Source organism: Indicator indicator, chromosome 16 (assembly GCF_027791375.1).
Source record: "Indicator indicator isolate 239-I01 chromosome 16, UM_Iind_1.1, whole genome shotgun sequence".
Taxonomy (NCBI): domain Eukaryota; kingdom Metazoa; phylum Chordata; class Aves; order Piciformes; family Indicatoridae; genus Indicator; species Indicator indicator.
This window is the reverse complement of record NC_072025.1, coordinates 23545764-23768848: the sequence shown is the minus strand read 5'-3', so window position 1 is coordinate 23768848 and position 223085 is coordinate 23545764. Positions and strand designations below refer to the sequence as shown.

Here is a 223085-nt window from a genome sequence, read left to right as displayed (position 1 = left end):
TGACTTGCACAAGCTCCATCAAAGCATTACAGATGTGGCTAGGTAATGGTCACAGTGCATCCTTCCTGCCCTGCTCCTTTGTCCCTTAGAGAACAAAAATGCTTTTGCTGCCTCAGGCCAGCTCAAGAGCCCAAAAGGCAGCTCCCCAAACAGGTGCTCCAGGTGACCCCTAGGCTAGACAACTAACATAGATATGCAACATCATTTGACTGAACATCCCAGTTTGCATCTCCAGGCTGCTGAGATCATGCATAAAGCCTGTGAGACAGCACAGGCTCTGAGTAACAAGATCTAGCTGAAGAAGATGTCCCTGCTCGCTCCAGAGGGGTTGGACTAGATGACCACCCAAACCGTCTATGGTTCTATGTGCTGGAGGCTGAGTGCCCACAGCTCCCTCCCTGCTGGGGGTGTTTGTCCTCCTGGGACAGTGCTGAAGAATTTGCTGACTCAGTTGTGGGTAATGGGGATGGAGTGCAAAGACTGAGTGGTCCAGAGAGGGGGAATTAAAGAGCAGCCAAGTCTGGGTAGAAGGTGAGCAAAACTGTGTTGTTAATTATTAAAAGCTCCAGGCAGACAGAGGTTTGGGGCTGTGAACTCTGCACTGCTTCTGACAGCAGTGTTACAGCACAGCTCTGCATCCAAACTGGGAGCAACCAGGAAAACAGGCACAAACTTGGGTAAAGGGTTGGTAATTCTGAATGCTGTTGTTCTGTTGGTCCTCTCATTGTTCGTGGATGAAAAGGTGATGCTTTTGATTGATGAATTTGTGTAAAAGCTCATGTGGTTTGACAAAGCTCTGAGGGCACCTTGAATATGAGACAAAGGAAGGGTTAGATGAATACCCAGAGCAACAATTATGCAAGCACATGGGCTTGGAGCTGCTTCCCTTCCACAAGAGGAATGGGAGTTTTACAGACGCAGGCTGGGGTACTTAGTGGGGCTTAGCCTGGGGACACAGTCCTTCATCAGCTTTGTGCCACCATCCAGTGGTGCTTTTGCTTGGAAGACAGCCCTTTCCACCTTGATGTATTCCCCCATCTTGTGGCCCTGCAGCTCTGGTGGGCTGCAAGGAGGGGAACTCCAGCCCTGCAGTGCCTGGATGTGGGTCCCCCTTTCCAGGGATGGGCCAGGGCCTTGCTGGCTGGAGTAGAGCAGGCCCCTGTGCTGTGGCCCACCTCAGAGCCCCCAGCACAGAGCTTGCCAAGGGCCCCTGACCCCCAGCAATCCCCGCTCGTGGGGATATTGAGTTTTCTGTTTGTTTTGCAAGTGTAATTGGCCAAGAAGCTATGAAGGTAGGAGAGAGAGCTCAAGAGAGAGGTGTTAAAGAAATAGGAAAACATTATTAAGAATGTTTTAAGTCAGCACTTTCCCTTATTAGTACTTTCATGATGGAAAGAAGCCACTTCAGGTCTGTGCAGTTGCACTGGGCCATCATGTCCAGGCCCTTGTAGGTGTCCAGGCCTCTGTAGGTACCCATGCAGACAGCATCCCCTTGACATCACCTTCAACTCCCTTCCAAGCCATCTATCATCTTCCTGGCTTACAAATCTCCTCCCCTGGCTTCTTGTGTCCTGCTGCAAGCAACATGCAGAGTAGGATGTGCCTTATATGAAATGGTTGTGGGCGGTGATCCTTGTCCAAGGCAAGTGTTGGATACAAAGGGAGATGTCTGAGAGGAGAAGGGGAACAGTTGTGGGATATGACCAGCTGAAAGGCAGTGCATGGAAAGAAGGAGGTGATGCCTGCATGAAGGGCTTTGCTGTTGTCAGCTCCAAGCATTCAGAACCTCTCCCTCCACAACAAAGAAGAAACCAACAGCGTCATCTTTTGAGAAAGGATTCTTTTAAGCAATCCTGAGGTTGGGAACTTCTTCATTTGCTCCTGGGCAATAAGCCTTTAGGCTCCACTCTGCTCCTGAACACCTCTGGTATCACAGCTGTTTTCCTTTCTGCTCTTATCCCCAGGAGCTCAGGAACAGGCTGTCCATGTTCAGACAGACTTGACAGAGATGTCCCAGAGGGAGTTCTTTTCTCACGGGCTCAAGAGATTTCAGGTTGCTGGAAGGAAAAATCTCCGAAGTGCCTCTGCTGAGGACTGCCTCAACAGTACTGGACACTGGAGACTCTATATTGAATCATTTTGGTTAGTAAATGCCTTGAAGCAAGTTCAACATGAAGAAGCACAGATTTAAAAGTTCTCTACCCAGGGAAGAAGCTTTAATTGAACCTCTGGCTCACTGTGGAAAACTGATCTGTAGGAAACCTGCTGCTGATACCTGTAGGACTGCTTGTATTTCCTTGGGTGATTGTTTTAAATGACAAAAGAGCTTTTCTTGGTCCCTACTTGTCATAAAACTGTTTCTGGCTTCTTTTCAGGGGGCATTTGCATGAGGGGTCTGTGCCCAACCAGCCTGGCCGCTGCTGCATTAGGAAATCCCCACTGCCTGAAGACCCCACGAGGAGAGGAGCTGCCAGGAGGGCAGGGACAGTATCAGTGTCCTGAGCAGGAGAAAGCATCACCTGTGAGGTTGGGATTGCCCACCTGGGAGCAGGACAGGAAGGGTTTGGAGAAGAGTGGCTGGAGAGAAGGGACAAGGCTGAATAATGGCAAAGTTAACCCTTCACATGCTGGCATTTTCCAGACGGTGAGCCAAATGACTTCTGGGGAAGACGTGTATAACACATGTCTGCAGTCTCCAAAGGGTTATTAACTGAGCAGTAATGGCCATGAGGCCTGGCTGCCTCGGCCTGCGTTTGAAATCGCAGAAGAACCCAAACCCATGCGTTTCAGAGGGGGAGAGGGCTTGCTTCCTAGGAACTGCCAAGCCAAAGCCACAATCTGTGATGGTGAGAGGAGGAGAAACACTGCCTGCCATGAGCTGGGGAGAGAGGAGAAATGCAACCACCACAACAGCTCCCTCCTGCCACACACGTTATCCTTGTCAGTAACATCCCCAAGGCATTTCTGAAAAGCCCAAGGTGTTAAATTAATCAAGAAAGTCTGTGTCTGACTAGAGCTTTGGGCTTTGGATTCAACAACTCTGCTGCACCTAGGACAGTTTCCTCTTTTGTTGTGTGGGTGCTTGCCCCCTTGCTCCTGGCTTCCACCCTTGCCAGCACTGAGGCCTGCCTGTGATGTTGCCCTTGTTTTGGGATGTTGCAGCCTCTTGGGCCCCTGCCCAGACACTCTGCAACTCTGCCATGCCCAGCAGGGACCAGCCCTGCCTTGATGAAGCCTGTGTTGGTCAGCCTGGCTGCTGAGCAAGCCCTTCCATGCAGTAAGTTAGAGACTTCTCTTTATTACTGTCCTCTTCCCCCACACCATCATGTTTATTCTTTCTCTGTATTGTTACTATTTTCTTGGCAGAGGACTTTGGAAGGTGGGAGAAAGGATCCACTAAAAAGTTAATCCAAGTCCCCTCATCAAACCCTTCTGAGGGAAGAAAAGAGGCACCGGCTCCAGCCCTTTAGCAAATTAAGACAGCTGGTGGTCTGGGTTTGAACATGACTGCTTGGGGCTCAGGCCAGCTTTGGCAGCTCACAAATCAAATTGCCTCTTGGTTCTCAGGAGTGGAGGATTGCCATGGGTGGAAGAGCTGTGGGGGAGCTGCTGGCCAAAGCTGCTGCTCCAGCCAGGGCCCTGGCCCTGGAGGGAGGCTCTGAGATTGTTGGTTCACAAGAGGTCAGGAGACAAATTCAGGCTCTGAGGCTTTGTTTTAACATAGTTACACTGTGCTACTGACACACAGCAAGGCAGTCCTGATCTGAGAGTGCGTCTCACTTGAATGAGTCCCGGGTCAGCGCTTTAGCTTTGGTAACTTGTTAGAGAGCAGACTGAGCCTTGAAGGAGACAGTTAAAAAACACAGAGCTGTTAAATCTCACCTGTACTCATGTTAAGAAGGTGAGTTTGAGCCATGGGTCCTGACTTTACCTGGTTTTTATCTGCTAGGAGGTGGTTGCAAGTCCTCAGTTTTGCTCTTGCTGCTGTTTGCTGGTAACACCAAGCGCCACCACACTGGAGAGATGAAGAGCTTCCCTCAGACCTCAGCAGGAGCTAGGACATCTACATGCAGTTGTACCTTGTGGTGCACAGCATAGGTCTTTCTGACCTTCAACCTGCTGTGTGCCACAGGGTGCCCCTCGCTGCCCAGGAAGAGCACAGCCAGTGGGGTGAAGGGCTGGAGGAAGCTCTAAGATTCTAAGATTCTGGCTCTCAAATAGCCTCTCCACTTGTCATGGGAGCAGATCTCAAAGCAAACATGGTTCTTGTTGCCTGTCCAGTGCTTGATAGAGAGAAAGTGGTGTCGGTCTGCTCATCTCTCTGACCAGTCCTTCTCTTAGGTTCATGCAGCCCTTTCCTTAGCACTGCGCCTGCCTTCTGCCCTCGCAGGGTTGAACATTCAAATCCAGTTCCCCTTTCTCGCAACTCAGAGCTCTTACCCCTGTCAGCAGGACTCTGGACAATTCTTATGTAAGTGCTACAGGGAGATCTGCGAGAGTCATTCACACTTTTATGGGTCTTCCTTTGAATTCTTCTACAATTTCAGCAACAAAGTTGCAGATTTTTGCAGAAGTTTAAACTCTAAGACACTGCTCTGCTGGGCCAGAGTAGTTTAAAGCTGCTAACATGTTGGGTCTTGACTGCTTTCCGCAATTCAGCCATGCCAGGAACACAGGATCTGATCCAAAGCCCACCAAACGCAGTGGAAATCTTTCTGCTCTTGGAAATCACCTGACTGCTTTCAACAATCCCTAGTCCAAGCTGACTTCTCCTGACCTCTGGGCAGCTAAGGACGCAGAGTATATAGGCCAGCCACCAGGTAGGAAGAAGCTCTTCTGGCTGCAGGATCTCAGTGAAAATGTGAACTGGTTGCACCTGGGTGAGAGTGCAAAGTGTCCTCAGCTCACAGAGAGACAAGAGGAAGGGAGGTGGCAGGTGACTTCCTCCTCTTCTTCCTCTCCCAAACAGCATTCTTAATTAGCTTGAAGATCCTCTCCTGCTCTAAATCAGTGTCCCCTTCTTGTCTCCCACTGTAAAAACCAGTATCTCCTGAGCATTATGCACTTGTTTCTTGTTTTCATCCATGCCACGAGTACTTCCAGGAGTATTTAAGAGGACTGTCTAAAACCCTTGCATGCTTGTATATTGCCAACCTCATTTCCCCCCCTTGATCTTCTGTGTCCTAGGATCAGTATTTCACATGTCAGTGGAAAAGGGTGCAGGGAATGAAGGAATGGGTGAATTTTTCACATGAGGTTCTGTAGCAGTGTCTAAGTTCTTTCAGTAATGAAGAAAAGGATATGTAGGAAACATGAGGGAGGAAACTACCAGTCAGCTGCTTGTTGTCAGCCTTTTCATGCCTCTTGCTTTGATATTTCCAGTGGCTCAATGGGCACCAAGCCTGCTGCAAATCCAGGGGCACTGACTGCAGAAATCACAGAATCCCAGAATCACAGACTGGCGTGGGGTAGAAGGGGGCCTCTGGGGATCATCTAGTCCAAGCCCCCTGCCAGAGCACGATTACCTAGAGGTCACACAGGAATGCATCCAGGCAGGTTTTGAATGTCTCCAGAGGAGACTCCTCAACCTCTCTGGGTAGCCTGTTCCAGGGCTCTGTCACCCTCACAGTGAAAACATTTTTCCTTATGTTCTTGTGGAAGCTCCTCTGCTCCAGCTCGCACCCATTGCCTCTTGTCCTGTCATTGGAAATCACTCAGCAGAGCCTGACTCTCTCCTCCTGATACTTGCCTTTCACATATCGATAAACATTAATGGGGTCGCCCCTCAGTCTCCTCTGCTCTAGTGCCTCACAGGGAGATGTTCCACTGTCTTCATCATCTTTGTGGCTCTACACTGGACTCTTTCAAGCAGTTCCCTGAGGTCATTCTTGACCTGAGTGGCCCAGAACTGGGCACAACATTCCAGATATGGCATTACCAAGGCAGAGTAGAAGGATAGGAGAACCTTCCTCAACCTACTGGCCATACTCTTCTTCATGCACCCCAGGAAACCATTGGCCTTCTTTGATCATGAGGGCACATTGCTGGCTCATGGAGAACTTGATGTCCATGAGTGCTCCAGGTCCTTCTCTACAGAACTGCTTTTCAGTGGGTCAGCTCCTCACCTGTGCTGGTGCAGGGCTCACTTCTGCCCATGAACAGGAACCACACATGCCCTGGTTGGATCTCACCACGTAATTGCCCACTCCCCGTGTCCCTGTCCCACCTCGGCTCAGGCGGGGCCTGCCTGCGCTCGGGGGCAAGAGAGGGCGCCCCCTGCCGGCCACCCCCCCCCATCCACGTGCCCCTCCCCCCAACTCCCCGCCCAGCGCTTTCAGCTCGCAGCCAATGGGAGGGGGGAGGCGGGGCCGGGCGGATACCCGCACCAATGACCGAGAGGGACCGCAGGGAGGGGCGTGGCGCGGCGCCCACCACGCCGGAGCTGCCGGCTGCGCTGAGTAGATTTTCCGAGGGCGGGGAGGGCTCAGTCCTGCCGGGTTCTCGCCGCCGCCGCCTGCGCTCCGTTCTTGGCACCGTCGCTGCCATAAAATGTTTGACGGCTGTCTCCTCTCTCTTATGTTTCCTTGCCTGCTGCTGTGGGGACTGGACGCCGGCACAGGTAGCGCTTCCCTCCCCTGGCTGCTAGCGCTGGCATCCCCTTTTCCTTGGCGGAGCTGACAGCCCCTGGCCGCGGACAGCCCCCGCGGATCCGGCGGGGCGGGCGGTGGGGGCCGGCCCCGGGCGGCAGGGTGCAGGCGCAGAGCGCAGGGCATGCACCGGATCCCCTGCGTGGCCGAGGTCCCAGTCTGCTGGATGAATTGCTCCAGGCTTTTGTATTTTCTTTTCCTGTCCTCTGGCTGCTGCTGCTGCTGTAACGTTTCACGTGGAAAGCTGCTGACTGTCCTTGGCCACGGCTTCGGCTTGCTCTGCTTTTCCCCTTCTCCCTGCAAATTTTTATTGGGGTTGGTGAAATGCGATGCTTGTGTCTGAGCTATATATTTTTTAAATGATACAAGTAGCTTTAGCATTTGCTTTATTCCTCTCTTCCCTGCACATTTTTGTCTCCAATGTACGCGTGTATATATACAGAGAGAAAGAAATCCCTTTCCTCCGCTGGCTCCACTGTCTCTGCAGCCTGTTCACAATTTCCAGTCCTGAAACCCGAGCGCGGGGCTGTCCTCGCCCCGGCAGGACGGGGCGTCCCCGGGGGGAAGGGGGTGGTGGTGGAGGGGCCGGCGAGGCACTGAGCCCCCGGCCGCCCCGTCGGGTCGCGGGACCAGCCGCCGGAAGTGCGAGCGCATGATCCTCTCTCCTTCTCGCCTGCAGCTGGCGGAGCGGAGCTGGAAGTGGTGATCCCGGAGCGAGTGGCGCTGCAGAAGATCCACCTGCTGCCGCCCGCCGTGCGAGGGGAACGCGGCGGCCCCCGGCGCCGGCGGGCGCTGCCGCGGCAGCGAGCGGCGGCGGAGGCCCTGCTGCTCCGCCTGCCCGCCGCCGGTGCCGAGCTCTACCTGCACCTCCGCCGCGACCTGCGCTTCCTCGCCCAGGACTTCGTGGTGGAGCAGCGGCGCGAGGAGGCGCGGCGGGCGCCCAGCCACCGGCGGCCCCAAGAGGAGCGTCTCTGCTTCTACACGGGACACGTGCTGAACCGCAGCGACTCCTTCGCCTCCCTCAGCACCTGCGCCGGGCTGGTACTGCCGCCGCGCCCCGCCTCCCTGACCGTCCTCCCGGGGCTGCGGCGAGACCCTCCGCAGCTCCCACCAGCCCCACTCCCGGGGGCTGCCCGACCCCCCGCCCCGTTCCCAGCCCCGTCGAGGTGGGAGGCGGCACGTGGACTGGGCTCTCACCTCAGCCCTGTGCACCTCCAGCCCCCTGTCCTGCCTGTCCCCTTGCTTCTTCGGGCCAGTCTCCTATGTCCCAGAAGGGGTTTTCTGTCTGCTGTGGGAGCTGCCCCAGTTTCAGCCATGTCTGAGAAGCTGCAGCCACAATATGTCACCTGTGGACGAGTGGCAGGGCCTGCAGGTGCTTTAGAGGAGCATCCTGGCTGATGGAAGCTGATCTTGTCACTCTGCTCCAGCCATCTGGCTGAATGCTGGGTCCCACTGCCTGCCCAAGTGCCTCCTCTTGGGACAGCAGGCTCCTCAGCTCTTCAGCCAGCCCTTTCATCTGGCCTTGTGCAGTTGGTGTTTGGGAGTGAGAGTGTTTCATGGGAGCTGTAGCGTAGGACACCTTGTACTTTGGCACAGTCAGAAGAGCCATCCCACCTGGGGATGCTTTTCCCACCTCACGTGTCAGGATTTCTCTACCTGAGGTTGTAGCATTTTCAGGGCCTGGGCATCCTGCTAAAAGAGGTGATCTTGTATGGGACAACTTTTCTGTTTCTGGGTGATGAAAGATGTTTAAGGCAATAGCCAGTTCGTGATTATTGTTGGCAACTAGAAAGTACTTCACCAATTCACCAGGGAGTCAAGCAGACTCCCGGTCCATGATCCTGGGATGTGTGTTTAACTTCTATGCACAGACCTGTTGGTGGAGATTTAGTCTTCGGCCGTGCAGTAAGAAGCATTTCGTGTGCTCTGCGCTTGAGGCTTGGGCCTTCATCCTTGGGCCATATGAGGGCGCTGTGCCTCAGGTTTAAAAAACCCAAACAACCGACCGACCAAAAGGGTCTCGGAGATGCTGAGCGTTCCGAGTGGCACTGCGGGTTGAGCTGTATGCTGCCGAGGCTTCCTCAAGAGTTTAAAACTGATATCTCTAGTTCAAGCTTTAAATCCCCAACAGCTCTACTCTTCTGTTGCCAGGCACGTTTTCTTAATCCTGTTCACGGAATGCTGGGCTTCCAAATCTACCTGAAAATCACCAACAGGCAGCAAAGGAACCTCTTTAAAAAGAGGAATGTCGCTGTAGCGCAGGATTAACTACCCTAAATCAGGGGATGGAGGAGGGGAGAGTGAAAACCATTGGTGATGTTCCCAGTAGAAAAGCTGGAGAAGAAACCAGCATAGTTAGTGTTTGTTCATTATGCTGCAAACAAAAGCCATGATGCTGCAGTATCTGATAGAATCCTAAGCAACCACGAAATTGACATGACTTGGACCAACTTGGGGTCAAAAAGTGACTGATGACAAAGCTGCTTGTTTGTGATACCTCTTGGGGACTAAAGGCCATACAAAGTAGTGGTGTTGGTAAAGTTCTGCTTGCCTTTGTCTGTGGATCTGGTGCTGGGAGTGGTGTGGGCAGATGTACTGAGAGAGCTGTGGTTCTGTATGTTGGGATACTCCTTTCTTTCTAGAGGAATCCATTCATTGACTCTTCATTTAGATCATCACTAGGAATGGGTGAAAAGCAGGCACATGGTACCTGAGTGAGTTAAGGTTAATTATGAACTAAAAACTACAGAACAGAAAACTATGGTGTCTTTAGGGGAAACCTAAACTTAAAATTAAATTTAGCTTTTGAAAGTGGCTCAAAACATTCAGAGCATTAACCTTTGAAATACTTTTTAAAAATTGATTTATATCACCAGGTAGATTCACATCACCTTATTGTAAGTAAGTTAATCTTTTGGCTTCTTTAGTCTATTCTTAAGCATGAAACATAGCAGGTTTTAGTCTGCTTTCAGTGTTTGCAGAGCCTTTTGAATTGACCATGCTAAATCACCATACCTCAGTGAAAGCCAAGCCATTTAATGGTAAAATGTGCTAAATGATAAGATCAGAGGAATTAAGGGTTTGCTTCCAATTATCCAGTAAGTCTTGAATCTGCCATGAGTGGAGCTGAGATGTGGTGACTTTAGAGCCCATTTTTTTTGCATTCCAGCCTGGCTACTTAAAATACCAAGACTCACTACAGGGGATTTTAAATTTTCACATTGCTCCCTTAAGCCTTGTTTGCAGCAGCAAGAGTGAGGTTTTGCCTTCATCAGTGCCACAGCTTCACAAGTGGACAGGAGCTGCAGGCTGGGCTAGAAGAAAGGCCTTGGTAGGGGCCTTTCTGGTAGGGGAAGCTGGTAGGGGAAACCAGCTAGTGCTGTAGTGGGAGATTTCCTGAAAACTGGTGTGGGAGTGCTTGTTGAGCTTGAAGTGCATGATCAGGACATCTCATGCAACAAAGCTAAGAAGAGTAGGTAATAATATTGTATCCTCATCTCCAGCTGGCTCAGGCTTTGTTGTAATTGTGTTCTTCAGCTGTGCCATAAATCACACCAAAAGTCATATAAAATGATCGGGGCAAGTGGAGTTCTAATAAAAACTAAACCCCCAACATAGTGACATGAAAACTGAGCTACAAGCAGATGGAGCCAGTGCTTCCTGGTAATGATATCAGATTCCCAGTGTGGCATCTGAAGGTTGTGTTCTGTTTTTTAAACTCTAGTGACAGATGCTGTTTACCAGTCTGTGGGCTGTTGTAGTTTCCTGCTGCAGCTTGCAGTTGCATTGAGAAGGGTGGCCACACTCAGGCCATAGCATGTTTAGGATTGATGTACCTGAGGGCTCCTCTGCACAGCTGAAAGTACGGCATGTGAGTAGGCTCCAAGACTCCTGTTGCTCTTACAACCTGAGAACTGCAGCATAGTGAGGTACTATGTACCTGAAAGGCACTTCTGCCTTCCACTTGGCAGGGCTTTATCCTGTCCAGGGTATGCAGTTGTGTAAGCACTTGGATTGTGACCACACTGCAGGGCTGAACTGTGCTTTCCTGCTGCTGGGAAGACACAGGCAGGAGCAAAGTTTTGCAGCTCGTCTGACCAACACCAGAAGACAGTACACAGTACAGAAACTTGCCTCTTTTTTGGGGGGGAAGTTCCAGTTTTGTGAGGCCACAGTGTGTGTTACCTTGAGCTGAGTAGTTGAATGAGATCTCTGCTTCTGAGGTCAGTTCCTAGATGACATATGTTAGGTCTTGCTCCAGCGAGACAATGCCAGCTTGCTTGACACCTCTCAGAACCGCTCATCTATTGCTTTCAAGTGCAAGTTCACAGATGTTGGCTGTTGCTCTCAGGGTCTGCTCTCATCCTCTCTAGCAAAGCTTGGCAGAGCAGTGTTACCTTTTGCAGAGCTTTTTTAATCAAAGCCTGGAGGACACATCAGGAGAGGCCCTTTCAGCATCATGTGTTTGCACTGTGATCACAACAATGCTTTTCCTGTGTCCTAGCATAGTTGATCAGCCTTACAGACCCAAGATAAAAGAGAGAGGCAGGGGCCTGTGCTCCTTATGAAGACTTCTTCTCTGGTTGTATGCTGCAGAATGAGCTGCCTCGAATCTGCAGAATGTGAGATTCCCAAAGACATTGTTTGAGGCATTGATTTTTTTACTGTTTTGTTGGGGTTTTTTTTGGTTTGGTTTGGTTTTGTTGGTTGGTTGGTTGGGTTTTGTTCATTTGTTTTGGTGCCAGGGTCACTTTTCAAATGCTGAAGTGCTGGACTGCCTTGCTGCTCCTGTTGCAGCCTCAGGAACTTCCAGCTGGTGTAGGTTCTTCATACTTCCTGTAGCTAGTTTTTTGAAACAGCTACAGTGTTTTGAGGGTCTGAATTCATGTTAAAATGAGCACCAGGTCGTGACTTATAAATTAACTTGAAAGCTCTTGTGTGTTCTGGAGCTATATTTGAAAGCTGAGGATTGCTGGGGTGCATTTAGTGGCAGAGGTTTCAGGCTAAGTAACTTCTCTTCCATTTTGAAATCAGGAATCTGATTTTTAGGGTCAGGACTGCTCTTTGTCCTGTCTAGTTAAAGTGGATCATCCTTCTCAGCTGAGATAAGAGGTTGTGGCTCTCTTCTGTTTGGGCTTTCACACCACATTTTTGTCTCCTTGGAATTCAGTAAGACTTCCTTGTGCAGACCAGATGGGTGGGAGTGGATGGTGCACATCAGAAGGGCTTATGGAATGAAAAGTGGTTTTCTCTTCATAGGATGGAAACAGAGTGATTGAAGCTTCACCTTAAGAAATGCATACTGGAACTTAGGAAACATTAACCATTTTGCAATGTAGTCTCATGCACTCTACACAGAGAAGAAAACAACTTCTTTTCATCCAAGGTTATTGTACGTTTATCTTTGCGAAGCCTTGTGCAACTCCTGGGGGATGAATCTTCCAGCTTGTTGAAATATTTCTGAATGGTGGCTCCTCGTTCTGGTATGTCCCCTTCACTTGGTACTATCCACAGACTTTGTGAGGATGTAGATGCAGACAAGCTTTGGCAAATAAGGACACTGTTTGGATGTGCAGTTTCTTCTAGTGCCTCTGAAGTCCCACTGATTTCCAGGTAGGTGTAGGTGACTACTCAGTAACTGAATGTCTCCATGTGTTTTGAGATCCAGTATCAGGTCAGTCAGGCCAAGAAACTGAGTAGGCTGCAATGCAGCCTCTAGGGAAAGAGCAGTAACTCAACTCCTAGTGGTAAATCTACTTGGAAAAAAGAGGAGAAGAATACAGAAGAGGCCACAAGCTGTTGGTTTTAAGTCTGACTGTTTATCAAGAGGAGAGCAGGAGAGAAAGGTGGGCACTTGCAGAGAGCACTTCCCCTGCTTGTCCTGTTTCATAGGTACTTTAAATTGGTGAATTGTCACTTTGGAGGTGTTTGTCTTTCTTCATCGACTGTGGAGAGAGATGATGCCTGGTTTAGAGCAGATGTCTGCAGCTGGGTGAGCTCAGTCCTTGTCCAGTGGTAGTGAGTGTTTCCTGTGTGTAACAGAGCAGTGCTGCCCTTCAGGTGACTGCAGGAGCCTCTGTTGCTACAGGGAGCAGGGCACTGCAGGCGTGCTGGGATTATAAAGTGAGGTTTTCCTGAGGAAACATTCAGCTCTGCTGAATTCTCTTGTCTGGGAGAGGAGCTCTCTGGCATTTATCCGTAGCAGGTCCAGGAGCTGAAAACTTAAACCTCTTAAAACTACCATGCTGGGTTTCTGTGTGCTGGGATTTTCTTTCCCTTTCCACAGTGGACAAAAGGAGAGCACATTGTGGTTTCCTTGTTTAGGCTGTGGCAGGCTGGAGCAGAGGTGCAGTCAGGTATTCGTGGGTGTGATCTGCTCTCAAAACTGATTATAAATCTGAAATCATAGAATCATAGAATGGTTTGGGTTGGAAGGGACCTTTAAAGGTCGTCTAGACCAACCACCCTGCAGTGAGCAGGGTCATCTTCAAATAGGTCAGGCTGCTCAGAGGCCTGAAACGTCTCACTGAAATGACACTGGAACAAGACCTAATTTAAAAGGTTTGTTTTAAATTTGCTTGAATTGCACTTGTAAATAATAACTAACTTAAAGCTGGAGCACAGTTAATAAGGACAAAACTAAAATCCACATGGAGTTTATGAAACTGTTGTTTTTTAACCAACTTCACTTTAAATACTAACTTCCTTTTAACTTTGAGGAAGTGATTAAACTAAGATTTACAATGTAACAGTTGAGACATTGAGAACTGGATGGAATTTGTCAGATGTTTAAAACTATTCTCTTTTCAGCCTGTCCATGTGTATGTACCTAATGAACACTTAGGAGCAAAAGAAAAATCTGTTAAAGATTCAGCATTTCACAGATCTCCTTCAAAGTTGTTGTGAAAATAACAAGGGCTGGAAAAGCAGTGTAACAGTTGGAGAGAATTAACATGTGGCAAGGTCCAGAACCACATACAGAGAACACTGATGATTTGGATTCCAGTCTGGAGTTAGCCCTCGAGCTGCTGTAGCTCCACCAGCACTACCAGGGGACAGAGACAGAAGGGTGAAGGCAGTGAAGCAGGACAATGTGGTCACAAATGCTGCTGCAGTGCCAGCACTGGCAGTCCTGTTGTTACTGCAGTGGTACAGTGTGAGGACCTTCCCCCTTTCCCTGCTGTGGTTTAGCATGAGATCAGCTCCAATGGCAAGCAAAATGGGTGGGGCTGTAGTGGGAAGTGTGGATGAGCATTTATTTTAATTGGCTTGCCAATTTGGTTGCCTGCTTTTTGAGGCTGAATTCATTCCAGCCTTTCCTGCTGGCTAAGCTGTGCCATCCTGTCAGCTCTATGGTTCTGTCAGGCAAGCTGTAAAGTCCAGGTTAGATTTATAATGCAGATAATGCTAAATTTTTGTGCACTTCTGAATTTTGGGTCTCCTGATGACTCCTGTATCTCAGGTGCTTTGGGTGGGGCTGGACAGCAGCAGCTCTTCCAGACACAAGCAATGCTGGGGCCTGGCACAGGGAAAGAAGGATGAGAGGGAGTAGCCCAGCTTTTGATATGGATCTCCCCAGGCAAATGTGAACTGGCAGCTCCAAAACATTTTACTTAATTGGAATGATTTCCAGAGATGTGGGAAAAATAGCTCTGACAGTTACGTGCTCTTCTGGTTTACGTTGCTCTTCTGGTTCAAAATTCATCTTTCTGCAGTCCCTGAACATCATACAGACTGGAGAGGAGAAGTGTAGGGTGTTTGTCTAGTGCTGGTGCCTGACATCTCCTGCGGAGATTAGCAGAATGTAGTGTCTGGTAGTTGGAGGATTTGGGGGAGGCAACTTGCATTCGGAATGCATTTCTTACAGAAAAAGCAAAACAATGACCAAAGTATTCGGGTTACCACATCCAAAAGATTTCATCTGGGCCAACGGATTTGAGGACTCTCTAGAACCCAACTGGCAAGTTTGGGGAATATTTCAGCTCCCTAGGAATACTTTACAGGCCCTATCCTGCAAATCCTTCCTGCTTGAAACTGTAGTTGACTTGTCAGATTAAACTTGAGATTGCTTCTTAACCTATTCCAGAGTGAGGATGCATGGCTCTCTCTCTCCATAGGCTTCACAGTTCCAAAGCAAATGTGAAACATAAGTCCTTTCCAGTGGTTTAAATTATTTTCACACTCAATGCCAGAAAGTTGGGATAATGTCGGATGGTGATGAAACTGACTACTTCTTACATATTTTTGGCACCAAGAGAAATGGTTGGCAGTCTTTCAGGAGCTCTGGTGTGGCTTTTAGTACCATGGCACCAGATTTACAACCCTTCTTCTAAATAATTAAAGCCTATATTAAAAAAGGGGGCTGGGGCTACCTCCTACTGGAAGATTGGAACAGGGAGGGGAAGTATTGGAGAACATGGTAAAGGAGGCTGAAAGAGTAAGTCACTAGAGCTCACCAGAGCTTTTGCTGTCTCTGAAACAACTGTGACAACACCCAGCTTGTAACTTAAATGAAGAAGTCCTTTAGGAAACACCAGGGCTGAGTGGGTCCTAAACTTAGCATGCATTCTGTAGGGCCAGGAAGAATGTCTGCTTTTTTTTGGTAAAGGGGAGCCCTTCTGGGAGGTGTTAAGGCATTTTGTAGTTAATGAGTGATCTTGTCCCAAGGACAAAGTCTCTTTTGAAAGACCCCAAGAGGGATGTCTCTTGCCTCTTTAGAGTCAGGGCATTAATTGTTCCTGCTGTGCCTTGCAGCAGTGGCAAATAGAGACACTGATATATTTTCTTATTATTTTAGGGTTTTTTACAAGTGCACTTTCAAGCTCAGTGACCCTTTCTAAGAGACCCTGGATTCCTCTGACTGCTGTTCAGTTAGCGTGGCTGTCAAAAGAGGAGAGCTCTCATTTCTGCTAGCAGAAATTCCTCTTGCTGGAAATACTAGGCCAAAAGGATTTCCTGGGTGTATGTGAGGAGTGAATTTGGCAGGGAGCTGTGGAAATGTACAATATACAGTATGTATGTAATCTATATTGTAAATCATATTAGTACAGTCAGCTGTTGAACATAGAGTATTTGCATGTACGTGCAGAGCATTTATTTGGATGGGTGCCTGGCTGGCACAGGACACAGGGTGGGGGGTGCAAAAAAAAAAAAAAAAAAAGGTCTAGTCTCTCTTTTTATGTATAGGATGGGTGTTATGGGCATGAACCTAGCAGGACCCTCTGGTAAGCTCCTTTACCGTCCAGGTGTGCCATAAACGCAATCAGATGCCTCCTGGCAGGCCAGATGAGGCCTTCTGTTGCTAGCAGAAGAAGCTGGATTAAACCTGAGGAGTGTTTTCAGGGCGGTATATGGAAGGAGCCATACTTGGAGACTTTTAATTGCAGTACAAATAACCATTGGATTAGTACAATTTGAAGTAAGAAACCCTTGTTGTATGTATTCACTTTCTCCAATGTGTTAGAACCTCAGTGTTGATTACTAAACCTGGAAAGTTTGTTAAGTTTTAAGGTGCTGCTTTCACTCTCTTCATTCCAGAAAAGGAGTAGAAAAAGCGTAACACCCCCTACCCCCTTGAATACTCTGGGTTGTAAGCAGAGGAGGGCTCTCTTGGTGCAAAAGTTGTCTTCCAAAGGTGTTCTTGCCAGCCCTGGTGTAAGGTCTTGGTGCAAGAAAGGCAGAGGTTTAGTGCTCCATCCTGTAGCCTATGGAGTCTGCTCCATTGTCAGAGTTTTTGCCTGCCTTGTATTACTTTTTTTTCCAGGGACAGGGGAAGATCTTGTAACTGGGAAGGTACAACAGTCCGTTCTTGGCTTGACCTCTGAAACCCAGCCTATGGCTTACAGGGAGAGCAGTGCTTACAGTGTGACCCCTATTGTAATCAAGAGGAGGCATTTAGTCCCCACACAAAAAAATGTGGGTGGCCCTGCAGGTCATTTACAACATCACTTGGTGCTGTCTGCCAGAGTGCTATATGTACTGCAGGAGTTGTGGTCTCCTGTTTGCAGGCAATCACACCCCTTGGCTCTGCTGAGACAGTAAATGCCATTTAATAACAAAGTAATTCTAGCTGGCAACTGGAAGGTGATTATGAAAGGATTTCTGGTAATGGGATTTATTTGTTCTCCTGTGAGCTGAGCATCTTGTATGTCTTTATGCCTCCAGCCAGAGTGTGCTCTAGCTGTAGGGAGAGGAAGCAGGGAACAGGGAGGTGTTGACAGGAACCCCCCCACCTTTCCTTTGTACATGTACAGTGCACAGCATTTCTAAACGATTCTCAGTGATATAAAAAAACACTATGTGAAGCAGATGAAGCCCTTCAGTCTGCATTTTGCAGAGTGAACATGATCCCAATCACTTGTCATTTCCCCATGCTGTAAGTGATTCAGTGATATGAGCTAGGTTCAGACTTGGGTCGACAGACAAGGTTAGGATCCCATACTGATGAGGGTTTTGTTCTGTTTCGTGGGCAGGTCGGCTATATCCAAGTTGGATCTGAGCACATGCTCATCCAGCCAGTGAACGCATCGGAGACCTCCTTCAGTGGGACAGAACACTTCATCCGGCGCAGACGAGCTGCCGCATCAAGCCAGCCCATGAAGGCACACGTTCCTCATGAGCACTGCAAGGTTGTGGCAGGTGAGCTTCAAGTGGCTCCAGAGAACAGGCATGAGTATGCAGTTGTGTTTTTAACTGCTCTTCTGCCAGATATGTCATTTTGTAAGTCAAGTACTCAGCAGCTGGAGCTCGTGAAAACCAGCATGTGTTAGTGAATCCTGCTGCTGCTGCAGGCAGGAGGAGTCACAGCACAAATACAAAAGCTATTGGGATGTAGGCTGTGGCATTCAGTTTGTGAGAAGAAAAACTTTCTGATGGGTCACAGTAGACTTCTGCTTTAACCCTGCAACATGATCGCTCTTAAGAAGGCGTTCACAATGTTTTTAGCCTTGCATTTCAGAGTCTGGAAAGTCTTACTTCAAACAATTTCCTATCATTTAATCACAAGTATTATCTGTGGAGTCCAGCTGCAGGGATCAAGCTCAGAACAGGATGAAGAGATACCTGGAGAGGGGAAGGGATGCACTGTTTCACTTGTAAAACAATCTACTTTCCTTTTCAGCTTCTCCCATGTCATCACTTTTACTCCTGTCTAGCAGAGCACATAAGCCATAACAGAGTATCTCAGGTCAACTGGGCAGGCTTCCTGTTTTTCAACTGCTTTTGTATTTGTTCATGTGCATTTGAAACTGTCATAAGTAGTTCACCAAGGTAACCTTTTTAGCTAGGAACTTGGGTTTGCTTTTTCTCCTTGGTATTTGACTCATCAAACTGAAGCTGTAGTTACCATGCTATGTGGCTTTTTGTTTCTTTGAGTGAAAACTTCTGAATTGTTTGCTTTAAGGTTTGGTGAGAAACATTTTTTTCCTCTTGCCTTGAGTTGGAGGGAATGAGCCTGTAGAGACTGCAAAGAAACTGTTCACAGGATGTTAGGGGTTGGAAGGGATCTTCAAGTCCAACCCACCTGCCAGAGCAGGACCATAGAATCCAGCACAGGTCACACAGGAACACATCCAGACAGGGCTGGAAATTCTCCAGAGAAGGAGACTCCACAACCACTCTGGGCAGCCTGTTCCAGTGCTCTGTGGCCCTTACAGTCAAGAAATTCTTCCTCATGTTGAGGTGGAACTTTCTGTGCTATAGTTTCCATCCATTGCCCCTTGTGCTATCACAGAGCACAAGTGAGCAGAGGCTGTCCCTGCCCCTTCCTTCCTGACCCCAGCCCTCAGCTACTGATAGACATTTATTAAATCCCCTCTCAGTCATCTCCTCTCCAGACTAAAAAGCCCCAGGGCTCTGACCCTTTCCTCATCAGGCAGTGCTCCAGTCAGTGTTAAGATATTTGGCTTTCCTCAGATGTTTGTGAACGCAGGCTTGAGGTCTGGGAGTCCAAAATGTGATAGCAACTCACACAGCTCTCCCTGAGCTAACTTTATCCTGGATATTGAAGGAGCAATCAGTGTGATAGCAGGGACCTGGGCAAACGAGGTGGTGGAGTGCTTGAGCAGTTTTTATCTGCCATGCTGTTCCACTGGCTGTGGATAGAGTAGCAGCTGAAATGCAGATGTGCCTTGTGTGTGTGAAGGTATTCTGGACCATACAACAACCTGTGAAGCAATTTCTAGTCCTTTGCTTAAATAGTGTAGCAGTGTGAGGTGTATTATTTCAGTGACGTGTCTGTAGTAGGACAAGGGTTGGGAGGTGAAGCAGCTTCCTGACAAATGGCAGTGCTTTAGATGTTCATTGTGTCTGGCAGTTAATAGTAGACATTCTCTGAGGCTCTGGGTTCAGCTTCCAGTCTCACATTCTCACACCTTGCCAGTGTTAGGGTCCTGGGCTTAAATCCTGTGGGTCTCCATGGGCGTGTGAGGTGCTGGTTGTGTGTTCCACATGGTCAGTCTTCAGTTGGGACCCAATGTAACAATGTGAAAATCGATTTCTAAAATCAAAATCAAAACCCAACAAAATGAAGATGGTTGTAGATCTGATTTTAAGCCCTAGCGTCCCCATTGGAACAGGAGACTGACAGTAAGCAGATCCAGTTCTTTAGTGATGATCTCCTGCCATCATTTTTCTCCTGTCTTTCACCTTCCTTCAATCAAGGCACCACTAGAAGGCCAGTAGCTTTACTATATTTTTGCAGCTGTATTGCACCCTGTTCATTTAGGTTGAAGATTTTTTTTTTGTTTGGTGTTAATAATAAACCATCTGTTGATATTTTTATTTCCTATATTTTTTCAAGAGAAAGTGGCTGAATAATCACTGGTCATATCCTGTCTTCTCCCATTGTTGAAGCCAAACAGATTATCAGCTAGTATAAACTGGCCTTCTGCAGAGTAATTGAATTTTATTCTTTCTGGAAATCTGACTGGGAGGGTATTTCTATTGAACTCTCTGAAATGTCACTTTAGGTTTCAGTGTGTGTCTCTGTATTCTGTTCTTTTTATTCTTCTCCTACCCCACCAATATTCCACCTTCTGACCTGCGTACTACATGGAGGCAGGTCAAGGTGTCTGTGCTCTTCTGCTGGGCTACCAAAGGGACAAAATGGAAAGCAGGACTAGCAGGTTCAAAGGGTACAGGAGTAAGACTAAATAAAAAGGCAGTAGTTGACTGGTCAGGAACAAGTGCTGTTGTTTGACATAAAGGGATGTGGCAGTAGTGGCATGCAGAAAAGGCTTCCTTACTGGGACCAGCTGTTGAAGCAGAGTTCTGAAGGAATTGTCTGAAGTAGGTGGCCATGGACATAAAGTTTGTATCTCTCTCTCTTGGTTTTTGTATTTAAGGAGCCTGTGTACTAGCAGATATGCCCTGTGTTTTCTCATAAGGTTTCGTCCTGGCTGGCACTGCTTGTTGGTAAATCCTGTCACCAGGACCTTTCTTTTCTCTAGTGTTGAGAATAGTTCAGTGGGTTTAGCATTATCTTGGGTTCAGACTAAGCCATTTTTTTTTTTTTAATTCCCTGAGTATGAAATCTTGGCTCCAGTTAGAGTTACAGATCCCCTATGTCTCTTTTAGAGGAAATCAGCACTGCTCTGATTTCCTAGCCAAGTAGTGTAGGTGCTGCAGCACTGCGTTCATGGAAAACACCTTACAAATTCTCACACTGTGAAATGAGACAGTCAGTACTTAAAGGCTGAATTGAACCCAAATCAGTCCAGGAAATCTGCCTCATCTTTTTGCCACTGAACCATCTGACCTTCTGTCTAAGGTCAGGGTGCAGAACTAAAACTTCCTCTTTGAAAAGAGGGACTAAAGGAAAGGAAATTGGGGTGACACTGGCTGATTACATGGGATCATAAATAGAAAGAGGAGGTAAGTGAGTACCAAGGTACAAGAACTGTAAAACACTAAAAGGGGGCACCGAAAAAGAGTCTTTCCAGTAGCACCCACTGCTTCCTGAAGGCATCTGGACACTCACTACATCTGTGCTTGGTCCAAAAGGGAATGTGAATAGACCCCATGGTTGCTACCTCCTCAGGTTGGTTCAGGTGTGACTGACAATCTGGTTGAGCTTGGGGGACCTCCTGGCATGGGCTAGGGGGACCCAGGATCTGACATGATGTGATTGCACTTAACACTGTGTTGTCAATAAGATTAATTACATATGTGTTAGGTTCCTAATCCACAGCCAGTCTGAGGAACTAGAATTCCCTCCTGCAAACAGAGTCGTTGAAGTTCTTCATATTTGTTGGGCTGAGAGCACACCTGCAGACCCCTGCACACTCTGGCTCATCTCATGCAGAGGTGGTGGCCAGGCCACGTGGGCTGAGTGTGTATCTGAGTTCCAAGGCAAGATGGAGGTTGGTAGTCTGATGTAGACTTTATTTAAGACTGTGGATCTTGTCTGTGATTGGATCTTTTCCTTCCTTGTGCTAGTTCAGAGGAAAAGCTAGGACTGGATTTGGGGAGAGCATGGTCTTCTCTAACTCTTTCATGGGACCAGGATAGCTGTAATTGCTTGCCCAGTAGGCAGGTGTAGAAAGTCTAGGATTTTGAGATTCCCTGCCCTGCACAGGGATCACACAGGAGTTTGCAAAGCAGCTGGGAGCAGAATCTGTATCCTTTGGGTGCTGATTGTTTCAGATAACTGCATGCTGGCTGTGCTCAAAAGGGAGCAGGGTACCCAGTTGCTGTGCACTGGGGAGTGCTGCTTGCTCCTGCCAACAGCCACCGCTTCAAGTAGCCCTGTCATAAAACAATGAAATTGCCCATGGGCGTTGCCACTTAAAGGCAGACTCCTGAATGTTTTCCATTGTTGTGGGAAAGAAATGTAAGTCATGGCTTTTAATAGGCTTAGCACGTTAACAACCTAATTGACTCCTGCCTGGTTTGGATTAACTTTTGTGCACAAGGAGTTTAGAACAAAAAAAAATAATCCTCTCTGACACACAAGAGGTCCGTTTCTACTGAAATTGTGTGGAAATGATGATTTAGGGCCATGCTTATAGAGTTCCTCCTGGGAAAAGTTCTCTTTACTATGGTACTCACCAGTGCTGGCGGAGTGATAGACTGATCAGGTTTGTACGAGAGGCTGTTTTTCACCGGCTTGTAATTTGCCTCGTACGGGCTACAACTTGGCAGGAGAGGATGGAGGTTGTAAATAGATGGGAAATATTTGCATGCTAAACATTTTAGATGCACATCCTGTGTTATAGAACAATATAGACAGAAAAATACAAATCTGTGTAACCACAAAATAGAAAAAGTATTTTTCAGAGCACAGAGCTGCTGTGCTAGGGCTTTTCCCAGTCCTTTGCTGTTCTTGTGCTTTATGAACAGAGAAGAATCCCCTTGAAAGAGATTCTCCTCTCAACATGTCATAATCCAGCAGTACCTGGCACAATGTGGGGCTGTTTGGGACTCTTATAAATAAAACAGAAAGCACCAGATGCTGAATTTTTAATGGTAGTTATTGATGGTGTATCATAAGAATTGAAACAGGGCTAAACTGCTCAATGGCCATTTTCTACTGGCAGCAGCGGTCCTGTGATAGATGAACTTGATTGATTGTAAAAAAAAAAAAAAAAGGTGCATGGTGGTGTGTAATGATTTGTCTGAGTATTTGTAGGTGGAGGAGGAAAGCATTTTAAGAAACCTGAATGAACCTAATCATGAAGTGCCACGTGTTGACACACTGAGGGGACAGAGAGCACACAGCTTTCCTCGTGTTCCACCCACAAGTGTGGTCCCTTCCTTGCAGACCCAAGCTGTGAGAGAAGAAAACTGAGCTGAACGGTTCCTTGGGGCTAGGTAACGCTGGCATTCTGGTTTGTACGTGGTTGTTAAAATCTCTAAACCAACTCCTTCACTCTAAGTGGCGTAACATGTCTTACAGCACTTAAAATTATTTTTAGAGCTGCAGGAGAACTTTGTGGGAGCTAAATTTCTCTTGGAATAATCTACATAAGAGGATTAATCTGGCAGTAGTCAGGAATGGGAAAGTACTTTGGGTCTTGCATGACTAAATCTCTGAGATTTGAATCTGAAAGTGCCTACTAATGGGTTAAAAAAAGTCCCAGGTCTGTGGATTCAGGGCTGATGCTTTAATTCCTTTGTTTATATTCTGAAATGCTCCAGCAGCAGAGGACAGATCCCATCACCATGGGCCAGGTGCTATTGTTAGTCATATGATATGTTTGTAGTATTATTTTTATCACCTGTCATCCAGTGGAGAAGGAGTTCAAGTCACAATGCGCATTTCTGCTCAGGCATGAACATAAGCCCCTGTGAGGCAAACAGAAAACCTATTAAAAGGTTTCCAGGTGCATATGCTGTGAGGGGGAAGGAAGGAAAGGTTGGGTTTCACTTGCTCTGAAGCATGGTGTCATGAGGAGCATGGGAAATAGCTTCACGCCAGTGATGTGAAACACTTCTTCAGGTCTCATCTTTAGACAGTAGGCTGCATCTGGGGTACAGCTATCACACAAATCTGCTATCACACACAGTCCTGATTCTACTGAACAAGTCTGACAACTTTCTTGTCAATGTTCTTAGACCAGTGGTCTTTCTGTAACTTTGTAATACATCTGATAAAGCTGTTTGCACATCACAGTATTCACCACACTCAGCTGCAATAAATGGAACAAGAGTACTTTAATTCATTTGCTGAGATCTGATCAAATATTTTGCAATTTTCCTGTGCCATCAAAGTATATGGAGGAGAAAAGTACTTCAGTGTTTCTTGGTGAGAGAAAATACCAGTGTTGAAGACAGAACCAAACCATGTTATGAAAGCATAGGGATCTCCTCTAATCATGTCATAAAACATTCAGTTTCTTTGGGAAAACTAAGTACTGCTATAACTTTTCCAAAGGTCTCCAGTGATGTATTAAAGTCTTGTTACATAGAAGAGATTTGATATGAAATACAGTCCAGGAGCATGAGAGCGAGCAGCTTGTCTTTGGAGGGAAGGCTGTTATTTCATGTTTATGATATATACCTTATAAATTACTCTTAACTGTGGGTTTGCTTTAAACCCTTTTGTCAGTTTAAATGAAGTGGTTTTCATTTAATGCTGATATGAAGTATATAGTGAAAACCAGAAAGGTCAGAATTTTAATTCACAAAATAACAGTGTGCTGCTTCTCTCTATAGTTGCTTCTCAACCTGTTTTAACAATTGGTCAAAGCTGGTAATGAATTAAGTAAGTGCTAGTATGCAGGTATCAAATGAAGGGAATGTTTTCCCCCAAGAGGTATAAATCCTCAACACGTTACTGCTACATTGCATTTCCCCATCCTTCATCATTGTCTCTTAGTTGTGTTTTGCTCTGCAGGTTTGATTTGGCCTGAAATAGCAGCTGTTATGGCCAAAAAAACATGTGCCCTAAAAATAGACAGATGTAATACAACCTGTATTAGTCCATATTAGGAAGCATCTGTTGAAGAACTAAAGCAAGGATTCCAGCAGTGGGCCATGCAGAAGAGGTAATGTGATGAAGTGTTTGCAAACACAGAGGTATTCCCTATGTCAGAAATTTAGCACTTTACCCATGGGAGTGTCTCTCTCTTGTGTGGATAAATCCCTTGGTTTCTCCAGGTCCCTGGTCTTCCAAACAGGGAGTCTGGAGTTTTCCTGTGTGATTGTTTCCTTATGGCTGATAAACAGCAGCCTTTTGGAGCAGTGCGCTGCTTACAAGTGTCCTTTTCCATCATGTGTGGCAAGTGAAGTCTGATTTCTAGTCTGTTCTGGCTGAAGTCCTCAGCATGAAGGCAGCATGGATAATGTGGAGCAGGAGAGACTCCAGTTTCTTCTTCCTTGACTGTCAAGGTGCAAAAGAGGCCAAAAAAGTGCAAAAGAGACCAAGAAAGAGGACATGCAAATATGCGTAGGGTATGGGGCAGGTTTTGCTTCTGATTAAAAGCTCTAAGCTTCCACTGAAGTGGTTTGCAATTATGAGGGATAGATCTTAGATGTCCCAGATGGTGAACCCAGGACTGAAGGCACAGAAAATGAGAGGTGACAGACTATAACCTCTGACTCTCAGATTCTGTATTTCAAATTAGGGCTACTAACTCTGAACTGACAGTGGCACCAAGAGCCTTTGGACCTGAAAGTTGCTCTATAAACTGTCAGTTTCTTTCTGGGCTGCTCTTGACATGTTTGTGTACATGAGGGATAAAAAATAGCTAATACACTGCTTTCTAATTCACGTGGACCTGCAGAGCCAGCACCATTATGGGAGGTGAACCCCTATTTTTTTACTGGAAGTAAACTGCCCTGCTTTCAAGGAGGTCCCTGCCACCTCTCTCAGGGCAGAGGTGAAATAGTGAGGTTGTACTGTAGGTGAGAAGCCCGTGGTTTGGTGAGCCCCTGAGCTCTTCCACCCTCAGCAGAAGCAATTGGAGTTTGGCTGTTAAAGCCCAGGATGGGTTGGTAAGGCTGGCAGTTGTCAAAACTTTGCAAACTAGGCATGTTTGCTAATTCCATAAGGTAAACTAAACCTAGAGGCCGATTATGCCATTTTTCAGTGTAGCTACAGCCAAGCATTTGGTAGTCCTGAAAACGCTGAAGTGGATTAAGACTGTGCTTTGTGATTGCACACAGATCTGCTGAGTTGAAGTGATCTGAACTGAGGAGTCTGAGTTCAGTCTTATGTATATCACTCCTTATCACTTGGACCTAATTGTGTTGGTATAACAGGATCTTCTGCCATGGCCCCAAACAAGTTGGGATCTTTGTGTGTCTGTTACAAAGGGGAACCCACAGCCAGTAAAAGACCAAATTGAATACAAGGTGAGAAATGGAAGCACAGAGCCCAAGAGGCAGTGGCAGAGCAGATACTTTCATTCCAACTTTAACAGCCTTGCCATTAAGTCATGCCCACTGTGCCTGATTTCTGTAACATTAAATTGTCTTCTCTCACTGTCTGACATGAACAAGTCCTTTCTAGCTGGCTGGAAAGCCTACAGTGAAGGGGTCCTTATGAAAGGAGATGAGTGAAGGTAGCTCAGGAGGTGGCAGTCTTTGGAATTCTGCTGACAACCTGATGAGTGAGCAGACAGATCATAGTACTGATCCTGTGCTGTGCTAGGGGCCAGACATTAAAGACAAAATCCTGGTGCATGCTGTGTTGATGGCTGAGGATGTTTTGCAGGAAAATAATATTTTAACTGATGTGTCCAAGCCACAGACAAACATGGATAACAGTATTTGCAACAGAGCCTCTGTGGTGTTTTGAGATGCAGCACGGAGTTCATGACTTCTGCCTCAAATTCTTGTTTGCTGCTGTGCCAGACAAATAGTCATGAACTTGTGATTTGGTATGAAAGTGTCTGTGTAAAGAAAAAAAAACAACAACAAAAAAACCCCCCAAAACAACAAACAAAACCAAACAAAACACCCAAACCCCGAAACACAAACAAGAAAGCAAGCCACTCAACCAAAACAAAGAAACAAAACCCCCAAACCAAATCAAATAAAACCCTGAAAGACCCAACCCCTAAAAAAAAAAAAAAACCAAACAAACCATTTTTGGGAGGCAGTTTAGGGAGCAATGGATCATTTTGTTTTGCAATAATTTTTTTTCCTACCAGTTGGTTCATGATTTGTCTGCCGTTCTAGTCAGAAAGCAATTGGATGTGCATGACCATTCTGTAGGATTTGGCATTAAAAATGAGAGGATAGCTCTCAGTCTGTGATCCCTGGATTTCAGGTTATCCACTGGCATCAGCTAGCTGTGATATGTGTGCAATCACAAGCTTTCAGTGGAGGTATAAAAGATCAGTGCACAGGGACAATTTTGTGTTGTGTCCTGACGGAGGTGAAGGGTGCTCCATGCTCCCATAGCTGGAAATAGATTGGGGAGTGCTGGCTGTGGCCACAGTTCCAATAGTGTCTGTTTTCAGTTTCCTCCTTCAGTCTTGCTTGTGTCTGCTCCAAGGTGGATGCCACAGGAAAGGTGTCAAGGAAGCATCTGTGTGGAGCAGGGGCCCTGGAGCTAAGTGTAGTTTCTTTTTGGTTTTTGTTCTTCCTTCAGGAGTTCAGTTTTGAAAATAATTTCTCTGTTGTTGTGTGGATGAAAACTGCAGCTGCAAGGTAACCAATGCAGCACAGAGCTTTGGATGTAAAGCCCACAGGAGGAGCAGGAGGAAGGGACTCTGCAGTTACAGCAAGAATGTGTCCATGAACTTTGAACTGGCCCTCTTCTTGTGCCTCTGGTGACCTCACAGCTCTGAGCGGTCCCATGATCTGTGGTTGCTCTTTGAGCTCAGGCTGTGTTAGCACATCTTCTTTAGTGGGCTGAATTCTGCAGCAAATATTTTGTCACCCTGGAAGTTTCAGGTATTTAAGGCAGTTCGAATTTGTCTTGCTTCCAACAGTGAGCAGCTGTATCCCCAGGCTGAGCAAACAAGGTGCTGGCAAATACTTTGTGGGCACCCACCATGGTGTTGCTGTGCAGCCTGTCTTTTGAAGAAGCTGTTCTCTTCATGGTTGGGAAACAGCTCTGCTGTCAGATCCAAACATGAGGAGTAGATTGATTGAACTGTAGCGTATTTCCCATGATGTGTTTTTAAATCATAGACACTCTTCTCTGTGTTTCAACCCACCACCCTTCATCTTGCTTCAAACTAAGAAGGAAACTTGCCGGTATTCTGTTTGGATTTTGCTTTTGCTCTGGTCTTGAGATGCAAATGCTGCTGCTGCTGCTGCCTTTGACATTCTGTTTTACTTCCTTCCTGGCCTCCACCTTAGACCTTGCCTTCCTGATTTGAAATTAAATTAAATCAAATGACTATGCTAGATTTGAGGACTTCTTTGGAATTGATGCAGGATTGAGATTAAACAGCAATGCTCAAGAGGCATAGATGCATAATGATCTTTTAAACACAGAATTGATAGCTTTTGGAGAGGTGTTTGTGTCCTGCTCCATGGCATCCTTTCTGTCTGATAATTTAGCAAACTTTCACTTCCTCTAACTTACATGTGGTTTTAAGTTAACTAATAAACATACACCTCAAAAATTTCCTTTCTTTATTTGTAGGCTCAGTTTGTATGCAGGATCTCCTTTATCTTTCTGTTTTGCTTTGGAGAGGTGATAAGTTTTGCTTTTAAGTGAAACTAATAAAACTCATCTAATGTGAGTACTAATGAAAGGTTCTCCAGAAACTCCTGGGCTGTAGGGAAAACTAAGGGTAGCTGTTTGCCCCACTCGTGCACTCCCTCTGCCTTTTTATGCTGCTGAAGTAACAGCATAAAGGAAAACAAGTAGTTCTCCGTGTGGAGGTATATAGAGTCATTAAAGAGGTCATGGGTGGAGGGAAGTTAGCAGAGGGTTTCCTGAGGAAGAACTGAACAGGATTTTTGAGGCAGGAAAAAATAAAAGAGCTTCTAGGGAGAAATCTGGTCTTGCAGAAAGGACTCTGCAATTTGACTTTTATTTGGGGCTTTTGTTGAACTGCATCCAGAAACTTTCAGTAGGTTTAGCTAGAATGAGGTAGCTAAAATTGCAAAGGGAGAGACTAGGAGAGAGACAAGTGGAAGAAAAGCGGAAAGCTGTAGGAGAAGAGTTTGCTTTTTAGATGAGTCTGGGAAATACTGTTGGAAGACAGGTAGGAGCAGCAGGAGGAAGAGGCTCTACAGTTACAGCAAGAATGTGCCAAAACCCAGACAGTGCTAGTCAGGGTTTTTGGTGTTTAATAGGAAAAGGTCATTTGAGAGAGAGTTGCTTTGGAATTGTACTCTGTTGAGTTGCCATAAAAAGCAGTGAACACAAGGAGCTTTCTACTGAGGCTCTGTTGTGCTTCTGATGATGGTAGAGACTGGGGGGTTTTGCTCTTCTGAGGAAAATTTTGAAGACTGCTGGACTTCAGAATGTGGTATGATGGTGTTCCCTTGCAGGTGACTAGCTAAGGAAAGGTAAGGCCCTGTAAATAAAGGCCAGCTAATGAGCTTGGGCAATGTTATTTCCACTTTATACTTGGGATCTGGGAGTGTATTGCCCTTCCCCCCCCCCCCCCCCCCCCGCCCCAACAGTTGTGAATTCTGTGGAATTTTTGGCCAGATAGACTGTGTAATACATTGTCAAAGTGACTGGCAAAGAGTAATGTCCCCTGTGCCTAGTGACCCACAGCGTGTACGTGCTGCGTTGGAGATTGACTGTTTCAGCTCCATATTTCACATGAAATCCTCTGACCTCTCAGGCAGGGAACACCTGACTCTAAAATAGTGTGCAGTTTGGTTATGTATGCTCCCTGCAATGTAAACTCTTCTGACAGGCCCCTGCCCATGTTTTATGGCCTCTTATGCCTTCACACTAACACTTAACATCTGCACCACAAAATTTGTAACATCAATTTATTCAAATAAAGAATCCGCCAAGCATTTAATCCTTGTTTTAATGGCTGATGTTTATTTTACTTTGGGATTTTGTGTATTCATGGAGGGATTATCTGCCTATATTCCATGAATCGTGAGGGGCAGGAGTGGAACTTCTCTGTGCTGGCTTTTTCTGAAGTGAAGCTGGATGGATACCTCAAGTGTGAGCTGCAGATGAATGTAGTGAGGACTTTTACTATTGGTTATGGATCTTTTTCTCCTCTTCATCAAATGTCTGAGATATGGGATGTGTGTTTCTTATGTTCCATTTGTAATAGTTCATCTATGCAAATGACAGTTGTGTTTGCTCCATGATTATGCTGGAAAACTGTTTGTGTGTGTGGTGGGCAGGAAGGTGCAAGTGGAGACTGGTCTGAAAGTATCCCTCTGCAAGGACAAAAAAAGCCAGGAAGGATCAAGAAGTTACACTAGAGAGGAGCTACAAACTCAAAAAGGGAAAGAAAAAGGGACCCACACGCTCACTCCTCTGTTCAAATAGTTTGTGCTCCTTTGCCTCATCTCTTCTGCAGTGTTTCATCAGTGACCACCTGGGCTCTTTGTAGGCTCCCTTGAGTCCATTATATGTTTTAAGTGGTTGGTAAGCTTACACTTGGACAATGTGAGGGAGAGGATGAGAGTAAGAGCACAGATTCTCCAAGTTAGGTCACTTTGGCTGTGTTTCTAGGCAGGACTGTGGGGTGGTAGTTTTCCACATAGAAACTCTAATCCCTACCACCCAGTGGAAAGCAGCCAATCCATAGCTTCGAGTAAAACTCATGGAGGAATGGGGGCCAGCGGAGGCTTTGTGTGAACCAAGACTACCCAGCAATTTGCCAGAGCTTTACTCTGCTGCTCTCCAGAAATCGCACCTTCCAGAGGGCTGTACAGCTGCCTTCTGCAAAGAGGTGCTGAGTGGAACTGGCACAGCCTCAGCAGTTCCTTCATCTGCCTCTAAAGGAGGGACCATACTGGGCAATCCCATGGCAAATGACCTCTTCTCCCTGGAGGGCAAGTTACAGTCTAGCATAGTGGGTTCCTTCCCTGACACAAATGGCTTCTTTTCCACCAAAAAGGAGATTGTTGAAATGAAAACATTAATTTATTTTCTTTCACTTAAGCCTTTTTACACAACTCATTCAATGACAGACTCAAACTCACTTGAGTCTAGGCTTAGCCCCCTGTAAGGGCAGCTTCTGTGTAGTTTGGAGATTTACACCAGCTGAATGCTTTTAATTTATTAGGGAATTACCAAATTAAGAATTCAATGAAGAAGTGCTGTTACTTCCAGAAAGGTTCTGATTGTTAGCAGCAAGATCCAAAAGGTTCTTAGTGCAGTAATTTACCTTTTCTTCCATTTTTCTCTGCTTTATTTCCTGGTATTCAAACAATAACCTTAGAAATACTGCAGCTAAAGGTGCGTGGCTATGCAGAAGATGAGATTAATTAAGTTAATAAACAAACGAATGAACATGGAAGCTTTGTTACAGAAATGTGGTGAAGTCATCTCCTTTTCGTAGTTGGCAAATTGAAGGTGCATTCATCTTCCCTTCTTTCTGGTGTAGTCATTCCATTTTATTTTATGGCCTTGCTAAAGTGCTTAGAAACGTGGAGATCCCCTGCTCTGCAGCAGCTTTGTCATAATTGCTGACTTTTCTTTAGCTGTCCTGCAGTCCATGTAACAACAAGCCTTAGAACTTGTTTATTTTCATCTTTGCTGCTGGCATGTAACTTCCATTATTTATGAGCACCCTATGTTTTCATTTTTCACTTGTCTGTAGGCTCCTGTCTGCCTTTTCAGACCCAGGGGATTATTTCCACACTCTTTTAAAAAAGATTCAAATCAAATTTCATGGTTGTTTTCTCAGTTTAAAATATGTACCAAGTGTTGACAGTTGATGCCTTGGGCAGAAAAGCTTGTACAGAGCTATCCTGGCTGACTGCTAGACAACTCAGAACAGGGAGATGGGATGGACATGTGCATACTGACATGACAGAAAATGTATGAATGAGCAGGAGGCAGGGAGGGCTTTGAGGGGCTTACAGCTGATGGAGTTTATTACCCTGAGTACCAGAGGGTCAGTCAGGGAAAAGTAGTAAGCTGGATGTTAGCAGATACTAGCCTGGGAAAGAAGGGAAAGTCAAGCTGAGTTGTTTAAGCAAGCTGATAAAAAGGCTGTGGGAAAACAGGACCATGAACTCTAACTCGGATCTGCTGAACGGTGCTTTGCTAAGAGAAGATCTCAGGTTAAACCTACAGAAAATTAAAGTGGTGCTCTGCTCTGGGAGATGAGTAGCATGTGTAGTGTGACATAGCCATTGTGGTGCATCCCATGTCACTGTTGCACCACATGTTGTGTATATGCTTTTCCAGGACCTGTTGTGTGTTCTGCTCCCCTTTGCATTGGAAGAAATCAGCATTTAATATCAGTGCCAGTATCTTATCCATAGTATATTGCAGGCTGAGCAGGAAGCAGATGTAATTTCAGTGAACTTGGCAGTTTGTTTCTTACTGCAAAATAAATTTGTTTTAATGACTTCATTTGCTTTTCTTTCATTTTACAATTGGAAACATGAATACTTTTTTGTGACTGCAATAAAGTGAGTGGATTCAGTTTCAGATCTGAACTTAATTTCTCCTTTGTTCATGCCTGGACTGATTTGCACATCTGCCTTCGAGCTGTGAAACACATTTCACCTTCCAGTTCAGAAGACAACAATATCTTAATCCCTTGGTTTGGAGGAAGGGAGGTTTAACTTCTGCTGTAGTTTTTATGCTAATAGTATCTGACCACTGCTTCACTTTCTAGTTCTTAGAATGGGTCCTTTTCACAGGTTCTTGTAACTGAAGTTCACTAAAGATCATCTGGCCTAGGGAGTCCCCTGCTTTTGGTTCACAGACCACAGTGAAGGGGCATGTGAGCTCTGCACGTAGGTGGCCGTCGACTGCAGCTGCTGGTGCTCAGGTCAATAGCAATAAATGAGCAAAGAAAGCTTGAGAAGGTCTTATCTAGCCTGACCTTCTGCACTTCTGGGTTTCATCCAGAGACTTCCACAGTTGGCCAATATTGCATGTTCCAAACCAATCTGACTAAATTTAAACATTTTGAGACTCTATCCTGTGTTCTGTTATGTTGCTCCAGTGATTCTGGTAGCGAGTAATGCAACTGATGGAAATACTGATGCCAGGAATGGCTTACAACTTCCCTGTCTGAGGAGAACCTGCACAGTCCAGAGTGCATCCCAAAGCAGTCTCCTATCCTAAAGCTTTCTTCGACAGATTTTTCCTTAATTAGTGCTTGTTCCTTTACAGTGGAATGTTAGTCCTTTCACAAGCAAGATTTCCAATTCTGAAATTGTTGCTTTTCTGGATTTCTTCTCTTTTCCCATCCTCTTTGCTATTTCCATGTGATATTGGGGTCTCATACACGTTGCTCTCTACAACTTCCTGGAAGGAGGTGGTATCGAGGAGGGTGGTGGTCTCTTCTTCCTAGTAACAGGCAGTAGGATGACAGGAAATGGTCTCAAGTTGCACCAGTGGAGGTTTAGGTTGGATATTAGAAGAAACTTCCTCACTGAAAGAGTTCTCAAACACTGGAATAGACTCCCCGGGGAGGTGGTTGAATCCCCAACCCTAGAGGTGTTTAAAAGATGCAGAGATGTGGTTTTAAATGACATGTTTTAGCACCAGACTTGATAGAGTTAGAGAACAGTTGGACTCAATGATCTTAAAGGTCTTGTCCAACCAAGACAATTCTATGGTTCTGTGAATCTGCCCACAGAGGTCCAGATGTACTTGCAATGGAACCTCTTGGTTGCTTCTTTTAATCAGCAAAGAACACTTTAATTAAAGGTCGCTGCAACCTGACTGTGCACAAGAATGTTTGTTGAAAAGGGTGCAAATGTTTTATTATGATCTGCCAGCCTTAATAAGTATCTTGACTTTTAGAAAAGAAGAGACAAAAGAAAATGAAATCAATCAGTGACTGGAGGGAGAGAAGAAATGCCATTCGACTTACCAGTGAGTACACAGTGGAAACTCTGGTGGTGGCAGATGCTGATATGGTCCAATACCATGGTGCAGAGGCTGCCCAAAGATTCATCCTCACAGTTATGAATATGGTAAGTAGATTCCTTACTCTTAGAAGAAGCAGGAACAGTAAATGGACCATGTCCAGGGAATGTTAAAGCTATTTTCCTTGGCAGATGAAGTGGGTAACTGTTTTGAGCTTGAGGTACAAGGAAAGTTTTTGGGGTTTGTGGCTCTTCTCCCCAATATGTGTGATTCTTCTATATGCCTAAGGACATCACAATAAAACTGAAATGGCAAGTTTCCAGTTAAGAAATGTTCCATAATTGTTCAGGAGTGGTCTTTTCTACTGTATATATACTGCTACGGTTTACCTTGGAAGAGGGTATCCCAAAATGGATAGATTGTCTTTTCTGATACAATGTTTCTTGGGTTCCTAAATATTTGCATGTCACAGATATGCTGCAAGACATTGTTCTGTGGGTTGTTGTCGTAAGACACTCAAAGTGTTACGGAAGACAGGATTCATACTGATTTCCAGCAGAAAACCTGGTTTGAAGTCAGTTAGGAACACTTTCAATTCTTGACTTTTATGGAATGAAAATAGCAGCCTCCCTTGCTGTAGAAAACATGGCAACTTACCACCAAACTACCAGCTGATCCTGTTGTCTTTACCCCAAGGCCTCTTGTGCTATGTGAAGTGGCACTGATCATACCTCTGAGTAGTTGATGGAGTTGGGCTTTAGAAGCATTCTAGAAATTCTGCAGGGAATCTTCCAGGAATGAGGAGAGCCTTTTGAAATGGCAAGCTCCTCTGAAGTGTGGGTGTTCATTTGCTAGCTGTCTTAGCAGTTAACCTTCCATCGTGGCTGATGAAGGAACACAAAGCCTCTCACACTGAATGCTCACTCACTTGTTGGCAGTGCCAATAAAGAGATAATGGCTAAATTGGATGTAAACACTGAAAACCTGGCTCAGAGACAGCAGAGGTCCTTCCAGAGGAATTTGCACAAGGAAGACATGGAGGAAGCTTGTATTCCTCTGAAACATCCAGGAACAAGCTCATTATCCTGACTACTGCTCTGTTGTTGTTCATGAGCAGCAAATTGGCTTGGCAAAAAACCATAACAGTTCTTAACAGTAAGTGACTGGTCATGCCTCACAGTGGAGAGCTGAGTGATGGGTGCTCGGTACAAAATCCATCCGTGGGACAACAGCTTTTTAAAAGGTCTTGTATTCTTCATCAAGCAGTGGTGTGAGAGAGCTCTCCTGTAGAGAAATGCTTTGCTTATTAAGCAGGGAGTTTAAGTAGTCTGTTCCATTAACAAGCTGCTTTTCTGTGTCCCTTCCTCTACCTTTTATTCTGCCTTCTAGCATGCTGTCACAATAGTCTTTTAATAGGGCTTTGTTGTGTCTACATTTGTTTGGATTGGTTTGTAGGAACTCTTCCAACAAATTCATTCATATCACTGTCACTTCAGGGTCTACTTACCTGTGTTTAAGGATTGCCTGCTGGGGCCACAAGTGCTTTAGTCTTCTCAAAGCCACAGTCCTCCAACTTTAAATTCATACACCAGTTTTGCAGTGAGTAGGCAACTTTGGACAAATCTGCTTCTCAAGTCACTTTTTGAGCTGACAGAAACATGTACTTAGATGTAATGAACGTATCAAGGCTGAGTCTCTTCCTTATGTCAGATGCTTGGGACCTCAAGAAGGGTGGTGAATACTTGTTGTTGCAGTGGTAGCCCGAGGGTCCTCTGCCACTGTGTCCCACAGTTCTGCTGAGGCTGGGACAGGGCATTATTGCTGTGAGAGTTTCTAAAACATGTCTAATCATCTGTCTTGAGGACCATGCCAAAGGTCAATTATTTCAGTGTAGTCTTAGTGCATTTCTATATTGTGTAGCTTTATCAGCTGGGAAGATCGTTAGGGTTAAGACCAAGTCCTGAACAAAAGGTGGCTGTGGATAGTGTTGGCTGTGCAGGCTGAGGAGTACTGCAGAACAATCTCAGCGACATCAGCTTGCCAGGTGTGAATGTGTGGAAAGGTGCTGATAGATGGACTGGGTTCTCTAAACCCATTTACTGAACAAATACTGAAACTTAATTTCCAGTGGATTTGGCTGATGGGCTTTTAAGCTGGGTTCTGATGCTGTAGTGTGAGCTCACCCCTTTATTAAACACTAGAGAGTGCAAGGGAAGAGGACTCTTGGCTGAGGAGTACATTTATCTGACATCTCCTAAGATTCAAAGTCCAGCTGAAATTCTTCCCACGGTTAATCATTGCTCCTATGGGCTCACCTCTGTGGTTTTTCTGATGTCTGATAGGATTGGAATTTATTTCAGTTTTTCAGCCTTCAGATGAGCACTGACAGGGTCTTTTTCTGACCACCTACATTCCCACACTTGTAGGAACATAATATCTTACAAGCCTCTACCTCCCTGAGGAAACTGTTTGTGAGTGGTGGGCAAGATCAGAAAATACTGAGAATAATAACACATAGATGGCATTATTGCATAACTCCTTTATTTTGAGGTTGAAAACCAAAGGGAAATTCAAGGAAATCAAATGGAACTTTTACATTCCCTTTATCAAAATGAAAGCTGATCTTTAGACCAGCACGAGAGGCTGAAAAGTAATAGAGAAAATTTTTTCAGGAAGAGATGGGACAGTCTTGTGGTTTGCATAGGCCTTAGTGGAACTCTTCACTCAGCCACGCTCTTTAGCAGTGCCTGAGGCAGCCATGGTGAATCTTTGTGTGGTAGTTTCTCATGTGCAAAACTGTGGTATGAGCAATAGCTGAGCCCTAAGTCCTTAGGGCAACATCTGCTATGTCCTTCTGTGGTGCAGGACCAGTGGTGCTCTAAGTAACCATGCAAAAGAAGGCCTCCTGGCTGCTTAGGATCTGTGCTTCCTGCCTGCCTCCATGCAGCTTCTGTCAGCCTTCAGCAACTGTTAGCTGGGGAACAGGATCTGCCCATTGATATTAGGCAGTGCTTATTCACTGCAGGATGGCGGGCTGCCTCTAAAAGAAACCAGAATGTTAATTTTGGCTTGGATGCTTGCATTTGAGCAAATAGAACATTACTGGTCAGGGGTGTATTAGCTTAACTTCTCTCTGTAAGTCATTACGTTTACTGTCAAACCACAAAACAAGCATTAAGAGGCCTTATTAATGCATTTTATATTTATAGATATTTTAAATAAAGTGATCTGCCTTAAAGTATTTAATATATATTTATGTTACAAGAATTTCTGAAGCGGAAAAAAGAGTGAGCGTTACAAAATACTGGTTTATTGCTCCCTTGCTAAATGAGAATCTTAGGGGAAAAACCCCCACCACCCTCCTCTAGAATAACAGCTAAGAAACAGAGCAAACCCTTTTTGCAACCCAGAAATACCAGTTAGAACTTCATATAGCAAATGTTGTGTTTTCAGTAATATTCTGTGGTTCTGACCATTCCCCTGAACAGAGGATAGATTCAAGGTGCTTGTTCATACCCTTCTTCAGTAGTTGCCAGTGTCTAGAGCTTCCTCTGAATTCCCAAAGGAAATACCTTTGTAGTAAAACATGCTTATTTTGCTCACTCATTCTGTTAGGCTGCATCTGCCTACTGTACTTTCTCATTGCATTTCATCCATGTGGAGGCTATTTGGATGGATGCTCTGTTTCTTAGTAAGTCCTGTGCTTCGCTTGTGATAATTCCTGGCTTCATCTAAACTGAACTTCAGGCTTCTCAGCCAGCAATTAGAAGACCAACACATTGGCTTTCTCTTTTCCTCTCTGCTGTGTTTCTGTGTATCTGCTTGTAATAGCTGCCATTTTGGGCTTGCTTCAGGAGCAGGTTCTGGTGCATGAGTCATGCACTGCTTTCAGTGCAGAAGTTTTATCCTTTTGTTTCCTCTTGTGCTTTCCGTTCATGTGAGAGAAATGGCCAGTAAAGGAGATTCTTTGTCTTATAGGCAGTTCACCTGCACTCTACAGTGGCTGGTCTTCATGACTTATACTTTCAGCTTCCTGGAGAAACCTCTATTCAAACGATTCTGAAGTGTATGATAAATGAGGTATTGAGACCCTTTGGAAAGTTCTGTCCCTGGCCATAGTGTTCTTAATGATGGGGAGCGACTGGTTTCCACTAGTACCTGAACAGCGTGTTGTGAATTTTGGCTTCTTGCAACTGTGCAGAGCTTCCTGGTGGACAAGAAGCTCAACATGAGCTGTCAGTGTGCACTTGCAGCCCAGAAAGCCAACCAGATCCTGGGCTGCATCAAGAGAAGTGTGGCCAGCAGGTCGAGGGAGGTGATTCTCCCCCTCTACTCAGCTCTGGTGAAACCCCACCTGGAGTACTGCATCCAGCTCTGGAGCCCCTATTACAAGAGGGATCTGGACATGCTGGAAGGTGTCCAGAGAAGGCCCACCAGGATGATCAGAGGGCTGGAGCTGCTCAGCTGTGAGGAGAGACTGAAAGAGTTGGGGCTGTTCAGTCTGGAGAAGAGAAGGCTCCGAGGTTACCTTATTGTGGCCTTCCAGTATCTGAAGGGGGCCTACAAGAAAGCTGGGGAGGGACTTTTTAGGGTATCAGGTAGTGATAGGACTGGGGGAATGGAATAAAGCTGGAAGTGGGGAGATTCAGGCTGGACGTGAGGAAGAAGTTCTTCCCCATGAGAGTTGTGAGAGCCTGGAATGGGTTGTCCAGGGAGTGGTTGGGGCCCCATCCCTGGAGGTGTTTAAGGCCAGGCTGGATGAGGCTCTGGCCAGCCTGATGTAGTGTGAGGTGTCCCTGCCCATGGCACGGGGGTTGGAACTGGATGATCCTTGTGGTCCCTTCCAACCCTGACTGATTCTGTGGTTCCTTTGCAACCCAAGTCCCACTGGGACTGACCCTCTGGGTAAATTCAGACATGTCTGAATTGCCAAGACTGCAGTATAATAATTTAAAAGCTGCTTTCTATGGCTTTAAATGCATGACAAAAAGAGTTGGTTTGGGGATTGTTTTTTCTCTCCTAAGTGCATTTTTGGCGGTTTTGAAATAAATTACAACCGTGGCTTGGTTTTGAGCTTGCCTTTTTTGAGAGAATACAGCATGTGGGGGGAACGTTACTGTAGTATGTGTTAGTACTCCTGCAGCTATTGCTAAGCCGTGCCATTAGTGTGGAAGCTCTTTGCAGCAGCAAGCAATAACTTGGAGTTTGTGATCTGTAAGATGTCATTAAGAGGGAAAATTTTGATGTTCTTCAGGAATAATGCTGGCTTGCTCTCTGAAGCCTTATGAGGGTTTTTTCTGTGTTAAAGAAGCAGATAAAATAATTTTTATCATGAATGCATTGATGGGTTTATATTTCTGTGGTCTTGGAAGCTGGCATATTGAAGCTATAGAGCTGCCACTGATAATCAGCTCCCTTTCTCTGATCTGGAATTTTCATGATGGGGACAGAGTAAGAGAAAGGAGTATAAGTATTTAATCACTGTCTACAGATTTCTCTTTTCACTCCAGTAGCCCCAAGAGAAAGAGTTATGTCAACTGTATCTTATAAAGAGCCACGAATATGTTCTTTTTCATAATGTTTAATGGGGTAATTTGGAAGCTTGGCTTTAGGTAGGTGTTAGAAATCCTGTAGCACTTTTCAAAACAAGTGAAAGACAACCTCAGTAACCTGACTACAGCTTCTGCTGTCCAAATGTCGTCCTGCAGCCAAGGCAATGGGGAGGCTCTTTCTTGAGTACAATGCTTAGGGAATTAAAAAGGAAAAAGTCAATTTACCCTCAGGGCTGCTGTTCTGATTTCTAAAACATCTGAAACACACACGTTTCCTTCCCACCATCCACCTGCCTAGGAAGCTCTTGAGAATTAAAAAGAATGAAACTGATGTACTTTAGTTCCTCTTTTAGCTCAATTCCTTATGTATGGGTTGTGCTTTATGCTGGGGCAGGCCTGGACAGCTCATGCCAAAATTGTATTTATTCTGTCTCTTCCATGTCAAAGGAGAAAGAAAGGCAGGAGGAGTTGAAACAGAGAAGAATGGTTCAGGCTTCAAACTTTTCTGGTTTTTTTTTCTAGGTCATTTTGTGCAGTTAAGCTCTGTCAGAAAAATGCAGGTAGAGGGAGATGTCAGAGATGGGATTTACGCTTTTTCTGTTTTTTCTGCACTTCCCCTTACATTTTTCTGTCTGTTTTGTATGCCATTCCTTTTTCTGTTCCCAAAGCTCACCCTTTCTACTTTTGGTGATTTCTCACACAATGGAAGACAATACAGTGTAGAAGCTGGTAATCAGTAATCAAGATCAGACTTCAGCCACACTGACAACTTTTCACATCCCTTAGCTTTAGCCTAATGACCAAGAACCTCTGTTGCTCTTCCAGCCACGCTGCTTTGTGATGCTGTAGTGGTGTCCTAAACCAGTAACCTTAGCATTTGGTTCCACAGCAGTGTTAGCGGGTTTCATGCAGCCAATGTTTGTGTTCCCAGCTGTCTCATTTTATCAAAAAGTTCTAAAATACCGCTAATATTTTTACTTTTCCCCATTTGGAAGTGGTCACAGCAGCCTCAAGGATGTGATCCAATTGCAGGCTTGAGGAAGGGTGGCCCACAGCATTGCGAGTGGGAAGGGAGGTGTCTGTGAGTCAGTCTCTCTATTAATGCATGCTGTCCATGCAGCAGGAATTCTTGAGAGCATCTGTGCTGGGAAATCCCATTCCTCCTCACCTGGTACCAGTTATCCCAGCCACCTCATTTGGCTCATGTGCTGATGAGAGCCAGTCAGACGTGGTGTCCAAACAGCTTTGACATGCCAAGTCTGTGGGTGATGGTTTCCTTGTAGGCTAGGTGAGAAGAATCACAGAGTAATGGGTGTTGGAAGGAACCTCTGGAGATCATCCAGTCCAAGCCCCTGCTAAAGCAGGGTCACCCACAGCAGCTTGCCCAGGATTGCAGCGTCCAGGTGGGTTTGAAATCTCTCCAGAGAAGATTCTACAGTCTCTCTGGGCAGCCTGGCCATGGCTCTGGCAATCTCGCAGGAAAGAAGCTTCTCCTCACGTTCAGAGGAAGCTCCTTGGTTCCAGTTTGTGCCCATTGCCCCTTATCCTGTTGCTGGGCACCACTGAAAGAAGTCTGGCCCCATCCTCTTGGCATTGGCCCTTTAGCTATTAATAAGCATTGATCAGAAGGTGGTTGCTGTATTGATGGAATCCAATTCCCAGCAGGAAAGACTTATGGATTTGAATTATTTTTTTTTTTATTTGAAAGACACTTGGATTCTGTGATAATGCTTCCTTCGGGCACAGTCTGCCTTGCACAGTCTGGTCTAACACTGGCTGTGTGCTGTGGATAACCTGTGCTGAACTCGGCCTGATATTTTTTCATCAAGGTATTTGAGGTCTGGTTGTCTCCTCACAGCCTTAAAGCCAGTGATTTGAGACCATTTGGGCCTCCATTTCCAAGGACAGGTGTGCAGGCTGCAGCCGCAGGGCAGGCCTGGAGGCGCCTCTCTGAGGAGAACCCCAGGTGGCACCGAGCTGGACACAGCCGGTTCCAGCCGGCTGGGCACTGGCCTCACCAGAGCACACAGCAGAGCCCCTCAGGAAAGCTGCTGGCACCTGTGTGAACAACGTTGTTAAGAAAGAGTAAAAGGCTGCAGAGGAAAAAAGTGTGTGGAAAATTCGGTGTGAGCAGCCAGGTCAGAGGAGGAGGTGCTCCAGGAGCTGGAGCAGAGGTTATCTGCAGCCTGTGGAAGGACCATGGTGAGGCAGGTCCTTGAGGACTGTTGTGGCCTGTGGGCATGAGCCAGCACTGGACCAGGTTCTCCTGGTGGGAACTGTGGCCCATGGAGAAGAGCCTGAGGAGAAAGGAAGAGCAGAGAGGAGCTGTTAGGGACTGATCACATCCCCCTGCAGAGCTCGGGGTCAGGAGGGACGAGGCAGAGGTGTCAGGAATGGAGAAGTAAAGCTGAGCCTAGAAAAAAGTGATGAGATGAGATGAGGGCAAAGCATCGTTTTCATTTATCTTTGTTTTTCTCTATACAAATTATTTTAGTTGGCAATAAATTTTCCCTGAGTCGTGTTTTGCCTGTGACAATAAGTCATAAGTGATCTCCATCTCTTTATCTCTGCTCGTGAGCTTTTGCTCCTTATTTTATCTCTCTTCCCTGCTGAGGAGGGGTTGTGAGAGAGCAGCTGGGAGGGTTCTGGCAGGCACCTAGTTAGAGAGGGTCAAGTGCCATGTGGCTGGTTGCCTCCACTTTGAAACTCCATGTCTCCATTTCACAGTTCTATGTCTGGGCTAAACAGAAAGGCAAATCACTTGTGCAGAACTGTTCTGCATTCTGGTTTAATTGCAGATGTCCTCTCAGCATAGTGAGGAGAGTATACATCCTGGACTCATTCAGTTAATGATTAAGAGCTGTTTGGGTGGTGATGTTGGCTTGTGCAGACCAAATTGCAGACAAGCATTGAAATCTGTTTTCTTGATAATTTGCTTGCAGATACTAGCTCATTTTGAAAGACAGATTTATCTGTGGATGTTTTCCAGGTAAATCTATGTAGACCTTTCTGTATAAAACTTTACAAGGGGCTTTTTGCTAACAGGTAAAGAAACAGAAGAATCAGTGAAAGCAGATAAAGCTGGAGATGCCTCTCTACTCTTCAGCTTGGTTCCTGAAAGAAGGTTGAAAATTCTGCATACAATATTTTGATGGTCCAGCACCAGAACTACAGGACACTATCTAAAATCACATTGCTAATGTCTTCTTCAGCTGAGCTGGCTTACTTTAAATCCGGTGAAAGTGGGCATAGCTGTATGAAACAAAAACCTGCTCCTGTTCCTCTGGCAACTGAATATCCATCCCTCTCTTCTCTAGGTGGTTGTGTTTAAATGCTTTAGTCGTGCAGAAGTATATCAGCCACGTGTGCCAGTCAGGCTTACTTAGCAGGGAAAGATTATTGTTCCTTCTAGGCAAAACAAACTGCCATCAGTCTGGGGCTTCTTTGAGCTCCATCTAAGAAAATAAGCAAACAAAGCTTGAATAAACAAGCAAAGTAAATCCCCTTCTGCTGGCCTAGTGGCACGTTTGAGTTAAAAGGGACATTAAAGATCATCTAGGCCAACCCCCCATGCATTAAGCAGGGACATCCACAGCTAGATCAGGTTGCTCAGAGCTCTATTAAGCCTGACCTTGAATGTCTCCAGGAATGGGGCTTCCACCACTTCCCTGGGCAATATGTTCCAGTGTCTCACCACCCTCAGAGTAAAGAACTTCCTAATATCAAATCCAAATCTACCCTGCTCTACTTTAAAACTATTGCCCCTTATCCTATTGTTACATGCCCTGGTACACTGTCCCTCCGCAGCTTTCTTGTAGACCCCCTTTAGGTGCTGTAATGATAAGGACCCATTTTCTATACTCTCCGTTTATGAGTAGAAACCTTATGGGATGGATGATCAGAGCTAGCAGCGAGTTAGACAAGTCAAAGGCACCCATCACCGGCAAATGTCTGTTAGCCTCTGTAGTGCTACCTGAGAGATTGACTTGATCGGCATGATGCCCCGGTTGACTCTGCCAGATGAATGACCAGGTCTCCATTTACACAGAGGTCAACTGTCAGAGCCCTTCTCTGCAAGTGTCAAGTTTATCTCCTCAGGTCTGTAGTGAGAAACTTTAGCAGCTCTGCCAAAGTCCCCCAGAGCTAAACACTTAGCACCAGCACTTGCACGCCTTTGTATACCAGCCTCAGGGAAGATAAAAGGCTCATTGTGCTCATGGCAGAGGTCAGTGGGTTAAACACAAAGTGGTGTCTGCCTTGCAATTTGTGTCTAAATTGTAGGAAGCGTTTACATGTGTGATTAAAGCCAACCCCAAACACTCAGGAGCTAAAGAACACCCTTACACTGAGCACATTCCTGAGAATTTGTAGAAATAAGAAAACTACCAAGGGCTGAAAACATAACATCCAAAATGTGTTCATGTCTTGGGTTTGTTGTAGGAAGTTAACTGGGCCTGTGTGATACTTCTAGCCAAATGAGCTGTGAGTAAGGAATATAGCTTACCTGGGGCCAAACCCTGCCTCCTGTTAGTCAAGAGTCTTTCTTCAGTAGTTTTGATTTTTTTTTTTTGACTGAGTAGGGGATACAATATTCATTCAAAGGGTATCATGTGGTATTTTACACCCTTTTAAAATAAACTTCTCCCTCACCTTTTCTGATACAGCCTAATTGGAGCACTTGTACACAGAGATACAGGTGGAATAAAATTCTGGCATCAATCAAGACCTTATGTTTTCACCTATAAAAAAGAGGTGAAGTATCTGAGCTGGAATGCAAAATCCGGAGAAAGCAGTAAGGTAGTTTCCGGTGCTATTTTTGTATTTCCTGAGGCTCGTGTCATTATGTGCTGCCTTATTACTATTCTCTTATATAAGATAAGAAAATACCAGAGGGAAATTGCTTTTCCATTCTATTTCCTGAAGTCTAAAACACACCATTATTTCATCTTGCATTCAGATATCTCTGAAATTTAAATGCTGAAGATCCATTTAAATGCTGGCTGCTTCATAATGTATGTCCAGGATCCTGAGACTTTGGCTTATGTTTAGAGTTGCTTTGTAAGGGTTCTTGCCTTCTCTTTTTTGTTTCTCATGCTTATTTCAGTTAAAAGTATCTTTCTTCCTGCAACTAGCTTGTGTATTTTTTGTTTGTTTTGCTTTTGTATGTTTTGGTGGTTTTTTTGTCCCTGGGTGGTGAATCTTGCTCAGATTAGTCTGTGACAGGTTGGTCAGATGGTGAAGCCCACTGTAGTATGGTACAAGCAAACCTACTCTGATTTTGCAAATGTTTTAGCTACACTTTAGTAGTAACTATTAGAGTGGTAACACAGTAGCTCTTTAAACCTCTTTAATTTATTGAGCGTAGTAGCATAACTCATTTAGGTTTTCTTCTGGGTCAGTTTTTGGAAGGACAAATGTCTAACTTGAGTCACTGTTCCTTCGACTATTACTAGTGTGTCAGTGTGAGCTGAAATTCCCCCCCACCAACAATAACCAGGCTAGCCCAGTCTGGAAGCAAATGAAAAGCTGTATTTACAAGCAGAGTCTAAAATCTACAATGAAATGAATATATACAAATATACAAAATTCACGATATTCACAAATATATACAATCAACAGAAAAAGCACAATCGATCTCCCTTTGCTTCCCCCCAAGGGGACCCTCCCAAAGGGGCCTCCCTCTCCCAGGAGCTTCCCCCCCAGACCCCCCTGGACAGAGAAGCAGAGTTTAGTTGGAGCAGAAAGTTGTTAACTTAGCTGCCAAGGTCAGTGTGTGTTATCTTCAGCCAGAAGAGAAGAAGAAACAGCAGCCAGACAGCCCAGCAACTGCCCCCACTGCCGAACGCAGAATGTGCCGAATGCCCACTTTGTTTTGGGTAATAGTTCTTAAACATTTCTATCTATCCAATGGAAGTGTTTAGAACAATCGTTATTTTGCTTTCTTACACCCAATAGTGACTTATTTACATTCTTTCACTTTCTCTGTTCAGAACTTTGCAAGGAAAAATTAAAAAGACAGTTTCAAACCACCACAGTCCACCCCTTCTAAACAATTCCATTGGCTGCTACTATCATTTATCTAACCTAAAATAATATCTACAACAATAGGTGAATAAAGACCATAGTCCATTCCGGCTATTTCAGATGTAGATGATTCAAAAGAGTCAAATCACAGGAAAAACAGCAAACAATTTGTTTCCTCGCAGATGGAGCGAAGAAAGGAACAGGGACTCTCAGGTGACTCAGGGCTCTATTGGAAACTGTTTCTCTTTCGAGTCACATCATAGAGAGGTTTCACAATCTGACTGTATCCAGGAATGTGCAGTCTCCAAAATCCCACTATGCCTAAGAAACGCAGAGTTTCTTTCTTGTTGATGGGATTTGCCATGGTGGAGACTCTGTTTATCACATCCATTGGGATGTGACGGCGACCATCTTGCCACCGCACTCCCAGAAACTGGATTTCTCTGGCAGGTCCTTTCACCTTGTCTCGCTTGATAGCGAAACCAGCTTGCAAGAGAATGTCAAGGATTTTGTTACCTTTCTCGAAGACTTCTTCAGCAGTCTCACCCCAGATGATGATGTCATCGATGAACTGAATGTGTTCTGGAGCTCCACCTTTCTCCAAAGCATCATGGATCACTGCATGGCAGATGGTTGAACTGTGAATCCACGCCTGGGGCAAACGATTGAATGTGTACTGAATGCCTCTCCAGGTGAAAGCAAACTGAGGCCTGCATTCCTCTGCTATGGGAATAGAGAAGAAAGCATTAGCAATGTCTATGGTAGCATACCATTTGGCCTGCTTGGATTCCAGCTCATATTGGAGTTCCATCATGTCTGGTACAGCTGCACTCATGGGTGGAGTTACTTCATTCAAGGCACGGAAATCAACTGTCAGACGCCACCCTCCATTCTGCTTTCTCACAGGCCATATTGGACTGTTGAAAGGTGAATGAGTTTTGCTGATGACTCTCTGACTCTCTAACTGATGAATCAAGTTTTGGATGGGCACCAAAGAGTCACGGTTGGTTCTGTATTGTCTGTGATGCACAGTTTGAGAAGCAACCGGCAGCTTTACATCCTCTATCTCATGTTGTCCCACAACTGCAGATTCATCTGAAAGCTCAGGTCTAATGGACAACTTCAATTTTCCTCCATCAATTTCTACAGTTGCTATTCCAAAAGCCCATTTGTAACCCTTAGGGTCTTTAAAACGCCCTTCTCTCAGAAAGTCAATTCCCAAAATACAAGGTGCATTAGGACCTGTTACAATAGTATGTTTCTTCCACTGCTTCCCAGTTAAACTTATATCAACCTCTATCTTAAACAACTCTTGAGATCCACCAGTGACTCCCTGAATAGTTATAGATTCTCCCCCTTGATAATTTGATGGTATTATGGTGCACTGAGCTCCTGTGTCAACCAAGGCCCTGTACTTCTGAAATTTTGAAGTGCCAGGCCACTGGATGTACACATCCCAATAGATTCTGTTATCTCCATTATCCCTTACCTCCCCCTGGCGGAAGGCAGGGCACCCCTAATGGTGGGGATTACCTCCACATGTACAGCTGGCACAATGTCCAGCACCAGAATTAGGATCACTGTTGGAGCTATCAGAGTTGTTCTGGGAAACTGAGGAAGCGACAGCTACCCTCCTGGTATTGCTACCTCGGGATCTGCCCCTCTGCAGCTCCCGTAACCTCTTGAAAAGATCAGAAGTTGGTTGACCATCCCATCTGTTCATGTTCTCACCAAACTGATCACGCAGAGTTATCCAGATACTGCCACGTGATTGCCTCTGCTGTCTGTTTTGGTTTGACCTATTTTGGAATGGCCTCCTTGGAGCACGTCTGTTCCTAACAGCTGAAACTTGTATCCATCTGGAGGAAGAGGAATTAGAATCATCCCCCTTCATCAAGTTGGATATGGAGGTTTTAAGTTCCTCCTTCAGCTCTTTCATGCAATTCTCCATCTTTCCAGAGTTTCAATGGCTGAAACCAAAGAAGTACATGCAAGACTATCCTCCAACTGCCTCATTTGGTCAGTGAAATGGCCAACAGTGGGAGGCACTCCACCATAATTTCTTGCCACAATCCTGCTTGCCAGAATAGTGGCATAATTAGGAGGAGCAAGCTTAATGAGCTTTTTGGCAAGGCCTGTTCCAACAGGAATTTCATCAGGATTCAGAGTCTTATGATTCCATACATTACTTCTCTCACAGCAAACTCTCTCAGACGCTTGATTCCCTCAGCTATTGTGGTCCAAGGCTTAGGGTTCCATGGTAAATCATCTCTGCTGGGGTACCTCAGCGAGACTGCCAGTAGGAGGCGTGCCCACAGAGAAACTTTACCAATGCACTTGCCTAGATGCCTGTCTATGCCTGTATCCTTTGAGAGCATCCCCAACTGAGAGGCCGACTTGTCACCTACCACCAATGCTGGGGCTCCCATATCAAAACACCTGGCTAGCCAAGACAGGAGTGGCTCATTATCTCCTCTGATGTAATCCTTTCTCACATGTCTAATTTCCTGTCTGGGTGCATTAGCTGACTGTATGTCATCCTCATCATCATCATCATCATCATCCTGAGGTCGCTGTCCCCATAATCCTATTTTAATCCTCCGTTGAATTTCTTTGAGTTCAGAGGCACTACCAGCAGTTGCTAATCTACCAGGGTCTACATCCTGACCTACATCTCCATCATCCATGTGGGGTCTCAAGAGGTCTACCAGAGTTTTAAGGCTAACCCTCTCTTCCTCATCAGAAGGATCTTTCTTAACAGAGGGACCCTGAGTAGAAGGACCCTCATCTCCATCTGCACCATCTCCTGCAGCATCTGCATCTCCTCCTGCAGCTCCTTTACGCTTTCTGGTTACAGTGGCCACCAAATTTACTGGCTTGGTTTTCACATTCACAGCAGAGTTGGAAGAGCAAGTAGCCTTATGTCTTTCTTGACACAGTGCTATCAGTAGCCATATGATTATTCCAAGAAGCAACAAAATTAAGGCAAGCACAAGATATCTAGGGTACCACTGGTTCCAAAGACCCTCTGTAGTTGTAAGAGGAGTAACAAACTCATATGTGTCTGCTAGCGCATCCATAGTTGAGTTACCATAGCTTCTAAGCCCAGTAAGACCACAACAGAATTCACCAACATTCAGTAACTTGTTCTTAACCCAAAGAAATGACTTATATGCCACATATCTCACAATCTTGTCTATCATGCAAGAAATGGCCCATCTGTAGACAATTGCACCAATAATAGATGAAATAGAATGACTCAGAATCCAAAACAGCTTCATTTTGCTTCCTAATCTGAGCAGAAATAAATCAAACAAGCAATCGAGCCCCGAGTTGGAGCGCCAAAATAAAAAGTGTGTCGGTGTGAGCTGAAATTCCCCCCCCACCAACAATAACCAGGCTAGCCCAGTCTGGAAGCAAATGAAAAGCTGTATTTACAAGCAGAGTCTAAAATCTACAATGAAATGAATATATACAAATATACAAAATTCACGACATTCACAAATATATACAATCAACAGAAAAAGCACAATCGATCTCCCTTTGCTTCCCCCCAAGGGGACCCTCCCAAAGGGGCCTCCCTCTCCCAGGAGCTTCCCCCCCAGACCCCCCTGGACAGAGAAGCAGAGTTTAGTTGGAGCAGAAAGTTGTTAACTTAGCTGCCAAGGTCAGTGTGTTATCTTCAGCCAGAAGAGAAGAAGAAACAGCAGCCAGACAGCCCAGCAACTGCCCCCACTGCCGAACGCAGAATGTGCCGAATGCCCACTTTGTTTTGGGTAATAGTTCTTAAACATTTCTATCTATCCAATGGAAGTGTTTAGAACAATCGTCATTTTGCTTTCTTACACCCAATAGTGACTTATTTACATTCTTTCACTTTCTCTGTTCAGAACTTTGCAAGGAAAAATTAAAAAGACAGTTTCAAACCACCACAACTAGGTCTTGGTATTGTTACTTACTGTGGATGTTTCTTTGCATTTTGACAGGTGTACAACATGTTTCAACATCAAAGTCTTGGAATTAAAGTCAACATTCGAGTGACCAAACTAGTCCTGCTACGCAGCCGTCCCGTGAGTTCCAACCCATTTTTACCCTGCTGCTATAATTGTGCTGTGGTAGTCACACAGGCAGCACAGGATCCCACTCCTGGGGTGGGAGGGGGAAGTGGGGCACATCTGGCCACATCATCACAAATTGTAATCAGTGCTGCCACAGTTCAGCTGGTATTAAAAGTGGGATGTGTTAGGGCAGTGGGAGTGAAAGGAGCTACAGGCCTTTTATTTATCTTTCCCAGTAAATCTTTGTCTGCTTATAGTTGTGAACCAGTCTCAAAAGTTAGCTGTTACAAATATTAAAAATTTTATGGCTCTGGTGTCAAATATATAACCTCTAGGCTGAATGTAGTGTGAATGTAGTGCTGTGTTAGGAGATTATGACAGCTGCCAGCTGATGAAATTTGTTCTGTAGATCAAATGACAGAAGCCAGTGTGAACTCTGAGGTCCCTAGTGCAGTTGTTCAGAGGAAGCTGGCTGCACACTTTTGGTTCTTTCACAGCTGTATCTTTAGGCATCTGGTTTTTCATCAGAAGTCTGATGCTTTGTGTAAAGACTACAACTGATATTTCTTCTTTTAGTTCTTTTTTTTTTTCCCCCCCCCAAAAGGCGAAGTTGTCTATTGGGCATCATGGAGAGAGGTCTCTGGAGAGCTTTTGTCAATGGCAAAATGAAGAATATGGTGGGGCAAAATACCTTGGTAACAACCAGGTTCCTGGTGCAAGGGATGACACCCCTCCTGTGGATGCTGCTGTTTTTGTAACCAGGTATAGTACGGTCTGATCTATCAGTTTATTCACACCAATAATGGCCCATAGTCAGCAACGGGATTATCTGGTCTAGCAGAAATCTAAGAAATGGATCTGTTGATGATGATACATTTGCAGAAGCCTCACATGAAAGTGATTTGTCTTTTTTCTGTGTATGTTTAACAAGGTTCTGCAAGAGCATCTCTCCTCTTGAACTAGAGTAGTCATAGTCATGGTCACTATAGCATGTCATAGTCAAGACACAGGGAAGACATGGCTGTAGCACCATATGATTTTTTTTTCTGGTATAAATGAAAAAAATCTGGCATAAATGAAAAAATCAGGTAAGGTTTTGGAGAATAAGCCTCTCTTCCTAGAGAAAGTAGCTGTGGAATCAAGAACACAGCTGAGGACAAGTATTCCATGTGTAATTAGGTTTGAATCAACTAAACAGTCTGACGGGAGCAGACATTGTATCAGCAGTAAGGGGCTGATGAGGAATTTACCACCTAAAGAAAATGAGAGATGAATACCGTAAACTAAATTAATTTTCTCTTTGCCCTAGGAAATAACCACTTTAACACTCCTCCTTTATCATAACAGAGTGAATCTTCAATTGTTTGTGCATTTGAAAACTGCTGAATTTCGGGTGTGAATTAATCTGTGTATGACTACTTGAGCACAATTCCTTTCAAGGCATAGCTCTGTACCTATTGATGTATCAAACACATCAAGGTATGGCCCAGATGAAGTAAGCAGAAAGTGTTGTCCCTATGAACCTGTAGTGTTTTCCTCTTACCTGAGCTCAACCTCACAATACAGTGCGAGTCCCACATTCCTCACAGTTACCAGAAATTTGGAGTATCAAATCCATGGTGTTTTAAGTTGATTACATACTTCAAGGTGTAAATGAAGAATGCATTGTTACCAAAGTGATCTCCGAATGATTGAAGTGAGCACAAAAATGTAATGTAAGATGGATGCTCTGTGCTAGAAAAACACCACAACACTACTTCCTATCCCCTCTTCCCCAGTCTGAGACAGGAAATGTCTGTACTGCAGCTCAATATTTCTCACCTCTTTCACCCTTTTGTCTCTGCCAACAGTGTAAGTAGAAATACATGTTTTTTTGCAAAACCTGCCATTCTGATTTGTTGTGTTCATAGCCACATTACAAACTATCCATGGGATTTTGGTGAGTGTTCAGTAAAAAAGCTAGTGAGCAGGGTATGGGGCCAGCAAAGTTCTGAAGAATGCACCTTTGCAGATGCATGCAGTTCCCCAAATCCTCCTCTCTCCTCTGTATTCACTGTAGTCCAACCAAGCACTTCAGCAGATACTTAACATTTTAGACAGGGTGAATAGTTCCTTTGAAGTCAGTGGGCTGCACATCCTGGTTATAGTTAAGCATGTGCTCCATTGGATCTGGGCCTAAATAAATAACTAGCATTTTTGTTTAACTCATCTGAGCATCCAGTTGTCCTGCCTGACAAGTGAGGCAGACAGAATCTTTTCTGATGTGCTGTAAGCATGGGGTGGAGGGAACGAGCAGAGGATTTCATCTGTGCAGTCTTTCTTCAGCTTATAAAATTGAATGCATAATATCAGACTAAATGAGTTGGACTGAGGCATCTGAGGAAGGATTGTAGAAAGAATTTGTAGGAAAAATTGTTTAGAAGATTTACAGGGGTTTGCAGTCAGAATAGCTAGAGAAGTACAGGCTTGGTTGGGTTAGAAACTAGTTTCAGATTCTGTGAGGAAGTTCAGGCCAGGGAGTGCTTTGCTGTGCGTAAGAGCAGTGTTTTCCCTGGTGGATAGGGCCTCTGTCTGTACCTGTAGTTTTTCCTTCCTCCTTGCTGTGTCTTGCCATCCTTAACCCATCCAGCTTCTGCCACATAGAGAATGCTGCATTGCTTGGAAGACTTCTGGCCCAGCAGCCCAATTCTTGCGTCAGGGAAATGAGTTTTTTCCACTCTTGGCTTTGGAAATGTGTGTGTCCCTCGACCCTCCCCAGACTGTACAGATGGACCAGTGGTAGAGGATATGGGAACAACAGCATGTCCAGCACAAGCAATTGCGCCAGAAAAAGCAGAAGTTGAATTTTCAGCAGCTGCAGCTGGTTTAGGACTACAAACAGATTCTTTGGGGTCAGCCTCTGAAGAAATCCCTCTGGTTCCAATCTGGCTGTGTTCACTCGAAACACCAAGGCATGCTTGCCTTTTGAAACTTCAGCCCTAACTGATGTTCTGCATATAATCATTTGTCTGCAAAAGTAGATCATCTAGGTGGCAAATAACCCTCCTGTGGGATTTTAATAATATCCAGCTGATTGTCCCAGTTATGAAGCACACTATGTCTGTGAAATAAGATGTACCGTTGTCCAGCTCAGTAAATATGTGAGACAGTAGGAATAATCTGTTACAGCTCTGAAGGTCTGAGTACAGTGTTGTGGTCTCTATAACCATCAGACTTTCCTCGTTCAAATTCTGCTTTTGATCTTGCAGAAATTCAGATCTCTGCCATTGCTGGATGATGTACTTTTTGTTTTAATGGGCAGCTGACCCGAATAACCTTTGCCTGCAGAGTCTGTATCTTAGTGATCTTAGAAGCTAGTCTTGATGTTGCATTCACTAGGAAATCTTCAGACACGGTGATGTCCTCCCCATCACTTGACTGTAGATCTTTGGGTCACTTATTAGGCTCTAGGTGATGGGATAGCAGAGCAAAGAATTATACAATACTGACAGGAACAAAATTCAGAGCTGTCATTAAGCAGACTTGTTTTTTTTTTGACATACTGGTGTAGTTATTCCGTTTGCAGCCTGCTCTTCCCTTCCACGTTCCTCCAGACCTTTGCCTTCCCATTAAATGGGCAAATGAAGCGATTCAATGTGCACTGAGGAGACTGGGTACATAGAGCTACTAAATGTACATACGGATGTGGAAAGTTTTCTTTGGCAGTTTTTTGACTCTACCAGTTTCCTCTGTCCTTTAGCTTTATGACCCTGCAGGGTTAAACTGGTCAAAAGATGTCATTTGAAGGATGCTGGGAATTAGCTGCGGAACAAAATCCTCCTTATTCATGTTGCACAGTTCAGCTACTGTCCTGTTTCTTACAGGAAGGACTTATATTGCAGAATTCAGCTTAGCACAGTTAGGTATTTTTTTCCAGTTCATGTGAGCCAGATGGAAGAGTGACTGTAGGAGGAGTTCTGAGGTCTGCTTTTCTTCTTGCTTGTATTGAACAAAACAGCTCACTTGTTGTCATTTTTTAGAAGACTTGCTTAAGTCTCCTAAAGGAGAGACTGTACAATGCTATAAGTGCTAATGACTGAGAATTTCACAAGTCTTTGGAAGATGAGAGAACATGTTCAGTGGCTGAAAGTGAAGAGTAAAATTGCTTTGCAGCTGCAGCATGTGATTTCAATATATTATCCAAGACTTCGAGTCATAAGGTCAGATCTTGGATTTGAACTGCAGATCCTGGAATAACAGTTTTATCCCAACATAGCTCTATAAAAGATTCTGCAAACAAAACCATGTCTGTGTTATAAGAGATGTCTGCACATGCAACGAATATTAAGATACATTTTTTTATATCCTTGGCATATCATTCATGTCAAGCTCTCACTTCAAAAATACAGATGCAATCAAACTCAAAAATGCACCAGAGACAGACCTGTGGTTGAAGCCTTGTTAAAAGCAGATCAGTTTCAGTGCCATGATGGAGCTGTCTCACCTGATCAGTTTCAGTGCCATGATGGAGCTGTCTCACCTGACTAGTGTGAGTCATCCACAGCTTAGTGCCTTTTCAGCCTGACTGCCAGTAAATGACTGCAGGAGTTTCAGTAAAGAGGTGTTTTCTGAAGAAGACAGATCCATCAACCTCCTTTGTGTCTAAAGGTTTGGTTGTGTTTTTCTGTTTAGCCACAGAATTTTGGGGTAACAAGTTTCCAATAGGTCCAGATTATTTATAGCCTAGCATTTTGATACAAGATCTTTAAACAGAAGGGTAGTATCTATTGGACTTGTGTTCATGACAGTTTAAAGGAAGAGCTGAGAAGGTTTCATACTTACAGGCCCACACACGGTGAAATGAGTAGCTATGTGTCATTCTTCTTGCTGTTTCGGCCCTTCCCTGACCAGACAACATCACAGCTTTCTTCACAGACCAGGATTGTTCTGACTCTGTAGGAGAGTCTGCAAGTTGTGCTGGAGCATTTCCGAGACCCCTCATTTTATGGCATGGTGGTAATTTCTCCAGGGAGCTGCCCAAAAGTGCCAGACCTTTAAGTGTAGATCAGGGAGCTGAATTGCTGTGCTTTATTTACAGAGCTAGTCAGCCCCTGAAGAGAGATGCTTTTCTAGCAGTGGCCTCCTGACATCTGCTAATAGTTCAGCTATCTGTTGTCACAAGAGAAGCATCTGTTTGCTTTACCAGTTTATATAACATAGTAAGTCCTTAAATAAACCTCTGTCAGGCTGGCTCTGGGAACTCAAGCAGGCGTGCATGTGCCAGCTCTGTCAGGAGACTGTCATCAGTCTTCTTTGGAAAGGCTGGAATGCCAAGGTGTTGAGACACAGCAAGGCTGCAGTGAAAGATGAGGGCTGGGCCAGCGTGTGGTCGTAGCTTCCAATTTTGTTTTGTTCCTGTCTGATTTTTTTTTTTTTAATGCTGGGATAGTTCTCATGGTTTTTCTGCATTGAAGCGTGGTTAGTTTTCAATGAATGCTTAACAAGAGCTGGTAATAGCTGTTGTTTCTCTCCTTCCAAACCCTTGACAACTTGATTTGTGACTTTCAAAAGAGCTTGGTGTGAAGGGTTCAGGTTCATCAGCCACGGTCCCAGACTTTAAATTCCTTTTCCTATAAACACTGGTTTCATATTTTTCTTCAAGAGTAAAGTATTTTTAATCTTTCTCTCTTACTTATCTTTCTCTAAATATTATCTGTTTCTAAGTATTTATCTTCAAGTATTTTTAATCTTCCCATAACCAAACTCTTAAACTGAAGCTCTGACTGGGTACTGAGGCATTTCAAATGACACAATCCAAATGTACTAGTACAGTTCTCTCTCTGGCCTCCCCACGGGGTGAGGAAAGCCATAATGATAAAGATTGATTCCTTTGGTTAAGGAGCTTCTGAACTGTTTTAGCACATATGATGCTTTTCTCCAGTTTCTTTTCAGAGTGGATTGCACTGCAAAGCTGGTCTGGTGAAGATAGCTCCCAAAAGTTTAGGTCTAAGCACTTACTGAAATACATTCAAACCATTAATTTAGTTGTGAAATCCTTTTCCTTCCACACTTGTTCTTCTCTCCTGAGGAATCTCATTTACAAAATCTTCTCACCTGATGTGTCATCGCTTAGCTGGGGGAGCTTCAAGGCTTTTTATTCCGTTTCTGTTTAATACAGCTTTGTGTATCCCTGGTTGATTTGTCGGTGCCGGTAGCATATGCAGTATCTTTTCCTGCCTTGAGGAGATCTTAGGAGACTGGATGAGGTGTGGAGAAGTAACAGAGCTCTCTAATAAGGTCTCTTGAATCTCACTGTGTTGGAGTCAAATCATAAAGTGGCAAATCTGAGTGTAATAAGTTTAGCTGAAGCCATCCTGAAAATCGTCTTCCTTGTCAACCTCTGTCTCTCTCTTTAGTCCTGCTTCTTTCTTCTCCTTCTCTGTTCTAGTGGAAGAAAAAAAAATCTGAAGAATTGAGAATTTCTGGGTATATGTGACCAGTTCTGTGTGTCCTGACAGTGTCCTCACATACCTCCTCCTCCCACTTTTGAGGCATCACAAGGTGTCTGCTCCTTGTTACAGTTCTCTTGTGAAACTAAGAGGTTCAGTTGATCCAATTGCTGAAGAAGTCTGACATCAGTGGAGTGAGGCAGCACTTTAATAGCTAAATCTGAAGTCTGTCAAACTGGACTGTAGTGTATGCAGCTGATTCCTGTAATTGTTGGTGATCTTACAGTGGCAATCAATGATGCTATCAGTGTTGTCACTGTAGAGACTGCACAGAAGTTACAAAACCCTCAAACCTCACCACCCATGGTACGCGAGTCAGGCATCACTGCCTTTTCCTAGCCTGAAGTCTGGAGGCACAGGATACATTTCACTTCTCTTCTGTTTTTCTTTCTAGGACAGATTTCTGCGTACACAAAGACGAGCCTTGTGACACTGTGGGTAAGTCAAAGAAGTAGAGGAGGATATTTTGATAGCCACTTCTCTGCTAAGAGGAGCTTTCTGTGCAATCTTTCATTCTTTGTTTTGCTCTAATGTTGCTTTTGCTATTCTGTGTACTTCTGTGATGCAAATATAGATTAGTTGATCAGAGTGTGAAGTATAAATAAGCCATTAAACATTAACCCCTTCTAAGCACTGGAGGTCTGATTTCAGAAGTTATCTTAGGTATTCTTACTTCTTTGGCATGGATGTAGAATTAGATAACTGGATATTAAGGAACTGTCTTTTGGTATTTCTGTATAATGTTCCTTTCAGTTCTCTCTCACTTAAACTAATGGACATATTTCCCATTTTAAGTACCTGTGTAATGCTCCCAGATCAAACTGGCACCCAGACACCAGAGAAGAATATCTCATTGTTGGAAAGCCAAGTTAAATCTTTTCTGCCTCCTACTCCTCCTACTCCCTAACTGACTTTAATCTTACCTAAACCCTGGATACACAGGTTCCTACATATTAAATACCTGGTTTATTTATTGATTTTTAACTCAGGTATTAGTACCCTTCACTGTATCTTTTCTGGTTTATTGGGGTTTTTTTTAATCACCACAGCAGTGCTTGCAGTAGCAGCAGTGTTTGGAGGCATAGCTCAACATCCTCTCTGTGATGACTGCATGATTTTTTTTAGACTTGCCTCAAAGTCAAGTGGTCCCTTATCCTGCATTCTATGTAAACTTGGACTGGATCCTGATTTTCAGCTGATTTTACACTCCAGTGTTCAGAGAGACACAGATGAAGGGTTTCTATGCTGACAGTAGTGGGTGATGAAAAGCATGCGGGAAAGTGCCTTCAGCAGAAGTTCTAAGACTGCCTACAGAAGTCTCATCTCAGAGTGCAGATCCTTCCCTTTCTGTGTTGTGGAGACTGATCAGGTGAAAGAATGAAACAGATGAAAAAGATACGTTTTCTTTTCAAACATGAACAAGGACTGGTCCCTACATCCAAGGGTTTTTCTCCAGTTGGAATCCCTCAACTTATATTTATTCTTTGTCCAGTGGAAAGTGCACTTCCACTGAGGAAGGCTTTTATGCTATCTACCTGCATCTGGAGATGGCTATGCTAAGAGACAAAGGTGGGGGGGGCAGGGTGTGTGCAAGAAATAAAAGGAAAGAGAAGCTGATGGAAGACACATGCTGACTAAGGTCAGGGCTCTTTCCATTTTTAAAGACAGCATTGTTGAGGATCTCTGTCCAGGGAATTACATTACCATAGACAGCATGGCTAAGGAAATATTATTATGACTTCTTTTCTGTTCTTACAATACCCAAGCACTTTCTTGTCCTGGGACTTGCTGCAGGCTGTGGCTGCAGTGGAGAAAGTGGAGCATCAGAGCAATAAAGAGTAAACTCTTTTGTTACTCTTTCCAGGATAGCTTCTCCAAGATATTTAGAAGGTGAATATTCCTGGGACAAACCCAGTATGGCATATTTGGTCTCTTCAATCCTACTTTTCCTTCCTACTGCCCTGACAGTTTCATTGTGTGGCAGTAAAGAACCGGCATCTTTACTTAGGCATTTTTTTTGCCCTGATGTTTCTTTTGTCTGAACCCTAAGGCAGTGTGCCTTGTCCCTGAGTAAAGATGAAATCTTCCATTATATGATACCATCATTTCTTAAACTGTTGAAATAAGTAAATATTTTGACAACTCCAAGCATTATTGCCTGTACCCAAGTTGGTGAGTTACTGCAGCCATTTCAACCATCTGTAAGGTGGGCCCTTATCTTTGTGTTGTATACACTAGCAGCATACATTGAAGGTTTTCTGTAAAACCATAAAATGAGGAGCTATTCTAGTAGGGCTGCAACCTGAATGAAGCCCCACACTCTGCTATCTCATCCATGTCTGCCTTGAGAAATACTTCTTATGTGTAGTGACTGGAGGGAGAGCCTGAAGAAGATACCCAGTTCCTCAGGTCTTCATGTTGTTAACAAGGAATGCAGTGGTGTAGTATGAAATTGGTATGTATTGGTGGTATGTGATTCGTTCTTTACTGGTGAAAGTTACCCATATCCATTCATATTACAGATGTTAGACCAGAATAAAATGTGGCCTTGTCTTGTTTGCATATGTGTCACAGCAGAGGAAGAATAAGGAATGTAATTCTGTGGCATGCAGATAGTTTGAGAAAGTGGTTAGTGTTGACAGTACTAAATTTTAACTGTGTTCTCCTTAGAATAGGGGAAAATAGTTGTCAATTGTAGAGAGGTAGGTTTGTAATGACCACCATTCTGTGCCTTCTACATATACATGAGTTATATAGGTAGCAAGGTAGCATGACATTTACTTGAGCTTAAGATAGTGCAGCAAAGTAGACTGATGCATACTGGCTTATGAAAAATTATTGTTAGCAGATTCCTATTCCTCACTCCAGTCCCCTCCAAATCAGTAAGGCTGTATGCAAAATCAAGAAACTAGTCCAGAGGGGGACATACATTTGTCTTGAAAGTGGTACTAAGGCTATAGCACTCCCACAGTTCTCCAGAACAGCAGCTTGCTTTCATTTCTTGACTACGCTTCACTTTTCTTTGTAAAGAATATGATCTCAGCAGATGCATAGGTGGTTTTATACCTGCTTATGGATGAAATTGGTCATTGCAATGTGTTACATTGCTATCCTGTAAAGGAAGAAACACGTTTCTAGTGAACAGGCACTCTCCTTAAACTAGGAGACTGAGGCTGCTGCTCTATATAAGGCAGAGGATCTGGACACTAGGCTCCTGATTTCTATTCTCTGGTATTGACTCATTGTGTGACATCTGGCAAGTCACTTACATTCTGAATGCTTCTGTCTACCTCTATGAAATGAGGATTTTGAGTGCAAAGGTACAGGAGATTGTATGACTTAAGAAGTTCTCATATAAGGCAGTATGATGTCCTTGGGTATATGATGCAGTACAAATCTTGCTTAGTCACATTTGAGAGACCATAAAGAATCTATTAGATTGTGTCTGCTGAAATAAGATGATGCAGAGAGCAGTAGGTAACAGGTTTTTTAGTGACAGTGCCTTGATTTTCTTTACTTTGTGAGAAATACAGAAGCAGAACTTTCCCTGGGGGAAGTATTGAGGCCCAGCTGTTGTTCGGAAGTAGGATTATGAATTTTAAATGGCTTATAAGAGGTGTTCATGTGCTCAAAAAAATCCATATTGAAAAATCTTTCTGGAAACTTTGCCTGCCATGCAGGCACCGAGAGAAAACAGCAGCAGGAGGTTTGTATTTGTATTCTGGCAGGGGACCCTCAGTGAAACCAGTCATGCTGGGGACTTCGTTCCAATTTTCTTGGCGCAGTTACCAAGGTAATGTAGAAGGTTACATAATGGCTGAAAGAAACTCAAAAATGGTGAAAGTATGTAGGGATGTCTTTGTGGGGTGGTACCTCGCTGGCTGTATCAAGAAACAGAACCACTTTTGTTTAAGAAATGGTTTGTTTCTGCTTGTTGTCCCTGGGTGTGTAAGTTAGCCCTGAGAAGGAGTGAATTTGAAAGGAGATGGACAGAAGGAAAACGATGTCCAATACATTTGCAACAACTGTGTTTCAACAGCTCAGTTGCAGGACCTCCCATTTGCTCTGTGATTTGAGTAGGGCAGGTTCCCTTTGTGCCACACAGCCTTGTCACACACCAAGCAAAATATTTGCAGGCTGCTGCTTCTTCAGACCCATCTCTTGTGATGTGACTCTGACCAGAGCTACTGTTTCCTGTAGAAAAATATTTGTTCCAGTTGAGCTGCCTCTAAGCCAGCCAAATTGAGAGTTTAATGTCTAGCTATTAATATCAGGCTGCAGCTTGGAGCCTTGCATGTTGTCAGAATCCAACCTTTCTGTGACATAAGCAGATTGAGAATGCCCCTTTCCTTCAATATTTCCACTGCTGGTGCCAAATAAGCAGCTTTATGGTTACTTAGGAATGATTCTGCATATTTCAAGGCAAAGTTTGGCCTTGATTCCTCAGTGTACATGTTACCCCAGATCCAAACTGAAGCTTCCCTGTATTCAGCTAATAATAAAAATGGGGGCAGTGTGGAACTGGGAAAGGGAAAATGATAATGTCTTAAATATCCTCAAGATTGCTGTGGTTAAAACCTCTGCTGCAGTCAGGTGTGCTTTTCTGTGGCTTGATGGCAGGAGAAAGAAAGCAGAGTATAATGTGTGTGCTGCAGATGGGCAGGTTTCACTGAAGGAATAGCTGCCTGGAGAAAACCAAGCATCAGAGCAGAGGTGATTGAGAAACAGGTTTCCAGGATGTTTCCACAAGGGAATCAATGTTTTGTGAAAAACATTCTCATCTCCTGGCTGGCTTTAATTAAAGGGCTCAAAAATAACTTTCTGAAGGTCTTAAAGGTTAAAAATGCTTCCATAATTTGTGTTCTTTTTCTTGAGTCCTCCAAACACCAATATGTCAATTGGGGAATTAAGGTTTGGGTTGTGCCACTACACTACTGGGTGACTACACAGATGATATTTCTCTGCCATACTGCTGTGTTCATATCTTACTCTTTTCCCTGCTTTCTTCTTATGAATTTGTCATTGTAAAGTGTTTCAAAATATGTGCAGGTTGTGCAGTCTCCAAGTAAATTTCATCCTTTTTCCATTCCAGGTAGAACAGGTGAGTAGAGGGCTGTACATTTTTACCTTTTCCCTGGCCATTTGCTTGCACAATTGGGTGGTCTCCTGTCCACAGCAAGTAACAGTTTTTGTTGGTCCTGCCTGTACCATGTACTGTTCATTAAAATCTGTATAATACTGATTCCAGTCCCCTAACAGTGTCACAACAGAGGATCAAACCCCAAGGAAAGGGAAAAGGCTAGCTGGTTTGCTGTGAGTGGAAAAGAAAAGGAGTTCTCACATTAAAAACATTTTCCATAGTGGTTCATGTTGAATGTTTCTGTATATTCCAGGGTGGGTTTTTATTTGATGCCAGAATAAATAGAAATACCTGCTGCTTAAAACAATTCATTAGAGAAGCAGTGCTTGGCTTTAGGAAAAGCCTTGCTGGGACTGTCAATCAGACCAAAGTCAAACAGACTTTAATGTATTAAAATGAACATACAGTAGGTTTAAAATATCCCTTAAAGAAACACTGTCAAGCTGATTTAATGTTTGTGAAAGAGAGGGACTTCGCAGAACTGCAAATTTTTATGTCACTTGAAGCTGTGTAGGGCAATGGAGAATCAGGCTGCTGGCTTTATGAAGCCAAAGGGAGCCATGGTAAGTGCAGTGGAAGACGTTTTCCCTTGCCTTTTGGTTGCTAGGCAACAAATGCTTGGCTGCGCAACCCAGACAGTGCAGAAGTGTGCTTGCTATTGGGCATATTCATCACTACCATCTCTCAGGCCCCACCCTACCCACAACAGCCTTCCAATTTCTTTTCACCAGCTAGCAATCTCTCTTCCAAATTCCCGCTGAAAGCTTGCATGCCGAGTGAGTGTAATATAAGATTGCATACATTTTAATAGAAGTACTGGGATAAGCACAACCACGCCAGTAATCAGGAATTGCTGCTGCTGTAACTCTTGCTGTTCCTCACTTCAGGGCTCTGTGTGCACTTTTCCTTCTTTCTTGTGTCAGGGACAAGGCTTCAGCCAGGCTTCATCTGTGTTCAACTGTTTGCAAGCTCAGAGCTAAAGACTGGAGGGAAATCCTGCTCACACTGGACTCTGTGTGAGGATTTTGTTGTTGATTTCAGTGAGGCAGGGCCCTGGTCCTGTTGTCGTATGTTAGACAACATACCACCCTCCTTTGGGAGTGCCTGAGACATCTTTGGAAAGCCTGATATCCTGAGAATGGTCCTGTAATTACTTTTTGAAAATCAGTTGAGATGTCTGTTAAACTGTCTATTTGAGCACTCAAAATCACTGAAATATTTGAAAATCTTGCAAAGAAGCAATAGCTTGTGAGATTCAGAAAACAAAACCCAGTAGAAACCACAGTGAAGCTGACCAGTCTGCTTTGGGAAAGACAAGTAAAACAAAATACAAAGAACATGTATACACAATCTATTATCTCCATCCAGTCGGTAAAAAATAAACAAGCTGGGCATGTCAGTTTCAACAGACAGCATATTCATAGTTGATGTAATTAACTTCCTCATTGAATTACATGAAAGCTTAATATGTGTACAATGAGTTGATTGAGTCAAGCATTGATATCACTTTATAGAGACTTTTTCTCTGCTTTTATTTTCATGGAAAGTAGAGCATTTGAATATCATTTGCCTTTGGGTGTGTTTTGTGGCTCAACAGTCTTGTTGAGGTTTGTCTTTCTTCATTCCATGTACTGTTGGATTGTTGGTGTCCTTAGCTGAGAAATGACTGTCTTTCTGGGAGAGATGCAGGACCCAAATGATAGATGCTGTCCTTAGTTCAGAGCTTATATGGTCTTTTTATAGAATTTGATCAGTCTCTTCTTAAAATGCTATCTATGAGTGCTACTGACTCAATTTCTAGTTATCTCAATTTTTTTTCTTCATCCCCTCTCTGTTGTTTCATGTGTTTGGGGCAAGAATTAACTTGCATAATTAAATGGAAACTTTTCGTTTGGGGCGGGTTAGTGACAGATTTTCTGTATGTTTGCCATTGTTCCCTCTTCCATTTGTTTCCAGTCCCTAGTTCTTGAGTGTCACAGATCCTTGGTTGCTCTCATGATTAACTTGCTTTCCATGCCTTTTTGCCAAAGGTCTCTTTCTGTTTGGTGGCAGTTCAGATCTCTTAGAAGTTCTTGCTAAATTTGTTCTTCATCTTCTCTTTGTTTGACTGGGCCTGGATATGGGCTGCTCTTCCCAGAGAGGCCTGAATGGTCTGTCTTCCATCACGCTAACTGCATGGCTTGCCCACTGAGGTCATGGAATTTCCCTACGTTTACTGCACTTTGTTCTTCATAAACCTCCCCCAGTTCCTTATTAGCTCTCCTCCATATATCATTCTCCTCTTGTAGCCCCAAAATGTGTTTCAAGCACTTCTGTTTTCCAGTTATTTATCTGTCTGTCTTTTTAGTAAGCACTGATCCCTCAAGATAAAATATTAGGCCTCACAGTGGTGGTGTGTGTTTGAAGCTAACTTCTTGTTGGTAATTTGGAACTAAACACTGTCAGTGGGGAGGAATAACACACTTCCTGCTCTGTGTCTGGCCTTTCATTTCCTCCACCAGCAAACTGGTATTGATAATTAATGCTCTTAATTATTTGAGCTGGCTTGCTGAAATACCGACATAGTCTCTGTCAACTGTAATATAGCATATCCAAAGTCTTCTCATCAGCTTACCACCCTGCTTTTTTTTGTTAGTGTATCTTCACATCTTGCTTTTCTTGTTGCTCACCCAAACTTGTGCTCAGGCTGTATGACAGAGTTTTTGTCGTCTTTATTGTGACTTGTCCCAAGGATGGTTCAGGTTGTGTTAGCTTATCTTAGCTTGCAAACATTACCCTCTTTTATAGTTTCATTAATGGTTCATGGGAATGTGTTTTGACAAAGACAAGAGACCTGTCTAAAATGCTGTGGAAAGGAACTGTAGTATTCCTTGACCAGGCAACATCTGAGTAAATACCCTTCGGGCAGTCACATCTCATAGTTGTACAAGGTAGATGTTGATTGCTCCGTGAATGAAAGGCATCTTCAGAAAACTCACTAGCTACAGGTATCTAGGACTCCAAACCAAATCCTAGCCTACCGTCAAATCAGTGTGCAACTAAACTCCTTTCTATTGCCTTTATTAAAAGGTGTATGGCATGAGGCAAAGTATGTGCTGTGACTTTGTTGATATTTATTCTGATACTCTGACTTTACTCTTTTATTTCAGCTCCATGTCATAACTCACTTTATGTGTTAAGTCATTGTGCAGTTTGGTATGGGTGCGAACATGTCCTGCATTCCACTCCAGGGTCATTCTTGTCTGTGTGAAATTATATAGGCATGTACACAAGCACCTGGGAATTTCAGTCTCCTAACTTAAAGGGCAGATACCCATATAAGATGTTCCCTTTGACATCTTTTTACCCCTCACCCTCTTCTTGGGTCTGAGGTTTTGACATGCAATCACTGTGGGGAGAAGAATTTGTTTTAACTCTTTTAACTAACACTTCACAATGAATTTGTATGATAGTGTTCCTCAGAAGCAATTAATTAAACTTCCAGGCTAGCACAGAGTGAAAACTAATCAGAAACATAATTTTTAAATCATAGAATCATTAAGGTTGGAAAAGACCTTCCAGATCAAGTCCAACCATAACCCAACTACCATGACCACTAAACTATATCCTGAAGCATCTCATTTACATGGTTCTTGAACCCCTCCAGGGATGGTGACTCCACCACACCTCCCTGGGCAGCCTCTTCCAATGTGGTGTGTGGAGCTGGTGCTTAGGGACATGGTTTAGTGTTGACCCTTCAGTGCTGGGTCAAGGGTTCAACTGGATGGTCTTTGAGGTCTCTTCCAACCAGACATATTCTGTGATTCTGTGACAGCAATGTTTTCCCCTGCATCCAATATAGGATAGGCATTTTCTTTGCCTTTCTTTTTATTGTTAATGTATATGTAAAAATCTTTTTTGCTATCCCTCAGGGCAGCAGCCAGGTTGAGTTCTAGCTGAGCTTTTGCCTTTCTGATGTTCTCTTTGCATGATGTAACTAGATCCCAGTAGCTGTCTTGAGTTGCTTACCCCTCTTTCCAAACTCTTCCTTTTTTTCCTGAGCCCGCCTGCAAGAGCTCTCTGTTTAGCCAGGCCTGTTGTCTTCCCCAGCAGTTTGTTTTATAGGGACAGCTTGCCCCTGCACTTCTGAGTCTTCCTTCTTAAAGAGTGTCCAGCCTTCCTGGACCCTTTTGCCCTCCAGGACTATTTCTCAAGGGACACTCTTAACCAGTGTCCTGAACAGTCTGAAGTCTGCCCTCTGGAAGTCCATGGTAGTGGTTTTACTGACCCCCTCCTTACTTCACCAAGAATTGAGAATTCTGTAATTTTGTGATCGCTAAGCCCAAGATGACTTCTGACCACCACATCACCCACCAATCCTTCCCTGTTTGTAAACAGTAGGGCCAGTGAGGCGCCTCCCCTGGTAGGCTCATGTACCAGCTGTGTCAGAAAGTTATCTTCCATACACTCCAGGAACGTCTTAGATTGTTTCTTCTGCTGAAGGCAGAAGCTTAATTGATGTCCAGCTCAACACATGCTGCCAAACAACTGTCAAGAAAAGCTCTGGAACTGCTCCTTGCTACTGTGTGTGTGAAGCTGAGAAGCCTTTGTGGCAGACATGAGCAGAACAATCTCATTGTACTAGGTTTGTGGACAGACTATTTCTGTCTTTTGGGATTTATAGTATTTCTGCTGTTGTCTCTCACCTCATCCATGTAAGGGAGACTTGCAGATTGCAGGTTTTACATGTTTTCTGTGCTGTTGCTCCAGCTTCACATCCCAGCTCCTTGCTGAGGATTTCTTTTTCTGGGGGATTCTCGCAAGAATGAACACAAAACAAATCAAATCTTCTCTTGTGCTTCCATAGCTCATCCTGCATCTTCTTTTTCTAGTATAAAGCTGTGGAAAGAGAAATGACGTTTGTATTTTACAGTGTCAAACCCACTCTCACTATGCCATAAATAACCCATTCCTTGTTATTGTTGTTTGAGCTAGAAATGCCAACCCAAGAGTCTCTGCAGCAGAAAGCAGGATTTTGTCTACCAGACAAAATCCTTCAGACCAGATGGACAGGGAGAACACGGGAGTCATAAAAGCAGTTGCTAATTGTTTCTTATCTAAGAGCAGGGAGCAGATTCGGCACACCCTGACTTTCAGTTCAGTGCCTTACCTAGTAGTTCAAAGTGCCTCCCTGATAGACCTGTGCCATTAAACAGTACATTGAGGGGCGTTTGCATTTTATTTCACTTGTAAAACAGAATTACTTGAGAGGAGAAGGAAATTAATTTGTAAACAGGACTTTCTCTCAGTAAAATTCAAAGCTCTTTACTGAAGAGATCAGTACTGTTATTCCTATTGTACTGAGCAAGCCTAGAGGTGGGAAGGGACATGCCAAAGGACAGAGCTGGCTGGGGATTAAGTCACAGCTTTGGGGTCTCAATCCAGACCCCTCACTCAGCTGGAGGCAATGCTACCTCTTCTTGGCCTTCCCAGGGGAAGCTCAGCTTCTTTGGGCAGCAGCCAGTTCTTCAGGTCAATAAAATAATGATTTAACCTCTCAACAGGCCAGTTTCTTCTTTCCACTGCTTGGGCCTTTATTTTTACCTCCATTTGCACTTTCCAGCCTGGTCAGTTTGCTGCAGACTGCAGCCATATGTTGTTTAAGAAAGCTGATGTATTTATAATTCAGAAACCTCTGAGGTTTCTCCTCTCCTCCTGTCAGACATAGATAGCTTTTATCCAGTTGACTGCTTTACAGTGCCTTTATCCTTTGCTGGCTTGAAAATGTTTCAGATAGCTTCTATTGTTTTATAGACCCTGTAGCTAAAAAAACAAGTTGTGTAAAAACATCTGTACATCTGTGCAATAGGCTACAGACATATAAGGTAATAAGGCATGATTGCATTCATTGTAGCATTTGCTCCACTGGATAATCAAATAGAAGCATTCCAGTTGCACACAGGATATGTAAGAGTAAGGAAAGGAAATGAAGGACAGTTGCCTACTGTAATTTTACATTTCTTCTGTCTAGCAGCTGCCAAAACTAAATGCAATTTTGAGAGCAAGTTTTAAATAACGTAGAGATGAGATTTTGCCAGTGATAACCAAGAAAACAGCACTGGGAATTGTGCATAAAATTCCTCCCCCCTCCCCCCTAAGAAAAAAGCTTGACTTGCACTGATTTTAATTTGTTTTGGGTTTTTTCCATGTTGGGTTAGCCATCTGGTGACATGATCCAGTATAGTATCTATCCTGTTTTGCAGAGTGTCTGGTCCTGGAAGGATTTTGCTATGCCAAATGCACTCAATAGAGTGAAAGTCAATTTAAGTCTTTGGAATGTTGTTTTTTATTTAACATTTCTCCCACTTCCACTGCCTCAGCACAAGCTTCAAGTCTTTCAGTTGTGATTGTGCTACACATAATACAAATTTGGGCATGTAACAAGATTTTGCTCTGCTACCTATGTTTGCCAGCATGCTGAAAATGAAGTAGGAAACATGTTCCAACTACAATCCAATACAAGCTCACTTCATGGCTGTGGATGTTAATGGTAGGTGCTGTGGGAGAGGTGATAAAGTTTTGAGCTGACCCAAGAATTCATAGACTGTGGTTTGCCATCACATGTTAGAGAGAAGCACCTTCACTTTGTGGACAAAGTCAGTACTTTACACTTCATAGTTAGATTTGTGCTGTATTCACGTTCAGCAAAGTTCATGGGCTAAAGATGATGATCTGTAGTCACATATCTATGCTGCATGATCTGTGCTCATAACTGTATTTAAGCATCTAAAAATACAGTCTTATTTTTAAAGGTTCTGTCCCACACTTGAGTAATGGTTGCAATGCAGCAATCCCTAAGCAATTCCATGCTGATTGACTGTGACTGTTTTGTGCTAGAGTTGTAAATAAAGTGAGTAAATTTCACCTACTTGAAGGTCTCAACTAGGCTGTTAGAAATGGTATGAATGCTCTGTTGCACATAGTGGAAGTGAATTTATACTTTAAATGCAAGTTTGTCTGAATACTCTACACCTGAAAACTCATGCCATGTGAATAAAAATCCAACATACTGTGCCTTTGTCGGTGAGACCACTGCCCCTCCCTGCCTTACCAGATCTGACTTCAGCTCCCTTTCCCCTTTGGAACATCACCTGCCCTAGCTACTCCCTGAAAGCAGACTAGAGAGGGATGAAGCAGAGAACAGGCAATCATCCTATCAGCAATCCCAGATAATTCTTTTTCAAAAGATAAGGTGGTAACCTCATAATTTGCTTAGAATTGATGTCTTTGGGATAATTTTGGTCATCTTTTGGCCTCACCTTAGAACATCTGGCATGGAGATAATGCTTACCTAAGGATTGGCCTGCTCAATAGACAAATTTGCATTTCTTTGTTTCTTGTCCAGGGAATCCAGAGTCTCATTTCTTGGAAATGTTTAAATGGGTAGAGATGAGTAAACAGGCCTTATGGATAAAAGAGAGCCAACATGGTTTCTAGGAAGGGAAGCGAGATCATGGCTCAGTGACTTGTAGGAATTCTTGAAGACTCTTCCTGCCAGAAGAGAGAAGGAAAAGGGGCTGCTGCAATGGGCTTTACATTCCTTGCTTTTCCTAAAAGCTTATGATGGAGTTTCATTGCAGTAGTGTCTGACATTTGTGGTCATGGAAAATGAGAAATAATTAGGTGGAATACAGATTCTTTCTTTGTTTATTTTTCCTTCCTGGTTAGATAAATGCAAAAATATGTGAATATATCTGTGCATGTATTTGCATGTCTATATCCATTTATGTGAATATATCCATCTTTTGGTAATGCCCATATGGGGAGAAATGGCTGTCTCGAAAAGCATGGCAAAGTACTTGGGATTTTGCAGACTCAACTTTGACCAGACCTTCTCTGAAGAAAACACTGGGATTTTCTTATCAAGTTCTTGCCAATTTGGATAAGAAGGTGACTGTAGGAGATGGTGAAATTTTAGCCTGATTCTCACTGAGGTCTGTGTATATATATTACATGTAAGATGTCCTTTGAACCCTGGAATTTTATTTGGATACGGAGGTTCTGCTGTATACACTTTAAAATTTCAGGTTCAGACCCCTATACTCTGCAAGGAGTTTCTCTAAATTATCCTGACAAGGCTTTACTTAGCTGGAAATTAGTATTGTGTTTCTACTTTGGGTAGTAGTCATGAGCCGTCAGCAGGTTGAAGATGTTTGTTGGTTTTGTGTGGTTGTGTCATACATTTTTTTGTGTAGCTGGTTTGCCTGATCTGTTTACATTAAGGCTCTGCCTGACCATAATTAGACTGCTGGGTACACATTCATGTTATGCTGAGGATCTACTTGTTGGTTTTAATAGTATCATTCATCAGGCTCTAGCATGTACAGCAATATTTGTGCTGTAGTAGACAGAGTAAACACTGCAGTAAGTTATAAGAAAACTGGCCGGTAAGTTGGGAAACTCTGTGTGGATGCTTTTATTTATTGGAAGGTAAAACTGCTGCTCTAAATCAAGTCCATCAGTCTAATCAGACTTTGTTGTTCTTGAAATGAGAGAAAAGTAAAAGACTGAAGTTAGATTTCTATTTAGGATTTGTATTTTATATCTAAGAAACCTGTAGGCTTGTATTTCCTGTCTTCTGTACCCTAGTTTGTGTGTTTCTCTAGCTATGCTTGTTGCTCAAAGAGAAAGTCCTATCTCCACATTGGTCTTGTCTGGGTCCATGAATGCATGAAATTCTTGACTACACCTCTCTCACCTAAGTATTGACTCCTGATCAGTTCTGGGAAAGTACTGGTACTCCCTCTAATCCCTTTGATGACCTTACACAAGTGTCTCTTGCTGTGGCCTTAAGAACTAAGAAAGACAAAGGCCAGCCTTTTGGGGGTGGGAACTAAATAAAAGCAGCCATGAAATGGCTTAATACACCTTCTCCAAAGCCAGTGGTAATACTATTGATTGGACTTTGATCAAGCCCATGGTGATTATAATAGCTGGTACAATTAAGTCGGATGTAATACATATTGAGCTTGGTTTCTGTGAATGCCATGAAGCTGTTTATGCTGTCATTAATCAGGTGGCTTTGTTGGGAAATGCATCTTGTTACATGGCAGCTGACAGGAGGCCACTGCCACTGAGCAACATAGCAGGCTTGAACAAAAATATCCTGTGTAACTGGGAAGTACAGCTGTTACCTCTGTAAATTCTCTCCACCAGCCACTTACTGGGTGGGACTTGACAGCTGAGAACCCCCTAAAACCATGGTGCAGGCTTAGCACAGAGTTTTCAATGAAGGGCACATGGATTTGATTCAGAACTAGAAATGTCACCGAGACAGTATGCAAGTATATAAGAGCTTCTGCATTTCCCGGGGGTGTGTTATGTTTCCCAGAAACACGTCAGACTGGAGGTGGCAGTTCTCCCTTTGTTGGTCCTGATACTTGAGCACAAAGACCTACAGCAATCATGTGAATACATGGGCATGAAAATGTACCGCTGGCTTTTGCACGACACTGACAGTGTGCTGCTTCCACACTGCCTGCAGGTGCAGTCCTCCTGTGAGCCTCACGTGCTGTCATTTCTGAATTCAGACTAAAAGGCCCCAGGACTGGGACTCTGCCTTGACTTGTGTCTGTGAGGCACCAGTGACTTTTCTGGCTGCTCTCAGTCATCACAGGGAGCTCAGTGGTATTCATCCAATTTTGTGTTTTCTTTCACGGGAGCTCGAGTTTGAACATGAGAGATTTCTTTTTATTAAGTGTGAGAAAAGCTCATGCTGGTCTTAGTGAAAATTTCTCTCTAGCTCATGTTACTTTAAAAGTGATGTTTTATTTTGAGTAATTTAGAGAAAGAGGTACTAAAGAAGGTAGATTCAGGACATCTCCAGTGACATCTCTACCCTAATTACAATATTTCCCTAATAGCTTTTTTAACTTTTGTTTGGGTTGGGGTTTTTTGTTGGTTTTGGTTTTTTTTTTCCCATTTGAGTCAAATTTGAGGATATAGCTCTCAGAAATATTAGGTTTTTCAAAGTTTTCAGAAAATTAGGAAGTTAAGTAGAGGAGAAAACCCTCTCCCTTTGGTGCTGCCACTGAAGGAAAAACTGTTTAACCTCCATTTACACCAGAGACCTCAAGTGGAAGTGTGAATGTGTAGGAAATCTGGCCATTAATTTTGTAGTAAGTTTAGGGTTGTTTTTTTATTGTCATATACCCTTCCTCCATGCTATCATGCTCTGCCAGAGTGAATGTACGGTGGTACTGTGTGAGGAGAGCAACAGAGCCATGGCACTGCCTTCGTCTCCTCTTCCTGCCCACTGTCGTGGAAGGATCATTTTCACTCCCTGCTCCTGGCAGCAGAAGTAGTAGCTAGTGCTGAGGTATTAGGGACTAGCTTCATTCTTTTGTGTGATACAAGATTTTCAGCCCAAGTTCTAGCTCAAATCTATCTATGTTATCAGGCACAAACTCCAGGTTTGTCAGTTCTCTCAAGGCAAGCTGGGAGGATAAATCAGCACTCAGCAAAAAATTAACACATAACAGCTGAACTAAGCACTGCTAATTAAGTTTATCAGTGTGTGTGTCAGCTGGCAGCTTGACAAAGTGAAGCCAGGAGCTTAAATAGCCCTGTAAGTGAGGATGCAGGAACTGTAGTTGAGAAGTATCACAAAAGCAATTTGTAAAAGCATCCATTCAAAGTTTGATGACTGTGAATCATCCCATTCTGCTGGCCTGCTCTGATTTTGCCAAGAGAACAATTTGACACGCATACAGCACCTAAAAGTCTAAATATTAACATCTTTCCAAAGTATAGATCCACTCACTTTTTGAGAGTAACAATTGCTTAGTCATTCTTAAAGAACATGGAAAGAATTTAATTGAGAGCCATGGAAGAATGCCATTCGTCAGCAGCACAGGTGTCAGCCATCTCCCAAGCCCTCCTGTTCAGCAGACTGTGCTTAAACTCTCCAGACACTGAAACATTGTTCTGATGCATTGCTGAAAGTTGTTTAAGGATTGCAGGACTGATCCCTGCTCATGAACCCACCCCCAGCTAACACCACGACAGGCTGAGATACGCATGGCTCAGTAAAGCTCTTGAAACTGGTAAAAGCTTCTTTTAATTATTTGAAGAGCTTCATAAGTTTCTTAGTGTTTACAGTTACCAGAAAGAAAATATGGAACTGAGTGTTGGACTCTGACTCTTTAAGCAGATCCTATTTGGTACAGAGACTCCAAATATTTTTTCTGATTTATTGCCAAGTCTGCCCTCGTCTCTTCATTCTGGAAGGGAGATACTGAGGAATTTGAGGGCTCCAGGATCCCAGCTGCTGAATTCCATGTTCCTCTTTGTTTAGCAGTCTCATTAAAAGGTTTGATTTGACCTTTTTCTTCATTCTTCTTGATTCTTTCTGAGCTCAGGCCCTCTGTTGAAGCAGGTGGCTCAGATGAATTGCAAGGACAGACTGACAAATTCAAAATTGGAAGTCACAGAGCTCATTTTTAAATGCAAGATGAAAATAGCCTCAGAGCTGGTCTTGGAACCCTGCACAGTTTGCAAAGCTGCAGTTATTGCAGACAGTGCCAGAGTTCTTTTTCCATTTCCTGCAAGATTACATCTTTAAATGGGAACCTATCCAGTTCTCAGGACTGACATAGCCATGTGACACAATGATGAGCATGGGACATAGTATTCCTCAAGCACTTTCCTTTCTGATGGCAGAGTTGTTGGGTTTGTGTGGTGTTTGCTTTTTCTTTTGGTGAGTTATTTATTTCCCAAAAGATGCTGCTTAGGAGACAATGAAGCAGTTCATGAGTTCAAGACTATTCCATCAACTAGGACAGGTCAAAATGAAAATACTGACATGTTGAAATAATTTTTAGTTTCAATAATGTCTGAGAAAGGGAAGGGTGAGATTCATGAAGGCTGTTTAGAGAAGGAACACGTGGAGCTCTCTTGTCAAGCCATCCAGCTGGTGAGGGATGTTCATTAATTTCTATCCTGTGTCTACCTGCTTCAGCCATTGAAGTGAAGGACAGTCATTCACACAGTTGCACAAAACCTGAATCGTTTCTTAGTCTTCCCATTATCTTTGTAGGCTGCCTTTTGCATGCCATCGTGCCAATATTTGTATGCATGTGAGAAGGAAAGATCCTGCTCAATTTTACAACAGTTTGTAGAAAGAACCATCAGGTTCTTCTCTGCAGTCTAAATCCACTTAAAGGAGGTATTCAAATCCAAAAGCCCTTGAGCCCCTGCAGAGGTGACTTTCAAGGGTGAGAAACCAAATCCTGATTGACAGTTTGGTTTCACAGTTGTTGGTTGTTGATGTTTTCTTTGAGTTTGCAGTCACATGTTCCTGTAGTCTTTCAAAAGCATCAGATCTCTCCTGACTTCTGCTGGATCTCATTCCTTTCTGGTGTAAGATACCCTTGAGCAGCTCTGTTCCCTCTTACTGTCTCCTTTTCAGTAGCTTGTATCCCACTGATTTCTGTTGCTTGTTTCTCTATCAATTCTAACAACTGTCCTTACCTTATGCCAAGTGCCATTCTTTTTGCCCATACTAAGGCACAGTCTCCCTTCCTAAATACTTCCATGTCCTCACCAGGTCTTGTTGCAGTCTAGCTCCTGCCTTTCCTCAAATCAGTCTCTGATGACAGAGACATATGACCTAGGGCTATAAATGCAGTTTTCTCCATCAGTAAGTACACAGAGAAGTTTTCAGAGAGCTCATCTTCTCTTCTGGTCTTATTTCCTGCCCTTCTTGACCCTTGCCTCCCCCAGAAGTGACTCCCTGCTGCTTATGAAATCAAAGTCATGTTTTCTGAAGACTTCTGGAAAACCCACATTATTTCCATTTCCTATATGGCTGTTTCCATCTCTTCTCATTCACTTACCTATTCCTATCTGTCCTTCACCCTTGTTCGCTAGATGTAAATTCTGCCAAGCTTCTGTATACTTTCTAGCACTGTGTTGAATCATCCAGTCCTTCAGTCCCTCCTAGCTGGAGTCTCAGGTTCAGGAGGCTTCCTTTCAGGCCCTTCCCAGGCCTTTCTTCTGAACAGGAGTACAGCTGTTGTGATAGATCTCACTTCGAGTCATTAAGCCCATCTATTTCCATGTGTATGCACGAGCATGGAGAGTTTCAGCACTGTGTAATGATGTCTGTCAACAGATGGTGAATTATTCGCTGGGGTTTGGGAATCTACATTCAGGAATGGAGGTTTGGACTAAATATCCCAAACGTCATATTTATCTAGAGAAACAGGAATGCAGAAAGGAACTGTGTTTTTCCCTGTTTGAGATCAACAGTCAGCAACAGCCCAGGCTTCTGTTGCTGGGGAGTGTGCAGGAGAAGCTCTCTGGAATGTGGCTGTTAGCATATCAAAGTAGAATAAACATGTAGACAATACCCTGCTTCCTGTGCTCCAGTTAATTAAGCCACTCCTCATGTCAGTTAGATGGAGAGGATTTATTAATGTGCTGTCATCTAGGGAAGCAGTGGTTTGCTGAAAGGGAGGAGTCATGTTAATGGCATAGGGGATGTCACGCTGAACAAAGAGCAGATGTCAAATAAACAGGGTATTTCTTTTTATCTCCTTCTTTGCTGAAGCCTTATATCCCAGTAATTTATCATAAAAGCTGAGAGAATTAGGGCTAGAAAGAAGTTCAGGTGGTCTTTTGATGCATTCCCTTGCTCCAAGGCAAGATCAGTGATACTCCTGTCACTCCTGATGGATATCTGCACTGTGAGGCTAACCACTCTACTTGTTTCCAGCTTTCCTTGAATTACTGTGAATGCTATACCTCTCCTCAGAAATGGGCAGTGTGGTGAATAGTTACGCTTGGGATCACAAATCCCTCTTGAATAGCATTGGAAAGGGATGAGGTTTGCAGAGATGCCCATGCCAAAGCTCTTGAGGGTTTCCAAATGTTGCCTGCTCTTTGCTGGCATGATGTCGTAGGCCTTGGTCAAAGCCACTTCTAGGCCAAAAAGGTGTTAGAACATATGTCAGCTTGCTTCTTCTCTGTGTATTTGGTATCTGTAGAGCTTGGGTGAAGACATTAATCCCTAAAATCATGAGAGGTCTTGGTCTCTAGGGCATTTCAACTGTCTGGACAGCCCCTTGTACTCTGGGAGAAGTTCTGCTTAGATCAATGAATTGCCACAGTGTAAATCCAATGCAAGACGCATTAGAATAAGGCTCCTTGCATCTTGTCTGTGTGTGGGCAGGTTAGTAAAGGAGCAGATAAACAATTACTTCATTCAACTTAGAAAATCACAAGAGGTTTCCCAAGAGATGTAAAAGCCCCAGGGAAAGATTGAAAGCTAAAGCTGAGAGTTGGCCACACTGGGGAAGGGATTCCATATGTTCCATTAATTGCTGTCCTGTGGGATAATTAAACACAAGGGGAAAAGCAGATCACAAAAGCTCTCTTTTAAGCTCTAATGATTTGCAGAATCCTGCCTTCTTTGCAGATTTCCCTACATGAAGAGGTCTAGCCTCAGAGAAGCCTTTATATCAAAAAGATACAGAGTAAGGCAGCTTGCATGGACAAACCCCAGCTACATGTCAGCTCATCTGTTTGCACATGAGGTCAGCACATTCCTGCATAGATCTCAGTGGTGGGCTAAAAGATTCTGAGAACCTTCTGGGAACTTCTGAGCTTCAGTGTGTCTGCATGAATCTCACCCGTTTCACAAAGACTAAGGCACATGGCTGGATCTGGCTCTCACAGTTAGAGCCCTGGTCTTGTGAAAGGTTACCCGGAGCCACTGACTAGAGCCTTGGGTGCAATATTTCAATACCAGGTATCTTTCAGTTGTCCTAGTAGTCTGAAAAGTATCCCCTATAAAAAGCATTGTGTATTTCGTTCATTGGTGCTATTAGGACCTTGTGTTCTGAGGAGTACCACATTATCAGCTCTAGAAACATCACTGCTCATATTGTGAACATCAGAGAGAGATTTTATTTTGTTAGTCTTTCATGGTGCATGTACTGAAAATCAAGAGATTCTGAGAGTAACCATGCTTTGGGTTTCAGATATTTATTTTTCTTTCTGGGCTTTTGGGATCCAGCAGTTGTGTATACTGGAAGTGACAGTGTTTTCAGAATTACAAGGAAGAAGAGATTTTATTGGGCACTACAGGCCAATGTTCAGTCCTGTAGGGAAGGTGTCCAGCCACAGAGTACACAATTCTGGGAAAGCAAGCTCCATCTCTGCAGGTCATGCTGGTTTGGAGGCCAGCAACAGAGTTCTAGAGAGGTCCTGTTGAAATTCAGGATAAGGTAGATTCTGCAAAGTAAGAAGAGGATTTGGTGATGATGGGCACATTTGCAACAAGTCGGCTGGGTACAGATAGTCAGGGTCTGATGTGCATTCTCAGAAGTAGTGGTGCCTTCCTGTGTGATCTTACCAGTTATTTGAATGTTGTGCCTTAGTTCAGTCGTCTGTGGAGTTGGTGTAGTACTTGCCACTTTGTCAGTGAGGCAAGGAGAAATATATATGGGGACCTGGATGCCAGTTTGAAAACCTTATATGAAAACCAATATGTGCTGTAGAATCAAAGGAGTGAATTTCATGTGCTGTTAGCTAGAGCTTTCTTGAGACTCCCCACAACCCAGATCATCTTCTGCCTGCAGAAATGGCATGGGCTTACTGGTGTTGAAAACAATTAGTGATAGAAAGTACTTCCACTAACTTTCCTCCACCTGTCAAATGCAGAGGAGTTGTATAGTTGTATAAACAATCCACCTGTTTGTATAGAACCTAGCTTAAATTCTGCAGAATTAGAAACTTCTTTTGAGGGCTTTGACTATTCCCTTGTTATCCTAGTGCCTACCTAGTCCTTTGCAGAGGGTGGCGTCTGGACCAGTTCTATGTTGCCTTGTTTCCTTGATACGGTTCAGCCAATTCCCATGCTGGAGGGAATTTAAGCCCTCAGCAGGGAGTAGATGTTCAAGTGATTTCTTCCCTGAACTCATTTTTGTCTATTGTTTGGCAGCAAGAGCATGAGACAGGGAGTGGGTTATATTCACAGAATCACAGGATATATCTGGTTAGAAGAGACCTCAAAAATCATCCAGTCCAACCCTCAACCCCACACTGAAGGGTCCACACTAAACCATGCCCCTGAGCACCAGTACCACACACTGCTTGAACACTCCCAGGGATGGTGACTCCACTACTGCTCTGGGCAAACCATTCCAATGTTTGAGAACCCTTTCAGTCAAGAAATATTTTCTAATATCCAGCCTAAACCTCCCCTGATGCAACTTGTAACCATTTCCTCTAGTTTTGTTGCTTGTCACCAAGGAGAAGAGGGTGGCTCCTTCCTCACTGCAGCTTCCATTCCGGTAGTTGTAGGGAGTGATGAGGCCTCCCTTCAGCCTTCTCTTCTCCAGACTGAACAACCCCAGCTCCTTCCGACGCTCCTCATAGGTCATGTGCTCCAGGTCCTTCACGAGCCTGTTCTTTGATTAGGAACAGTGGAGAAATGGTGTCCCTATTTTCAGTGTAGATTCTTTCTCAGGCACATAGAAATTTGGCTTGTTGCATATCTCACATTTCCTTTCAGGCTAAAGGCAAACTGATGGGCACATCTGTTTGAAATAGGTTGTGACTGACTTGCAGTGCTTGGGAGCCCATTCCATTGGATGGTCCATGGCATTGGAAGCTCTTGCTACATAAACACCTGAGTTCAAAATATTGTGCCTTGCACTGGGTACAGCACTTGGCATGACTGTTAACTTGTTTTCCTGCCTGACTGTAGCTTCTCTCGTGCATTGGATGGCCGTACTGTGATTCCTGTACTTGTGATTCATAATGAGTCTATTGTTTCCAGAGTGGTTCTCATTAAAGACAGTGACAATGAAAATTACTGCTCAGGAAAACAGTTTCCATGTGTGAATATTAAACTCTAATGGAAAGCGTGCTGTTACTGCAAGATTAACAGAAGCAGGCATCTAGATGACTATCCAGCTTTAAGCAAAACTAATCTGTGCCACTAACATTTCATGTCTGCCTCTGAATTAGTGCATTCTCATGCAATGCAGGATCAGCTCGCCCTGTTAGCTTATTCTGCGTGATCCCTGTACACCAAATGTGGAACTGGAGGCTCAGTAGGACAGGACCTGAGCCTGCCTGTGTTGTAAAGGGTCTTTCCATGGATACTGTTCTTTTTCACCTGGATACTGCTGACTTCTCGGGTCCTCTGTTTATTCAGCTGTAGAACAGGGATTGTGCTATTACCTATCTTGCAAGCAGTTTAACGGGTACTTTAGTGCTTTTTAAATTTTGGAACCTTTCATATGTAGGCTTTGTAGGAAGGAAAAGTATTTTTCATTTTTAAGTGTCATAAGCACTGAAAGATTCCCTTGGTGACTGACCTGATGTGTAAATACAGGCAGGGCATCTCTGTCAAATATATCATTGACATCGAACAGAAAGGCAGAGCATGAACCGGTTCTAGGGTTTCCTGATTTTATTAATGTAGGACGGTGAGAGAGGCAACAGGAGTGTAATTGATAGCAATGTGTGAGCTGAACAAATTTGAAATCGTGGGAGGAGGAGAAAAACATCATCTCCATCACAAAGCTAGTAATGTGGGGAATGGGAGGTTTGCCCTGTGCATGTGGATATGCAGTGAGTCTCTCTCTGTGCCAAGCAGACTTCAGGACTTCAAGTTTGGCTCCCTTCCCAACAGCAAATACACTGAGAAGAGGAAAGCTGGCCAAATTTTAACCAAGTTAAAGTTCTGTATCCAGAGGTGACTGGCAAAAAAGGAGATTAAAGTATTAGGAGTGCAAGGAAAACAAGACATTAGAGAGTTGAAAGCTGGAGTACCTGTGCAAACCACTTGCTGACTGAATATTTCACAGCTGTCAGGAGGAAGCCCTGAATGTTTCAAATAGGATGAAGTGTGAACCCACACATCAGAACTTCCAACTTTGTCTATCACTGTGGCAAGCATGTAATATCCTAATGCCTAGGTAGGATAAATGTAACCATTTCCCGTTAGAGATATTGTTAGCAGAGGGCTCATTAGCTGGCAGAAAGGCCAACAGCTGCAAACTGTTTATGTATGACAACTTTTTGGATATTTCTGAGTTTACACAGTTGCCTGTGTCCTAAAGTTTGCTGTGGAAGTGCGGATAGCTTTGTGTGTCCAAACCCAAGCACAGAAGTTATGGACCATAATTATGCAATTTCTCATGAGAGAAAGGAAAAAATCCTCACACTTGGTAATAGTAAAAATAGTAATTGGCTTTCCTTTCTGTCTACAGCTGATGCTCCTGCTTGACCTTTCTTTGATATTTTGTATTTGTGGAAGGTTTTTACACTTGCTGTTCTTCCAGTGTGGTAGCAGGATGTGTGACGTGGCGGGACAAACTCAACGCTTAGGTTGTGGTGTGCTATCTGGAAATCTTGTTTTACTTGCATACTTAAACAGTTTGTGTGGCTCTTGAGAGGTGCCCATTTTTAACAGTGGAGGACCTGGATAAATAGAGACATCCTCAGGCTCTGTCTTTAACCTTTGTGCATGACTTCCTATGGTTTAACTGTGGTTTCTAGGCAGCAGGTGAAACAAAATCTCATTAGCAAATTGGCCTGTGTGGTGCCTGTGATGCCGTCACAACATTTCCAGGTATTCCAGACTTCAGCCTACAGCCATTTGTGATGCCCACACAAACAGGCCTAGGGAGTACAGTACAATCGTCCATGGGATCAAATCCTAAATTCCACTGAGTCAGAGAAGACTTCTGCCACCGCCACTGGCTTTGTGACTCGGCATCAGGAGTTTGCCAGCTTTTCTGACTCTGCCACTCCTGTTTTCTTAAAGTATGAAAATAAAGGCAAATGTAAGAGCTTTTTAGTGAGTCTCTGATTGTATTGTTTTATTTCTTCTCCCCAACTTTATTCTGAAAATCAGAATTCCATTTAACTGCTTATTAAGGCTGCTTCACTACATCTTCTGTCATTGTAGAGGAGGGCATTAGCAGACAGCTGAGATGAATTCTGAATCAGGGAAAGATATTTTTGAGACAGTGAAATACATTTTCCAATTATGGCAGGGAAGTTTAATATGTTTAACTTGTTTCCTGTCTGACAAAATTCTGGACTGATTTTTCCCTGGGACAATGGACAAAATGCTCAGCTGATTTTGTGTGCAAACTGCTCTAATATTTTCCATACTAGATGCATCTTTTATCATTTTGGTTGAGTTACTGCTGTGTGTTTGGAGTGAATGAGCTGTTTCACTGGTCCTGATGGGAACATTCTCTCTGTTACAGGAATTGCTTACCTGGGAGGTGTCTGCAGTGCCAAGAGAAAGTGTGTTCTTGCTGAAGACAATGGTCTCAATCTTGCATTCACAATTGCACATGAACTTGGGCACAAGTAAGAACTTGTCCTTCTGTTTTTCTTTACTTATGCCACCATAACATACTTTCGTCAAAAGCCATACATTAGAAATAGCTAGTGTGGTATGTTTGTTATGATGTCATAAATCTAGAAGATTGACAAATAACATTTTCTAGGAGGCTTATGTAAATATTCAGTTCAGCTTACATAAATCTTTATTTGATCTTCCCCTATTTTCCACTTTATGTTTTGATTCTGAGTAGAACAAAGAGACCTTGCTCTCTTCAATGAATTATGGTAGTTAGGGACAAATTCTGCCTTTTTTTACACTGTAGAATAAGCCCACAAAAAAGGCATCAACTTCAAAATCTTTGAACTTGCTAAATTACCTCTGAAGTTCAGGTGTCTATTACCTTGGTAATAGTCTCATGTCTGCATGTGAAGTAATCTACTGTGGCTGAAATTGTAAACATCAGTATTTTGGAAGTGACCTTAAGCAGCATTATTTGATCCGCAGAAAGAAATTGTATAACTTGATTTATCAGCTCTATCACAGCTAACTAACTCAAACTGAATGCAGACTGGAAAAAGCAATACCAATGAACATGATAATTCCTAGTCAGAAATATGCAGAATGAGCTTCCCAGGTACATTCTGCAGGTGAGTCTGAAAACTTTTTAAAGCTGCCTGTGAATATCCCAGGGACAGAAGAATACAAAACTGACTAAGTCAGTCAGCTGCATGGTCTTAGTGCAGGTAGTGAGTTAACCCAAAGGTCAGCATCCCCACTCCCAGCTTTCCAGTCTAAGTGTAAGATGCACTTACTCATAATACTTACAGGCATTTTTCCCTTTTTGTTGACATCACTCTGTTTGCACTATGTTACAGTTAGACTGTGTAAGGTACAGAATTAGACAAGGAACAAGTGGCAAGGGCTGTACCTATGGGCTTTCCAAGTGCTCCTTCCTTCAGCCTCTCTGGATGGCATGTGGGAAATCCCACCATTGCTCCTTTAGTAAGAAGATGTGCAATATTTTTTTTCTGCACCCTTCTGGACTCTTGCACTTCATGTGTCTGCTGTATCTTCCTTTCCTACAGCAACAAGTATTTGACAGCTAAGCCAGAGCCAATGTATCATGTTCAGATTCTGGCCAATCTCATTCCATAACAAATAATTACTTTATGGCAGCACATTTCAAAGTTGCATGGGGGATATTTAGGTTACTACCAAAAATGAGAAGATGAAAATGAATCCCCTGTTCACTCTCCAGTGACACCAAAGTCAGCTAAGCCAAACCAAGGGTGGTTTCAACAGAAATGAAGGACATTTGGTTTTGTTTTATTTAAATTACATGCCAAGATGTTAATCTGAGCCTAAACTTAATAACAAATTAACCTGTGGGTGATGTTAAGGGAAATTCAGCACTCATCTTTGGATGGGCCAAGAACAAGAGGGAAAAATACTTGAGCTGTAGAAAATCCATCTGTGTAAAAGAGTAGGACTGGCCTGCCCTGGTGTTTGCCAAATTTCTCAGTAGAGCTGTCAAACTTCCTTCTAATAATGCCTTACAAAAACTCCACAGCATAAAGAGAGGATGTAATGCTTTGGGATACAACTCTCCATCTGTGCAGAGAGCTGCAAACTCCATTTTCATTTCCAAGTGCAGTTTTGGTGGTAAAATCATAATGTCCTCTCTATGTTGGCTTGCTTTCTTTGCCTCCATCTTGGAAAACTCTTGTGTGAGGTGGGTATGAGATGTCTAAAGAAGCTGGCAGAGAGTAGCTTGGGTTCAGTACCTTGGAGGATTTGGACAGTGAGTGAGAAAGTGCAGAGAATCTTCTGCCTCAAGTGAGTCATAGATCCATTGTGGGGAGAGATGGAGCATGTGAAGATTACAGGTGAAGAAGAGGAAACGACAGAGGAGACTGCATTTTCTCACAGAGTTTTCTCTTGAGACACTTGACTCAGGAGACTAGAACAGGCTCAGGCAAGGGAGTCTGGGAAGAGTACTTGAGTGCTGCAGGAATGTGGAGAGTCTGTAAAAGCCAGGGACCTAAGGTGTTTAGGGAATGTGGCACTCAGAAGGCTTCAACTGAAGCAGCCATTTGGGTTAAGTTAGAGAAGCTACTGGCAGGATTCTGTTGCCAGAGAATCCTGGTTTGGGGATGTTTTGGAGCCTGTTAGACAATGAGTTGCATTTCTCTATCACATACTGGAGCAAGCCCTTCAGTCCTTCTGTCCCCTCTTTCCTTGCTTAAACCCAGCATTCTGAAATCCCAGTGTGCCAAATGAAAACAGAAGGGAAGAAATGCCCAACTTAAGCATCAAATCATTCCTCTGTAAGGTCATCCACCAGTGGCCTAGTTGCTTATTTCACAGTCTGCCCTTGAAGTCAACAGGAGTCTTTTCAATGACCTTACTAGGTGTTAGGCCTCTCCTTATTCTTCGGAACTGCAAGAGGGTGCTTTGAACAGTCCTGTTTCAGCATGTCTTGTGCAAATAGAAGGATTGTTAGCAGAGTCTACCTACAAACTTGTGGGTTTTAAGTGAAGTGTAAGGAAACCCATTGCAGAGATGAAGACAAAGAAGCTGATATGAGTTTCAGGTTGAAAAAATAAACCCATGAAACACTAGGTGCAAGTTTCTTAATAAAAAAAAAAATTACATCCATGTTGGCAAAAACATAAATTATGGAGAACCATAATTGTGAGCTTTATTGAAGGCTGATCTACTTATGTCTGTAGAAAAGCTGAGATTTATTACTTCTTGCCCTAAGACTAATAAAAGCCTGTGGCGATCACAAGCCCAGTTTTGGCATTCACAGAGAGTTTCTGATGTAGACTTTGGAAAAAGTGAATGGATTACTAATTGATGTGTCAGATTCCTAATCTGCCACTAATGTCATTTGGACTCACTGCAAAAAACACAGACAGCTGCCCTGTGGAAACATGGAGACATCATTAATAGGTCCGTTAGGGTGATGCTTATAGGTCCTGTAAAAGTTCATCTTCAGGTTTAACCTATAGAGTTGTTGTTGCTTGATGACAAGGTGATGAACTTTTATCTGTTGTATTTATATCTTCACATCTGGAGTGATAATTTTGGGTCCATGGACGCATTGTATTTAGATACAATTTTTCCTGCAGAGTCCAGGAGAAGAATTTTGCTGTTACAAAAAGGAAACAAGCAGGGTAGAGACCACTGAATATGTTATATGGTTACAAATAATAAACTTGTTAGCAGACAAGACAGGACCCTCAGCAAGCCTCTTGCTTTCATTCGGCTTGGTCAGGAGGGTATGGCTTTTAAAATAACACACTTTAATGTAACCACAGTTAGTTTTTTATCCAGGGGTTGTTGGGTGGAGTACTGTGTTCTGATCTGCACAAAAGGGAAGACACACAGATCAGAGTGGTCCCTAAAGCCTGTGCTGAATGTTTTCTTACTCTCATCTTTCCTCAGTCTAGCAGGGCAACTCCATCAGTAAGAGATGGAAAATGCCCTCCTATTGGCAATGGGATCCTGAATGGTGCTACCCTCCTCCTCCAAGATCTGCACCAGTATGAAGTTGGTCTGAGATTTGTGCCCCAAAAACCACCCTAAACAACAGTGACTTTTTGAAAAATAGTGCCACTTCCCCATCCCTGGTTCTCTTTTTCCTACAGCAGTGACATTGTTACCATTTCCAACTCATTCTCCAAAGAAGAAGCCAAAGTGCTTTAAACAAAAGCTGGGATTCATCCTTATATCCGTTATGCCCTCCATGAAGCGGGTGGGCTGTAGCTAGTGGCTTCTCAGGACAACAATGCCAGCTTTGTTGCCATTCCTATTTCTTTCAACAGCCTCAGCTTTCCTCTTGTGGGATGGGGGCAGGCTTGGGTGAGAAGGGAAGAATCCCATTCATGAGCTAGCAGAACCTGGCACTGCCTAGATGGTGAGAGAATTAGCTGGAGGTGGTATGGCTGGAAGCCATGCTGCGTCAGATGGCCTTGAGAAAGTGAACCAAAATCAGCTGACAATAAGTGAGATGCAGTCTGTTGCCAACAGTCTGAAACCACATGGCCTCAAACTGGAAGCTGAAACAGATGAGGACAAAAACAAGTCCAACAGTAAAAAGCTTACAGTGCATAAACCAAGCAGCTCTGGATTTGGAATCACACAAGAGAAGAGTTTAGAACCAGCAGGTATTATTTGCTTTGGATGTTAATATTGATAGATATGGCTTGGATAAAATGACTTCAGGGTGCATAATTATTTGCTGCATAATTAAGTATAGTCTTTGTGGTGTGTCTCAACCAATAGTAGTGTTGCAGGTAAGGGAAAAGCACTCTCTGGATGTTCCCTTAGTGGCCTGATATGTATGCTAACAGATTTGTGAAGAAACTTACCTCTCTGATAAGCACTCAGCAGAAAGATTCTGGCATGCAAATGGTTGTTAGGCAGAATGTGAAAATATTGTGGACTAAAGGGGAATGTGTCTTGAGCAGATTGAAAAGGTGCAGAATAATGCCCTATGACAACTTAGTCTGGCAAAGTCAGATCAGTGTGATGCAGGCACAGAAGCTTAATTCCTAAGAACCAAACAGGAAATGAACAGCCCCCTTCTCCCTCACCTGACCATCTATAGAGACTTGGTTGTAATGCATTTTTAAAGTGAAGTGTTTCATGTATAAGCTGAGGACCACTATTGTAAGTGGGAGCATCCAGGTAGTGCTGCAGAGCTCGCATGTGTTGATATGAAAGTGTTTTGTTTTTCTTAAATGGTCTGGTTTGTGATTCCAGTCAGCATGGTGCTGGCAGCAGCAGAGCCAACCAGTCAAATCATGGTGGTGCCTTTGCTACAAATTCTGTCTTTTATCTTGGGATTATAACATTTTGGTGCAGGATGTGGGAGCTGAGAAGCTGTTTTGAAAACAAACCCCCAGCCCTCTCTGTGTTTTTAGAGCAATTGACTGCAGTCTAGCCTTGAATGTGGGGCTCTACTCCTATAGGCAGCTTAGTATAGTTTCTATTTTGGCTGACTTTTCCTGCTCTGTTGCTCTTTTGACTATCTGCACTGTAATGATGGCAAATGCAAGGTTTTCCTCATAACATTTGTGAAGAGTTGGATTTTAGAAGTATGAGCGAAGCTATCAGTAGGATGCTTGAGTGTTACAGTGATGATAGTGAGGTCAGTCACAGAAATGGAGGCAGAACTTCAAACTGCTTTTTGAAGTGTAGCAGAAGCATGACTTAGTCCCACGTCTATCAGGCAGGTTGTGCCTGACCTGAATTTCTGTGGAATGTTTTTCTTCATTGCTATTGCAAAAATACAGCAATTAATTCCCAGGAAGCAATCTGTCTCCAGATTACTTCTTACCTCCCAAAAGGCGTGAAAATCAACATTGACAAGTTGCAGAATCAAACATGTAGAAGCACCAAAGTCTTGGTTTCAGGGTTATCTGGACAACTTCAATTTTAACTCTAGTCCCTGTATTCTGCAAATGAAGCCAAACTTGTATGCACAGGATAGGATTTCAGCATGTACTTAAAGGTTTGAGCTTACCAACATGCCCGCAGGGATCTTACTCACTTTCATGCATGAATGTTCTACCAGAGAGAGTTACAAAGAGGTGCCCATCTTGTTAGCCTGTAGGATAGTATACATTTATATGATGGCTCAGGTATGCAGTCTGTGGCTGACAGGATCTGTCTTGTGGATGGACAGACCTCTCCACTGGCATTGCTGGCAGTCAGGATGTAAATTCTGTCTCGTGATGGAGAGCTGTGACACAGTTCCCTTTGTAAAACCCTTTGTGGCTGTTCTGACCATGCTGTAAAAGACAATGTGCTGGAACTCTCATGTCTGCATTTGTAGGGGTTGAAAATCAAGATGGGGTTGGATCCCAAGTACTGGACCCAGCAACAATCCCATGCAAGCTTTACTCTAGCAAGCTCAGGTTCTAGTAAACTGTGTTGCTGCACTCAGACTTCCCAAGTAGCTGGGATAGTTTGATTCAGACAGTTACTGCCCAGGCTACATTCTACTAGTGCCAGCACTCTCCATTTTAGATCTCACAAGAGTATGATACTGTTCCAGTATATTGCAGTCTCAGGATTATTGGGAGTGCCTGACTGCCATGTAGACATACCCCGAGGCTGGCCAAAAATGCTGGCAACAGTCTGTACCTACCCTGAAGCTGCTAATTTTATTTTCTGCCATTTGTGTTGTAAATCTGTTGTGGAATGTCTCTCTCTGTTCCCAGGCTCCCTTTCCTTTTTTCCCTCCTCCCAGGTTTCATTCTTCTTCCACAGATAATTGCAAGCACATTTTCACAGTTAAGTTGCCCTTCTCTGTATAGCTCCAAAAGGACATAATGGAACAATGCCTATTTCATCATATATGCTCCTACATCAGATTCGGTATGAGCTAGTCAAAGTGATTATTCAATAATATATTTTGGCTTTGAGAGAGAGCTAGGTATAGCCTTAAAATTCCAGAAATTGCTTCTTCCACTTTTTGAGGGGTCTGGTTTAGATTAAAAAAAAAAAAAAAAAAAAAAGTTATGTACCAAAGTAGTTTGATATTAGTAGCTTGATAATAGCTTCCTGAAAATGGTGTCCTAAGTTAGTCAAAAGGAAGCAGAGGTCTAAACATGTGTAAATGAAGAAATTGGTGGGGATTTCTGCAACATGGATGGCCTGACCTGAGGAAGACGTAGTGATGGAGCACCACTAAGCAGAAGGTGTTTGCCCAACCTAATACAGGACAGAATACTTGAGCAAGTTAATTTTAATCTCAGAAGTAGAATATCCCTGTTGTGTTAACCTTGTCTGGGCCAGCTGATTTAGCAGTGATAGGATATCCCAGAGAAAAGAAATCACATACAGAAAAGCACATACAGGAAAAGAAGATTGAGAAGGAGAAATTGAGAGGTTTGAGTAGTATCATGTGCCAGACTCTGGATAATAGCCTGGTTTGGGATGGGATTTTTTCATTCTATGTAAAACTGCAAGTTCTCTATAGGTGTGGCTACTAAACCTGCTAATCCTAGCATGGGTGGGGGTGCCTTCCCTCTGTCATGCATATCTTTTCACATCCTTGCATCTTCCAAGTTCGATGGTTTATTTACAGTATTGAAGTGTAACCACAGTGGAAGTGGGTGTGGGAATGTCCACCTCCCACTCCTTTCTGGACTCTTGTGGCAAGCATTAGTGTGGTTCTGGGCATGAGTTTCTATGGCTTTACTCTAAGCTTTGTGAAGGATGTCTGTGTAATCCCTAGTGAAGCAACATTCTCTTGCAATCCCTCTAATTTCTTTGGTTTTGAGCGTCTTGTACAGCTTTACTTAACATAATAATACTGCACCAAAGAGGCAAATGGCAGCCATTTAGAAACTCCCAGACAACACAGTTTTCATTTAATCAATAGCTTGGTGGCTTTGCCAGCTGTGCCTTTCTTTCTGAAGGCTTATTCTGCTGAGTAAGCAAGGCCATTTTAAATAGCTGGGCTGTAATGATTTGGCAGATCGTACCTATGCTTCCTGCTACATGGATTCTAGTTTCATACTTCATTGGCTTTGCTGGTAATAGCCTGGTGCACCCAGTGACCCAGAATATAGGGACAGTACAAGTCCCTGTTGTGCAGCCTCTACTCTACACACCAACACAGGAAATATTAGGTTTGCAAGTGCCATTTACCAAGTAATCATTTGTTTTTATACAAGGGCAGCAATCTAGCTGAAATATTTACTTTTCCACTAGCAGTTGGGTTCCAATAGCCTGTAACCCATGCTGTCTGCTGGCCTGCTGAGTTCAACAGGTTCCAGGTAAAAATGACTGCAGAGCTGGGGAAGGTGATAAATCTCAGACTGTCACTTGGAACAGCCTTCACTGGTAACTCAGCAGCAGCAGTGCCAGTGGAAATGTGTTTACTCTAGAACTGTGATTCCCTTTACCAATATGTCAGTGGAAGACTGTGCTGTAGTGGAACAGGGTTGGCTGCCTGTTGGCCAACAGTTGGGTTAGGGGATAAAATTCACAAAAAGAGAAACTAAATAAACAGGACTTCTTTGTTCTCACTGATCCCTTTCCATTTGCAAAATCCTCCCCACATCAATGCTGGGCCTCTTTTCATTCCTGGATCCAACCCAGCAGGGAATTTTGTCATCTCTGTCTGTACTTGAACTCCAGTTTCCAAACAAGGGAAGAATCATTATCTGTAGTATTCTGCATTTGTCCTTGTTTAGGTAAAACAAATCAAAACAAAAGCAGTCTGATCATAATGGTTTGTTCTCAATTGCTTGAAAATTGGGCTTCCTGGGCTCTAATTAGCTATGGTTTTGAGCCTTAAGATGGAATGTTTTTTATGATACCTTCTTTCTCTGCTCCAGAGTCCACTGAAATTTGTTTTCTATGCCAGGTGTTATTGACATATGGGACAGTTTGAGCTTTCAGAAATGTCTGATGTCTGTACTCTGGTAGCTGCCCCTCACCTGACAGTGAAAGTCCAAAGGTGTCTCTTCCACCTGCTGCCAGCTGGGCTCCCTTCCTACCACCCTGCCACTTGCTGCCATCAGCCCAGAGATGAAAGCTAATGGAGCGGCAGATTTCTAATGAAGCATTTTAAATGCTTGTTTTATACATACACATTAAAACTAGACAGGATAAAGAAATTCTCCTAGAAACAGTTTGCTTCTTAGTTTAGGAAGTCTTTGTACTCAGGAAAAGTATCTTTCCTTCAAAGGAAAAGCACAGCTTCCTTCCTTTCTCTTGAAAACACAACTGCTAACACCTTTGAATGGGTAAATTCTTTCCTGTCTGGTGCCTTCTTTATCTCAAGTGAAACTGCTTGCTGTGTAATGTGGGATAGATTTAGCCCAAACTGGCAGAGCTCTTCCCTAGTATCCATCATGAGTCACCATGGCCAGCAATGGTGAGGTTTTGATTAAAATGCAGACTGCCTGGGTTTAGGAGTTTTAAAGTACTGTGGCAAACTGAGTTTTCCTGCAGGAGCATTATAGCAATGACTTGATCCTCTGCTTTTCTGCTTCTGTGCATAGGCATCAACTCCCACCTATTCATTGTAAGTCTCATCCTCTCCATTGGTTATTTTTTTAACATGTTTCTCCATTATTTCACTCTTACTGACACTTTTTCAATACTAATTCTGTCCATTCAAACAAAAATCCCAACTTACTTGTTTAGAAAAATGTATTGACATTTTCTTTTTATACCTGAAGTGCTATAATCCTTACCTGAAGCTCATTCTGAAATTCTTACCATGTTTGTTGAAGTGCCCAATGTGTTACTGCAGGCAGCACCTCTGTGTGTAATGCACAGGATCACATCAGAAGAACTCCTCCATGGTCTCTAGGAAACTGTCATCAGTTAAATGACATGCCTGCTGCACCTCATGTCCACTAAAGCCCCTCTAACAAGATATCTTTTTATAAAGATAACAGACTTTTTTGTTTCTCTATAATTTGTCTTGACATTAATATGTTCAAGCCAAAGTTACTCAAAGGAGGAGTGTCTCTCTTTAAATTGCTTTTTACTTTCTTCATGTGGCATTCTTAGGCAATATGAAAGCAAACATGGCTTCGTTTGCTGTGAGGTTTGTAGGCAACCAGGCACGCTGACTACCCAAAAAATTCCACTTCAGCATTGGTCTGAACATATAATTTCCAAATTGCTTTGATACCAAGCCATAATTTGCAGCATTCCTGTTTGATATCAAATCTCTCCATGCCAATCAAATGAGTGAGACTAAGTGAGATAGCATGCTGAGCTTTTAAAACAATTTATGAATAGCCAAGGCCAGATAGTTCTGGGATTATGAATTATTTTCCCAGCTGCACCATTATGAAAAATCCCAAGGGTTTAGGGAGCTGCTATTTTGGAGGATCAATACCGGAAACAAATTTTCCGTAAGGATGAGGAACACTCCTGAGTGATGGAGGCATCTGTAACAAAGATAGCACTGAAAATGCCATGTCCTTAGAGCAAATGTCTTCAGCAGAACCACTGCAGACTGATTCATTGCTACATTATAACTGCAGCTAATAGAACTGGATCCTGCATTTCCTGGGCATATCTTCCTGGACAGCTTTTTTTATTCTCCTTGAAAGCAAAAGAGAGCTCACAGGTTTGTGGCTGTCCACTGCAGTCACCTCTGTTTTTGTGAATCACTGTAAGAGGGTCAGTGCAAGTTTCTTCTTGCACTGAATTTGCAAGCCCACAGTGATTGGCAGTGTAGACCAAGAAAGAAGAATAAAAGGCAATGCTTCTTTCCATCAAAAGGATTTCTACTGCTCTGGGAACCATAAATCATGTATCCACTGGCCTGTCTGGGAACTTCAGAAGACTCAATGCTAGCAAAATTATGTATATTCCAGTTACTTTACACCTTGGCCATCTCCTCTTACCCACCTCCATGAATGGAGAATTCATCTCCCAGTGTAGGGAAGGGAGCCAGCATTCTTGACTCCTACAGAACATTCCTTACAGGCTGTCCCACATTCCCCGGTGCTCAGCAGTGGGTGGCTTCCTGACGGAGTAGAGTGGGGGATATTTCTGGTTACTTGTGTTGCATGTATCTCGCAAAATATGCTCCACCATCTCTCCTTTCTCTTTGTATTTCTCACGTTGTGCCTCTTCATTGATTAATGGAGTTGACTGGAGGCTTTCACTGGTTTTACAGGAGTTTTGGCAAAGTGGACGCAAGTGATGTCATGCAAGAGCTTCCCCTTGGGTTGCTAATGCTGACCCGTCAGCCCTTCTCACTGAGCTTTTGTTTCTCTGCTCTAGTGGGTGGGAAATCCCACCCAGCTATCCCAGGGTTTTGTCTTTCTTCCACCCTACAATTTATATTCCCTTTTCATCTTCTGAGGAAATGCATGTCACATCCTCTGAGGTCTCATTCTCACCCGCTTCAGGCAGTGCTGAAAGCAAACAGCTTGTTACCCTTCAGCATGTTACTGTTGCGATGCACCAGGGTGTATGTTCTTCTGCATACAAGGAGTTACAGATGGAACACAGCAGCCTCTGCTCACCAGGGGAGAAAAAGAAATGAGCAGGCTTTCTCAGCCCACCAGTGTTTCATTCATAGCCACTGTGCTCCTTCAGCAACAATTCTTTGTTTTCTGAAACCAGCCTGAGCAAGTGACAGAGAGAGAGGGAGCAATTTTTATGTCCAAAAAGCAGATCAAATCTTTTCGAGGTAAGGAAACAGCTTAATGCATGCCTTTTCATGGGGATGTTTTCCTTTGGCCCTCACATAACTGTATTCTTGAGTTAGGGTAACAGCTCAGCTGTGATCATGACAAGTAGCCAATGTCTCTTCATTGGCAGCTTGAGAGAAGGGATTCCCAGTGAAAAGTCACTGACGCATGTTTTACAGTGTGTTTTTTGATATATCTGTTCGGACTGTTAAAACAATCTTCCACTCTTCCTGATGCTGTTGTGCAAGAATCCTGTTGCCTCTGCATGCTGGTGGCAAGTATCAAAGCATGCCAACAGGTTAAATGCTAAGCATCTGGTTGGATGACTGCTGGAGGGATAGGGTAGTGCTCTAGGGATGAGAAGGGGCCAGGGATCTGTATGCTGTGTGATGTTAAGTCCCACGTGGCCAAAAAGAGAAAGGCTGGAGTGGAAGCCATTTTGCACTCTGATCAAGACCAAAGTCAAATTGTTGCTACAAGTGTGAGTGTGGCTGAGCTCCTGATCCTGTTGGGAGGGTGTGAGAGCAGAGAAAGAGCATTTCTAGCCCTGCTCTGTCATTCCCATGTAATGTTGGGCGGTGATTGTGTGACTGGTTTCATTGCATGAGTCTTATCCTCATCTCCATTGTCTGCATAGGTTCAGGCGAGTCCCTGCTGCATCAGCAGGATCAGGCTGGACCACTGTAGCCACTTTAGAGCCCTCGTGCAGTAGAGGGGAGTGGGCTGTTCCAGCCATTGCACACTCACCCATGATAAGTCGGAGTTGTACCTTTGCACCTTTAGAAGTCTTCTTTCAGAGAGACAGGATTCAAAACAGGCAGAAGTTAGTGTTGAGTGGTTCACATCATGGTGTAATCACACATTTCCATCTGAGTGCACGCTGCTGGAGTGACTGTAGTTGACAGCTCTCATGTTTAAAGATTTATGTTAGATGCTACATGGGACTTGGAAAGGAGTGAGCATTAAGATGAGAAGGAAGAAGGGTATATTCCTGAGGTAGTGCTAACATGGAGTTTATTTGCACATATATTGATCTACCTCAGCTTCTTCTAAGACTAGTATTTGGTGGAGCACTCCTTTTTCTGCCACAAGGTATCCCCCGCAGCCTCAGAACTTGCTGATTCTTAACCAGAAACTGTGAAGCCTTTTCAGGAAATGGTTGCTCTGCTGGGACCACGTCCTACAAGTTAGATGCTGTGGAGGCTGACCACTGGAACAGTAAATCTTCAGTTGCATTGCAGCTGGATTCCTTCATCTTACCAAACATCTTGGAATACATCAGGCAGTGCCTTCCCTGCTGTGAATCAGCCACTACAAAAAAGAAAAGGGCTCTTCAGAGTGAGTTGCATGAGCAAATGTCCACTGGAAGAAGCTGGCGAGAGTGTGATTGTGTAATAGTATTGCTGGGGAGATTATAGAGTAATTCATTGTGTTCTTCATGGCCTTGGTCTAGCTTCACTCAAACCATATAAAAGGACAGTCAGAGTGTCTGAGGGGTTTACAGGTTACTCTGTTACAGGTATGTAGGGCCACAAGGGCAGCAAGATTTCGGATGGAGTGCTTGAGCAAGTAAAAGGCCACCTGCCTGTTCCTGCCATGTCCAGCTGTCATGTGCTGTCTGTCCCTTGTGGCACAAGCTCATAGTGCTGCTTTCCAGATTCCATGGCAAAAGAACTAATTCTTTTTAAATGAAAACCATATCATAAAGGGCTGGATCTGTCATGCAGCTGAATAAACCACAGCTTTCCACACTTATTCACCATAGGCGTTCGTGTGTTCTCACTCACTGCTGTTGACTTCCTGGCTGTTTGATGAGCAGATAACCATATGAAATATCTGGTTACTTCATTATTGGAGAGTGACATAAACTTGGTTATGGAAACAAGAGTCCAGTAGTCATGACTCCCTTCAAATGTTTTCTCTTCCAATAAAAAACCCTCAATGGCTCAGCACCCATCCTGAGCACCCTGTTCTAGATGGCCTTACATGCGCAATAACACTTTGATTACCTCAGGTTCTTTAAGTAGAGTCATCTCCCTCTCTTCATGACGGCTTCCCAAAGTACCTCCTGACAGCTTCTGAAAGAGCCATGTTATATTTAAGTGACTGTGTTTACATATTTGAAAATCACAAGGTGAAGAAGCCTGTTTCCCATTAAGCCAACAGGCTTCCTGACTGTTGTTTTTGTAAGAAGGTTACACAAGCTGTTTCATTGCCTTCTGCCCAGCTCAGCTCCCTTCAGAATTTCCCCAGCATTTGTTAGCTTGCCCTCCATCCAAGTCTCACTTGGACTCTCTTCTGACCTCTCTCCCTCTATCTGCCTCCCTTTCCTTACCTTGCATCACTTTCCTAAGTCACACTCTTAAACTTACTGTCCTCCTTTTGCACTATAGTTCCCATTATGGTTCTGGCTCTCACGAGCAGCCCTATTTCACTTCTGCCTCAGTTGTGCCTTTATTCTCAACTGGTTGGAAACTTCATAACTTGCAAGATATCAGCATTTTATATTAAAATGTCGAACATGTTGAACCAGTTCAGAAGTAGGCATCTTTCCAGTGATGCAGCTTCAGTTTCAAACATTAATAAACATTCCTTACATTGAACTTGATTTGGGACTGGATGGCTCACAGGCTTGATTATGTGATATACTGTCTCCTTCTTCTAGGTTGCTGGTCCAAATCCAGCCCAAGTCAGCAGCTGCTGAGATCTGTTGATGCATGTTCTCTGCATAATGACCAGTATTGATTTCACTTTAATGGCCATGTTTGATGTTCTCAGCTGTCAGCCACACAACCTCCTTCCACACCAGGTCTTCCTTTGTGGTTGAGATTGGATGGACTACAGAGATGGGACTTCCTTCTGAGCCATTCATGGATGCCCACTAGGAAATGGAAAGGGAGAAGAATTTTGTCCTTTAGTTTTGTCTTTCATACGATAAGTGGGTGGCATTTGTGCCCATACCACGTCTAAATAGCAGGCTTTCCATGGGACACTGTCATCCTGCCCACTCTGAAATGCCAGAATGGATACCTTACAGCTTCCCTTCTACCTTCCCTCTCACTCTATGCAAGGATGTTGTCCAGTCTGCTCTCCCTTAGCATTATATTTCTCCAGTGGGGCTTAGAAAGAAATCTTGTGCTTAAAATGGCTCTGCAGTTAATGCTAGTTTACGTCTGAGTGAGTCATGTCAAACTGGGTCACAAAAAATTATTTCTCTCATATGCTGTCTTGAGAAGGTCAGCAGGGACCTACCCTGCTGTGATGTACTGCCTTCTCCTGTCCCACTCTGTTTTTGGGGCATTGCTGGAGCAGGCCTTTTGCTCTGTTTGTTGAGTCCACATTGGTTTGCAGGGCAGGTGGCCTCATGAAGCTCTTCCCTTCTAATGTCTTACTGATGACTTTACATAGCTGCAGCCTTTTGTGAGTTGATTTCTCAGGAAGAGAAAGACTCTTCCCTGTATTTCTCTGTCTGCAGAAGTGAGAGACAGCCCTCTCCTCATTTCCTGATTGGTAGCTGGGCACTCTCACTGTCCTTTGGAGAAATGTTGGCTTTGAGGTTAGTGCCAATTGTGTGTCATACAGTTCAATGAGCAGCTGGGGTGGCATCCAGGTCACCTTGGGTAGCCTTGGTAGTACTGAGTGTTGCTCATTTCTAAAGTGATCCAGCATTGGGATCACCCTTGCATTATTTGCAGATGAACAGAATGATTTGGCTTTTACAGGGTGGCTATGGAGAAGCTCTTATTAACAGCCAGATAAAGTAATTTTTTGAAACAGAGGGACTGTAGAAGCTCGTGGGGTTTCTACTTCTGGCTGTGTTTTTTTTCAGGCTTCCCCTTTTCATACTGCTTTCTTTCACTTGCTACCCTCTTTCTGCCTTTTTCTGAAGAAAAGCTCTTCTTTTGCTGCAGATGATATTTTCTATCAGACGTGCTTGTTTACCCTGCTTCATGTGCCTTCCCACCGCAGAGAGAGTGTATGATAATACTCCTGGGGAGTTCTCAAGTGGTCTGTTACCAGCCACAAAGTTGCAGCTGTTGAAAAAAATTAAAGCATCTTCTAAACCAGTTTACCACAGCCCTTGGTGTTATCTTTTAACTGGGATTTGGGGCTTCTAATGGAAAACCTATTGAGAGTCATAGTGGTTCTGATGAAGATTTGTATACATGACCTTAAGAACTTGAAGGTGCAACGCATAGTGCATTGAAGGCAGGAGGAGGCTTTCCACAGGCTTTGGTGAGCTTTGGCTCAGGCTTTTAAAGAATAACAGGAAACGTTGGAAAACGCACCAAGAATAAATAGAGCCGTTTAGTTACATTAACTGTCTAGAGGAGAAGCTCTGCTAATGACAAAGCAAGTGTGTTTATCTGGCGTTGCTGGGGGAAAACAAATGGCTGTTAATAGCATTTAGCTAAGAAGGTTACACAAGAAATTTGCCCACTCAGGCCCAGGCTGTAATTCTGGTGTTCTGACCCAGTTCTGATTGCCACATAGCCTCTGATAGAGAAGAGTGTCATGGAAGGGAGCACAGACTACAGAGGGGACAGGGCTTTGAGAGACTACATGCTAGTTTTTATTCATAGCACTGCTAATTTAAAGTCTCATTCTACAAAAAGCAGCATCAAAGAGATCTGTTGTTGCTGCCTCCCTCTGACTCCTGATAAAATTTGCCATGCTGTGATTATGTTAACGGTCAGAACTCAAACGGGTCAGTCAGCTTGTTTCTGGACAACAATAAATATGCTGCAGGACGCCTTTGGTGACACCTCAGTGTCTTTGACTGATAACTAATGTGTTATTTATAGTAGAAAAGAAGCTGGAGTGTGAAACTAGAATCCCATTGTGCTTACTCTGAATAAACATCGAATGAAAGAGCTGACAGTCTAAGCTGTTGTTGCTTGCCTTTGTGGAATCTCGTTGTCTTCAGAAGGAGAATGTAGTGAACCGAGGGCTGAAATTCATCCTGTGCTTAGAATGAAGCTGGTGACTGTAACAGCACAAAGGGAGATTTAGTCCTGTTCTTCTCTAATGGCTCTGCTGGCTTTGTAGTGTGAAGGGTAGCATGCAGCTTGTGTTTGTTACTCCTGGTAAAATGGACAGTTACGACTGGGAGAGCACAGAGGGCAGTGGGTTTGCAGGGTAATGTAGCATCTAATCTAAGAGGCATTCTTATCAGCTCTTTTTTTCAAGATCTTTCATGTAAAAATAGAACTTCTTCCCAAGGCAGAATATTTCAAGAGACTGTTTATCTGCTTCTAATTCCGAGTGAACTGAATAGCAGGTACAATTAGATGATCACAAAGGAAATGCAAAGTACTGTATCAGTGGTTGCTCTGCTGTCTAATACAAACACATAATGCTCTGTTCGATTTATTTCTGTTAAAAGGAGGGGGACCATTCATTGGTGAGAAGAATCAGCATGGCATTGCATTTACTATGTGTTTAGGAAAAACTGATCCCTTTGGTGTAGCTGGAGACCCTTGAACTTCAGAGAAGAATGTGTTAGCATGCTAGGGTATACCTTGGTCCTGCAGGTCATTTAATCCTTTCCTCAAGTGAGTCATTGTAAGGCAAAGTAGATGCTGGGAAAGTTCTGCATTGCCAATTAAAACAGGCTCCAAATGTGTTGCTGGTTTCATTCTATCAAAAACTCATCTCAGAGAGGCCCGTGGAGGTTGTCTGTGTACCTTGAGGCCAGATCCCAAGCTAATATAAACTGGTGTGGTTCTTTTGACTTAGCAGAGCTCTTTTGCTTTATACCAATAGCTCAGGCTCAATCCCTTTATTATGACTTCTTCGAGAACTTCTGTTAAGAAATAAGGAGTGATTCAGAAAGGTGTCGGTTTCCACACATGTAGGAATTGAATGAAATTCAGAACCAGCCTGTAAATAACTCTGAGATGTGAGTTCTGACTCAGTATTTATAGAAAACACATTCTGTCTGCCTCAAGCACCCTGCAAAATCAAAGCTGAGTAATGAATGTTAGCCTCAGCATTTGTGAGGTCAGGTTTAAAATAAAGTTGAGAACAGGAACGCACTAATTATGAACCATTACTCGTGTTGTTTGCCAACAAAAAAAATCCCACTTTCAACAAATCTAACAAAGTATAAATGAAATCAGAAAGCTAAGTCATTTCTTAATTAACAACTCTAGACCAAACACTGGTCTTTTGTGGAAGAGATAAAATCAGGGAGCTTAAAACACTTGGGAAATCAGGAAGATGCTTTGTTTTCATCCTTTTTAAGTGGAACAGTTGACATGCTGACCAGGAGGCTGTTCAGGAAGCTGCCAAAATGGGAGGGCTGCCAAATCCTGTCCTGCAGAAGCCCTGATGTAGTAGAAAACTGAAGGACCCAACTTTGAGTGTCAGCACTGTGTCAGTCACAAGGCAGGCAAGCTGAAAGAAGCCTTGGAAACCTGCCTTGCTTCCATTAGAAAAGTTAACATGGCTGCTGCTTGCCCACAAGCCGTCTGCATTTTGGGGCAGACTTTTCTCTGGAAGATTTCCAGCAAGCTTACATGCTTTGCTTCATGGTAATTAAAACTCTTCTTTTCCTGACTTTAAGGAATACAACCCTTAGATGGGCTTATTTGTATTGGAGGAATACTGCTGGAACTTTCTTCCTAGCATGTGAACAGATTTCTCTGTGCGTAGGAACAACATGGGTAGAATATTTGGAGTGAAATCCAGGTTCCATTGAAGTCAATGGCAAAACTCCCATTCACTTCAGCAGAGCAGGAATTTCACTCTTTACTGTTTTGAAGTCAGAGTTACTAATAGAGTGTTAAATTATTCCTGCATGCATCAAACAAAATGTGCCTGATGTTAATGTTTCTGCTGTGCTCAAAACCCACAGAGGTTTAAAAACAAGAATAGCTATGAACTTCTGAGTCTAAAAATTATGATATGGTTTTGCTAGAAATAATAATGTCCCTGGAGATGAACCTAAAATAATAGACTCTACCATATAATATTCATTTTAAGCTAAAAATAGCATAGATGGTGGTTTAATCTAAGCCATAATTATCAAACTGCTGAAGCCAGGTTTGGTTCATTGCAGCTAGAAATGTATCTTGTGCTCAGGCTTTGAACAGTTGAATTCCAAAACGGGAGAGAAACAAAGCCAAGAACATAGTCAGAAAGCAAACAGGGGACTCTGGTTTGTGGAGAAATAGCATGGATTAAAGAGTCCAACACCATACTCAAAGGGACTGCTCCTGGCTTGCTCAGTATGACCAGCTAGAGACCTAGTGACCTCCTACTGCTCTGTGTTTTCAGCCCCAAATTGGTGACTGTGTTTTTCTAGAAAGTGACACTGGGCATACAAGGAACCTTTTGTCTGAAGGCCGTTTTCCATGTCATGTTGTAATTGAAGGCACACTGGTAACATTTCAAAACGTTACAATTCTTTATGTTTTTTTGAAAAGAAAAATACAATGAATTGGGAGTAGGACCACCAGTCAGGACTTGTGATATTTCACTGGTGTAGCAAGTGAAATTGATCACATCAGTTGTTCCTTCTTTGCCACCATAAAGGTTGTTCACATAGGCTTTCCTCATGCAGAGGAGTCTCACCTTCCTATAGTGGCAACAGAGATTTATTCCAGTGATTTACTGTGGCAGCCCAGTGGTAGAGACTCCACTAAGGATAGAAGAGTCCTGAGTGGTAAGTTGGATGGAGGTGAAAGTAGTACTTTTCTGACTACTTTTTGAAATCCTCACTGAATGTGTTTGAATTCCTCCATGTATGTTTATACTGCACAATCTGCTGTTTGTTCAGATGGTTTGTTTTGCTGAGCAGGTCACATTCTGTCCTTGCAGAGACTGGCATGGGGCAGTCTTGGTGCTTGTTTGAACAGTGCTTGCACAAATGAGCAGGCTTCTGTCTGAGGATTGCTGTTACAGAGTCAGGTTGGAAGTGCCACTGGAGGTCATCTGATCCAACCCACCACTCAAAGAAGCCTCAAAGTTAGAGGAGAGATTGTACAATAGCACAAATCTAGGGAAATGTTTTTCCTGACAGTAGAGTTATTCCAGGTTCACACTGACACAAGACAGGCACATCTCTGATATTACTTTGACCATTCTCTCAGTATGGTTATAGGGGCCATATCCTCTAGATTTGGGAAAGCAATCCAAAATTCTCAATAAATATTACCTTCAATATTTTAGCATATACTCTCCACCTGTGCTATATCACTTCTGAAGGTTCACATCCCATGGACCCTCAAGTAGTTACATTTCCTAGTAAGAAAGTCCATAAGAAGTACTTTTAAAAGCTTCAGACACACAAATACTAAAACCTTTGTGAAGTTAAGGCAATTGATAAATTAAGGGAACATATAGTTTAGTCATATAACAGGTGCCCAGAGCAGGTGAATGGTTCTGTGTTATATATGCAGCCTGGTTTTGGCTTGGTCAGGCATTGGAATATGTTGGCCAGGGAGGTGGTGGATTCACCACCCTGGAGCTGTTCAAGAAACACATGGACATGGCACTTTGGGATGTGGTTTACTGGCCATGGTGGTCTTTGGTTAATGGTTGGTCTTGATGATCTTAGAGGTCTTTTTCAACTGCAACAGTTCTGTGATTCTGTGACGTGTTAATTGCTAAAAGGGTCATTGCTAAGTCTAATGAGAAGCCTGCATTATAATTTGATAAGGTTTTTTTTGTTTTGTTTTATTTTAATCACACAGCATGGGAATGAGCCATGATGATGATCATCAACCCTGTGCAGGGAGGTCTCATATTATGTCTGGAGAATGGGTGAAGGGCAGGAACCCAAGTGACCTTTCCTGGTCTTCATGCAGCCGCGATGACCTTGAAAACTTCCTAAAGTAAGGATTGTGCTGATTTTCAAAAAAGTCCTGTCAGACAAGAACCCAATGTGTTATTTGAATGTGAACATCTAAATTTTCTTTTAAAATGTGTGTGTGCACATGTCACTAAGGTGTGCAAGTTTGAATCTGTCTCCATTACAGTAGCCCCTTGGAGGCCAGGGTTTACAGAGAGGCAGAAGAATTATGTGCAGTCATCAGTGTACTGGTAGCTTCTTCCCAAAAATGCCCTTCATGTGACAGAAATCTATGTGTAGGTGACCTGAAAAAATCTTTTCTAAAGGATGCTGCCAGCTTTGCGCTGTGCCTTTATTTTATGGAAACTTTACTTTGCCTGGAGCTAATTCTGATGTGTTTTTTCACTCCTCAGTGAGTATTGGTCTTAAACAGTTCACTATAAACTTCCTTCCCACTGTATGCATATTTCAGTTCATCATATTCAGCAGTTCAGGAAGGATTTCTGTCCTGCTGCTCTTATACACTATGGCAAACACTGGAGTTGCCTGAACTCTGTAATTGTGATCTCAGTCCTACAGTGCAACTCTCTGGCAGTGTCTGGCACAGTAGTCAGTGCTTTTGTTGCTACAAATGGATTCAGGATGGAAAGTGTCCCACTCTGGGGATCAGAGGTGGAAGAGAAAGGAAAATAATGAAAGAAAATGGCATATCTACTGTTAAATTAAAGGGAAGAAGTTGATCTGAACTCACTGTGGTCTCTGATAGAGAGGAGATGTCAAAGCCATATTCCAATCTGTAAAAGATTGCCATGGAGACAAAAGGAAAAATATTTCCATGATGTCTGTGATGGATAAGAAGTCAAGGGCTTGAAATTCAAGTAGGGCAATTCAGGTGATACATGGTAGAAGACTTTCTAGTTGTTGTTGTAAGGTTCGTGAAGCTTTGGACTAGATAGCCTGATGGCAGAACAAAGTCTCCATTTTTAGGAATACCTTAGAAAAATGTTTCACCCAGAGTGATGTGAATAGTTGATTCTGCCTTGAGCCCTGGAGCCAGGGATGAGTTCCTAAGGATTTTTCTATCCATAGTTTTCAATGTTCAGAAAAATGACCATTTCACCTGTGCTCATGATTCCCTGTTAAAGAGGGGACAATAGCTTCTCTGCATCAGTGATCTAACGCTCCAGTTCAAAGGTATTTTCCCTTACAGGCATATTTAATCCTTACACTCCACAGGTCCAAGGTCAGCACCTGTTTGCTGGTAACAGACCCTCGAAGCCAATATGCGGTGCGGCTCCCTCACAAGCTGCCTGGAATGCACTACAGTGCTGATGAGCAGTGCCAGATACTGTTTGGGACCAATGCTACCTTCTGTAAGAATATGGAGGTAAGAGCTCATGGGAAACAAGGTGGGAAGTTGATGTAAAGCTGCCAGGCACTGGGGAAGAAAATGAGTCTGTACTTTCCTCAGAACTACTACATGGGGTTTTCAGCATACGTAGTGCTGCTGCTAGAAAATCAGTCATCAAACTCCCACTGACCTGCATGTCAACAGCACAAACTTACATCGCCCTCCTCCTTTCCCACACTGGTCTTATTAATGTCCTAGAGTAGACCCAGAAAAACTCTTGTTTGTACTTGGTCTTTATTTAGGAACCGTTCCCTTTTGACACTATTTTGCTAAAGTACTCAGTAGAAATTGTTTTGCTGGAAGTTCAGCTGAGGTGAAGGTCAGTTCTCACAACAGTGCTTGCCCTCTTCCACAGAGTCAGCTTAGATAACTGGCTGGATCTTTCAGTAGACTCACCTTCAGACTGCTACAATGCTCTTAGGAGCTGAATCTAGCTCTGTGGCAAGGAAATAAAATGACTGCTTGTTTGACAAGGCCTTTTAGAGATTTGTGCAGCCACAAATATGCTTTCTAAGCAGCATGATTTAGTCAGGGTTTGGGTGCAAAATGGCTTATATTACATGGTTGGTTAGCAAAATGGAACCAACTGGTTGTTGGTGTCTCTAGAAGTAGGTTGTATTTGAGATGAGGCTGTCTGACCTCCTCTGCAGTTCAGACAACTAAACCTTTCCTAATGTCTGGGTATCTTCCTTCTGGGTATCTTCCTTCTGAACAGAACTTGTCCACATCCCACTTTAGGTAGGGATTGGAGAAATGCTTAATTCCAGTGTGGCCTTGGAAGTATCAAGAAGAAAGTCATGAGGCATTCTGCCTGGTCACCAGCACCAGCTGGCAGCATTTTGTCCTATACGGACAGGCATGAAGCAGCCAGGTTTCTTGCTGTCTTTAACTAGCCATTTGTATTTTTCAGTTGTCCCTTATTCTCATTCTGAACAGTCTTGGGATCTTAAATCAGTGTTAACAAAGAAAATAACAATCAATGTTAACTGAGGTTTTCAAGTGCCAAATTACTGAAACTGTGGAACACGGTTGAGTCCTGGGAACACGCTCCTAGTTTCCCATTTGCTGTTTTATTTGTTTTGGATTTGGAAAGTAGCTAAAATGAAACAACAAGACAAGAATCTGGGTAGGTTGTATTTTCCAGTTCCATCAAGAAAATGCAGACCACCAGGACTACTGTACTGGAAGCAAAGTATTAGAATGTAGATCTGTGAAGAAAACCCCAGATCTACCCAGGGTGATTCAAGTTCTTCCACTTGCATAGGTGTCACCCAGCTCGACTGCTGTAGGAATAGTTATCCTCTATTTCCCTTGTTGCAATGAAAAGCATTCTGTTTCTGGAAAGCCCAGTGCCTAATGACAATGTCAGCCTACTGGTAGGTGGTCAGCAGCTCTCATACACAAATTGCATGTCCCGTCTGGAATTGCTTTGGGGACAAGTTGCTTGGCAGCATAACAAGCCAACAGGCACTGTTCTTCTCAGACAGAAGGTGTTTGTGTCTCCCAGGATTTTTCACCTGTCTTATTACTTGACATCTTTAGAACACAGGGAAAACTGTTCTCTTTTTCTCCACCACTTCTTTAGTATCTCCCAGAGAAAAGCATATTTTGTGAGGACTTCAGTACTTTCTCATTAAACAAGCCCTGTAGCACTTCAGCAGATTAAAACCAATTTGCACTTGCTTATTTAGAAGTCTTTTTCTGTGACAGATATGTTAATAGCATTCACACTGTGAAGCTTTGGATCAATTATGTCACACATCATTAATTTAAGTAAATATTTACATCCTGTTATGCTGCTCTGAGTTGGCATTTGAAGGCAGTGAAAGGAAATTCTTTAGAGGAAATGATCAGCTTTAAGTTTTAAACCTTCAAAGTTTGCGTTCTTTTCACCTTTGTGTTTCTTATGGATCATCTGCAGAATGCTTGTTTCATAAGGCTCAAAACTGTCTACAAAAATATGAAGAAAAAAGAAAAAATTGGCACTAGTCATTGGCATTAGCTGTAGAAATTATTGGCAAATACAGCTGTCTCCTCTTCTAGCCAATGGTAATGTGGTATTTTTAATTCAATAAAGTATTAAAAAAATCCAAATGTAAAAGTAATAAACATTTGACACTAAATATTTGTTACAAAGGGAAATAAACTTCAAGAAATGAGCCTGCTCAGTCTCTTCATGATTACATGTGTCTACTCTCTGTTTTCTTATGTAATGAAAGCTGCAATGTAACGTTCCATCGGACATAACTGAGCTGCAGAATTCTGTCAGGCCAACTAGAGGAGCTGTGTTCAGAAATGCCATACAATCTCGTTGTGGAGCAAATTTCAAAGATTAGAGTAATCAAAAATGTTAACATTTTTGAGAAACTGCAGAAACTTTGTGCTGTTTGCTCCTTCCCTTGAAGGCATCAAAGCCAAAACTTTTAAAGAAATGTGATCTCCTTTGCCTTCACACAGAGTCAGGTGTCTAAATGCTTCGCAGTGTCTGGTCTGACTTCAGGCACTGGTCCAACCAGATAGTTAATCCATGAATATTCAGCCTTATCTGGGTATTTCAGATCTCATCTCTGAAATTCTTCTTCCACATTTGTTTTTAATGATATCTCAGATACCTTAGCACAAAATAGTAACTCTCAGAATTTTGAGTTTTCCAAACCAGCTGTTCTGCTCCAGATTTGCAGAACAAGACTGAAAACACAGGAGGTAGGCTCAAGTTTACATAGACTGTACCTCTTGACATTCCTTTTTAATTTGCTTGGATGCTGCACCTACATTTTGAGATATTAAAATTTGAATAAAACAACTAATTAACAGCATGAATATATGATACTCAGCTTAATCACAGCTTGTTGTTGTAATCCTTGGCCTCTAAAATGTGCAATTTAGGATCTGGTTCTGTAACATCAATATTAAGTAAGATTTAATAGTACATGGCACCTGTTTAAGGAGCTGTGGAATCACACTTTGACGCTGGGTGCTTCCGAGGCAGGCAGCAATTGATTCCTGTTTATTTGAAAAACGTTACTTTTTACTGTGTGAATAATAAATGGCAAGGTTACCTGCCTGCCCCTTGAGGGACTGCAAGTCCAGTTTGGTGTGCTCTGCTCATAGGGATATTTGCTTGAGATACATGCAGGTGACTGATTTTGGATTAACTTTACCCTGCATATTAGATGGGTGAGTCCTTGCTCCTCATCAGGAAAATAAATGTTTTCATGGCTCTGGAATAATTAGTTTTGATCTGAGGAACTGAATAAGAAAACAGAAGTTAGGCAGTTCTCAAGTGAGATGACTTCTAATGTGATGATGAATATCCCAAGACCCTTTGTAGTTCTCCCTCTGTATCTAAATTACTTACTTTTTTTTTCTGGTAATAAGCAAAAGGGATCAAAAGTGCTTTAACATGGTGTTTTCTGTTAATCTTTCACATTGTAACTGTTACACATTGTCTGATCAGTGAAAACCTTATCTAACAGGACACAAAAATGTGCTTCTACCATATCAGATGTGCTGCCTTTTTTCAGCTGGGAAGCTGTATAGTCAGGCCTCCTCCAGTGCTAGAAGAGCTTTTGACCCAGTGATCTGTATTTTGAGGGAGATCAGCTGCTTTTATCAAGAACTAAATAGTTAACTGCATCATTCTCAAACTCTGAGCATAATCATGATACGAGTTATGGAAAGAACTGAACAGGAGTGCACATTTGACACTGCATAGTGCATCATCAGTGTACCCCAGACACGGAGATCCTTGGGGGTTCTGGTTGCTAAATGTTGATGTGATTGCAGGGTTGCCACGATAGGTCATGCAAAGTACAGGAAATTCAACCTGCCTGACCTCTGGTCTTCAGATCCTCACTGTTTTCTGAATCAAGTATTGTGAATTCCTGTGGCCCTTGTGCAAGAGGAAGCAAAAAGCTTCAACCCCACTCAAGTGATGAAGGCTTCTGCAGAGAGCAGGCTTTAACTCTTTGCTATCCCCTGCATCTAGAAGTGAGAGAGGCAGCATAGCTGGCTTATGCTGAGTTTCTTGCAGAGCAGAGATGGTGTTTCTCCAAGTTTTTCATGTGTGAGGATGTGCTGTTCATAACCTCACATCAAAGTATGCTGTGTGTTTAATCAGATTGCTGGGTTCATTTTTCAGACTGGCATGCCTATTAACAGAGGCTTATGCACTGAAGTTATATTTATGGGGGGAAAAAGTGACTTCCATCTCTTGTAGCCAGTGTTTGACTTTTCAGTTCGTATGCCTCTTGGCTTATTAACACGTTTTTGAGGGTTTTTACACAACCATTATCTTCAGTGTTGTTTTGAGTCAAAACTGTACTTAGTTTAAAATGGCATATGGAGAGAGGTTAGCAGTGCTGCAATGAGTTTTCTCAGACAAAGAGACACTGCTAACTCAGATGTAATTGGGGATGTGGATTTTGATCTGACACTGTTTTTAGAAAAACAAAACCAGCTAGAACTGTTTGCTGTTTTTTCTTAAGTTCAAGTTGGTTTTTAACAAATACAGTTGTCTCCCAGGATCTGCAAGCTGTAGAGCAGCAACACAGAACAAGAGGGCAAAGTTGATTGTCAAGAAAAAGGAGGCTGATTAGATTTCTGTGCTCAAATATAGAAGGAGAGGAATCAAAACCCCATGTAAAGAAAGAATAAAAATTGTAATAATCAAGTGGATTTTACGTAGCCCTCCAGTTTTCATATTTGATTATATGATGGTGAATCTAATTTAGCAATTATGAGCCTCCCTGTGGTCTTGATCTTGTGCAGAGACCAGCAGAATGGACTCTTGGACTCCATGCAGGAGAATCAATGGGCCTCTGTTTTTCCTTTGCAGGGTTGTTGCAAGATCCAGATGATGATAGGAAGCCCTGTTATTTAGTAATGTACAGGATATTTGCAAGAACATGGCAATTAGATTGAGAGCTGATTTATCCTGAAAACAATAGGTTGCATTTTTTATACACCAGGAACTTTGTCTACATAATTTTCTATTACACACCTTAGCTTCTCTGTAAATAAAATAATAATAGTAGTAGTAAGAATAAGAGTGAGAATAAGAAAAGAATAAGAATAGAATAAGAATGAGAGGATGGGTTTGGTTTTCCTGAGGCTTGCAGGACAGCAGCTTGCCAATTCTAAAATAAAATGAGGAGATTTTCATTTTGAGAAGTTAAGGTAACAACTTACTTAATCGCCATACTATGTTTTATAGTTTTTCTAATGAAGGTTGTTAAAATTTAGAGTATTTTTGTGTTGCCTGTTTAATGTGACACTGAAGTGCCTTATTTCACTGTTTCTGTGTCTTGCAAGAAGACCTTTATTTCTGTATTTTCAGTGGAAATACTTTTTGTTTAAGAGAGAGAAAGAATGAGAGAAAAGCAGAGTTCCTGCCTGGGCAGCACAGCCCAGTTTACAATTATTGGAATGCTACAGAAATTTTTGTATGTGTTTCAGTTTGGAAGATGGTCAAAACACATTCTGGTGCAGTGGTTTAAAGAAAAAATAAAAAGAGAGTGGAATAAAAATAAAATTATAAAAATACAATGTGGAAATTTAAGAATATAAAAATAATAATCTCTTAAAAATAATATAGAGTGCCTATTAAGAATCAAGCACTCAAGCCTGGCAATCCTATATTTCTTATTAAGACACAAGGGGAGGGAGAAAGAATTAGTGTAGCCTTGTGATGTGGCATCTACAGCTGAAGTTTGAACTTAACAAAATTAGCCAAAATACAATTGAGTATCAGCCTGAAAACAGTGTCTAACAAACTTGGTGGGCATTCAGACCTCTCCCATTGGCCCTCTGGGAACTTCCTGCCTGCAAAACACTTTGAGAGAATTTTAGGCTTCGAGTTGCAAACACAGTATTAGATGGAAGTGATCAGGTTGATTATAAAACTTGCCTTGCCCCACCTTTGTCGTGTGCAGGTGTCTTCTCCTGGGCTAGATTACAGGATGATGCTGTGAACTCACAAGCCTTTTCTTGATGGGGTACATCTAGTATAAATCTCAGAGCAGCACTTAAAGCATGGCTTGGACAATACAATGTTAATATAGCTGCTGTGGTTGTGATGTAGTTGATTAGCTATGGATACCACTGTGGTAGAAATTGGTAGTAAGTCAAAGCACAGCATTTCTAGTGTTTAATTTAAAGGAGTGACCCTGTTCAGTGCCTTGTGCCACATGCCTCTACATCTTTCAGCTTTCACCATGTAAAGACACTTCCATAATTTCTTCAGCTGTATGGTTCAACCTGTGTGGTTGTGTTCTCTCACGGAAGGTGCTGAAAACTTTCCACTGGGGAATAGGCAGCATGAACAAATTAATTCCCGTGTGAGGGAGTGCATGTGTAGGGAGTAAACAAGCTTCTATAGAGTTGTTCCTTGGTCAGATGGATATTTTTATTCATGAGTTTCTCATTCTTGTGCTTTGGAGGTTTAGAAGCTTCCCCTTGTAGGTAATTATCTGAGGCTTTGAGATATGGAGGTGTTGTGAGCCCTTTTTCTCGCCGAGACCATATGAGGTCGCTGGGCAGAACCATGCTGATTTTAGTAATGGTGGTGATGCAATAGCCAGAAACTAGCAGGCTCTAGACTTACTGCCTGTGGGCAAAGAGCTGGCTGAATTAATTCTGGCTTCTCCTCATTTCCAGCTGCAACACTGAGTTAAAGAACCTAAAATAGATGATTTCCCTAGAGTCACATGTGAGTGGTCGCAGTCTGAGCTGGCACATGTGTGGGATGGAGTTACATGTAAGGTAAACACTGTGAAAAAGTATGAAAGCTGTGAAAGGTGGGCAGGCCCGCAGCCAGACATGTTCCTGGTAGCATCCCAGGAGTTGTTTCTGGTTTTACCCTGAAGTTCAGCCAGAGCAGGCAGAGTGAGCCCGTGTCTGTGACACTGAGCAGAGGACTGCCCAGCTCTGAGCAGCGGCTTTGCTTGTCTCTCAGCAGACTCTCAGCAAGACATCTGATCTTTTTCTGTTCTTCATCTTCCCACCTATAACAGAGGGATAAAGCTCCCTTTATCACCAAGCTCCCAGGACTTTGTTTGGATTGCAGGTTCTTTGAGAAAGAGAAAACACCTGGCCCAGTAAGGCCCTTTAGTCAAATAGATGCCATTCTAATGCCTGTAATCAGAAGCATCATTCACCTGTTGAGCAGAAATCTCCTAGCTTGTGAGCTTCTGGGCTGTGATCTCTCTCAGGGCTGGCTTCTAGCAGCTGGGCATACAAGTTTTCCTGTTTTCCAGGAGGTTTTGAGAATTTATAATTTGCACCTTTAAAGAAATCCATGTTTATTTTTACTTTTTAAATTTTAATTTGTCTGTATAAGTTCCTTAATAAGTTCCTAAAATTGAAATGCTGTTGAACAAGCATTTCAATTTTAAAAAAACAACATGGAAATAAATTTTTTTATTGAAATATTCCTTTTCAACAGCCATCTCACTTCTTTTAATTTTATTTTGTTCTTGGAAATATTTCAAACTGGGAGCTGATCCAAAGGTGACCTTTCCCCACAGACAGTTTCCACAAATCAATATTTTTCCAGTGAAAAATGTCTATCACTGGAAAATCCTGACTGGCACATTTTGAATGCTGTAGGGAAAACTTTGCAGGCTGAGACCTGCCATCAAAGATCTCATTGTTGAATTTACAGTCAGCAGTAATATGGTGCTTTTGATGGCTGGTTCTGTATCAGTGCAAGCTCTGAACTGCCACTCATCTACAAGCAACTTCCTTTCAAGTCCTGCCATTTCTCACTTTGGTATTTCCCCCCAGAGCTAGCTATTTAACTATTAAAACGTCAGTCCCTGAGACTGGTTAGCCTTATGACTGTTTAACGAGGATTTTTGTTTGGGTTTCTATTGTAGCTGGGGAGGGTATGTGATCTCTTTTGAAATGAACTATTAACATGATAAAACATCTTGGGAACACCCAATACTAGAACTGATGTTTTAATATTTGCTGGGGTATATGAATGCTGTGTTAAACAGAGGGGAGTGCACTAAGAAGTGTTTGAGCTTTGTAGTGGTATGGCACCAGAACACAGAGCTCCAGCAAAGTTACCAGATTTTTCTGTAACTGTTTCCTGAAGTATGCTTTACATTTAGTATTCAGAATCAAACACAGGAATGCTATAAAAATCCTTTATGTTCTGTACCTCAAAGATGAGAAATTTCAGAAAGTGTGGTGTTGCTAAGAGAGATTTTTTTTCCCTTCCTTTATCTCCCTCTAAATATATGTGTGTGAATACGTGTATATATATGCACAAACATACACAGATACAGAAATACAGAGAGGAATGGGAATGTTTGCACCTACTGGGCTCAGTTCTGTAGTTCCACTGCTACAGGCCCACCCATTTGAGGTTGTCTCAGCCCATTGCTTCCTCCATGTCATGGCTCATACCTGGGTACATTGTCTAGCCTTATCACCTTCCATGTTCTTGTGGGCTATGAAGAAATTCTGATTGAAACCCAAAACTGTACAAAAATCTGCTTCATTTTCATGAATTTCTGTTTCTACACCCCTACCCCCTTCCATTTCCCTCCTCCCAGTTTCACATTGAAGAGAAGAATTTAACTCCTGTTTACCCAAGCTTCTGATCCAGGAACTTGAACCTGACAGCTTAACAAATACTGGCCTTGCATAATGCCCAGATATTTAGCTGTGGTGCTCATATGTGTCTAGAAAATTTCTTTAGGGATGTAGTGAATTCCACTACATCTCCAGCCAGAATGTCTTTCTGACAGAAAGCAGAAGCAGAGGCTTTCCTTCTGGAACCATGGGGCAAATTTTCTGTCTGGGTCATTCCAGGGATCAGGCTGGAGGCTTTCTCAGCATGTTCTGCTCTGAAGTTTTTTAGTTATATGAAAGAGAAGGGATGAGGATAGAGTTGCTATCTGCACCCTTCATCTTTGAAGCTTGCCTTCATTTTAGGTATTGGTATTCCCCAACCAAAGTTTGAAAGGAGTCAAGGGAAAAAAGACAGTACAGACTGACTGGACTTGGATGAGAAGCACGAGTCTAGTTCCAGCTCTGGAACTTGGCTTAACAGGAACAACATTTGTATTCACCAGTACAAATGGCAAGAAACTCTTTGAGTTTAGCAAGTCTGTTATGTTCATGGGTGCATTTAATTCTGTCTTGCAGCTACATGTAGCACATCCTGCCACTGTGGCTAAAACCTCCTGTGCTGCCTTCCATGCTTACTTACACACTAACTGGTTTTGAATCCTTTTTAATCAGTCATGTGTGTAGACTTCATGTACAGAATACCCATCACCTCTGGATCCCAGTGAGTTAAACCAGATGCAAGAATATTGTGGGTTTACAACTAGGAAAACAAGCATCCTCTCAGAGCGGTAATTGTGGCATTTTGGAGAAAAGCTTTCTCAGTTTATATGACATAGAGCCTAGATCCTTCCTGTAACACTTGTGGACAGTTAAATGATGTACTTTTTGATTTTAGTCTGCAGGTTTTGAGAATCTGAGAGCTGTGGTGTGGAAGGATTGATATCTTAGTAAGCTCTGAAACCTATGGCTTGACAATTCTTCTGCCCCAGTGTACCTATCTGTAAAACAGATTGTGATGTCCTTATGGCTAATTGGTGCTTAAGTGCTTTCAGAGCAGTGGGTAAACCACTAATTAGTCACAGCCATTTAGTCAAAATTAGTAAAGCCTGATATTTGCCCATATGCTTTATTAATTTGGGGAGAATGTCTTGAAAATGCATTGATTTAGGCCTCCCTGGTGTATTGCTGCTATTTGCTTGTTTGACGGTGACTTTCTGTGTTGTGGTTCCTACAGATGTTGCTGAATTGTGCTGTCTGCTTCTAGTTTTTGTGATGTTCTTTTGGTTTAAATAGCGCAAAATCCTCTTTCCAGAAAGAAATGTGGAAATAAAACAGGATGCAGATACTGCTGTGATAACTCTTCTGTTTCAGTATATTCTACATCATCACTCTTGGTACTGGGATTTATCTCGTCTGCACCCTCTGCCATACAGCTCTGTTTTATAGCAATATCCCAATATGCCTATACACAAAGCACATGTGAACCCACAGTCTTTTACATTACATTGTGAAAGAACCATAAGGCTGAAGCATGTTGCCTCAACCATTTAATGAGGTGCAATAAATCTTGACATGACCAGCTGGCACTAGACTCGTGCTTCTCATCTTTTTACCATTACACTGAAAGGTGAACAATAGTGGAAAGAAATGTAACTCTCCTTTTCCTTTTCCTTTTCTTTTCCCTTTTCCTTTGGTACTCAGATGTGTAGCACTATATTGAAATCATCCATTTTCATGGAATGCAAAGTATGGTGGATGCTGTGGAAAATGTTAATGATGTAAAAAACCCTTTTCCTGGTTCTTTTTCTCTCTTTCTGAAAACATACTGATCTGACAGATCACACAAGTGTGGTCAGCAGCAATATCCCTGCCACACACGCTGGCTGGGGCAGAGAAGCCATGTTGAGTAATGATACACAGGAGGTGTCTGGTAGTGAGATGTACCTCTTGCTCCTCTTGCTCTCACATCTCACTTTCCACCTTTTCTAGCACACTGGTTTTTAGCAGCTACTTCTCACCACCTTAACTAACTTTGCCTGTCACCAAGCTCCTCCTCTGCCACATGCCATGCTATGTAATCCTTTCCTATTTCTCATTCCACCTTAAGATCTTCCTCTCCCAAGGGGCATCCCTGGTTGATTGTAGCTACCACCAGGTCTACCAGTGTTGACTGTGTTACTTGAGCACCATTTTAAAAAATACAAGTAATTAAGCAGCTTGGACATCTAAGCATGTGGCATGGTGCCAAAGCACCCTTCTTGGCCTCCCAGAGAGGATTCTGTTTTAATGGACCAGATTTATTCTTTGAAAACAAGTCTATGTAAATAATGCATTTATTGTTTCAGGTGGGTTTTGTTCCTGACAATGGCATCCATCAATCTCTTTTATAGTTTCCTGCCCCACCACTTAATGCCAGTCTGTCCTTGAAAAGTAATTGTTCCCAAACCATCTATATGTGTCTGAATTCACTTAAGAAAAACTGCCTGAGTTTTGCAGTATATCCCATAATGATAGCTGACGTCTCCAAAACTAATAACTGCACCTCATTCCTTTGTGATTACAGCATTTGATGTGTGCTGGGCTCTGGTGCCTGGTGGAAGGAGATACATCCTGCAAGACAAAGTTGGACCCTCCTCTGGATGGCACAGAATGTGGTGCAGATAAGGTAATCAAAATGGTTGGTCGCAGTCACTTTGTTTTTTCCAGCATTGTCAGTGGAATAATTGCTTCCAAGATGTTCAAAATTTACCATAAACCTGTATTTTGTACTGATTCTGATAGAGAAACTGCTCAACTAACAGCTGGGTTGGGTTAGATCTTTCCGATTTTGTGTTAAGTGTATTTCAGTAGCCTTTGGAGACCTCAATAATCAAGTCTTTGTGGTCTAGGCCTACAATGAAGAAAAGCTCCATGCCTCCCTCTGCTAAACGCACAGGGTGAGTGCCCTGCGAGTCATGCTGGGCAGTAGCTCACTCATGTCACTTCTGTTCATTGCTGCTGCTGGGGTTTCGTGAGTGAGGTGCTTTGTCAGTGTGAGCAAAGATAGTAATGTCCTTGGCTGTATTTGAGGTAGAAAGTATGAAGAGCTTTTAGGAAAACACCAGAGGAGTGGAGAAAGATGGAGAAAGAAAAAGAGGCTACTGAAAAACTTGATAGTTCCTGAAAGTAGCTCAAAATGTGTTGAGCTCAGTGGTGTTCAGTTACTTTTGAAGTATAGTTTGCTATATCTACTCAGATGACTAAGGCATATATGATGTATGGACTTTCCAGAATCCAGGTAGATGTAGAAAATTGTTACAAGAAGCACAGAATAAACTCTCAGATCAGTGGTTCTTCCTCCAGCAAAAATCACCATTCTGGTAACTGGCTTTAGTGCCAGGAGGGTGAGAGTTACTGAGGCTTACCTGCTGCCTCCCAGCTCACCTGCTGTGCTAACAGAAGTTGGTTTAAGTGAAGGTGTTTAACCCCTGAGATTAACCTCTGTGGCTAGGTGGTCTATGAGTCATAAATAAATGTGTTTGATTCTCCTGGTGCAGTTGATAACTTGTTAGGCTACAAAAGGAAATTGGTTTGGTAACTACCAGCCCCCCACTTACTGGTTTGGGATTCTGATACTTTTAGTATGTTGGGAAAGTAAAAAAGGATAAAATTAAGAATTTTGTCCTGGGTCCTGGAAAGCATGGCTAAGAAACTGAGGCAGAAGATTTTTGGATACATGTCTTCACAACTGCAGGAGTTCTGGTGATTCTTTCATAAGCCTGCTTAGCAGTGCTCACTGTATCCTGTCCCAGTCAGACCAGGAGAACAGGCCAAGTTTGCTGCTTGGTCAGGAGCCAGCACAACCTATTAGAATGAAAGGATGTTTGGGGCTTCAGCTAAGCCAGGTCCAAAATACCCCAATTATTTTATATATGCTGGGAATACTGTTGATGGAGACTTTGCTTTCGGGCATAATTTCTTGGACTCTGCTTCTGTGAAGAGTGTGGCTTTAAGTCTTTGAATGTAGGTAATTATCTGCTTTATAAAGCAAGGGGCTCAATTCTGTGATTATTGCTTTCAATGACAGAAATCCCTTCAGGGGTTTGTTGAAGGTGACACTGTAATGTCTATGCTTCGCCTCCTCCCTTTCTCATTCTCTGTCCTTCATCTCAATGAAGCCTTAAATATCTAGAAACTTAAAAATGGGCTTGTTATAATCTCTCAGACATCCTTTTAAATCTACCTGTGCCAGAACGCTTGCAAGATCAGTGTTTCTTTCAAGCCGTGCTAACACACAACTGCATTTCAGTGGTGCCGAGCTGGGGAGTGTGTCAGTAAAACTCCCATCCCTGAGCATGTGGATGGAGACTGGAGCATGTGGAGTCAGTGGAGCATGTGCAGCCGGACGTGCGGCACAGGAGTGCGGTTCAGGCAGCGGAAATGCGACAATCCCCCGTAAGTCCTCGTGTCATGCTGGTTTCTTTTTGCATGGAGCGCTTAGAAATCCTTGCTGCAAGAGTACAGAGAAAAAATGGGCAGTAGGACCACGCTGAGGACACCAGAGATTTCTTGTTCTTGAGCAGCAAGGGCCAGGAGAAAATACTGATGTGACCTAGAGTGGATTATGTTCTGTGGAAGTGGCTTGAAGGATTACCATTAGAAGTGGCTCAAAGGGTTACCACTGAGAGTGGCTCATTGCAATCATTGAAGTAGAGATACAATTGAATTAAAAACATGTGGTTTGGCAGGAAAAATGATGCTGTGTTTCCTCTTCAGCACTGCAGTGAATGAGGAGGGATTGATCTGCATATACAGGTCAAACCAAGCCAATATGCCTTTAGAGATCAGTTTTGCAGCAAGTGCTGGCTCTCGGCTTGGGAGGCAAGAGAGTGGCTGACAGTGCTCTTAGGGTCATATAGCTGTGTTTGTAAAGCACCATGAGATATTCTGTACATCAGGACTTGCTGCATATGAAGAGAAGCTTTGCTGCCCATTGAGCGCAGTGGGTGCTGTTTAGCTCCTGCACAGTGACTGCAAATAAGCCTATGCTCTCTTGTTTGGGCTTGGATTCAGGAAGAAATGTGTTGTTGTGTCTCATGTGCCATCTTTCATCCCTCAGGTCAGTTGGGGCACATCTGGAAATTGTCTTCTTTTTGGGAAGCCTGAACAGGTTACAGTAGTGGCCATTTAACTAACTACCCCCGTTTGTGTGCATCATAACTTCTGAGCAGAGTGAGGGTGCTCCTGATCTTTCGAGCAGCTTCCAAATGTACCTTGATTCATAGTTTAAGGTTTTCACTGCAGGAAGGTTCTTTTTAAATGGGGGCTGAAATTCTGGCTGGCAACATAGGCACTTTGAAGCTGTGCCTAGATGATGGATAGTCACACACTGGATGCTGCTGAGCTGTATTCATGCCAAAGGGATATTTTTGTTTGTTTATTCCTCTCCTTAAATAACACTGAACTGCAATAGCATGTCTATAATGTCCAGGCTTGATTTTACCAGCTCATTTTCCTGAACAAGGGACTGAGCAGATTTTTCTGCTGTCAGCTACAAAAAGTCTCTTTAACCAGAATGCTGACCAAACCTAAATCCATTCATCATCGTTCCTTTGATTACAGGAAATGCTCCCTGCAGGATCGCACATTGATTTTAAAGTTCTCTTGCTCATATACATTCTTGGCTGGGGATACACACATGATCTTCGTTTGCTTCAAATTCCTGGCATTAGGCCACTTCTGCAGCTGGTTTATTCACTGTCCAAAAATATTGGCTCAGGGATTTATCTTTTATTTTATATATATTTGGTCTTGTGATTTTTTTTTACTGGAATCTTTACTCCTGCCAGCTGACTTTTGAACGTGTGAGCCTATCAGTGTTTTAAAAGCAGTTGTTTCACTGTTCTCTGTAATTTCACTGAGTATTTGCATGCATTGCCTCCAAATGGTTGTAAGGCAGTGTGTCATAAGCCCGTTTGCACATGCAGACCTCTGGGTTGTGCTGCCTTGTGTTCTTGTCTGGGCTTTGACCTATTGTACAGTGGGAGTGAAGAAAAAACCTAAACAGAAGGTTAAACAGAACACCCAAATGTGATCTCAACCACTTCTCCAATTCCCTCTTGTCTTGTAAAAAGGTCATGGTAGTATAGATGGGCTTTGATTTCTTCAGTTCCATTAGTGAGGGGACTCTCTTGGCACAGATACAGTGGAAGATGAGTGTGAAGTTGTCTACCAGGAGATCTCACACAGTCACTGTTTCAGGCATGCATCAAGGTGGGCTTGAATTACACTGTTTATTGGAAATAGATCTTGCAGGTGCTTAAACCTGATGTTGGATTAGTGGCCTTTCCTCTATGTTTAAAAAACAGCTTGTAAGATGGCTTGGGTTATGTGGATGAAGTTGGCTGCTGCACAGATTTGGTTTTGGTCCCCATACTTATGGTACAGAGTGCAAATACGCCATATCTTCTCCTAAGAAAGCTGCTGAGTGCCCACAGGTGAATAGTATTTTGGATTACCTCTTATCTGAAGTGTTCAGTGTGTGGGTTGCTTCTATTTATTGATCTGTGTATGAGATACTGCAAAAGAACAGGCTTCTGAAGTACTCCACAGCATCTGTTGTGATAAACCATTTATAGATCCAGAATGGAGCTTAAATAATTTTCTGTCAGAGCCACTAAGAGCAGAATTTGCATTCCAACATGGAACATCTGAGAGGAGGGATCATTCCTGCTCTTTCAAGAGCTGCCTTGGACAGGGAAAATGAGGCAAAGCTGTGCTGTTCCTGCTGACCCTGGTTTGTCTTTCCTGTGACAGCCCAGGGCCAGGGGGGAAGAACTGCCGGGGAACCAGCGTGGAGCACACTGTGTGTGAGAACTTACCCTGCCCTAAAGGTGTGCCAAGCTTCAGGGACCAACAGTGTCAGGCCCATGACAGATACACCAACAAGAAGAAAAGCCTCCTGACAGCTGTCATGGTTGATGGTAAGTTTTTTCATCTCCCTCTGTAATACCTTGCTGTTCTTTAACTAGTGCTTCTCAGCCCATGTTGATTTCATCTGCAAAGCTCTCATTTGCTGGTGAAAAGTATGTTCCCTTTAGCTACAGCTGAAAGACTCATTATAATGAGTTGTTCTTCTTGCTGCCCTGCTCTTCTTTTAGCTGCCTTAACAGAACATACAGAGCTGCCTGTTCTTTAGTCAGCTTTTTTAATGCCTGGGGGAGAAGTGCCTTAACTTGGTTCCCAGTCTGAACAGGCAGGTATTTGGGAATGGGAGTTTAACTGTGAGAAGGGGCAAACTGAAAAAAAAAAAAAGATTCCCTGGGATATTTTTGAAGTGTGTCAATTTTGGGCATTTCAGTGTGATTGCCTATCCTACTTACATGTCTTTAATGCTTCCTTTGCTGGATCTTATTATAGTTCATCTACTGTTCAACCAGATGTTGGGGGGACATGGAAAAGGATCATAATAATGTCTTTTCTGCAGGAGAAAATATATTTTGCTACACTCTTGTGAAAAACAGACAAGGCTAGTTTCATCTGGTCATCTTAAAGACATGCTCGATCAGAGGAGGGTGGTACTGGAACTTATGTCAGAAGACCAGACATTGGATAAGCCTTTTCCTGTGCTAGCACTAATAAATTCAGTCTGAAGCCAGTTCAAACGTGAAGGTTTTTGGTTGCACTGAAAACCTAGAAAAGGCCTGTGCCACTTAGCTTAATGCATTGGCAAACCCTCTCTCCCATGTCTGATGGGGAGAGGTACTTGACTATGTAGTATGAAATGTGTTTCCATTTGGATGTCTATAAGTTCTTCCTTAGATGAAGTCTATGAGGAGCAGAGTTAGCTCCAAAGGAAAAACATTACATTGCCTAAATATCTGTTACTTAAACATATGGCAAATGCAGTCAGCAAACCCTGACATCTGCTGTATGTTGACAGATAATAATACAAATCTTTGAAAAAGCTTCTTTGCTTAACTCCTTCTCCAGCTAAATGCAATAGTAGCTTTTCCAAAATGAGGTCTAAATATATAATATAATGATTGCCATTAATGTGGATGAAAAACACAACTTTCCTCTTCTGGTATATTTCAAATCAATTTGGGAGTTTTTCTCTAGATATTCTAGCAGTGTAGTTTGCTGACAAATGCTTGTAAGATCACAAGTTAAGGAAGTGGTAGGCAATGGATATGCAAAAATGCTTTAAAGGCATGTATACACGTGTTCTTACTGGCAATTTGATGTGAGAACCCAGTCTATGGAGAGCAGAAATGGACTGGAGAATTTGTTCTGGAATCACTGGCTGGAGCCTGACTTCTGACAGACACACTCACTTGGTGACTTAGTCTTTCATATTAGGCTGCAGAATGTGCTCTGTAACAAGCATCTTCTGTTCACAGATACATTGAAGTGTGCTGACTTTTCTGTGCACTGTTTTTTTGTATCTTAAAAGATCAATTTCATCAATTTAATCCTTTCAATATTGATATTTTAAGTGGGAAATGACAAGCCTAACCTGAATGGCTCATGTTTCATCAAAAATGAGGTATCAACAGGTACCTTTGCAAATTTGTTCATGTAGAGATAGTATCACCACTGCCTCAAATGCTTGTTTGTTCTGTTCCTAAAAGCAGTTGATTTTGTATTTCCTTTTCCAGATAAGCCATGTGAACTCTTCTGCTCTCCACTGGGGAATGATTCCCCTGTGCTGGTGACAGACAGAGTCCTCGATGGTACTCCATGTGGGCCTTACGAAACCGACCTCTGTGTACATGGCAAGTGCCAGGTGGAGTAACTTTCTCTTGTTTTACTTATAGTGTTATGTGTAGTCTGGAGCAACTCTGTATATCTTAGAACAAGCATCCCTGTGGGTGGCTGGGAGGCTGTCCCTGAGGTGAGAGGGCAACCCTATTTCAAAAGACCCATTGCAAGTGCTCCACAGCCCTGTGTCTTGGTCTGCGAATTATAATAAATGCCCAAGGTATGAGATTATCCCTGAACAGCTGGGAATGTTCAGTGATCACATTTGCTGTGTGTAGTCATCAAATGGCTTGGGTGGAAAGGGACTTCTGTGAGAGGAGCAGATGGGAGGGGAAATTTGGCTTGCTTAACTGCTCCATTTTGGCTATTAGAGGAATCACTGAAAAAGCATTGATGCTGCAAACTGTATTACAAATGATTCCTACTCCATTACAAGTGTTACATTGCCAGCATCATGATGCTTTTCAGGTCTACCTGAGTTACTGCCTAGAAATGTTGAGGAAGCTTTTCAATACCAGTTGCTCCATGACTCCTGCAGTTGCATGGCTGATTTGCCATGGGGGCACAAGATGCTCTTTGGCCAATATTTATTGCTTTGAGCCTTCCAGACAGGGGAGATAAATGAACACAATATTATTCTGGGTATAAGAGAGGCTTTGGGAGCATAATGCAGCTTTACTAATAGCAGTGTGATGAGATAAGTGAAAAATCTTTGCCTGGATTGAATTTTGCACTGCTGCAGGAGACACTTCCCACTGTTTCCTGCCAATTGCTGCCAAAGAGGCATTTTTAATTCAATCCTTCTAATTTATTCAGATGAAAAATCTGAACAGCAAGCTGCCAGGGAGCCAGCATGAGCTGGATTCTTTATAGTGCTTTGCATAGAGCCAGGTTCATGGTGCATCCCGAGTTACTTAATTTTTCCCTGTTTTCATCTGTATCCCAAAAAAATTAAAAATGCATTAATAACTTTGTGTAGTAAGGCCAGCTGTGCACCTCCAGCTGTGTGCCATTGACCATTACAGTGGCCTGGCTGGCTTCAGTGCTCCAAACATTCAGATCAGCCACAAATGCTGAATCAAGCATTATGGCAGTGCATGTTTTCTTCTTCCAGTGAGGAGCAGTAGCCAGCTCCCTTCCAAAGGAAAACCTTTATGAGCACAGAGCTTTGGAGGTACATCATGAAAAGCAAATTGTACTCTAAGTCAGGGGCAACTGCCTTTAACTGCGCAGTGAGGTGATGACAGCTGCAGAACATTCAGTCCATTGCATCTGGCTGAGAGAAAATGCAAAATTATCAATTCAAGCTGAGCAGATTTGAAAGCCTGGGAACTCATTTCTAATACTCTTCTGCCTTATATGCAGTTTAGTGCTGAGAATTGCCATATGTAACTGTGTACCCCATTTGCCACAAATACTTGACTAACTAGCTGTCTATTAAACCAATTTAATCAGCATATTTATTTGTTTACTGTTCTCCTTATTTCTTTATCCAGTGTAGACAAAGCCTGGCAATAAGCATTGCAGGGGGCCTGGAGAAGGGAATAAGTGTTGAAATCAGAGGGTGGTATTACTGTTATTTATTTTCATGTGTAATCCTTCTAGTTACAGGCTCTCAAAGGCAAGAATGACACATTGCAAGTGTAACAGACAGATTAGTAGTAACCATCGCCTCTGAACATCTCCTCCAGGAGATGTAATAGCTCTTTTCACTTCATCAGGAGATGCTCCTAAATGAAATTCATGCATCATTATTGCATGATGAATGAATGTAGATGAACATGGAAAAGAAAAAAAGAACCTGTTCTTGAAAGGAGAGGGGTTTTTTGAGAAGGGAAGCAAGGAGCAGATTTTCCGAAGCCTCAGAATATTGTAAATGCATTTGGGCACTAAGTGAGAAGAGTTTTCCTTCAGTTGGTAACTTACTACAGTATCATTTCAAAGCTGTGAGCTGATCTGTGATCTAAACAATGTGAATGAAGCCTTTTGGTGTCTGTATCATTATTACTGAAACAAAATCATCATAAGCACCAGCAACCCTGTATTTATCACTTGCACCTGGAGGCAGCTGGAGGCAGTAAACTTGGTTAATACTTTGGTCTTGCATAGAAGCACCAATCAGCCCTTAGTTTAGAACAGAATTTCCTAAGTCACCTGGAGGTTTTGTAACCTGGCTTCTTGTCTTTGAGACAAATCATAGGTCTTCATGTCCTTGTTTAGTAGAGTTGTTTCTGAGGCTGAACATTTCATTCTTGATAGTGACAGAAGATGGCCAGAATAAGGACAAAATAAAAGTTCTGTAGGAGCTTCAGGAGTTGGTCTCAAAAATTAGAGTGTTACAAAGTTATGCCTTTTGGAAGAAACACTGTAGAATAACTACAAATGGACTTATCCTTACCATCTTCTGTGCAAACTAGGTGTCTTGTTCAATGTGCATATAGGCTGCTTCAAGTCTTCTAGCAAGGAGAATTTATTTTCTCCTGAGATTTTTCTGAGACAGAAAATCTGTACCAGGTTGGAAAAAAAGAGCAGTCTGATGCATCTGAGGAAGAGAAGGGTGAGTGCTCCTATACACTTTGCAACTTCTCTCCCCTGCCTGCTTCCACAGTTTACTCTCTGTAACATGGACATTGCAGTCATGGTGAAGATGGGGTAGGGCAGCACAGCTGCAGCTCAGATTACTTTTATCTTCTGCTATTTCTCTTCAAATGAGAAGCAGCTTTAAGAGAGAGGGTTCCCTGATGGTTTTGTTCTCCCTCAAGACTGTTCTGTGTATTTCTCATGAGTCAACATTCATGGAAGCTGTGCACTTTCTAACCTCTTACAGTTCTTCACCCTATACTGCTGGTATTAATAAAAACTACTGTCAGAAGTAGGGCTAAAAAACTTTCAGATGTCACACAGCAGCAGTGTGGGGAGAAGATAAGCTGCTCAGCTGACTGCTAGGATGCACATGCCCTTGTGCTGCCCCTTCTCAAAGGAGGGTTAGTCTGAGACTCATGATAGCAGGAGAACTTTACAGTGGGGACTACGGATTGTACTGCAGGATGTAATTTAAGGTCTCTTTGAAAAAATACTGGCCTAGAAATGAAGGACAGTCTTTGTTGTGATTTGACAGTTTAAGAGGTGAAGATGTTTTGGCCCTACCCACAGTTTTCTCATGAATGTTCTGACATGTCACGTCTACTTTTAACTTGCTGTTGAACCCACAGTATAGTCAATGATGACAAGCTGCACATTGGGCTGCCCTGGCACAGGGCAGTGTCTTCCAAAAGCAGTTGTTGCAGTATGAAAAGTGGAACCCAAACTCAAAAATGGACACAACTTCAAAACCAGTTTTTGCCAGTTGGATAAGCAGAGTGCCAGGAGAGGGCTGCAGGTGGCAGACAAGGAACTGTAGTTATCTGCTGGACCTGTTGCTGACAAACAGTTTTCTATGTACTCAGTACCCACTTTCTGCCTTTGATTGATGCATTTCTGGCTTTGCCTCCTCACTTGAGGATTTTCCACATATTATTCATATGTCTGCTTTACAAACTGTGGTACAGGATGTTCCAGACTGGGTAGCTTATCTCTGTACAGCGTGGCTTAGTACCATACGTTGATAAATTAGTTAGTGTATGTTCACAAAATCCAGAAGGACAGTTTGAACTATAGAAACCTGTTGTATACTTGCCTTTTTTTTCAGTTTCAAGGCTTTTGGTGAGTAAGTGATAGCAACAAAACCCAAGACTTTGTTGATACCTTACTACTTTTTTTGGTATACTTAACAGTGGGATAAGAAAAAAAAAACACACCATGTTGTTTCCCTCTCTTTTTCTTCTACGTTAACCTGTGGAGAGCATACAATAGACAATTCATTGTGATATCTACTTTGGAGTTTTAGATTTCACTTGTGACTTCAAGAAACCAAGAACTGGCTAAAAGGGAGGCTACAGACAGATCATATACTGCTAAATGTGCATTATTTTCAGACCCAGAACTGATATGATAAATGTCTCTTTTAAAGAACAGGCACTTGATACAAAATGCTCTGGTGACTGCAACCTGCTGGCATCTGTACAAACCAAGGTAGAGGCAGAGTGGAATTGGGTCAGAGGTGTCAATTCAGGTGAAGCTGGTTTGGAAGGATGAGAAAGGGGTAGCTACGAAAGCAACCAAAGAACAGAAGCAAGGGAATTCCTGGGATGGGAAAGGGCTTTGTATTATTTGCATGTTCACTCATATAGCCTGCTCTGCTGCCAGAATACAGGGGTTTGATACAAAAATTTCAACCTCTATATGTGAAAAAGTGGTCATCAGAAATAATTTTATCTAGCATCCCCATGAACTGCTAAGGGATCTAAACAAAAAGTCAGTAGGTAGGTGATTGTGTCCAACACAGATAAGGTAATGCAAAGTACAGTAGGCAGAGCATATATCCTGTTTCAGCAGAACTGATCTCATTCAGATAAAATCTGAAGACTTAGGAAATGTCAGGAGGATGTTTGCTGACCTAACTTCTACACAGACTTGAATCCATCACACAAAATTTGTGTGGAACAGAAATAGAAGTAACTTACAGATGAACTGCTCGGTTAGGCAGCTAGGCTCACCCTCCTGTGCAAATCCTGACAGACACCCATAATCCTCCAGTCAGGAGGAGTCATGTTAAAAACAAAGAAAGAAGAATTCTCATACCCCTCAGATCTGGATGTCAGTTACTCACATATGTACATTCTTGTTTCCTTGTTTCATGTGGTCTGTCCCTGGAGGTATCAGTGGACACTGGATATTATGGACAAAAAAATGGAGCATAGATGAATCTGTCATAACCAGCATGCTCTGTGCATGGTTGATTTGTAAAATGGTACATCTTGCATCAATATTTATATTTGATCCATTGAGACAGCTAGTTAGTACAGCATATGGGAAGCATTACAGTTTTGTGAGCCTACAATGTCATTTCTTGCACATAGTGGGTGTATATAACAAAAATAATTGTGTTTATGTAGCAAAACATACTCACGCAGGCTATATCAATTGAGCTCTTGCAAAGCCATTGAAAGTACAAATGAAAATATCATTAAAAAATAGCCAAGCAATACAGAAAACAGTTCACACAGAAGAATCCAAATGATGTGTATTCAAAAGAAGAGAAGTTTCCTATGCTGGAGCCAGCAATGACTGAAGCTGGAAATACCACCCAACAAGCTGTATTTTCAGATGTTTAATTATAAAAATGAGAAGAAGGGGGAGGGATGGAAGGAAGGATAAGCTGACATACCAGCTTAGAGAGAATGAATTGTAGGTCTTCAGCTCAGCAAACGTGCAGTTATCCATCAATTTGAAGATCAATGGATAGTTCCAAAACATGGTGTCAGGGTAGGGGACTGCTTGGGCTGAAGATCATTAAGAAACCTGTGGTTGTAGCTGTGACTGTCCATGCTGAGAACTTGAAGCCCTAAAGACTATTTTTAAGTTTCTTGCCAGTGGTCCCATGTTTTAACATGGGCAAGGGACTGGTTTAGGTTAATATCTGCCTTTTTGACCCAACTGATGCTGTTAATAGCAGTACTTCAAGCTTTCAACAGCTACTACAAGCAGGAGGTGGAATTCCTGGGTGGTGTCAACATTAGTCCCTTTACCTAAGTTATGGATATCACTGTCCAAGGCCATGTTGGATGGTACAGGAAAGCTACAAGAGACCAAGGGCTGACAGTGGCAAGTGCTCCCACAGAATACTACACAGATGGTGGTTACACCGGACTGGCTTTTTATATTCTATTCTTCCTTCTGAACACAGAGAGCTTCAAATGCTCTGCTCACTCCTTAATGGACCATCTTGGTAAGAATACAAAACTGCTTCCCTGCTCACCAGTCCATTCAGTATTGATGGAACTGAAAGTATCCTGCTATTGCTGGATGGACTGGTGCATGGACTCAGTCTGCTCACCTGCAGGATGACTCTTGGGTCAGAAATCATACAGAACGTTATTTACAAGGTCTTACTTCAGAATGTAAAGCTTCCCATTTCATCCTTTCTGCTTCTTAATTAAAAAAAAAAATATCCCTTACTTTGGTGGTTATGCTGGGCTGAGGAAGAAGCAGCACAAATCAAGATGGTAAAGATCGGATAACTCCCTGGAACTGCTTGGGATTTAAGGGATTGTTTTTGCACTATGGAAACTCGACTTCTGAGCAGCAAAACTTGCTCCCTTTGCAGGCAGTTAACTAAGGCATCACTTTTTGAAAAGCTTTCTGCAGGTTGAAGACAGGTCTATCTGTTTTAACACTTGACGGTATAATACATGCAGTGAGATGTCAGTGAGAAACTGATGATGTGCAGACCCAACAGATCTTCCACCTGGTCTGATGGGGCCCAGGCATAGATAGACCTCTGCCCCCAGTGCTGGAATCTAAAGGGCTTTCTCACCTTGGAGAAAGTTGGACATATCTTTCAATTAACAGTCCCACAATCATAGAATGGCTTTGGTTGGAAAAAACCTTTAATATCATCAAGTCCAACCATTAACCCAGCACTGCCGTGCTGTGGCATGTGCCTCAGCATGGCTTTTACATCCCTCCACCACTGCCCTGGACAGCCTGTCCCAGGGCTTGACAACCCCAGAAATTGTTCCTAATGTCCCATCTAAATCTCCCCTGGTACTGCTTGAGGACATTTACCCTTGTTCTGATGTTCATTGTGTTTTGCTTCCTCACCCTTCCAGCCCTGTCTCTTTCACTTTGCAGTTGTTTTAAGAGTGGCAGTATTTTCAATGTGGGTAGTTTTCAGATGGTCTGAGTGACTTTGCAGCTTGTGGAATCCATTGTCAAATCTTAACCAAAGCTGGTTTATTGTGTACTGTTGTTAAATACACCTCTACTTTGGAAACGATTGGAACGCCTGAGGAGGGGAAATAGGCTCTAATCTTCATGTAGACAAGAACAAAGTGCTTCCAAGGTATTTTTCCCCCATAGAAAGTAGTAACAAGAACACACCTTTCTTTTTTTCTTGAAGCCAAGAATGAAAGCTATTTTATTCTCCTAAAGATTTCATTTTGCAAGAAGCCTGGCCCAAATCTGCTGAGGGCTTTAATTGTCAAGCTCTGGATTGAAGGGAAAATCTGCCCTGTGGATGGGAGGGATGGTGCCATTGAAGAGGAGGCTGCAAGGACCACTCCCATTTCTTTCATGACCACTCCAGTTTCTTTCACGACCATTCCAATTTCTTTCACTCACAGGGAGTTATGATGAAGATGAAAGGTAAAAACCAACAAAAAGCTTTAGGAGGTATATTGTGGATTCAGTGGGTGCTCTTTCCATTTCCTCAGAGAGAGTCTTATGTCAAAGTGTGTCAGTGACCTAGTAAATGTGTGAGGAAATCACATCTTGAACCCTAGTGTCAGAAGAGGCAGGACTTACTCTTTCAGAGGCTTCACTGGCTTGCACTGGTTTGCATGATCTGGGAAGCACCAGTATAAATGCAAAGCATGTTATTGCTAACTCCCCGTTCTTTGCCTGCCTCCATTATCATCCTACAGACTCCTCATGTAGCCCTGAGAATAAGTGTGGTTCAACACTCATTCCCTTTATGTGGGGAATGTGTGTTCACATCATGCTAATAACAATGCAGTACAATAAAAGATAGCACTGCAGTCTTAAATTAAATGCAGACTTTCCAGTATCTCAGCGGGGTGGCAGGTAGGCATATATTTCCAGCTGCCTTTCAGCAGCCCCATTATAAATCATACTTATTTTGCTGGAAGGAGAAATGCTGGGACATCCTTCTGTTTTGGGGGCAGAATCACATTCAGTATCCCAAAATTATTTGTTGGACATGGGTGTGAAGTTTAGACTTGAGAATTGCAACTGCCAGAAACTCCGTGGTCATCCTCTTAGCTTCCTTTAACTCCCATGTACACAGGTTTTTTTTCCTGTCCTTCTTATCTACCAACTTACACGCTGTTGTAGTTAATGAGCAGCGTTCCCCCCCCAACATGTGTAGGATGATCATCCTTTCTCACCATGTGTCTGTCTCTAATGATTTAAGCAGACAAGTGCTGCAGCAGAACACGTCTGAGCCCTGGCAGTCTTTGATCTCTGTGATACATCTGGACTCAGGCAGTGGCCAGTGTCTTCTGAAAAGAAGGGAAACATTTGAAGAGGTCCAAATTGCACTGCTTACACGCAGGCAGTCTCAGATAAACAGCCCAAGTTCTCTCAATATTTCCCTGCTTACCCCATTTTTCAAAAGGTTTGCTGTTTTGATTGCTCCTTAAGATATGTCTCCAACTTTCCTCTGGCTTTATTATAAGAAGTCAAGGAAGGGAGAGACCCAACAGCCTTATTCAAATCTGTATTATTAGTGACAGCCCTGCTAACTCATTTGGCAAGAAATTGTTTATCTTCTGAGAATAAGTCTTTGACTTATTTTTAATAGTAGAATCCCTGCTAATAAGGTGAATAATGTCAACTCTTATTTCAGTAGATATTTGTATTTTAAGATTGAATTCCTGATTATTTTGAGGGTCTTATGTGGACGGAAAACAGCATACTGAGAGTAATGACAATAAATATTATCAGCCTCAAGATCTGCAAATGTGCAGTGTTCAGCACCATAACCTGTAAATGGTTTGGCATGGCAATCTCTGTAGCTACAGGGAGAATACTGTGACTAGTCTAGGAATACCAGTCTGTGGAAGCAAAGCTGCAGGGGTTTATTGGAAAAAAAGTTTAGGTAGGTATAGAAAACTTTCAAATACCATTTAAAATGGAGTTCTAGGTGAAATTGTTGGTTTGGTTTTGGATTTTTTTTTTTTACAATTGAATATCTAAGCTTGATACAGTGCAAGCATATGGAATAATTCATAATTGTGTAAGCGGTCTTATAGTATGGATTGGCCAGATGTGAACATGGACCTGCTTCCACTATATTGCTTCTGCATTGCAGGTATCTCAAGCCATCTGATTATTCAGGTCTTTTTTCAGGTATTGCAAAAGTCTGATTAGAACTCAGTGTTGAACTCCTCATTCAGGCCCCAGTCCATAGCAGAGCTCATTCACTGAGCAGCACGCTGGAATTTGTAACAGCACTCTGAATATTTGTGTGGTGAAGGGCTATGACCAGGATTCTGGTTACTTGGCTTAATTTTCATTTCAGGAGACCACATTTTTCTCAAATCTAAGCTCTCATAGTAGTGGTCTGTTCCTCTGGGATGTATTTAAGCTCCTCAGATGGAAATTGCTATACAAACACGAAACGTTGTTTTAATCTGTTGTGTTTGAAGGAATTTAGTATGAAATCTATGATGGTATCTGGCATAACTAGTGTTTGTGAGACTCTCTTCAGTCAAATCTTCTGAGTCAAAGTTCATGCTTCTAATGCTAGAGAAAGGGGTTGCTGAATAACCAACTCAATGTGGTTCCAGATGACTACTCCCCTGATTCACAAGTGTTCTCTGCTCATTCAGGTTTTCAGTCAGGTGTCTGTCTTAGTCCTAATCTCAATGTTTAGAGATACTTTAACCTTGCAAACAGAATAATGGGGACCTTTGGTTGTTGTCATTAGAAAATTGGCTGCGATGGAATCATTGGCTCAGCTGCCAAAGAGGATCGCTGTGGAATCTGCAGTGGTGATGGCAAAACCTGTAAAGTGGTGAAAGGAGACTTCAACCACACCAAAGGGATGGGTGAGTAACCCTCTGCAACTGTTTTAGTAGAGCAGAGGTTCTCCTAACTGCTTGAGGAGAGTTAAAGAGTCGTAGTAATAGCTCTTCTTCTTGAATAGTTTGAATTACTCTAGTAAACAAACAAACAAAAAAACCCCAACCAAACAAAAACCAACTCCATTCAAATGTGATATCCTATCTGCTGCTTACTCAGTAGCCCAGATACCAGCCATTGCCTCTGTCTGAAATTCAGAATGAAGTTGTGTTTCTCATTTTGAATGCTACCAATGCTGGTGATTTTAAATAAGAGATAAAATCACAGTAGTTTTTCCAGTTGGAGGGAAGTCTGATTTCAGCACCACCACCTTTGAGCTCTTTGAGAGCTCAGAATGATGCATGTTGCATGTTGCAGATGATGCATGTTATAATCAGGATATCTCAGCTAGATGAAAGAGAACTCCCCTCTGAATATTCTTACTGACTCCCTGCCAGCAACAGTATCCAGTATGGATCCAGTATCCAGTCAGAGTCAAGACTTCCCCTCTCTTGTTAAACACAGACGTACATACAGCTTGATGTCCAAATTAGTCTTTGTTCCAGAGTTTCCATGTTGCACTTCTGAGAAACCTCTTATCACACATCCTAATCTGGCAAGGGGATGGAAAGCCAGATTGAGGATTTGCAAGTTGCTTCAAGAGGAAGGAATTGCCCAGCAAAAAATATTTTACATTCAGTGAACTGCCATTTCTGTATGGAGAACTAAGTTCAACAGGTGCTGCTCCAGAACTGAGTTCAGCAAGGCACACAACAATTCCCTTTACACACACACTTCCATTCTCTGTAGTTACTAAAGCAGCCCTAGCACTGAGCAGCTTTCTTTCATCAAGGTCTCAGCCTGAGGTTCTGACTTTGCTCATTGACCTCTTCCTCTACACTCTCCTCCTCATCTGTGGAGCCAGCTGTGATCTGTAGGATTTTCCACCTGCACCACATCTTTCTGGAGTACATTTGTGCTGTTGCATTGCTAGGCCAATCTGCTGAGTATTTCCTGCATTATTACCTTTGACTCTTTTGTCCCAGGTATTTTCCACCTACATATGTCAAGGCATTTACATTTGATACAAACAATGGGAAAAGGCTCTCATTCCCACTAGAAAAAAAACATGCTCCATTTCTGTAGGGGATTTTATAGCTGTTTGTGAACTTCTTAATTGCTCCTGAGGAGTAATCATCTTTTATCATTTCCAGTGAGACCACAAAACATCTTGTGCAGATAAATAAGAACATTCTGGGTCACTGCCAGGAGATTGCACCCGTTTCCAGCTAGACAGACTGCTTGAGGGTGGTAATTTTACAAGACTATAGGAATAGAACAGTTCCAGCCTGAACTGGTTGTCTGGCTGCCAGGACACTACAGGAGGCTTTCACCCCCAGCACCCTCTAACTTAGTAAGGAGAGATGGCTGACTGAATGATGGTCTGTGTTAAAGCATTTATTGATCCTTATTTGCTGATCATCTCAGAAGCACAAACCTGACAAAATGTTGCTTTCTCAATGCAATGTCTACACCTTTATCCATCTCATATAATCTCTGGGATAATTTTTTTACAATTATAATTTCATAAATATTTAGTAGATTTTTTCTTAATTTTGAAGGAATTAGATTTTATGTGGGAATAGTTTTTAAAGGAGACATCCACAATATGCCAAACCATTTTATAGGCTGAAAATCTGCTTTATCTGCTTTATCTTTTTTGGAATTACCCTCTTACAATGCACATGCTAGCCTACTGAAATTGAAAGAATAATTACACTCTTTTAATTGTTCACTAGTCATATTTTCCTGCTTTCAGATTTCTTTCAATGTCCTTAGACACTGAAAATAGGTTTCTTGGCTTCACTTTTTATTTCCAGCCCTAATTCTTCAAACATTTTTTGCACTGTGCATTACTCCCATCAATTTCTATCAATACATTGCTGTTTGCAGGGTCAGGCCTTCAGGGAGACTTCCTGAATCTCATGCATTAGGCAAAGCCCCAGGTTTGGATCTGAGATACCACAAGTGAACATGAGGTTATTCAAGAAAAAAATTGGCCTTTTTTCTTTAAATTAGCATATGAGCAAATATGTACAAAACTCTGACAAAAGTTGGTGCAACGGAAGCTACACTATGACTAAAGTACCAGATTTACACTTTGGGTGTGGAAAGGATCACACAGGTCAGTGGGAAATCCCCACAAACTTGCTGCAGTCCAAGTCAAGGCCAACACACTGAGTCAAATCTGCTGATTTATTATTTCAGAAGAGAACAGACTTCAAACATCAAGACACTGATTGTTTTGGAGTGGTATCTGTTAGGGGAATTGCAGCTGCAACCTTCGGGCCAGATCCTCAGCTGCTCTGCACGTGGGACTCTGCTGGCTGCGGGATTGGTCCCTACATGTCCTGTGATTACAAATTTTGTGTTGTCAAGCCCTATTGACTGAACTAAATCCATGCCAACTCCTTTCTGTTTCTCAGTAACCAATAGTCATTGTAAGAAGGTTTCCACATGTGTGATGGCAAAGGCAAAGGCTGTTCCCAAGTGTTTCTCATGTAAGATACTTGAATGGTGTTTGCAATGTTAGTGGGTGTTGGTGACATCCTTTGGTGTTGGTTCTTTGTCTTCTTTTGGTTGAATTAGATGGGGAGATTGGTATCAAAAGCCATGGATAAACTTCAAGTGCTTTTACTATTTAGCTTGTGTTGTCACAGATATTAAGTACAGATCTTTTCCTTTTAGAAAACCTATCTACATGAAAGAAAGCCAAATTTTCATTACCCAAGTAAAAAGAATTTCGATTTTTTTTCCAGCCTTAATGTCACAGATGAGGTTCTGCCACTCCAATGGAGCATGATGGTGGAGCATCCAAAGTGTCTCATAGGAGGTCTAGCAGTTCGGATCTTACCACCTGTGATCCAGCTGAAATGGATTCCATTTCTCTTTCGGGCAGGAGGTCAAAAGCCTTTATTTGTGATGCCAAGCATCACATACTCTTGTGTGCAGCTGGCTGTCTTCAGTAGGCCAGCTGAATGCACTGTTTAGACTGAGGTTTTCTTTTGACTGGCAGCATGCCTTGTACCTATTTCTACAAAATCATTTTTCAGAGACCAACACAGACTTGTTCTGAAGTTCCTCTCTGTCTCCCTGCCACCATACAGAGGACCTAGACATAAAAGTCTCCTTGTCTCATATCTGCTGACTAGCTGACTTCTGTCCACGCTCCAAGGCTGTGCCTGTCATGCTCAGAGACCTGCACTGTGAATGCGACCTGCATCCATCTCTCGATTTTTCTCAGACATACCAAGATTTTCATTGCTGCCCTTTCCTTGTGATCCAAAAGATGGACCACAGGTAGTTTTATAAATACTGTTTTGGGAAATGAAAAGTATATCTTTACTAGGCTGGTGAAAAGACTATTTATTGTGTATGCTGCTTGTCCAGCACATATTTAAGAGAAAGAAGGGATATTTGAACAGCAGTCTCATGGTGCTGGTTAGGAGCATCTTTAGCCAACACAAGAAACTCACTTTTTCTCTATAGGATGTACATCTAAATGATGAGAAAATAGAGCACTAGGGCTAACTCTGGGATGTCTTTTAAGGGCTAAAGCAGAATACACAGGTTAGAAATAGTGGCAACCAACTTCATGGCAATAGTAGGAGACTTTGAAATCTATCCATGGCTCTCTGGTGAAATGATTTTCTTACAAATGAGCTATCCCATGGCTGGAAGAGCACAGGTGCTGCTGGAGGAATTTCTCTCAAGCTAATAGCAAGTGAGAATCAGCACAACTATTCAGAAAATGGACACATTTCCACTCCACTGCAACAACTAGCACTCAACAAAAGATGCAAGTTGGAAAGGGTCATGGAAACTGAGATGTCCAGCTGGTTCTTTTCCCTAAAATACTACAGAAGCTGTGCTGGCCATGACCAGCAAGTAGGCAGGGCAGTCTGGTTTCCTTGGCTTCTACAATGAGATATTTGTTCAAAGCACTTTTTGGAAGTTTGGTAATGGCACTGTTGACTTTCTCACACCTTATTTTCATATGTGTGCAGGGATAAGACATGAAGATAGAGTGCTCAGAGATCAGTACTTTTAGCCATGGGATAGGTATTTCCTTTACCCCAGAGTCCATCTTTCACTGCAATGTGAATCAGGAGAACAATTTTACAGTAGACCAGTGACATTCTGAAGCCCTCACTAAACTTTCTGTCCTTTCTGGGAATAACAATGGCTAATAATGGATTTTCCTATGTGAGCTGCTTTCCTCTTGCAAATCTCTCCAGCATTTAAACGAAGATACAGTAGCCACTATTCACTTATTTATCTCCTTGATGACAAAGCCACCTCTTTGTTCTGGTGTCTCTTCTAATAGGAGTTACACCATATAATTTGTATCTAGGATTTGCTTCAATCAGAGTCTTGCATTCCTGAGGCACTGATGTAATGCAGATTATCCAGAAAGATTGGTGCATGCCAAAGTAACTGTTCCCAAGGTGGAGTACACTGCATACAGCACTATAAATTATCAAATAATGAAGTTCTCCTGTTGTACTTTCAAAGCTTCATCTTAACAGGCTGATTTATGGGTGAAATTACTAGAAATACTGCCTGATAGGTACCAGATCTCATCAGTCTCTAGCCAGTTCCTCATTTATAGCAGAACTTTAAGTCCAGCCTTGCAAACCCCTGCATTGCAGACAATTATCCTAAGGCCTAACATCTTTGAGACCCCTTGACTCAGGGCCAACTCAGAGACTTTTTCTTACTAGCTGACACTTGATAATCTTTCTGGCAATCTGCAGTTACAGTTTGGCCAAACTGGAGTGCTGGTAGTTATCTGAGTTTGTACCCATGGCAGATCTGCACGAATGTCATGTAGTATGTTTGCAGTAGGACCTGACCACTAGCTCACACAATATTTCAGGAATTAAGGAGTGAGTGTCAAGATGCTCCCAGTGGGACATGTCCAAGAATTCTGCTTCATCTCTGAAAGAACAGGCCAGGCCCATACCGCTGCAAGGTGTTTCCCAGTTCACTAACAGAAGAGCAAAGGTCAGCAGTTGGGTTTGTGCCACATGATCTCAGAGAGTTCGCACAGTATGTTTCTTCTTATTCAGGAGCTGTGAATACAACCCCTAAAGCCATCAATCAGGATTAGAAATTACATGAGGAGAAAAACCTGGTGTAAGACCAAACTAAACAGTCTCCAGAACTAATATGCTATTAATAGCTTACACTCCACTATTTACTATTGTAAAAAGTAATATAAAAGTCAACTTTTCCACGTGGTGTTTCTCTCATGGCACAGTGATGAAATGAGAGTGTATTTATGGCACTAGCTGTACCTCCAGCACAGCTTCACGGCTCGCTCACCTCTCAAGCAGTGTGGTACACTCCTAGCTGCTGCTAGGTCAGAGGATGGATTCAGAGTTCACTGAAGTTGGTGACTGACTTTCCAGTAACCTCAGTGGAACTCTGAACCACACCCTCTGCATGATTTAGCTCTGGCCATTTGTGTCTGGCATGTGATTTAATAAGTACATAAATAAGTAAATAGTCCCCCAGTAGGTACATTAAATTACCTCTATTACTTGGGCATGTTCCAAACTGGCTTCCTAACAGGGGTGTTCAGGTGTGTCATAGGGCCTGTTTCCCATGATGGATGTCATTAACCACACCTTTGCTGTGTATTCCTGTTTGGTGGCAACTGTAAGTTTGGTTTATATGCAGATGCATGGGGTGCAGTGAGGATGTGTGACTTCTGAAACACTATGGTTTGACTTTAATTTGGTATCTTAGCTTATGAAAAAACAACTCCTGCCAATGTCTAGAATAAAATGCAACATCTGTTTGCTTTGATTTCATAACAGATTTTAGTATTGCCCTAAAAAAGTTGATCCTGGGAGTAATGATTTTTCCCAGTGAAACCCACTCCAATAATAGCTGTGGCTTCTGTCAACAGCCATGGTCTGCAGCTTCTCTGTCCCTCTTACTGGTTTTCCTGCAAGGCCTGACGGACTGTTTCTGAGATATCCTAAGTAAGGAAGGAGAAATAAGTGCAAAAAGAGCTGAGCTGAAGGGTTTAAATGGAAAATGTCATTCAGGTACAATGATTACAGAAAGAGGGACTGTGTCTGACCCAAATCAGACTGTCTACTCAATGCACCTCATGAAACCCAACAGCTCAAGCCTTATTTCTAGCACAGCAAAGGGGCTGGGCACTGCTGGTAGAAATGAATCTATGGTCTGGGACCAAAACTCCTTGTCTGTGTCACACCATGTCATAGTGGTGAGGGAGTCACTTAGTCCTGAGATGCATGAGGCTGTCAGCATCCTCTTTGAGGACCCCATATCAGCACAGCAGAAACTTGGCCATTAAGCTGCACTGGTCTCTAAACATTCAGGGTAAGCTGCTTAACATCTAAAAGAACCAAGAGAGCAATAACCTAGAAGAGGTGTCAAGTTATACACTGCAAAGTGAACTGGGTGGCCAATTAGAAGGAATCAAGTCATGGTTGTGATGAGATTAGTGTCATTTATAGTGAGATTAGTGTCCTGATTCAGTGTCCAGTGAAGCCTGTGGAAAAACTCTGCCTGGCTCTCAGACGTTTGAACTGGGCGCTGATGTTCTTAGCTTTATAGTTTAAATGGCACCACTTCCACCCCATGGACAAGTCCATAACTCTACGTGGGTTTGTGGTGTAGGGGAATAGGCTGTATTTCCTTGTAGCTCCTGATCATTCTTAGTGTTAGTCTGTTAGTCAAAAGTGGTGTAATTGTGTCTTATTATTGGTTGTTGAAGGAAGCTTGAAAAGGCAGAGTTTCAGAAAGACAAAACCCAAGAGAATTCTATAAAATTATGATGAGGTGCTGTTAAAACTTCCCCACCACATCAGATGCTCTCAAATAGTCTTTGGCAGTGCCGTCGGTCCTTGAGAAATTGTTGACCATTATATATACCATAATGTCTGTATAAAGCTGCAGTGTAAATTAAAACAATCCTCTTCCCCACCCCCCCAAAAAAAAAAAAATTGTCCCACTAATTCCTGCTGGTTTGTGGAAGTGAATTCTTCGTGATACTGGCCACAGCCTCAAGCAAGGCTTTTCTCAGAGGGGGAAGCAGGAGCACCCATTGGAAACTTCATTTCAAATCCCAGATGTCTGTTCTGTGTTTTGCAGTGTTGCTCCTGACAGTGACTTTGGATCAGGTCAGGAACAGTCCTAGTGCATCCCTGCCAGTACTGCAGGAGAACCAGGCTGATTGGAAGGGAGCAAATCTAACTAAGCTCAGGCACAAGCCCCAAGTCCCAGTTAAGCAGTACCTGTGTGTTTCCCTCCCTCCTCTTGGACTGAAATGTGAGTTGTAGCCACACGTCATAGCAGTGCAACTTGGCAACCAATGTAGGGGTCCCATTTGAAGTGTTTTCCACCCATTCCCCAGCCTTGGCAGGAGTTGGTGCTTTTCGTGGTGAGATACTGAATGGTTGATGCCTCTGGGTGGCTGTGACATTGTGTCGGTGTGAGCTGAAATTCCTCCCCCACCAACAGACATGCTCTCATCCATCTGCTCTTTTATTGCCATAGGTTACATTGAAGCAGCTGTGATCCCTGCAGGTGCCCGGCGGATCAGAGTGGTTGAGGATAAACCTGCTCACAGTTTTCTGGGTAAAAAGACAAAAGAAAAAGGTGTTTTGATTCAAAGCTCAGCTCTGTTTTCTGTTAGAATGACCTTCTCTAAGTGACCTGTAAGGTGACCCATTCGTTGTTGGAAGTAACTGTTGATTTCATTCCTGTTGCAGGCTCTCTCTGCTTTCCTGGCTTAGTTTCATGACGTTTGCTTGATGTGATAGTATGTGATGTTTACAGGCCCTTGTGCAACCTGAAAGGACCACAGAATACTCTTATATAGACAGAAGAGTTTTTGAGCAGAACTTGGCACTGGGCTGAACATAGCTGCCATGAGCACACAACACTTGGGGAGGCAGTGGAAAATAGCACAGTGCATTTAGAGAAGGGAATGACAGAGATACAGATTAGGAGGGCACCCAGCTCAGGCTGAAGCAGAGGCCAGACACAACAGCTGATATCCCTCAGTAACCTGACCATGAGGTTGTCTGTGCAATTTCCTGCACCAGCAAGTTTTCACTTAATGCTCTACCCAAGTCCTGAACCTGCTCTCAGAGATAGGCTAGCCACAGCCTCTAGTCCACTTGCCTCAATTTTTTCACATCAAACAATTTTAATCCTGTTCTCATTTCTACTTCTGCCTTCCTTTTGAGAGCAACAGGTTTCCTCTCCTCTGTTTGCTGTTGGAGTCAGTTTCAGACATGTGTGATGGGTTAGATTTGTATGTGAGGTTGTTGTAGAGCAAAGTCTGACAATGTTTGAGGTCTTTCTCTACCAGTGTTCCAGCCCTTCCACATGCTGATACTTTTGCAGTGGTTGGGATAGATGCGTGTTCCAGTTGTCCCTTAACCTGGGAAGTAATAAGCACTGTTTTCACCTGTGCATGCTCTGATTCTCTCAAAGTGAGCTTCTTAGAGCAGAGACACTGCAAGGTTTTAGGATAGAAAAGCATTTTGAAAAATGGAATTGGTCCCAGAGATACATCAAACCTAAGGCTGGAACTCTGAGAGGATTAGGAAGCTTGTTGCTCTCTGATTTGCAGGCAGGTGGACTGACGTGTTGCAACTTGCTCACAGCTGTGCAGTCATAGCAAAGCTCAGACTAGGACCCTTGGTTTCTGATTTGCATGGCTTTTGCTTATAATCCTCCATCTCCACAGCCAAAAGGAAACATTAATATCCAGTACTGGGGTATAGAATGTCACCAAAAACATAGTGAGTGTGTCAGGATTTCAGGTCTAGTGATGTTGGTTTTCTGTCTAGAGATAGTACCAAAGTTGACAGTATCCAGTATCACTGGATAAGATGCTTTAGTTCTCTGTCTTCCATTGCAGATTCAGGGGGAAAAGAAGGCTGCCCTCTGGTCAAAAGCATTGGCATCTGTGCCACTTCTCGCTAGGAAGCACGTATCACTGCTGCTAGCATTGTCACTATATGCTGCAGCCAGCTTGCTGCAAGAGAGTTACGCCTACACATAAGATGTTTGACATAGCAAAGCACTGGTGGAACAATGAGAGCCAGTGTTTCCTTGGGCTTTGCAAATACTCTGCCTTCTGGAAGCCAGCCTTTTTGTTTGTCTTGGTGGGATTTGCACAGCATGCTTGTCCGGGGCTTGGGCTTTGGCAGATAGCTGCAGCAGAGAGACTTACGTGGAGCTAGCGACTGCCCTTCATCAGGACCATGTAACCTTGACTAGAGCAGGTATTGCCCCATTGGGTGGTGAAGATTAGGTCTGTTTATATTTGAAAGCTTGACTTAGCCCTGTGTGCATCATATAAAGATAGATAAAAATCCAGCTGTGTTAAAGCTTCTGAATGCTTTTAGCTTTTTGCTTTATGGGCCTGAGCCAGGCGAATCTCGCTCAGCTTTCCAGGGTTTTCTCTTTCAAGGAACGCTTGACAAAAAGAAAAGATACCCAATGTCCTGCTAACCTAAATTGAAGAATAGCAGCTGGAATATTCCAATAGGACAAAAAAGATGACCAAGAAAACAAAATCCAATGACTGATAGGCCTCATAATGCCTTGTAAGTCCAGGTCTGAACATAGATGGCTTTTCTATTTCAGTCACTCTGACAAAGCTGAGTCCAATCAGGTTGCATTTCCACTCAGAACTGGGTACAGCACTTTGGAAATGAGCCCAGCATAATTTGGAATCATTATTCCATGTGCTGGGAGCAGTGCCTGAAGAATTTCCCTTCACCTACAGGCAGCCCACGCTGGCTTCCTTAGCTGGCTGCAATGCTCAAAAACCACCTTGAGCAGGAAATACCTTGGCAGTTTGTGTCCACAGGCCAGAAGCAAGCTGGAGGGACCCTAGCTGGAAATAAAGATCTGCTGAGATGCCAGGTTTAGAATTAGATTGGTCAGTTCCTCTCTTCCAGCCAACAAGAGAAAAAAAAGTTACAGGTAGTTGGTTTTTCTTTTGCTCTTCTACAGTACAGCTTTGAGCCAGAAAAAGCTTTGGGATGTACCAGTAGATTCTTGCTCCTGTCAAAATGGACCCACAGTGGGGAAAAGATAAGGGCTGTACCTCACTACCCTGTTTGAGGCAGAGGGTCCCAGGAGAGCTTCAGCCAGCTGTTCAAAGTGGAAAAAATTCTGTGGGTGCTAGCATAAATCAGTGAGGGCTGTTTGGGCTCACAACTGCTTTCCTGTTTGGGCTTTCCCACCACAGTCAGACAAATTTTGTCAGAGAAAGCTGTACATATCCTGTACTCCTCAGCTCCTGCCACTGAGCTCTCCGGGAGGTTAGGCATGTGCTCTTTGTTGCATGCTTTGCTTGTTCTCTAAAATGCAGTAAAAATACTTGCTGTCTTGCAAAGTGCTTCCACAGTGCTTGGATGAAAAGCACAACATTTGATAAGAGCAGCAGGCGCTGTTCACCCCACTGAATTTAGTCTGTCCTCTCTGGGGCTAGGCAGAGCCAGCCCTGCAATAATTGGATCTGACAGAAGCCGTTGGATAAAGAGCAGTAGTCTGTGTCTAGGAGGCATGGAGGTTTTATAGCTGCAGCATTGATCCCTACTGGTGAGGCGTTTGCATGCAATGAAGACAGAGTGGGAAAACCACTTAGACCAAAACACTCTGCTGAGTCTCTAGTGCAATTCCTGCAATCTTCAAGGAGCACCTTTGAGAATGTGGCTGTTTCCACTAATGGAACAGTGCCTGCAGCAATCACAATCAAACCTTTCGCAGCAAAGAAGTCCACAAAGATCAAACATTTTGGTTTTCATCAGCAAGCTCTCTTCCTTTAGATGATGAACTGAAACCAAAGCATGGTTTTAGTCATTCAAGCTCTTGCACACTGTTTGAACATGTGCTGTGATATCTTTGCTAGTCAGCCATACTGCATGGAGATAAAACTATCTCATCCACAGCTTTGATTAGTCATGTTCATGGCTCCTCAAGGTCAGTATGATGGCTGCTTTGATCTGCCTAGGAGCCACTGGGCTTTGGCAGAGGAAAACAATCCTGCTTCATAACTTTGTCTGAAGTTTGCAGAAGGTACTTTGTAAATCAAGAAACAAAGCGAGAAGTAAGCTGCAGACAGAGTTATATTGCTGTAGCATGCAAATAGCAAGACACCATCACACCCCTGATCTATGTGACAAAGAGAACTTTCCTCAGGACAAGCATTCCCTCACACACATCCCTCTCCTCCTGGGGAAGCCGTACCTGCAGTTTCCTTTCACCCTGACCTTGGAGCTTGAGAGCTGTCAGGAAGGTTGTGTGCAACAGGGCAGAAAGGTGTTTCACCTCTCTCCAGCAACTCCCCAAGATGCAGATCCTTAGAAAGGCACACTGATGCAGAGGTCATTGCAACCTCCACCTGCTCCAGACTTCCCTAGAGATAAGAGCTGCAAATGATACTCAGTCAATAAATTGAATGTGCCCTGAAATATTCCAGGGCAGGGAGGCCAGCAGTCATGGAGCACCTTGTGTATGGGCTCTCAGCCCCCAGTGAAGGGGGGCTGCCTGCATACTGCTTATTGAGGAGGAGGAGCCCTGGATAGTCCTGGATCCTGATCCATGCAAGGAGTTTTGAAGAATTCAGGTTGACCTGGGCCATGAGATATGCAAGGGACCATTTTAACAACACAGAGGTTCTCAGGTGCCTGCAGACACATCTGTGCAATATACATGAAATAGTCTAACAATAGGTTCCCACTGTGAAACAATACTGGAATTTCACTGTGATTCGTAGGCTGGTGTTAGTTCAGATATCTCCCCTCTCTTTGCTGAAAATCAAAGAGAAACATTTCAGTCGTGCAAGCTTTCCTTTTCAAAACCAGAGCTGTATATGTAACTGAATTCAACAACACACTGTCAGTGGGGGGAAGGGATTGGATGTGTTCCTGAAATAGGTCAAACTGTGGAAGAGTTCCACCATCCAGTCCTAAATTAGTAGTACTTTTTCAAGGACAATGGATAGTTATCTCTCCTTCCTTTCATTTCCTTTTGCACATTCTTTCTTTCTTCCTTTTCAAATTTCTGGCAGTGGAATAGCACAGAGAATGCCTCAATGTTTTGAAACTGGGGAGTGTCACAGAGAATCACAGAGCACCAGGTTGGAAGGGACCTCAGTGATCATCTGGTCCAACCTCTCCTGGCAGAAACATGGAAAGCAGCACATAGTAATTTTAAGTAGCAAAACCTTAGCAAGACCAGTTTGTGTGCCATAATTGATACTTAAGAGCAATGTTAATAGAATGAGTTATGCCTTTATCAGCTGAAATACAGAATATGTCCAGGTCAGAAACACAGCAAGTCAGCTGAAAGGGTTCTTCCGTTTTCTTTTGAACTCCAAGGCTACTGCATCTTCTGCTTTAGGTGGGCTGAGACAGAAGTTCAACAGTCTATGCTTAAATTACAAATTCACTTACATTTTTTTCCATGGTATTTGATTAATTCCAGCTTTAAAAGATTCCAGTAAGAGATCCATTAACAGCGACTGGAAAATTGAGCTTCCTGGTGAGTTTCAGATCGCAGGCACTACTGTCCGGTACGTGCGAAGGGGTCTGTGGGAGAAAATCTCTGCCAAAGGACCAACTAAAATACCACTGCACTTGATGGTAACTTTATATCCTTTGTTTGTGTATCTTAAGTGATTGCACTTGATGGTAACTTTATATCCTTTGTTTGTGTATCTTAAGTGATGCAACATGAAAGGTTTATATCCTAACTGAAAGTTACAGTTTGATTGTTTTCTTCCTCACCAGAGTTTTTTTAAAGGTATGCTGTGGTGCCTCCCTTTGCATTCTTTTGCAGCATGAGCTGCAGCAAGGGCTGGAGAAACTCATCTCCCTACTTTAAAATAAATGATGCTCTGTTTTGGGAGAGCATGCAGTGTCCCAGAAAGCTCATGTCTGGTCAGGATACTCCTGTAGTGTGTCCCAGACGATGTGACAGGTCCATTCTAGAGGATGTATATTTCCAGGGACCCTCTTTTTTTCATGGACTTACCCGCTCACACACATGAAAGGATATTTGCTGAAATGCCTTCTTAGCTTATGCCAAAAGTATTCTGTGTTTAAATACTGTTCCTCTAACAGAAGAGGTGCAGATTTGGCATGTGTGGATGATACATGTGAATTTGATCCTCCATAGTGACAGATATACACACAAATATTCTTTATTTATGTTGCTTTTTTGGTTTTATGTATTTTAAGGTGTTCTTGAAAGGTTTTTCCTGATGTTCAGCACAGTCCTTTCATAAACAGTCATATGGCTGCTGTATGAAAACATGACTGAGAAGTCCACCTGGGTTAAAAGAACAGGACTGTAGTCCCAGTCCTGTCACTAATGGGTGATGGGGTAACTCATGGGCAAGTCCCTTTAAAGTTGGTAGTAACCTTAACTTTTCTCTCTTTAAAATGGCTGTACTAATGTCTGTCTCACATATGTGTTATTAGTGGAAAGTCTTCAGAGAGCTTTACAGTTTGTATAGCAAGGTTTGCATAGAAACATGGGGTGTTTTAATGTATGCATTAGTTCCTAGAACTTTTTATCCCATTACATGTTTCTGTATGCCGCTTCTTGTGATTTTTTTTCCCACATTTATTCACTGAAGACTGTCTGTGAGCACTGCTAAAAATCAGAAGTCTCTCCCTTTCCTTCTCCTGAGTTTTTTTGCTTGTTGGCATTCATTGTGCAACAGTTTGAAAAAGCTCAAAGGTTGCTTGCACTTTTCACGCACACACACAAAATAATAATACTCCACTTTGTCAGTGCTTTCTCTGTGCTACAATACACTGCCTAGGAACATGAGATTTTTATCTTTGCTTTCTCAGACAGGTTGGTGAGTTTACCAGCTTCACATACAAACCAGTGTAAAGCTGGAGGTTACTACTGAAGTAATCATTGATGCAGGTTTGGGCACACCAGCACTTTCTTGGCTCAGCCGTGTAATTCAGTGGCTGCCCACACACAGCAGGCATATACAGAAAAAATCAGCTTATGCTTGACTTCAGCCTTAACACAAGTCTTCCCTCCTGAAACCAGGATTCTGACAAAGTGTTTTGTACTACTATGGTCTTCATAAACTCATGTAAGAAAGGAGTTCACAGGTACCGTTTGTGAAGATGCTGCACAGGCTTCCTTTGCCACCTCTTGGAACCTTCCAGGGTCTTGCTTCCTTGAGGTGTAGTACAGTAAAATCTGGTAGCAACATTCTGTGAACTTCAGCATCAGTAGAGCTTTGTTTTCAAAGAAATACTCATTTCCCTTTCATTAAAGGGTAACTAACATAGGAACCTAGTGATTATGAGATTCTCCATGAGTATCCTTTTTAGGTATAGACTAGCATTTTCATCATATATAAGCAGAGGAAATTTTTCTTCTTCACCTTCACCCCTAGAAATTATTAAAAAGGAGAAAAGTAAAAGTTACCAGACCATTAAAAAAAAAATGTGGATTAAAATCACTGCCAGTTGTAAACAAAGCACATGTGAAGTCTTTTCTCCAAATCAGATATTAATCTTTTGCTTGATATAGGGTAGTGGGTTTCATTCTTTCAACATTAAGAAAGGCAGGATGGTTACCAGTTACCTCTAAATAGAAAACTGGTGTTCAAACAGTGGTGAAATACACTGGACTGACAAAGAGCCAGAAGCTTCAGTCAGTCCATTGTGACCTTCATTTGAAACCAATTATACACACATACACACCCACCGCCCCCCCCCCCCAGTTATACATGGCTACGAAATTGCATGAAATTGGTTTCATATGGGCCTTTAGACTCACTAGTCTTGCACCCATATTGAGATAATAAGGATTTCTTTTTAGGAGCTGGATTTTAATACTTGAGGCATTCCTCCAAGTGCATTGCTGTAAGTATATTTCTTGGAGAAATTCATGTTTATGTAACTAGGCCTGTGCTAGACCTCCTCTTGGCAACAGAGGACAACCAAACACTCCCAGAGCATAAAGATGCTTTAGGCAAGACTGATTGATCAGTTCTGTAGAACAAGCTGTTCCTATCTCAGAAGGCCAGAGCGAGACTTCAGCTCTCTGCCTCTGCCTGCCTGGTATTTCTAATTGTTTAAAGAAAACACATTCATCTTTGAAACTAATGATGGCTGTCTGGCCCCAACCTTGGTATTCAGTTCTCATGGTAAGGCTCCCTCTGTAGCTGAAGCAAAATCATACTTTTGTTCACCACATCTTCTGGAAGACGGTTTTGTGCCCAGAGTTATGCACTGTGCAGACCCAACTCCCGTGCGCTGAATTTGTGTAGTCCCACACACCTCCAGTAAGTCGGTGGCTGCAAGCTGGACCGCTTCTTTCGGCACATATAGTTAAGTGTTTTTTTTGTTAAATGAGCCTATGACAGCTTTAGTGAGATTATTGGTGAAGGAGTAGTGACTTCTACAAATCTAAATGGGAGACAATGATTGTGGAGAGAAAATAACATTTACAAATTTGCCTTTTTTTAAATTGGACAGTGTCTTGCTTTGTTACAATAGCCCTGCTTAAAATATCTTATTTGATAAAGTGTTGCTCCTGTTTCAGTTGGTGGCAAGAGCCAGCAGAATCCACACATCTAATGGTTGCTGAGATTATGGGACAAGAGGTATAAGGCTAAAGCCACACCATCAGCATTTCAGTAGCACTTCTATGGCATTTGTTAATGATGTGGTCGCTCAGATTCCATGGACCTCACAGTCATTTGGGTATCTTCTAGTCACTTCTGTCACACATCAGTGAAAGTGAGAGACAAACGAAGCTCAACATGTAAATGAAAAAAGGATCAAAACTCTCATCTGCCTGTGGTGCAAAAATAAGCATTTTTCTCTGTTAACAGTCAGGGAATTTTGGAGTAGTAACACTAGAGATATCACATGTGACTCCGTGGGAAATTGCCAGCAGCTGTATGATATGGCTCTTCTTTGTCATCCTCAGCTTTCTGATGCAATAAAATCCTTCTCCTACAACTTCTAGGCTGGAATAGTCATGCTCACTTTGACTGACATATCTCCCAGGAGGCATGAGCCTTTTTTGGTTTGTTTTTTTTGTTTGTTTTTGCATTGGTTGGTTTTGCATCGAGAAGGATCACCTTGTTCCTTCAGATGTGTTAATAAACCTTTCTGCCTTTGACCAGTGGACTGCTGCAGCCCAAGTCAAACACAGCAGTAAATGCTGCAGCTCACAGAATGCCAGTGGTTGAATTTGAGATGGACTCTGTAGGTTGTCTCATACAAACCCCTGCTCAAGCAGGATAGCAGGCTGCCCAGGACCGTGATCCACAAAGAGTGCAGTGTGAACACAGAACTGCCTCATTCTCTACAAAGGTCCCCAGCCATAAGCCTCAGTCTCTGCATGAGGGAAATAGGATAGGTCAGTTATGATGAGTATTTTTGGACTCCAGATCCTTATTAAAAATTGTTGTATGAAAACTGCTGGTGTAATGCTTCCTGTTGTCTTACTGTTTCTCTCTAGATAGCCAGTGGCCTGCTGATCACTTTTGTGGCTTAACCAGAGTTGTGCACCGAATTCCAGGTTTAGACATTTCTATGGCTGTTACAGATATTCACAAATCATAAGTGGTTGCTGCTCCAGCATATGCCCTGTTTCACCCACACCACTGCAGTTTCAGGTTCCTGGTTAAAGATTTGTTTGCCTTTCACAAGGTACTTTTATTTTAGAGATACTGGCCCAAGAGCATTTCCAGCATTACTGTCTCTGCGTTCTGTTGGCTTTCCCAGGACACACTGTGGTGTAATAGCTTTTCTTTTCCTGCTGAAACAGGTGCTGTTATTTCATGACCAGAATTATGGAATTCATTATGAATACACCATTCCTGTAAACTACACAGCTGAAAACAGAAGTGAGCCAGAAAAGCCACAGGATTCCTTGTACATCTGGACACACAGTGGATGGGAAGGGTGCAGTGTGCAGTGTGGAGGAGGTAAGGCTGTTTGGAAGCTTGGGGGACTTGCTGTATGGTGTTTGCAGGCACCAGCTGTCAGAGAGGTACCTGCAGAAGGCAGTGTTGCCGAAGCATGATGGAAACTTGCCATGGGAATGGATGTTGCCATCATGAACTCAAAGGAGAGGTCATTCTCACCAGCTCTCCCAGCTATCACCCACAGCATTTTGGCCAGGACGCTGCTTTGTTGGCTCATTAAGGTGGGCAGGAACTGCACCTGGATCCGTGCTCCAGGATGGCTCAGGGCACTGCATGCAGCTCTGTATCTCAAGCCTCCATCACATTCTTGGAGCAGAGTTCTCATAGGTGTTCAGGCATGTTCACTGAGACACTTCCTTCCCTGGGGATGAAACAGGGGCACTGCTGCTGTGACAACTGCTGGAGATTGCATCAGAAGCCCTTTCATGTGGGGTGTACTTTCTGGGAGTACACTGCAAATCACACTTTGCAGATGGTCCCTGGGATATGCTGAGACACATTTGCTGAAACCCTGCGGGGAATTGATGCCTGTGAAACCAGAGACTGGTTTGTCAGCCACTGTCCATTGAAATTTTCAATACTGAAAGTAGATTTTTTTCCCTGAGGAAAATGGATCATTTCCATGCATTCTGGCCAGTCTTTCTTCACCAGCAGACCCAGTTATTTATCACATTATATAGCAGAAGGAGAGAGTGCTCATCTTCCCATTTGCAGGCTCACTGTGTACTGAAATCCTGGAGTTTTTTTTTCTGTAAGCAGAAATCACTTTAAAATGGACACTTAACTTTTACTCATGTATTAAACCAATAATTTCTCAGAACCATTAAACCCTTGCATGAATGAGCAGGGAATTTGTTTGTGGCTTTTTTCATTTGTGTTGCAAGCCTGCCACAGGTACCTGGCAACGTAACTCCTACCAGTAGTAACTTGGATGGCAATTGATCTCTTATGCTTTGGTTGTCAGATGCTTTTCCTACTTATCCAAGCTGGGGAGGCCCTTCTCAATTTTACATGTTTTTTTATTAACAGAATTTGAGTTATTTTTTATTATCTGCTGCAGATCATAAATAAACTCAACTTGGTGCAGACTCAGGGTGAAGAAGAAGATCTGAGAAACCAAAATAATTAGCACTAAGGCAAAGTCAGTGGTGCAGGGGTGGCATTCTCCTTGTCACATCATTGTCATAGCACCCTGTGATACAGCTTTCCTGGTGTTACACAGTGAAAGGCTGAACCCTGAGGGCCACACTGCTGCATCTCCTGATGCACAGACAGTTTATGTGAGAAGTGCTGACTCCTCCTGAGATAATGTGCTACTGGCAGGATTTTAAAATAGTGTATCTGAATGATCAGAAGATGAGAAATACATTATTTTGGTGGCTGAATTTCACCTCTTGTTGAAACACCAACAAGTGCAGTTTATCACTCTTGAACTCTGGTCATTCATTTTTGACCTGACTTGTCCTGAATCATAGAATCACAGAATGATAGGGGTTGGGATATCATCTAGTCCACCCTCCCTGACAGAGCAGGATCACCTAGGAAAGGAGCAAGAGGCAGCTGTCATGTCATTATGAGTCACCAAGGGATGCATGGTTGTGTGGTTTCAGTTTACAGAGCTGGTGCATCTGTCCTGCTGATTACAGGGCACAGCAAGGTGTGGAGGAGGAACCAGAAATGAAACCAAATTGTTGTCAAGATCATTTCCATATTAAACACTAAAAAGAGAAAGTCCACCATGTTGTTCCTGTGAAGCAGTCAATTTCACAATTACTGGGGAAATATTTGTAGCTTTTCTGAAAACAAATAAACAAAAAACCAACCAACCAAAACAAAATAAAAAAACACCAAAACACCACAACCCAGAACAGTGCAAAGGTAAGACAGAAGTGGAAAATAACATTTCTTGCAGAGCAGGTCTGTGGAGATTACATCTGTAGAGATAGGCAGGAGCTCCTATCTTTTGAGTTTTGGTTTTGTTCTTAGCCAGTGGCTTCTTTTTTCAGAGTTGGGTTTTATTTGCCTTGTAGGTGAACGGAAAACCATTGTGTCCTGTACTCGGATTATTAACAAGACCATGACATTGGTGAATGACAGTGACTGCCAACGAGTGAATCGCCCCGAGCCCCAGGTCAGGAAATGTAACACACACCCCTGCCAGTCACGGTAAGGAGTTACAAAATAAAACCTAATATCCTTTTCTTTCACAAATCACGCATTTCCAAACCCACCATCTGGTGAACATGGTGAAACTGTCTGAAAGTATTATGACACATTGTTAGCCATAGTAACCAGCTGTAATATTCATTTCCTTTTGTTCAGCAGCTCAGATTTTCATTACCTCAGAGTCCATTTAATTTGTGGCCAGTAAGGCCAGACTCCATGCAAGCTGCCTTCATGCATTGCTTGGAGATGGCTTTCTTTTCCCCTTGGCTGCCTCTTGCAGTGTAAAGTTAAACAAGAGTGTAATTACTGCATATCTAGCCTTTGGGTTTTTGTATCAGCACAGAGTAGAGGCTGATTAATTGTCAGTGATACAAAAAATCTTCTCAAACAACTCACAGCTACTCTAGGTGCCCTGCTGTACTGCATGCTTGATCTGTATTAGCATATTTCAGACTGGGATTATCTAGGTGAGGAGTATCTCTTCTTCATATGAGGTTTTACAGTGTCTAGCAACACCTTTGTAGTTTTGGAAACATAGGTGAATCTTGCTGAAGTTAAGAAACTGTGATGAAAAACATCTTAGATGCTTTCCTCAGTAAGGGTACTTTTCTGCATCAGTTGGATATAATTAGAGATCCAATAGTAATAAGTTCTAAAAATAATAAAAAGCTCTCTTTTTAATTTGGCAAGCACTTTTAGCTGAATTGATATTGATCTACATTGTATTAAAAAACACATTTCTGGCCAAAATGAGAAAACACAGGAAGGAAAATTAATTTGTTCTGTTTGTTAGCTGACAAAGAAAATCACTCTGCTCTGCAGTAATGCTGAGCATTGTGGAGTAGTGTAGACATTCCACTTTTGATAGTAATTAGAACATAAAATCAAGTTAGGATAAAGCTCAGCAATATCTAAAAAAGCACATTCAAAACAACCTGCTAGCTGTTGCATCTTGTATAGTCAGACAAGGCAGGGAAACGTTCCCACAAAGCTGATCCTGCTAGCAGAAACAATAGGAAGAATGAGAAACAGCACACTTCCTTCTAATTAGACCTGCAGTCTGATTAAAGTGCCCTGAAGCAGGGAAATCCAGTGTCAGGTAATCCATCAAAAAGGCCAGGCTCTTTCAGGTCTTGTTTTCTGTCTGCACCACCTGTTATTGCTGCTGAACAATATTGTGGCCATGCTGCTTTCGGTGATACTGGAAGGCACCACGACATACCCATGTGCTTCTAGATGTGTAAGGAGAGCCTAACCCCCCAACCACTTCAAGGAGATGTCATTTCTACAAGGAAGCTTCCTAAATTCAGTGATGCTGGTATTTCTGTCATGTCATTCTCTCAGAAAAACAGAAACAGGCAGCATCTGCTTGTGTTTCTGCCTTGGCATGAAATATTTCTTCTAGACCTTTTGTGATGCTATTGGGAGGAGACTGGAGTGAGCCCAGACAGGTATATGGGGGGGTTCCAGGTGGTAGGGATGAAGAAAAGCAATTTAGCTCTTGAAGAAATGGTCAGCTTCTGCCTCTACTGGCTGAGAGCCACAAAGGAAAGTCTTGGCTATAGGATCTGTTAGAGGCATGAGACACACAGTGCTCTTTTTCAGTAGGATCTCCATGGCCTCAAGCCCTTGGTGAAATCTCTTCTTTGTTGCACACTTTCACCATGACATTGCTGCTGCTCCTGGACAGTGACAGTGAGTTAAGTTAAATCAAATGAAACCTTCTGAGAAAGAAAGACTCTGTTCCTATTATCCAGGTGGTGTTCCTTTAGGAATTCAGGGCCAATCTTTAATGTCATTCCAAAGTATCTCTTCTTCTGCGTGGAGTTTCCTGGCAATTCGTATCCACAATTTAGCACAGTTCTCCCCAGGAGCAATTAGCACTGGCACAGTGACACTCATTGTTTCAGGGCAATGACAGCAAACACCAAATGTGCTTGGTACCCAGAAAGGCCACAAAATCCCTCCTGATGATCTGATAGGCCACAGTCCCTCACTCACTTCATGTAGACTACACTTTCACACTTAGCATGCTTTTAACTGGAAATATTTTCAGGAGCACATTCCCTGTGCCTCTGTAAAATTTGAATTTCCACTTGTGTTTGCCCACCCAGCTATTTGAAATGCATGCTTAGCATATTCTCTGACCAAGAACATCTTAAAGAACCCATTCTCTTTCACCATGGAAATACTTTTCTTATGAGCCCTGAACTTGTTAGAGGGTTTCAAGTAAAATTATTGTGGCATCTTGTTATGATAAGGTCCTTTCCCATTTCCACTCAGACCTAAGCCCTTACCTGAGGTCAGAAGAAAGAACAATGCTTTCCTTTCTGTAGCAGACCTGCTCTGGTTTGTGCCTTTTGAACTACATTTACACTTCTACTCAAAAATCTAAGAGAATCACCTTGCAGATGATTTCTCCCTAGGAAAGAGTCTTATGGCCAGCCCAGGACTGGGTCACAGGACAGTCAGTCTCTATTTCTCTTTCGGGTGTGCTTCAATTCACTATCCTACACTATCCCTTTGCTTCATCTCTCAGTCCATCCATATTCTGGATTGCAGACTCTTTGGGACAGAGTGACATCATGTTGTATAAATGGAGGAAGAGGAGGATGCTGTTGAGAGTGTAATAAAAATAAAAAAGCAATAACCCATAAAACCAAAAACCAATAACCCACATTATAAAGTGATCTGGAGGCAGGAAAAAAACAAACCAAACCAACCAACCAACCAAAAAACACCAAAAGTCCGGTATGATATTAATAACAGCATCTTCCTACCAGCACCATCCCAAACTGCTTTGCAAGTTACATATTCCTTTGAACTTCAGCCACCTCCTGGGAGAGCCAGATAACGTGTGGCAGGGAACAGTAGGTTCATGAGGCCAAGGAGAAGATTAGAGCTCTGCAACTGCAACCCAACATCTGAAAAAAACAAAGCAAGATTGAAAGAAGGATTGGATACACTGACATGTTTTAAAATTAAACATCACAGCAGAGAATTTTCTACAGGGTTTTGTTGAAACTAGCAAAAATAAAAGAATCTTTCATTCTTTATTATTGTTACTCTTTCACCCTTTAAAAAAATGCCTCTTTTTCTTCCTATTTTATTTTTTATGTTCCTTGACCCTCTTTTTCCATTAAATTCTTTACAGCTTCCTTTCCTGTCCCAACTGCACCCTATTAGCACCTCTTTATTCTAATCCTTTGCCTAGCCCTTTAGATATTTTTTACAAAACCCTGCTGTAACCAGATGGAATCTGGATTCTTGCATGCGGTGCGTATGGGTTGTTTCCAGCACACTGAGCACCAACCCAGATATGTAGGCAAACCCAGCACTCATGTTGGCACGAGGCTCAGAAATCACAGATCACATCAGCTGTTATTACTGAAAACACAGGTCGGCCAGTGGCCACACACTTCAACATGCATGGTTGGGTCTGTGAATATGAAACTGCTTCCCTCCGATGCAGGAAAAGAACCAAAAACACATGAAATTTCCCAACTGCTAGACTTGTAATGGCTTGTATGTAAAAGCTGTTAATTTTCCTCCTCTTTGCTGTAATAGATTTTAGTAGAGGTTGAGTTCTTTCAGGGGCCTGCTGAATATGTGGTGTTCCTACACAGATGCTTAACAGCAGGATAAAAGCCAGAAATCCCTGCATTCGTCTACAGAAAGCCACAGGAGACCTGAGTCCTTATTTTCACTGTTAAGCACTTGAAAGTATCTCCTGACCCCAAATGCTAGCTTTCTGCTACTACCAAGCATGTTGTAGATTCTCTCCCATAAACTGGTTTTGCTACACAGCCTCCTTCCCTCACTGGCAGGCTCTCCTGTGACCTTGCTATTCATGTGGGTCAGGATCTTTTATTTCCAGCTTTAATTGTTCGTGATCATTTTTCAGTCATTTGTTTTTGCATCAGCTCTGTTCCTTTGCTTATACAGTGCTTTCCCTCCCTGGCTCCTACCTTGGGCTACGTGCCATATAGTACAGCAAACCAGTGTGTCTGAACCAGTGTATCTCCTCTTTCTGTCATTTTGATGGGCTAAACCATTAGTTTTCTTAACTTCTTACTGGATCAGATACTGTGCATCAATTCTTCATTCCCTTGGTCACCTTCTGTACTTTATATTATTTACAATTAAGTGCATAGGTGGCCAGAATTGCATAGAGAATCCCAGTCTCTGTCCAGTCTAACTCTTGCCCAGTAGCGTTTGTGCTCTTCTGTCTTCTTTGGCAGTAACTCTTCTGAGAGTTAACCCGGCGGGGCTGAGCGTGCGACGCCATTTTGGCTGGTGAGCTGATCGGGATCGACACCGGGTCCGCTGTGCCTGCTTTGGGTTCTCTCTCTTTTCGTTTCTTTTCGGGGTTTGCGGGGCGGAAGGACCCTGGCAGAGAGCGACAACCAGCGGTCGTCCTCTCGCGTGCCTGCTCGGGATTGTGACGTCAGCCGCGGGAATTTTTAAAACCCGGCGGGGCTGAGCGCGCGACGCCATTTTGGCTGGTGAGCTATAGGCTTCTTGCCTGCTTGCATGTGCCAGGTCAGCTGACAGGATACAGGGGAAAAACAAACAAACAAACAAAAAAAACTCTCAATAAAATCTCCGATCTCAAGATCTCTTGCCAGCAGGTACCTACCATGGTAACAACTTGGACAAAGGGTGTTAAACATGCAGTAGGTTCCCAGACTGAGTCTCTCTACAAGCATGCTGGTGTTCAGGCTTCTAGCTGCAGTGAGTGTTTGAGCCTGGCACTTGGTGCGGAGGGTGAAGGAGACACCTGTGTCAGGTGTGACCAGGTGAATTGTCTCTTAAATTTAGTAGCTGAGCTGAAGGATGAAGTGGCTGAGCTGAAAGCGGAGGTAGCAAGGCTCAGGACCATACGAGAATGTGAAAGGGAGTTGGATATGTGGGAACAGGCTTTGAAACCCCCTCCAGTAGAGGGGAGCAGTGGAGGATGGATACAGGTCCCTGTCAGGGGAAGCAAAGGGAATGTACCCCGACCCTCTTCCCCTCCCCCGCTGCCCTTGAGCAATAACTATGAGACTCTGCAGTCTGAGGGCAATGTGGATGAGAGTATTGTAGAGGAACCAATCAAGGAGATGCCAAAGACGAAGCAGCCCCCCCCCAACCTTAAGGACCAGTGCTACAAAGAAAAAGAGAAAGGCTATAGTTATTGGAGACTCTCTCTTGAGGGGAACAGAGGGACCCATATGTTGTCCCGACCCATCCCATAGGGAGGTGTGCTGCCTACCTGGGGCCCGGGTAAGGGACATCACCCAAAGGTTACCTAAACTAATCCAGCCCTCTGACTATTACGCATTGCTGGTAATCCAGGCTGGAAGTGAAGAAATTGAAAAGAGCAGCACCAGGAAGATTAAAAAGGAATTTAAGGCCCTTGGGAAATCGATTGACGGGGCAGGAGCTCAAGTGGTGTTCTGCTCAGTTCCCTCAGCAGCAGTGGTGTACACTGAGAGGAACAGGAAAACCCACACCATCAACAGCTGGCTTAGGAGATGGTGCCAGCAGCGTAATTTTAGCTTCTTTCATCATGGGGCAACTCTTACTGCACCCGACCTGCTGGACCAAGTTGGGTTGAATTTATCTAGAAAGGGTAAGAGGGTGCTGGCACTGGGGTTGGCACGACTCATTGGGAGGGCTTTAAACTAGGTCTGAACGGGGTGGGTGTGGAAACCAGTCTCCCTGGAGAGGAGGGAGGACCACACAAACTGGTGAAATCAGCAGCCCAGCTGAAGTGCATGTACACCAATGCACGCAGTATGGGCAACAAACAAGAGGAACTGGAACTCTTGGTTCACCAGGAGAACTATGATGTAGTTGCCATCACAGAAACATGGTGGGACGATTCTCACAATTGGAGTACCGCACTGGGGGTTATAAGCTCTTTAGGAGAGACAGGCAAGGGAGAAGAGGAGGAGGGGTGGCCCTGTATATTAGGGAATCCTTTGATGCCTCAGAACTTGAGGTTGCAGAAGAAAGGGTTGAATGCTTGTGGGTTAAAATCAGAGGGAGGCCGCACAAAACTGACATCCTGGTTGGAGTCTGTTATAGACCACCCAACCAGGACGAGGAGGCCGATGAGATATTCTATAAGCAGCTGGAAGCTGTCTCAAGATCATCAGACCTTGTCCTTGTGGGGGACTTTAACCTACCAGACATCTGCTGGGAACTTAATTCAGCAGAGAGGAGACAGTCCAGAAGGTTCCTAGAGTGCATGGATGACAACTTCCTGATGCAGCTCTTAGGTGAACCTACCAGGGATAAGGCTCTGCTTGATCTGCTGTTCTCAAACAGAGAAGGGCTGGTGGGAGATGTGATGGTTGGAGGCTGTCTAGGGTGCAGTGACCATGAGATAGTGGAGTTTTCAATATGCAGGGAAATAGGGAGGAGCAGTAACAGAATCCTCACTTTGGACTTTCGGAGGGCAAACTTCAGGTTGTTCAGGCAACTTATTCGGAAAGTTCCCTGGGTAACAGCCCTTAAGAAGAAAGGGGTCCAGGATGGTTGGACCTACTTCAAACAGGAGTTCCTAAAGGCACAGGAACTGGCAGTTCCCACATGCCGTAAGACGAGCCGGCGGGGAAGACAACCGGCCTGGATGAGCAAGCAGCTCCTGAAGGATTTAAGGGAAAAAAAGAGGGTTTATCACCTTTGGAGAGGGGGGAGACAACTAGTGATATGTTTAAGGATATTGCTAGATCATGTAGAAGAAAAATTAGAGAGGCAAAAGCACAGTTAGAAATTAAACTGGCCGCTTCCGTGAAGGACAACAAAAAGCATTTTTATAAATATATTAATGCTAAAAAGAGGGGCAAGAGGAGCCTCCACTCTTTATTGGACGTGGAGGGTAACATTGTGACTAAGGATGAGGAGAAGGCTGAGATTCTAACTACCTTCTTTGCCTCCATTTTCAACAGTAAGGCAGGAGGACTTCAGGATAACTGGCCTCCTGAGCTGGTTGATGGGGTCAAGGAACAGTGTTGTACTCCTGAAATCCATGTGGAATTAGTTCGAGACTTGTTGAGTCACTTGGATATTCACAAGTCCATGGGACCTGATGGGATTCATCCTAGGGTGCTGAAAGAGCTGGCAGATGAGCTGGCCAAGCCTCTGTCCATCATTTTCCACCAGTCCTGGCTCACTGGAGAGGTCCCAGAAGACTGGAAACTGGCCAATGTGACACCCATCCACAAGAAGGGACGGACAGAAGAACCTGGGAACTACAGGCCTGTCAGCCTGACCTCAGTGCCAGGGAAAATCATGGAGCTGATTGTCTTGGGGGCAATCACTGCGCACCTGAAGGATGGCCAAGGAATCAGGCCCAGCCAACATGGATTTAGGAAGGGCAGGTCCTGCCTCACCAACCTGATCTCCTTCTATGATCAGGTGACCAGCCTGGTGGACGTGGGAAAGGCTGTGGATGTAGTCTACCTGGACTTCAGCAAGGCCTTTGACACTGTCCCCCACAGCAAACTCCTGGCCAAGCTGTCAGCCTATGGCTTGGACAGCAGCACTCTGCATTGGGTTAGGAACTGGCAGGAGGGCCGAGCCCAGAGAGTGGTGGTGAATGGTGCCACATCCAGCTGGCAGCCTGTCACTAGTGGTGTCCCTCAGGGATCAGTGCTGGGCCCCATCCTGTTCAATATCTTTATTGATGATCTGGATGAGGGGATTGAGTCCATCATCAGTAAATTTGCAGATGACACCAAGCTGGGAGCAGGTGTTGATCTATTAGAAGGTAGAAGGGCTCTGCAGAGGGACCTTGACCATCTAGACAGATGGGCAGAGTCCAACAGGATGGCATTCAACAAGTCCAAGTGCCGGGTGCTCCACTTTGGCCACAACAACCCCATGCAGAGCTACAGGCTGGGGTCAGAGTGGCTGGAGAGCAGCCAGGCAGAAAGGGACCTGGGGGTACTGGTTGACAGCAGCTGAACATGAGCCAGCAGTGTGCCCAGGTGGCCAAGAGAGCCAATGGCATCCTGGCCTGCATCAGGAATAGTGTGGCCAGCAGGAGCAGGGAGGTCATTGTACCCCTGTACACAGCACTGGTTAGGCCACACCTTGAGTACTGTGTCCAGTTCTGGGCCCCTCAGTTTAGGAAAGATGTTGAATTGCTGGAGCATGTCCAGAGAAGGGCAACGAGGCTGGGGAGAGGCCTTGAGCACAAGCCCTATGAGGAGAGGCTGAGGGAGCTGGGACTGTTTAGCCTGGAGAAGAGGAGGCTCAGGGGTGACCTCATTGCTGTCTACAACTACCTGAAGGGAGGTTGTAGCCAGGAGGGGGTTGGTCTCTTCTCCCAGGCAACCAGCACCAGAACAAGAGGACACAGTCTCAAGCTGCGCCAGGGGAGGTTTAGGCTGGAGGTGAGGAGAAAGTTCTTCACAGAGAGAGTGGTTGGCCATTGGAATGGGCTGCCCATGGAGGTGGTGGAGTCACCATCCCTGGAGGTGTTCAAGAGGGGACTGGACGTGGCACTTGGTGCCATGGTTTAGATAGTCATGAGGTTTAGGGTGACAGGTTGGACTCGATGATCTTTGAGGTCTCTTCCAGCCTTCTTGATTCTATGATTCTATGATTCTATGATTCTTTTTTCTTGGTTGCATCATTTTTGTGGGTTACAGTCATTCTAGACGTTTTCCTCCTCATTTGTTTCAACACAGGAATCCTACTTCAACACAGAAATGCTTGTTATTAGTCCCTAAGCACACAACCTTGCCCCGTATGCTATTAATTTTCCTCCTGTCTCTGTTATTGTCATACTCAAGGTCATTCAGTTCTTCCTATATGACATCCTAATCCTCTGGTGTATTGACAGTGCTTCTAGATTTTGTACTGTCAGCATTTCCCCTGATTTTTCTTGCTTTTGTGCCAAGGTAATTAATGAACACACTAAATTAGATCAAATGCAAGATAGATATTTCAGGAAGTTCATTGATAACCAATCTAAATTCCTTTCATACCTGGTACTCCTCTACAGCACTGCACCAGGGCCATCTCTCAGCTATCCCATGAATTACACCTTGATATCCATGTTTCCCAGCATATCACCAGTTTCTCCAACTTACATAAGCATTTCTAGTGCAGCAGTTTTCCATTTATTTTGTGAGGTGAATCTTGCAAAGAGTAGAATTGAGGGTTGAGGGGAGCAATATGATTGAAAACACCCTGAGAATGTTAGCAAATTGCTTGCAGGGCTGTATGGAAATGATACAAAACTGGAGGGACATATTGGAAGTGCCTCTTAACCCAAGGGAGACTGAGCTAGACATTTAGTAGGTCCAAATGGGTATGTTCTTTCATTAATGCAGTCAGACTCTTTTGCACCCTGTACAAATGTTTACCATCTATGAGGTTCAATGGGAATGAGTTTAAAACTTTATCTGTGCTTTGTGCTAAGGAACATCTCCTTTGGTGTGTTCTGGATTTGGCTGCATTAAAAAAAAAAAAAAAAAAAAAAAAAGGAGCAGCCTTGGGAAGAGTTTCAAATCATTTTAGCCTGGAAATCTGGCATAAATAGTAATGTTAGCACCCTCTGATCCAAGGAGGCACCACGTAAGAGCTCATTTTGAAGTACTTCCCAAAAATGGAGTTGGGATCTCTAGAATCAGTTTGAGCTTAATGAATTTGCCAGGGCCGTGCTGGACACCGTGCGAGGCGCTGTGGCTGAAGGCGCGGAGCGAGAGGGCAATGCTGCGCCCTGGCGGCTGCTCTTCAGGGAAACCAACCTGCTCTGCCTAGCCTGGGCAGCTGCCGCGCGGACTCGACGAGTCTGGCAGTAGCAGAAGCCAGATGCTGCAGACCGGAAAGCCTAAGACGCCTTTGTGCTCAGGAGGGTAGCTGATGCCCTCTGTAGGCACGTCTGATTGTCACCATCCTCTAGAAGGAGACAAAATCCCCTGCATTCCAGGTGGCAGGCAGTTCATCAAGTGCAGTAATCAGTAGTTAATTAGGTACTGAAAGACAAGATATTTTCAAGCAAATCCAGCAACTCAACTCAGTGAAGTAATTCTGGAAAGAGAAGTAAGAGAAGGCTGGGAGCAGACAGAGAAGAGAGTGATAAGAGGTTAGTGGCTACTGCCACTTGCATTTACATCAAGTAATTCAAGATAACGTGCTAGAACACAGTTAATTTGGTATTCTTTTTCACATGGAGTCATGAGACAGGTTTCTTAACCTCAGTGTAAACACTCAGGCTGGCTTACATCACAGTGTTCCCCATATTTGACTCAACCCTATGGTTGAACATTGCCTTGTTTTAAAATTTTAAATGAACTGTGCTTCTTTGGTTTGAGGCCCTTCAGGCCAAGTGTGGTCTTTACCCACAAAGAAGGATTAGCAGGATAATCTAGCAAAATACTGAATTGTGAAATTCATTCCTGCTGCTGCTCTTGCATCCTGCAGTGGGAGCTGAGGAAATGACACAGCCCTCCTTGAAAGGCAGGGAATGGAGCTAGACACCAGTTTCCCCATCAGAGATACACCAGCCATAGATCAGCACAGGGATAACTCACTGCAAAATGACTCCATGAGTGCTGATATGCTGTGTCTTGGTGTAGTGAGGCAGCTGCCAGCAAGAAGAGCACCTAGTCACAGCAACACCACACTGTGTCCTCCAAAACAGAGTCATCTGCTCACTTTGGGGAAGGGAGGAGGGACGATCAGAGTCTTTCATTTGGAAAGGAACTTCCCAAGGTGCATGTAAATTCTAAAACATTGTCCCATGACTGATCTTATAATTGGTGGGAAATCTAAAGAAAAAAAAAGTAAAGCTGTCAAAATTATAATTGCTAAAGGGAAAAAAAAAGCAAGCCATGTGAATGCAAGTTGGCAAGTCTGTTAGCAGAATGACTACTATACTGGAAAATTACTGAGCACTGTTTATAAAGGCAATCAGACAGGAATGTTAGTCTTGGAGTCCCACTTTCAACATCAGCAGCTGTATTATTCTACTAGATTCCTCGTACTTTCTACCCAAAAAAAAAAAAAAAAACTTCTAGTGACTGGTTATGGGACAACCTGTTCCCAAAAGTAAGATTCACCTGATTATTTTGACCCCAGTATACCAGAGCTGTGGTGGAGAGTTTCAGAATTGTTCAGTGGCAGAGTGTGTGTATTTCATGGAAATCAGGAGTCCAGTTGTAAACAGTATTTTCTTGCTTTTACATATTCAAGCCTGAACTTAGTGTGATAGCTCTAAGTAAAACAAATTACTGTCAGTTCAACATGACTGATTCTCGGAATTCTTTTTCCAGTTCTCCTTCCTAAAATTATTCAATGTGAAATCCTGGCCCCACTGCAAGCTGGTTGAGTTTTGTCTAACAGCAGTAGAGCCACAGTTTCATCCAGGGACTGCAGGAAACTACGAGTGACTTTGTCATGATTTTCCATCACAAACTGTTACTAAAGGCAGCCAGGATAACTCCAGAAAGTGAGTGTACAGGTGTACATTAGGGCAACATTGATATAAGCTAAACAAAAAGGAGTGCAATGAAATCTGTTAGAAATAGAACCTCCAGATGACAGTGACAGCTTCTTGCCCCAGGTGCTTTTTCAGACTAGCTAGGTCTTGGTTAGTAGCAAATTTTCTCTGATACTTTATTCAGCAGTCATACAAACTCCTAACTAGTTGTGGTTAAGAGCCTGTTCTAAATGAACAGATTTAATAAAAACAGAATGATGTGTTATGCAAATGTGTCTTGGGTCACATATAAGCTATGGTTGTGAAAGGATGGAAATTAATGTCACTGTAGCATTGGGGAGGGGACAAAAGTGACTGCATGTGCAAATATGTTGAGTTAGTGGAACAACCATCTTCCAGGCTTTGGTCTTCTGCAGGGCTTGAGACAGAACTAACCAGGTGAAATTGAATGGGCTGCAATATTTACCCTAAAACATGCAATGACTTTATTTTATAGGAGACTACAAATCTCCAAAAAGTGGCCTCATGTAATTCGATTTCATCCTTCATCCCATCCCATTTAATCTTCATAGCATTTAATCCCAAATCCTTAGATGCAAGTCTTCATTTGCAGACATTCCTCTCCCATGGGTTTATGTTCATAGTGCTGTGGACAACTTTCCCTAGAAAATGTGGGAGTCTTGGGCAAGTAAGTAGAGGGTATAATTCAGGGTGAATGACTAATCCAGACCACAGAAAGATCAAATGATGAACTGAACCTCCAGAAGATATTTCAAGTTTGCTCCAGGGGCCTGCCAGATGAGTGTTGCCAAAGCAGATTAGAAGAACTCCCAATTCCTCAGCAGAGATACTGAGAGGTCAGAGGTTGGAGAAGACTCAGAAGACAAAGATTTAAAACAGCCCTCTCAGACTGCATGCCCTACCCATCCCAGCTTTTTGATGCTATAGAAAAACACACCCTTCTGGGCATTTTTAGCTAGAAAGGCAGTCACTGAGTGGGTTAGAAAATCTGTTCTTAAAAGCTCATCACCTTCTTCCTAAATCTAACCACCAGCAGAGATCATAGAGGTCATCTAGCCATTGAATCTTCTGTAGGGGTAGGATTACAAAAAATAATATCATGGATAAAGCCCTCCCTGTGGTTGTGAGGAAGATGAGTGTGTTTGTCACATAAATCAGCACTTGCTGGAAAAATGAGAGGCTCTCCAGGGATTGCAGCTAGAGCACTCACATGGTCCAGCTGAATACAGGCTATAACCTAGGAGGAGAAGAGGCAAACTGAAAAGATCTGTGGTGTCAAGCAATCCCTAATATCAGCTTTACAGCCTTAAAATAGAACTGGAAGCTAATCCTGTGTATGATAGGCACAAGGCTTTGCATACAGCAGTTAATTGGCTTAGTTAGTAATACAAACCTAGCCTAGTCGTTTGAGTTAGAAGACTGGCATTATTTTTTTTGTTGTTATAAGAAAAATGCTTACATTTTTTTAAAAAATGGAAAGTAACTCTCATTCTTAAACCTATCCAAATGTGTTCAGAAGGTATAACGGCAGTGTAGAGAGGAAAATGTCTGGAGTATAATTTAAAAGTAACCATAATGTGATGCTATTTGTACATTGCCCTTCCCTGCATTTTCCTTGCAAATAGTCATTATGCTAATGTCTTGCTGCACATTCCTTTACCAAATATGAAACTGGCAAGAATTCTCATATTTAATCACTTTACTCATAAATCCCTTGTCTTTCCACTTTGGTTGTGAACAGTGTTGCTGAAACACAGCTGCGGTGATTCTGTCTTACAACCACTAATATAATATTTTCAGCTGCCTGTGATGAGGGGTTTATGAGAACCACGGGGGAAGATGAGGGCACTGCAGCCAGTACTGCACGTAGGAGCCCCATTGACTTGTTTGCCAGATCATTTTTACAAGCTGCTGAACCAGGCAGAGATTTCACTGAGAAGGTGAAATGTTGTGGTTGAAGTGAGCATCCCCTTGATCCCTTTGAAAATAGCCTACTTTACCTCATGGTATTATTATTATTATCCAAACAGTTAATCTGTCACTTGTCTCTAGGATATGAAACTAAACCACTTTAAAACTGCCTTTAATTTCTAAGTATTTTGATCCCATGTTAGCAGCAGTGGTCACAACTAGGATGGAGTGAGCTGTGAGATTTCAGAGATCACTTGCAGTGGTGCCCTGCCTTATTTGTAACCACTGGGATTTGATCAGGGATGGATGTGGTGGATCAGTGGCTGAACCCAGCCATACAGATGCCACTGACATAAAAGCTGGGGATTGCATTTTCACCATGGGCACAGCTTTGTGTTGATTCCCTGGCTTTTGGCTCATGCCCTGTCCAAACATTCTTCTCATGATGATGATAAGACTTGTTTTTTCTGTGCCAGTTTTCCAGTTGCACTCTGTAATTTCTGTGCTAGAGTGGTACTAACGAGAGACCACTAACAGGGTAGAAATGAGGTGATTTTTCCCCTTCACAAGAGCAACAACAACAAAAAATTTTAAAAGGAATTTTCCATCCTGAAAGTCATAACCTTACTTCTTCAGGCAACTTGGAAATAGCTGTCATGTCGTGTGCTGCCCATCTTAAATGCAAGCTCACAGATAACCTCTGCCAAGAATGTATTTTTATCTTTTTCTTCTACTTTCAGTCCCTTTCCCTTCTTTTGCCAGTAACCGTAGATCACATTGAGAGTACAGCGCTGAAGTGAGTATTAGTTCAGTGGAGCCTTCGCAGAAACCATTCCCAACCCTGTGACTCACATTCAGCTCATTAAGCAAAGTCACTCTTTCCCCCTCTATGCCCTTGTTGAGCGGCTCCTTCACCCACATAGATAACTTCTTCCACATCTCTTTCTGACAGAGCAGAGCCCAGCTGATATCATGGGAGCCTGGCTATTGATTTTCATGAACACTGGTATCTGCACTTCAAGGCTATTTTTTGTCAGGCTTTCAGCCATAGTATTTGCTTACCCAGATGGCATTTTGCCATTCTGTAAGGAAAATACCAAGTGCTTGGCCACAGAGATGCACCAAAACTACTGTCTAGAGAAACACACTTGGTGTCTTGCCAGCTGCTTCAGCCAACATAAATTCACAGATGTATCAACTGCCTTAATGCACAGAAACACTTGAGCGGGGCCGCGGTCCACAAAGACAGGTGGCCAGCCTGCCCCATGCCATCCCACTCACATCAACTGTCTTCTGCCTTCACTGTCAACACAGTCATCAGTGCTGTCACACCAGGTCACCAGTCATAGCATTTGGCAAATTGATTCAGGATAATTGCACCAAAGGAAGATGTTTCCACAAATTGTGCTGAACTGATTTTCCCTGCTTAGGAATGTTTGATTCTTTTAGGAGATGTTGTGAAGCGACTTAAAAGCAGTGTGGTTAATAATTTGGCACATGTAGTGCTCTACCTGGACTGTGAGAGCCTTCAGCAAAATGAAATGGTATTTCTGAGTAGACTTGGGTTTGAGAAGTCTTATTTGAGCCGCTTGTCATAACAGACAACCCAGGACTGGGTGACAAGTAAAAGATTAATGGTATAAGGATACTAATCTAAATAACAGTCCTAAATAACAGGCTGGAGGGTCAATTGCCTGGTGAGAAAGGCACAACAGCCTTCTGGGGCACAGTGCCTACACACTTCTTGTCCACTCTTTTCACTTCATCCAGGAATGCTGTAATTACAGAGAGTACGTCCCTCACTGACAGCTTGCAGAAAGTGTAAAGATAGATGCTGCTTGTCTTTAGGGAACTAATCGTTCCTCCCTATATACCTCCTAATCCAGATTCTTAGGCATTCTATTCACTGCCTTGTAGCCCATCTCTGACCACAGCAATGCTTCCAGCACTTGGTGGAGTCAGTGGGAGCCTTTCAGTTGGCCTTGCACTGAGCTGGAAGGGAGCAGAGTGAGGTAGCTTCATTTCCCTTGCACACCTCCAGACAGACACTACTCACAGCAGCAGCATACTCCTCACTTTGGAGGAGCCTGAACATCTCACAAGGTTCTGCTGGCTGTTTCCCAGACATAACAAAGCAAACAACAACAAAAAAAGTCATGTATTTGATTCCAGCAGGCTTTGATCAAAGAGGAAGGAAGGAAATGGCAGCTGCAATGTGCTTACAAAGCAAATTAATCCTGAAGGCTCAGAGAAAGGATGGATATAGGGAGATACTTCCACCCTCATCCAGCCTGGGTTAGGGCACATCCTTGTGAGATAGAGCAGCTTTCAAATGACATTGTAGGATCCTTTCTGTAGGGAAAATGTTGCCTTTTTAAATACTCCTTTAGCCTTGGCAGTTAAATGGAGTTCCCGTTTTCTAAGATGGCCAGTTGTTCTCCTTTTTTGAGGCCCCTAATGCCATGACCATCAAACAGATGAGATTCTGGTTAAACATTGTAGAATCACAGAATTGTTAGGGTTGGAAGGTACCTCAAGGATCATCCAGTTCCAACCCCCCTGCCATGGGCAGGGACACCTCACACTAGATCAGCCTGGCCTTAAAAACCTCCAGGGATGAGGCTTCCACCATCTGTTCTAGTATCTCACCACCCTCATGGTGAGGAATTTCTTCATAACATCCAGTCTGAATCTACCCATTTCTAGTTTTGCTCCATTCCCCCCTGTCACCACCTGACACCCTAAAAAGTCCCTCCCCAGCTTTCTTGTAGCCCCCTTCTGATACTGGAAGGCCACAACAAGGTCTCCTTAGAGCCTTCTCTTCTCCACACTGAATAGCCCCAACTCTCCCAGTCTGTATCCATAAGAGAGGAGCTCCACCCCCGTGATGATCCTCACAGCCTTTCTCTGGACCACAGCGATCAGATGATCTCAGTGTGGTGGCAATAGAGCACGACTGAAGAACCCATAAATCTAGGAAGAGCTGCCCACTTCTCACTGTTTTTAAGTGAAGTATTATGTTTTATCCCATCAGTTTTTAAAGATTCCTACTCTAATTCCTTCACAGGTGGGTGACTGGCCATTGGAGTCCCTGCTCTGCTACTTGTGAGAAAGGTGTCCAGCACCGGGAGGTGACTTGTGTTTATGAGCTACAAAACGGCACCTATGTGAACACGAGAGACCTCTACTGCCTTGGCAACAAACCAGCAACAGTGCAGAGCTGTGAAGGACGGGACTGCCTTTCTATCTGGGAAGCATCAGAGTGGTCAAAGGTAAGACTTGGTTCAAGAAAGAAGCCAGACTCTGCACAGCTCTGGATATGCTGGTCCTAACCCAGCTAAGTGCTTAAAATCAAGCATGTTCTCATGGTCAGCATACTCAGTGCCTTAAGGTATTGAGGTACTGGTAGGACTGTCATTTGTTGAGATGATCACTTTGGAGCTGAGATTTGTATTCCATACCAGATGAGTTGAGGCGGGTTTGACATGTCATGCTGTGGCAACTATATCTTGGCATCTGAAAACTCTGACCAGCAAGGAAAAACATTTCACTGACCTGAGGCCAGCAGTGTAGTAACCCACCAGGGCTTCTGGCTCCATTTAAATGTGGTATGAAACATATACCAGACTCATCAAAGCATCTGTGCTTTACAGAGAACGTTCAATCTTTGGGTCTTCTCCTGCCTTCTGTGTAATTCCAGGAACATGGAAAAGCTGATTATACTTTGTGTAAGAAGTACATCTCCACATAGCTGTAGAGTTCAGAAATTGTTCTCAGCTATTATAAATGCATTTCAGATAGGAATAGTGTGTGATCTAGACAGCTTGTGTTCTGTTAAGCAGCTGAGTGAACTGGAAGTATGCCTACAGTCGGTGACCAGTACTCAGCTAATACAGGGCAACTTTGTATCTTGTGAGTTGAATGCCCATGTTAGTTTTGATATTGTATCTGAATGAAAATCCTTTCACTCTTGGTGCAGTGCTTACAGCTCCTCCAGTCTCATTCCAGACTCCTGTTTTATGGGACTGCCCAGCATAGTGATTTCTGTGGGAAGAACCTTTTCTTGGTATTCATCTTTAATTTGAACCTGTGAGCTTCTGTTTAAAACATTGTCAAAGAGCTTTTGCAAAATATTATTGTTAGAAATGTGCTTAACTGTCACAGAAGCTCAGGATACAAAGAGATCTTGCACTGAGGAACTCTTAAACAAAATGTGATTCCATTGTCCATCTTTTGAACTGGAAAGCTCTGTTTGCCAAGTGAGATGATTGTTAAGTGAGAGTGGTGTTTCCTTTCAGAAGGATGCTCTATCTGTTCACTAATGCACGAGGTTCATTTTTTTCTGGGTTCTTTCATTTCAAGAGTTGTGGAGAAATACACCAAAGTTTTAAAAAATTGTCTGATAAGTCTCTTGTGTGTTATGGAAGTAACCCTTTCAGATTATGTCTTGTTTATTTCTTATAGCTGACCAGAATTGGGGCTGTTCACCCTGGAGAAGAGAAGGCTCTAGGGAGACTTCATAGCTATATTTTGGTATCTGAAGGAGACCTACAGGAAAGACTGTTCAGGAGGACTTGTGGTGATAGGATAAGGGGCAATGATTTGAAACTGGAGAAGGGCAGGTGTAGGTTAGATATAAGGAGGAAGATCTTTACGATGAGAGTGGTAAAATACTGGAACAGGTTGCCCAGAGACATTCATGATCAGACTTGAGGTGGCCCTCGGCAGCCTGCTCACTGCAAGGGTATTGGACAAGATGACCTTTGGGGGTCAACGCAATCAGTAAATCTGTGAAACTATTTCTATGGTGCAATTCCTACCTGGTTTGCATACGGAATTTTTTCTTGGGTCTTTTGTTAACAGTTGCAGGTACTTCTCTGTCCTTCTTATGAAATGAAGTAAGTCAGGTTACAGAAGACTTTCACCAGAGTGGAAATGTTCTATATTTGTGACCATGTAACTCATTTGCAAATACATCATTTTTTTAGATTTTTTTTTTCAATAACTGGTGTACTTTTCCTTTGATAAATTTACTTACTTTTTGTTGTGTCTGTAATTGCCCTCTTGTGATTTTAAATTCATTCTTGTTCTGGCACATTTCTAGCACAGTTGACTCCAGGACACATTTGATGCTCTGCCAGTTTGAACACTTGTCATAACTAGGAATTTCTTTAGTGGTAATCACTTTACTCTTTAATATTTTAATCTGGTGTTGTGGAGTAAATGTCACAGAAGTGTATCATTTTAGAAATAAATTTCCTCATGTATGTTTTGAATTTTTTTCTTTTACAACAAAAAACAGTTGACCACATTGATGTCTGGCCCCCAGTCAAAAAATGTGGGCTTTGAAAGCAAATTCCAATGTGATCTTCATTGTGGAAAAAATTAAGTTCCCTTTTTATTGCAAAAGATTTGAGATTATTTTGGACAACCCATTTTTAATGACAAGAATAGAGACTGTCAGGAAAAGGTGAATGTTTCTTCTGTCAGAGAACTAGAGCAGGAAAAAAAATTATAGATTTCCTTCAAATAAAGGAGCTGTATCTTAATTGCAAAGTTGTATTGCTCCTCTACAATGCCTTGTGGGATCTGACTAAGTAACCTGTTAATAAAATAAGACCTAATGGTCTCAGCTGGACACTCAGGGACTGCACATACTAATTTGTAGACTGCTCTGTTGTAGAATCTCTGTAAAAACTGCATGTTAAGAACTTCTTCATGAAAACTGAAGACTTAAGGAAAGAAAAGAAAAGACTCTTAAAGAGGGTGATTTATATGCGACCACCAAAGATCTGTTGGAAACCTTTTGCAACTGCTGTTTTGTCTAGGAAAGTATATGCAGTATTAATCTGTGAGTGACTTAAAAGCTTGTGGGAAGAACAAACAGTTGGTGTTTTTCCCAGACTTGCTTGTAAAACCCACCTAGAGATTTCTCCTACTGTGAAAAACACTCCCACTTCAGTTACTCTGAGTAAACTGGACCATTTGGAATATTTTATATATTGTGTTTTGTAGTTTGAGATGAATGAGGGTAACCCAGAGGAGTCCACCCCGAGGACTGTGGAAAATTATATGTAATTTGGGGCAAATTCATGGCTTTAACGTGCCATTTAGGGAGCTCCAGCTTGGGATCTTTGGCTCTGAGTAGTCCAGCAAAGCAGTTTCTGGAATTCTGTAAAGCCTGGAAGCGCTCATCACTGTATCTAGCAGAACTATACCATTGTGCTTGCTACAAAGATGTTACATCCTTAAGGAGGTCACGCCATGAGCCACACATTGTAAATTAAGTGGAGGGTTTCCCAGATTTTCAAGCAGTTACTTTGTAGTCCTCTGAAGTATTTAAAGACATGTCTGTTTGCTTGCCAGCTCATAAACGCTTGTCATTCATGTCCTTAACAAGGCCAGCAGGTCAGAACTGCCTGGATTGTATTTTAAAGACAGTTAGACAGGCATGCTGAGATTTGTCCATTTGATGTAATTTATATCAAGCTGATCCTTGTTTCCAGCGTAGACCCCCTGGATGGAGAGGCTTCTTGGAATATGTTCAAAAGACCGCACAGAATATCTCATATCTTCACTATTTATTCAGTATCAAATCAACTGTCTTTTGCGTGCTGATCCCCTGAAGGGGAAGACTTGACATGATAGAGGAGGTTAGTTTTTATCTCAATTGGTACTTATATCATTTCCCCACCCACCTGTCCCCAGTGGCTCTTCAAGAAAATTTCTCACTTCTAACCACTGCAGTGGCATGAAAATGAAGAGCTAAGAGGCTGGCTATGCTGCTGTGTAGTGGCATGTGCTTAGAGGCCGTGACAGCATCGGCAGATCTGTTACTCTGTTACCAAGCTGGGCATTTCAAACAAATTCCGTTTCAAGTCTGTGCCAGTGTCCTTTTCCCACCTAATACAGTCAGTGAAGTCAAGAAAAATTCTCCAGTAAAACAGAATTTCCAGCTAGCCACTGGCAGAAGTAATAATGGGTGACCAGATTAGCCCTACTCTTTAGATGATGCCTTCATAGTGCCCAGGCACAAAAACACTTGTGCAGAATTTGTGCTCACTCACAGGGATGTTTGTTAGAGTGCCCAAGTGTTTGAATCAAGTCTTCCCAGGTGACTGATTCTAGCAGCTCTTGAAGCCTGCTGCTTTCTCAGAGGACTTCAAACAGCCCCTGCTTATGCTTTTTCTGTTGAGAAGTTTTGTGTTTCATCCCTGCTGATGTCTGTGGCTAGCCTAGGGCCATGGCTGGAAGCTGGTCACAACACTGTGACTCACTCAGTAGTGCCTCTCCTGAGCAATCCTCTAGGAACATTTGAAATTCTTCGGGACTAACATGGTGATGAGCATTTGGCAAATCTAAGAGTGAAAGTCATGGACGTGTTTCACATGAGAACACATGTAAGACCTGTGACTTTGCCAGCTATGTACAAACTGTATTGCAGAAATGTGTTTGTAACAGTGGTCTCTAATTTAAAACTGCATTTGTCACCATCGTTTTACTCCTGTGATACATCAAGGGATTGTGGCAGCTCTGTGTTGTAAATCTCGGTGTGTCCTTTTTCAGTATGAATGATGAACTCTTAAACACAAGATTTAGCAGGGGTTTTTCCATCTGTAACATCAGTGCTAACAAAGCACCAACAGATATTTTTCAACGAAGACTGGTTTTCAGAATTGCCATTTTTCATCAGTGGACTATTTCCTAAGCAGATCTCATGTTTCTCCAATTAATCTCATGTTTGAAAGGGCTGTACATTGTTGGGAGAAAATCTGATGGGTTATCACTTTTCCTCTGTGTTCATAAAAGCAGCTTTTCCTTTCAGCTATGTCACAAGATAAATTTATCATTTCTAGGCATCGAGTAACAGCAAACAAACACCTGTTGTTTTGCAGTGCTCAGCAGACTGTGGCAAGGGGATTCAGAAAAGGACAGTGACGTGCACAAACTCTCAAGGAAAATGTGATGCAGCCACCAGGCCAAGAGATGAGGAAGAGTGTGAGGATCACACGGGCTGTTACGAGTGGAAAACTGGTGGTTGGTCTAAGGTACCAGTGAGCACTACGTGGTATTTTCTAAGTGCAAAGATGTTCAGTGTTCTGTGCTTCTGTGTGGTGTATGCATTAATCTGCAGCTTAAATATTTAGTATCATAAACGTTTGGGGTTGTAAAGGACCTTAAGCATCCTCTAGTCCAACCCCCCTGCAGTCATCAGGGACATGTGCAACTAGAGCAGGTTGCTCGGAGCCCCAGACAACCTGACCTGGAATGGTTGCAGGGATGGGGCATTTCCCAACTTTCAAGGCAGCCTGGGCAATCCTGTTTGGCAAGAAAGGGTTTCACTGGTTTTGATTGAAGGTTTTACTGAGATTTCAACTTACCCCTTATGTCATTTGTAGCCTAAACATTGCAAGACAGGCTAATAGATATGACCCAGCCAGTTTTAGAGAAGCATATTTGAAACAGGCGTGAGCTGAATTTCATACTGATCTGGGACCTACAAAGCATACATCACTCTCTACAACTCCATAAATGGAGGTGGCAGTGAGTTGGGGTTCTGCTTCTACCTACTATCAGGTGATACACTCTCGGACATGACCTGAAACCATGCCAGGGAAGGTTGAGGTTGGATATTGGGAAAAATTCCTTTCCTGCAAGGGTGTCTGGCATTAGAACAGGCTGCCCAGAGAGGTGGTGGAGTCACTGTCCCTGGAGGTGTTCAAGAAATGTGTGGATGTGGCACTTTGGAACATGGTTTAATGGCTGTGGTGGCCTTAAGTTGACAGTTGGACTTGATGATCTTAGAGGTATTTTCCAATCAAAACAATTCTATGATTCTGTAGTCCAGCCCTAGACTTATTCTACCCACCTGAAACGAAAGAAAGCCATAAATTTAAGGACAGAGTCAAAACCATCGGTCCCTTCCTCAGGGCTCAGTTTTACCTTCACTTAGGCCTGTCTGAACTTAGCCTCTCCAGTGACATCAGTGGAATTAATTCCTGAATGCTTGGATTAAACTAGATTAATTAGATTAAATTAATGGATTAAACTAGAGCAGAGTCTGCCTTGTATTTGCATTCTGATCTTAAAGTAACAGGTAGTCTTGCTTGGGAAGGAGGCCTGGCAGTGTGAGAAACTCCCCTTTGCCAGTGGTGTTCATAAAGCATCCTTTACGTTACTAACTTCACATCTGCATAAAGAACTAAAATTTCCCAGGAATATTATATTCCAGTTTAGGTTTATCTTGTCTGTGTAGCTGTGCTGTCTTTAAACAGACAGCCTACTCTGCGTTCTGGAATGTACGGCATGTGCAGAAACCACTGGGATACAGGAGTTGCATTTCGCTTTCCAGAAACCCAAACTCCAGCAAGCAAAATCCAGTGAAGCAGAGGCCCATGATGGGCAGACTGGTTTCTTTTTTCTTTTTTTTTCCTTTTTTTTTCTTTTTTTTCCCATGTGATTAACAATTACAGATCTTTGTAGTTATACTCTGTCATAGATGCATTAATTGAATGGTGTCAGTGCTGGAGAATGCATTAAGAACCTGCCACATTCAAAAGGTCGGTATTTCTGCTAAACCAGGAATTTTTATCACAGAATAGAGTAGTGAACATTATTTTATTTCATAACCTGGCACAAAGAGTCTCTGCAAGGTGGCCAAACAAGCAGTTCCTGTGTGTTAACAGGTGAAATAACATTATTTATTTGTGGAATTTTCTAACATTTTGGCATGCAAATTGACCCAGATTCTCTTTACAGGGAGGAATATGAAATAGCTGTGTATTCAGGTTACATGGATTGGAAGTTCAGTGTTGAATGAATGGTTCCAATCTGATAAAGATTTTGGCTCGCTGCTAGAAAATCTGTGGTCACACTTTGGTCACAGTAAATAGTGTTGGTGGTGGATTTAGTATCTGCACATGAGCAGGACAGGAGCAGTGCAAAATCTCTTGTTATTTGCAGTTCTTAACTCAGGATGAAGATCCTCCTTGTGCAGAAGGGCACAACAATCTATGTGCTGCATATATGGCCTGCTTCTCTCTGCAGAGAGCTGATGCCAGCCCTCTGCTTCCCAAGAATTTCACCCTGTGTGAGTCCAGCAGGATGTTCTTGGACCGATATGGGTTATAATGAGCATTTAAAATTCTGGATGTATTGGTTAACTCTGACTGGACACTTAGATCACACAATTTAATTCTTATTCTCTGAGCAGAGGGTTAAACAACTGTATTGCTAGAAAAGGGTACGGATAGATACAGTTCTTTGAAGCACTAGTATTGTCCCAGAAATCCAGATAGCTGAAATGTTTGGTGTGGAATTCAATTCTTCACAATTCTGGAGCAAAGGATTTTCATCATGAGGATCCAGAGCTTTAATGCTTAGTCTTAGGGAGAGAGCCTTTACAGCTCTCAGCAACAGCTTTTTAGTGTTGTCTGGCTTAAAACAGTTCCTCCTTTAAGGAGAAACACAAAGTCTGCAGCAGTTAGATTATAGTGAGCTCTTTAAAATTCATACTTCCAGGACAAAATTCCACTGTAAAATATTTGTTCCTGGTGCTGTAAAAATCACTGTGAGAGATTTTTGTGCTAAGATGGAAACTTTTTCTGTTAATACAAATTGATCTCAGAACAAACAACAATCTTTTGCACTGCAAGATTTAACTAACAGTAGTAATTATTATAGACTAAAATGAGAGGTTTGGATGCTTTATGTGCAAACAGCTAGCATGGTGATTTGGCCTCCAATCCTTAATTTCCCAGAACAAGATCACTTGAATATACGAGGAAGTCACAGAATCACAGAAACATTCAGGTTGGAAAAGACACTCAGGATCACCAAGTTCAACCAAGAACCCTACTCTACAGGGTTCACCTCTAAACCGTATCACAGTATCACAGTATATCAGAGGTTGGAAGGGACCTCAGGAGATCATGGAGTCCAAGTCCCCTGCCAGAGCAGGATCATCTAAGGTAGTCTGCACAGTAATGCATCCAGGTGGGTTTTGAAAGTCTCCAGAGAAGGAGACTCCACAACCCCCTGGGCAGCCTGGAAAGTATGGTGTGATTCCTCAAGCACCACATCCAAACGACCTTTAAACACATCCAACCACCTCCCTGGTCAGCCCATGTAAGGGAGAGGCAAAACCTCATCTAAAAAGTCAAGTCCAGATACAACTTGTAAATAGAACACGCTGTTTGGGTGGTAGGGACAGACTGTTATTTGTATATTATCATTAGTAGTATTTATAGGATACATGGACTCTGGGCATGAGAAGACATCACTTCCCTCAGGAGCTTCCAGCCCTCTATAAATAACTCACATGTGACAACAAAGGATATGGTTATCCTATATGAGATCTTAGCTTCCATTGCACTCAGGAAGTGCAAGAGTGGGCAGCTCAAAATCTATGCTAGACAAATTGTGTGTTTATGTTCTCAGACCCTGGATCCGCTTCTGTGGTTAAGAGGTGAGGGCTGGAGGCATGGCTTCAGTCATCTTTAACCTGCAGCTACTAGCCAAAACCATGTCTGCTGGCCACTGCCTGTCCGTACTCTGAACCAGAGGAACTGTATTCCATTTTCTGACAGGTTTGTTTGCAGATAGTACTAACTGCTTTTTAGAGCTGTGGAACGCATTTGGAGCTAGCTGAGCAGTCTTGGCTGTGGTATTTGTCTGTTCCCTGTGTGTTTGCAGCATGTTTCAAGAGCTGATAGATCCTAGTTCACTTTGCATGGGGCCAGCTCTCTGAATTTATTGGAAACGTCTTTGAGGTTACCTTTGCCAGTCCAGTGATAGAGATGAACAGGCTGTGTACTGCAATTCTAGAGACAGAGCATTGTTTGGTTGCTAGTAATCTCCATTACCACTGCTGTTAAACTTGCAACTCCTTTGCACTACTGCAGCTTCTCTTTAAAAAAAAACTCCTTTTCTTAAAGAGATATAATGATTATTTATTAGCACAAACACAGCATTGATATCATGAGTTCTGTAACTAAACTGTTCCTGGCCCAAGAGCCTTGCAACGTAGTAGATAGATTGTACAGTAAGAGACCCACTGAAGGTATTACCCTGAAATAGTTTTTTTACTGTTGCCTGGATTCTTCAGAATTGCAATTCATTACATTATCCTTCTTTATATATGATGTAGTATACAAATGGGAATCCAGGCCATCTCCCATTCAGTTGTTCCTTCCAAAAGGAAATTCCACATCCAGTTTGCATTCAGCAAAACAAGCAAACATCTCATTCTACTTTGAAATAGTTCCTCCTTGTTTGAAATCTGAGCTGTTGAATGTTCTAGCACTGGAAGCATTTTTACATTTTTATTGTAGCTGTGCTAATCAAAAGAACAAACATGGGTTGCTCAGTTTCCCAGCGCTTGCCTCAGGCTCCCACGCTGCTGAGAATGTGCCTCTTGATGCTTTAGCGAGACAGTAGTTCATTCTTTCATGATGAATTGTATTTTGCTGACAAACTTTATGTCGAGGATTACATCCCTGTGAAGAATGCAGGCAGTCAGTGAACAGAATGTATCTTTATATATGTAGCTCTCCAGGAAGTTTAGCAGGACACACAGCCTGACTACCATTCACTGCACTTGAAGGGAGCAGCTCAGTTCACAGCTGCAGGACCCTGTCTTGAAGTCCATTTTGACTCAAGCTGTTGAAAACTTGTTCAAAATTATGTGGGGGTGCACTGATGGCTTATTTTATTTCTTTATTTCATAACTGTTTCACTACTTAAGATGCTTCAATACACTGTTTCTGTCCTGTGACTGAAGTACTGTATTTTGAGCCAATAGCACAGAATGGTTGAGGGTTCCCAGTTTCATTTATTTGGACTGTTCTCCTTTTGACTGGTATAATATCAAGGAAAGTAGAATTGGAAGCAGGGTACACTAGCTCCATCTTTAGTACCAGCTTTCACAAGGGCACATTTTCAGCTTTGTGGGTAGAAGTTTAATCTTGCAACTTATCTCCCTCAGGTAACAATATAGGTCATTCACTGATTCTATTACATAGCCCAATGAAAAGATTTTTAGAAAAAGAAAGATACCTAGAAGCCTTGTAATATATCGGCTTTGCCATATTTTTTCTTTGCATTACAGTAGGTGCTCTGTAAATACTAAGGGCTATATTAATCTCAGATAACCCAATGTAAATCCAGGGCAACTGTCTTTCCTTCTTCCTTTGGCCACTCAGCGCAGTGGGCAAGGTATCAGCTGCTCTTACATTAGTGTAAATCCAGATTAATTGAGCCACTTAAGTTAATGCAGGCTCATGCCAATGCCATGCAGATCCAAATCTGACCTGATGGACTATGGGTCTTGTGTAGGATCCATCACAGATTTGTGCTTGCAGATGACAACAGAAATATATGACATGTCAGCTAGGATAGAAAGTAGAGGAGAAATCTTTTTCTACCACTTTACATCTTGTATAACCACGTGGCACAGCTTTCACTGGATTCAGAAAGATTGTGCTCTCCAGAAACTGGAAAGCCATTAGCTTGGCAAAGTGTGATGTTAAACAATATTCTTGTTGCCAAATTGTGTCAGTAGTGATAAAGCACATTTGAAAAATTACCTAGAGCCACCTGCCCTCCCTGGACATCAGTAGTTGTCGATTTCTTTACAGTATTTTGCTCAGCCCATGAAATGCTGGCTATGGGTTCTCATCCCAGGAGAATATTAACAACAGGGAGGAAAAAAAAAACGGTCCAATTTCCTATCAGAAAAATATTGGGTTTGTGCCAAATGTTGAGGTGTTTCATGCTGAAGACCAGCAGTCATTCATCACAGTGGGAGATTTTGTAATTGTAAAGTAAGTGTTTTGGCAAAATTACGGTAGATTGTATTCTCTAAGAGATAAAACTCCTAGCTTTGCACTACACCAAAAACCATGTTGGGCTTGGGGTTTGGGTTTTTGGGTTTTTTTCCAAAAAAATACTGTATGATTTGCCAGTGTCAGGAAGGCATGTTTTCCATGTTCCAAATGTTTGGGAACATCAACAAAATCCTCTATATTCCTCATTTTTAACGATTAATTCACATTACATGATAAGAAGAGTAAATCAAGGACAGGTGTGGTTTGAGAGGTATATTCAATGCTGTTATAAATATAGAAGCAAACTGTCCTTTGCTCTAACATTCATTACAAATTCATGGCTTGACCTGCCATCTGTTTACGATAAACCATGGACAACTTGTTAATTTGTCGTAAAGGTCATAGATAAATTCATCTTCTTCTCCCTTGAAAAAAAAAACAAACAACTTTTATGGTTGAATTGAGGGAAAACTCCACAGAAGGGATGGTCACTGCAGTCATACCCCACAGCTGACAGACCCTTTCCTGCTCCCTTTGGCTCAGCAAGCATCATGATTTATGGCTGCTCATGTGCACCCAGCACCATAGCTAGAAACCAATGCTGGAAGATTGTCTGCATGCCTCACTGGTGCAAATCTGCTGGTCTCCGGAAGGTAAGGCGATAGAGCTGCATGTGACAGGGCAGAATCCAACAAGCTTTACTATTCAAATCCTCTGCTTCCCTGGTCCTAGGCATGACCAGGAGTCAGAGCATCAGAGTGTCCTAAACCTAACTGGTGCCCCTAAGGACTGCTCTAAGTTGTACTGCTAGTTGTGTTTCCACATGGTTTGTTCCTCTGGCAAGAGATCAGTGACCTGCAAACCACAGCCTTTCTTGCCAGCAGCTAATCTCAAAACACCCCTTGCTACAGAGGATGAGAACAAATGGCCCAAAATTGGTTATATCAGCCAGGGACATTCCTCAGTTTAAGAAAGTTGTTGCCAGTATCCTGCTAAAAAATCATTTGGCTCTTTAGCAGAGAAGATGGGAAGCCACTGTTCTGCATTTCTGAAGTAGAATGGTACCCTTTTGAGTTGTGATGAGCTGAACCCATCCCCTTTAGTTTAACCTTCACTGAGGAAATCCATGGAATATAATAGATCTCCATGTGAGAGAAAGCTAGTGTTTGTTTTACAAAGCAGAAGCCACTCCTCTCTTCTGCTGCAGTGAAGTCAGTGTCGTTTATAACACTATGGGCCAAACCACTGACCCACCAGAACCAGTGGCCAGCACCCCATGACTTAAGTGACTTAAGTGAGTTTAGCAGAAAGTGAAGAACTCTGGCACACCGCTTGCAGTTGCATTTGACAGAGCTCCAAGGCTCCAAGGTTGGTTTTTTTTTTGTCACCTTCACTGTCAGTGCAAGGCATGCTTGGAGTTTTCTCTGTTCCTTTTATGATTTTATTCCACAAGTTTAGGTGAAAGAGAAACAAACCCTCATGAATCCAGAACAAGAGTTCTGAGAAAAAGTCTTGGATCATTGAAGTCAAATCCTCAGATGGGGAAACATGAGGGGAGATATCTCCATGTTCCTGCTGCCATTTCACAAGTCTATCATCTTGGACTGCTTAAAGCCCAACCCAAGGCCCTTCCACTGCCTTGTACCACTCTGTTGTGGGCAAAGCTAGTAAACTAGTATCATACCTCCACAGGAAATACATGCTTGAGAAGATGAGGGGAAGTTCCTATGAGTTCAGCTCAGATTAACTACAGGCTTCTGTATGGTCATGGGTCTATAACTTAATTAAATTTACGTTACTGACTCCTAGCTATCTGACAGCTAGGTGCCTTGTTTGACATAGTTCTTTGGCTCCATTTATAGTCATTGTTAGACAAGCAGCTCCAGGTAGTAGTTTTATCTAATTGCCTTTGAAGTGGTCATCTGTCTCTGCAAAGAGAACATAAACAGAGCTGGTTTAGTAAAATGAATCCCACCCGTTTTGCTCTGACCCCACCATCAGAGAAACATTTTCAGCCATGGTCAGAGGTGTAAATATTGTATAATGGCACTAAACCAAGGCTGAGCCTCTGTGTTAACTGCTAGCTGTACTCGGTGACCTACGTGCTGCACATAGTCAGTGACAATGCTGCTTGGCCATGGCATTTCCCTAGGACTGTAAGCTATAGAAAGCAAGTCCTCATGCTTGTGAGGCAATGACTGCTCCTTGCTTGTACAACAATTTGTACAGCTCTGGGAATATCCATGATAGAAATTATTTTTATGGTTCCTTAGTAAAAGGAGAACATGCTACAGAAGGACCATTCATCAGTGCTTTGTTTGAAGTGGAGCACATTCTGTCACAGTGTTATTTCCTCATGGCCCAATACAGCCTCCAATGGGCCTATTAATTAGAAGAATAACTTTTCCCTTTTGATATTTTTTATTTAAAAGCCTGGTTCATAAGTGATGGGGTGGTTTTTTTTGATGGAGGATTTAAGCCTCCTATCAAGATCAGTGGATTGGAAATAGAATTCCATTGTGTCTACTTTACTCTTTTTTTTTTTTTTACATAAAAAAGAAGAAAGCATGAAAGACGAGGCTGTTCAAATAGCGGCATTCATTTTCTCTGAATTACTCTGAGATGGTACAGTGTCTAGGATCAGGTATTCAAAAATATGAACAGGAGGTAATTCACTGTTTGAAGTCCATACTATACATCGGAAGAGATTTTTTTCCCCTTGAGTCCTTACAGCATGCAGGATGTATTGCTAGCAGGGGCTGCTACAGTTGTGCAGTCTTTCAGATAGCCTTTGGGGATTTATAATGACTACTGAGGCATTAAGGTAACAAACTTCCAGAACATCTTTAAGGAGCAATTAGTATCAGCCTACCTGTGATCCTGTGTTTGAATGTGCAGAGATGAAATGCAGTGTTGGTTCAGCATCATACATTTCAAAGCTGAGGAGCTCTCTGCTTAGAGAACGCTCAGGCAGGACTGAGATCACAGAGATGAGGAGCTCCTTGCTGAAGTTAAGTAATCCTAATGGAGTCTTTAGTTTAATTACTTGTTTTAATAAGCTGCATTTAGACAGCATAGATCATTAACTGATAATAACTAACATATGCGTTCGGTGGAGCTCATGTAACCCACAGAACCACTGCTCAGCACAAGCAGCACATTGCTGTAGAAGCAGGGTAAATTCCTGAAGAAGCAGGGCAGATTCTCAAGCAGCCAGCCCTGGTTGAGCTATGTGATCCCATGGTTACATAGTTGTCTGTTACTGTCCATTACTTTCTAGTTTACTTTAAATTACCTTGATTATGTCTGCTACAGAAGGTGTTTTTCAGCATCATTTCTTTGCAGTTTTTGAGGTGGAATAAGCTCTGTTCCAGTTTGCACAAGCACTGTAGGAGGCATGCCAGAATAGCTACCCTAGAGGCAATACCGTATTGTTTCACCGTATCTGCCTTCATCCTGGTCTTGAAATCCAGTCTGAAAGCTTGTGGGAGGTAAATTCTGCCTGATTGGTACAATGAATTAAATTAAATTCCCTCATAGCATCCACCTGGGCTGCGCAGCACGAGTACTTAGGGGCACTCTCAGTACCCAGAATATTCATGCACTCAGCTCTTGATCTCTGAACTCTCTCTAAACAATGGAACTTTTCAGAATAGCAGAGTCAAGCTTAATGATGCAGTGAGACATGCTGGATGTGCTGGTCAGATCTTGTTCCTTAGGGTCATGCAGCTGGAAAGCACAGCTGTAGGCAGTTTGCAAAGCTTGCTTCTAAGATACTGTCACATCAGCCATGAGCACTTTCTTGTGTAATTTATTGGTTTTTATCCTACTGAGTCAGAAGGGTATGCATTTTTCTTGGCTAAATTAAACAAATCAGTCACTTCACAAAAGGCTCCAAATGAAAGATTGTTGTAAGCAAGACCAAATACGTTCTCTTTACAGATCTAGGGTTCAAAAAGAAGAAGAAGAAAGGGGAAAAAAAAAAAAGGAGAAAGAAGAAAAAAAAAGACAAGAAAAGAACAAGGAAGACTGAAAACCAGCTTACTGTTTGCTTTGGGCTAATTAGATCTTATCAATGAAAAGCCAGAAATTTCTTTCTTTAGCATAATGCCATGGTGAAAGTTGACCTGGTGTTTATGAAAGCACATTGCATGCTGCTTTTCAGCTGAAATTCTGGAGCTGAAGTGAGTGATCCTCATTAAAAGCTTGATGTGAAGGTGTGTGGAGCACTGCCTTTCAGAGCACACACATGTATACTATTAAGGCCTTGGTAACAGACCAATTACAGGACATTTGTCATTCATCTCAGATGCTGTGTTAGAATGTTATTAATAGGAACTGGTCTTGCTTTCTGCCTGACTTTCATAGAGGCAAGAAATAAGACCCCTGGGGGGGAAAAACACTCTACCCTATCCTAACGCCTCGAAATACTTGAACTCTGAAGTCAATAAAGCGTGACTCCATCTCTGAATATTGGAGCTTTAGCCATAGTGTTATCTTTGGCTTCAGCAACATGCAGCAAATTGGGGGCAAACCAGTATCTTTAAACATCAGATGACTGCAGACTGATGAATAAAGCAAAAAACATCTTGCCTTCAGCTTAGTTATGACAGTCATCTTGAACTGTGCCTCCTTCCAACAAATTAGACTTCTAAATATTGGAGTATGTTCAGGACTGGCTGCAGAGATGCTATGACCTTGCACTGGAAAAAGCAAGGTTCTTGCAAAATAGACTATTTCTTTGAGGTTAGAAAACGTGACATGTGGTCTGAATGCATCCCTACCTAGCTAGCAGCCCTCAGTAAGGCCTAAGCAATGCTTAGTCCTGAACAGAGCACAGCCTGTCCTCTCTCATGAAAAATCTCTGCCTTTTTCTCTCCTTGTTGTGCCTCAATACAGAGATTCTTTGGACAGATCTCTCCAGCTGCCTGACAGCAGCCCTGCCCTGGCTTCATTGTCTTATCCTTCTCTCTTTCTCTGGCTATCTTTTGTATATCAGGAGCTGTTGAAGCCCCTGACATATCTGTTGTGGTCGAGGGGGGAATTATTATTAAGTACCCTCACAACAATAATAAACAATATGGCAAAAGGGTATTAATAAAAATAATAACCCTTTATTAATGAAATATGCCAAAACTCATTAAAAAGGATCGTTGTATGGTTGGAATATATATTTACAGTGGGAATATGCAGTCTTAGGTCCAGGCTCTGGATCAGGTACTCAAGGCAGGGCAGGGCAACTCGAGGCAGCTTCTACAAGACGGGTCCAAGTAGGCTTGAAGCAAGGTTTGAAGCAAGGCAAGGCAAGGGTGACTACCAAGTCACTTGTATATATACATCTTGCCAGAGATCGATTGGTCCAATAGGGCACTGAAGCTAAGGTGTAGCTGCCCAATGGCAAGGCGTTCTGCCAGGCTATAAATGTAAAAGGCAGAAACAAAACCTTGTATCTGGGGGAGCAGTGGTCAGCTTAAGTGCTCTCACCCCAGATAAACATCTTGTTTACCAGACAGGCAGGAGTCCTGTCCCCTCTGTTCTTTTTTCCTGCGTTGCCCTGTTTTTCTGCAGGAAGGAGGGGAGAGAAAGGGACCTTGTCTAGACATCTTAAGGCCTGTCTGGATTTGTACTGGGCCATGTCATGGCCCTACCATGACAATATCTCAGCACTTATTGTAAATTCTTTCTATTCTAATACCTAATATTCTCCTGAGGCATTTGCTTTCAAAGCAATTAGGCATCTGTCAGCACCTTTTGTAGATTTCAAGCTTTCATATCAGTATCCTAAAGTGGAAATAGCATTCCAGTTAAAAAATCATAGCTTGGTCTTAAGGTTGGAGTTTTTCAGTGAGTAAATCTCCTTTAAGTGGATGAAGGCAGCTGCTGCTTTGACAATTTGTGGTTTTTCTGATGGTGGAGGTAAAAAACATTTCTTTCTTTGACACCAGTATCTCCGTTAACCACTTATCCAAGTCCTCAGCTTCCCAGAGTGGGCAACTTGCTTGTGGGTTTTCTCTCAGGATTCGTGTAACAGCTCAGGTCGCAGGGAGAGATCCACCAAAAAACAGTCCTCTACACTCACATATCACTTTACTCCATCCAGGCATCAAAACATGCACATCTTGAGAGCTACGTCAATGCTTGCAAAGGCTTTCCCAATTGTCAGAGTATGTTTGTTAATAGTAGTGTAAGAACTCAGTATTTGCCCATAAAGTCCAGTGTCCATCAACAGCATTTTAAATACAATCAGCAGTGTGCAGCCCTCCCATCATTCCTGTGTGACCTGGTATAGGTGATCCTGCTCTGGCAGGGGGGTTGAAATAGATGATCTCTTGAGGTCTCTTCCAGCCCCTGACATTCTGTGATCATTCTGCACAGTGCAACTGTGCCAGCTCTACAGAAGTTTGGTCAGGTGCTGGGCTGTAAACCATCCCTTTGCCCTGCAGCCCAGGTCACCCTGTTAGAAGCAATACTCAACTCTGGCAGCTGTTTGCAAAGCAGCCACAGCACCTTTCCTGACTCAGACTCCTCATAACCTGTGTCCAGGTCTGCGGGTCCTGTTCCAGAGGGCAGAGAGTGAATCAAGCACTCAGAACTGTTCTGCAGATATGCTTACTTGCTCCATAAATATTTGAGAACAGAGAGACCATAGCAATGCATTTAGCTGTCCAGAGTGCAAGCAAAGGTATTTATGGGAATTTGCTGTTCAGCTGGAGTTTGATTTTTATACCTCTTTTAATTATGTCCTTTTTACTTAGTGCAGCATGAGTAACAATTCCCCCTTTGTATGTATTTTGTATCTATTCCTATTTCCTATTGAAATTCCTAGGAAAGACACTATCCAAGTACAGAGTTGAAAATTTCATTTTAAAATAAGCCAGATGTCCAACCTTTCTTTGGCTGCCAAGCCCTAAAGAGTTCAAGGAAGATGTTAAAATCTGTCTTCCCGGCTGTGAAAAACTAATTGCATAGCATAGGTGATGATCCCTGTCTCCCAGGAGAAGGAATAAAACTGCTTCAGGCAAAAACTCCACTGTTATTTGTCTAAGGATTGGAGTTGGCAGTGCCCATGGAAAAAGTTTAATTGCTTGCGCTCCTTGCTGGTTAACAAATGCAGAGACAGGATCACAGACAAGGCAGGTGAGAGTTTTTATGTTGGCATCTGAAAACCTTATTCACCTTACGAGAATCTTTTTCTTCTTTCTTTTTTTTCCCCTCTCTGTGAAAGAGCATTTGTAAGCACAGGGGGTGCCTAAAGGAGAAGCAGGGGTTTCAGCCTCACTATCTTACAGTGATATGAAAGAATCCCATGGCCTGGCCAGGTTATTTTATGCCAGTGTGGTAACAGCTATTCTGTTTGCAAAATGGATGGACAATTCACTCCCCTTGCAAAGAGTTTTGTGAGGATTAAGATTATTAAAGCACTCTGGAGATTAAAAGTGCCATTGAAATCCTGAGGATTAGAAGTTGCAGATGACTAGTGAAGTGGAAGAGCCTAGGAGCTGCACTTGTCAGGATAAAAATTGTTAACTTTAAATCCAAATGTAATGGCCATGCTTTACTGGTTTCCAGACTGGTGGAAGTCATGGAGCACACACAGTGCTGAGGAAGATCAGAGGGACAGCCAAGACTAGTAGATGCCTAGGTCTCACTGCAGAAGCTCAAGGTATGAGGGCATGCACTGTAGGGCATTCATTCAGCATAGTCCCAAATACCATAACCATCTCTGAGGTATTAATAGACATTGACCAAATCTTGATGTAAATTCAACATCTGAAAATCTAAGTGCAAAAAAATCTGTCATAAACCAGTGTGTTGAACTGAAATTGAAATAAGGAGAATGTAAAGGAAAAGGTCCATTTATTTTTGTAAAAGAAGTTCCAAAATGCATGTAAAAATTTTAATATAGCCCAATTGCTACCTTCAGAATACAGTAATCAGGTCTGGAGGGGGCTACATAGCTGAAAACATAGAGGTGTGCTGCACACCAGCATGGTTCAGTGGCAGAGTCCAGAAGGGATCTGAGCTGGAGATTGTTCCAAATGGAGAAATCAGTCCTAGAGCAAGGCACTGGGAGAAAGAATAGGAATAAAGATCCAGTGGAATATGGGGGAAAATAAATACAAATTCAGCGGGTGCACCAAATACAAGAAACTTGTCATTAATGTGAGTGACTAAACAAGAAAATCAAATCAAGTGTCTGTTATTTTTGACACCATGCTTCACTGATCTTATAGCTCCTTCTACCCAGAAATAAATTGTTCAGGGTGTGTAAATGTATTTCTGCACTGGGTTGTCTGAAGCAGGACTGAAGCTCTGTTTTACAGGCTGCTGTTCATCTGAGGCCATTTTTTTCTCAGACTTTTCAGTAATCCACATAGGAAGGAAAAGATCCCTGTGGTCCCTCCAGAAGAAATCTATGCTTCTTATGTCAGATTGTCTTTGAGAAGCAGCAGGAGTTTCTTATGATACTTCCAAACCAAAATTACCAGAGCTTTGCTGTGCTCTCCCCCATGGCTGGGAGAAGTGGACCCTACATGCATCCATGTGTTCCTTAGCCCCTGGGTCACAGTCTTACAAGCTCCCACAATGTACACACATCCTTCAGGCTTGGGCTTCAGTCTGACCTCAGGGGTGCTTATCTTTGGAGCCTCTTCGGTGCTTGTAAGAATTATCACTTGGAGGTGATTCTGTTTTTCAGGGAGAGAGCTCCACTGGCCTGGTTTTGTTCAGAAACAGCAGAGGACAGAAAATACCATCTTTTGACATCATCCTCATTTTATCTCCATAGTTCTCCCTTACCTCCTTCTCTCCCCCATCATTTGCTTGTGTGTGGCTTTAGCAGAAATAGGAATCTTCCCAAAGTCCTGCAACCCATTGTTTCTTTATTTTAAATACAAGGTTCTTTTATTAACTCCAGCTGGTGCACCTCACCATGCTGAGTGTGTTTGCTTTATTAAAATTGAACAGCGTGCAAGTAGGACATTGTAAATCACAAGTGACTGGGCCAGAGGAAGAGGGAGGGAGAGATAGGGACTCATGACAACAAAGAGAGCATAAAACAGGCTGGGCCTCCTGGCTAATACAAGCCAAAACTTATGGAGTACAATTTGCAATTGCTCCCAGGAGGACTGAGAAGTGCCAGACAGCAGGGATGGATGAGCATAAATACTGGAGCACCTAATGTGCCCTCTCGTGTACTAGAACAGAGCTTCTCTGCAGGGCTGGGCATGCCTCTACTGTAATCCTTGGTTTTATCTTATATCAGTGCCTGGCAGTGGTCATCTTACATCCACCCGTGGATGGCCTTGTTAGACCAACCAAACCAAGGCAACTGGTACCACTGTGTCCCTTGTGGAGAGGGAGGTGGAAGCTTCTTGCCCATAATTAAGCAGTAGACTTTTTCTAGCTTTGTTTATTTGTGCCTGATGGAGGGAAATGCATCTTTTCCTGCTTGAAACTTGTGGGCATCCACAGCAACAGTGGGTGTAGATGGACTAAGTCCAGACAGAAAGACAACAATTTCCTTCCCTGTGCCAGGATATTTCCTCTGCTCAGAGCACTCCCTGAAGCCACAAAATTGCCACAAAGATACAACAGCTGTATGAAGAGTCCCTGGCTGAGCTGATGACCCTGTTTTGGAGTCCTCAGCACCATAAGGAGCTGCCAATCTCCAGTGCAGGTGTGTATGTGATTTGGAAGCTGCTCTGCTTGGACCACGTCTCAATGCCTTCTCTTTTCCAGTGCTCCTCAACCTGTGGGAAGGGCCTGCAGTCCCGTGTGGTCCAGTGCATGCACAAAGTTACCGGGCGCCATGGCAATGAGTGTCCTGTCCTGTCCAAGCCAGCGGCGTACAGGCAGTGCCACCAAGAGGTCTGCAATGAGAAGATAAACATCAACACAATCACCTCGCCCAGACTTGGTGAGTGAGGAGCCTTGGGGGGAAGATGCCACCTGCAAAGCACCAGATAAATCTCCTGGTTCTGCTGTGCCCAATGTAATAAAATGTGGGGCTTCAGAGGATTGCCCAGGGCCAGAAAATAGGAGAGGGCCCCCCCCAAGTCAGACTCTAGACTTAAGTTGTAGTGTGGACAGGTCCTCTCTTATCCATCAGTTCTGCCTCAGTGTCTGCCCAAGCTGGAGTACTCAGCAGTGGATAGACCTGAGAGACCAACAGAAGCACACAAATGGTGGGTAACTGATAGACTGATCACAGAGGTGAGGGAGCCGACAGGCACATCTTTCCCTGTCACAAACACCTTCACACTTGTTTTTGCTGCAGTGAGTGTAAAGTATGATGATTTATTCATCCATACCCTAAGAAAAGTACGTGGCCTTGACAAGTAGAGCATCGCTGTTGTTTTTCCTTTTCATTTGCTGCCACAGGAGTCTGGTTTGATGAATTAATTTGCCCATCCAGCCTCTGTGTGAAACCACTGATTTTCTGTCACTTCCTTCTCACCCTCCCTGCAGCCCCTGTGTAGCTGGCTGAGATGAGAATGTGGTGATAAGTCATCTGTTTCCCCAGACACCTTGACACCCTATTTGAGAAATGGCTTTAGTTAAGAATGCTTCTGTTAATGCAAAATTGTGGGAATCCATGATTTTCCACATCATATTTTTGTAGTTTATAAGGAGATAGAAATATTTTTTGCCAAACTTCAGCCCTGTGTGTTCTGCCTCAGCTCCAAGAACCAAGCTGGTTTCTTTACATTTCACACATCATCACCAGTAAGATGAAGCGAAACTGAGCCATCAGCTGACACAGCCTTAGCAGTGCTTCCCATTACTGTTCAGTTCTAGAGACTGGGCTGTAAACAATGCTGCTAAAAGCTTACCAGAAAGAGCGGCACCCACCCTGCTTGTCTTGCAGAACACCTGAGAAGGTGGAGCTGCTAAGTGAGAGACCCATTGTCTAATAGCACCCTCCGGTATGAATTAGCACCCCAAGCTTCTGAGATTTGTTTCCCAAAAGTTTGAGAGGATATGGGACGTTTTATTCTTGCAAATGCAGTCATACTGAGGAGCTTCTAACCTCTTTTTTTAAGGACATATGAGAGCATTTCCAGACGTTTTAGCACTATGAGCATAGTGAAAGAAAAACATTTCATTTCAGAAGTAAGCCCATGATGCGCTGATGAGACAAGAAATCCATCCTACTTCACATTTTAGGACAAAGCAATAAAAACCTCACATGTTTAGAAGACTGAGGAGGCTCAAGGCCCTGCTGAAAGTAATCTGCAAGTAATTTGAGATGCTTTTGTTTTTAAACCAGGCTTGGAATTACCACGGCTAGAAAAAATGATATTTCATATTAGCAGAAAGATATATCATGGAGTGTTTTGATCTTCCTGCTTATGAACAATTCTTATTGGATTATCTTTCAACAAAATTTTCTGTTTCCTGCAGTGTGAACCTCACCAAAAAAATTATAGAGGAAAACATTCCAGTAGTCTGCAAATTCCATGCTGTCTTTTCCCCACTCCAGAGTGTTTTTCAGAAGCATCTAAATGTGGAATTCACCTCACCTGATTTTACTTCTGTGTCCAGTGTCCCTCAGTGAAGACACATTCAGGGAGGGCTTATTCTGTCCCTCAAGCATCTGACCCATGTCACTTCCTCAACATGCTTCCTGTCTTCCATCATAACTTTGGACCTCTAAAATATTAGAGGTCCTAGTCTTGTGTGTGACTCAGTGTCTGTGACATCAAGTCTCTCCTGTCAGATTCATAAGGTCTGTCTCAAATGTTCCTGTCATTTGTTCAGCCACATCATGCTTTCGGTGTCCACTTGGAAGCACAGCAGCGATTGCTGCAGATCTAACTCCCTCAAACAGACCCTGCACTACTGGCAGACTCAGCTCTACCCTCCCCCTATTTAGGATGGTCACTTCCACTCAGATTTTTTTCTCACAGTAAGGTCTTTTTAACTGGCTTCATGTCCCTTTTTTTTCTGGGACAATGCTACTTCATTTCATCAGATTAGATCAAACTTTTGCTTCTTGTTTAACTGAACGAAGCTTCAGCCATAAACGTTCCTACCAGTTTTGCTGCCATCGTTTTCTGGTGCTTGGCACTGAGACTCACTGCTGAATACAGGACAAGAGCCTTTCATCCAGCAGGGATGAGGAAGAAGGGACTCAAGATGCTGCTGGGTCAGCACCTTTTCCTATTCTTTAATTAGACTATTTTTGTCACAATCTCAGGGGCCACAATTCCCGCCTCCCAATAGCTAATTGTTGTCCTACTGTTTTTACTACACTAAGAGATATTATTTTTCTTCCTATTAATTTATCTTTGCATCCAGTTGAGTTTGATTTTGCTTCTCTGTAAAATTTTTTCCACCAAGAGGATAGTGGCCATATCTGAAAGCATGCCTCAGTGCAGCACTCTCTGTGGGAGCACCCAGCTTCTCACTGACTGCTCTGCAGTATTCAGGTGCTTCAATCTAGACCTGTTTGTCACTGAGACGAAAAAGGTACAACATGGAGGATTGTGCTCCCCAGTTATGACCTGCTGCACCCTTGCAGTGAGCACTCCAAGAGCTGGTGTTTCAGTAGAAGGAACATCATCTGATCTCCAGTGTTGGCAGGGAGACTGACCCTTGCTTGCCTCACGTGAAGTGATTTTGGTCACCCCTGCAATGCTCTTCCTGGCTAATCTGCTAGTTTCTCCTCTCTTTTCTTGTCCAAAGCTGCTCTCACGTACAAGTGCACAGGCGACCAGTGGACAGTGTACTGCAGGGTGATCCGGGAGAAGAATCTGTGCCAAGACATGCGGTGGTATCAGCGCTGCTGCCAGACTTGCAGAGACTTTTATGCAAACAAGATGCAGCAGAAGAGTTAATGAACCTGTGCTACTTCTTAGAGTATCACAGCTACTTGTATGTAAATCACAGACTAGTAGGTCTGAGTACTGGAACTTAATGAGTTGCTACAATGTGGTGGATTCCAAAGCATACCTAATAAGACTTGAAACTAATTCTACAGACTGGATACCAAAGTAATCCACTCATCCACCTTAAAAAAAAAAAAAGAAACAGTCATCTCAAGGAGCCAATCATGTTATCATATTTTGACATCCTTACATTTCTCATTAATGCTTTTTACTTTAATATATTAAATCACCAGCCACTGGATGGCTTGCTACCATTAAAGGACAAGAGTTGCAAAGTGATTACATTAAGGTTATGGGTACCTCCATGGAGGAAGGCCTCTGGCAAAATAATTCATCAAAGGTAGAGACATAACTTTCATCTTTTCATTTTGGATTTCAGATGATGTTTTCAGTTCCCAACAGCTATCCCACTGTGGAGTGGGCTTGGAGGAACATACATAAATAAAAGGCTTAATTTAAAGAGAGGATTTGCTGGAAGAGCTTGTGAGAACTGATAGCAGGGGATGGACATCTGAAATTCCCACAGAAAACTCACTCAGTACAATTATATCCAACATTCCAAGTCATATTTTTAGAGCAACTAATAGGGACTACTCTATTTTCTAATTTTAAGAAACAATCTCTCTCCCCCAGAATAATACAGTTTCTGTTATGAAACTTAGTTTTTTCTCTGAGCTTAATGAAACGGAAGCTTATGAACAGCAGTAGACAGTTATTCTTAAGCAAGAACCATTTACATGAGATGGGAGAAGCCAAAAATAATTTAATCCAGTAGAGCTCACTGAAGGATTGCCTGGCCTAATCTCTCTCCAGTTTTCAGAAGTCAGTCAGATAATGAGACTGCAATGTTTTAAAGAGGACCGTGAAATTGGATAGGGTTGGTAAGAAACAGGATTCAAAGCCACCTTTGTGTGAAGGGTGAAGTGGAGAGCAGAACAAGTGTTTCCTATCTCTTGGCTCTTGTATATCGGAGGTCATGTAGCCGTTTGAGTCAAAAGCAGTCAAGGATGGATGACATTCAAAGTGTAATCTTGAGGTTTGTTAAAGCCACAAGGCCAAGACTTCCATTGCCTTCAGTAAGGGTTAGGATTGTGCTCACTGTATTTTAACACTTCCTGTCTTTTGTGGTGCTATCAGATTTGGTGCTATCAGAGCATGTTACAAATGCTGCATATATGATATTCCCTTCCATGACTCTGCACTTTAAATCAAACTCCTCTCTGAGATGTGAGTCTTGAAACAGGAGCTCTACCCAGGGCAGAGTTTGTCCCCTCCGTTAGTCCTGCACATCAGTGTCTCTCTATAATATCTTGCTCCAACATGGATTGTCTTCCTTGCCAGAGTCCAGTGTCAGTTATGCAGTGGTTAAGTTACAGCCCACTCTTCAGGATACAAACAGAGCCTGTGGATGAATTGCAGCTTTGTACTCGCTCTAGAAGTTGTGTTACTGTACTCTGTGGAGATGAGTGCAGAACAAAGCCCAGCTACTTACACCCAGCCCCTGGCCGGTCTGGATTGCAGCTCACGCTTGTCCTCACCTTGTCTTTGTTGCTGTTGTCTCTTGTTTCCAGTGCAAGGAGGAATAACGACTTAGTCCCTTGCATATCTTTAAAGCAACTTTTTCTTCCTTGCTACAATCCTTTCAATATCCAGGACCTCACTGGAATAACTCATTAGCATTTTATTAAAAGCTCATTTTTTCAAGCACATGGAGCTATTGTTCATCAACAGACTGATCCTGCATGGGCTTCACATTCACCTCTGTGCTTAGGAGTGCAAGTGAGCAAGAGTGCACACTAGGAGTGGCCTACATGCACAAAGACTCGTTTGCACACAATTATTTACTCAAGTGCCTGTCTCAAACAGATCTACTTTCCAACAGCTGAGATGATTTTCTCTGTCAGGGAAATGATTCCAGCTTGTTTTTTGTTACTCTGGATATTCTTTTGGCATCTTACGGTCAGGATCAGACTGCCGCCTTCTGTACTTCCCACCTTGTATCCCAAACACAGAGACTTCTAACTGCTTAGTAATCAAGGGAAAATGTCGCTGGCAGGGATGGCAGGTTTAGGAAATACCACAGTGATGTTCAGTTAGGCAAATTAATAGGTAGATGAACTGCTAGTGAGAAGTCTTGAGTGATCAGGCAGAGGCCAGAGGACCTGATTCGTATTGGTAACTCACAGTGGTAGTTTCTCTCCTTGCCTGCTGTCATACCCTGGAGCAACACAGCCCTGCCTCCCTACCAGCACAGCCACCTCACAGCAGTTTGGCTGAGATGGGTCACTATGTGTGCTTCACTTGGTTTGGATTTGCCATCAGGCTTAACTGTTGTAAGAATATCATATGCATTTAATATTCACAGAATCAAAGGTGCTTTTAAACAGCAGGGGTCATTTTTCCTTCCAGTGCTGATCTGTCACCCTCTCTAGCAAAAGGCAGGCTCCTAGAAAGGTGCCTAGGAGAGGAAGGATTTTAATTCCTACATTTTTCACTAACGATTCATTACTGGCCACTGTCCAGAACAGATACTAGGCTAGTTAGACATGTGACCTGTCCCAGTATGCTAGGTCCTGGACTTCAAAGTTCATTTGGGTCCAAGTTCTGGGACTGACCTAAGGAAAGATAAGTTTTCAAGTAATTCTTTCAAATGTCTCAGCACTGAAAAAAAACCATCTCACTTGCTCTCACAGCCCACACACTACCATACCTCAGCCTTTTATTTTAACCATCAGAAACCACCATTAATTAAAAACCGACACACGCAATTCCATTTCATTCCATTCTCTTACCTGACACGGTGACATCCTTCACAATTTATAATAGCCAAGAAAATAATAATAATACCTAAAAAGTGAAATCCTGTTCAATACTCCCACACTTCTGCTTTGTATCATTTTATGGGAGCTTTATTATGAATTTACAGCTATGCTCTACCCTCAGTTACTACATACTGGTGAAAGGAAAGTTGTTTGTTTCGGTGTATCCATGACAATACTTCTTTTAGTTGTTCGTAGGGGTCTGATGCTCTGTTGATTACAGTCGTGGTGTTTCCATGTTATAACCAATACTCTGTACTGTTACTGAAGTACTCTACATTTCTAGTTGCACAGCTGTGTTATTGAGTGTAGATTCTCACTATCTCATATATGGTGCTATTTTGTTGTTGTTGGAAAAGAATCTTAGCAGTTGATTATTGCTTGATATTTTTATTATAATACAGGGATATATTCTCCATGGCAATCATATCATTTAAGTTTTTCATTACAGAGTGAAATGTATATTTTTTTTCCATTAGCTGATTTGCCTATGAACTGTATCCATAGTAATTTTCTTTTTGGTGCTGGTTACAAATAGAAAAGATAAAAACAGTCAAACTGAATTGAAACAATTGTAAATGAAAGCCAAAAAAAAAGAGGAGAAATCATTCCATTTAAAAAAAAATGAGTATGTTGAATAATAAATTTATTTTTTTCCATAACAACTTTAATCAGGTTTCTGAACATGAAAAAAAAAACCAAACAACACTACAAAGCAAACGAAACAGCTAGCATGAAAATTAAGAGAAAGGAGTGAAGCTGTGAGTAGTACATTGTGCATGTGTCTAATAATGAACTGAAACTGGGATTTGGTTAAGTCTAGGCCAACTGCTTGATAGCTGTGGTAGGTGTAAAAGGTCATTTGTAAGTAAAATTCTGGCATCTCAGAGTTCCCAGTGTGCTAACAAATCAAGAAGTGACAGTCTTGTCCCACTCAGGTTGCAAAATAAAGCAGAGGGAATGTTAATACCTGATGAATGCCTTGCAAGGTCTGTGGTCAGTAACAAAACAGCAGAAAATGCCTGTCTGGAAAAAGCAAGGCAGGCTCCATCTGGGGTGTTGCTCTGTGTGCCTGAGCAGGCTGCAGAGAAGCTGAAGTCTGTACATGGGTTGGGAACATTTCTCCAGTGCATTTGAGAAGGTGTCTTTCAATGTGTGTTGGAGCTGAGATGAAATGGCAGCTTGCCGTGTGTTTACTGGTAGCTACTCCACAGCCACAACCCAATAATGAGGGCTGTTGAGCATGTGGAAATGTATCGGAGCAAAACTATCCCATCCATTGGAAAGGTGTCTACATAACCAAGCTGCACACTTCCCTGGTGTGGAATAAATGGAATTACTTTAGTGCCAAGTGTTTTGGATGTCGTCATTGTAGGCATTAGCCACAATCTTTTTACTATTTAACTCTACCCCCTCCTCCCCCAGCATGGTGAAGATGTTTTTTGCAGGCAGCTGCACACAGATGTGCCTGTAGGTTCTTCTCCTATCCTGTCTTACAAAGATGCCATCATCTGTATCCCATTCCAGGTCAGTTCTTGTTAAAAAGACTTCTTGGAAGTGGGAGCAGCACCTTTTGAAAGCAGCCTTAAAAACAAACCAAGTGTGGTTGAGGTGAGCATCCTTCTCCCAGAATTATTTCCAGAAATGGAGTTTATAATAAAAATAGAACTCATTTACTGATCTCATGCTGGCTTCTTGGTGATGGCACAACACTGGTAGGGCTTCCTACTTTTCAGAGGTAGCTTTAGGAGACAGCAGACCAGCTGCCATCACACATACATACAAACGACTGTTAAAAGCAGCAGAACTGTAGAAACTCCATCCAAGTGTTGCTGTATATTAACACGTCATTGTGTTTGTGTATTGCCTGGAGTCAACATGTGATTGCAATTGTTGACCTGTTTAAACATAGCTATAAGCCTTTGGAAGCCAAAAGGCTTTACATTAAGCTGGGATATGGCAATGGGTGGGAGGGTGTAAGGAATATTGTCATACGTTTCGCTTGAAAGTTTCCTGGTATGTGCCAATATCTCTTCCATAAATCCAGTAGGCTTATACACTTAGTTTGGCTATTTTGCATATAGCGGTTTGCTGGGGTTTTGTTACTCCTAATCCCCATCTTCTGACAAAGAAAACAGATGATTTGAAGTCATTATCCTTCCTTGTGATCTCAGGGGTCTTTCTAAGACACATCAGCCAAGATCATTAAAGGCAGGTGGGGTCAGATGGCTCTGGTGCTCTGGCATAAAAGTGTCAGGAGGAAAGTACAATCTCACTTCAGCTGCTTGGAGTTCAGTTCTGCCTCCACCAACTCCAAAGGCTCAGTATGGATCATCTTACCCTGGCATCAGCCTCACATGTCACCCAGAGTACTGCTGTTGGAAGACCTCACTCTGATGGCAGAGTGAAAACCAGATGTTCCCTTGCACTTTCCTCAACACCACATGGCCCACTGGGAAAGGTATATCTTTTTTGATGAGTCTCAGCACAAACACCGATATGCTCTGAGCCCCAGGTGGAGAAGGACCAGGCCAGATGGAATTACCTTCAGTGCACTCACCTTTCTGATGCCATGGGAAGGGCATCAAGGGAAGAAGCCATGGTAACCTACTTCCTGGCAAGTTACTTGTCCTGCTGCAGTGTGAATATAGTGCACAAGCAGAGCTGAAGCACCTTCACTCTGCACCAGAAGAGCTGTAAAAGGAGAGTTTAAACGAGAGTATACAAGCGGAGAGGAACCACCAACTCCCCTGAGTAGTAACCACCCAGAAGGTAATCGGCGAGTCTCCAAACCTGACCTCCATGTGTCTTGCATCACCTCATCTCCTCTCATACCACTTTCATGTGACAGACCCCATGAAGAATGCCGAGAGGCTGAGCTGTAGCATATTCACTATTTTGTCAGAGCTGCCATGTCTGCCAAATGGTGGCCAGACACTCGGACAGACTTTCCCAATTAGCAGAGTCCTGCAGCTGATGCTGGGGCTTGCATGTCTGTGCCCTGTGCCTTACCACAGCTGAGACACTGGCCAGGTCCACACAGCCAGGGGTAGGTATATGCCTTGGCTGCTGGGCTGGAGCCCAGTAACTGGGCTTGCTTAAAAGTTGTGGTTTCCCTCAGCTCGTCTTGTTTGGGTCTGAAAGGCCCCTGCTCAGGTGTTTTGTCTTTTCATCCTACTGTGGCATGGGTGGAGCTGGAGCCTCCAGTGTGACTTGTCTGGGTCATGTCACAGGCCTTCCAATCCTCCTCAACCTCAGGAGAGAGCAACTCTGCAAGCTCACCAGCTCACCATGGTGCAGCCCACAGGACCTCAGCATGTAGGGCTGGCTCCTGGCACAGCTCTGTCTTGAGGTAAGCCCTGGCATCCTCATTGCCTCCAGCCTCTCTCAGGCCTCAGGAGTTTATAGCAGTCTCAGCATGGCCCCAAAGATAGAGGTTTTTCCTTGTCCTTCCTCTTTTATTTCCCACAGACATGCCCCTCGTGGCCTTGCGCTCCCTTTATGATCTTCCCCTCTTGCTTGGCTTGCAGCTGCTTTGTCCCCCACAAACTGGCTTATGCTGACCTGGAAACATTACCACCTTTCCAGTCTATACAAAATACCTTGCCTCATCTGCTCAAGAAGATTTAATCTCCTCCCTCAGCCCTCTGAAGAAAAATATCTTCCTCCTCATACTTTGTAGTAGCCATCTGACTCCGTTCATTGTTGCTTTCTGGATGGTTTTGGTTCTGAGATCTTTTATAATGGTTTAGTGTTCTTTGTGCAGTGGAATCTACACCCAGACATGGATACTAGAAAGGCCGTACCCAAGGAAATGGTTCTTCTCTCAAGAGCTGGGAAACCATGGGTAGTCCTTGGAAAAAGGCAGATTCCCAAAGCAGCTAGCCTGGGATTATTGGCAGCAGCACTCCAAAAAGTCATGGAGATGAGTGTAGACTGCTCCTGGTGTGAGCGAGTGAGTGAGCCTGTACTGTGGTTACTGCACTGGCAGGGAAGAGAAAGGGATTTTCCCCTCTAGTTTTACATCGTCAGGCATGTTCTGTGTTATTGGAAGTAGCAAAGGATAAAATTCACATCACTTCAGAGATGCCCCTTACAGAAACCGGCTGCAAGATCCAGCCTCACAAATGTGGGCTGGCAGAGAGGGCAATGCTCATTTGTTCAGCAGGAGGGGAGCTCTGGTAGCATGCCAGTCTGTGCGGCTGGCTCTGCTGCCCCAAAAAGCATCAGCTGTTGGGAGATCACTGACAGTTAAGGTTATTGCATGCTCCAGCATCATTGTGCAGCCATCCTGGAGACAGGCAGTGAGACTGTTCAGGCTATTGATAAATTGGTGAAAAAGGGGTATCCTCTAACAGGAGCTTTAGGTTCCACAAAGATCTGTCCAACCACAACCTGGCCAGCAGAGCCAGACAAGCCGTTCCTGGGGCTTTTTTCATTTTCTTGGAAAAGGCATTATTTGAACATTTTGCAGCTTCCCTTTATTTCTCCAGCACTGTATTTTTCCCCTTGATTTTGTCTCTAACGGCAAAAAAGCCCAATCAGACTGCAGCTTTGTTTGGCACCAGACTTTCCTCCTGAGATGATCGCACAAGAAGTCTTTTATCACTTTGATGGCTCTGAGCCAGAGCTGCTGGTGGTGGAAGTCACCGGGACGGTAACCTCAGGCTGCGGTGGGATGAGAGTCAAGCTGGGGCTGTCAGCAAGGCGAGCTGCAGCAGCTGGAGCCTCTGCCAGGACACGTCAGTACTCCTGAGCGTGCTTCCCTCAATGCCGCTCTCATTAAGGAAAAGGTATGAAATCCACATTTAGATTGAATTAGTCCTTTAAAAAAAATTGAGTGTTGTTTAAAATATAAATCCTGTCCAGAACCATGGTCTGATTCCTTAGGAAATCACTGTAAATTGAACCTCCTCTGTTCCCCACTGCCTAAGACCAACATGTCACCTCTCAGTTTTCTCACACAGCTGATTCACCTTCTGTGGCACTTGCCCTGCACTGGCTTCAGCACTCTCACTTCAGCTTTGTGTCCTGGCTTGTGTCAAGGAAGGAGGCTCCTGCTGAACTGCCAGGCTGCTGCTCTCCTCAGGCATCAGCAGGCCCATGGAGCTGCCTGCTGGTGTCTTTCTCCCCATCCTTTCACAACACTGGCCAACAACACCTTGAGGGGACTGTGACACTGAGACCAAGAAATGCTGGCAGTCCCATTTCACAGAGGGTAAGGAAGATTCCAACTGTTAGGTTTTTTCTCAACCATGTTTTGCTGAAGAAACTATTTTAAAAGGGAGAAAGAAAAACACATTATTGTGTAAGCAGGATGGAAAACAGCTTTCTGTGGGTTCCCAGGTATTTATGTGCTGTTCTCTCTGCAACCTCATTTCCACTGACATTGCCTGTAGCTGGCTGACTCTTCAGGTTGGATGGTTGTGCAACAGCTGTGTGCACAGCATCTTCCTTTCCAAGCAGTGCCTTTTCATGGCTTGGCTTATTTGTATGCAAGGCAACTGTGAGCTTATCAAGGCTTTCCATCAGCTGTACAAACTCACAGCAGAATCAGCTCTGTGTGTCTGGCCCGTCTGAGAATTACAATTTTGGGGTAGTAGGCTTTGGGGCAGCTCCTGGTCTTTCTCTAGAGGAACTGCTGCCTATGCTTATGATGTGAGCTATGGAGTATCATTAGCTGTATGTATAAGAAAGAAAAAAGCACATTTGCTTATTTGTTTTCCAGCCTCCATTTTAGAATGGTTCTAAAAGCAGAAGTATCTTTCTCTGTGGAAAGAATTGACAAAAGCATCCTCATATTTGTCAAGATTTTCTTAGATGTTTTTCAGGGTATCACTAAGACCTGCCAGGGTCCTCCCCTTATCTTCCTCTGCCTTACCCCAGATACTTCCATTTTTGGCTAAAAAATCTGAAGTTTGGAATTTTTTTTTGACCAGCAATGCAGCCAAAACCCAGTCTGTTTTCTCTGATTTTCCACTTAATTTTTAAACTATCTTCTGGCAAACCAGAAATGTTGTTTTGATGGAGATTTTTCAATCAGCTCTGCTCATTAGTTTCTGCCAGCAGTCACACAGGCAGAGCAGTGCATTTTCCAAGACAAGAGACTGTCCCAGGGCCGGACACCAGGAAGCGATGGTGAACGCTTCTCTCCCCAGCTCCGTGCCCCAGCCAGCACTCTGCTCTTCTGCAGGCCTCAGCCCTTAATGAGAGCCATCTTTCTAGAGATGTTTCCAACCTAAATCTCTCTTGGCAAGTGAGGTCAGTTATTCAGGTACTTTGCCAGGTTGAGGGAAGATGTGGGTGGCACGTAAGGATCTCCTCTGAATGAAGGAGCATGGGACTCAGAGGAGCCATGTTGTGCATCTCATCTGCATTGACTAATACCTGGACCCCTCCAGGCAAGTACCAGTTGGCAGGGAATGATGGAGAGATGGGGCTAGTCCAACTCACTTTCAAAGCAAGCTCCAGTGCACTGTTGTTTAGCAGAGATGTTTAGATACACCAGAAGCTGAGCCATAAGCAGTCTCCATGTAACCCTGAGGACCTCCAGGGACAGAATCCTAAAGTGGCTGATGGGCTGAAATGACAGAAGGCACATAACTGCTACTGCACATAACTATCTACTACTGATCTGTCCATGGGGAAGGTTTTTTTTACACTGAATCTGGACTGTGAAGTCAAAGGGAGCCCAGCTTCTCTTATTTTCTGGATTCCTATGATGAACTGAGAGACAAAGAAGGAAGATGTTCTTGCAGAGTGGGGCAGAAGCCAGATCTCTGTGTTTGGCCTCTGCAGCCAAAGGAGCATCTGCACATTGGCTATGTGGACAGTCTCCTCAGGGGACAGCCATCCCTCAGCAGTTCCTAGTATTTGCAAAGTGAAAGGCCTTTGAGATGTGCTAAAGTGTATATCCCTTCTCTGGCCATTGCTGATTTAAAGGGTTAACTTAGGAACAGAAAATGCAGTGACTAAAGGAAAGCCATTAACATTAAATGCTACCCTTTGCCAGATAGCCTTGTGTTATCTTTGCTCTTCTGTGAACTATCTTCCAGTTTTCCTTGCAGGGCATTCTTTACAAGGGTAGCAACTGAGGAGCTGTAACTTGGCACATCTCCACCTGCTTTTCTGTAGCAGTGCACATTTGTGTTCTGGGATTTGAAGAATTTCCTTTGCCTCCAGAACTGATATGCAAACAGTCAGCTGTACAGACATCAATCTGTCCAGTAGACATGCTGTGTGACCTAAGAAACAATACAGGTGGTCAGCACCATGCTGGTGATTCCTGAATTTCTGGAGCAAAGATACTCATTTCACTATGTCTAGAAGACGGTGTACACCCTCCAGTAGTGTAATCTGCTCTGCCTGACTGATCAGAAAACACTCACCAAGATTCCCTTAACCAAAGTCTTGATTTTTGCCAAGGAAAGCAAAGATTTGCAGGAAATGAAAGCTCACAAATAGCCACCTCACAAATAGCTCAGAGGTCTTAAGATGTTCATCTTAGCAGAAAGATGCTTAGGTCAGAGCAAATGTAGAGCCCTGGGTCATCAGTGCACAGCTCTCCCAACACCCATTTCTTTTACTTCCTTCAAAAGGCATCAGCACTGTTGTGAGAAAGTCAGAAATGGGCCAGCTTAGTGTTCTGTTGCTGTGAGTCACACTATATACAGACACTGCTACTTGAGCAGGTATGGAATGAGGGATGTTAAGCCTGGGAGAGATGAGTGTTGTGTAACCCAGCTCATAGTGATTCTATCACAGTAAAAAGCTGTGTGCTTGAGCTGCTGTGTACCCTGTGGGCACTTAAAGCCTAAGGGAAACATCTCAAAGAGAAAGAAATGATGCTCCAGAGAGCCCCATGACTCTAAGCAAGCTGTTCTCCAGGACAATGGCCATTTCTGTTAAATTTTCATTTCTCATTGATACTTCTCAGGTTGCAAGGAGAGCCATTCTGCTCCTGAAGGCCCTAGCTGCAGACATAGCCTTGGAAAGGAAGCTTGCTGTCATGGCTATCGCAAAGGAATGGGAAGCATGAGATCTGGCATGAAGTCCTGCTCCCATTGAAGTCAGTGGGATGTTTGCCATTGGCTTCAGTGGGAGCCAAGATTTCAGTCTGCATCCATATTTGCTGGTGTGTTGAGCTATGCTGAGAGCAGGACCAGAAAGGGTTTTTGGTCTCCTGATAAAGCTCTTCCTGCCTCATGTCCTCAGCTGCAGATAGCTGCCCCAGATAGCTCACATATTGCCCCCTGCTTGCTTATGTTTTCAAATCATCTTAGGTCAGAAGCTCTTTGAGGAAAAGCCTGACTGCATGTTTTATGCCTGTTGTATTGTCCCATGACTGGAGCTCCTGGACATCCTCACCATGAAAATCATACCCTCCCTTGTGGATTATGGACAGTGCAAGAGAAAGGCATAAAGCAAGAGCACAATTATGGGATAAGTGGCTTAAATGAAGTAAAAGATATGGGATTTGCTCCAGGTAAGTAACTGTGCCTTTTCCTTCAGGTAGCAGCTTGAATGAGGCTTGAATGATCACACAGAGATCCACAGCTAATAGTTTTGCTGTGATTTTCTCCAGCAAGTTGTAGCAAAGATACCCAGAAGTTGAGCACTGGTGCAGGAGCACACCCCGGTGTTACCTCTTTAGACACAGAGATTTTTACAGGCAAAAATGCTCTTTCTTCTAGTAAGAAATAGGGGAGAATGGGGAGCAAGGCAAAGAGAAAACCCAGCCAATGCAGTATTCTCTCCTGATTGCTTAGCTTAGTTCTGCAGCACCATTTCCCATCTACCTTTCACATCATTCTGAGGCAGTTACTAGTTGAGAAAGGATCTATTATCTTAGCAGTAGATCCTCTCTCAACTAGTAACTGCCTCTGAACCAACTCATTTTTTTCTGGTTCAGTGACTGGCACAATGTTTGCATGAACTCTAAACTATGTGCCTGTTACTCTTCTATTTTCTTTGCTAATATGATCCTCACCACCTCTCATGTTTCCTAGGGCAAGCACAATCAAACAAACTGGACCAGAATAAACAGAGAATTAGTCTCATCCTTAACAACATGCCTGTATTTTTTTTTCTCCATTAGCAAATTCAGTCCAGCTACTTTTCCTTCTATGAATTTACTGTAGTTCTGGGTTACACATAACAATGAGATGAGGTGACAGTGCTTTGCCTTTAGCAAGACCTCAGCATTTGTACATTTGGAATTTTAGGGAATGAGGCCAGGGGGAAGGAGGTCCCTGATCCACTGCTGCCTGTATCCCTATGGCATTCATTCTGTTGCTCCTAAATTCCAACCTGGGAGCACAAAATAAAGATGACATTTTATACCTTTTATCTGTTCATTTGTCACTTTAATCCGCCTAATAGTTCTCTTCCCTCTTTTGGATTTTTTTTCTCTTGTCCTAGCTCTGATTTTAGCACTCCAAAAGGCAGCACAGGGTCCTGGCAGATTTGCATCATGGCCAACATGCTCCTATGCACCCACATACCACGCTAATGGGCTCACAGTGGCTACGACCTCAGAGCCAACTTCTCATAGAAGAGACTATGGTGTATCTCCCTTCTTGCATCCAGGCCTTCGACCTACAGGAGTCTTCCCTGCAAGGTTGGTGTCTACATGGTGAGACTGAACTGTGGGCCCATGAGCCTGGCTCCCACCTTCACAGCTCCCCAAGCTGCCTGCCCACCACTTGTGTGGGCATGCAAAGGGCAAGAGCTCCCACCACTGTAGAGGGTCAGCTCTGGCCTCAAACCTTTCATCCTGGTCTCCAGGCTGCCTGGGCATTGTGTCTGGGCTAGAATTGGGCTGCAGGACATCTCTCAGCACACAGCTTGGCTCCATAGAGAAGGCTGTTCACTTTGTGCGGAATACAGCGTGCACAGCCATCACTGCAGCATGGGGCCTTTAATCCCTGAGATGCGACCTGGGCTTGCAACTGGCAACTGCTTTGTCTTTGACCCATTGCCTGGGACTGTTTCAGCCTTTCACCCTTGACTTTTAGGAGACTTCCCCAGGAGCAGCCTCAGAACAAGTGGAAACAGTGTCCTCCTACTTTGGGCCATAACCCTATACCAGAAAAAGGGCTCTGGGTTGTGGTTTTATGCTTGTGAAGCTCCTGGTGTGTCTTTTTTTTTTTTCTCCTATTGTCTAAGAAGGTCCCTGGGACCACTGTGGCCCCTCTTGTCATGGTGAACATGGCCCAGAAGGAAGGCAAAGGTTTCCCCAGAAGCATACTCATTCCATGGCTGCAGTTAGAGAAGATCTGTCTGTGTTTATTTCAAACATTGTTCTTCCTTGCACTGGGCTCACTAGAAGCCCAATTATTGATTTCCCAGTGACTAGAAGCCAAAGATCCCTGGTTTTTAAATTTTTCCCTATCTGTTTGCTACTTAGGAAAATGGCAAAGAATATTGTAAAGCAGCTTCTGGCAGAGAAGAGTCCCAGCAAAGGATTGCATAGACTCCTAGTAATTATTCAGCCTGTCCATCTCCTGTGCAAGAAGCTGCAGCATATCTAGCAGGGACACAACCCACATAGTACAAAGTACTTTTCTGCTCTTCTTCAACTCATTTGGCTAATTGGGCTTTGTTTGGTACCTGGTGATCATGGTGAATAGAAAATGACAGCCAAGAGGGCATCTCATATGTCCTCCGTGGTGGTCAGTTTGTGGTTCGGGGCATTTTCAGGGGGCTACTTCACAGCCCATTTACTGAAAGGGCAGCACCAGTCTGGGGCTGGGACCCCTCTGTTGGGCTGTGTGCAGGACCCAGGAGTTGTATCAGGGCCATGCTCTGCCTTAGCTTTTTCTGTAGCAATTACAAGTGATAAAACGTCAGGTTTTCCAGTTTTCCTCCCTGCAAGTTGGTTTAAAGGGAATGAAGGCAGACCCTCCTCTAGCTCAGTAGATTACTAACCAACTCAAATTACTCCCCACTGTCTTTTCATCTACATGAGACTCATAATGCCCTAGGTCTTTGCATGTCCTGGCACATAGCCCAATTGAAGCATGAGCTCCAGCAGAAGTTTTGAATTTAAAGCTGTTCCTTTGGCTTCAGAAATGTGCAGATTGAAGCTGAGGGATGCAATTCAGCTGTTTACTTGCAGATCTGCAACAGCCCTGCTGTGCTGTTGCACTCTCCTGGGTCAGGCAGTTGTGTTAACAGCACTTTCCAATTAAAGCAGCAGCTCAGTTACAGAAAATGCTTTTCCTATCTGGCTATTTATCTGATTATTTTAATTACTCATGCAGCACAGGCCTGTTATGTTTTCAACCCCTTATGATAATTCATTCCTCACCCTTTCTGTAACTGGGGTGGCTCTTGCTGGATTCTCTATTTCTTGCCATTTCCAGCAGCAGCTTGGGCCAGTACCATCCAGATGCCACATTACTCACACGGTGGGGAGCACTGTGTGAGTCATTGGGCATATATCAGGTCCAGAGGCAGTTCCTGAAGTTCTGCTCTCCCAGAGCAGGAAAAAAGACACCCTGTTCTGGAAGCAGCCCTGCCAGAAAAGTGCAGAGCCTGGCTATGTAAATTATGGCCACTTCCCTGACTGAAATATTCCAACAACTTGGCTTTTAAGGTCTTCACAGCCAAGATCAAGGCTTCTTTCCATTCCCTGAACATTCAGAATCTCCAAGGGAATAAATGGTGTCAGATGAGCCCTGCACCTTCCTTTATGCCCTTCCTCACTGAAAGGAGACATGCTAGGTTCCAACCTGCCAATAATGCAACTAGTTCAGCAAGGCTAGTCTGGTGGGATGCACTGGGATCTGAACTGGGAGCTGGGATTTTCACTCTAACTGTATCTGCCATGGCAGGCAATGCAGCAACTGTCTGGTTGAGTGTGCTTTATAACTGCTTAGGCTGGGACTGCCTGAACTAGAGAAGGGCCAGATGCATCGACAGAAGCACAAGTTTCAGTGCTGACATCCTGTCCCATGAGGCCACAAAGCCCCTCTCCTACAACACGCTTTCCCCATAGTTTGATCAGCTGTAGCTGTCACTCTAACTTGTGCCCAGCACAGTGACCCTCAAATCTTGGAGCACCTCAGTTCTGCAAGACCCTTGCAAGGACGCTGCAACCACAGTCTCGCAGGCTGACAACAAAGAGAAGCCTGCTGCTGCCCCCATGTGTTTGTTGCTGTTACTGTTGCCACACACCGGTAAAGACCTGGGAACCCTACTGGCAAGCGTGGAGAGCTAGGCAGAGCACAACACCGCCTCTCAGCTGCTGAGATCAAAGGTCTCGCTTTGGAAGACTCTTCTGATTCTTCTCTTCCCTCCACAAGCTCAGGGCGTTCCCTGAGGCACCTTATATCAAAAAACTGCAAAGTCAGACTGGACTTGTTTGGAAGTGAGCTGAGCTGGAGCAGCACAGAGGCACACAGCAAAGCACAGAAGTGTCATGGTCCTGCTCTGCAGCGATGTGTGTCTAGTGCTCAGGGACTGCCATGCAGCGCTCAGCCATATCAGATAGCAGCACAGTACAGAGGTGTCATGGTGCTGCTCTGCAGCAATGTGTGTCCAGTGCTCAGGGACTGCCATGCAGTGTTCAGCCATATCAGATAGCAGCACAGTACAGAGGTGTCATGGTGCTGCTCTGCAAGGATGTGTGTCCAGTGCTCAGGGACTGCCATGCAGTGCTCAGCCATATCAGATAGCAGCACAGCATGTTCGGGCTTGTTGGCTCAGAGCACGAGGAGCACAGAGTGAGAGACAGCTCTTGGCAGGCTGAGCTCGCGCAATAAGGTCATTGGAAAGACAAGTGATGCTTTCATCAACCTGCCTTTCCCCAGTGTCACACCGGCTTCAGCAAGGACACATTCTGTGCTCCTGTAATATACTGTGCTCTGTGTGGTGCCAAGGACAAAAGCTTCCTCACGAATACACTGAACCTGTGTTTTTTCCACCAGTGTCTCAGCCCCCAACTTCCATACTTCTTGGCCCCCTCAGGTTCCAGTTCTGAACCACTAAATGGCACCTCTTGGAAGAGCTGCATTCCCTCTGGATCAGTGGCCTCTCTCAATCAGAAGGGAGAACAGGCTGCTTTCCAATGGTTGTAGTTTACCTTTTGGACATCCGTTAGGGACCTCATGGTTTTGTCCTTCTCTGTTGAGCAGTACTTTGTTGAGGCTGCACAGGCTAATTATTCTGGAGAGCATCAGTCCCCAAAGCTGCCTGAAGCCTGAAGTGACAGGTTGGTAGCAGCAGCCAAACTCTCACTGGCCCAAACGGAGCCACTTCGTGGCTCAGGGTGGGTCACGCAGACCAATGATTCTGAGCATCACTAACAAAGCTTCTTAGAAAGGCAGGATCAGCTGTTTGCCATCCTTTCGCTCAGAGGCTTTTTGGGCCCTGGTGCCATTAACAGATGGGCCCAGGAGCAATGCCTCAGCTAAACATTGTCCACAGAGTGCCCTGGACACTGCCTAGAGCTCTCCAAGAACATATGAAGGGAAGAACATGCGCTGGCAGGGCTCACGTGCTCCAGCAGTTGGGGATTGCAAACACATGCTTCAGCTATGCAAGAAATCTTTGACTTGTTCTGAATATGATGCTGCCTGGGTTTCTTCCCAGGGACGTTCCAGTTCTTCACCATTTACCAATTGCAGGAAGGGAGAAGGGGAGGGAGAGATTTTAAGAGTAAAAAGGAGAGGAAAGGGAACAAATCTTACAGTCCTTTCCTGAGCCAAATTCCTCCAGAAGGACAGGGTGTGGAGTAGGGACATCAGAACTTGGCACAATCCCAAGAAAATAGAAACTGCAAAATTAAAACCACTTTTAATTAGTCATTTGTTTTTATATAAAGAGTAAGTCACTGTTTTTCTGAAGTAATGCAGTGTCTGCTATCACATGAACCAGGCAGCCCCTGCCAAATAGTGCTGCGTGATAGAAGGCAAGCACAGAGCTAGGTCTCCAAGCAGATCACGTTATCTCCTCCAGGAGCTGGCAGTGCTGTTCAGATCTGCGTTCTGGTTCCCCAGATAAAAGTCTCGTTCCTAAGTGCCATAGCAGACATGAGAGAGCTGCAAATGTAGTCCTTGTAGGTGGGAGTAATCTGATGTCTGAACCGGTGATGAATGATGAAGCTGGGTCTTTATTATAACACCTACTATGCTACCAATGGGAAAAACCCCACAGCTGTGAGGGTGGCCTTGGAAGAAGTTAGAGGTACATGATACCCAGCACCTCACATCATTACTCAGAGGAGTGACAAATGCCTCTTCTTATTGCCAGCAACATCAGGGTCCTACCTGGGGAGGACCACAGGCCACAGTGTCTGCCACATGCTATGGCCATTTGGAGGGATGGGCTAGGTGGGGGCTGCTGGGCTGGTGTCACATTGCTGCTGGGGATAACCTTGAATAAGGGTATCCAAATTGGGCTACCCCAGTGCCAAGAATGCCCCTGCAGATGTGGTGTGAATCTGGCTGTCAGCCAGGGCTCAGGACTGCTCCCACACAGCAGCACAGACACTTTGTGCTTCAGCACAGGCTTTGTGCTTCTTTCCAGATCTGACCACCTAAACTGTCATCTTGTTCTTCAGAGCAAAGAGCTTCAGCCCAAGACCCTTCCAGGGCAGTCCAAAACATGAGTTGTGCTCCTATGCAACACTTCCCATGGCTAAGTTTGGAACCTGCTGAGCTACCAACAGGAGAACCCATTAAAAGAGGCAACGTGTAATTCAATGCCACCAAACATGCACTCAGAGTAACCTCCATAGCTCAATTAACTTATTAAGTACATACCTATAATTAATTTAATTTAACTGAGGTTTTCTTCCCTGTGTTGTGTGCCTACTGTATCACCCCCCTTAAACTTACTGCTACGTGTATAATTCAATCAAATGTACATACAGTGCCCACATAAGCTTAGTCACTCCAGACACCAGGGAGAGTGTCCACCAGGGAGAGTACTATTTTGTTATCCTTGGCTCATGCTTCTGCCTCAACACAGGGGGTAACTCCACTGAAACCAGTTATGCTACATTAGTCTGAAACCAGAGCAAAGCCCAGCATTTATAAATAATCTGCAACATCATAATATCTACAATGCCATGTCCTGAACAAGGATGTGGTTTGCTACAGCTGCCTTCCCACTCTCCCACTAGGAAACCAGAAGGTACAAACAGAAAGGAATACTCATCCTTTTTGTTTGTTTGTTTTTATAATTCAGCAATATCAGAACTATTAGCAGATTCCTGTGGCCTCACAGTGTTGTGTAGGAGCCTTCCCCTGCATATGCTAATCTAAATAGAAAAAATTGATTGACACTAGGAAGTAGATGCTCAAGAAGTATTTCTTTACCTTGTGCTGTACATAGTGTCAGGACAGGAGTTTGCTGCTTTGAGGGTGCCTTCCTCCCTCCTTTACTGACTGTACATTCTACACTTTTATTGTTAATAGCGCACATGGTGAAGGAAACAAGGGAATGGTTTCACACTGTCTTGCTTTCACTAATCCCAGGATCAGGTCACACTAGATGATGACCCTGGTGGTGTATGACTTGCAATTTTTGCTCCTGCTAGTTTTGGACAGTGGGGAACCGTCAGATGCCAGCCTAAGCAGCTGTAGCCTGAGCATCAGTCAGCACCAATGAGCAGTGTGTGCACGGATGTGTGAACAGCCCATCTCTGGGCAGGTGAGTTAATTGAATACCAGGGCAGGAGACTGGAGCTGCTTTCTGCCACTTGCTCATTCACTTATTAGTTTCCCAGGAGAAGGAAAGAGGACTGTCACTGAGTGATCTGAAATCCAAATAATTTGATATAATTACAAAGTTTAGAATGCTGCTTAAAGAGAAGCAAAGAAAGATACAAGGAAGATGTGCCTAACAGTCCTGAAGAGCTTGGAAAAGAAGGAACAAACCCAGAGTGATGAAGAGAACAGAAGTTCTGGATCTGAGCAAGAGCATGCAGGAACTGCAGGGACACAGGAGGAGATCTCAGCTCTAGATTATGCTCTCTTTGGAAAGTCCCAACCAAGCCCTTCATTAAAGTTCTGATTAGCTCTGACATTCCCTGGGAAGGAGCTTGCATCACTGGGAATGCTGGCTGGTGCCCAGCATCACAGACACACTGCTACTTTGGATAAAGTGAAAATGGCCAGACTGTCTCTGTCCTGTAGCCCTCTGCACTGACAAAAGCCAGGAGTAGGAGGATTTCTTCCTGAACTATAGGGGACATATGACCCTTATGTGGGTTGAATGTGTATAATGACTGAGCCATTCAGCTCTCAGACAGACTTCACTTGTTTAGGGCTTTGTAGCTTTCACAGTCTATCTGCTAACAACAAAAATATTCCAATTATTTGCAGTGATGATATCGTCCATGCAATTGGCCCAGAGCCAACATCAGCATTCCCACAGAACAGACAGTTAGTCCTTGTTAAGAATGACAATATCTTGTGCTGACCACACACTGCATTAATTGAGCTTCAGCATAACCAGGCCACTGGAAAGCAAGAACATTTGCAGTAACAAAGCTGCTGAACTGACAAATCCATCACTTCACTTGGTGACCAGGTCTGAAATGACTTATCTGCTGCATGCCACCGTGGCTGTCTTTGGTTTGAGCAAAACACAGTGGGGAGCAGTTGAAATTGGGGAGCCACAAAGGATAAGCTGTTCTGAGGTGCAGAGCTGAGCTAATCTGCTGCAAATCAAAGTGGTTCGGGAAAGGCAATGGAGTCAGCAAAAGCTGCTGGGAAATGACACAAGGCTGAACTTCAGCTGGTGCAAAGGAAAGATCAGTGGAGGATGCTCACACTCAAAAAGCCTGGAAAAAGCAGATAGTTATCTACATCATTTTGAAAAGCCTCTGCTGTGATGCTTTCACAGTATCACAGTGTATCAGAGGTTGGAAGGGACCTCAAGAGATCATCAGGTCCAACCCCCTGCCAGAGCAGGATCACCCAGGGTAGTCCACACAGGAACACATCCAGGTGGGTTTTGAAACTCTCTGGAGGAGAAGACTCCACAACCCGGCTGGGGAGCCTGTTCCAGTGCTCTGTCACCCTCACTGTAAAGAAGTTTCTCCTCATGTGAGGTGAAATCTTCTATGTTCTAGTTTGAACCCATTGTTCCTTACCTTATCACTGTGAACTACCCAAAAGAGCCTGGCCCCCTCCACTTGACAGCCACCCCTCACATATTTATAGACATTGATCAGATCCCCTCTCAGTCTTCTCTTCTCCAAAGTAAACAGCCCCAGGGCTCTCAGTCTCTCTTCATAGGGGAGATGCTCGAGTCCCCTAATCATTCTCATGGCTCTCTGCTGGATTCTGCCCAGCAGGTCTCTGTTTCTCTTGAACTGGGGAGCCCAAAACTGGACGAAGTATTCCAGGTGTGGTCTCACCAGGGTAGAATAGAGAGGTAGAAGAACTTCCCTAGACCTGCTGGACACACACCTTTCTTGATATGTCCCAGGATCCCATTGGCTCTCTTGGCCACAAGAACACATTGTTCCCTGGAAAACTTGCTGTCCACCAGCACTCCAAGGTCTTTCTCTGTGGAGCTGCTTTCCAGCAGGGCAGTCCCTAACCTGTCCTGGTGCCTGTTGTTACTTCTCCCCAGATGCAGGACCCTGCACTTGTCCTTATTAAACTTCACAAGGTTTGCCTGCACCCAGCTCTCAGCCTGTCCAGGTCATGTTGGATGGCTGCACAGCCTGAGGGGTATCAGCGAACTCCCAGTTTTGTATCATCAGGAACTTGCTGAGGGTGCACTCAATGCTCTCAGCCAGGTTGTTGATAAAGATAGTGAACAAAACTGGACCCAGTACCGATCCCTGGGGGACACCACTGGCCACAGGCCTCCAAGGTGACTCTGTGCCATTGATGATGACCCTCTGAGCTCTGTTGTGGAGCCAGTTTTCAATCCACCTCACTGACCAACCATTTATGCCACATCTCCTGTGCTTTTCTATGAGGATGTTATGGGAGATCGTATCAAAAGCTTTACTGAAGTCAAGATATATGACATCCACTGCTCTGCCCTCATCTACCCACTTGGTCATAACTTCATAGAAGGCTATCAGATTAGTTAGATGAGATCTCCCAGTGTGATCAATCCTCATTGAATTAACTACCTAACAATGAAAGTGTCCCAGAGGCATATTTCTTCCTGAAGTGAGAGCAACTATATTTTCAGGTAAAATATGATAGTTTGAAGGTCCTAGAAGCAGAAGGAGCAGGGTTGCACTCAGCAAATGGATACTAATTCCCTCTTGTTTCCCTATTCAGGCCTGGGAAAACATCACTTATGTTGCTTGAATCTTAGGCCAAGATAGAGGCGATCTTGTAAAGTCTTAAAGCTCAAGAACTATATATAAGTATACCTACATGTATTTAAAAGTATGTATAGTTACATGTTTAAAGCATGTGATCTTTTGCAGCATTGATTATTTGAGACAGACTGCTGGAAGAGCAGAGTCATTTCATGGAGCCACAATGGGAGCAGGTACCTAGGGTCCTGCTGCTACACAAACTGCAACAACAGTGCAGGGCTGGTTATGTCTACATAATGCCTATAGGTCTCGAAACCACCAGAAAATAGACTGGGAGCTTCTCTGTGTCCTGCTTGAAGTGAATTTGTCAAGATATATCCAGGTCACAGCTAGGCACCACTAGAGTTGTATATCAGTTTCCTGGAAGTAAGAAAGGTGAAGGACCATCCCATGAATTAGTGCAGCATTGGTCCCTGCAAATTCTTCCATTGACAGAAAAAAATCCTGAGCTGTCCTAATTTCCAATCAAAGGCAGGAAGCAAACTGGCAGTGTAAGTGCCTATGAAGGCAAAAAAAAAAGAACTGAAATGCACCTTTCTCCCAAGCTTTCCACTTGATAATGAAGGTCTGAAAGGCTCTAAATTGGAAGGTTTTGTTCTAAGGCTTTCATTCTCTCTCCCTTAGGACTGCTGGCAGACTTTCTGGACAGACAGAAAAGAGGTCAGTATGTGTCAGAGACAGTAGAGAATCCTGCAGGTTTGTCTATGCAGAACTGTTTAAATCTCAGTGACAGATTACCCATTACATTGTGTTACAGAGCACGCTTCTGCATGGCAGTCTGCACACCACACACATTTTTTTCCAGGGTGAGACTGCAAAACAATCTCCAGCTCAACCTGTACAAAGGCACAAATGAGCTTGAGTTATTTGCAGTCAGTTGGTGCCAGTTGAGTACATCTGTGTTTCCATGTATACAATTTGTGTAGACAAATCCGAGAAGGGGAGTGATTCCAAGTCTGACTATTAAAAGCTTTTTTGCTTGATTTTCTTAACAGCTGTTTCATCCCAAAAGTTGGGAGACAACCACCTTTTCATAAGGATTCTGTAAGGATCTTTCATCAGGACAATGAAGCATTTTCCCATCTACATTTTCTGATGTCTTTCCATGAGATAAATTAATAATCCTTCATATTCTTCTTAAAATTTAGAAAAATAATAAGCAATAAATGACAGCTTAGGAGAAGTCAGCCAATCCAGACTTAGTTCTGTCAGGAAAGTCTGGTTGTTTCCCTCGTGCTTCCAGATCACCTTAGCAATTGTACTTTCCAGGTTTTAGCAGGTTACCCTGAGTAACCTATATTCGTTTGATGAAGCATAATTATTACTCATAGCTTTTGAACCTCAGTAGTCACAGAGAGATTATAAGTGTCTCAGGGAAGGCATTTTGGCACATCTTATCTAGTCCCATATTTTGTTGAGCCCTTTCCAGCACACTAAATCCATTGTTTGTTGGGTCACAGAGTACGTAAGCTGGCTGAGTCCCAAAAGCATCTGCTCTTGAGACAAGCTGGCCCAGGGATGGAGGGACAGAAATCCCAATAACTGCTCAGAGATGGGGTGCTGGCTCGCTGCCCAGAGGAGCTGGACTTAACCACAGTCCTGCCTGGCCGCTCTCCCACCCACCTTCCAGCCCTGCAAAACCACTCAGGCTCCCTGACCATCAACGTTATTTTCTTCCAAGCTTTCTCACAGCCCTTGCTTTGCCACACAACTTTGCTGGACTTCTTTCTTCCTCTCTAATGTGTGACAGTTGTCAACTGATGTTGCATCTAGGCTAGTGGTAGCAAGAGGTGGAGAAGAAATACTCTCCCCTCTTTCTTTCCCTGCCTCTGCATGAGACAGGGCAAAGGGATAGTCAGCAACTACACTCAGCTTTCGTTAAATTTAAAAGTAGGTTTGTCTATCTCATTCTGAGCAAAAATGAGCAGCCCTTCACACCTCTGAGCAAAGTCCTAAGCCTATCCCTTGCAAGAGACCCTCATGTGAGCCCTTGAGCGAGTGCTGCCTAATTCCTGCAACCAGCTAGAAGGAAACACTTCTCTTTTCCACCACACCCACCCCGAGAAAAAGCTTTGCATGTGGCCCTTTAGTTAAAGACTCATCCTGAGCCACGAGTCAGGATAGGCCAAGGAAAACATACCAGAGCAGAATACAGGTTGGCAGTTCCACCAGCTGCTCTGCCCCCACCAGCTTCGCTTGCAGCTGTGAGCAATGAGTTCATGGGGAGGCTGGAAGAGGACTCAGCACTGGGAGCAGGCAGTGACACCAAATGAGACAGAAAAGGCCAATTTACTTGGAAATCCCAAACACTAGTGGTGATACCTTGGTGTGTGAGCCCAGATAGCTGGCAGGGTCTGTAAACGCATTGGTATGGGCATGGGAACAATGTCCACATGCCCTCACCAGCCTCACTGAGCAAAGGACAACTCAAAGCCCAGACTGAGCCCTCCACCCTCCCAGCAATGCCTTGGCCTTCTCAAAATTAGGCCATGTTTGCTGTAGTTGGATATAGGGTTGCGTGTGATCAATGTATTTACAACGTAATAACTGAAAGTTTATTCTAAGGGTATGTATCGTCAGTACAGCGTATACGATCACCACACGTACGCCCTCCCCGCAACCTCACCCTCCGCTGCCCCTACCCGGGTATGACCCAAGCCGTGCCGCGACGCGTAGGCCCTTTAAGCGAGTCTCGCCCTTGCCGACGCGTGTCAGGGCTCGCCAAAGTCGCTCCTCTGCCCATTGGCCAGACGGCACTGAGAGTCCCGCCTTTCGGCGCTGCTAGCCAATGGGAGGAGAGTTGAGCGGGCGTCTCGGCTGGGTTGATGCGTGTGGCCGGTGGCCAGCGAGCGGTGGGTCAGTGGTGGGGGGCTCGGGCTCGTCACGGGAGACTGGGCCCGGCCTCCCCTCGGGGCGCGAGGGCTGAGGCGAGAGGGTCAGGGCCCGACGGCCCTGGGTCCTCTGGTGCTGAGAGGAGCGGGGCCCTGCGGGAGTCGGAGGGGGCCCTCAGACGCTAAGGGAATCTGGCACCCTCTGAGGTATCGAGGGGATCGAAGCCCACCTGAGGAGTTCGGGAGTCCCTGAGGCGCTGAAGGGATTCCGGGCCCCCTAAGGAGACCGGGGCTGGGGCGAGCCACATGCTAATCCTTCGGAGGCCGGGGGAAGCTCTGGGCGCGCGGTGCCGAGAGCTGGGCGCCGATCCCGGGGTGAGGCGGGTATCCCGGTACCCACCGAGACGGGGAGGGGGTGAGGGTAAGCGGGTTCCTGCCTCTCTGTGTTTGCTGGCACTGGTTCACGACGTGTGTTGGTGCGGAGCAGGAGCCAGGCCTATACCCTGCCGGCCCGACCCAAAGGTGCGAGGGTTGGGGCGGCCAGAGCCGGGCTGGGGAAGCGTTACGGCCCTCCCCGAGAGGAAACCAGAAGCGATGTGTGTCGGGAGAGCACTTACTGCTTATCAAAAGGCAGAGAGAGACAGGAGAGTCCCGGGAGACCGTGGTCTGAGCTCGTTAGCTCTTCTAGCAGAGCAGTGATGTCTATAGCCTGTGGGTGCCATGCCCAGTACTAATGAAATAGCATGAAGTGGTAGTGGTTTCACATAAGAATCCCTTATGAGTAGATTGAGATGATTAAGATGAATGGAGTTCCATGAGAATGTGGAGAATGTGTTGTTTTCTTACCTATACCTGATGCTGACAACAAAATGTTCATAGAGTTAAGGGTTGAAGGGGAAAAAAGTATCTTCCTGGTAACTTACTTCTGTGGGGCCTAGCAATGATTGAAAAAAAGTGCTCAAGCAGGTTTTTGTCTTTATACAACAAAATTAACCTTGTCAGTCAGGTTGAGGTTAAGTGTAGCTTGAGCTGTCCTTATTGGAAAAACAAACAAAACCAAAAAATGCACTTCCATTAAATTAAAATGTTGCTTCCTCGGATGTAGAGAATTTAAGGACATCTGGAAATGTGATATGAAGGATTACTTTGGTTAGTTTTTATTGTTGTATTGGTAGGAGATCTGGTGTGGTTCCATGGATTTTATTGACAAAAACACTTGGTCTGATGCTTTTTAAAATTAATTTCTAGGAGTATTTAAAATGCATAGCAAAGTAGTGTTGTGTAGAGTTGTCCACAGGTAGACAAAAAAAAGTTTTGAAAATAACCTGCCCATTGTTGAAATGTATGTGCATAACCTTTTTGATGATTCTGCCATTGCTGTTAGAAAGGCATCTTTGGGATTTGCCCTGAGAAGGCCTGGGTAGAAAGAAAGCTTTGTGTGTACCTGCAGTTGTGCACCTCCTGTGCTTTTTTTCCATTCTCCCAAATCTTAACATGGTAAAAAAATAAACACTGATGTTTAGGAAACTCAAAATGTCTGTTTTTTGGTTCCAGGTGTTGGTATAAAAGATGAGGCTGAATGAGAGCCGGACAAGATCCTTCCAGGCTCCTGTCACCATCCAAGCATACCCGGGCAGGCAGGTGTATGTGTTCCCCAGGGGCTGCTCTGATTCGGAGGAGTCCTCAGAAGACGAACTCCATGTTACAGAGCTGCGGCTGAGGGGCAGGGAGCAGCAGCGATGCAGCACAGCACGGGACAGAGACGGGGATGTGGTGCTTCTGGAACGAGAGCTTATGGAGGATGATAATCTCAACAAGCTAGCCCTGCAGTATGGTTGTCAAGTAAGAGCTATCTCTTTTTGTCTGGGTTTAGTTCCTTCAGAGGTATTTTACCTGTAGCTCTTTCTGGAACTTCAGGAAAGTGTTCTGTTCTCTGATAGATTTGATGCCTGGGTGTTTCATGAATGGTCGATGTCTGGGTAAAACTGAGCTGGAGAAACGCAAAAGAAACCAAAACAAAAAGAGTTCTTCAGTCAACAAACAGCCTAGGAAGATACTGTCAACCCCACGCCCTGCATCACCTGCTTCCCTGGATAATTTGTGTGACTAAGTGCAGTGTAGCAGTCATGGTTTGTACTTAAGTGAGGACAAACAGCAGGAAGCTGAGTACAGAAGGGAGGGTTAGAGCTCTGCTCACAAGGAGCATACATTTCTTGAAGTAAACTGAACAGTACAAAGAAATGCCACTGCAGTGGGGTCTTGCTTTGCGGGGGTTATTTTTTTTTTTTTTTTGAAAGGTATGAGCTTAGGTATTGTAAGGAAGGTCTAAATCTAATGGGGGTGGACTTGGAAAATAGGAGATGGCCAAGTGCAGTCACAGAGTCCAGGTGCAGACTGTGGATGTGGGCTGTGGTTGTTTGCTGCCATACGGTGTGTGCAGCTCAGCCATCTGCAGGCACTGCCTGTGTACCCTGAACTGTCTGTAGTTGCAACGTTCTACAAAGTACATTTTCTTTGTTCCAGAGCAGAGAGCTTTATAGCAAAGCTGTTGAGAAGTTTAATTACCTGATCTGAACATTAGAAGTAGCTCATTGTTGAGCAGTTCAAGCTGTATTTTTAGAGCCTCCTTTATCTTCAAGCTAGATTGTGATTTAAAAGTTCCATGATGCAAACAATTGGACAGTGCCCTGGATGGGATAATGACATGGTCCTGCCTCAGCTGCTGCAGTAGGATTGCAGCCTGTCTTGCCTAACAGCACAACAGCTGCATAGTGCAGCTGAAGCAAGAGGGCTTAGAGGAATTGCTACAATTCCTCCCCTTCCATTCCCTTAGAAACAAAAACAAACCAAAACCGAAACCCTGCTAGGTTCTGCTGACGAGCCTGATGCATGTGAAGAAGCTGCTCTGGTAGGACTTGAGTAGGCCTTGATTGATGCTAGTGGAGCCTGAGAACTCAGAGCTGCAGCTCATCTCTAAGCAGCAGCATTTGTGTCCTTACTGCCATTTACACAGAACTGCAGGAGTTCAGGGAACTCAGAGGAAGAATCTGCACAGCTCTTGGTTTATGGCATAAAAAAATCATGCTGTGCCCTCTGTACTGTACCTCAGGGGAACTCAGGCCTGTCTCCACCATGACTGTTCATCTGCCTTCTCTGCTGCCAGAGACCTTTAACTTCAAGCAGGCACAGGTGGATCTGCTCTGCCTGCCCTGCTGAAGGCTGCTGGGCTTGTCTAGTTGGGAAAGCAGGCTGGCAGGGAGAGACCAGATAGTCAGTGTTTTCCTCCCACAGGAAAAACAAACAAACACTGTCTGACTGCCTCCCTCCCTTCCAGGAAGGACACTTATGACTTGGCCCAGATAAAGTGAAGAGGTACAGGAATCCTTATTACTAGAGATTTCTGTATCTGTTTACAGAGCATCACTTTTAAGTTTTCACAGAATTACAGAATGGTTTGGGTTGAAAGGAACCTTAAAGATAATCCCCTGCCATGGTCAGGGACACCTTCCACTATCCCAGGTTACTCAAGGCCTCATCCAACCTGGAATCCCTCCAGGGAAGGGGCGTCCTCAGCTTCTTTGGGCAACCTGTTCCAGTGTTTCACCACCCTCACTGTATAGAATTTCTTTCTAATATCCAGTCTAAATCTCCCCTCTTCCAGCTCAAAGCCATTCCCCCCTATCCCTACCCCCTATCACTACAAGCTCTTGTAAAAAATCTCTCTCCAACTTTCCTGTAGGCACCTATAAGGTCTTACCAGAGCCATCTCTTCTCCAGGCTGAACAGCCCCAGCTCGCTCAGCCTGTGCCCATATGGGAGGTGCTCCAGCCCTCTGATCATCATCATGCCCTTCTCTGGACCCTCTCCAACAGTTCAGTGTCCTTCTGGATGCAATGCTGCAGATGGGGTCTCATGAGAGCAGAGCAAAGGTGCAGAGTTGGCTCCTTTGTCCTGCTGGTCCTGCTTCTTTTGATGCAGCCCAGTATACGGTTGCCCTGTGAGCTGCAAATACACATCGGTGGCTCATGTCGAGTTTTTCATGAGCTGAAAACACCAAGTCTTTCTCAAGACTGCTCTCTAAATTTTCATTTTGTTCTACCCACACAATTAAGCGGCTTCTGAAAGGCTACCAGGACATCAATGAGGAAGATTTGTAGCCACAAATATATGTGACTATGTTCAAAAATTCCAGGATGAGCTTCTCCTTGAAATCACTGAGAGTTTAATCATTGGTTTCAGAATGGTCAGGGCCTGCTTGAGATGGGGATATGTTGCACAATGCAACAGATAGCTGTGTGTGTGCTACAGGTAACTTGGCAAGAGGTGCAAAGCACTTCAAAATTGTCATTTTTACTGTTACTGTTCATAGTCTTGGCCTGCTTTTGGCATTTTTCTTAGCTGGGACAAGGGGAGCTCGCTGCAGCCAAAAAAGGGAGTACACAAAATAGCCTGGATGGCTGCACCTACAGCTCTCGCATGCTTCCCATCAGCTTTGTTTGTTGTTTCTGCGTGAGCACTGCTCCACTTTGCGTTTCTGGAGCCTTAGCACAACACTGCTCTGTTTGATTGCAGACACTGCAGGGGATATTTACTGTCCCTCTAATTTGCTTTCATTAGAACAAATCCAAAAGTTGAAGTACCACCTCCATTAGCAGGCTTTGCATGAGATGATTGTTATTTCATATGAAATTGTTTTGTGGGGTTTAAGCCCTGATGTTATGTTGGGGCAAGCTGTGAGGAGCCTGAACCAGCAACTGAGGATTCCTTTTACCTCAGGGAGACCAGATTAGGATCTAGGATTAAATGTCCCATTTTCAGATTTCTCAGGCTCCACAGATTAGCCTTCTCATCTCTGCTTTCAGCAGAGTCATTCTTTCTGGCTGTGATGTAGCAGACTGGCCACCTTTCAGACACTGCATGGCTGGTGAGTTTGATGCGTGCTTCCCTGAGCATCTGTACAGGCTGGAAGATGGATCCATGGAGCAGAGTCACTGCAGCTTCTCTCTCCTGTGGCCCACTGCATTGTCTCCACCTCTGACTTCCTCTCAGGGTGGGAGGACAGCCTGCTGTACTCTGGGCACCTCCTGTGCTGCTGGAGGGTGGCAGCAACACAGCCTGCAAGTAGCCCTGAACATCTGTAGCCCTGAACATCTGTAGCAGAGGAGGTGTTGAAGCTCCTATCCGGTGTATCTGCGGATTGTCTTTTAAAGGAGACTTTGCCCTGAGTTATCAGGGCTGTTGCTGCTGTTGGTACTTAACACATTTGCTTTCTTGGTTTTAGTTCACCAGTTTCAGCGGTGGCCTCCAGGTTGCGAGGGTGCAGCAGTTGCACAGTAACTCACTCCTGTCTAAAGGCAGAAATCACATTTTCTCTGAGACTGCTGTCCTCATGCTGGTGCTCCTGTATAATACTATGGAGGGGGTGAACCTGTTGTGGTGTCTTTCTCCTTGGTTTGGGGCCTTGGTGTTTCCTTTGGTTTGTGTCTTCCACCCTTTCCCTTGGCTCTTTCCCGTCTCCTTGTCTGCTCTGGAGATCTCCTTGCACACACTGACAATCCTGTTCCTTTTCTTTTACAGAGGATTTAGGGTACCTGAGAAGTTCATGCACTTAGTTACTGGGTGGTTGTGAGTGGACACTGTATTGAGCTGTCTTCTCTATATTTAAGATTAAATGAAACATTGCCTGGCCTTTGTCATTCCTTTGACATCAGCTGTCCTTGTGCTTTATGCTGTAGGTAGGGTTTGTTCTTTCTTGCTCCTCTTACTGCTTTCTGCATTACCAGTCTGGGTGGGAACCCCGGTCACAGGTGGCAACCCCACAAGATAATCCCAGCTGCAGGGAGTTTATTGCTGTAAGCACCTCAGCAGGAGCAGCTACCAGCAGTGAGCTGTGGGGAGCTGCTGTCCTGCAGGAAAGGGGTGGTGCTTGGGAAAGGAGCAAAGGACACTGGTGCCAATGTGGGAGGTGGGAGGGATGCTCACCTTCTCTCTGCCAGGCTGTGGCCATGCTTTCAGAATTCCTGAGATGGAGCTCTTCACTCTGATGTCACCTTCTGAAGGGTTCTGCCTATTGGTGCTGATGTCTGTTTGCCTTGAACAGTCACAGTTTAAGATATGAAGACTTTTACAGAGGATCTGTTACAAAGGCTTTGCTTTTTAACTTGCATTAGTGAGAGAAAGGAAAAAGAGCAAGAGGAAGGAAAAACAGTTAAGCAAAATACAGCATATGAAAGGTACAAGAGTGCTACAGGAGGTTGTAGATTGGTTTAGGAGGGGACTGTCTCTATCCTGCAGGACCTGGAGCAGCCCTGAAGCAACTGGGGCATCTCGGTAAAACACCAAGCCACGGCTTGCTTTTTATTTTTAGACACTGGTTGCTTGCACACTTTCTGCTGTAGTGCTGGGTTGTCCTGTGGTAATATTGGTGTCCTTTTTTGGGTTCTGTAGGTTGCAGATATCAAGCGTGTCAACAACTTCATCCGGGAGCAGGACTTGTATGCGCTGAAGTCCATCAAGATCCCTGTGAAGCCCCACGGGCTGCTAACGGAGAATGGCAGTGAGCTACGGCCACTGCTGCCTGCGCCCTCTCAGACCAGCCTGATGCTGGTGGACCTGCTGGAGCCTGAGGACACTGCGAGCAGTGTGGCTGACAGCAGACAGCTGAGTGACTACTTCAAGGGGATTGACAAGAGCATCCAGGATGTGGTGCAGGCAGAGGTCCAGCTGAACACAGAGTATTGCATGGACACACTAGAGCGGCCGCTGCCCCAGTCAGAGAAGCAGGAGAGCAGCAGTGGTGCAGACTGTGGAATCCAGTGGTGGAATGCTGTTTTTATTATGCTCCTGATAGGAATTGTCCTGCCAGTATTTTATATCATCTACTTTAAAACACAAGGCCTGGTGGCCCATACCTCCAATGCAACACTAACCTCAAATATTTCAGCAGATGGAGTGGAAGGGAAATTACCACAAAGCTCAGTTGTAGAAAAAAAATCCTGAGGGAGGCAGACAAAATCAGCCTCCTCTCCGGGCACTGAAGCCCCTGTGCTGTGACTGACTTGAGTAATTCAGGGGGATAACAGTGCAAAACGTTTTTATTTTTTTAAGTAGCTGATGTTGTCATCCTGCCTGACAGTGAGGTGATGTGATTTATATGGCAAAATGAGGATGCTTTGTTGCTTACAAAGCTCACCAGGCAGCTGGCTTAACGTTAGTGAACACTGCTGACGGAAGAGTATTTTTTTGTGGTGGTTTATCCACCTTGGTTGCTTCAGGTGTTTCTTAATGCCTTGTCTGAGAAACAGGTCTTTTGCTACTGCACTGAAGAGTGCACTGTGACTGAAAAGTTGGGAGTTTTTTGTAGTTCAAGAAAATCCTTTTTGCTTGGAGCAAAAGCAAGGACTCTTGCTGAGCAGTCATTTCTTCCTCTCACAGACCTCGGCAGTTTTGGCAAACCTGACCCTAGAGTGGTGAGTTCCAGTGCATTAGGCTAGGTGTATCATGGCACCAGGACACTGCCAGCACCTCGACTTGACAGCCTGTTGCACAATTGTTGATGCTGTGTCTATTAGGGTGCTTCAAGCCCACTCCAGGAAGGGTGAGCCCAGGCCTCTTTCCCTCAATGGAATCCATCCAGTGTCTCTGCAGGCAGAGAGCACTGCTCAGTCAGACTTCAGTGTCACTACAGGTGGCCAGGGTGTTGGAGGAGGTGAGTGTAGCTTGTGGTGTGTAGTACACACTTCTTAAAATCTCCTCTGTTGGAGGTGTGTGTGTGAGGGATGTTCTAGCCAGTATTGCCTTTTTAAAAAAATAATAATCCATAATGCACCTCACACACTCAATTTCAGTCATGGATTGGAGTTTCCTTGGGTGTAGTCTTCATGTGATAGAGCTCATTTAATTTGCAAGGCCCAGGAAAGAAGCAGCCCTGCTTTACCTTAGTGAAGCTGCTGTTCGGTGTTTCTGCTGCCATTGGTATTGGAAAGCTTCTGAGTGCATAGGAAAGAGCAGTAGCAGGGGGGAGGCTGGTGGTGTGCCAAGATGCTAGTACACCTGCAGTCTGTGCTGGTCATGACAAGTCAGGAACCACCATGTGCTAGAGGTGAATAGGAAAGGGGGCCGGGGGGAGCTTTGCTGTGGAGAAGCATTTGCCTCAAAAAATTCATGAAGGCCAGGGACTGTGGACAGAGAGAACCACCCTTCTAGAATTAAACACTAAGGGATGCTGAGCACAGTTATGTGACACCTGGCTGGCCATAGGGTGATGCGAGCAGCCAGCTGGGAGCACCTCAGTGGTTCAGGAAGGCTGCCAGCCCTTGGCTTGTCTGCTGCCACTGCACTGGTAGGTGAAGGTGCAGGCAGACATTAGGCTAGTGGATAAAGCCCTTGTCTGGCCTCCCTTCCTGCCCCAGAGGCTGCTCTGCTGAGTTGTGCAAATTGTGGTGGTGCAGGGCTCAGCCCTGCAGCCTGCTGAGAATCTTTCAGCAGCAGGTGAGCTGGGCAAGGGCAGCATCCTCTGCAAGAATGAACACTGCTGCTGAGCTGCAGCACAGCAGGGGAGGTGTGAGGAGCTGGCTTAGTTTCTGCTAGGGGTGCTGGTGGTTTGGTTTTTTTTTTTTTTTTTTTGATTTGGGGTGGTGGTTTTTTTTTTTTTTTTTTAAGCCTTAGTGATTGCTGTTGCTCCCAGCTCCCTGAGGTGCAGGCTGGGTGAGCTCCATGGTACAAGTGGATATTGTACCAGTTACACTTGTTTCTTGGGGAGAGTGTGGACTGACATTCTGTATGATGGAGAGGGGAGGTGGGACTGAGGCTTCCCAGCAGCCTGAGGAACAGTGCACAGAGCAAAGAGAGTTCTGCAGTGTTCCAGCAACCCCTGTTTCCTGCAACCACCAAAGAGTGTTCAGGAAGGCCTGAAGGAACCCACTTGTGTAAACCACTTGTCTTTTCTTCTGTGAAGGAAATATATATTTCTTTGTTCCAGGGGAAGGGGATTATTAAATTTTTTAAATAAATCAAAATTAAATAACAGTTCAAGGGGCACCACCCACCATCTTATTGTCACCATCATCAGACCATGCTGTCACTCAGCTGAGCACCTTCCTTCGGTAGAGGAAGGCCTCTTTGTTATCTCCACCCAACACAAGGAAGAGTGTGACCTCAGAACACTTCTCTACCAGGGTTTTTCTCACACAGATATTTCACAAACATCTCAATGACTAGGAGTGGCAGCGTTTCCTTATCACTGGTTTCACAATGCACAGCTGTCACCACCAAGGCAGAGCAGGATGAGGAGAGGGCAGCACTCTGTGACATGGCTGCCTACAGCCAGCACTGGCTTCCCAGCACTGCCTGCCTGGCTCCTGGCAGGACTTCAGCAAGAAATGGGAGTGACAGCAGCAGGAGGAACTGTAATAATGTGGAGGACTTGGCCTTTGGGACAGCACTCTGAATCTACCCGTTTTCTGCAAGTATTTTGTAATAAGATTCTTGCAGAGCATCAGTTCTTCATTTGAATGTAGCAACAAGTGCCTGTGTCCCAAAAGAATCTGTACTGATAGGAAGAACCACAGCTGCAGCTTGAACCCAGCCTATCCAAACTGGGATACCTGGAGAAGGGGCAAAGGTGCAGCACAGGCCGAAGGTTCTGCAAACACGAGAGAGGCCGGAGTACACAGTAAAAGCCAGTATCTTTACTTTAGTGAATGCAGGATACAAATATTTTACAACAATCTCTAGCATTTTCTTAACCATTTGATAAAAAGTTCACTAGAATATTTATTGTATATTGAAGAAAAAAACAACACATTCAGGGAAAAAAAAAATCGAGATTAACTTATTTTTTTTCTTAAAAGATTCGTCTCAAGGATGGCAACAAAGTCCAGCTTGTGCCGCCAAACGGCTTATCATTGTTAAACCGTGAACAGCTTCTTTGTGAACTGTTGACTACAAACATTTACCAAATACATAAATCTCTTTTAAAAAAGCCATTTTAAATATAGCAAAGCAGTGTTCTCTTGCACAGCAAAGTGAAGAAAGTTTCTACTAATATTTAAATGTTTACATTGGTTGTCTTTCTTTCACATTCCGATTTAAACTTCTTCCTCTGCCCAATCGTTAGGAGTTGTTATGTTCCTTATTTACTATGTATTTCTTGTGCGCACAGTAATTCTTAAGTTTCTGATGCATGATTAGTGTCCCTCAAGTGAAAGGAAAGGCTAAAGCGTTTCTCTGACGAATCCCTGATTACCTGCATTTTTAAACACTATGTGAGAGCTCAGAGATGGAGGTGATTTGTCACAACAGATACAAATCTTAGATCACTCAGGCTTGAAGGAGTTCAGACCAGGATTGGATCCACTTGCAAGTTCATTCAGGGTAGGTAATTTTAAAAAGTACTTTTTACCTGCTTGAACACCTGTGCTACGGCATTGCTTTTATTATTTTTAAAAAACGTTTTTACAATTCCTAAAAAAGTATGTTCCAAAGTCAGTCAGCTGTTATTAAAAATCATGATTTCCACTTGGTCAGTGGCAGGAGAATCTCCCCCTAACATGCAGGGGAGGTGGTGGTGGATGGAACCTGCTGAGCCTGTTGGGAGGGTCTGGGGCAACAGAGGAACAGTCCCGCAAGCAGCTCCTAGGAACAGATTGTTTGTTTTAATTCGTTGGTGTGATTTCAATACAAACTCTAACCTTTGTGTAGCTTTTTTCTTTAAGAAAACAGTAATAGCACTGTTTAAAAACCTGCATAGAAATAAAGACTATTGAGATACAGTCAGCAAAGCCATCTTATAAGGCACACAAGAAAATAGACAGTAAATGTGAATGCAGAACTCCCCCTCGGATGTACAGCAAAGTTCATATATGTGCATAAATCATGACAAAAATCACATAACTTCCCAGAGCATTAAAGGTTCTCTCAAGTGGTAAGCGAATTCAGTCACTTGGGAAACAGTTGCCATTGAATGGAGTCTCCTTTTCCTCCACACATCTGCGAGGCAGTAACTAATGACAATAAAGGGAAAGGGCTGAAACAAACTGCAAGGTCCAAGGTTTAAAAATGACCATGGCAACAAGAGGTGGCCATGGCAGCTGGATGGTAACTGTTCTTCAGTTGCACCTCAAAGCAAGGAGAGTGGGAGAGCTGAGTGCTGTCCCCCCTGGATTCCCATTTCTCACACTTGTTGGCTACAGGATCCCGTAAGACTTTTTAAATTAGAAGATTTAAAGTCAAAGCAAATCTGTAATAAAGTTCAGGGCTAATTTTACAGGAGTTTGGAACACAAACCAGCGCTGTAGTTTCTGCCCAGCACTAGAACCATCCGCAGTGAGATTGAGTTGTATCTACATAATTTGGTTCCCAGTATGCAGGGACACCATGTGTGCAGGGAAAGGAGACACACAGCCAGGACCTGGAAAGGGAGCAGAGTGGGTACATGGCCAGGATGCTTCCTCCTGCAGCATCGGCTCCACCAAACCTGGCTGGCCCCAGCCCCTGCAGCAAGGTTTTGGCTTCAGAGACTGCTGCTCAAGCCCAGCTTTTGCCTAGAAACCTCTTCTAAGTTAACGGGAGAGAGGACTCTGTCCTGCTGCTCTTCTGGTTCCAGCACAGCCAGGCTGCACACAGGATCCCATTAACAACCCCAAGAACAAAGCAGACCCTTCCCCAGCCAGGTCTCTGCCTCTCATAGCAGCAGCACAAAGGAACAGCACGTTTGTTTCTGAGGTTGCAGCTTTATCCCAAACCACTTACCAACTCAGAAAA

The 223085-nt window shown here is 43.6% G+C and overlaps 2 protein-coding genes across 2 annotated transcripts; both read left to right on the top strand.

Annotated features, from left to right (window-relative positions):
• The first annotated feature begins 6549 nt into the window (after positions 1-6549).
• On the top strand, positions 6550-187317 carry ADAMTS17 (ADAM metallopeptidase with thrombospondin type 1 motif 17). The gene is made up of 24 exons (XM_054388055.1): positions 6550-6619; positions 7327-7688; positions 17120-17285; positions 32971-33143; positions 48599-48682; positions 49275-49432; positions 55553-55596; positions 79573-79678; positions 99544-99684; positions 100878-101028; positions 112199-112300; positions 113924-114069; positions 116431-116597; positions 118275-118402; positions 127928-128048; positions 130548-130622; positions 135661-135741; positions 140617-140774; positions 144949-145108; positions 147139-147274; positions 163717-163921; positions 168545-168697; positions 184217-184394; positions 187166-187317. Exons 1-24 carry the CDS (start codon positions 6550-6552, stop codon positions 187315-187317), a joined length of 3417 nt encoding a protein of 1138 aa, XP_054244030.1.
• A 25574-nt stretch (positions 187318-212891) lies between these two features.
• On the top strand, positions 212892-218321 carry LYSMD4 (LysM domain containing 4). Its single transcript, XM_054388190.1, has 2 exons — positions 212892-213164; positions 217770-218321. The coding sequence occupies exons 1-2, from the start codon at positions 212892-212894 to the stop codon at positions 218319-218321; spliced, it is 825 nt and encodes a 274-aa protein (XP_054244165.1).
• Positions 218322-223085: the final 4764 nt, after the last annotated feature.

Bases quoted from the DNA above. Each gene is read 5' to 3' on its own strand.
- ADAMTS17 (XM_054388055.1), top strand. From the start codon at position 6,550: ATGTTTGACGGCTGTCTCCTCTCTCTTATGTTTCCTTGCCTGCTGCTG. The intron at 168,698-184,216 runs GTACCAGTGAGC...TCTCTTTTCCAG, and splicing joins AAACTGGTGGTTGGTCTAAG to TGCTCCTCAACCTGTGGGAA. The intron at 184,395-187,165 runs GTGAGTGAGGAG...TCTTGTCCAAAG, and splicing joins AATCACCTCGCCCAGACTTG to CTGCTCTCACGTACAAGTGC.
- LYSMD4 (XM_054388190.1), top strand. From the start codon at position 212,892: ATGAGGCTGAATGAGAGCCGGACAAGATCCTTCCAGGCTCCTGTCACC. The intron at 213,165-217,769 runs GTAAGAGCTATC...TGGGTTCTGTAG, and splicing joins CCCTGCAGTATGGTTGTCAA to GTTGCAGATATCAAGCGTGT.